General features: G+C 40.8%; 4 protein-coding genes and 1 non-coding gene across 9 annotated transcripts; 2 read left to right on the top strand and 3 right to left on the bottom strand.

The window, feature by feature from the left end:
- Window positions 1-52,765: 52,765 nt before the first annotated feature.
- LETM1 (leucine zipper and EF-hand containing transmembrane protein 1) lies at window positions 52,766-78,090 on the bottom strand. The gene is made up of 14 exons (XM_042872208.1): window positions 78,012-78,090; window positions 74,950-75,007; window positions 71,833-72,289; window positions 67,243-67,386; window positions 65,921-66,058; window positions 63,500-63,703; window positions 63,079-63,198; window positions 62,382-62,513; window positions 60,401-60,580; window positions 59,607-59,750; window positions 57,856-57,990; window positions 56,945-57,138; window positions 55,616-55,754; window positions 52,766-54,095 (listed from the first exon to the last, which is right to left on the bottom strand). The coding sequence occupies exons 1-14, from the start codon at window positions 78,088-78,090 to the stop codon at window positions 53,946-53,948; spliced, it is 2,274 nt and encodes a 757-aa protein (XP_042728142.1). The 3' UTR covers window positions 52,766-53,945.
- On the top strand, window positions 77,580-175,708 carry NSD2 (nuclear receptor binding SET domain protein 2). 2 transcript variants are annotated; one of them, XM_042872207.1, is made up of 23 exons: window positions 77,580-77,741; window positions 117,021-117,646; window positions 132,328-132,493; window positions 138,560-138,726; window positions 139,077-139,571; window positions 144,566-144,710; window positions 145,721-145,798; window positions 147,229-147,347; window positions 150,311-150,392; window positions 151,368-151,492; window positions 164,095-164,226; window positions 165,239-165,362; window positions 166,401-166,601; window positions 167,277-167,456; window positions 168,491-168,647; window positions 169,443-169,648; window positions 169,960-170,063; window positions 170,314-170,583; window positions 170,679-170,795; window positions 172,160-172,301; window positions 172,928-173,034; window positions 174,109-174,313; window positions 175,347-175,708. In XM_042872207.1, the coding sequence occupies exons 2-23, from the start codon at window positions 117,050-117,052 to the stop codon at window positions 175,613-175,615; spliced, it is 4,188 nt and encodes a 1,395-aa protein (XP_042728141.1). In that variant the 5' UTR covers window positions 77,580-77,741; window positions 117,021-117,049; the 3' UTR covers window positions 175,616-175,708. The 2 variants fall into 2 exon arrangements, with proteins under 2 accessions (XP_042728141.1, XP_042728140.1); XM_042872206.1 differs by lacking the exon at window positions 77,580-77,741 and adding an exon at window positions 103,667-103,768.
- Window positions 171,936-172,066, top strand: LOC122180561. The gene has a single exon (XR_006179157.1).
- Window positions 175,709-179,274: 3,566 nt separating the features above from the next.
- On the bottom strand, window positions 179,275-194,693 carry LOC122180384 (signal peptide, CUB and EGF-like domain-containing protein 3). Of its 3 annotated transcripts, none has more exons than XM_042871999.1 (9): window positions 194,331-194,693; window positions 189,386-189,847; window positions 188,482-188,617; window positions 187,211-187,299; window positions 186,412-186,475; window positions 185,620-185,708; window positions 184,744-184,856; window positions 183,882-184,038; window positions 179,275-180,630 (listed from the first exon to the last, which is right to left on the bottom strand). In XM_042871999.1, exons 1-9 carry the CDS (start codon window positions 194,383-194,385, stop codon window positions 180,536-180,538), a joined length of 1,260 nt encoding a protein of 419 aa, XP_042727933.1. In that variant the 5' UTR covers window positions 194,386-194,693; the 3' UTR covers window positions 179,275-180,535. The 3 variants fall into 3 exon arrangements, with proteins under 3 accessions (XP_042727933.1, XP_042727932.1, XP_042727934.1); XM_042871998.1 differs by having other exon boundaries at window positions 180,541-181,374; XM_042872000.1 differs by lacking the exon at window positions 189,386-189,847 and having other exon boundaries at window positions 180,541-181,374.
- Window positions 194,694-201,186: 6,493 nt separating this feature from the next.
- On the bottom strand, window positions 201,187-220,308 carry NELFA (negative elongation factor complex member A). Of its 2 annotated transcripts, XM_042870657.1 has the most exons (11): window positions 219,953-220,308; window positions 214,198-214,369; window positions 212,341-212,502; window positions 211,337-211,426; window positions 208,242-208,372; window positions 208,017-208,086; window positions 207,622-207,710; window positions 206,563-206,674; window positions 204,227-204,483; window positions 203,176-203,275; window positions 201,187-201,683 (listed from the first exon to the last, which is right to left on the bottom strand). In XM_042870657.1, the coding sequence occupies exons 1-11, from the start codon at window positions 220,202-220,204 to the stop codon at window positions 201,499-201,501; spliced, it is 1,620 nt and encodes a 539-aa protein (XP_042726591.1). In that variant the 5' UTR covers window positions 220,205-220,308; the 3' UTR covers window positions 201,187-201,498. The 2 variants fall into 2 exon arrangements, with proteins under 2 accessions (XP_042726591.1, XP_042726592.1); XM_042870658.1 differs by lacking the exon at window positions 212,341-212,502.
- Window positions 220,309-241,083: the final 20,775 nt, after the last annotated feature.

Below are 241,083 nucleotides of genomic sequence, written 5' to 3'. Positions count from 1 at the left end.
ACAGTGCGCCATTCCCATCCTCTCCACACTTTGATCATAAAACACACTGAGCAACCAGTGAGCTCAGGGCAATGAAAATCATCAGGCAATTACCATTTGTGTGACCCATTTTCATCACTTCATTAAAAACGGGGGCCAACAGGGGCAAACTGGCTTAGCTCCATTGGCTAGAGCACAATCAGCCCCCTAAGATCTATCTGCTTGGAAACGATGTATATTTTGTGAGTAGAACCACTTTCAATGGCTGAACTGAATTTGCAGTCTTATAGATACTTTTAAAAGAGGTTCAGCTCTTTAATGAGGAAATCAGTTTGAAAACAACAAGGGATGTACCCAGGGACCTTTGCAAGGAGAGCTGAGCAACAAATAAACTCACAAGACATAGGGATATGTGAAGTGAGATCTGAGATTCTTCAAGATATCAATGGAAGCACCCTGAAAATTTCCATTTTGTCAAAGCATGTCATCACATTGAAGCCCAGCTACCCTGTGAAGACATTTGAGCTTGAAAATGGAAGTCTGAGGAATCTCTGTCCAAGAGAGACATCTTATTATGGTGTGGAATTTCTTTTAAACGAACTTTTTGACCCCAACCTGATAATATTAACAAATATTAATTTAAGAAAATATTCTAAAAAAAATCTTCCTAGTTCCTATAAGAAATGAAAACTGTTTTGGAGGCTATGAAATCTGTCACAATCAGAATTATCTGTTTACATCAGTAGCTGTACAGCTGACCTACGAAAATCTGGTTTAGAACAACAAACCCAGCTAAAATGGCAGTTAGCTCTCACAGCTGTAAATGGTTTTTCCCCATTCCTTTCCCTATTCTGTTAGTGAACTTTAGTAACTTTAAGGAAATACATTGAGAAGCAAAGTCCACTGCCTAGATTACACACAATAAAGTTTTCCTACCATCACTGAGGTTACGCAGATTTCTCATGAAATCCTACGTCATGATGAGCAAATCAATGTAAGAAGATGTGTAAGAATCCAGGGGTGGCTCAAATACTGCACACTCCCAGGTTTCATGTCTTTCAAGCTATATCTGAAGTGCTTTTCTATCACCTCCACTCACATCAGGGAAAGCCCCCCTGGACTTCCCATGCCCTCACCTCCCAGCACAGCCCACCATACCCTTGCTCCCACTGAAGCAAGTTGTTACATTTCTGGATGACAAAGCAAAGTTTGTGCAGTCATAAATTGGGGCAAGGAGTGGAAGGGGAGAATCACAGAATCATGGAGTTGTTTGAGTCAGAAAGAACTAAAAAGTCCAGCTCCCTTGCAATGAACAGGGACACCATCAGGTGCTCAGAACTGCATCCAGCCTGACCTTGGATGTCTTCAAGGACAGAGCATCCACCCCCTGTGCCAGTGCCACTCAGCATAGAAAAATTTTTGCTTACATCCAGTCTAAATCTCCCCCCTCCTCCCCACCTTTTTTTTTTGTTTGTTTGTTTGTTTGGAACCATTTCCCCTTGTCCTATCCCAAAAGTCCCCTCTAAAGACTATGTCCTTTTCTTTCTTATTGCCTGCTTTCAGATACTGAAAGACCACACTCAAGTCTCCCTGAAGCATTCTCTTTTCCAGCCTGAACAACTCCTGCTCTCAACCTGTCCTTGCTGGGGAAGTTTTTCATTCTGTGGACCATTTTTTTGGCCTTCCTCTGGATGCACTTGGAGCTGTCAGAGGGGAGGAGGTGAGAGCCAGCACTACTGAACAAGGGAGATGGCAGAAGGTTCAAGAGACATGGGTTACACTGCATTTTGTTCTGAAATAAAAAATTACTTAGCCTTTACCTTTTTTTTTCTTCTTTAATGTATTCATTTTATGTTTTGATATGCCATAGTGTCCAGCTTTGTATCTTACACTCCTTTTGCACTGGGAAGAGTAGTTGGTGTCTCATTGTTCATTCACTAATAACTACATAACTAATGGTAGGAGTCTGCCAGTCTTCTGCACATCAAGCTGTTCCTTAGTCCCAGAAAGGATCCTGCTGTACTCAATACAAGCACTTAAGTATCGAGGCACTGCAAGGCAGGACACAGCAGGCAGGTTTTGGCCAAGGAAATAATTACTGAGCCCTGTGAGGCTCTTAGCCCAGCCCTGCAGTCACCACTCCCACAGCTCTTGCTTAACTTACACATCAGCTCCACATGTGGATGAGGTTGGAGGATTTAAGGGATGAGTCCTCAGGTAATGCTGACCTGACCTGACTCACGAGGGGGAGGAAGAAATTTAGTCCAGCTGGCTCTGGAGGTGGTTCATCTTGCCAGAGGTACCTGATGCTAGTTCCTTTGAAAATACAGAATTAATCATCTTTCTGATTAAGTTTAGATACTTCTAGATGGATAAGGATAAATAAGTCAAAGCTGAAGACATTGTCAAAAAGGAACGGAAGAGGAACAGTATTTGCTGAAGAAAAGAGCTCACGTTTGAGAGCTTCGCTGAAAAGAGGTGTTTCACTATAGGAGTTTAGTGTTTGTAGGTAACAGCCCACAAACCTTTACTCTCCCACCCCAACTCAGATGCTGAGTGCAAACAAGGCTTTACATCTGTTCTGAACCTGATCCTGCACCGTTCAGATCAGCCAGACTTTGTCATTTGCCCCACAATCACAAATGGGGAGTGAACACAGACTCCTACACATCCTGCCTGTCCTGATTCCAATGAAAAGAGCATTTCTGAATCACGTAACCTGAAATATTTGAACGAGCGGGTTTTCAAATCCCAATGTGGACTAAAGGAGCTGACTCCTAGCAGGTGTTAGATGGGAAAGATAAAGCTGCTCGGTTGAAAATCTGTCATTTTTCATTTGGAAGTGTGTCAGTACAATTGTGTTAGCACCTTCATGCCAAGTCTGGACAAGCCGTGGAGGAGGAAAATGATTGAACAGTGAGGCAAGGGAGTAGGAACTCACTCTGGGGTCAGCACAGTGCTGCAAGGTTTTGGATAGGGGAGAGAAAGCAACTCTTAATAGGAGCATTTTAAAGCCAAGATTTTTAGGATGACCAATCGCATCTGGCAGCATTTTACACCTGCTCCAAACAACATCTGAGAATAGTGTTCATGGCAGCTGTGGCCACATGGAGTTTTTTTCTGCATTAAGATTCCTAAGGTTGGTGGGAGATAAACCTGGTTCAGTGACAGTGGGATCAATACAAGAGCCAAAACCAGAAAGATGGATCCAGAGAAGAAAGGGGTGAAAAGTCAAGAGCTCAAGCTCTTCTTGTGCCAGCCTTTGCTGTCGTGGCTGCTTAAGCATCCAAGCTATTGGTATTCTGGATCCTGCACTCTTAGAGCAAAACCCATCTTCACATCTTTTCATTGATATCTATAACAGAATTTCAAGTGCAGGGTTTGCCTGCTTACATTTCTCCGTTCAAAGCAGCCACACAGTCCGGTTCACTTGGTAGTTACGCGAGCTGCTGCTGATACAGCTCCAAAGAGACATAATGTAAAAGACTGGGGGAATGTACAAGTTCAAGTTAATGTGGAATGAAGGACCAGGATATCTGATCCCTGAGGAGCATGAAAATATTTAATTTCATGATAGTGTTGTGTCATGTGGGACTCCTATTACAAGACAAGAACAGCTCTCATCCCTTGGATCCAAACTTCCTCTGTGCAGGTCTTCCCTAATGGCCAGTTTTTAAGCCAGTTCCCAACTTAGTGCTTGCAACCAAATTTTGTATTTTGGGCCATGTTTATGTTTGATGCAAAGAAATTGGTATAAACACAAGCTGCAGAGACATCTAATAGCGGCAAAGGCAGTGTGAATGGTAATGCTCAGACTTCCATCCTGTTTCTCAGGCACACCATGCTCCCATCCTAACAAATGCAGTGTGACACTTCAAGTGGAGTTTCCTCTTGAATGGCTCTACAGGATTAATAAACATGTTCACAAGATTTGAAGTAGAGTTATAAAAAATAAATGGTCATCAATGCCAATGCTTCAATATCCAGATATCTAGGGCTATAACCCAATCTGCCAGTTGGAGGAACAAACACTTAACCCATGTATGGGGAGAAAAGAACTATTAGAACATTAATACTGCAAGTACCCTGACTATAAAGATCTTCACTAATTACCATCACCACATCTGTCCATTAGCTCACAGCTTGCTGAGTGAAAGCACTGCCTACTGCTGAGCCCTGTCAGGTCTACCAGCCCTCCTCTCCGCACCCTGTACCCCAGGTATCTGGATCCTGTGCTGACCCTGCTCTGAGACAGCTTAATTGTGTTGCCACAATATTGGATTAACAACACGGAGGTTTGGAAGGTATATCAAGTTTTTATTTCCTATTTGAAGAAAAAGTGGTTGCTGAAATTTCATCACCCAGTTGAAGCAGGCGATCAAAGCTTTCTTACCATGCATGACCTGGGGTGTCTCTTCCTTGGATAAAACAAGATAAGACAATTTCCTGTTCAAATCCACTTGTGGTACACAAAGTTCAGAGGCATCTGGTCTTTCAGTATCTAAAGAGTGTCTAGGAGAAAGAATAAGACAGACTGTTTAGCAAGGTCTGTTGGGACAGTAGAAGGGGAAATGGTTTCAAACTAGAACAGGAGAGATTTAGATTGCATATAAAGAAAAAGGAGTCAGACTAGATGAATTTTAAGAGTCTCTTCCAACTTAAACAATTCTGTGATTCTTGACTTCCACCACCACGTTTTTTCAGGGGCAATAGAATGAGTTGTACTGATGTGAAGCACAGCAGCCACTGGCACCTGCACCCAAAATACATTCCGAGGGAGAAGTGGAAGCTCTCAGCACCACGGCACCAGGCCAAGAAACAGCAAATTTGGATCCAGCTTCTTTCTCAGGATGAGGGGACTCAAACTTGCAGCTCCCACAAGGCTGCCCCAACCACCACCTGGAGGAAAAGACTGAAAGAAATCTCCAGCACCAGCACTGGGGCCTCTCTGCAGCCAAGAAGAAGTAAGTGACAATCAGGAATGAGAGTAGGCAAGAAGCAATTTGTCTTTAGCCTTCTGGCTGCAGCATCCAGTTCAGAAGAAATGGAAGATCAGAATAATTTACAAATCAGTCATTTAAGAAATATAAGACAGCCTGGATTTTTTCCCTCTGGTGATTTCACTTGAATGACTCAGATGCTTTGACTCCAAAATCCACTGAAATGTTATGTAAAGGTGAGAACTGGGGGAGTAATTTTCTAAGGCCAGGTAGTGACTATACTGGTAATTTAACCTTTTCCAGCAGTTCTGATTCATTGAATATATTCTCAGTAAGAGACATCACCTGTTTCCAAGGGGCTTATAGCCCAGATGCGTTGTCCAAAGCAAAGCTGTGAAATGTCTCAAGCAGAAATCACATGAGGAGCAGCTGAGGAAATTGGGATTCAGTCTGGAGAAAAAGAGGCTCAGGAGAGACCTTATAGCTCTCTATAACCACCAGAAAGGAGGTTGTATCAACGTAGCTGTCAGCCTCTTCTCCCAGGTAACAGTGATAGAACAAGAGAAAATGGCCTGAAGTTGCACCAGGAGAGATTCAGGTTGGATATTAGGAAAAATTTCTTCTCAGAAGGAGTGGTGAGGCACTGGAACAGATCGCCCAGGGAGATATGAAGACTGAGAGGGGACCTGATCCAGGTCTATAAATATCTAAGGTGTGGGGGGCAGAATGGCGAGGCCGGACTCTTTTCAGTGGTGAGTGGAGACAGGACAAGGGGAAACGGCTGGAAACTGCAGCATAGGAAGTTCTGCACAAATGTGCGCAAGAACTTCTTTACAGTGAGGTGACGGAGCACTGGAACAGGCTGCCCAGGGAGGTGGTGGAGTCTCCTTCTCTGGAGATGTTCAAGACCTGCCTGGATGCCTACCTGTGCGACCTGCTGTAGGGAACCTGCTTTGGCAGGGGGGTTGGACTCGATGATCTCTGGAGGTCCCTTCCAACCCCTACAATTCTGTGATTCTGTGATATGGACTGAAGTTTGGACTAGATAATTTTATTGGTCTTACAAACCTTAATGATTCTGTGATTCTATGACTATACATGGAGCTTCACACCAGGATGTAGTGTAGGTTGATGCTGGGAGGCTAATTTGGGATGGTGAGATTTAGTCAAACAGCAAATCCCCTCCAGGACATCACATAGATCTTCTAGAAGTCCAAAGACCCAAGCAGATGAAGTGACCTTCATCCTCTGAGGCAAGTAGCTCTTAGACATCTGGGAACAGATTTGGACATGAGGAGGGATGCCATTCAGAGGCACCTCGACAGGCCAGAAAGGTGGGCCCGGGTGAGCCTGATGAGTTTCAACACGGCAAAGTGCAGAGTTTTGCATTTGGGTTGGAGGAATCCCAGGCATCCACACAGATGGAAGGAGTGGTCCTTGAGAGCAGCCCTGTGGAGAAGGACCTGGGGGTCTTGTTGGATGAAAAACTGAACATGAGCCAGCAGTGTGCCCTTGCAGCTCAGAAGGCAAATGGTATCCTGGGCTCCATCAAAAGAGGGGTGGCCAGCAGGGACAGGGAGGTGATTGTCCCCCTCTACTCTGCTCTTGTGAGGCCCCATCTGGAATTCTGCGTCCAGGTCTGGACCCCCAGTAAAGAAAAGACAGGGAGCTGTTGGAGAGAGGGTCCAGAGGAGGGCAACGAAGATGATCAGGGGACTGGAGCACCTCCTCTGTAAAGACAGGCTAAGGGAGCTGGGCTTGTTCAGCCTGGAGAAAAGAAGGCTGTGGGGTGACCTCACTGCAGCCTTTCAGTACCTAAGGGAGCCTGCAAACAGGAGGGGAATCAACTCTTAGAAAGGGTTGATAAGAGCAGGACAAGGGGAAATGGTTTGAAGTTGAGGGAGGGGAGATTTAGGTTGGATGTCAGGGGGAATTCTTTACAGAAGGAGTGGTGAGGTACTGGAACAGGCTGCCCAGAGAGGCTGTGGATGCCCTGTCCCTGGAGGTGTTCAAGGCCAGATTGGATGGGGCCCTGGGCAGCCTGGTCTAGTATTAAATGTGGAGGTTGGTGGCTCTGCATGTGGCAGGGGGGTTGGAGCTTCATGATCCTTGAGGTCCCTTCCAACCCTGGCTATTCTGTGATTCTGTGTCATTCTGTGAAGAGGTAAGACCAAGCTAGTGTGTGAGCTCTCCAGTCTCCTCTTAATGGAACCAAAGGAGGTATATTGAGAATGTAGTCACCAACAAAGCAGGGGATTTGAATGAAAAAAGATGATGGAGCATGAGTTTTTCTTATACATTTGTACGGTACAAGAAATCACAATTCCTGACTGCCAAACATAAGAATTTGTATGATAAAATTAGAAGTATAGACCTTCTGAATTGAATTAAATTGAATTAAATGCAGTGCATGTAGGCTGAGTATCAGAAGATTTTATGGACACTGGATGACAGAAAACAAAATACATCCTAGATGCAATCCTACATTAATAGAAAGGAGTAGAAAATTATATTTTCTTCTGCCTGCTCAGCCTTTTACCCAAGGGAATTATCTTTTTCTTAACATGTTAATATTAAGACTGCATACTTCTCTGGAAGATAAAATTCAGGGAAACATGAAGTACTGAGGTGAATACAAAAGTACATGGGTGAAATTCTGTGACCTCTGTATTTTATAGAGGATGAGGCTAGATGATCTAACGGGCCCTTCTGGTCCTACTGTCGGTAACACCATCAATGAATGACTTTCTGATTGTGAGTAGGTTGATTTTTTTGGATCCTATGCAAGTTGCTTTTGCATCTTCACAAGGATGTGAGATATTTGGGAACACCAAAATGAACTAAATATCAAATAAAGAGCAACAAATAAATAAATTTGCAGTGTTTTTGCTGACAAACAGAGTATCTTGGATCAGCGCTTTTTTTTAATACTCTCAGAGAGAAAAGTTCAAAAGACAGATCAATGCATCAACTTTTAGTTGGTTTTAGATTGCATGCTAAGGGATTCAAAACTCAAAGGAATTCCCTTCAATCTCAAAGAGTTACCAGAACATGTAACAGTTTTAGGTCAAATTATGATAATTAACTTGAGATAGCATGTTGACTGGAGAGGGACTCCGCCAAAAATAATTTTGCACATTACTAAATACTGATGTTTGAATTCAGAAGGGAAATTTGCTTTAGCTCACCCACAAGTTTATACAGGTTTATACACCCATTGAGAGGGAGCTAAGTCCTTAGAAAAAAACAAGAGCTGAAAGTTGTAACGCTTTCCAAGTCTGATGGGGAGTAGTCCCAAGAGCAGGGTGTATAACGTAGAAAAAGAATGTTTAAACATACATGGGCTCATGCTGCTGTGCAGATACAAGTGGCCTCTTAAAACTCTGATAATTAATCAACAACAGGATTGTTAATCAGCATTTCTGTGTTCTTTAGAGATCCTTGGAAAAGAATAAATGTAAATGCCAACCTTATTTTCTAGTAGGTAATTGATCTTTGATAATGAATAGAGGACAATTGGAAGGGAAAAAAAAAATCTGAAATTTTGCATTCTCATTAAAGAGCTGCAGTATTACAGGTCAGCAGGACGGGCTTACTGCAGGAGGCACTGGGTGATACTACACAACCAGGATCAGATAAAGAGCAAAGCAATATAAATCTGAAAAACAGTAGTCCCAAAGGCTGCAAGCAGCTGGCTTTTAATGAGAAAATATCCATCCTCTGTTGCTCTATAGTCAAGTAAATAATTAGAGGTGAGCACAAAGATCTCCACCAGCCAGAAAACTGGCCAGAAGTTATGTTCAATGAATATTCCTTGAACTTCAAATCACTATTTCTCTCTATTACCCTGCAGGCTGCTTTAGCCCTTCTGAGGAGATGAGACAGCTGGAAAAGCCATTTCAATTAAAAAAAAAAAAAAAAAAGAAGAAGCAAAAAACAACAAAAAACTGGCATCTAGGCTCAGATTTGAAGAATTAGTCTAATAATCGCCGGGTCAATTCACATTAAGCTGTACTAAGAGCAGACAGCAACAAGAAGACGAACTCGGTGTCCACCGCCTGTCCTTAATTCTCTGTTGACTTTTGCCAGCGCCTCATCAGAGGGGGCTGCAGCGTTTGACCCCCGTTCCCAGGCACAGAGAGGGAGATGGGGACACATGCGGCAACTTTAAATAGGAGACTTTTTCCCCGCATGCCCCAGCCCTGCTATGGGTGACTGCTCTCCCAAGTCAGCCTATCAGGAATTTATTGCCTCTTCTCCATTACCCAGCAAAGAAACTGTCACACAGATGTTGGCATTGTAACTCATTCAGTGTCACCGTGGGGTTCTCCGCCATTGTGTCCCCATACAATGGGACAGCATTCAGGGAAGGGCATGGAGGGGATACTGAGGTAGCCCCAGGCTGGGCCATGCTGATGCGCTCTTTGTTGAGCTCTTGCTCCGAGGGTCTCGCCTGCCCTTGCACTCCTGTGAGCTGAAGGCAAGGCCTGAAGAGAAGCCGGCAGGAAGGAAGGATTTTCTGCCTTTTGTGGGCTCTTTCTGTGTTATTTTTGTTCTCCCGGACGGCTTTTGTTGCCCAAGGTAATGATCCTTGGCCCTCATTCATATCTCTGCTTTTGTCTGGGGGCCTTTGTACACAACGCAACATGGACAGAGGCTGCCAGGCACATCACCAGGGCCAGCCCTTGGTATCGATATAGCTACAAACAGCCAGTTACAAGTTACAGAATCATAGAATAGCATATGCTGGGAGGGACCCACAAGGGTCACTGAGTCCAGCTCCTGGCTCTACATAGCACCCCCAAAATCCAAACCCCACGTCTGAGAGCATTGTCCAAATGCTCCTTTAGCTCTGGCATGCTTGGGGCCATGCCCTGGTACTTTGGCGCAGAGCCTTTCCCTAACACCCAGCTGACCCTCCCCTGACACAGCTCCATGCCTCTCCCCCAGGCTCTGTCACTGTCACCAGAGAGCAGAGATCAGCACTGTTCCTTGGGAAGAAGGTGTAGGCCACCATGAGGCCTCACTTCAGTATGAAATCATCATTGTCAGAATATCAGCAACAGGCTATGTAAAGGTTTCACAGAAATATGGGAAATGCAATCTGACTGTGCAGAGCATCATCAAGAACATACCCCACCTGTCACAGAGGTGATGGTGCCCTAAAGCCTAGACAGGACAAGCATCTTCATAGGCAGTCCCACAGCCACATACTATGGTCCACCAGGCTTATATAAGTGTGCACACACTCCTGTCTGTAGGGAAGGAGAAGAAAATGGGCTTCCAGGAGTGATGTAAAACTCTCAACCCAAAGCAAAACTCTCCCCTTGACTTTCTGCCAAACCTCCCAGGATGATCCTCACCACACTCAAGACAGAAGTGTAAAACACAGATGGGGACAATCCATGCCGAACTGTTCCAAATTGAATTCTTCCCTGATGCCCAATGTGAGTTTTTCTCCAGCTCCCTGAGCTGAGCTCCCCCAGGCTTCAGACCTGCAAACAGTTATGCAAGTTCTCACACGCATAATATTAAGCATATTTGTTTTTGGTTTTTTTCGGGTTCAAGGCCTTGGAGTATAAGCTCCAGAGGGTAGGGAGGCTCTGCACTTCAGACATCTAAGGAACCACACCCAGCCGTGAGGAGGAGGTTTTTATATATATAAATTTTTTTAACTCCCATCCATCAGCTCAACAGCAACAATGGTGCCAAATGAAGTCTTTCCATTCGTGCAGTTTTTGTGGTCCAAAATTCACCACGTGTCTAACCGCGACTCCTTGGCTCGTCCCTGCAGCACCCAGGTTCCCAGGTGGTCCCAGTCCCAGCACCAGCCAAGCCTGCAACTGTTTAGTTTCTAAGCCCAGGGCAGTCAGGCCAGAGTGGATGTTGGCCAAATATAATATAGACACACAGGCCTATATTATATAAAACACACACGCACACTTGCACTTTTTATATATATACATATACATATGTATATAAAAATATATAAACTCACATACAATGTATGCCTTTAGAATAGAACCCCCCTCAATCAGAAAATAAAATATTTTACTGCAAAGTGAATGGATTTTTTTAAATGCTTAAAAAAATGTGCTAAAATATAACTAGAACATTAATGAATCCCTGCTTGAATGCCGATGAAATACAGCGGTTCTTACTGACTGAATAATTCTTTTTTACTGTTTATTTATATCACTATTAATACAAAAATCTCATTTGGAGTGAAATATTATACTTGGTACATTAGGGGCCCACCACACTTTCTTCAGCAGCAAATCTGGGGTACAGTGGACCTGAAAGACCATGGCTTTACTGAGTGCTAGCTTGAAAATCAAAAATGAACAGAACATAAAGTTGACCCTCATGGTGGGTTCCATAGGATCTGATGTACTGTTCACGATGTCTGTGTTTGATGGGAGGACCACCTTCACTTAACACACCCTGATGTTCAATGAAAAGACCCTACTGGGAATTGGGCACCCAGCCAAGAAAGAGTTTCTTTGTGGAGGTAGGCTTTGAGAGTTCAGACCTTCAAACAAAAGCCACGAACTGTGTGGGCAAGTTTTCTGAGTCATTACACTCTCTTATTAGGGCATTCAGCTGGGAAGGGGAAAGACCTGGACTGTTCCAGTCTCAATTTAATTATGTTATACAAATGGGAACATCTTTAAAAGTTTTAGAGGCTGGGAGAGGCTTTGAGAGCTGGGTTTGGCCATTTCTTTGGGGAAAGCAAGTTCAAGTCCCATCAAGCAGAGGAAAAACACTCACGGGAGTCTCCCATATATTAGATGAGTACTTTAATTATTGGTCTGGGTGCAGGGAGGAGGGGGGAATTACAATATTATGGCTTTTTCCAATTCTTCCCCTGAGAAAAGTGATGAAACCTTCTTGGGCACCTGACCAGGTCCAAGCTTTGGGCCTCCAATAGTAAGAGGCACCTCTAGTCCATGTGGAGGTAACATCCAAAGCAGACGCTTTTCTGAGGTGGTAAGGTTGGAATGAGGGCTCCATCAAGCTACTCCTGTGGTTAGTGCGCAGAGATGCTCTTCTCCAAAAGGAAAACACAATCTCCAAAGATGCACATTTCCCTCTAGAGAGATCTGTTTCTTCCAGCTGAAGGAAGAGGGATCCCATGTAGCCAGAGCTCCAAGAAAGGAAAATTTTCTGATCAGATGACTCCAGACCCTAAACTTCAGTGTTTTCTCAGTCACTGCTCTTCTGAAATCTATTAATCCTGTCCCATATGGTGCCCAGTGTGCTGCATGGATGCTCTTTTTCCCCGCATGAAGATGATTCATGCAGTGACCCTTAACTTCAGCTGGATGAGAGCACGAACATATATGAAGGTTTGAGCCAAGTTCTTGAAAAGCTAATGGGAAAGAAAACAAACTAATATGCTGACATGTCACTATAATATGGAGTAATCAAGAAAAAAAAGCAATGTTTAACATAGCTTAAACAATGCATGACTTAATACAGTAATGACATTGAAAATGCTCTGAAAATTTGTGGATTTGAAAATCCCAACAGTAGATCTAGGGTCATAACTGAGGCCGTAGATACCACTGCTTCTCATCAACTGCTCTTATCCAGAACCATCACGCAGCCCAGATCAGCACAGGGTACAGTGAGAGCAAAGGAGTCCCACCCAAGTGCAGTGTATCAATCCTCCTGATACGCTCCATCAGCGACCAAAGACCCACCAAGCTGGTGGAAGGAATCTCATTCTCTTCAGAGGTCTCTGGATCCTGTCCCAAAGGGAAAGCAATTTCCATCACAGAAATATGCCTGTCACCTAGTTCATTTATTACTCCTTTGTTAAAGTTATTATTAAAACTCATAGAATAAAGTTCCAGAAATCATCCAACATCAACAAGCTTCAGCTCCAATGATTAACCAAAGCCTAGGAACTTGGAGAGCAAGCATATTAATATCTTCTGGCCACCAAACCTTTCTTGCCAAGCAACAAAAGAACCAAAAAAGCTAAGTAATTAGGAAGTTATCACAATAACTCCATGTCCCAGAGAGTGTTCACTAACTGTTTACAGAAGATAGGCTGCAATGAAGAGATGATTAGAAATATGTCAGCTGCAGAACTTTGATAGCAGCAAATTTGTCTTGGAAGCAGGAGGAAGAATAGGTTACAGACAAACAGCAGTCAAATAAGAAGAGGGTGAATTATTGGCAGCTCAGCCTTGGAGGTTTCCCAGTTCTGAAATATCTACTGTGTGAGTCTGTATGGAACACAGCATCAGACAAAACTGGTGTTTTACATAATAGGAAACAAATTAAAAAGAAGTGGACACAGCAAGGAGCCATGGTGTTGCCTCTCACATAGCTGGGGCCATCCATCCAGCTGATGAATTAGATACCCCCAAGAGTAACACTGCATGCAGCTGCTGTTGGAGCCATGGTGACAGATAGCAGTTAGTGCCATTGCAGCCTTGAGAAATGAAGGCAAGCTCAGGCAGATCTCATTTCTGGTTGTCTGGACTCTTAAATGTCATTGGCTTTAAGGGGCAAAAAGACAGCCAGACAACAAGCTTGTAATCCGGGTAACTTGCTCAGTACCATCAGTCACTATGTGGCAATGTGAATTTTCACTTTCTTATGTTTGGGACAATGCAATATATCCGGTTGTTTCTTGCATGGCTGCATGCCACTGGTAAGTGTGTATTAGTACCTATAGCTATGTGCCAGATCATACATATTGAAGCATAGCACAAGCTCACAGGAGCAGGTGAAGAATTCAAGGCCACATCATCTATAGAAAAAACAAGGCCAACCACTGTCTGTCACTTCACCTTCTCTGACTGTTTTCTCTCTCCACTTCAGCTGCATCAGGCACCACTTGCAGAGCCTCAAGTCAGCCACCAGGAACACAACAAATCACATGAAACAGCAAAACCACATTAATTTCCCATGATAAAGGCTGATAATATTTTGAAATATAAAATATGAAATATTTTATATTCTTAATTGTCAGCACCTCTTAGAGCCTGTTAAACTGTAGCTCTATACTCTAGGACTCAGAGTTGTTCACACAAGTTATGAACAGATTCTCAAAGGAGGGAGGAAACAGGGATTGGTTGTAACAAATACTAACAGGGTGCTCTAAGGAGACCTCAAGGCACAAGTCAGCGAAGCAGTCAGCACGTCTGTCTGGCCAACCTAACCTGTGTGCCCTGCAGGGTCTTCCCAGTCCAAGCCGTCCAGTTAAACTGGTCAATAGAAGACAAAGCACCTTGCTTGTCTGATGCTCCTCCAGACGAACAGTGCTCATAGCCAGTACCAGGAATTTCTGCCAATGACTTCAAAGAGGGTAGAATTCAACTCATCGTTTGAAGCCCAACCCCGTTCCCTATCCTTAGGCTAGTGGGGCCATGAGAAAAGCTCAGAAACCTCAGCTGCTTCAAAGCACATCTGCTTACCTTGGGAATCAAGAAGCACCCTAAAAACACACCTCCCTGTGCACCTGCAAAGCACTGGTGACCTGTTCTCACTATCTGAGATGAAACAGAAGCCTGTGCCCTACTTCCCAGCTGACTGTTGTGAAGCATCGAAGTCCCTGCTATTTCACATCACTTCCCACTGTGTACTGCTGCAAAATCAATGCCAGTTCAAAGACTTTTCCTGAGTCAAACATCCATAATCAAATGAGTAGAAACATGATCACATCTAGGATGCGTGCCTTGATATTTTGACTTTCCTGAAAGCAGTGCTGGAAAAACAGCATAGAAATTTTTTTGTAACATTATGGCAATCTCCTCCTTAATTAATACTTTACTACACTAATTCAGCCTGCTTTGCTGCTTCCCAGTCATCAATATGAAATCATTCACCCCCAAAGGTACTCATAATCCGGATGTTTACCCATAGCATGGCATTCCTCTCTCCATCCTGTCCCAGCAGAAATGAGCATACACTCCCTCCATCCCAAAGGGTGAGCTTTGGGAACAGCCCTGTGCTCTTGCATTCCCCAAAACAGTTCCAACACACCAGCTCAAAGGATGTTGTAATTCAGGGCAAATCCCTGCCAAGGCATTTGCTAACATTGAAACTGTGTGCATGGTCATAGGCCATTGCTCAAGACCATGACATGATCAGGTGTGATAGCCATGAAGTGCAGGGATCTGCTTGCACTGACCTCATGCTGCCCCAGCAGTGCATGACCTGTTACACACAGAACCTGGAAAGAAAAAGCAACTCTCTCTCTCTCTATATATATATCATTTTTTTCAAATGAAAGAGGCCCAATGTGAACTTCAAAGGAAGGCTTAAGACACTGAATGACTCTTTGGAAGAGCTGGTTCAGGATGACACTGCATGATGAGGCACATAGCCTTGGGAAAGCTCCTTTTTGTCTCTGTTTCTCATCCACCTAAGCATGTCTCTTTTTCACAGGGGTGTTGTTAGAGTTGGTACATCAAAGACAACAAGATGCCCAGGCTCTCTGTGGATGGGAACCACATAGGCACCCAACATGAGATGAAAACACAAAAAAAAAGGTGTTTTCAAACAGAAGTAATCTAAGTCAATTTTGTAATCTCCAACTTCAAACATATAAGCTCTATTATTTAGTCTGTGCAGGAAATGTAAAACAATGTTCTTGTTCCAATACAGATTCATGCCGAGAGTAGGCAAAATTTTGGTTTATTGAATTAATTAACATCATTTTTAATTGAGGTACCAGATTTTACTCAGCCTGGCTTAGGGCATGTCTACACAGATGGGCTGACACATGCAGGCTCCTCTGTCTGCCTTCCAAGACATCTTGACTGGAGCTGGTTTCAGCATCACACTATGCTCACGCGAACTCTCTCTCTACTGGAAGAGATCTAACGCCCACTACTAACAAACAGTGTATAATATTTAAGTCCAGCACTTCATGAATGTAGAGCTGGCTTATGCTCAGTTGGCTTGGGCAGCAACAGAAGAGCTCGCATCTATTTGCATCCATTCGTGCAGGCAAGCCCTTATATGCCCATTTTCATGTTTACTAAATACCTTTTTATTTGGCCACCCACTGATGGAAGAATCTTCATGGTAGCTCTTAGAAACTGTACAGCTTTCTGTTTTACTATTTCACTGTACTGTGCAAAGCCAAAATATTGTGGCATTCATGACAATCAGCAAAATCAGAAGTAGAAACATACCTGATTATGATATGATTAAATAGTAATATATTAATTGCATTTGCAAAATGTTTTCATTTCTGATAGTCACAGGTGCTTTTTGATCACAGGCTTTATTTTATATATGGGTGTGTGCAATAATCTATTATTCTGTCAGATTCTTTTAAAAAAGCACATTCATCAGTTCTTTTTTCAATAAAAAACTCCATCGAAGTAAAATCTGTTGGACATGGAAGTATCCATGGAATGGGTGCAGCCATGGGAAAACAAACCATCTCTATTTCATCTGTGTCAGTGTTCAGCCAAGCTCAGAATAAATACACACAGCCACAGCTGGAACAATCTCAGAATACTTGCAGTGATCAGTTTTTGTGACATATCACAGATAGGTTCAGAGTGAGCCCGGTCACTGGAAGGAAATTTTCTGAACAGGGAGTAATGGGAATTTTCATAGAGCGTACAGAGGAAAAAGCTTTTCAGAGAAACAGATAATTCAGAATTCACAGGGACATGATTTATAGTGGACATAGTAATTTACTCAGGAAAGGAGGAAACTTGCAATGATTCATTTGAAGTGGCTTTCTTTGCATAAATATTGACCAAGATAAAGCTTATCAGAGGCATTCTTATAGCTTTTCTATGCAATTGCAGTAGTCCATGGAGTATTGGTTATTTGGCAGTTAACAGGTGTTATTCAGATATAAAATACACAAAGCCAATTAATTTTATTTAACCATTCAGTGTTCACAGCTGGAAAAATGTTAGTGCTCCTCACAACTCTCAAAGTCTTTGCTTGTGACATTGGTACTGTTATAATGCTGCCAAGGAAATGAAAAATGAAAGTTCTTACCAAAATAACATAGTTGTTAGGGAAAGTTGAAAAAAAAAAAAAAAAAAAAAAAAAAAAAAAAAAAAAAAAAAAAAAAAGCCCAAGAACAAAAAACACGCATAGCAGCACTAGGATTGTGAAATATCAGAGTTTTTAGGCCTTTACTCAAGGTGTCTCCTAAATTCAAGCATTTGGACAATCCCAGAGGGACAGCAGTGTTCGGCACTGCTTTGTGCACTACAGAGGTTGTGTATATCTGTCTGCCAAAATGAGAATGGTTTCATTGCTTGTTTCAGTGTCAGATAACAGTGATCAGGAGAATTAGGAGAATTTGCCATGAATCATTTGGAATTTCAATAGCAGATCAAGACAACACCTAGCCTGTTAGCTCCATTGAAAATAAACTGATGTTTTACCAAATCTTTTGTATTTTATAACTTTCCTGCAGAATTAAAAGTACTCTTGAGTTCAGTCAAAATTTCTTAAGGGAATAAATTTCCTAATCATCTGCAAGAGAAGACAATACCCTGTTCTCATTGTCATTTGCTTGTTGCTGATCATTACAAAAGGGTAGAGGAACACTGGAAACCAAAGACATAGAGGACTATAACTAACCAGTTATTCAGGTTTGGCTTAAAGGATTTGGCCTGCAGCAATAATTGACTCCTTGTTTAAAGACAAAATGTCTTACAAGACCGAGGGTTCAAAGAGATATCAGGCTATGTGAGCCAGAAGACTTGAGGCAGTTAAACCAACAAGATGACCACAGGATCTGCTCTCTACACTGACTAAAGCTGAAGGTAAAGTAATACCTACAACTGCCATGGGATATCTGTAAGTTAGACAGGTTTCAGATTCTAGCCTTAGGCCTGAATGGTAGAGTTTGATGCAAGATGAACAAAGAGGTATTTACTCAACCAAGCTTCTCTTCTGAGGACCTGTCCCTTAGGCTTTTCCTTGGGACATTAGTAGCAGCAGTATCTGTATTTTCATTGGCTTCACTGACCCTTTGTCACATTCTTCATCTACATTTCAGCTGAGTATCAAGCACAGACTGAAGCCACCACAAGTCCAAGCTCATCAGTGCACAGACTGTGGCTCACATTCGGGGTCAACAATCTGGGGAGCAAAGGCACCACTTGCAGTGGTCACAGTGTACTGTGCCATCTGCAACGTTTTATTCCTCTAGAGAGGTGACTGATGTCAAAGTCCTCAGTAGTACCTGAGTAGTGCTCAGATAACTGGAAAATCCTAGTTCCTCTACTGTTATAGACAGCAGGAGCAAACGTGTTTGCAGGTCCTGTGGCTGCCATGTGGACATGCATATCCAGGTAAAGAAACAATCCAGGATTTGCTCCTAATGTGATCCCCACACCAAAGGATAATATGGCCTATCCTGCCTGCTCAGGGGCCACAAATGCATGAGGATATCTACAGTGCTGGCAGACACACCCTCTGGACTTCTTTCCACATAAAGGGACACAAAACAGAAGAACAGATAATGTTTAAACAGAGCTCTCACAAGTTTTGGCAACATAATGTTAGGAACAACAGTTATTTTGGATTAGTTCATCAAAAGACCTTTGTAAGAAGGTCATTCTTTGCACATCAATAGAGATGGCAGGAGGATTATTTTGATGTTGTATTTTTCTTTGAGCTTGATGTTTATCCACTATGAGAACTGGCGGATGGTGCACGCTGTACCAGGTTCTGCAGGTTTTCCCAGCCTGAGTCAAAGTTGTCACCCAGCACCCAGCCCACACCTGCTTTGCCTTACTGCCTTGCAATAAAACATGGCTGTGCCTTGTCTCCCAAAGGATCTTCCAGCAATATTTCTGACATGCATATGTAACTACATTGTAGAAATAAATCTCTCCTTTCTGGAATTGAATGCAACTCCACATTCACTCTCAAGCTCTACCCAAACCTTCTGCCAGGACTAATTCCACTTATAAATTCTGGTCTACAATTTTCTGTCTGCTATCGAGCTGGACCAGACATCAAAGAAGGTTTTCCCTTGGTTTCAGCAAGAAAGCTTGTCCTTTCTCCCATGGACCCCATCTACAAGTCTCAGTAAACAGGATAAGACTTGGGCTTCATTCTCAGGAAAGTAACCCTGTCCTATCCCATCTGGGCAGCTCTCTTCACTGAAGATATGCAATACTTATAACTGGAACATTCATTTTCTCTTCACGCTCCACAGTTGCCAAAATAAACTCTCCACGAGATAGAGGCAAAAAAGTACTTAACAGAGTGAGTTATGCCCTGATTGCTACATTCCTCTCAGCATTCCCAAGGGGCTGGCTCACTGTACAGCTCAGCAAGGAAGTGCTCTGCATGCTGGGCTTGTTTGTGTATTCCTCTCAGGATTTAACTCTTTCAGGATTTAACACTTTCAGGCAGCTTAGGAGGGGTCTGAATGCTGAAGGAGGGGAAGCAGATCCAAAGTCTCACCATGACCAGCAGTCCGGATGCACCCAAGGTGCCTGTGCATGGACCAAGCCTGCAGAACTGGCAGTGGTTGGATGGGATGTTCACCATCCCTATCCAGACCCAGGGCTGCTCAGCTGTGCCTGTTATCTGTGACATCTCCAGGCATGGGAGGAATCAAGGAGGGCCCTGTGCCAAGAGCTGGGTACAGAGTCCTCCAGGTGAATACTTTAAATAAAAATCTATTCCAAAGCAGAATGAATCCTTGGACATCCCAGGGCCATAACCATACAGGCTTATGCTATGAGAGAGAATCCTATTGGTTTGAATTCTTCACTGTTTAAATGTAATGAGTCTTTCCTTACTTCTTTTTGCCAACATTGAAGGGAAAACCAGAAGCACTACCATGACCATCTGTAAGAAGGTCATTCTTTGCACATCAATAGAGATGTTCCTTTTCCTCTTTCTTACCAAGGTAACTCTTCTCGGTCCCTGTCTGAGGCATAGAGACCAGAATAGAGTCATAGAATCATTTGAATTAGAAGGGACCCCCAAAGGTCATCTAGTCCAAATCCCTTGCAGTGAACAAGGATGTCTGCAAGTCAATTGAAGTGCTCAGAGTCCTGTCCAGCCTGACCTTGTATGTCTTCAAGGATCAGGCATCCACCATCTCTGTGGGCAATCTGTTCCAGTGCCTCACTACCCTTATTGTAAGAACTTGATCCTTATACCCAGTCTACAAGCAGCTCATGCTGTGTGCTATACCAGGACATGTTGCTCATTGTAACAGATAATGCAATAATCTCCCCGTTTAGTCTCTCATCTCTGTTTTTTTTCTCAACTGAAGAAATGAACAGTGAAGCTTTCCCTCTCTTTAGCTTTTTCCTAATTAAAGCAATTCATTATAGCCTGCTTACACTGCAGTACAGTTTGGTCTACATTCTGTTGCTCTGGGGTGGCATGGCTAAGGACCAACACAATCTTCTTGCTGTTGCTATCTTTTTCTTAGTCCCCTCAGAAATGCAAGTGGTCCAGGAGCTTTTTGGGTAATCAATTTAACATGTATGTGGAGAGATGTCCTAAGCGTACCTCCCTCCCACAGACCTAACTTCCTGCCCTGGTCAAATCCCGTTCTTGCTTCCAGCTATTTATTCATCTCAAATGGCTTTCATGGCTTGTGAAAAGCAAATCTACCCTTGCATAAGGAGTTGGGTACAGATGTGTTAGCACTGCCCCTGCTCAATGGGATCCACTAATGAAAACTTAGGGTCCCCAAATATCAGACACTGTTGCAGCAGACCAGTGGTCTACTTGGTCACTTCATCAAAAGATAAAGTTGTTGCTCACCATCATGCATTCAAAGTTGTTTTTAAGGGACAATTTATCCTTCCCACATGAAGTAGATTTATCTTGAGCAGTGAGTTGCCACCTTACCAGGGAGAAGTCTTCTTTGCTTTTAATTTTGCATGAAAACAATTTTTGTTCTCTGAAGGGATAGGACAAGGGAAAATGGTTTTGAACTCAAAAAGGGGAGATATAGACTGGATATAAGGAAAAATCTTGTTACAGTAAGGATGGTGAAGCACTGGCACAGGTTGCCCAGAGCGGTGGTGGATGCTCCGCACCTGGAGATACTCAAAGTCAGGCTGAATGGGACTCTGAGCACCTGATGGAGCTGCAGGTGTCCCTGTTCATTGCAGGGGAGTTGGACTAGATGGCCTTTATGGGTCCCTTCCAGCTCAATTGATTCTATGATTCTCTGCCTTGATTTTCAGTCTCTGCAGTGTAGACGTGAATAGGAACCAAGGTCAGCTTTGCTTTTCTGAAAAGATCAGTGAGACAAATCCCTGTGATAATTCTGGGCTTTGAACACAAAGTAATTGTAACTGAAACAAACACTTTGTTTTTCGAATCTCATTTTTTTCTGCCAACAGAACCTGTAAGCTCAGGAATGGGGCTGCCCTGCTGCATGTTCACAGCTTTGTTGATAGATTATGATTGTGGCTAAAATCCATTTCTACAGCAAACAGAGGCAAGAATATTGTATCCAGCTCTAGGACTTCTACCCCTACCATTAAATATAGCACCCAGGCTACTTCCCTGTCTCCACCTGGTGTGATAGTTAAGGTGTTGTATTTGCTACTGGATCTGATTTCATGAGGGAAAAAATACATCCTGGGATTCCAGGGAAGGTGGCTATGACAAAGCAGGCAGAAAAAAGAATGTTCCCACTGAGTCTGTTTAATCAGTATGCAAAGACTGTATAAAAGGAAAATTGGAAACTTAACCAAGGCAAACAACATGAATGGCAGACAGCAAATACAAACAAATACAACTATCTAATTTTATGTATCTCAGAAAAGTTCCACCAGCTCAAATGTCAGGATCTGCATTTACATGCATGTTAAGAAAAAAAAAGGATGATTTTCAAATCAGCTTTCAGTACTCTTAGCATCACTATCACATTTTACTCTGGGTTTTAAACTATGACCTAGGAGTAGAACAGACTCATTACGTTGATTCTGAGTGGCTTTGATTTATGACAAAAACCACCAAATGCAGAAGTGAATCCATTGCACCCAGGAACTGCTTGGCTTACACAGGGAGAGCTGTCAGACTCATAAGGAGCATAACAGGAGATTAGTGCACACAGGTTAAAAATGTGCTGTTTAAAATAAAATGTCAAATGTAGGGGTCATTACAAGCAAGCTCTGCTGTAGTTTCAGCTCAGGGGTCTTCATCTTGGGAAGTCAGTGTGCAATGGGATTCTGCAGAGTTGGACAAAAGGCATTGCACTCTATAGAGACTTTGCTGCAAAAGGAGAGTTTTCCAGGCCTGAAAAATAAACAAAAAATGAAAACCCCACCAAAAAAATCCTCAAACAAAAAAGAACAGCAGCAGCTCGCATGAGGTCAGCCCCCATGCATGGGACGTGCTTGGCCATGATATCACAGCATCAGCCCAGCACACGGTGTGCCTCACATAGCAGAGAATGAACCCCGTGAGACAATGTTGGGAGATGAGATAATGTTTCTCCTCATCTTGTAGACTGAGGAGGTGTAAAAGCTGATGTGAGGTTATGGTCACAGCCCCTATCTATCCAATATAAAGCTGCAGCTATGCACGCTCAGCTATTCAGCAGGAAATCCTTCCCTCCAACTCAGAATTTCCTAAGCAATATTGTTTTATAATTATAATAAATTCTTAATTAAAAAAAAAAAAAGCAATTCAAAGTAATGCGTTTATAATATTAATACAAGAAGCATAACATATAAAATATTAATATATATTATGTAGTGTAATAAGTATACAAGCAGAAAGGAGACTGACTTTTTATGTGGTCTGATAATGATAAGGTGGAATGGCCTTAAACTAGAAGAACCATTTAGGTTGGATGCTAGGAGGAAACTCTTTACTCAGAGGGTGGTGAGGCCCTGCACAGGCTGCCCAGAGAGATGTGGGTGCCCCATCCTGCAAAAGCTCAAAGCCAGGTTGGATGGGGCATTGAGCAGACTAAGCTGGTAGAGGCAACCAGCCCATGGCAGGGGACTGGAGCTCAATGATTTTTAAGGTCTCTTCCAACCTAAGCCATTCTACAATTCTATATATTTATTAAGCTTTTAATTAGGCATCACTAGTGAACCTTCCTTAACTGCAGACTACGGAGGCTCAGCGCAAGCTGTGTAATTTATTACTTTCCCCTCAGTGTGGGAATTTTTCACAGCCACTTCTAAGTGAAGAGCTGCACTTCAGAAATTGTTTGCAGCTCAGCTCCCTGACGGTGATGTTCCTGTACCCCAAACTTACAAGGTTAGAACAGATTTATGGCACTATTCTAACAAAGAAAGACACTGCTCTGCAAAAGCTATTCCCAAACCACACTTCAACACGCAAAACCAGCTGTTTCTTCTCTATCAACATTTATAGGAGGAATTATAAAAAATAATTGTAACGGGAAAAGTGTTTTCTCTTTTTTTTTTTCTATTAGATGCAGATACAACTTAGTATTTTTTGGCTTAAATATTTTTACACATGTACATAGGCTTATTCCAGGTTGAAAACAAGCCCAGAAATTTTCAGGCTGAAAGCTGAAAATTTCAAGAGATTGCTAACTGAAAATGAGTTAGAAATAAAAAGATTATGCAACTTCATCTTTGTTATGCAAATTCACTACTACTATTCCCTTGGGGCTAGCATAATGCCAACCTCAAGCTTCTTATCAATCTTTCCTTAGGACAAGAGGATCATGTGTTCTCTCATGTTAAAATATTATGCTTATGACATATGGTGCATTTTAGTTCAATTCTGCAGCCTTTGATCTCTAACTCCTCTTTCCATACTGTGTTTGAGGAAAGCAAGAGCCATCAGACTGGTGTTACACATTAATTGTCTTTCCCTGTTTTCATGAACCTTGAATAAATGCCCAGAAACAGCAGAACATGATACAGAGGTCTTCATATATAGAGAAAGTATTGTCAGGTCAGAAACATACAGCACACTGCAGTCGAAGTATTTTGCACTAACATTTCCATATTCAATCTTATGACAAAAATGGCAACCAGGTGAGAAGGAGCAGGCTGAATTCAGCCAAGACACCATGTGCATAAAGGAAAGCAATTCCTGGTTCATTGCTACTCTACATCCAGCATGTCTTCCTCCTGCCTCAGCGATGTTCTTGATGCTGTGGGGGAATGCCCACGGGACCCATGTCGGAAGGGTTAGTGAGCAAGTACAAGCAGCTGTACATGCTCACTTTGAAAGCTTATCCTTTCGTATCCAGGGCTTCAACATATCAAAATTTAACTCATAATCCCCTCATTAGTGTGAGGATATCCCTCGCCGCCCTTTAAAATAACCATTTGTCATTTCATGCGCGACAGGTTGATTCTTTGCAAGTGATTTAATCCATTTTCCACCCTTTTATTCTGTCTGTTGAACACAAGCAAGTTATTTCCTAGGTACAGCTACACAGTTGAGTTACCAGCCAGGTCTGATCCTGCCTGTTCAGAAACTTGCATCTGGAGCTTTCTCCATTCAGCATCCATTTCCAATGTCCAGGAAGGGCTGGGTTGTTCTGAATGCTTCCATTTCACTGACCCATCTAGGACCATCAGGTGCCACCTGTGATGATGCTACATTAACCACAGCACTTGGAACTCCACGCACCTTTGAAGCAAGGCACGAAGCATTAAAATTGACCTAAATAATTTCACACTGCTCTTGTGATAAACACCAACACATCTGCATGTATCCGGGACTGAATGATTGAATAGCAAACCACAAATATCTGTTGAGATGTTCTTTTCTTTCCTTTAAAGACAGTTAAATGTACTTGAACAAACTGGTGAGGCACTGGCACAGAAAAGGCCCAGTGATTAACCTCAAATTTTGCAACAAAGCCATCCCGTTTCACTCACACAAACCTCTCTACCATTCCATAATTGTTTTTTTTCCCCAAAAAAATGTCAAGTCAGACAAAAAGGTTTTAGAAAGAGAGGATTTTTGAGAAACCAGTTCTGCATCATTTCAGATCTTATATTCTTTCCTTTCTCTCTTGCATTTCAGAGAAATCCACTCTCTTACCCCAGCTGCAGCCAACCTCCTACTTCCAAGAGAAGGACTCCAAGATAAATCCATTAATTCCAAGGAAGATACTTTGGAATAATTTCATTACAATTCTAAATATATTTTTTCCCAATCTCTTTAACCACTGCATGGATTCATCTCGTGCACTCATATTTCATCCTGCACGCAGCTCTCTTAATAAATCAATTAACATCACAAAAACAGTTATCCTAGAATTTAAAGCAGAAATAGAGGCATTGGACTTGATGACCTTAGAGATTTTTCCAACCTAAATAATTCTAAGATTCTACGGTTCCGAACTGGCAAAAGCACTTTAAAGTTTTTTGTTGTCTCTCTTTTAAGAGCTGATATTCATCTGGAGGAAAATGCAAGGCTTTTAAAATTATTATTATTTTTTAAAGAGGTACTTAAGAATTCATTAAAATATAAAAAGGAAAATATTAATTAATATTCCATATAAATGCCTTAGATTTCAGGGTCTTTTTCCTGAATAGGAAGAAGTAAGCAGAGTAACCTGGCAACATGCAGACAACTGAACAAGACTGATAGTGGAAGAAATATTACCTGTGCATTTCTCTACACTTACTTTGGAAGTGCAGCTATGAAATAGAAACATTTAAATATTATTCATTACCAGCCAGGAGGATTTTAATCAAATAATTTGGGTTTGTTGGTGTTGCTTTTATCATGAAAATATATTAAAGAAAATCAGGAAAAGGTAACAGTCCACATGGTCATTCAATTTAATATATTCAATTTGTCCTGTCTTGAAATTTCCTCTAAGGCATGTCAGGCACATTATTCATTCCTGCATTGGCACAGGGCTTGGAATCCATCATTTAACTGTGTCACGTAGAATGATTATGTACCAAAATCTGTCTCACTTTTGGGTTACAAGCACAGTACACAGAATATCCAATAACAACTGTGCTTCCACCACACGTGTTTGATATGAAAAAATGGAGTTGCTCAGAAAGACGTGTATGAACATACAAGCAACAGGATTTTGTCTTCCTAATTATCCACCCGCATGCGGGGAGGCAGGGTGTGTATATCAGTACATCTCTGCTGTTTGGAGAAGAGGTAATACCCAGGATTAGAACTGTTACAGACACGTTATATCTTGCCATACACATGGAAATATCCAAGTTCACACCCAGTTATTTTGGAAGATCAAACTAAGCACGGATGGCAGAACCTGTCTGGCTGAATAGGGTGCCCACGTGGGACTCATGATCATTATGTCAAGCACCTGGATGATTTTTTTGCCCAGTTTTTAACTCTTCAAAATTATCTTTAGGTCATGCATCAGAATGAGAGAAATCGCTGGTGCGTTTATTTCACATGCTCAGAGCTTGCTCTCTCCTAAGCAAAAACATCCTTTCTTACTCCCCTGAGCCCACCCTCCTGTTAGGCACAATAACTTCTGTTTCTGGGTCCAAAAAAAAGTGGCTGCTGACTAGAAAATAGCAACAAGTTGCTCTTGTCAGCAGAGAACAGGAGGCAATGCTCCTTTCTCCTGCTTTAATGCAATATTTAAATGACTTTCATCAAGTGATGGCAAGTCCTCACCCCCTGAGAGCAGTTTTCCAATTTCCCCTTCCCCTTTTTCCCCTCTCCCAAAGCTCAGCATTTTCTGTACCAGGGTTGATGTCAATGCTTGCTCGTGGGCCACGCAGGAGGAATGCCAATAACATCCAAATCAAATAGACTTAATGACTCCTGCAACAGAAGTGCCAGGGCCCCGCGCACGCACTCTGCTTCCAGAACCCAGTAGGGAGAACTTCTCTTCTACCCAAAAGGCAATTTTCCCTGTCAGTTACGATAAAAGCTCAAGTTGGAGACAAGCTGCAGATGTTGGCTTGGAGAGTTGATACTCAGATTGGAGGAGCTACTAGTACTGGGAGGAACCATCACAGACAGACTATATCAGGAACCATTCACCGGAGTCGTCCTGATGATTGTGCTCCCATTCCTCCCAGTGCAATCTTTTCATTTCTACCTAAGTTTTCTTTTACATTGCTGAAGGAAAGGATTGATTTGAGAAGTCACTCTGAGAACCACTATGGACATTATATTCTCCAATGCTGCCTTTTAAAAGTGCTGTTTTTAGCCTTCTTTGGTTTATTGAAGCTGGACCCAGAGTTGCACTGGAGTTGTGGAAGTCTGCAGAAGAAAATTACTTCTTAGGACACTCCAGAATTAACACATTGTTATGCTGAGGACCAAACACCACCAGGCTGTGAAGGACAAGCTGTAGCTCCAGCCATAGTACAGGTTACTGGAAGAAATGGTGGGATCAAGGAATTTGGGTCAATTTCCCTTTTTTTCTGCTTTAAATGTCCGTAAGTCTCCTCCTCTCCTCCCCCCCCACCCCTCACCCGCAACACCACTGTTGCCTGTAAGATCCTTAAAAGCTACGAGCAAAAGGAAGAGGTATCCAAGAGATGTGACTGAGCTGCTGGTGTGCAGCCTATGCTGTGCTGCAGACATGGAGGCCACCAGAGATGGGTGGCCCATGCCACCACCGGCTGCAGAAATCTCTCCAAATCAACTTCTCAAGCTGGGTAATCCTGTCTGTCCGTCAGCTACCAGATCCACCTGAGATAAAAATATAGCCCTTGGCAGCCCCGTTGGACACCTCTAAAGGACACTTTGCAATTTAAGAAAAAAAATCAGCAAATAAGCAGAGGTGGCCGAGGAGACTAAGCCTTCCTATTTTATTGCTGACTTAAAAAAAAAAAAAAGAAAAAATACTGTGAAAAATAAAATCTCCCTGAGTGGCAAAAACTGAAGTACAGTAAAGTAAAGCTCTTCCAATGCTGGCTCTCACTGCTGGACTTCCAGCATCCCACCAACTCTCCAAACTTGGGTACAGTCTGCTATGCCAGAGTCTGACGGAGAAGACATTCTTTTGCAGCTGGAGGCAGGTTGGGAAAGCAGCCAGGCAAGGTGTAAAGCAAAAATCTCCAAGCAAACCAGAGCACCAAGTGCCCACCAGTCACAGGCAGAAGTGCCAAGGAGCCAGCTAATGTCCCGCAGCAACTCAACATTTCCACTGGTGTCCTGTCTTACACCTCCACAGAGCCAGGTTTTGGATTTGGAAACCTGAGAGGCAGAATTCGCATCTTGGTTTGCTCTGGTGTGGTATTACAGGGCCCTGGAAGCATTAGGGTGCAAGTGATGGTCAACTTGCTTCATCACAGCTAAACACACTGCCTGTAGACAGTGTGATGACACAGTGGAGCCTGTCCTGATCTAGTCATTCTGAGAAACAGTCTGTTTCAGACTTGCCGTGAAGAGCAGAAAGCAAACAGTAACCACAGCACCCCTCCTTCCTGGGGAATGCACAGCTCAAAAAGACAGGGCTTTTGCTGATCCTCAGCATTGATGATTGCTGCACTGTGGTTGTGCCAGGGCCCCTGAGGAGCACCAGCAGGCTAGTATGAACCAGGACAGCCCAAGAGCTGCTCTCGTTTGGGCTGGGTGAAAAGTGGAACAAATATTTCTTCTTCCATATCTTCACCACCCTTTTATTGGGAGCCAGTTGGCCACTCCAAGGGCAGAAGACACCAATTCATGGTGACCGTGCTTTGAGATGGATGTTGGACTGGAAACCTACAGAGGATGAACTGAAACCGCCTAGAGTTCTCTGCCAGCCTGAGATATCTTACGACCCTATAAACTCCTGTTTACCCTTCCACCTCCTACTATGACCCTCTGCAGGAAAAGACCATCCTGATGAGAACGGGGCACTTGGCAGCCCTTTTCCCAGCAGCCTGAGTACATGAGGCAGTGCTTTCATCTCTGCCCCTGCTGCCTAGGAAGCCTCATGAATTTTTATCAAGCATTAATGGCTTAATTCCTGCTCTCGTATGTAGAAGCCTCACCATGAGTCTGAGGATTTTTGGAGACTGCTTTGTTTCTCTTTAATTTTAAAAGAACTTTAATTTTACAAGTTCATAAATCAGCTCTCCATCCCTGCTCTGCCCCATACCTCATGTCTGGGTGTGGCTTTAAGCAAATGAGACCACTGAATGAAAAAATAACTGTCTTCCCCCCCCCCCCCCGCCCCCTTATTTTTTTTCTTCAAGAATTGCTCATGTCTCCTCATAGCCTCAAATATTTCATGCAGGTTGTGCCATGTATTTCACAAGTTAAGCCAAGCAAAACACCGCCTTCCATATACACAGCAAAAAAAAAAAAAAAAGTTTTCCAGGGCTCAAAGCATTTCTGTCTTTGGCAGAATCTTTTCTCAAAGCATACTGAAGGGAAAGTATGGAAATGAAATACAAAGAGTGGTTAAAATAATATTTTGGGTAGAGATGAGTCCAAACCAAACCCAGATTAGAAAGCCAGATACCTCCCTAGATACCATTCCCAAGATGAGGAAGGTTTGTTGTGATACTCCGAGAATGATTGGGAAACATTGCAGGTCTGCCACCACATTTAATTTATTAATTGAACTTGTGAAAGGCTTAGCCCCTACCAGCCCCCACAGCTAGCACAAATCCTACAGCAAATGCACTGCATGGTCACGATAGACAAATTCCACGTACCTGTGATGGAACTTAAAGCAAGGTAGGCAAAGATGAGATATTTTTCTTTTTCTCGCCTCAGATACTTGATTATATTTATACAGATGGGCACTGGATGGGTTGTTTGGAGGTGGACAGGATGCGGGGAGGCAGATGGAGGTCTTCTTTGGACTCACATGGGCCATGGGGCTCTGCCGAACCTAAGCTGGAGACTCAAAGCCTCAATGTGATCAGATCTGCTATTTGGAATCAGCCTATCACCAACATTACTGTGGAGTAATTCAGGATTTGAGACCCAGCATTTAGGACTGGATCCAAAACTCAAATGGAAGAAATTCATGAAAGTGGCTTTTAAGAGTTTAATTTGAAACAGAAAACCCTGAATCTATTTTTGCCCTGGTCTTTAATTGAATGGTGTATTTTTTTTTTTTTAATTCTCTAGCATGCCTGAGCTGTTCAGGCATCCAGCAGCAACTCCTCAATATTAAATAGGAGGCTTTATGCTATTTGAATGATGAACGAATGACAAACTCAGCTCTGTGTGCACCCGCTGTTCTGGAAAGGTGAACAAACAGCGTGTTATAGCTCGATCAGTTTACTTAATAGCAGCCAAAAGGAAAGCCAACTTCAAACAAAGCCTATCTTGACAACAGATTTCAAAGGGTAATTGCATCTATTAATTCATAAATGGTCTCAGATACCAATAACGCAAGTCTTAGGCTCAGAGACACCTTTCATTTTTATATCCCAGAAAGAGTCTGTGTGTTCAATTCTGTAGATTTGGGACAGTTTAATCATGCAAAATACATTTTACTCTCTAGTTTAAATTTTTTTTACAAACCTTAAAATAACCTTAAAAATATTTGTCCTAGCACTTGACAGGATTTGGGTTTGTTTTTCCATTGACATAGCAGTTGTAACACAGGTCTCAAAATAGAGTAGCTGGGGGAGGGAGGGTGTTTTTTTGCTCCAGAAGCCAGTACATACCCATCATATCAAACCACACCAGGGCCAGCTTAGTGGCACACACAGCACCTAACATCATGAACTGAAACCTCCCAGACAGCAAAGAACGAATGTGCCCTGGGCTCCAGCAAATGTTTGGTTCATCCCATGCCATAGTGAGGCTGATCAGGGCTGGTACACACAGCATGAGCAGTAACTGGCCACCTGTGTCTTCAGTAACTCAGTTAGCCACCTCAAATTCCACAGCTGAACAACCAGGACAAGATTTGGCTGAAGTAGTAGACTTTCAGTGAAGCACACTGGATAAGTGAATGCTATCACTAGTAGGTGAAAATGTAAAATTCCAGACACAAAAGGTCTCCAGGGCAGAGAGAAGCATCAACCTTGTTAAATCTTTTTATATTATTTATTCCTTGCACACCAGCTTGACCGTTTTTGGGTGTATCCCACCCGTGTCCCACAATAGATGCAATGAGTTCCCAAGCACAGTCCCAGCTCAACCACAGCAATTTCACCCTCTCCTGCTACTGTAGGGGCACCAGGGTTATTTTGCTCCTCCCAGCCTCCAGTTTTGGGAACCATAAGTGCCCAGGCTCAAGAGCAAATATTGGAAGCCAGTTTTTCAGCAAACAATGTTCCCCGACTCCATCAGCAACATCTTCAGACTCAGTCATCTTTAAAATGAACCTAACCCAGAGAACACTGCTTGCACATACATACATGCACACACAAAAACACTTACTAGCTTAATAAGGTGAGTATCAAAATGTAACACTAAATTATCTGACATCTTTATTGCTTAGAATGACAGATTCAAACAAAGCTAACCCTTTAATTATGTTTATATAATGTAATTTGGCATAAGTCATAAAGCACCCCTTTGGCAATGCCAGATTAAATATTTTACATTTGCTCGGGCAGCGCATTACAAGATTGAGAGAGGTATTTTCTTCTGATGCTCTGGAGCAGTGACTGTGCTAGAATGGGAACAGAGGCTTTCCCTAATGGAGAACTCAATCCAGCACCCCACTGTGCACAACTCCCCATTGCATCCACTCACCCAGGACATCAGCACCACTGCTGCTTGCCAAGAATAAAACAAGAAGCCCTGTTGGTGCCAATGGCAGCAGAAATGCCTCCGTTACTGCTGGCAGAGTTTCCCAGGGCAGTCACCTTTCTGCCTGCACTGGATCCGCTCCAAGTCTTCCACTTGCAGACAAAAGTCAGTGTGTCCCACGCTTTTTCACAGAAAGAGCTGATGTGGCTCTGGGAACTGACATGGATTTGGGAAAGTTCGGATCTGAGATACTGAAGAGAGAATGAAACATGTGAAGATGTCCTCCAATTAAGCAGAGAGCAGAGATTGGCCTCAATGTCCAGCATCCTTTCCAGGGCACAGACCTCCCACTGCTCTAAGGTGTCTTCTTGACACAGGGAATTCCCTGTACCACTAGTCACCTCTTAGAAGTGTTAGTGATACTCATTGTCTACTTAAAAGTGATGTCAAATAGAAGCATGATCCTTGCCCCCAGAACAGGTCCCACGAAGCCACTCCTCTACTGTCAGCACATCAGTTAAGTAGATCCACGTGAAGAGCGGAACAAAACTCCCTGAGATCCAAGGTAGCCGTTAAATTGTTCACCATTAATATGTTGCCCCTCCCAAGTGTCTGCGCTTTCCACAAATCACTACCAAAATGCTGAAGACTTGGCCTGCTCTCAGTCCTCTGGGATACACCTGCTCACTCTGACAATAGCCATCTACTGCAGTATCTGTAAACCCAGCACTCCCAAGGACAGGGCCTGTCCACATGGGTCCAACAGAAAGGTTTCATAAGCAAATGCAACGCAGCATGATCTAGACACTTAAATAACGTGGTTACCCTTGGCAGATGTTTGTATAACAACCTGCTAGACATTTTCCTTTTAATTTTCTTCCATTCTGTATGCTTCAGTATTATCTGCTTAATACCAGTAAGAGCTTTGGAGCATGCATCTACATGCTCAAACACTGCCAAGCTTCATGATTTAAGAGAACATATACAAATTTTTGTGCAAGACAAACCACACACCAAACCTGTGTGTTTCCTGACCTGCACATCGTTTCTGCCCAAAGCTTCTTCCATGCTATGAGAAGGCAGGCAGCAGATACAGTGCCTGGAGTAGCCTGTGAGCCAACACTTCTCTGAACCATCCTTCTGATGTAGCCAATTAACAACGAGTGCAACTTAAATCTTGTTCTAGATGGCCTGGGCACCTCATACTTTTGTCCTTTTAACATTAAGTTGTGGATGAGATTGTTTTGCCTTCTAACCCCACCTACCTCACCCACTCTGCCACATGGCATCTTTGATCTACAAGATGCTGCTTGGCCTTTGCCTCCTATCCAACACCTTGCTCTCAAGGTCTTGTCCAAATGAAGACTGTAGCTTCCTTTCACTACTTCTGTAGATGAAGGTAAGGTAATAGTCTTACCTCTTTTTTGTACCAAGTCCAGTGATTCCTTCAAAACTGCAGAGATGGAAAAAGTTGGGAAGGAAATAATTTACCCAGCCTGTACCTCAGTCTCACAGCATTGAATTTTCTTAATGTAAGAACATATCGTATGCATTTTTTAGATGTCCAAAGCAATTGTTTTTTTGTTTGCTTGGTTGTTCTTTGCAGGTTTGGTGTTTTTTTTTTTTTTTTTTTATTTTTCTGAAGCTGCACTGCTGAGGGAGATGGAGAAAAACAAAAATTAAACTAAAGGGTGCAGGCATCTAGACCTGCAAAGAGCTGTGCACCAACAGGGTGATGGAAAGCCACAGTCAGCCTGCTGAAACACCCAGCACAAAGTTGGTGCAGTCTCACTACTTTGCTTAAGACCTTACTGTTGAGAGCTGCAAGATATCCACACACACACAGGATTTGTCAAGTGTAGTCAATGCATGGTGCAGTAGTACCTACAAACAGGCAGCAGTTTGAATCACTCATTAACCACTGCACACTCAAGCAGTTCCTTGTCACTTTCAGAATAAAGCAATATTTATCTAAAGACATCAAGAACAAATGGGGACATTGCACAGGCAATAGGAGGTAAAACTTTCTGGATAACATCTGGAGCTAAATGGCTAAGAATTAGCATCAACATCATAAAAATAAAAATCACATGTTTCTTCAAAACGCTGCATAACATACAACTCAGAGCAGAACACTGACCAAAGCAAAGAGAAGAGATCCGAGCACTAGGCAGAGCTGTGATTCAAAGAATTTGGAGTATGCTACGTGTTCATTAAGGTGTTTTAATTACAGATGGAATAAATCTACCCAGGAAAAATTTCCTTCCTTCTTCAAAGGCAGTCCTCACTTTTTTGTCAACGCATTTTCCCTTTCTTCCTTCATATATGCACTACTGTGTCAAGAAAAACAGTCAATGAAGAGAAAATATGTGTTATTAATTTTTTTCTTATGCACACAGAGGTTTACAAATCTCATTGAAGTTGAGCTATATTGACCACACAGCTTGCAAATTCAGTGAAGGCCACACAAAAGGCTTTCCTCTCCATTATTTACATGAGCATTTTGGAAAAAGAGATATATACTGCTGTGCAGAAAGGGAAAGAGACAGGAGTGAAGAATAGTTTGTTGAGGCAATAAAACAGGAAGACTTCAATTTCTTTCTTTAGTCCTGTAGAGCCATTTCTGTTCCAGACTTCCTTGCTCCACTGTTAACAGAAGTGGTGACAAACATTTTCACTGCAGATTGTTAAAGCATGTGGGCTAGTTTAGCTTTAATTATGAGAATGTTTCCCAGATATTACTAATGACATTGCCATAATTCATCACTGAAGATATTGATATATAACAGCAAAGGGACAGAAAGACTCTGAGACCTTATGCCATTAACTAAGTTAAATGCAGATCAAGACTACAGCAACCCCAGAAAAGCATGTATTAATCGAAATTCTGGGTCTGCTGATTTTTGCAATGAGCTTGGTCGAAAGAAACCCAATTATTTTCATATTCTTTTACGTGAAGTTAGCAGTACTGCCTAATTACATGAGTAATAACAGACAACAAAGCCTTGTTCTCACATATTCTGAACCCTTTCATGCAGCAAGGAACCATGTATATAAAATAATTAAGACGGACATCCATGAAAACAAGAAGAGGCATGAGTTTCAGGAAATGTGCCAAAGCACTGGGGCTTCTGGCAGAGCATCCCAAATGTTGACAATCTGCTTGTTCAAATGTAAGTGTTAAACATCATAGTCAAGGCACTCTTAGCCCCTGAACACTCAGGTGAGTTGGATGAGGACAATTCCAGCTTTGCTTTAGATGTAGACTTTGACTATCACAGTTGCAACAGTGCAGCGCTGCTCTGTACATCTGCAGTGCCAAAACTGAGCCTCCTGACTGCCCTAAAATTTACTGAAGGCAAGGGATGAACTTCTGCTGAGCAGAGAGGGCTGTACGCCAGGTCCCATACTGCTTCTTGGAAATCCTTAATTATCTCCTTACTGTTGGAAAGGAAAGGAAAAGGTACAAATGGTCTGGTCTAGATTTTCAGTTCAGTGCCTTGGGATTGTGATCAGTTATAACAGCAGGTAGTGCCTTCAGCAGGTAAAACAGTGTTTTTCTTTATTTACACCTGGTGAGATTCACCATCAGAATCACGAGGATATGGATGAGGCCTCTCCAAGTAGCCAGGTGACTTCAGCACGTTTTACTTACAAACAACAGGCTGCACAGGGCTTCTGGCCCACACATGCTTAGGCAGCTGGAATTAAAATCAGGTCTTGTTTCCTTCTCTGTGTCACACAGAGCAATCATTTGCTGTGTAACCAGGAGCCTGCGACAGCAGCTCCCCAGCAAAAGGTCCTACTGACAGAAATTCATACCTACCAGCATGAAAGATCTCTCGCCTAGTGTGAGCATTTTAACCTTGCCCTTCTTCCCCACCCCTGCACATTTTCTGCTTACAATTATTTGCTTGATAGCTGAAGGCAGGGTTTAATCCTGCAAGCATAAATTTACGCACAGTGATGCGATCAGTGAGGTCTGTGGGATTAAGACCTTGGGTCCAGCAAAAACGTTCACAGGAGTGTAATTACAATGGGACGTGCAGGTACATGTGCTTCTGACAGTAAGTGTGTGTGCAGCAGCTGCAGGAGCAGGGCTAAAGGGGCTAGGCCTGCTGAGCAGCAGGTCTCCTGCTTGCTCACAGTTCATTGAATGGCTGAAGTTGGGAGGGACCTTAAAGCTCATTCAATTCCAAGTCCCTGCCATGGGTTGGTTGCTACCATAGCAGCTCAGGCTGCCCAGGGCCCATCCAACCCAGTTTTGAGCACCTCCAGGGATGGGGCACCCACTTTTTTCTGGGCAGCCAGTGCCACAGCCTCACTACTCTCTGAGTAAAGAATTTCTAACATATAACCTAAGTTTACCAGGGGAGCACCTCCCCTGTAAAGACAGGCTGAGGGAGCTGGGCTTGTTCAGCCTGGAGAAAAGAAGGCTGCAGGGTGACCTCAATGCAGCCTTTCAGTACCTAAAGGGAGCCTACAAACAGGAAGGGAATCAACTCTTAGAAAGGGTAGATAACAGCAGGACAAGGGGAAATGGTTTGAAGTTGAGGGAGGGGAGATTTAGGTTGGATGTCACTGAGAAGATCTTTTCTATGAGAGTGGTGAGGTGCTGGAACAGCTGCCCAGAGAGGTTGTGGATGCCCCATCCCTGGAGCTGTTTAAGGCCAGATTGGATGGGACCCTGGGCAGCCTGGTCTAGTATTAAATGTGGAGGTTGGTGACCCTGCATGTGGCAGGGGGTTGGAGCTTCATGATCCTTGAGGTCCCTTCCAACCCTGGCCGTTCTATGATTTACCCTCTTTCAGTTTAAAGCCATTCTGCTTTATCCTATCACTATCAGTCTGCATAAAAAGTCAATCTCCCTCCTGTTTATAAGCTCCCTTCAAGTACTGGAAGGTAGCAATGATGTCTCCCTGCAGCTTTCTCTAGGCTAAACAAGCCCAGCTCCCTCACCCTGTCTCCATAAGAGAGGTGATCCAGCCCTCTCTTGAACTTCCCATTTTCTTTATGGCCTCCTTTGGACCTGCTCCAGCAGCTCCACATCTTTCTTGTGCGGGAGGGCACAGAGCTGGTCATAGTAGTCCACTTGGCACTTCACAAGGGCAGAGCAAAAGATGATGCCAATGACAGTTCAGGAGTTACACAGGCACTTGGCAACCACACAGGGAGGCACACCCCAAAGCTGTGAGGCTTTTCATAAGGCCAGTAGGTAAACCACTTACAGAAGACCTGCTCTTGGAGCAGCTCCTTTTGTAAAACCACTTCAGCTAGACATTTCCCTTACCTTCTGCTGCATCCCCAACATCTGCTTCTGATCCACAGCTCCTTTACACAATCCACCTTTCACATACATTTTTCCGCATCGCTGTCATATCTCCTCTGCACACAAGGACCTGCTGTACCACACACTGCCTAGTGCCAGTGCAATCTCTCACACTCTCAATCCCCTTTTTGTAGCCAGAATGCTCCATTTCCTAGAGCTTTAGAGCTTTTCCAAGGCAGGGCTGTACCTAAGAGCTGTCCCAGCTGCAGCCTGCCAGAGCTCTGGGGCTGAGCTTCTCCAGGTGAGGCTCAGTTGCAATTAGTGATGTATAATGAGATCAGATGAGTTTTGGTGACTTCCCAGGTGTAATCACCCAGTGCTGAGGACTGCAGCTCTGTTGAACATCACCTGAACACTACAGCAGTTTCTCCAGGCTGCCCTCCAACCCCGTGGCAGAAACCAGATCACGGAGGTTATGCTTGCATCCTAATCTTGGCTCTTGACATCAGTTGCAACCCATGGACTATGTAACCCAGTTTTAGTTCCTTTTGTGGTGTTTTAAGCAGTCATCAAGCCAAAATTTATTGCTCTGGATCCCTTTAAAGATCTCTACTTCATTCAGAGCATGCATGCTGAGTTTTGAATGAAGAGACTGAGATAATCATATTTAAGTCTCTACACAGAAAGTTTAATGATGAAACCACAAAAATAGCCTTAAATATTACCTCTGCTGTTATGCTTAGTGCAAAATTATTGCTTGCTTAAACCTGGAGTTATTAATTTCTGTATTGAGTGGCAGCTGCTTGCACACTTGCTCTTAGTGAGGATTTATGCTTGGCTCAGGCAGAGGAAAGGAGCCTGGAATTAACCTCCTAGTCTCTGCTACTGTTAATTACTTTTGGACAGCATAGAGCACACCAGGCACGGAGCATCTAGCCAAGGCCTTGCTATCAGCAGCAATGGCATAAATCAAGATGTGACAACATGAAAGGACAAATAAATCACTAGAGGAGAGATGACATGAGAGTAAGAGCCATATGCAGTGCAAGTAGCTGAGTATATAGCTGACACCAATCATGCAAGGGCTGCTTTTGTTGGCCTCTGTTGAAGAACTGGGGCTGAGCTGGGTTTGTGCCACTACCTATGCTTTGTAGACAAGAAAAGTGAAGGCTCAGGAAGATAAAGTTGAGCATGAGAAGAGCCTAAGGCACCTTATCCTCATACAGGGTCTCCTAGGAAGGTTCCCACTGAGAGTCAGTACCAGAGTTAAAGACAGCATAGAGGTATCCCCGACCCTTCTCTCTCAACTTTAGCATGAGGTATTTATTTCTTCCATTTCTATTTGACTATATGAGAAGTACAGGGAAAAAAAATCTTTTTGAACTTTTACTGTTCTTTTTGAACAGAAAAAAAGAAATCTGGCTTCAGATGTACTCCAGCTATTTGTATTAAGAGATGTTCTATCATAACCTTCCTTCTACAGAAGTAATGTACAGACTTTAATGAGATAGAGCTCTTCTGCTTAAAACTATATGCAGGAGTTGGGAGCCCAGAGAGGAAATTTGGTTTTATTGAGGGTTTTATTCATTCTTTAGAGGAAGACAGAATGAGCAGCAGATTTGGCTGCTGGGGGTATCTTGTTGCAGAAGATGGCAAAGACATCTCAGTGCTCCCATGTGAATGTTTTGGGAGATGTTGCATCTGGGAGGAAGGCAAGATGAATGCAGCAGAAATCAGCTCCTGAGGTTTTATCTTGAACTTCTGTCCCCCCCTGCTTTGATATGGACTATACTGAGATCAGCAAAGCCCACACGATGCCGAACCGTGTAACCACAGCCTGGCCCCACTCAGCAGAATTGCATGAGAACATCTGATTTCCTACACAGACTCGAGCAGGATTTAGTTACATCCTAACTGCCACAGAGCCAAAGGCATTGTACATAGAAATATTTGCTTTGTGCTGTGAGTTCTTTCAGCAGGGAGGGCGTCAAGGGCAAGGGATCCAGGCTAGCATAGTTCCCCAAGCTGCGTTACCAACGTAGCACCATGCATGCAGCCCAATACTTTGAGCCAGGGGCTACTAGAGGCTTCTCTCATTACTGTGCCTTGCACTTTTAGTTGTTTAAACATCCCTGTTGCCTTAGGTGCCACACAGACACATCCCCAACCTTCCACAACACCCAGCAACTCAAAAACCACCCCAGTAAATTCAATGCACTGGTTGCCTTTCAGATGGCCTTATATGGCAAATGGCTGTAGCAGGAAAGGGCAACTCCAGACAGATCAGTTAGGAAGGAAAAAAATTCTTCTTTCCTGGAAAAAGTGAACACACACAAATAAGCTTGCTCAGCTCTTCTCTTACTCCAAGCCAGGGATTATCTGGCGGGTATTCATACCATCAAGATGTTTGCTTCTGGTTTGGTTTTCAGTCATGAACTTGAAGACCAAGACTTGCTTATACGTGGTGAACAGCAAATACCAAAGACCATTACAAAGCCAGAAGCCATCTAATGAGGGGGAGAAAGAAACAGCAACGACTGAATGAAAAGAGACCATTAAAAGCTGGAGGACAGCAGAGTCAGGAGCACTTAGGAGACCTGGTGTGGGCATCCTGCTCTGGGGAGCCCTGATGGGGTTGGGCTAGAGGGACCCAGAGGTCCTTGCCAATCCCAGCTGTTCTGGGATTCTCTGGGATTCCTCAACACCAAAACTGCCTTCTAGATTGGAAGAACAGTCATCTCCAGGGAATGTCACATTATGCTGAAAGGTGAGGGGTTGGTGCATCTCCAAAATCTCCTCTTACTCTATAAAACCACAGTGGCTTAGTTCCAATCTACAGAGCTTCAGATTGAGATATGTATCTCTAGTCTTGGGTATGCAGTGGACTTTTTATTATTATTTGGGCTTTTTTCCCCACATTTAACAATTTTGAAGAACTCTGCCTTGACAAACAGAAGTCTCTCTGGTAGCCAATTATATCAATAATCAATACCAATAATAGCTAGGAACCTAAAAGCTAAAAATTGCTTTAGAAAATTTTATGCTAGCCATGGGAGACCTAAATACTTGTACTTCAGGGAGAACGTCAGTCATTAATTCTGGATAAAAGGGGCTTGCTGATGTAAAGGGAGAAGCCCATGTGTCAGACATAGAAATCTGTCAGACCTGTCTGTCCGAGGAAAGAGCTTCCTATGCTTCCTCTGACATTCATCTGATGTTGTGGAATCAAAATCCCTCCAGCTTTCTTTGCCCTTCCCCCGGTTTTTGGGGACAGAATTGCAAAATTACAGGGCTAATAGAGCGCAGAACAGCTGCAATCTATTTGGATTTGTCTGAAGGGGTCGATACTGTCTCCTGAAATCTTATGCTCCAAATTAACTCAAGTTGGCTCCAGCAGGAAAACACTGTCATGCTGATTGAAAGCTCCCTGAGACGACAGCAAAGGCAGGAATGGCACATAAAGACCTGCTTCTGTCTCACCTCCTTGGCCATCAGGGGAAAAAGAGGAAATGCAGAACTGAGAAAAAGTTAAAAAGAGGGTTGCAGCCATCTGGGCGGAGGGATAAATCCCACAAGGTTGAGAAACATGGATAAAGCATGGCACTTTTTCATGTAGAAAGGGTGAACAACCCTGCCTACCTGCATGGAGAGAACCAAAGGGAGTGCATGACACCTAATGGAAGTGAAAAGTCCAGGAGGCAGCATATTAACAGAGATGTGAGAGTGATTTCTGCCTTTCTCACTGAAAGGCGAGCACGATAACAGCACAGTTGGAGCCATCAGCTCACAGCAGCATGCCAGCCCAGAGAGCCGGGGGCTGCGTGCCTCCACCCCTGGTGCCAACACAGGGAGCTTGACCAGAACAGCGATTGCAGAATGAGCTGTTCCACAACAACTGTTTTGGAATAGCTCCCTGCACAGACCACTGTCTTCCACAATAAGAGTCAATTTACGGCAGAATAACTAATGCTCTCCTCCAAAGAAAAGTAATTGCTCTGGTATATACTCTCTTTGATTCTAAATAGAGCTCAGATGAGCAGCAGCTACAGAACAACTCTTACTGTGTTATTCTGGTCAATCACACCTGGTGGACAAGCCTTAAAATACAAAAGCACCCAGTCCATAGGCAGAAAATCCATATAGTGATGGGGAAGGATCACTCAGGAGTCTGCTGTCCTTGGGAGCATCAAACCCCTTCCCACAGCTCCTGAAACCGAGGGGAACTTTGCTATTTCAACAGAAGAGTTGAGCTCAGTCAGTTTAATTGTTTCCAAGGAAAAATGGCATTTTGCATTAGTATTTTTATTTCTTAATATCACTTTCAGGTTTCATTTCCATTTAATTTCAATACAGTGAAAACATTCCAGCTTTTAAAGGGGAAATATTTTTGGACAGAAGTCTATCTGAGGAAGCTAGGGAAAATTTACAGGAGCTCCTTGTCCTCCTTCTCTAGGAAATGGGGATACTCTTGCCCCTCCTATCTTCTAGGGAATCCTCTGCTGCCCCAGAGGAGCTGTGCCTTCTGCTCTGCTTTGCAACCCAGCGAATACTCACCCAGAGAGTAAGGAGATAGAGAGAAAAAAGCAACCTGAAAAACACCTGATTTCAGCTTTAATGCCCATCCCATGAGCAGCAGTCATTGAGTGTGAGATTCAGCCTTCTTCATCTCTCCCTGCCTAATGTGAAACAGATGTCTTCTATAAGTGAAGTGATTACTAATTAATAACCGCTTGGTTTCTCTTCTGTCAGTTTTCTGTGGTGCAGGGGGATGGGCAGTCCCCATAAAAATGTATGACACATATTGCAACCCAAAGGCAATTTTTTAGCACTATGGGAGACTATAGTGCAGGCAAAAAGTTATAGTCTGCCTTCTTAATTGCAGTGGAGAAGACTCAAACAGTGCTTCACCCTCAAAGCTTTCCAAGTCACAGCCAAATCCACACAAGCTTTCTGTCCGAGCTGCATCACTCTGATCTGACAGCACGGCAGTCCTGTGACTCCAGGACCAGGTGGGCAATACTCTGCATATGGTCCAGCAATGAAACATAAGTGATTGCAAACATCCCATTGTAATTCCTCCAGGACATCGCTCAAGGCCAGAGGCTGCAGCCCTGCCACTTGCTCCTTTGCCCAGGACCCCTCCACTTGAGGCTCCCAAATTCCATTCCACAACGCTATATCTCAGTTCAAGAGAGACTGATTATTTCCTTCTGGGCTCTGAATTTAAAAATGTGATGATTAACATACGTGATTTATAGAAAAGGGATGATATTCAAGTGCTGTCTGGGTCCCAGCCACTACATTGCATCTTTCTAAGGGTTTCCCAATAGAGACAGATTCCTGTTCTGGCTGCCTGACTCTCCTTTCCCCTTTCCCCCTGATACTAAAGGATATTAGAAGCTTAGGAAGCCATAGACAAGCTCATTTTGTAATACACTTGAGCTCTCTTTTTGCGTTGTCCTGAGGGGGACTTGCTGTAATTTGGTTCTTGGAAATAATATCTCCCCTTGTCTAACACCCCAAATTGTAAACCTTCCAACAAACTCCTTACATTAGGATGCTTTGAAGTTTAATTTTAGCAATCAGAACAATAAACAACTCCATTCTTTGCAGAGCTCTTCATCTCAAAGTCTTCCAGGGCCCTTCTATCTGTTGTGCTCCAGCTCTGCGCAGGGATGGATCCAATGCCTGGTGAAAAATGCAGGTATTCTGAGAGGCACAGCAAAACTTTGTGGGAGAGGAAGCAGTGGGATGGGACAGCCACAGGGCCACTACTTAGCTGATACAGTCATGCTGCTGTGGGGTTCAGACCCAGCCTAAGTGGGAGTTGGTGCCCATTGTTGTCTGCAGCACCAGCAGCCCCCAGGCAGCAGCCAGGACTGGAGATGCCTCTGGTGAGAGCCTCAGTCTTCCAGTGCTCCAACTTCAGGGTTGGATATTAGGAAAAATTTTTCCTCAGAAAGAGTGGTGATGCACTGGAACAGGCTGCCCAGGGTGGTGGTGGAATCACCATCCCTGCAGGTGTTCAAGAAACATGGAGAGGCGGCACTGAGAGACATGGTTAGTGGGCATGGAGGGGTTGGGCTGATGGCTGCTTGGACTGGATAATCTTAATGGATTTTCCAAACTTTATGATTCTATGATTCTATGAATTATGTCACTGCAAGTGAAGCCAAGTACTTGTATCTCCTCTCACTCAGCCTTGGTAGCTGTGAAGAAGGAAGCACTGAAGCAACAAACACACCCAAACATGGGTGTTCTCTCCCATCCTTCCCATATTCTCTAGGTTAAAAAGCACTGCAGTGCTGTTAACTTCCTCACCAACTACTCATTGTCCCTGTTAGTCTGGCCCCGCTCCAGTCCTTTGCTATCAGAGGTGGAGAGCAGCACCCAAAGCTGGCTTCAAGCTGCCAGATCTCATCAGCACCCATGCGACCACCTCATTCATCCTGTAAGCACTGCTATAAGGATGGCCCAGAACACCCAGTAGCAGCCACACGGAATCACTCATTTGGGGACAGTCTCCCATTGCATTCAGATGTTTTTCCATCACACTGCAGTCTCGTCAGTTGTTGCCTCCTCATCATGAAGCTGTGCGCTGGGTCAGACCTTCCTGCTTACGTCTTTGCTGTGATCCACCAAGCTGGCTGCAGATTCTCAATTGAATCTTTCAGACAAGTAATTCTTTTCCCTGTTAAGGATTGTCCATGTTGTGCAAGGAAGGACAACAGGAATGCCTCATCCTTGAAGGTATTCAAAGCCGGGTTAGATGAGGCCCAGGGCCTGAGGCCTGATCTAAAACTGGAAATTCAGGGATTTGATCAGTATTTTATAGCCCTCAGGTATGCTAAGAAACGAATACCCCAGTGATCTCTATGGCTGCAGTGTACTTTTTAACACCCAACAGCTCTGAACTACTGAGGCAGGATTTTAACCAGTGCTGTAGGGCAGTGAGACCTGGGCAAAACAGTGCAGGAATCTAGGTTCAGCAAAAATCATGTAGCCCACTGACTTTGGACAAAGCTCTGGTGAGTTCCAGCACTGTGACACAGCATCTTTGAACCTCAGTGACCAGCACTGCTAAATGTGTTGAACAACCCCACACAAATATGCATGGCAGAAAGCACACAATGGGAAGGTGAATGGAAGAGCTTTTTGTTTAAGGTAAATACTGAACAAGTCATTTGTAACTTGTAAGTCCAGTTCGTACAAAATGACATAAACTTTTCAACTTTACGTTTCACGGCAGTAGGAATGCCATTATTCTTGTCCTCATAGCAACTGCACACACACCATTGCTACACCAAGGTGGGGAAAAGAGAAAGGAAAACTTCCCACCAAAAAATAATGAAAAGAAAGTTAATTATAAGACTTTTAAAAAAAAAAAAAAAAGCAGTTGGGTATCAGCCAGAGAACTTTCTCTTTAGGTCTGTAGGCCTGAGTAAGTCTTCCTAAGGGAAACATTATGTTTTTGATGCAGAGGCTCAAGCCTCTATTTTTAGAGCACATCGTGGTCGATGAGTTTAGCGCTTTCATATTTGAACCAACAGTCTATTAATTTATTTTTTCAGACCTTCTATAACAACACATGGTAGTTTGTTCACTTTATAACAATTGCATAAATTGTCATCAGTTCCATGCCTGCCATGATGCTGGTTTTACCCTGAATAACCCCATGCATTTGGCAAGTGAGACTTAACTGCTCCACTCGGTGCTTTTGACCTTCTTGTTTTTGTTGCTAACTTCCCTACACACTCTTATCCCCCAGTGTGGAGCTCACAGGGCAGGAACACAGTGGGCTGGGGAAGCCTGATGGGGACAAAGTCGTACAACACCAAAAGCAAAGTCCTATACTGGGGAAAAAGTCCATGTAAAGTGCATACACAGGCTGCCCAGAGAGCTGTGAGTGTCCCATCCCTGGAGATGCTCAAGGCCGAGTTTGCTGGGGCACTGGGCAGCCTGATCTGGTGGGGGACAACCAGCCCATGGCTGGGGGTTGGAGCTGGTTGGGTTTGAGGTTTCTTCTAACCCACACCCTTCTATGATTCAAACACAACATATCACCAATGCACAGGGAAGAGCTTGGGGTAGGGCAGGACACACACAGACAGCTGATGAGAATGTCAGGACACTTCTGGAGAAGCTGTGCAGCTTCAAAGTTAGACATTACTGCGTGCCATAAGTGGTCCAACAAAGAAAACCTTTTCAGGGGCTTTTCCACCAAGCAAATTGAAGCCAAATGAATAGAAATTGGTGTGAGACAAAGTCACTAGAAACAGTTTAGCTATTTGTTATTTGATTTTCCAAGGGTGAGGAATTAATTTCTTTTTCCTCTCTCTCTTCCTCCGCAAGAAAACTCCCACAAGCCACAGAGTGATAGCAATAAACCAGTACAAGGGCTCACCAAGGGATTGTGGTGGATTCTCTTTCACTGTCAATTTTTAAACAGGAGATTTGGAGAATTACTTAGAAATTATGTTGTATTTCAAACAGGGATTAATTTCGGAAAGACCAATCACCAAAGGTTTGCAAGCAAGTTGCTGTCATGCTGACAAAAGGAGAAGAGTAAGAAATGTGGGACCTGGCTTGGGATGGGAGAGCTGCAGCAGCCATATGTGGCCTCAGGGGAAGGGAGGAGGACAAGTGACCCAGGGAGCTGAGCTTGTGATGCAAGATAAGGTGCTGCGCATAAACAGAGGGTGCAGAAAATCATGGGATCTCATGAGAGAAGTCATGTCCATGTAGGGAGGGACATGGTCAGAGCAGCACTTTAAATTGGAGACAGTGGACTTACAACACTGAGGTAAACATACAGAAATTTCATGTGAACCAGACACAAAGCATCAGGTATACAGTGGGAGAGGGGAAGAGCACTGAGCAGCCATGACCTACTGTGATCCTGACCCATCCTGCCCCAGCTCATCCTCACGTCCCATGTCGTCCTGAACCATCCTATCCCATCCCATCCCAACTCATCCTGTCACATCCCATCCCATCCCACCCTAACCCGCGTCATCCAACCCATCCCATCCCATCCCGTTCCATCCCATCCCATCTCCGGGCAGTCCCATGCCGCCACCCAGCGACCGGATTCCGCAGCTGCAGCTCCGTCCCCGCTCCGCCGGCGAGATGCGGTCGGGGGGTCGGTGACACGTCTGCTGGGGAGGTTGTCCCTGGGACGGAGACCTGGGGTGAGGACAGAGATATTCCGTAAGAGCAACGGCTCGATGGTCCATCTGCTGTGCCAGAGATCTCAACCACAAAGCGCTTGGCACACAAAAGGTAGCTGAGGTTTTGTGCTAATGCTTTCCCCCTGCTGTTTATTTCAAGAGGTTTTTTGGATTGATATCAGTTAATTCTTGAGCTCGCAGATCCAAATCCTAGAGAGCCAAAAGGATCTTATTTGCAGAATGGGTACAAAGAATTTTCCAGATAAAAAGGGTGACCCGAGTGGTTTATGTAATCCTCAAAAGAAACCGTACTGCGTCACTGACAGACCACAGCGCTCCTCTTTTTTGGATGTATCTGGCTGCAAGTCAGTCTAAAAACACAGATGTGTGTGCTTCCCCTCTCCATGTCACTCTGGCTTTTGAAGACGAAGGCTAAGAGTATAATTTCCCCCCTGTACATCGTGGCTTATGATGGGGCACATGCAGCTCCCCGTGATATAAGCATATGGGACTTGAAAGAAAGGATGACTCTGCTGGAAAATGCTTTACTGGGCACTGGCTGATGGTCTCAGTAGTCTTTTCCAACCTTAATGATTCTATAGTTCAGTGATAAAACCATTTTTCTCTCCTGGGCACTGATCATTGCCCACTGCCATCACTGCACTGAAAGAAAGTCAGTGTGGAGCTTAATGAAGGCTGCTGGTGAAGCACTGAGAATTTGCACAGACCTAGCACCAAAATCCATCCAGTGAGCAGAAATGACTGGAAAGATTAACGGTCACTATATTTCAAGTTTGCTTCCACCAGCACAAAGCTAGGAACTAGGAAGCTAAAGTGCTGCAAGAGCTCCATAAATCTTCCTACCAAGTGCTGCATATTGACTAAGCAGTAGAGAGAAGGGAAAGCTGGGGTGCAGGGAGGAGAGAGAATAAAAACACGCTGAGTTGTTTAGTTGTATAAGGGCATATTGAAGCTAGGGGAAAAAAAAAAATCTTACATTTTCAGGTCTGAAGTGAGCTGCAGGGATTCAAAAGTTTTCTGCATAAAAGGCCGTTAATTCTCACCTTGATTTGGTCAGACTCTTATGATCCTTTCATATATGTGTATATATATATATGTGTGTGTGTGTGTATATATATTGTTTTTGCTCATTTCCAGCTCTTCACAGAAGCTCTCCGTGGTTCTGGGACAGGTTCTGAAGACCTTGCTTAACCAAGGCTCTGAAAACATGGTTAGAAAATGAGGAGGAAGCTTCTTTGCTCGCTCTCACGACAGAGCCAAGACATAAAGCAGGGGAGGGAGAATCCACAGCCGCTCCCAGCACGCACAGGAGATTTGACATCTTGAACTGCTGGCTGCAGCACTCACTGAGCCATAAATCAGGCCATTCATGAAGGGGCCAGCTCTGCCAATATACATACGGAGAAATACTAGACGGAAAGAGGCAAATCTGAATTAGATCCATCTCTCGCATAGCAGAAATCTTTTACGCCAGTTAGATGAGAGAAACCGATGTTTGAAAACCACAGAGGGTTTGGCACATGTAAAACTGTACATGCTAATGAGCCCCCAAAGAATTTTGACCTGTGAAGGGTATTTAACTACTGAGAAAGATTTATATCCAGTAATACACAAAATGGAAGTGAGCACAGAGTACAGGGAATTAGAAACATACTACAAACATCCTCCTGTTCACATCAGAGTTGAGAAATAATTCAGGAAAATACCAGAAACGCTTTTCAATATACATGTGACGAGAAAAGCAAGGTCCCTTGGCCAGGGAGACTATTTAGTGTAATAGGCTGCCACTGTTCTAGTTCAGCATTTGAAGACCTTAGCACAAAATACTGTAACAGGTCCTTAGAAGGAGATACTGCCCTGGAGCAGGTACTATCCAGCCAGTGGCAAAATAGTTGTGTGTAACTGTGACACAAGAGCCACGTGATGTGTTATTGGAAGGACGGGCAGTAACTCAGCACACATTTCTCAAGCCTTGAGACCACACAACCATCGAACTATGCATTTGTATTCAACATTAAATGACTTTTCACCAGACAATCTGCAATAGAAGTCCTATATTAACACGTTAAGACCTTGACTTCACGAAGTCAGAAGTTTTTCCTGCCACTTTTCTACACCCCTCCATCACCAGTCTGATGTAGGAGAGGCTTCCATCAGTGAAGCAGTATCTCTGTTACTTCTAATTAGCAAAGTTAGTTATAATTCCCTTTCTGTGCACAACGTTTAACTTTTCATCTGTAATTACAGAATCGCTGAATTGTAGGGGTTGGAAGGGACTTCCGGAGATCTCATAGTGCAACTCCTGCTAAAGCAGGTTCCCTAGAGCAGGGAAATGGATAATTATCATCTATCAGAAGGGATACTTAATTAAAACTTTTTCATATAACCAATGCATCTCAGTGCATACCGGACGCAGTCTGCCCAGGGGGCTCAGGCCACCTATGATCAGGTGAACTTGTTGACATGCAGATTCAGTTTACAAGCTCAAAGCCACAATTTCTCCACTGTCTGCTTTACTACGCAGCTGCACAAAATCCCATTCACCCTAAATAAGCCTATAATTAAAGGAAATTTTAAAGCAAAGCTTAAAAAATAGCAGAACTTGCTCCTTTTCCATGACATTTGGCTTTAAGCATAAAAAGCAAAAATCTGCAGCCAACCCTCACCCATCCAGGAGGTCTCAAGATAGGAAGTTGTTTTCAGCCATCTGCGGAAATGCTTTGACACTAGAAGTAGATCCACATGTTTGCATATTCCCAATCTTGTTTGAAAGAAGCCAGGAGACTGCCTACAGCACAGGCTTCTGTACCCGCACCTCCCCATCTTCAGGGCCTGGAGCATCTCAGCTCTGCACTTCTTTAAGCACTGAGCACAGCTGGGACAAGCACTGAAACTTTTCCAAGAAGGACTGTAATACAAATTATGGCTGAAAGCACCTTTGTTTCCAAGGGACCACGTGTGCGCTGGAACACCTTGCTGACTTGGGCTCCATCTGCCTTCTCACCCACGCTGCCAAAGCTGCAGGAAGAGGTAAACATAAATCACAAACAGCTGTGAGACGTCAGATATGCTCAGAAATTTGCCACAGGCTGAAGTGAACTCTGTGAAGAACATTAAGATTACAGAGGAACATATAAGTATATCCCACCTCGTACGTGCCCTCTTCCATCCCAAACATTTTAGTTACAATACTCAGGTCGTCACTGACCATCTCATGTGGGCAACAGTCAATACTGAACAATGAAAAGGAACAGGGAAAAAAAAAAAAGTAATGGACAGAGCAGGCTTCAAAATGATACATTTATTAAAACTAAACAAAGGACACAAGCTCCAATTAACTTAAAAATCATATATTGCATTATGGCAAACACAGGACCAGTATGCTCAGAGCACTTTTAACATGGGCTGAAATTCTTAAACCAAAAAGTAAACGTTTGAATACATACAGAATAACAGAATATTGGATCATTCTTTTAATTAAATATACCCGATAATTTCATATAAACAATTTGAAAGGATTTAAATACATGCTGAAGAAGCTAAAGTTCAAATGATGAGCAAGATATGCAGATAAAAAGTTCAAGAAGTATTTTGGAGTTGTATAAAAGGTACAGCTTCTCCCAGACAAAGCCTGTAGTGCAATACACCATCTTGTCAAGAGAGCATTCTCAATCTGCATGCAGTCCTGCTGACAAACCACCTATTAAATTGGTTTTCTGGTACTTCACTTGCAGGCAGACTTACTCAAATCTCAGTAAAAACCATCTTATAAGTTGGAAATAAATACTTCAATACAGTAGGTCCTATAACCTGCTTTGATGGGGAAGAAGTCATACTTTACTTCCCTCCCACTGCTATTTTAAGCTTTCCATATTATTTTTAAATTATTTTTTAGTTTCCCCCTTTGGATAGATTTTAATCAAACTCTGACCCCACAGAATCTCAAACAACTCCAACAACGGCTTTACTGATAACCCAACTCTGAGCTTAGAGGCTTTGCCCGTGTAAGTCACAACGTCACACAAATCTCATACATCTTTTAATTATTTAAACAAATATTTACATCTCCTGACTAAATATTCATTCAGGAATAAGTTCTGACCAGTTACTGTACACTTGGAAGTCATCCTTTCTCTGAAAGTACTGTGGCTCCTGGGTTTTTGGTCAACATGAAAGACAAAGCAGGTTACCTGAAGCCAGTCCACAAGCCACCGACGTGCTCACATTGCCTGACTCACCCGTACAGAGCTGTTTGTTAAGGTTCAAAACCAGGTAAGCATCAGTCACCAAGGGCTTCCTAAGCTTTTTAAGCTTGCAAAAGTCTTGATGTTATTGGGTTTGCCTACTTGCAGCATCAGAGAGATTTCCTGCAAAATGCCTCACTATGATTGATGTGCACATCACTTCAACTCTTTAAGTAACGGGAAAACTGACTTTAGTTTCTGAAAACAGTGCATTTAAATGGATATTCTGTGAACAATTAAAATTTCACAGTATGCCAAATTTCAAACCAGTCCAAAAGATAAAAATGTTCAATAACCATACTGCACTTATTTTAACCTGTACATTCTTTACAAAAGAATTGGCTACTTATGGCTCCCTCCTTATTTAATCCACAAAAAATTTAAGTGAACGGCAAACACAAGACAAGACAAGCAACCATGTCTCCTAAGCTCCTGAACAGTGCATTCAGATAAGATGTCAGGTGAATTAAAGCTGCATGAAACTTGAATCCATAAAGCTTTGGAAACAGCTTGTTCTGCTACTTCCCTGTATAAACTGGTGTGCATTCAAGTCCACACCATTCTTCAGCATTTGCTACCGCATGAAAGCTAGCAGACCATTCTAGTCAGAATAACTTGATGACATTTCAGGAATGTTAAGTAAGATTGTTACATGCTGCTTGGAAATGGAAAATATGCAAATGGAAAATTTAGTGTATTTCAAAGTTCATTAATTCCAGTCCGTTGACTTACAGAATTTAGAAGTTTTAAAACTGTATTGTGACATTAATTTTCTTCATGGGTTTTCAGCCACGAAAAATTGCACCTAGTGAAATGCAATCTTCAAAATTCACAAACTACCTTTCACGTTGAAATCTCCAAGTAAATCCCATTTTATAAGAAAGAGAATACCTTGTTTGTTTAGGGGTACATTAATTGAAAAGCTTGTATCAGATTGAAATGTCAGCTTTGTCAAAGCAATTTTACACAAAATAATGACGTTTCAAGGGATGGAACACCTCCCCTAAGAGACAACAGAGTGAGCTGGGACTCTTCAGCTAGGAGAGGATCCAGGGACATCTGATAGCAGCACTTACATTATCTAAATGAGGGCAGTAAGAAGGGGACAAACTCTTTATTAGGATCTGTTGTGACAGGACAAAGGGAAGTGGCTTCAAACTAAAAGAGGAGAGGTTTAGATTGAAGAAAATGTGGCACTTTTTTTTTCCCACAAAGGGAGTGAAGCACTGGCAAAGGCTGCCCAGAGAGATGGTGGATACCCCATCCCCAGAGACACTCAAGATCAGGCTGGACGGGGCTCTGAGCACCTGGTCAAGCTGTAGCTGTTTCTGATCAGTGTAGAGGAGTTGGATAAGACAGCCTTTAAAGGTCCCTTCCAACTCAAACAATTCTATGATTCTATAATTACAGTAATTCTTAGGAAGATCGGTCACATCTTACTGATGTAAGATTACACACTTACTGTAAGCAACCTTCCAAAATGCACAGAATATTAATCTAAGACATTTAAACACTGACCCTGCTCTCTAGAGTTGTATTATACATACTACTGTACATCCTGTTTTGGAAATAACTAAATACAATGGTCCATTATCTCCAAGATGGCCATGGTGCCCACGGAGCAGATGGAGTTGCTACTGCCTTGTCCAAACAGACCCAGGTAGATCAGCAGTGCAAGGGCACAAATCTACTGCTTTTTGTGCGTCCCCAGGGAGCAAGGATTTTTCAGCTTCTGGCATGGCCATTTGTCATATGTTATTCAGTATTTTCAAATACAGGCACCTAAATGTTGCTTTTAAAGAAAAGGGATTCTCATGTCCAAAGTGGATTAACAGTACTGGATAAAGTTTTTGTCAAACCTGGCTTCTGCTACAGCCACAAGAGTAACATCCCAGTGTTTAGAACATCCATTAGACTTTGAGCAAACTTTGTTACCCGCAGTCATGTGAAAGATGCTGCTGAGCAACAGCTCCAGGGACTTGGTGACTGTACTGTTGAAACTGCCACAGCAGATGGACTTCCTGAACTGTACCAAATGTTTGGCATTTCAGTACAGGGAGTCACTGCGTACCAAGTCTTCTACTTGTCTAAAATCCAAAGTCTACTACTCTGGATTTTACAATACCATTAAGAAATTATTGCCAAATCCAAAGCAAACTCCGTTCAAGGCCAGGTTGGATGGGGTATTGGCCAGCCTGATCTGGTGGGGGACGAAGAGTCTACGGCAGGAGGTTGGAACTGGATGGTCTGAGGTCCCTTCCAACTCAAGCCATTCTATGATTCCATGACTATGCAAGGCCCTGAGACTGTCCAAATATTTTTTGTTCCACCAACTTCAAATGCATTTTTACAAATAATTTAGCCAAACTAGATAAATACTATATGTAGAGTTATGCTGAAATACACCTGGGAGTCAATACTTTCTATGAAAATACACAACTACTATCAAAAGCACTAATTACAAACTGCCCTCCTCAATATTGCTGTGAACGGCATAACCATAAGATGTGTTTTCTACAATGTACACAAAATCAAGAATGTTAATGTAATTTAACTGGATGCAAAATGGAAAAAAAAAAAACCAATAAAACTGTGGGGTCAAGTCACACCTCTTGTATTTTATCACAAACTGTAAGAATCAGGGAAATTCAGGCTATCAGGAATTATGAACATCCTACAGGTGGCATATTAATTTTAAATCTTAAAAAATTACCACTAAGGACAGACATTAATGAGTAAACTTTGACCCGAGTCAAAAGACTCAATCAATTAATTAGAAAGCCAAAATTGTAATCAAAACGCTGCCAATTTCAGACATCACTTGCTGACTGCACGGTCAGATGAAAGCATTTAAGTACTCTGAATGTACTTGGTTAGAGATGTTACACCTGAGATGACAACTGAGAGGTAAGAACTAGTTATGGAGTAAATAACTGCCACATGAATAACAACAAACATGCCTCCATAACTGCATTTTTTAAAAAATATATGTGACGAGATCACAACTGACATTTTCCCCTTACAGTTAATTTCATTTTGCTATTTAGACAAATACATTATCTGTTCTGGAACTACTTGAAAGGCTCCTGTGATTCCAATGCTTTAGTAATTTATGGAACTCTGAGTAGAAGTGAGATGTTCCACTCCTTGATCTTAATTTAAGGCACCCGTAAGAAGCAAACTTCATGGGAAGTTTCAGTTCTAGGGAAAAACTAATCCTATTTTCCCTTCAAAAGAAAAGAAAACAAATTTGTAAGTGATTAGAATGTCACATTCTCTGTCACTGAGGCAACGGCTTGGTGATATTCAGCTTAAATAAAGCTCAACCTGAAGAGCTACTACTGAAGCCACAGAATCTTCACTAACAGGTTACAAAAAAAAGTGATACTGGGACAGAAGGGAAAATTTGTATTAAGTTCTGCAAAAGCTAGCAGGTAGAAGCAGAGCAAGGTTGGGCCCCACGTAATGATGGAAGTAAATAAATTAGAAATATTTTGGATCACTGTACCACAACAATGAGTGCAAATATAACATGATTTCATGGGCAGGAACACTGCTGAAGCAGCATATTTTGTTTTCATCTGTATGGAATGACAATAAATCACTTCTTTGATGAACAAAAATTTCATTCCATATGTCAGAAAACGTATCTATAATTTATTACTAGTATCAGCTCAAAACACTTTCCATAATCACAAAAGCTCCAGTAATATGTAGCCATTAGACACAAAGATATACAATTTTGGTTACAGTTGGGCTTTGCTTCAGATTCTGAAGCTTAATTCTTTACTTCTGCAGCTTCTTTATCATGCTTTTCCTTTGCCTTCTCCTTTTCTTCCAGTTTTTCTTCTTTTTGAAGCAGTGCCATAATCTCAGCAACCTGGCTGGTGCCAATATCAACATCTTCTTTGTCTATCAATTCTACTACCTACACAAAGAGTGAGTGAAATTCAGAATAACGTTTTTATAACAAGACATTTTCATATCTTAAATTGTTAAGAAAAAAAGTTCTCTCACATTCAAGAGCTGGTTGTTTTTTTGTTTTTTTGTTTTTTACCAAAATGAAATAAATTTCCAATCACAACCAGTGCCTCGTACTTGGAATATTCAAAAGCTTTAGCACCAAAGCCATATTTTAGAACATTAGTGAGACATGTCCCATATTGTATCCGTTTCAACAGAAAGCTCCATTTCAGTATCTAATATTTCTGAAATGTTATTTACATAGAATCTATTTCATATGCTTCACTTTATTGAGGAGGCCTACTAAAAAGGCAGACATTTACAAAAAATGAAGCACGGGGGTGGGTCTTTTGGAAAGCCAAGTGAAAAAAAAAATTAGGAGTTTCCAAATTCCTTTATAAAGTTTCTTGTACAAAATAGCTCTTGACATAGCTCATGTTCTCAAAATTGTTCATTATTATAACTCAGGAAGTTCATTTTTCCTGTGTTGCTAAATGTAACTCAATGCAACAGTTGTTCAGACCAACAGTGGAGGCCATCATCACTGGACAACTTCAGTACGGGGAAAAGAGTTTCAAAAGGCTGATTACTATGTTTTTTAGCTGGCCATACTGTTCTATCTCTAAAAAGTATTTCTGTATCGAGTAGGAAAGTTACTTGCAAGGAAATAAGTTTCAAGACATCTCTAAAATAGAAAAGAAACAAGAAAACAAAAGGAGAACACAGGAGACAACCTGAGAAAACTGCAAAATGAGAAAAATGGACAAAGAAAAAAGGTTAAAAAGAGGTATGTGATACTCTACTTTCAGATAAGGAATTCAGTAGTCACCAAGTATAAAATGCCTCTCAAAAGCATTAAGACATTACTTCAAAAGGAGCAGAAACGGACAAAATGGCCAAATTATCTATCAGCTGGTAACTCTAAAACATACATGATCTGATTTCAGTCATTTACAATGAATCTAAAGAGTAAAACAATGGTCTGATGTCTTTCAACCATAGGAAATAAGTCATAATCAAATATTTAAGGTGTACATCTGTGGTATTACTGAAGTGTTAATACATGAAGTATTCAAAACTTCTTTCCATCCTCCCTTCCATTCTTAAGTAGCATAACAAAATTACCCTATATCATGTGTAAATATATACAATATATACACACAAACGTTTTTTATATATGATGTTTTTCATACACACATACACTTTTACAGATGCAAGTAAAACCTACAGCTTTAAAGCTAATGCAGGTAACAGACACAGGATAAGAATCATCATCCCCCTCTGAAACAGCGACACAAATTGTAAAGATGACAAGAATCCTTCCTTGATGCCAGTGAAGTTTTCGGAAGTGTACTATAAGTAGACAGCATCAAGTTCTTTTGCAATTCTTGCAAAAAAACATTAATGTGAATTTAAGTCAGGACTGTCATAGGCACAACATCTGAATTCCTAAGCTTATTTTCCTCAAATAGTCCACAGACTTACCTTAACAACGTTATCTATATCAATTTTGCCATCTTTGTTTTCATCTAATGCCTCTGCAATCCTCGTTAGTTTCTCCTCTGGAATCTTCTGGATTTGTTTCATTGCATTAATTAACTCAGCAATACTGATGAGATTCTCCCTAAAGAGGAAGCACAATCTGTATATGACAAACAGTTATTCCAAAGGAGTAAAACTCACAAAAGATAAGCATTGAAAGTCACTATGTTGCAGGTAACTTGTAAAACATTAAATAATTGTTTATAATCCTGAACAGAATGCAAAAAAGCATTTACAACTAAGCAATGTTTAAGTTAATCATTTTCAGTTACAAAAATCATTGAATGGCTTGGGCTGGAAGTGACCTTGAAGATCACCTAGCTCCAAACCCCAGCCATGGACAGCGTTGCCACTCACTAAGATCAGGTTGCCCAGAACTGCTACCAATTTAGAGTTTTTCTCCCAGAGACATTCATTACATCAAGTACAATGACATTTAGTGCAAACAGTTGCTATATTTTATTTTTAATTTACAAATTAGGATGGTTTTGATTAACAACTCCCTGTAGCACCTTTCACATGGCCTCCTCAGTCTTATGCAAAATCTGAAACGAATGACTGCTTCCCCTGGGGACTGGAAGAAAACAGTCTGGATGGAACTGAAACTAAATCCTTATTTTTGTTTGGGTTATGTTTTTTGGAAGCTGAGAAGCAAACAAAGTAGATGAATACTGCATTTACAAACACAGATTGAAAGATTCTGTCACAGTTTATCTGCATCTCAGTACTCATAACAAATAACATACGACTGTGAAACACATGACTTGGAAGAAAGACCCTCCAGTAACCTCAACACTTCTACAGGTCTTCATAAATTAATCTGAAATGATTTCATTTAAGTTTTTTATTGTAATTAAGTCTTCAGAAAGGAGCCATGTAAAACTACCTCCATTTCCTTTAAGTGTCCTCACATTTCTCTCCGAAGAGTTACCTCCTTACACCTGACAAAATGGATTTTATTACCATTTTTTTTCCCCCAACACTTTCACTACTGAAGCAGAACAAACAAAAATATGCTCACAACTGTTGCATACTGTTTACATTAATGACACAAGGCACACATTGCCTGAGTAGCATTACTGAAGGTGTGATTTCACTTGCATCATCATGAGGCCTACATGCATGAAAAAGATGGGGTTCTGAAAGTCAGGGTGTCAAACATATACAATTAGGCTAGCATCAAAGGAATTTATACGTGTTGCCTTTCCACCCTTATTTCAACCATATTTGACATATTTCAGAAAGAAAATTCAGTGCTCTCCAGTCACTTACCCAGCAGCAGGAGGACTATCACCTCTATCAAGCTTTACATCCACTGTCTTTTGATTTGTCTCTAACTCATTAATAATTTTGTCTATCTGACCAATCATCCGGTTCACTCTTTTGGTCAGTCGCTTGCTCGCCTTTGATTCTTCCACTACTTCTTCCTGGCCAGCTTTAGAAAGCTCCTTTATTTCTTGCAAATCCTAAAAGAAATGGTCAGGAAGAAAAACTTTTTGCATGTCTGAATTCTTAATGACACTGCAGTCTAGAGACGAGTATTTCAAGACAGGGGCCCCTTGTAAATAAAATCTAAATGATGATATACAAAGTCAAAATGAAATCAGAACCAACTCTTAACACTGTAGCCATTTTCATAAATTCTTTCAATGGTATTTGCCACAGTCATAGAATCACCAGGGATTGGAAAAATCCTACAAGATCATCCAGTCCAACCACCCACCGATCACCAACAGCTCTCACTAAATCATGTTCCTCAGCTCAGTGTCTAAACGTTCCCTTACCACCTTCCTGGGCAGCCCATTCCAGCACCCAGACACAACCTTCAAGAGATTGAATACAATCCCAGTTAACTTAAGGCATCTAAAATACTGACACTATGTTTGATTAGAAAGAACTGCAGCACGTTTAGCACCTATTACTCTGGTCACACAGGGAATAAGAGTAGGAACAGCACTCTCTTCTGGAGGGAACAACTCCAATGATTTTAACTACTTGTTTAATGTGTTTAAAGCCTAAAGCTCTGCACTGTCCTCTAAAGCAGTATAAAACTCAGCTAGCAAATACAAGCTAACAGACATCCAAGTAAGATAATCTTTAACTATGTAGGTCATTTATTCTAAAACTGAACAAGAACAGATTTTATTATTATTATTACTATTTTGTTTTTTAAGCAATCTCACCTCGTTATATTCCTGGATATCACCCTTCAGTTCCTCAAGCTCCTCCTTTTCCTTTGTTAGCGATTTCTTCTGTTCCTGCAGCTTATTACAAGCATCACTCAGCATGTCAATCTCCTCCTTAGTTATTTCCTCACCCTGTAACAGAAAATACAAATCAGTGAGAGACATGTGTGTGATTTTCCTAATAAAATAAAATAAATTCACAAGATAGCAAGGACACACTTCAGGTTCTTCATCCATGTTCAGAGCCAACACAGTATAGACTGGCATTTTGAACCTCACACAGAGATCATAAATACTGAGAATTAGCTCGCCATAGTACTGTTTAAGCACACTAGTATCTGGTTCAGGTACTGTGATTCATTACAAGGGTTTTGGCTATTTGAAATCCTACACATAGTTGTCTCATTAAAGAAAGAAAGGTTTTACCTCCTTCTCTACTGAATGGAAAACCTGAATAACTGAGAAATGACTCAGGCATCATATACAGGAAATACTCATCACACAAGATTTTGCAGAGCAAAGTTCAGGATGTTGAGCTGAAACAAAATCTTCAGTATGTTTTCTAATTATACAGATGAACATTCAAAGTTTGCAGAGCCTATATGCCTCTTGAAATGCTGAGAATAAAACTGAACTCCCAACAGATTACATCAAAAATACAATTTCAAGAATGACTCATTAAAAATGCTAAAATCCCATGACAGCAGATCCAGCTAGTGTATTACATAAATCCTACCCAGACACCAGCTTTTGTTCTGAAGGAAAGAGCTCTGAACAGATGTATAAGCACAGTACAGAAAGACACATGTAAACAAACAGAAGGATGATATACTTCCAAGAAAAAAACACAGAACTTCACAAACTACATACAGCCCTTTCAACAACAGTTTCACTATACTGCTACCTACACAGATATCAACCTCATTTCTGATTTTAAGTGCAAAACAACAAAAACCCTCAACCCCAAAAAACAACAACCAGGAAGTAGCTGTTTGAAAAATTCCTCTGCCACAAATAAAATTAAATGATTTCAAGAAGTCAGTAGTTTAATATTCACCCCCTCCCCCCTTGTAACAGACAACATGGCACATTAATGTGAAAAAAAAAAGCCTGAAGCAAAACGTTTAGTTCCCCTAATTATTCAACCTTGAACAATCTTTCAGTACTCCTCAGATTATTATGCTGCTACCATTAGAACCTGCTTATTAAACAAATAATGTTATGCTAATAACAGATAATGATGCTGCCCAGGAAAAATAGGAGACAGTACAATATTGATGTATCCTGTAAAACATTGAGGTATACTGTTTAACACTTTAATTAATGGCCTCTGTGATGGTACAGCTGAAACACGTTAAGCCATGTTGACCAACATATTAAAGAAATGGCAGGAAGGTATACTAAAAACATTTTTATAGTGTACATACAGCACATACATCTGTTTAAAAGAACTCAGTGTGGATCTAGTACAGACTAGTTCCAACTTTGGAAAGCCTAGTTCCTAGTTTAATGCTTTAGTCTTATCTGTATCCTTTAAAAGGAAAAGCCACTCACATTTATCTACTCATGTCCACACCTTCCTCATGTTAAGTACAAACATCCATAGACCCATCATGTCTACAGTCAGTGGAAACGCCCCCACAAAATAAGCGCATTAGTTTCAGTGACAGAGACAAAGGAGATGCTGAATTTTTTATGAGCCAGTTTCAGTTGTTGCACTGGTGATTAAGAATTTGCAGTCACATTACCTTAATGCCTTCCAGTATGGGTGCTGTATCTTTCAACGTTTCCATATCTGCTTTTGCCAGCTCTTGCTTGCTGTCCATAGCCACCTGACTTTCTTTAACTTGCAGAACAGCTGGTTCAATATCTACTGCCAACTCTACTTCTTTCTAAATTTGACAGACCCAAGAAGTTCAATTAAAACAAAGACAGAATTATCTTTATTAGCACCAGCAAATAATGATTTCTTAAAATACAAGTAATTGCCTAAGGAGATGCAGACATTTTTGTAACATTAAAAACTTTCAGTATATGGAGTGGTTTCATACTAACATGCCCAACTGCACCTAATGGACCATGCCTGTGAGCACATAAGGCTTAAGGCATGCAATAAGCCAGGCCAGCAGCTTTTATGCTCAAGTATTATACCAATGACACTACCTGACTAATGAAGGAAAAACAAAAAAGGAGCCAAAAGGTAAGAACAATCACAATTTACACTAAGGAAAAATACAACGAGAAAACCAGCCCAAAAACTTAAAAAACAAAGCAAACATAAACCTCTTACTCTCTTGGTAGTTGAATGTTTCCTCTTATGACTCTGATTAAGAAGAATCAGAGATACATAAGAGGCAGCATTAGAGGTTTCACACTGAATCCTCCTATGCTGCATTCTGTTTTAGTATCTTTCCACGTTTTCCATAAGTGGATTTAAAGTCTGGTTTCTTGCAGACAACACCCAAAACAGAGACAATCACTCGTAACATGCTAATTTTACACTGCTAACATTTATTTCTCAGTAGCTGAGAACAGAACTTACCGCAGCTGCAACCTGAAGAGTTTCTTTGGCTTTCTCTGCAGCTTCAGATATTCTTTCCATCTCTTTTTCCTCATTTTCTTTTCTGATGGCTTCTTCTTCCTGAAGTGTTGCCTCCAGCCGTGCTTTGTTATCTACTTTTTCACCTTCAACTTCTGCCACTTTGACTTGAGCCTCTTTGGCCTAAAAGTAATGCAAGAAATATATAAAAATCTGTGTGTGTTGATATAATGCAAAAAAGTTCAAATATCATTGAGACAGGTAGTGTAGGAATGCTAATAAATACAGCTGAAATTGCAAAAAGTTGTCTTTTTTCCATTTTTCAGAAAAAAAATTCTCTTTGTAAATAAGAATTTTCCATTCTGAAAATATGATCTATTCTTTATTCTCTCAAGAGCACAAATACATTTTTTTCAAATAGTCTCTCTCTACAAAACATTGACATACTCATCATCAAACACTGAATTAAATGTATTTCTTGAACTTGTCTGGATTACAAGTTTCGCTTTTGCCATTTCTAATCTGCAGTTTCTGATTCTGTCTACATGCTATGTAAGTTTGGTTTGTGGCTTCTATGTTGAGGAACTAAATTAGTATGTTAAATGTACAGAGATGCACAGAATTCTTAGTTGTATGTTATACAGTAGAATAGGAATCTGCATAAATGAAAGTTCAGTATGTTCATTCAGACTGGAACATTCTGAGAACTCTATCAGAGAAAAAAATCAGTCTTGAAGAGATCTAAAGGTAAACAGTTGTGCACCCATTTTCAACTGCTAGCTGAGTTTAATTTTAACACTGAATAGAGTTTTCATAAATAAGGTGAACGAAGAAAAACAGTTCTTTAGTTCACAATTTTTTTTTATATTTATTGGAGGACCACGTATTTGAAAACCCCATAAAAATGTTCTGTTTCTGAGTTACAAGAAACAGAACAGAACTAATTTTAACATTTATTTTTAAGTGATAACTACCTTCCATCATGATAGAAAAGAAAGAACTCAAATTAAAAAAAACAAATCCCACTAGTGGAAATGATTAATTTTAGTAGATCTCTTTCTTCCACAAACCAAAAGTCTGAACAGTAACACTGGAAAAATAACTCAGAAAAGAACACACGGGGTGAAACAAAATGCAAGTCTTGTGAAGAAGATAAGGTAATTCTCCCCACATGCTATTTTTGGACAAGGCCAAATTCATATAAGCAACTGAGCAAACCATGATAGTTTCTAGTGCCAAAAGGAAACTAGTGAAGTCAAGAGAGATACCCCAGTCTGCCATGCCTCATACTTAACTTTCAAAAAATTTTAAGATAGCATTGCCCTAAAAAGCCTAAGGAAATAGCTGAACTCTCATTCTTTTGACATAACATAAAGCCTTACAAACTTCCAAGTTAATGCAGTATTTCAACCATAACAGAATCTCACTTATGAACATCTCCACCTCTGTTCTTCATGAAGCAGAAAATTGCAATCACTTTCACCCTTCGTTCTTAAATATGGCCTGAGAAATCCCATCCCTATGTGAGACTGAACTCATCTGGAACAACCACCAATATTCAGAAGAAAAAAAAAAATCCGTACAGTAATTTAAAACTTCACATCCATCTCTCATTAACCATAACCAACATAGCAGTAGGGAGGCTACAAACACTCCACCTCAGCACCTTTGTATTGCCTACAGCATAACTAGGTGTAAGAAGTGCATGCTGCACCTTCCTACACTACCACTCTCTCCCTTGTGCAACAAAATGCTGCCTTTCATTTGCCTTATCAAACCCATCCACAGCCCATTTCTATGTTTTAGCATCATCCATGTAAAATTCTACCTCCTCCACCCCCCCCCCCCTTTTTCTTTTTTTTTTTTTTTTTTTTTTTTTAAAGCTTTTCAAGGAAAGGAAAGAGACCAAGAATATCTACTGTTCTAAACAGATTTTCAGTGACTGTACTGCAAGTTAGTTACAGATAGTATAAATCACACTTACAACACTCTCTGGTAGTGTCTGAAGTGTTGTTTTGAGCTGATCAGCTGGAGAAAGCGTGTCTGGAAGATACATGGCCCTGGACAAAATGAGCAATGAAGTAGGGATTTCCTGGTTCAAGTGCAGATCTAGCCACTACAAATGAAATACATAAAACACAAGCCTTTAGCTTTTGGAAGTCTTTCTCTTCTTATAAATTAACACATGCATACAAAAAAAGTGCAAACACTAATTTTTTTAACCTCTAGTTATTGATAAATATCCTAATACAGGAACTACAGGCTGTAACAGTATTGAAATACAGTGATTGCATTGAAAAAGAGACCTGAAAAAGAGAATATTTTTTTTCCATATGCATCATCTTCTGAATCGGGTAACCAAAAGATAAGCTTTCTTTTCTCCAAGATTTACCAGGAGAAACACACTTTACAGATTAATAGCAATAATTCACAAGACAAAGAGGCATAAGTGAAAACATATTTTGAATATGTTTAAACATCATCATGAAAACATCACGACCCAGCTAAAAATCACAAGTCTACCCTATTCTGTACTTAGAGGGAACACATTACAAAAGCTTAAGAAGACTATTTTAGCCAAGTCTTTAATGAGAGGAGCAGCAAAATGATTTTATCCGAATGATAACAAAAAATCATAGTTAGCAATTAAGTCTGTGTATACAGTCTTGCAAAAAACATACCTGTTTGAGCTGTTCCTTGAGACGCTCCTCTGTCACACCAAGGGCTCTCATCCCTCGTGCACGACACGCTGCCTGCAGTTCTTTAACAGTCAGGGTATCAACTCCTTCTTCAGCAATCATCTGCACAAAACGCAGAATAAACTTCAATACGTAACTGCTCAAATCTGAAGAACCACCAGTGCACACTCAGAAGCCTGCATTTTTAGAATAGCCACTAGAGGCTGCTGTGGTAACACAAAGCAGCCTCCACTATTCATAAAACAGCAGCGAATATTACACTGCAGTCCAAGCCTTTTTGTTGCAAGTTAGCTCAAATTAAGGAGAGGAAAATGCCTAGAAAAACTATGTATACACACACACACACGATTTTCTCTTCTTACACATGAACATTATTAACCAGTACATATCTAGAATGACTCACTTTGTCATCTGCTTTTATACTTCTTAACCTCATAGTCAGCTGGAAGCGGAGAAAGTTATTTGTCCCAATTGACTGAAGTTCCAGCAATTTACAAAGTGCCACCAACTGAGGCCTGGTTAGATTGTCCAGAGTCAACTCATCTTCAAATAGTTTCGAGAACCTCAGGATTTCCTCATTACTGGGCCTTTCCCCAGTCTCCCTGATCTGTAAGAACAGCAGAGATACAAAAAGCTTTTCAAAACAAATCTTACAATTGAGCATTATTTTGAGCAGTAAAAACTGTTTTCACTTGGCAGGTACTTTGCATCAGTTTTGCTAATAGCAAATGGGATAAAAGGAAGTCATGGAAGAATTTGTTTTAAGAAGTACTTGTTTCCTATAAAGGGCAAAAGAATGGTATTGATATTAACAGTTTCCAACAGCAATGTGTAATATACACGGCTAGATAAAACGCATCAAACCCAACAATTAGTGCATGTGTACACTAATGATTAGCTCTCTCTGAATAGGCACTGCCTTGAGATAACTCAAAATAGCTGAGAGGATAAACAGTAGCTACAGGAGTCACATGGGCATGTGCACTTTCTGGCACCATACTTAGTAAACACAAAAGCACATTGAAAATATCTCTCTCTGAAGATACACTGAGAAGTACACCGTGATTTTCAAATGGCAAAATTTTTGTGATCTTCGCCCTATGAAACACTAATTTTCACCTACCTAAGCTCTCTCCAGAACTGCATTTGCTTCAAACTACAAGAGGGGTGATTTAGAGTAGATAGAATAGCATTAGTTTATTCATCTATCATCTCTCTTCTTTCCAGAGAGATGATAGGTGCCCCATCCCTGCAGACAATCAAGGTCAGACTGCATGGGGCTCTGAGCACCACGGAGCTGTAGGTGTCCCTGTTCATTGCAGGGGAGTTGAACTAAATGGTCTTCAAGGGGTCCTTTCCAATTCAAATGATCCTACCATTGTACAAAAAAGGAAAAAAGCCTATTTCCTGAGGGTGCACACAAACTTCATCGTGACTTCCAAAGCAAGGCAGGTAAATTCTGGAATTCTGAAGGAAACATGTTATGACTGTAATTCATGGCTTCTGGCAAATACTTCACCACAGAAGCAGCATAAGAGAACAGCAGAAAGGTGGGGAAACATTTCACCTTTCTTTTGTATTTCTTATTACAGCAAAATGACATCAGTAAAATTCATCTCCGTAGCACAAACGAGAAAGCTACGGTCATAAAAAGCACACCCACACATAAGGAAAGCAGATCCTGAAGCTTCTTTTTAGTCATCACAAGAAGTTGGAACTCGTCTAGAAAGTGTGGAGTGATACATGTTAATTTCCATAGAAGTCAACCTTTGAATTTAAATTCTCAGAAGTTGTTTCAGATAAAAATGAAATGCTCCCAATATGAATCATAACAGTGGCATGTTCCCCAGAGTCCACAGACAAGGACTAGAGGCATGCTTCAGCTGCTAGTCACTGTAACTACCCAATCAAGACCTTCTGCACATGAAGAAGAATAGAAACAAATGACTGCAAATAAGTTTGCGAGTACACGGCCTTTGCAAGCAGATACTTGCACAACCTTTCAACAGCACTACCATTATCTGAGGCAACCCATTTGCTGCCGTCAACTTATTACTTCATCTTCTAAAAACTTTATTCTCAGGCACAGCTCAAGCTTGAAAAGCCCAGTCTAAAATACCTGGAGTTTTGTGCCTTTTTCAAGTGCTTAAAACTCTCAGCCATACTCCCAGCCTCTGGCAGTAGCAGATGGTTATTGCCTTGACAGCTCCATGATACAGAAATTATAAATGTGCGTGGATGGAGATGAATCCTATGCTGAGGAGATTTAGGAAGGTATTCTTTATCTCCCCAGAGAATAGCTTACCTCCAACTCAGTGAAAGGAAACACTAACAACCCAGAGACAGTCCATTTTGGAGGCAGATATCTGATGTTCAATCTTTATTCCAGCAACTGCTTGCTAATAGAGAAATTTTGTACCAAACATATCAGGAAAATCCTAAGTTCTAGTCATTATCATGAAGGATTTCAGCAGCACAGAAACTGCTGAAAAACATTTTTATACACGGGATTAAATATATCAAAAAAAAAAAAAAAAAAAGAGGGGGGCAAATTTTACACTTCCCGAATGAGTTTTAATCAGGTAATTAGGAAATATTTTTTCTTCACATTTTATACTCAATGTTCATAAAAACAGGCCCAAAACAACATGAGCTGTCACTCACTGCATGTGTTATCTTTTTGATGTCTGAATAACTAATGAACAAAGAAACAAGAAAAGAACACCCCCTCCCTGGAAGCATTCGAGGCCAGGCTGGATAGAGCTGGTCTAGAGGGAGATGTGCCTGCCCATAGCAGGGGGTTGGAACAAATGAAAACAATTACCTTTTGAAAGAACGTTGAAAAATCTTTTGTAACGTTTCCTTTAGCTGCTTTATTTTTTAAGGCCATCTCCTCAATTGTATCTTGAAGGAATTTAGCTAATTCAAGCTTCACTCTCAGTTGTTTCTTTAATCTTTCCTCCTGTTAAAAACAAACAAGCAAAAAAAAAAAAAAACCAATGTTGTTTTTTAGGTTTCATCCAGAAATATCTATGCTAAAATACCACAACTTCTGCCCTCAGACAAGTTATTTATATGCTGTTTCTGAACTTCTGCTGTAACACACTTCACAAGAGGACATGTACACAAAGATCACCAAACCACACTGAAAGACAGGCCAACCAGCTGGAAGCTCCACGAAGCTTGAGGTGCAATGCCAACAAGAAAGTAGATCTTAAGGCCTCACCTACTACTGCTGACATGCACCCATCAAAACAGCATGCAGGCAGACAAAAAACATTCACCAATACTTTGATTGTAGTCATAATTGATAATGACCTAAAATAAGTGTTGGATGCAGCTAAAACATTATTTAGGTCAAATACTAGAATAAAAAAGTACTCAGAACACAGGTCTATAGTAGATCATTTCAAGTAATCAGCATTAAAATCCCTCTCAGACTTATAAAAACACATCTCAAGTTCAGTTGCTCATATATGTAACTTTTGAACATTATTTCCTGTCTTTATTTCATAAATTAAACAGCTGTTTTCCCGTTTCTATTTTAAATAGCAATTTTCTCTTCCATACATATTTGACAAAACAAGAAACTGAAACACAATTCAGCAAATACTGAAGCACTGTTTACTTTAAAATCCTGACCTCCTAACCCTACTGAAATGCACAGCTACCAATAATGCACATGTAGATCTCTCTAATTCCTTATCTCTTGTCAACTCACTTAAAATTTTACTTTGTCCTAAAAAAACCTGTTTACTTAGTAGTAATGTATTATGACTTTATACAGCAATATAAAACTCTACACATCATTAGAACAGCTCAATATCAATTGAATGTAAGTTGCCAAATCTTCTTGCTGAAATCTTTTTAGACTAAAATAACTTGTAAACTGTGATCTGGACTGAAACAATACATGCATTTTCCCACCCCATAAAATAAAAATAAAAATGAACCACTGCAATGCTTATTGCTTACAACACCATATTTTTCAGAAGACACTTCATCCTACAACCAAGAATGAAATGACTACTTTTATTATGAGATTCTACAAACAGGTACAGCAGGTATAAAATACGTTCAGGTAACATTCACAACATAAGCTTAAGTTCTTCCAAACATCTTCCTGGATCACAAATTCAGACTTACCTTCTTAGACTTCGTCTCAAACGTAGAGGGAAGCATATTAGGGAACAACTTTAGAGCTACTGGAAGCAGAAACTCCATAAATGGGACAACGAGAAACACGAGAAAAGGAACCAAGCGGAAGAGATCAGCACATATCCGAAGAAACTGGAGGAAATAAAACAAATGTACAGATAAGCAAAGTTTCATACATTTAAAAAACCTTGATGCCTTTATTTAAAAAACCATCTGCCTTACCAAAAACACCTGCACATGTGCACTTGCTAGAAAGGAAATGTAACATAACACAAGAAGAGAGAATGTGAAGAAGTCAGTCAATTTTTGGTACCTTTTTCTTACAGTTACTATATGCTACAGAGCACCAAGTCACCATTTTTAATACCACAGAAAGCATTTCAAAACCTTCACTGTGTCTCAATAGGATTACTGAGCAAGTATCTCATTTAAACCTCTTAAAAGCACCTGAAAACAGGAGGTGGTCATTTGTTGTTGTTAAATCTGCTTAACCTCTTTTATTCATCTTTATTTGTGCTCCACCACTTCTTACATGCATGAGCTGCTGCAGACTGAGTAATCAAGAGTAAAATGAAGGGCTCCTCCCCTCTGCCTTCTAACAATTGTAACATACATTTAAACCCAGGGTAATGAGCTCTGCTTTGTAGAGGGATGTTTTGTTGTTGTTTTTTTGTTGTTGTTTTTAAATCATGGCTTTTTTGGAGCAGTAGCCCACTGCAACAGGCAGCTGCATTAGTTACTGAGTTGAGAATGGCCTGAAATAAATATCATCCTTTTGATTTCTGTACACCCACAACTGCATGTATTAGGCTGTACAGTCTATAATCAAATTTTTACGACTGTGGAGCTGAATAATTTGGTTTATATTAGAGCAGTGTGCTGTTTTGTAACATAAATAACCAGTTCCTGTGAATAACATCAGTTTCTAAATCAGAGAAAGGCCAGAAGTGCACTACTGTCCCAGCACTGTCAGTCAGCACTATGACTTAATAAACAGTTATGACTGGCAGAAAATAGCAACAGAAATGCTACCACATAAGTAAATGTGCATTTCCCCCCTGCATCCCCTCCCCACAGCTTGTGCCAATCTGGAGAGCAACAGGCAGTACAGGCTGCATGCTGCTACAGAACAGCTTTGCTAGAGTACAAAACCAATACAGCTTTAATCCATTTTCTCAGCATAAAACCATCCAGAAGTATTATATGCAGTTTAAGCACAAGCTCTGCAGATGTAAAGGCCGGCATTTTTCTTTCTATATAAAAAAAAATGCAGTTTCCCAGAAAGGAAGCTTTGTCCATTGTTTGCAGGCTCAAAGGCATTTCCATTCACTCCAACAATAGCAGATAAATGACAACCAGGGAGTTCGAAAGGATGTAAGAAAGTTCAGAAGGGAATGTTAAGAGTCAGAAGAACGGACATTTTCCCTGAGGAAAAAAACGTCAAAAAAATACACAGAATGCAATCTACTGCTCCTATTTCTACCCACTCTCTATATTTAGATACTGAAGGTACTTATCTAAGATGAAATCCAAATCTAAGGAAGCAGTTTTACATCCAGATTAAGTTAATCTGAGATGCCATATTAAATGTGCACTAGCAGGCACACCTCCAATCCAGCTAAAACTGACGTGTAAACACACACACAGGATGCAGATCAGTGCAAAACAAAAGGAGACAGAGTAGGCAAGGGGAAGATCTTGCATTTAAGCACCAAGCCAGGCTGCAGCAGCACAGCCCTGGCTCAGCTTACATAAATCACAGACCTACACTAAGAGCTCTGCACAGAGACTGAATACAGTGGTGCATGATTCCACACATTGCTTGGCAGTAGCAGGAAGAACTTGTGATTGCTCTGTATCCCCTGCTACAGCTCGTGTACTGCACCACTCCACTCTTCTGCAGGACAGAAGGCTCTGCAGAGCCAATATACTTGCCACCAATTCTGTAGCATTTAATGCCCTGAACATCCCTGCTGCAAAAAGCATCATCAGAGAAATTAGTTTTTGAACAGTCAGTATCATATTTTACACATTTAATTTTTCCTGACTTATCATCTAAATGTACACGAGTGATGCTGTTGAATCTAAAGCCTGCCAGCAATTGTACAAGCAGAATTTTGTAACTGAGTTTTGGTTTACATAAGCAATAGCGTCCTTGCATTAACCACGCTGCAATTGCTTGTTAATGTGGTTAGATTACTCAGATATCTTTCCATTATTGCCTCCAAAGAGGAAGGAAAAGGCAAGCAGAAATAATTCATTTGTCAGTTTGAGTGAAGATAAGATTTTTCTGGGACTGTTGGTTCACACATGGTTTATTACATTTAAAAGAGTATGCACTTCAAATACTAAGAATTTCAGGCACAACTCTTACATACCTAACATGAAAGATTTAAGACTTCTTTAAAATCAGATGTCACACCACAATTTAAGGATGATCCGATTTAAAAACAAAAAAAAAAAAACCTGTGCTGAAACAAACCTAAATAAGGCTTTAAAGAAGCACATGCAAGGGGTTTCGTTCAGCTGCAGACCAGTTTGCTTTTCACTGGCCTGGGTTCAAGGCCTACCACGACTCTTCCATTCCAGAGGCAGGACATCCTCTACCTCCATATGAAGAATGTACACAGCTTAGATTGAGAAAGTAAAACAGCCATAGTTCTTCAAATTACTTTTCCCTACAATTTCTTCACTGGAATGCCTACAGATTTCATCATTAGAGAAGCTTTACCAATGTAAACACCAACTTTATCTATGCAAGAAACTTCTGTTTTCTTTAAAATAAAGAGAATCAACAGTGGAAGCTCTCATCTGCAATAAATAAAATTCAGGAAGGCCAAACAACTACACAACTATGAGAAAGACAGCTCTATGCTCACTGGACGTCAGCACTGGAGAGGAATCTAGTGAATAAATTCCTCTACTGACTGGATGGGGCATGTGCTCATCCAAAGACAACACATTGCTCCTGACTGTTCAAGCCTTCTAGTACACACTTCTCATCTTTCAGCAGAAACGCTTCTGTGGGATTTCTCTTTTTTCCTGTTTGTGCAGTTTCTCAGAAGTATGGCTCAGCAGATCTGAAACAGGCAGAAAAGCCAGTGGTTCCAGTCCTGCCTTATGGAAGACATCTGTGAATTAACTGCTTTTGCTTAGTCTTCCCGGTACTCCAGAGCCCCAAACAAGAACTTCCCAAGGTCCTGCTGTCCTCGTTTCCCCTGCTCTCCTCAGCTGCTCTTTCTTGGCACTACATAATCCCCTGTCTTATGTCAGCATACACTTTTAAATTTATTGCTGAGCAACGATTCAACTGGCTCAGCTGCCAAATACACTCTTACACCAGCATTAAAGAGTAGAACAAAAATAAGTCGCGTGAAGATGCTGGGACCAAATGCCATCAACCTCTGCTGCTGCAGAGAGAGCCCAGCCACAATGAATGATGAAAACCACTTTCTGTCATGCGTCTGATCCGGTGGATGTACAAAAAGAAACATTTCTGCATAGTTCACTGAGATGTGCTGTTTTCAAATTATCCATGAAAATGCTCGATTATACAACTAAGCTTATCAATAAATCATTAAAGCATTCGTGTTTTTGAACATTTAGGAACGTTTTTAGGACCCAAATTTAACACACTGCCTCTGTAGCACACCAATCTGCAGACATTTATACTTAACCACCAGAGGCACCAACCACTCCTGCTGCCAGAATACATACACATTTTATTCTCGAACATCTCATCCACCACAATTTTTTCAAAACCAGATGAAGTGTTTTTGAGTTTTAAAAGAACTCAATTTGATGATCTGTACAAGCTGTTTACATATATTGTCCAAATCTTCTTCTCAAAAATTCTTTCAAGCTTTTCTAAAATGGTCATCTTTACACAATTTCAAAGACTGTAAGCTGCACAGCACGTGGAAAACATAAAGACTTCTCTCAAGTTATCTGTTCAGAGTAGAATTATCTCACAAACACATTTATAACTGAAACCGAAATAACACCACACTGTTAACCATGAAGTTAAACTACATCTTCTACTTTATTTTCTTTTTTTTGGTTTTGCTTTTAGAACCAAGTTGGCACAAAACCAACCTTTGCTAGAAGTGTTTTCCCTCCATCTTTTCAGCTGAAAATGTAAAATAGAGAAAGTGATCATGTTTACACGTGTAACTGGATGGGAACTTGAGAAGAAACCACAGTTGCTGCTCACATGCCAAAGCAGAAAAATCAGCTTTTCTAACTAGCAAAAGAATTTATCTCCAACTTTTTTTTTCTCCAGACACAGAGCAAGAGAAGATATATATGCTCATGTATCATTTAGAAACAGAGTAGTCACATTTCTAAACAGCATATTTTGTTGTTTTAATGGTAGGTTCAAAGAGCCATACCGAGGGAAAAGACTTAAAACAGTTGGGAATCAAATCAGAAGTTCTCAGTGCCTACGTGAGGCAAAGGAGGGAAATTCATAAAGCCATTTTAACTCTTGGAAGAAAATGCAAAAAAGAATGAATTCAGGTTAAATAAAATGGAGCAATCATTAAGGATACTAAAATGAAATTGGTATTTACTCAGTACCTGTCTCCGTTCTCGACGTGACAGAGTATTTCCATGCAGTATTCGCCAGAGCATCCTTGCAGCTATTTTTGTGTCAATCCAGAGTAATCGAAAACCATGGTAGTAGTGCTTTAGCTCATCCACAATCTTCTGTCCAATAGATTTTTTCACAACTTCCACTTCTGTTGGACTATATACCGGACCTCCTTCTTCCAGCTTCTTGTTTTTGTCCTTCAAGGACTTCAGGGACTTTTCAACTATGGAGTCATCTTGAAGAGAACGTGAAGAATGCCACAACCTAACCGGAAGATACTTGGGTCCTAAAACACCCATGGCTGCCAGGGGCATCCATGAGCCAGAAGAGCTCATAAGAGTAAAGTACGTTCGTTCCGATGCTTTAGTCCACCAGCAGCAGTGATCTTTTTTGGAGTATGTGTAAACAGGAGCGACACCAGTGCAATATTTAAAGTGTACAGTCCTTCAAAAGAGAAGAAGAAAGAGCATTAAAAACTAACAATACATGGTGCGTTGGTTGAGGAATATGTATGTATGCACCACTTATTCAGAGAGATTTATTAACAAATCTCAAGATCAGGATGTCTAAATCTGACAACAAATCAAACAAATCCATCAAACGAACACCAACCAAACAAAGCCAAAACAAAAAACAAAACCTGAAAAAATTCTGCAGTGGATTCTCCTTAAAACTACTTGGAAAAGGTAACTTATTTTACACAAGTTAAATGAAAAGCAGCAAATAGAAGTGCTCTCCACTTGAAAATAAATCTGTAAAACCGTAAGTAACATAAAGCCCCTTCTATTATTTCTTTTATTTAGACAAAACAGTTAAGATACTGCAGACTATAGGCTTGGGTCAGGTACTGAGTTAGGGGAAGAGGATTAGCATCAGAGAGATCTGATTTCATTGGAGTTCCTCCCTTACTCTCTCCCCGATCTTGTTTTCTTTTTTCAGAAGAAACTTTACACGTGAACTTCCACCGTGGTTCTGAGGTGGTGCACACAGGACTAACAGAATGTGGCTCTTTCTCTTATATTAAATGCAAACTGAAGTCAGAAGGAAAGTGTTATTAAATAACTTGAAACAATAGATACACATTAGAAGACAAGAAACGCCTCTCTTAAAATACACTTCCACTACAAGATGCTGGATGCAGAGCTTTCTTCCCAAGCTCTCCTGCTTTGAATCTTGGATGTGTGCAGGCATCTGTTTCATTTTATTTTAAGGAGCAACATCACAGTAACAGCAGCTTTTAGCACAAGAGCTTCTCAAAACAAACCAACCAACCCACAACCTAAAAACCAGTGATTTCTGTCACAACATTCTGTTTATATTACAGAAGTAAATCAGTAAGTTTTCATACTTCCCAAAGAGAGAATATAGCATCATGCGTCATAGCAATCTATAAAAAAAAGCCAACTGAGACTTGAAAAAAGTCTATATATTAAAACCTCTCATAATTAATTATGTAGCAAGTGATACAGAACTGACAATACTGAAGAAAGGAATCACTTTATGTTTTGTATCAGATTGAGTAAGTTTGCAGATGACACCAAGTTGGGAGGTGGTGTCCATCTGCCTGAGGGCAGGGAAGCCCTGCAGAGGGATCTAGATAAGCTGGATCGCTGGGCTGAGATGAATGGGATGAGGTTTAACAAGGCCAAGTGTCAGGTCCTGCACTTTGGCCACAACAACCCCATGCAGCATTACAGGCTTTGTTGGATGACTGTGAAAAGGAAAGGGACCTGGGGGTGTTGGTTGATGCTCGGCTGAACATGAGCCGACAGTGTGCCCAGGTGGCCAACAGGGCCAACGCATCCTGGCCTGCATTAGAAACAGTGTTGCAAGCAGGAGCAGGGAGGTGATCATCCCCCTGTACTCAGCACTGGTGAGGCCGCACCTCGAGTATTGTGTTCTGTTTTGGGCCCCTCACTACAAGAAAGACAATGAGGCCCTGAACTGTATCCAGAGAAGGGCAACAAAACTGGTGAGGGATCTGGAGCACAAGTGTTATGAGGAACAGCTGAGGGAGCTGGGATTGTTCAGTCTGGAGAAGAGGAGGCTCAGGGGAGACCTCATTGCACTCTACAAATTTCCTGAAGGGAGCTTGTGGTGCAAAAGGGTCTGGCCTCTTCTCCCAGGCAAATAGTAGGACCCGAGGAAACGGCCAGAAGTTATACCAGAGGAGGTTTAGGTTGGACATTAGGAGAAACTTTTTCTCTCAAAGGGTGGTCAGGCACTGGAATGGCTGCCCAGGGAGGTGGTGGAGTCGCCATCCCTGGCAGTGTTCAAGAGGCGCCTGGATGAGGAGCTACGAGATATGGTTTAGTAGCTTATGGTACTAATAGGAATGGGAGGGTGGTTGGACTAGATGATCTTGCAGCTCGTTTCCAACCTTGTGATTCTGTGATTGTAAGACCCTTACAATAAAATAGAAACTTACAAAACTGAGGAATGGTCACTGTTTACTGAACAGTCAGACTAAATAAACTAGACAACATATTTTATTCCAACAAAAAGCATTAGAAAATTTATATCTATAAATATGACTTGTAAGGCAGGCCAGAAGGAGAATGGACTCTCTCATCCAGATCCTTATGTGACATAAGAGCACAGAACAACTGGATTTACTTGCAAAAGAGACCATAATCTCCTCAATGAGCCTCAGTCAAGGCTGTAATGTACAGAACAGTCTTGGTTTGACCAAGGTACAACTCAAGTGACTAAGTTCCTAACTGACAACTATGTATTTCAAACTACCCTTGACTGAATGCTTAAGACACTAAGGAATTCCATGGAGAAGGGATGAATGGAACCCACGATATGCCATTATGTCACCTGGAATCAGGCAAGAACAGAAAAATAATACTCCATTGCTTTCACATCTTAAGGAAACAGAGTGAAAGTGGATGAAAAAGGAAAAGATACCACTTTCTCCCACATACAATCAGTTAGGTGAAGAGAATTATTCCCAGACTTCCTTATGTCTGTCAGTGACAGGATAAAGCTGGTATTTTCACACTTTGAGTACAGAAGTGAAAACAGTGTTTCATTATAGTATAATAACCAAGAGTTTGGTACAGCTTTGAGCTTAGAAAAAACGTTTCATATTTACTTACATTTTGTTTGCCAACCTCAGGGATGAACAACTAAGACAAGCCCGATCTCCCAAGTTACCTAGAAAAACACCAATTGTTAGCATTCAATCTGAATTCGGAAAAACATTTATCCATATAGTGAATTGTACACAAATGTGATCTAAAACGACCAGTCTTACTAAGAAGCAGTTACCAATAAAAACCACAAAGAAACTGCTGTTATGCAACTGGATTTTTATTGTAAGCACATTCACAGTTGGGATGACTGTTCATCTCAAACGTCCAAGAAGGAGGAGCTTTTCCTTTGACAATCGCAAGTGAAGAACTGAAGACCAAAAACCTCATCCTATTCCAACAGGAATCAAAGTACGTGGCACGTTCTCCACATTTCTCTCAGTCTGCAATCTTCTGACTCATAGGATAAAATGGGAAAACAAAAGGGCAGGAAGCCCTTCTGTAACATGGCTGACATCTCCATACATGTGCAAGCAAACTGCCCACATATACAGCCAAACTCTGTGGAATGCAAGGTAATGCATGGACTTTTCAATTGCCTGACAGGTTTCTGAGTCCTTTGGACAAACAATTGCAACTCTGAACAACCTCACTGAAAGCAAATGCAGTTTTTGAATGACTCCACAACAACACAGTATTAGACAACCCAGATGGATTACCACCTACTACACTACTTCTGGTCAATTCCAAGAGATGGCAGAGTTTAAGATCCGTTTTCAAGGTTACTGGTCAACTTTTTTAACATCAAAGCTAAGATACAACCTATAAGAGAAACTGAAGTAGAAGTAGTCATACCCGAGAAAAAGTACCAAATCTGACTGGCAAAAGCATTTCCCAGCAACACAGCCTAATTATTACAGGAAGAGAATCTCCAAAATCAGGTAGGGAGTTCAAAAGGCACAACAGAAGGAAAAGCGAGGGGGGCAAAAAAAAAAAAAAAAGTTGATTTACCAAAGAACACTCTCAACAATCACTGGATGTATTGTGCTAAGTGGGCTTTGATGTCATTGAAGTTATGGCATTAGAATGTCAAAGGAAAAGGATTTACCCATCTCAAGTTACATGAAACTCTAACAGACACTTGCTGTTGCTGCAAGAAAGAGCCAGGAGAAAGACAGCCCTTCTGGCTCACAAACCAGCCTGGGGAACCTGTGAAGGCATTCTGATCAGTGGCTGAGTTCCCTGACCTGAGAATCAAGCCCTATCAAAAAGGCGCTCCTGAGAACAGCTGAACGAGCCAGCAGCATTCAGGATCTTCACAGATGAGCCCCAAAACCATGTTTTTCTGTCTCAGTGCCAGAAAGTACACAAAGCACGTGTCAAAAATGAGAGTCCTACTGGCAGAGGGCATTACCTGCTACAGACAGGTGCTCATAGGACAAATAGAGATGATACAGAAAAGATCAAAGTTGGCTTTAAGTTTCTTTGATAAAACTCAGTAGGAGCAAGATGCTTTCATTTAACTTTATTTGTCTTCCAGCTAGGACTCATTAATTCCAAGGAAAGGGCAAAGAACAAAACTCTATAGTTGCCATATGAAAGAAAACATGCTGACTCAACAACTCTTGTCATATTGCCTTTTGGAATGCAAACGAGCACACCGAAACACGGATGTCACTGGAGCATTCCAGAGAGTAACTTAATTTGAACATGGCTAGTTCTGACTACAAGATCTCTATATGTTACACTGAATCTATGTTTTAATCACAGTACCTGGGAGCAACCCAGCCCTGAAGTGAAATACTTGCTTTCTTCAGAAAAGAGCAAAGTTCATGCTTCTGGCCTATGGAGTAGGACAGAAATCCAGACATGTCTGAGCAAGATGAATACAGCTCACCATACTCAACACTGTTAACTTAAGAATTTGCAATAGTATGAGTTGCTTGGGAAGTAGGGAAAGTGAGTGTCAGAAAAGATATGCATACACGTATTCCTCATGGAAAAAAATGCAATCAGAACACTTTAAATGTAATAAGACATTAGAATGAAAGCTTGTAATGCAGAATAGCTGTGTTCTGTTATTGCAATAAGGGGCTTGCTGACAGGAATTAAGTCCCTACAAAGTGTAAGCAGCTTGATCTGTACAGGAAGAACATTTAGGATTCCTAGGAGCACTTAGCTTTAACTTAATCTTAGATTACTGACATGTAAAGCAAAGGAGATGAGGTAAGTCAAGCAAAACACCACATAAAAACCACTCTGAGAGAGATACAAAGCACTGCAACAGGCTGCCCTGGGAAGTGGCAGTCGCTGTCCCTGGAGGAGCTCAAGAAACATGGACATGTGGCACTGAGGGATGTGGTGGAGATAGGCTGATGGTTGGACTGGACAAACTCAGTGGTCTTTTCTAACCTTAGTGATTCCATGAAAAAATGACACCATAAAATATCATTAGTAATGGATTAATGCTCCATTAAAAGCACTGAAGATACCATAAGCACAGAGCATTACAGCACAAAAGCTATCTGATTTTACCACAGCATTCCAGCATGAGTTTTTTTCCAGGATGAGCTGTCTAACCAGCAGGAAAGCAATGACAGCTAAGCTCTCCTCACCCCACAGCTAAACCCTTGCCCGCTCCAGATCCCGGACGTAAAAAGCAGGCGTAAGGCTGATGGACGTCACAGGGCATCAGCTGCTCCATGTCCTTAAACTGCACGGCGCTGAGATATTTCAACTGCCAAGTTATCTCAGTAATAGAAACCGTATCACGCGTATGGCTCAGCTTCCTTTTTGTTTTCCACCGCCTTCAGAGCCGCTTGGATGAAACTGAACCGACACCGCCTTCATAACGTAAGGTAAGGGACGAACGGTGAGATGGGCGCAACGCTGAGAGCAGCGCCTCGCAGCCACGGGGCAACAAGGCCTCGGGCCCTGACGGGACCGGACGCTCTCAGCGCCTCACGTCCCCCCACGCCGCGAACCGGGCCCGGCCCTGGGCCGCGACCTCTCCGCCCGCACCGCAAGCCCCCGCAGCGCCTCTCCCGCTCCAGCCCTCGCTCCCTCCTCAGCCTCCCCCCCCCCGGCAACGCAGGGCCGCGCTTCCCTCGGGGCCGCCGGAGCCTCACCCTGCGGGGCCTGGCGGCGCAGCGCGCGGGGCAGGCGCCAGGCCCGCCGGCCGCAGCTCTGTAGCAGCATGGACGCCATCTTGGCGCTGGGCGGCTATCGGCCGCCGGCAGGCCCGCTCGCGTCCCGCCGCACGCTGTGCGCCCCGCTACGCCCAGCTGCACCCGGCCGGCTCGACCGCATAGCGCCACCCCCACGCCGGAGCCGGGCACGCCGGGAAGCGTAGTTCTCAGGGCGCGCGGCATGCCGGGAGCTGTAGTCCTGGGTGCTGCGCTGACGCCCATCGTAGAGGACGGCGGCGGCGAGGCGGGGCTCTCGCTGAGGGGATCTGGCCCCGCGGCGGTGACGCGTGTGGGGCCGAGCGAGCCCCGCTAAAACCACTGCTCAGCAATTGGTCGTTTTATTGAGCGTGTATCACAGGATGTGATGAGAAAAAAACACCTGTCTGCGGAGTGTTAGGATATTTTAGAGCTAAAATAGTACATAAAGCAACAGCCAACAGCGGTGCTTTGCTGGTGCTAGCTGTAGTTAGGATTCGTTGTTCCACGAATACCACTCTGCTCCCGACTGGTGTGAGCATCTTTGATCAAATACTCACATGCTCAGAACAGCATAAATTGTGCCACTCGTTTTGTTTAACCTTTGATCACAGAGACATAGGGAACAACCAAAATCAAACGGCAGAAGTGATCATTTAATATGAGAACAATGAAATGCTAAAAATGAGGTGCGTGAAGTTTGGGTGGAAAATGGGGGCAAAGCTGCTGCAAGTGTTTCTCAACAAGATGGCTGACACCATCGGCAACAAGATGGCTGCCTCAAGGGCAGCTCTGAACAGACACAAAGGTTCTGCTCCTATGGACCTCTAGCATTTCACTTTTGTTTATAACACCGGGCAGTTGCACACACCAAAGCCCTGAAGAAAACAGGGGCTGTTTCCTTATCTGCAAAGGGTGGCAGGATCATCAGGATTCACCCAAAAGGAGACCGACTGAAACAGAGGAAAAAGCAAATGTGTCTGAAGTCGTCCCTTTATTCCAAAGACTTCAAAAATGCTAGAAATTATTCATTTTTAAAGTTCTTTTGTGTATTTAAAGAAAATCATCAGGGTTTCTCCTAAATATGAAAATAAAATGTATGTTGTTTATCTACGAGCATCAGTACAGGTTAGGGGATGACCTGCTGGACAGGAGCCCCGCGGAGGGGTGGGGTGCCCTGATGGACAACAGGTTGGTCATGAGCCAGCAGTGTGCCCTGGTGGCTGAGAAGGCCAGTGGTATCCTAGGGTGCATTAAAAAGAGTGTGGCCAGCAGGTCAAGGGGGGTGATCCTCCTTCTCCATTCTGCCACATTTAGACTACTGTGTCCAATTCTGGACTCCCCAGATCAAAAAAGATAGGGATCTCTTAGAGTCTCCTTGAAAAGGTAAGAAAGATGATAAAGGGCCTAGAGCATCTCCTGCTGAGAGACCCTGGTCTGTTCTGCCTGGAGAAGATAGGGGATCTGATCAATGTTTATAAATATCTGAAGTGTGGGAAGCAATTAGATAAGGCCAGGCTCTTCACAGTGGTGCGTAGCAATAGGACAAGGGCCAATGGTCAAAAACTGGAACATAGAAAGCTCCACACAAATATGTGGAAGAACTTCTTTTCAGTGAGGGTGACAGAGCACCGTAACAGGCTGCCCAGAGAGGTTGTGGAGTCTCCTTCTATAGAGATATTCAAGACCTGTCCGGATGCCTACCTGTGCTATCTGTTGTAGGGAACGTGCTTTAGCAGGGGGTTGGACTTCGTGATTTCTAGAGGTCCCTTCCAACCCCTACAACTCTGTGATTCCATAATTCTGTGATTCATCATATAGAATATCAAAGGATATTCAATTGACCAAACCTTAAAATAAATCGAGATACCCATTTCTTATGTATCTTTTAACTGTATTGGCTACAAGACCACTATTGTTGGTTCTATTTAGTGACTGTTAGAAATGTAACTGATATTTATGTGCTTTTTTATCAGAGCTGCTTTTAAAATGTATAGCTCCAAAACATAATGCAAGGCTTTCAGAAGTCTCTTAAGAGTCTGATATATTTCAATGGTTAAAGTTGCTTAAAACATGTGACATAACAACATTGCTTTATGTTACTACATCAATCCTAAAAAAAAAAAAAATCTCTCAGTCACGAGAGTGGATTTGTAGCCTTCTCTTGTTATTCTTTTTTCTTTCTGGTTGGATGATAACTAAACAAAATGAAATGGGGCAACTAATGGCAGTTCCTTTAACAAAGCTGCTTAATTATGTAGAAACACTATATGAAGTCTACAGAACAAGAAGAATATGCTCTGAAGTCATTAAACTATTGACAAGAGCCTTCAGACAGCAAACAGATGGTTGCAGTGGACTCAATACACTTAAGCAGACGAGTAATCAGACTCTCAACAGTTTCATTAATTTCAGTGGTATGCAGCACGCCAGACAATGTACACGCAAGCCTTTCAGATCTGAATCAGTTATATTTCTGTACAGCCTTTTGTTCCAGATTTGTTGATACCTGGAAGTTGTGTGCTTTTCTACCATATATTAAAAGGAAAAATAATACACTCTGTGAAAATTCTCTCAACAAACACACAGTTTCAAAATACTACTTGATTTAGTGCACTTAATAAGTATTGTAAAATATAGCTTAAGAAAAAAAAACTAATAATAATTTTCAAGTCACTGTATGAACTGTTTCCATATGAGAAGGTCCAGTGACTGTGGTTTATATCTGGATTATCCATACAGGTCAGTTTTTGCTTTAAAGAAAAGCATATTCCAGTACATTCAAGCAGCCTATAAGTTCACAATATCACTTGAACACAGAATAAGACACAAAACACATAGTTACTAGGATTTTATTTGAAAAACCTTAAGCTACTACAGTCATTTTAGACCAGATTCTTAAAGCACCCATGTTGTTCAGAAAAATTGCCAGCGGTCTTGTTGAAAATTATGTGTTTTCTGGCAGGAATAGGGTGAGACTGAAAGGAGGAAACACAAACCCTTTTTAGATGAATTTAATGAGGATGAAAACACATGCAGGATTTAAACAAAATTAAGGTTATTATTTCTTGTTAAGCATCAGCTTTTTTTCCCCTGGAATGTTAAATAGCAGCATGATAACTGGCTAAACAATTACATAGGTTGCTCCAAAAGTAATGCCTTCTATTTGTTAGCATGGAAACCATAACAAAAACAAAGAGCACAATAATACACCAAAACATTTACTTATATCTGAGCATAACCCAGTGATATGAAAAAAAAAAATGCAAGAATGTTTTATTTGTTTAAAGAGAGATGTACATAAGATTTACAAAAACACAGAGTACCATAGTTGCCACTCTTTTCCCAAGGATAGATATGTTCCGGGAAGCACCTGCTAGATCCTGCTCATGGTTTTTTTTTTGGAGTGAGTAGCAGGACCTTCACTCCCAGCTTCAGATACAGTTGCCCTCTAGCTTGTGCAAGTGGCTGGGTAGCAATAGAAAATCTGTGACACTCCTTCCAGGACCACGTTCATTTCACACACATGGCCTCTGTTCCCCATTGCACCAAAGTGACAAGCTGAGCTGGCAGTAAGGCACTGGAGATAGGACTTGGTGCATAAGGGGAAGGAGGTTCAATTTGTCATGCTGTGGGCTGGAAGTAGGGGGAGGTGGGAACACAATTAGCATCTGATGGGATGAAAAACAGGCTTGCTGTTTCTCTGATGCAGAATCATTTTTGTTTACACAGCCTGATTATACGCTCTGTAGTGATTCAGGTCTATATATGATATTTAAAAGTAGAATTAAGGTTTAAGTCTGCAGAATCTGTTTCTATGGCAATTACCAGGTTGTCTTACTGAGTAGATTCAACAATATGAAATCAACCTCATTGGTATTCACTACTGTTCAGCATAAATGTGAAAAAAAGACTTTACTGTGTAGGCAGTTACACTAAGTTTCCACTCGAGGGAGAAAACCAAAGGATTGTTAGTAGTCTTTAAAAATACTCCCATTCATAATCATAGATATTTTGGAGAGACTCCCAGGATACATAAAAATACTCCCGTTGCTTTCTAAATGTTAAAACCCGAAGGTAAAAGTTCAAGTGGTAGCTGGATTACAGACTCACTCTCTATGAACGTCCAGGTCGCAAGTTCATTCCTGTTCCTTGTATGCCAAAACCAAGCAGTAGTGGCTACGCATTAGCAAGAGCACAGAAGCAGTGGGAATTGCATGCAGTGCCAGAGAGATTTCCATAACAGTAATATTGTGCTGAAAAATCATTCCAAATGATTACCCACTCCAATTCTAGAGAAAAAGTGTTTTAAAATATTGCATAAACTTGACCCAAATTTGCCCTGTAAAATAATAGCTTACGTGGTCATTAATTAAACTTTACCTTTAGGCAGACACGAGAACACCACTGGAAGAATATGGATGTGGTCTATTTTCAAAGAGGGAAAAGTAGTATTTGCAGGTCACAGTGAAAACTCATACAGATTCTAGCTTTAACCAGCAGATGGAGCTTATGTGAAACAAACAAGCTGAAAAGATGCAGAATCATTGCACAAAACAGTGTTTTGGGCCACTGCAGTCTACAGGACTGGAGAAGGACATGGGGAAAAAGCTAGAAGGTTCTGGGCAAGGCAGGAGTGAGCAGAGGAGAAAGGGTAGGCAGTGTTCAGACTGTGCACATAGCAAAAAAAAAAAAACCAAAACCGATATAAAATAGCAAATAGCTATAGTGTATAAAGTGATTTAGACGCTGAAAAATATGGAGGAAAAAAAAAGATAACAAAAGGAGCCTCTGATGTGAAAAATGCACCTGCTAGTGCCAGCTGATATGAGGAAGGCTGAGATTTTGCTACAATATTACCAGTGCTGTAATTAAAATTCCCTGCTAGGCCTTCTAGTTTGTCAATTTGATTTTATCAATTACAGGCTTTAAAAATATGCATTTTGAGTTATTCTTTGCCTCCAGTTTTTGTGTTGTTGTTGGTTGTTTTTTTGTTTTTTTTGTTTTTTTAGTCTGGAGGGTTTGCAAGTTCAGGAGTCTGCAATTAGAAACAGAGAAAGCTGACAATCTTGTGCCATCACCTGCCTCTCAGAGTTAGGTCTTTAGGAAAACACCAAATGTTGTGTTACTGTCAATAAAAGCTTGAAATCTGCCACCTCTACTTTCATAAATCCATCAGGAAGTAAGGCAAGAAACCATGGAAGGTCCCCTCCACTCAATCCCAGATTTAGTAGTCCTGATCCTGCACACCTTATAGATCTTAAAACTCCTGGAGAAGTCAGCAAGGATTACAGGAATGCTGGGGAATACAAAGGTCCTGCAAGCCAGATACTTTCTAGTCTGTGTCCATTAAAGAAACAGGAGAAGGGCTGCAACCATTGTAGGAGAATTGTTAGCTTTGTATTATAAAAGACAGGGAGAAAAATGGGCTACTTCCAAGGGCCATTTTAGTGGCAACAGCCTAACTTTAGCAATTTGGTAAAGCTGAGGCTGCTTGTGATAAGCACTGCTTTAGAATAGAGAGGATTACAAGCACACGTTTGCAGCTGTACCACTGGGTAGCAGGGAAAATGCTATGTCTCATTGTCTCCCAGGCATATTTGGGCTTTGTGTGCCTGAAAGGAGGGAAGAACTGAGCATTTCTTTTAAAAGAACAAATAAGAAAGATATTGAGGATGGAAAAGTTGATTTGCTGAAGCAAAGAATTCCTGTGTAGAATTTAGCCCTCTTGGGCCTCAGCTATTGTTACCTCTTTCTTGCTGGTTTTGCTCATGATCCTATCAGTCCTAGCCCATATATTTTTTCCTAACAATCAGTCTGAATGACCCTACCAGAATATATTTCAGCCTTTGAATCACTCTCTCTTGTTTACTGTCCCTGGTTTAAACTCACTACCTTACATAATCCAGACCAAGGCTGTAACACAGATCTCACACTTTTTTATCCTGTTCTCCTTGACCTGCCTAACACTCCCATCTTCTGTGCTGCCATACAATGACCTTCCCATTCCAGCATGCAAGCCCACAGCCCCTCCTTTATTCAAGTCAAAGAGCTGCTTTTCTCAAGAGGCCTCCCCACAGAGATAATGAAAAGCAGATTAAGAGATTTAAAAAAGGAGTTGGTTCCTTTGGAATGGTCAGCGAGCTTTCCCTTTCTACAACCATCCTCTAATACTGTAAATTTTCTAAATCAGTGTTTGTCTGAATGTCTGTGCCTTGACCTCAGCAGGACCTAAGCTGCTGGGCCCCAAACCTATGCATGCATATGCATGTCATGTCCCTTTGCTATTGGCAACATTAACAGATATAACATGGTAAGGGAACATGCACGGTTTGCGGATAATATCAAAAAATTATTGGAAAGGGCTGAAAATAAACATTTTCTAAACCTTTGTTTATGTGATACAAGAAAAACAGCAACTTCCAAGACAAGTAAAGTATAGCTCTATTGACATTTGGTTTGGACTGATGTGTAGGTATATAAGAATCTTGAGGGGAAATACCTGGTAAAATGTGAAGCTACAGAAAAATAACAAAAAGCCATCAAGCACAAGTGGTGTTAGTGGTGCTAGTGGTGCTTTGCCTGCATCCTGCTTTTTTCCTATGTGGCTGAATTTCAGGCGTCAGAAACAGAAGACGCTTTGTCTGGGTTTTCCCATGTAATCAGCAACCTCTCTCCTGTGCCTTAGACCTCTATTCACTTTACTACTATTATAGTGTCCTCTAGAGACAGCCTGAGGAGGCACTCACCCCCAAACGTCCTGTTACCTTAAAGCTATTCTTGTTTTTTTTTCTCAGTAATGCATTATATTCTTTAATCTTGGCTATGTGACTACAAAGCATGGCTGGCAAGTTGTATCTGTATATAAGAAAACACAAAGTTGATGTAAAAGAGCTTTACTGTTGGATTTGAACACTATACTGGGGAAGTAAAGTCCCCCAAACCGGAAACTCTTCTCTGAAAGCAACTTCAGGAGGGAGCTTTGTGTGAGAGCCGAAGGCACAGCTGGGGCCACACATATCTCGCAGTTCATCAGCTGCACTGGATAGAGCAAGGGAAACTCAGACTAATCTGAGCAGCAGGTAAAAGTAAGCCATCCAGACTGCTTGTCAGCCAGGATTACAAGCCTCACGCTCATTCCAATATGACACATATCTCTCATTTTCTATTTTTTATCACTAGTCTAACAGATGAAAGAGGAAGTATACCCAGCAGATACAAGAAAAAAAGAAAGACTCCATTCCCCTTTGGCTCGGGCAACAGAGCTTTCTTGTCATGCTAAGGGAACAACCTCCTCCCCTTTCCGAGGCCTCTCCTCCCAAGGAACAGACATCTAACTCTCTCTGAGCTGGAAGCCTCTTTCAGTGTGCCAGCTGGGAATCAGGGCCCTGGGCTGGATCCCAGCACCTGTGCCTAGTTTTCTTACAGAGTGAGGCCAGCTGCTCATCCAGGTCCATAAACGTCCCGTACACTCTATTTCTTTTCCTTTCTGTACATTGCTTTGGATTAGCAATGTTAGCATGTTGCATATATTTGGATTTCAGCAGATAACACTATTTTAAAATTCCTTTAGCCTGCTTTGTTCTAAGGATTCTAACAGGGCACTGAGAAACAGAGCTATGGCATCTTTTTTGTAATCCTCAAACTAGGGCTGTTAAACTACCACAGTAGTGCCCAGTGTCCCTATCTGTGTCTGTTGGAATTTGAAGATGAGCAGGATACAACTGCAGGCCGCTTTGGAAACTGGTCACATGGTGTTTGAGAGGAAGAAATGTTTCTGATGGCTGGTGTTTGTCACAGAACTTTTCTGGCATCAGGGAGGGTAGCAGAGTGCAGTTGACCCTGAGGGTTGACATGCATTAGATAATCGCTTTGGCCCTGAGTTGGTTCACAGCACGTTAGACGAGTCATTTCTATCTGTGACACCAAAGTATCAACTGCAGACTTCCTGTGTTTCTTTCTTTCAGTGTGTGGAAATAACTATGCATCTTTTCTGAGTTTGCATTACGTACTTATTTATCTAACAGTTCTTATGCAGTCTGCTGAGAGAAGGCTACTATCACTACTAATAGCTTAACACTGAAAAGCCCTCATGTCATTCAGAAGTCCTAGTATAAACAGAGGGAGACTGGGACTTCCATTCTGTACTGCAAACACAGGGAGATGCACAGAAGTCTGGAAAATAATGAAGGTGGGAGGAAAGCGAACAGAAAATGATTATTACCACTTTGCATAATACCATCTCAATTCAGTCTATCAGGGAGAAGAGTTTAAAAAGAACAGAAGGAAATACATTTTCATATGAATTTCTTGCCACAGGATGTTGTAAAACCCCAAAGTATAAATAAAAATGTTCAAAAAGAAAATAGATGAATTCATGGGGCTAGGTTCAACAATGTCTCTGACACTTGCTTATCTAGATACATCTCCGTCAGAAAATCCCTAAACTACTGATCGTGAGAAGCATGTATGACATAACCAGGGATGGGCTAATTTTCCTATGCCCAATTTCCAATTCTAGATATACTTTACTATGTACTTTTCTTCTTGGTTTTCCTTGAGGAGAGGACATGGCTGAGCTTGCTTTTAAGTTTAAAAGCCCTTTTCATTCTGCATATAAAGAGTAGCAGGAATAAGAGACCATAAATGATTCCCCATGGGCAGCTAATGAAAACCGGAGGAACTGAGTTGTAAATTGCAAGTGAGGAAGAGGTGTTTGAGGTGGACTGCAGGGTTACTGTTGGTGGGTCTCAAACCAGTTGATTTCAGGCACATGTGACTAGCCAGTGATGGGTGGCAGTGACAGGTCCACGAGTCCCAGAGAGCATGCTGACAACACACAGTTTCTGCCATCCTTAGCTCTTGGCGCTACTGTCACCAACAAGAGAACAAACGGGCTAACAGAGATGGGGATTTTCTGAACAAAGGTGTAAGAAAAGCAGGCCAGAAAGGAGAAAGATTTAAGTTTAATTGGTGACTTTCACAGAACTTTGCACCATGAAATTCTGCATGGGTAGGGAACTCGCATCGTCTTTGGCTTTCATACTGTAATGCTTTCTCCTTCCAAATCTTAACAAAGCCCAAATTCTATTACAGTAAGCCTCATGGCTATGACTTACAATCTCTCTCCCTCTACTGGGTAGTTACCTATGGAAGCAAATAGGAGCACATGCATTAGAAATTTGCCTTATGCTTGCTTCCCATTATCTTCTTCCTCAGTTCTTTCTTCTGTGCTTCATGATCTTTTTTTCCCAAATACATTCAGTTTTCTTGATACCCTCTGAACATCACATCTTCTTTTTCTTGATTCTTGTGTTATGTGAGGATTTAGGCTGTTGAGGATTTTGTATTTGACTTTGATGTAAGTGGAAGCAAAAGCAAAGAAACTGCCCAGTAATTAATTTAAAATAAAATATTCTGGGGATTGTTGGTTTTTGCACAGGCATGTGTGCAGGCCCCAGTAGTCCAGAGTTTTAGAAATCTGGGAAAAAGAAATCCCTAAGGATCTAAGGTTCATAATTTTTCTATCTTGAGCCAGTCAAATGAAATTCACACTTGAGTTTTCTTATCCTTAAAACTGACTTATTTGGATGGAAAATCTGCTGGATTCTGCTTAATAGATTGTTTACTTATAATTTGTTGTTCCATTACCAAAAATATTAACGGCAAAATACATAAGCCAGCTGTGTTATGTCTCAAGTTAGTTCTCTAATAGCAATAGTTAACTACCAAAGAGTATTCCCAGAGCAGAGCTGACATTAATTGAGAAAGATAGTGCTCTCAAATATGTCGAGACAAGATGCTATAGAAATTGATTTAACCAGAGCATGTCTTTTGTCATGGAACTGCATTTCTCTCCTTTGCAGTCCACATAGACTAAATACAATTGCTGTTACTCTATTCAGATTAATGAAAAAACATTAGAAATGAATCTCAAAGGTGTTTCACTGCTGTGTCTATTCTGAATTTCTGTTTGTTTAAGCACATTTTAAAAAAAACAAGATGAACAATCCAGTGTTCTCCAAATGGAAAATGACCGATCTGGCTGGGAGAGATTTTTGTATCGGGCTTTGATAATATTTTTCTCTAGTCGTAGTAGGCTTTGTAGTAATCACTATCTCCCATCCTTTTGTTTAAAACTCTGAGTTATCTAAATAAAGGGACAGGAAAGACATTTTGCTCCAACACAAGTACTTTCACAGATTCCCTTATGTACTGACCTTCTCAATTCACTGTGGTAATGGCGCTCCTCAAAAGTTACTAATTAGAATCATAATAGAGTCTTTATTATGGCAAACTTAAATAACACAAGGAGAATCAGTTAGTGAGGATACACTGGAATTTAACTGAAAACAAAACAAAATAAAACAAAACACAGTGTTATTAATCATTTGCTCTGAACTAATTCAGCCCTTACTAATACCTACATAAGTTGTGCATTTACATTATTTTGTTAAACAGCATCATACAAAAATAATTTTGCTATATAGCATATCAGGATTATCAAGTGTCATTTTACTTGCACAGATTCAAAAAAATAGTTGTTGCTCCCTTTAAAACTGAGGTAACATAACTAATTTCTTTTTACCATAAAATAGATGAAGTAAATTCCTGTCTCACTAACAAAATATTTTTATTCAGCTGAGACATTTCATAAACCTGTTGAAGGTAAGAACTGCCAATGCTGTGTAAGGCAGGGAGAAGATACTGCAGAAGAAATTCACAGATTTTTGTCTCCAGAGCTTTATTTGCATTGATGTACAGGAAAGCAAGCAAGCAATGACTATCAGCTTTCAAGATGAGCTTGTAGCGCTGACAGTAAAAAAAGCGTTCCTTTGCTTCCAAATTGAGTACATTTGTTCTGGAATTTATTAAGACACTGTAAACAAAGAAACTTACTATGCCACATCCTGTTCTTTATTTACAGTGGATGAGAGCTTTGTTGGGCATTAGGGAAACTAGAACAACTGTACTGGCATAGACCAAAGGCCTGTAAGTCCCTTTATCCAATCTCTGATCATACTCAGAAACAAGTGCTTAGGGAAAGAATATAGGAAATAGGGCAAGCACAGAACACGGCTGCCATTAGCCTACTCTGCCTGCAGCAGTGACTGCTGTATTTCATCACTGCTGATAACACAGAAGGTAGTCTAGTGGTCTGAGCACAGAGCTGGGAGCTATGAATGTGCGTTTCAGTCCTGCTGCTGTCACCAAGGTTACTTCTCTATTGCTGTGTCCCAGCTTGTGTGCCTGTGTGCTTGTGACAAACCTGTCTTCCAGCCTCTGCACTGCAGAGGCACACAGTCCACACTTAGGCACCCACACATTCGTGCTGTCATTGGCCAGGTCTGGTACTACCGATTAGAGAGACTTGTGCCTCGCTAACGAGCTGCTTAACATCTGTGGGGTTTGTTTCCTGCTAGAGCTGCATAATGTCCCAGTGCACTTCTTATTGTGCCCCTTTCGCTCTCCCTTATTCTTACCAATTCCTCTACTTTTCACTGGACTTTTTTACCTGGACTGCTTAGCCACAGTCAATCTAAGAAGTCATGTAAAGAGGTTGCCTCTTAATGTCCAGCTCAAGCTGCTGATGAAAAGGTGAAAGTTAGATTTCCAGTGCAACCACAGAGATAACATTTAAGTAATCTCCTTAAAATTTCCTGTTAGAATTTTTGTTTAAAAACATGCTTCACTTTACTTCATTATTAGATCATTCCTGAATTGATCCTCAGCAAGTGAATCCATCAACTGCTTATCCACTTCTCTCAACATCATTTTATGAAACTCTGCGGGCTCCTCCTCAGCTGCCTCCTCCAGTGCAAATATTGTCACACCACCGCCAGTCTACTTGAACTATCCTTTCAGAAACATCATGTGGAAAACTCAGTGCACTGTTCAGAACACCATGATGTAGGCAGGTAAATGGGAATTTGCCAGAACTAGTTTCCATCTTGCAGTAGAGAGCCTTTAGCAGTTTAGTGCACTATTTACCCCATTCAGCCATTGGGAGTACCCTCATTTCTGCAAGCTGACTCAAGCTGGCTGGATGAAGGGCAGTTTGGGGGTATTTCTCCCCAAATGCTTATCCTCCAGCTGCTTGCAGCTCAGCTTGAGCAGAACCCTGGAGAGCTCCTCATCTTCCTGCTGCCTCCATGAGCATCCGTGTGGGGCATGGGGCCCGAGGCTAAGGTGAGTCAAGTGCGCATCAAGGTAATGGGTAACCATGAGTGTCTGAGCAGGGGAGCTGGGAAAAGAGCATGGCCATTAGAAAGGAAGAAAGCTGGCAGAAAAACTAGACTATACAAGCTCTCATATGCTGGCATGTCAGTGGAAGGTTGTGCATAGTAAATTAATAACTACAGGTGTGCATGCTTTAGCTATGACCCCAGGGAAAAGCAAGGATTGCATTCAAAGAATAGTATTTGCTTTACGCTGTCCTGTGAGCATAGGTTCAATACACACATTGACTAGTATTTATAGGTTATATGCAGAGGAATTTAGACAACAACCTAAAAAATCAGCAGCATGCACAAGTACGAATGCACAACAATATCCCATTAACTTGTTTAATATGCCAGCTTTGAAAGTGTTTCTTTTACATTTCTGCTACAAAAGCTTTGTTATTTCTTTGATCATTAAAATTCTGCAATAAAGGTGATTCAGTGATTTTACAAACCAACCTCATCTCTAGAATATTATAATTTGACAATTCCAAGACATTTCAACACAGACCCCTGAACGTATGTTATATATCGCATTGCAGATTTCATTCAATAGCAGAAAATGTACTCTGAATGCAATATCATCTTATCAGTATTCTAGCACCATAAGCTTCACACTGCAAACAGCGTGCTGTTCGTTACAATGAAACTGAAAATGGAATAACTGAAGGGTTGATTTATATGACCTTCTCTCGGGAACGTTCTAATTCTGACATAATCTCTCTGACTGAAATCATTAACACTGTATAATCTTGATTTATTACCTTTAAAAAAAATGAAGCTTAGATAGATCAACAGATTACCTCGCATGAAAAACACTAGTGCAACAGTTCAGGAAGACTGCAAGAAAATGCAGATTGATCATGTGACTTACTCCAAACATTGTCTCAGCCAGCAAACCCAAGAACAGGGCTGAAAGCAAGTAGGAAAACATTATGCAGACATTTTCACAAATCCAGTCCATCACTCAGAGATCTCTCCCAGTTATATACATTTTTACTGCAGAGATAAGAGCATCTTAATAAGTAAAAGGATGAAACAGTCTGTTTATTAAAAGCTGTAGGAAACTTTCAGTAAACAGATAATTTATGGCAAAATGGCCAGCTCCTGATTCCCGATATACTACACAAAAGGCTGAAAAACTGCTTTACCAGGCAGTTCAGTTTTACTCCAACTCCAGCAGAATAACCTATTATATGCTATTCTGTTCAAATACCAGTCACAGGGACTAGGAAAGACTATTCTATGTTGTGAGGATACACTGGACCTATTTCTAACTGCTAGCAGGTCAGACTAGAATATCCCTTCAAAATAATAAATGTTATCCGTAAACTAAAGTAGTTGGATTAGGTCAAGTAAAACTCTTATTGGACTGAGAGGTGAATCGAGTTGGATTCTTTAATACTTGTTTTCTTGGGGTGAGGTGGAGAGAGACATTAGAAGAATCATGGAATTGCAGGAGTTGGAAGGGACCTCAAGAGATCATTGGGTCCAAACCCTCTGCTAAAGCAGGTACCCTACAACAGGTCACACAGGTAGGCATCCAACCAGGCCTTGAACATCTCCACATAAGGAGACTCCACAACCTCTCTGAAAACCTGTTACAGTGCTCTGTCACCTCACTGTAAGGAAGTTCTTCCTTGTATTTGTATGAAATGTTCAAGTTTTAGACCATTGCTCCTCATCTTCTCACTACACACCACTGAGAAGAGCCTGGCCTCACCCATTTGCCTCCTACCGCCATTAATATACCTATAAACATTAATCAGTTCCCCCCTTTCAGTCTTCTTTTTCTCAGTCTGAGCAAATCCAGGTTACTCAGCCTTTCCTCATACAGGAGATGCTCCAGGACCTTTATTATCTTTGTGGCTCTCTGCTGGACTCCTTCTAGGAGATCCCTGTCTTTTTTGAACTGAGGAGCACTCCAGATGCGGCTTCACCATGGCAAGGCTGAGGGGGAGGATCACCTCCCTTGACCTGCTGGTCACGCTCTTTTTAATGCACCCCAGGATACCACTGGCCTTCTCAGCCCCAAGAGCACACTGCTGGCTCAGTGGCCAACATGTTGTCCACCAGGGCACACAGGTCCTTCTCCACAGGGCTCCTCTCCAGCAGGTTATCCCATGCACACAGTTATTCCTCCCAGGTAGAAGACTTGCTCTAATTAAGCCTCATCTGGTTCCTCTCTGTCCAACTCTCCAGTCTGTCGAGGTCTTGTTGGATGGTAGCACAGTCTTCTGGTGTGTCAGACACTCCTCCCAGCTTGGCATCATCAGCAAAATTCCTGAGGGTGGATTCTATCTCTTCATACAGGTCATTGATATATATCTTGAACAAGACCAGACCCATGACCAACCCCTGGGAACACCACCCATTACAACCAGACCCTGCCACTTGAACAGTTCTCAATTCACTTCTAAAGAAAGGACAAACTATCCACACCAAACCTGTTTGATAAATTAACAGTATAAGCCCAATGAACACAGCTTTAGTATCTTACAGAATTAAAATCAACATGTCATTTAATTCTAAGTGAACTAAGAAAAATCAGTTTGCCCTCCCCCCCCACCTACTTTTTTCTTCTCATAGTATGCAGCAAAATGAACATTTGCATCCTTCCCTCCCACACGCTCATCTTGTAGTCGCCACTTAGCCACTTCCCAGGCCTGCTTTGGACAAATCTTTATCTTATCATCCTTCCCTTACAAATCCTTCTGTAGAGAGTGCACTTAACATCCTCCTCTTTTGCAAATTTTACCTTTTACAAGTGGTGCCTAATCAAACTTACTTTATGCTGTCTGGAAAGCAAAGGGCTTTATTTTAGAATTCTTTTTATTCAGTGCATTTCATTATGATATGAATATTTTGTTTAGTTTTCACAGATGGCAGTCTCCTCAGTGCAGGAATGAACATTGTCTGCTTCAGTGTATTGTACAATGCTAACCCAGGCATATTATTCTCACCTATGAATGAGCCTATTCCTTATTTCTTCCAAAAATCAAATATTACACAGTTCCTCCAGTATTAGTTGCATATGGACCATATGAGCTGTAGGTAGTGCAGGCACTGCAAAACCACTACAGACTGAAAGGGATTATTCCTTCCTTCCTGAATACACTGGAGTGGATATAGCAGGAACTAAATTTGTGCTTAGAGCAAAACAGGAAGTGCTTGATTCTTTTAATGCATTGGAAAAAAAAAAGGAACAAATACAAAAACTTCAAGGGAATAAAACTTGACACATTAGTTCTCTTTAGCTATTATGGACACAATAAATTATTTAGTAGAACAAAGAAAAAATCTGCATATGTTTTTAAATCAGTTAGCACCATATCTGTATATGGTACGCATCAAGAGGTGTAAATACAGACAAAATTTGGACTAGCAACTTAATGTAAAGTCCAGTTCTACAAACCAGAATGCCTGACTTTCAGCATGAGTTGTTTATTGAATTCTTAAACGAATGTATTTATCAGTAGGAAAAGAAAAAAATCAAAACAGCAGAGGAAGTAATATAGCCCTAGATTTCCCAATAGTGAATTCATTAACAGAGTCAATTCTGAACTCAGCCCGGCATCTTATCCACCAGACAACACTCACTTTCCTGCATAATGACAGGTGATCATAAAAGCTTAACAATGTCTTGCTGGGGCTGGTAAAGCAAACAGGAATTAGAATGAAGAAAACTATGGTATCATCTTTGACCACTGGCAGCATATTAAATATGAGAAATTAAGAATTATACCTTGTTAGGATGACTATCATCACCCTCAGCAACTATAAAAAGCTCAAAGTCAAATGGCTCTGACTCACTTGAAGGGTGGTAGCATCTGCAGAGGAAATTCTGGGTATGAGCTGTCACCAGAGGCTAATCTGTCTGGAACAGGTGCACAGTGGTTTGCCAGTCCCTCTTCATTTCACGGCCAGGAGCCAGGGGATGTAGCTCATGAAAGGGATGCCCATTTGGAATAGAAATTGTACAAACCAAGAAAGGGCACTACCTGTTTTGGCATCTCTCAAGAGTGTCTTCTGCTGGTAAAGTTACGGTGACTTAATGCAATTTGGAAGCCTTTCACTACTCAGTGTACATCAGTGCTAACATCCTACCTGTCCTTTCCCAAGATCAAGTTCTCCTGGGCCACAGTAACAACCTTTGGTTCAAGTACTTTTACAGCCAATATGTTTATAATTGTAAAATCAGCTGATTTTCTATAATCTGGTGGCTGTTAATATTTAAAAGTGAAACTATTATATACAAGTAGCAGATCAGTAACCTAAGACCAAAGAACATTTATTGAGCCCTTTAGGACAAAAGGTGGAAGTACTGTAAAATTGACTTTCAAATGAATGAACAAGGAATACATATTCAAAATCTCAACTCTGGCAGATGCTGAACCCAGAGTCATTTGATCTGCAGTAGCAGTTGGATGTCTGAGTACATCAACTGGAGCAGAAAGAAATCTTTCTCAGAAAGTACTGCTTAGCTAATCCAACTGGAGGCTTCTGAATAAAACATTCTGATTGCATTAGAATTATTCCCATTGACAAAAATACACCTACAAAAAAATTATAGAGAACTCTAAAGCCAGGTCTGCATCAGACAGATCAACAGACTTTTTGAAAGGATTTATTCAATACATTTTTTTTCCAGATTAAGCTTTTCCATCGATAGTCTACCAGTCACAGCTAGCATTATATATGGAGGTTGGTGGCCCTGCCTGCAGCAGAAGGCTTGGAGCTTGACAATCCTTGAGGTCCCTTCCAACTCAAGCCATTCTATGATCTTCATGGTGATTATATTTTATTATGAACTTATTGTATATATTATTAACCCAATCAGTAGAAGTTTGAAAATGAGTAATTATGAAATTTGAGAACCATGCAAAAAAAAAAAAAACCCAATAAGGGAAATTAAGCTCATTAAACATCTTGCTCCCACTGATTGCCAATAGCTTCTAGTGTTAAATTAAGAGGTATTTTGTTGTCTTCTGCAGCCAAGCTCAGCCATATTCCATTCATTAACCAATAATTTAGGTCTTTGAATTAATTACTATAAAAGGTTTTCCTCATTTTCTCACATGCTGTGTTTATTTTAGGATGTTAACACAGCAATCCAAACAGAACACATAAGACTCTCTCAGGGCTTTCTGTCTCGCATCCCAGACCTTCTGTTTCTTTCTAAACTTTAGCAGTCACAGTTGTTAAGAGATATAAATAGTCTAAAGCACAAGAGAATCTCCCTTCCCTGACAGAATCTTTATTTACAAGCTATACAAACCTATGCAGGTCACACAGTCTCTTGCTGGCAGGTTAATAAGGCCCACCTGCCAAATAAACCCACCAGTGAACTCCACAGAGCCTACATAAATCCAAGAGGCTTGGACAAGAGAAAAAGATTTGCTCCCTAGGAATCATGCCAAAATGAGATGCTTATAGTTCAAAAGGGGTTCAACTTTCAAACTCCGAAGTGCTTCTCTACCTGGCACAGACTTGTAAGTGTGCCAAAAGCTTACCAAACGTGTGGTTCATGCTTCTGAAGACAGCATTATTTAGCATTTATATTTCAATACTGCATACTGGACAACAGAACAGAGCTCCTGTACCACAGCCTTACAAACATTACGAAGATTAAGTCCCAGATCTACAGAGCTTTTAGAAGGCAAGTGCAGTTGGGTAATAAATCAAGTCAAAATAAATTTGCCTACAATGCCATGAAAAGGAAACGGAAGACTAGAACAACAGATTATTTAAGCTGACCTAGAATTTATTTCTTACAAGCTACAGCACGTATTTGAGTTAATACCAACCACTATCAAGGTGGAATTCTTTTCCAAGACCCATATCATTCAAACACTACTCTCGAGTAAGTCTTTCCTACTGAACCAATGACTTCTCATGGCCTTTTCTAAATGAGACAGGCTTAGCCCTAGAAACCATCCCAGTGTGGGCATACCTGTAGATCTTTCCAGAGGCTTAATCACTACGTTTATATTGCATTCAAAAGAGTTTCTCCAAAGCATCTTTCAGATTTCTATTTGCAGTTTGCAAAGTCAGGAAACTGACAAAGCCAATATTTAATAGTTTTAGAATGGCATCAGGCAGATGAAGACAGGTAGTCATGTAGCTCAAGCTCTTGCCAACTCCAGTCCTAGCACACTGCCTCTGAAACAGGAACTCATGATCCACTCAGGAAAAGGATTGGCTTACTTTTGCATACCCAGCTGAAAACAGCAGCAGTGCCAAGCAGATCACAAACAGTTCATGTCTTTGCCTCTGAGGTAGCAGCAGCAATCAAGGAGGGCAATACACGGCTGCAGAGGCAGTATGTGTGTCCATGGGGTGGGGTGGAACTCATAGGCCCAATTTTAACTAGCCATTTGAAGTCTGATGAAGTTCTTTAATGTATTATAAAGCACATGTCTGTAGAAGACCTACCTGCCAAAAAATCCTCAGGGACCGATTATACAGATTGGAGAACACAAAGGCATCCACCTATTTCTTCCAGCAGGTTGAGTGAACTAGACCAGCGATTTCCCACAGTTGGTGAGGACTACAGCTACACAGAGAGATACAGAATTGGAACTGCAAAGAGACAATTCACAATGTGAAGGGTTAAGGTGATATTTTTGCTTTTTATTTGCCAGAGTGACTCCACATATAAGTCAAACTGTTTTACAAGTGTACAGGAAACAAAGAATGCATAGAACATGCCTTTGAGATGGTATGCTGTGGCAAAGCAGTTAGTAAAACTGTGAAGACCTCTGTCTAATCACTTGAAGTATCACTCTGCTTAGGGATCCTGTTATTTTAGATAAGTTGCATGTTGGGAGGGATGTACTTGCAGCCAAAGACAACGGTACCTGCTGTAGCCCCTGTATAAACCAGAAGTTAAGGCCTAGATTTACAGGTTAGACTCCTGAAATCTCCAAGTGCCATTAAACTGCTTACCTCCTCCTTCTTTTGGATACTGTAAACAGTTTTTTCTTGCCTTGAAGAGCAGTTTCAAACCCAGAAGAATCACACAACCTCAGCCCTTCAGCAAATACCATATGCCCAATGGCTGTAGCAATTTCAAGAGGTGAGGTACGCAACATGTGACGGCGTGACATCCAGGAGAATGATGCTTTTGTTAGCAACTGGTCCCAGCTTCACCATGAGACAGCCAAGAAGGTGAATTCTCCCTCATCCAGGATGCTCCTATGTGCTGGCTAAGCCCCAACACCTCCAACCAGTCCATTCCTCATCTGAATCACTGTTTAATTCAATTGCTGTAAATGCAGCTGAGACAGTATGATGTCTTTGTACTCTATGTAAACTGGATGCAGATCCAGAGCTGGAGCCAGAACTGCCACAGTGGAATCACTCTTGCATTTAGGGTTGATCTGCTGACAGTGAACCACATTAACTCCTGCAGGCAGCTCAGCAGCCACCTTGCACCTCCTGCTAGGGCTTGTTCACCAAGCCTCTCATAATATGCATGCACTGATTTGCAAAGTGTAAGCTCTGGCTCATTAACAATAACTGAAGCGAATAAATATAGCTTAGAGAAGCTAGCATATCAAGCTCAAGAACAGTGTAAGAACATGGTAAAATGTGCAAGAAACACATCCTACTCCTTTCAGTTTTCACAGCAAAAACAGGACAGGTGATAATTTAGCAGTTAGGTCCGCATTTGCAAGCCTGCTCAGCCTATGGCTTAAATCCAGTTGTTTCAGCCCTTATTTGTCAAGTACACTTGAAAGTACCTAACACCAATATAAAACAAGTGCCAGAAATCTTATATAAATTCCCAATCAGTTCTCAAAGTTAGTGAATATTTCTGAAAATGTCTGTCAGTGGGCATTCCTCTCAAAGCATATATATTGAGTAAATGGGATGTGATCACAGCTACAGCTTCTCAGTCCAGGAAATTGCCAGCCACCAACATAATTAGAAACAGTTCACACGATGAAATTAATCATTCAAAAAAGAGCAATTACTGTTAACAGAATAATGGCATGCCTTAAAGAAGAATGAAATTAACCTTTCGGACTGACATAGTTACCCTCACCATTCCACATTGAGGCAGCAAAGATTAATATGTGTGCAAAATAAAACACTGCATTAGAGTCCACTGAAAACAGAAGTAGCATTATCTATCTGGTCTCTTCAACCCTTAACAAACTTTACTCTTCAGCACTGGCATACAGTAGAAATATCAATAGTCAGCTCTCTGCCAAAATGAAAAGAAACTTCAGGACATTGATAAAAAGCTTACCACTTTGTGCGTATAACTGAACCATGACTACGTGAAGATTAAGCAAAGCCATAATTTGAAATGTAACAAACTTAACAGTAAAACCTCAAAAGGTAAGAGTTAGAGTTGAGCTTTAGTTTTAACAAGCTAAGATCTAGAAAATTATACCAATGGTAATTCTACTCTAAAGATAAACATTCATTCTGATTTTTAATGAATTTCAGTATATTTCTAAAAGAGATTATGTTTATAAACACAGGGGCATACTATGCAGACAGAGAGCAGAGTTAACATTTTGAATCAAGCTGTGTACTTCCACATAGCTTTATTTTATTCTAAATGTCAGGAATGTTTAAATTAAGTCATATTGATGTTGAAGGTAATTAGAGACATATAACTCATACAGATAACTTATCAGTGCACTGAACTTACTTATACCAGGCTGGAGTACGTTAGCTACTTAAAATTGGTATACAGCTGTTTTTTATCATCCCAACACTGGACAACAGCAGGGATGTGATCCTCAGCCCTTCTTTCTCCTGGCCTCTGCTTTCCCCTGAAGATGTATCCCACTCTGTCATGTCTTCAACATTACTCTTCTTTTTGCTCCCTCAGTGACACTTTCCTTCCTTCTGCTCAGCACAAATGATGCAAACAGAAATAGCTTATTTGCGAGTAGTGACATTTACTCCCATTATTTTCCCCACTGAAAAATGAGTCTGCTGAACAGACTGGTGCATAACTCATAGTATGAAGATTCACATTTAGCTGTCTGTTTTCACTGAGGTTTTAATTTCTTACTCAGAACAGTATTCAAACTACAAGGTACAGTTGCACTTCAAACGTCTCTCATTAGGATAGACTAATTATGTTAGAAATTCTCTAAGCAGATTATTTTCTTCTTCCTGAAGAATCAACATGCAATTAAAAAATACTACTGCTCCATTTTTGAGACTGTAAAAAAAAAAAACCGTGCAAAGAAGTCTGAAATCCCCATTCCTTCTCATTTTAAAATTATTTAACACTTCAGGAATTGTAATACACAATTTTCAGATTACCATTCCCACTGAACTTTCATTCAAATTGATCACCAAATGTAGGCTCCCGAGGGTTCATTTAGAACTACAATTTTAGTATTACTGTGCTACAGTTAATGCCAGCTATTTGGAAACACTGCGTTAAGTTATTCTTTCTTAATTTTACATCAGCAGCTTGCTCTCTTCATATTCAGCAGAACACAGTATGTTGCATGGCTGAAGACAAATGCACATGTGCTTATGAAGATTTTTTCTTAGCAGTCTTGGTGACGCATAGACTGACATACTGACAGATCAGTGGCTCTGCCTACACGTAACACAGCTAAGCATACATTCAGACAGGGTTCAGGCAGGTTGGAAATAACCATTACTCAACGTTAATCCTAAGAAAAATCATGGACTGCTAGCTGAAGCCAGAGCTCAGGTGATGGGTTACCAACTGACAGTATGAAAGAGCAGTAACAGTGATGAAGGATGACACTGGGAAGATATCTCTGCATCAATGCTACCACAGAATAGAACAGGCAGCATTAACTCTCCCAGTGCATTCACATTTTTATTAGAACTACAAGTGTATTCAGTGTTTAACCTTAAAAGGTAAAAAAGTGATGCAAAGCTGCAAAACAAAAGATATCTCCATTTGTGGGTTCTAAACAGTCTCGTACAACTCTTATCTCATTAAACACCTGCAGGACAGTAAAAACTGTGGATAGCCTGTGCTGTTTTATAGGTCTGATTAATTTGTCAACTGCACTCCCATATCTGAAACAAAAATAAAAAGGGATTCGGAGCAATCAGTGGCTAGGATCTGTGCAGAAGATAAATATAAACTTGAAGCTTTTACCACAAAGATCTACAATTAGATTAAATGTGCTTGCTGACAGCACCTTTGTTCTGTTCGGCCTTTGGCATGAGAGATGCAAAGCTTTAGTACAGAGAATGCAAAACTCCATTATTTCTAATAGTGAAAGATGCCCCAAAATGTGCCCCATCCCCTTGTTAGCAGGGCTGACCAGACTCTCAGGGGAGAGATTTTTGCACTGTTGCGTGGAATAGTGCCATGCACATTCAATTTGTTTCAGAGCTCTGTCTAATGCAGTGAAACTACACCAAATGCAGTACAGGCCTTAGCCTTTCAGGCACAGCCTGTCCCTGTGGTGGCAACAAAAATAATTATCTTCCTTTGCTTTAGAACCTCAGAGTACCCTAATGCATGCCTAAGGCCAAGGGCACTGACTACTGTTATTGCTGAATAAATACTGGAAATGTTCTTGGGAAGGTGTTTAAATTGCAAATTATCCTTCGGCCTAGAAACTAATTAGTAATCTCTAAAACATAAATGTTTCTAGAATGATATGCAACTGCTACATTTATTTAAATTCATTTACTGAGTTGAACAGAGATATTGATCTTGATACTGGTTGTTAACAAAAGTTGAACCTAAAGAGCAATAAAATTTTCAATACCAAATGAAACAGGACTCAATAAATGAGTACTATGATCTGCTCTGAATATACATCATTTGGCTTCAGTGACCTGTTCTGCTGTCTGAGAAACATCAAACTGATGAAAAGCACCAGCTAATTCAGAATTACAAGAACAGCTAATGAAAAGGTAAAAACCCCCCTAGAGGTTCAGTCTGGAAACTTGCAACCAGCAACAGATTAGGGGACATTTACTTCAGCTATTTCAAGGCCATCACTCACAAACAACGTGCTCCTATTTGTCAGCATAAACTCATTCTGCACTGTGCATGTAGTCATTTACACCTGCATAGCAGAATTTAAACAGTTTTCATAAACATAGGCATAACAAATTCCTCCTTTCAGAAAATCAACATCATTGTGTACTGCTAAAGAAAAACAGACTTCAGTATCATGGCCTGAGTTCAAGAAAATTGACAAAAATTGACAACAAGGATTGTTTTTGGGTTTGAAATAAAAAACTACATATGTAGGTTTATCTCTAAACGTGCCTTAACTTTCAAATTCGCACTGATGTCTACATACAGTAGGAGTCAGTACCATTCCAGTTAAAGATGCCATTACATGGTTGCAAATCTTAATAGTGCAGACAAGGCCAATAATCTGTATGAATTGAAAGGTGCAAAAAAGATTTCATGTCACCTTGACCATGGTAGCAAAATCCCTCCACTTAAATCTGCAACGACAGAGAGAAGGCAAACACGTGAACTGTGCTATCTGGAGGATCTTATAGATTAGTATTAAGTACAGAATAAAAAAATCAGTTCTCTTTTCAAAAATTGCAAATAGAAGGATTTATATTACTAAGCCTGAGCACAGAACTTGTTGCCAAGAGAGCAGAGAATGCATTTGTAGCATATCAGTTATTGATAACTAACCTAATTTCTTACAAGCTTTTTCAGCAGAAAACAGCAACTCTCAAGCACGTACCACACTTCTGGCTTTCAGCATTTTTCACATTACTGATCAACTACAGAAGAAAAGCACTCCTATACATGCCATTCTGCAGCAAAATAGATGTACACACACGTGTACATCTATACTTGTACCAATACTTGCTTTCTTACTAGAGGTGGAAGCATCTTTTTCTCCTGCAAATGTAACTGAACTTGAAGAAACGGGAAACTTGCCAATGATGTTTAACCCAAATTAGCTGTTTCAAAATCATAGAACCATTAAGGTTGGAAAAGACCAGTGAGATCACCTACTCCAACCCTCAGACTGTGCCCATTGCCCATGTCCCTCAGTATCACCCATCTCTACTCTTTTCTTGAGCACCTCCATGGACAGTGAGTCCACCACCACCTGGGCAGCCTGTTCCAATTCTTGACCTCTCTTTCTGAGAAGAAATTGTTCCTAATACCCAACCTGTTCCCCGGCACATCTCCTTTTCTTTAATACTGTAAAACTGACATCCAGAAGCTAAGTCCCACAAGCCTAACACCTTGAAGATGTTTGTTGCTTTTTTTTTTTTTTTTTTAATAGCCAGGCTGTAAACAAGTTAAGATACCTTTATCACAACAGATAGGTCTCCTTCAGCTGATTACAGCTTTAATCAGCCCACGATTAACACTCTCATTACTAAGTAGTTAGCAGTAAGCACAAACTGGTTGCTAACTGCCAGTGTAAGGAGGGTGCACCCACCATTAGGCACAGGCATACAACCCCCCACATCTGCCAGCACTGGAAACCTTTCTGGGGCACGGGCACTCACCCTCGGGAGGACAGTGCTACTCCTCCATCACCTGCCGTTGACCTTTCCCATAAGCAGGGTCTTCATCAGCACAGGACGGCATCCTGAGCACGCAGCAAGCATCAGAGCCCTGTGGCAGCCGGTCACCCCCTGCTTTCCCACTTGATGGGAATGCTTGTTCCTGTCAGAGCACGACAGATATTGCCGATTCAACCTGGAAAAGGAGCCAGGCACTCAGCTGGCAAATTGCAAGCGCACGTGCTTTGGTTGATGTAAGCTAGAGAAAAATAAACCAGGCCACACAAGCAGCCCAGGCAACCCGCAGCCAGGCACACCTAGCTTCCTATACAACCTCAAGCCTTCAGAACTGCATGGAAGTCAGAGCATTCACGTCGCACTGTGAATCACATCACATCAGCTCGGGCTTTTTTTTTTTTTTCTTTTATAAGGGAATACACGTGTAGGGCTGCTGAGTAAGGCACATTTACCACACAGCGTACCCGAGGAAGGCACATTCAGCACACAGCACGCCGTGAGCGCTTACCACAGCGGTGCGGGGAGAGCCTCCGAGTCCGAGGGGGAGGAAAGCCGCGCCGCTCAGGGCCCTCGACGCGCTCTCGCCCACCTGGGCCGGGCCCCACGCAGCTCCCGCCTTCGGCCCCACCTCGCCGCACGGCCTTCCCTCCCCTGGCACCCGGCCCGCCCTCCTCTTCCTCCCCGCCGCCGCCAGCGCGGTCCCCGCCGCTGCCGCCGCCCCGCGCTCACGGCGGGCGCCGCTCCGGGCCGCGCGTGCGGGCGGCTCCGTGCGGGGGGATTTGAAACAGCCGCTCCGGGGGCAGCGCAGCGGCGGTGGCCAATCAGCGCGCCGGATTTTTCGCGCTGGTTCTGGCCGGAGGAGGGGGCGGGGCCGCCGCACAGGATCGCCGGAGCCGCCGTTACCGCCGCCGTTGCCGTTACCGAGTCGCTTCGGCTCCCGCCGGTTCCCCGGCCCCGAGCTACCGCCGCCGCTTCCGCCCGGCTCCCGGGGGACGAGGATGCGCTAGGCCACAGGTCGGTGGGGCCGGGAGCGCGGCGGGCGGGCTGCTCTCCCAGAGGAAGGGAGGAGAGGAGGAGGAGAATGAGGCGGCGGCGGCGGTGGTGGTGGTGGTGGTGGCGGCGGCGGCGGCGGCGGCGGCAGCAGCAGCAGCAGCAGCGGCAGCGGCGGCGGCGGCGGGGCACACGGTCCCACAGGCCCCGGGCGGGAGGCGGGAGCGGCGGCGCCCTGGGGATGGATGCTGCGGGCAGCGCTAAGAGGCCGGGCGCCGTGCGGTGGCGGTGTGGGGCTGGGGGTCGGCTGGGCCCCCCCCCCCCCCCCCCTTTGGAGCCCCTCAGCCGCGACTCCGCTTCCTCAGGCGGACCGCAGCTCCGCTATCCCCGCGTGGAGATCTTGTGTTTTTTACGTATCGTTTCTTGGTGCCCCCGCCGCCCCCAGGCTGCAGTCTGACTGCTGTGTGGCGGAAAGTAGCGATGCTGTTCTGCCTTCCTCCTCCTCCTCCTCCTCCTCCTCCTCCTCCGTGGGTGCTGCGGGAGGTCGGTGCTGCATAAAGCGCCGCGGGCCGGGGGGGCAATCAGTGCTCAGCGCAGAAGAGAACGGAGAAGCCGGGTGGGGGGGGAAGGGGGGGCGGTGAGAAGGGGGAAAAAAACACACACACACAAAAAGCCCTCCTCCAGAGCCTCACCTCCTTCCCCCGAGAGATGGGGGGCGGCCGGCTCGCCCCCGTGGCCGTGGGATCGGGGAGATGCCCCGTGCCCTTCGCCGCGGGTAGGACCGGCTCACCCGGCAGCGGGAGTGCGTGTAACTCGGGAGATGTATGGAGGGGAAGCAGCCATGTTTGATTTATTCCTCCTCCGAACGCTGGTGCGATGATCCTGCTGCCACTTACACCCTCCTGAGCTCCATCCTGCACCCAAGCCTCCCTGGGAGCACACGGGAGGAAAGGCGAGGGCTGAGGGCTCCTCGTCACCGTCTTCACTGAGGAGAGGATGGGGCTCCAACTTGGATTGGTGTTTGTGTGGTAAAGAGCCTGGGGAACTTGTATTCCCAAGGCCATAGTTACAGCTCATCCGCTGTGGCTTTACCGCTCTGGGGGTGGAGGAGGGAATTCGCCACACTTCTTGTATGCTTGCATTTTGGTTTTGTTTTTTTTTTTTTGTTTTTTTTTTAATATGTCGAGTGAAAGGAGGATTACATACTGGTAGAAGTGCAGGGAGAGTAAACACTGTATTTCAACAGATTACAGAGAAAACAGGCCTCTTGCTCCCAGCCATTAAGCAGGCAGGGGACTGGTATCGCTCATTGCCCGTGTATTTCGTGTGTTTCCTTATTGACATTTGCATTAAAATTGGTTTATAACGATTCACAGATTTAGGAGCTAGTGCTGCTTGCGCTGAGTAAACTCAGCGAGGTCTCTGTGTTTCTTTGCTTAAAAAAAAAAAAAGGAAGATTTGTTTGGTTTATAAGCCTTTTCAGACATCTAAGGAAGGTAACTGTAAACATTAAAGGCTGGCAATGAAGTTTGTAACATCTTGCAAAGAGTCCTTGCTGCTGGTCTGTGTGCGCTTAGATGTTCACTGGAATTCCTTAAACATGGAGTGCGTGGCTTCAGCTGAAGGAAGCAATGGGTTCCTCACCAAAATCTGCCTACATTTGTAGGATCTCGGCGATTTATTGTTGAAGCTATTCTTTGCTTGTTTTGCTGTGGGAATTTTGCTTAGGCAATGCAGCATATCAGCCTTAATAAACTTAATTTCATAGCATGGATGTAATCATTGCATAAAACCACTGTTCTGCAGGGCTATTCTGGGCTCTGTACTCACCATGTATGCAATTTTTTGGTTGTTGCAGTGGGTATCCATATTCTATTTATTAGAACACGCTGAGATTTCCATCTTGTTTGTAGCCATCAGAAAATATGACAATTTTCCACAGAGTTTAAATGTAAAAGCTGTGGGTATTCCTGGAGGCTGTACGGCTGATTGTTGTGATTATTCCACCCTCACACATGTTCAGAAAAATTCAGATATGGAAAATACAGTAAAAGCTATTAATTTATCAAATGTTATTTGAAGATGTCAGAAGAAAACTAGGCTATGATATTTCGAGAGTGTGGAATTTAAGTCGTTTATACATTTGCAGTTAAATGTAAATATATATTTCCTTTTAGCAAGAATAGGAAAATGCCATATTTTACTATCAGGAGGGCTGCATGCTTTCTGTGAAGTCTGTGGTTGCTGTGCAGATGAGAAAATTGCATTTAAATTACGACTGCATGCAAAGGACTGGTTATTACAACCAAAAAAAAAACTTTCTATTTAGACTGGAAGCAAAAATGACAAGGGTGGGGGTGGGAAGATGGCTGCTTTCTAATATTTGGGTGGCAAAACTATCTGTGTGGATGTAGGCTTGTACATATATATGTGTGTGTGTGTGCATACTTGTGTATATGTCCGAGTTTATTTCCAAAATATCACACTAGCAAGGCAGGAGAGGAATGGAGAGAAGGGACTGTTTTTCAGTGTCCTATTGTTTGTGGCCCATTCACCTCACTTTTTGCACTGAGCTTCCTTTTTGTTCCACCCCTGTCAGTACGCTCACAAGGCAAGCCTTATTTCTCTGGGCTGATAAATGCACGTCTTTCCTTGTGGTCGATGAAAGCCTATTGACTGTGTGGTAACCGTGCATATATGTAAGTTCACCTGCTCTGGGCAGATGACTGGATCAAAGAAGCAGTTTATGATCAGAAGATACAACGCAATTTGCACAGCGCTTTGGTCACCTCTGGTGATTCCCGCTTACATAACTGCAACGGTGTCTCTTAGGTTTTAAGCATAGAAGATGGTTGGATGTGTGAAAATCGCAAGTGCTGTTTTCTCTGTAGACTGAGGCACCTTGCCTCACCTTGCCTTTTCTGGGGGAAAATTTCACCTCTCCCCGGAAGCACTGTGCTGCACAATGGGAAGCACGGTTAAGTGGTGTTGCTGAAAGCAGCAGATACCCTAATGCTCACTGAACAGACATCCACGGAGAAACATGTGATGGAGATAGTAATAAAGCCATCGATGATGACTGCATTTTTGAATGCTGTGTTTGTGGCCTACTGTTTGAAGTCTTTCCTTTTCTGCGAAGACAAATGCAATGGCCTTATGGTTGAGTAAATATGATCTGGTATAATTCTTTTATTCAGCCTCTGGGTGAAGAAAGAATAGAGATACTGAAGTGGATCTAAGTGGATAAGTAAGTCCGTGTTTCTAGGAGGCATTGCTTTCCAGTTAGAATGTAGCTTTGAAAAATGCCTTCCCTGAGGTGTTGGTGGTGTAAATGAGAAGGTGGAGAAGGAATATGCCAAGCAGGATAAGTGGAGTAAATGGAGTCATGTGGTAAAGTGGAGAGAGAGAAAATTTCCCATTGGAGCTTGACACGGGAGTCCAGATTTCCTTTGGCAAATAATTGTGAAGGATTTGGGGGCAGGGCGAGGAGATCCTTGTTGGCATGTCAGTAGTCACCCTGCAGCTTGTAAATCCAGTGGCTTTTTGAATGGGTTAGTTAGTGATCTTGTAAAATTAATGGTTACTGGGAAGACTTTGGTTCTGAGAATATTTTTAAAGAACAGGAGAGAAACTACCTGAATTAACCCTTCACTACAGATTAGCTTCTCTTTGACTTATATTGGAGGTGATATGACGCTGTGTAAGTGTACTTAGAATTTTCAATTTACACTGGCAGAAATTACAAAAATGATATATCAGGCACTATTTTTAGTCATTTTATCACGTTGATGATGGCCAGCATAGGGATTTTTGTGTTTTCTAGCATCAGTTGAAAGTTCTTGGAACATGTTATAATGGAAACTTAGATCATTCTCTGTTCTGCTGGCCTTCTGAGCTTCAGCAAACTACGATAATACCCAAAATTCCTGGGGAATGAACCATCTATGCTTATACCATGTGTCTGGAGATGAGAAGTTAATGCATGCAGTCCATTGTGCATTACCATGCTCACAAGCAACTCTAAACTTTAGCACCAGGTAATCTACTGAGTCTCTGGTATTTTTGAAAAGCTGCTTCTGTCTGAGACATGAAGTAGACTGTTTCAAAGCCTAATTCTTGTGTGCAGCAAACAAACGCCTGTTAATCATGATTGGACCAAAAGGAAGGTTTTTCTACTCTGCTTTTTGCCGATGTTAAGGGCAGCTTCCATTGTGATGAGCTATGTGTGAAAGGAGATGCTTGAAAACCTTGGTTTGAGTGTTTCATGCCAGAAAAATTAAATTGACAAAGTATGGAAAAGTGAAGTGCTGGCCCATATGTACTTCAGAGTATCCTCACTTTGGACATGATTGTTACAGGTTCTGGTAGTTGACAAAATTTGGAGCTCATAAAAGGCATGAGTTAAAGCACGTGTTAAATTACAAGGCTTACTCAACAGGTGATAGTTCAATTTCCAGTCTTGTCCCCATCCTTTTAACTTGTCCTATTTTTGACTTGGTGCAAGATAGCAATTTGATCTTGTTTTGAACTTTGGTATTCAGCTTCCTAGCACAAATTGGAGCTGTTTTGTATTCATCCATATTTGGAAGGAATGACTGAAAAACTACAGCTTGAAGCGCTACTTTCCTCCTACCTGTATCCTTTTGCAGCACAAACAAATACACAGCTAGCAAAGGAAAAAAAAAACAACACTTCTGCAAGCCAAATATTTCAGTATTTTTTAGATTTATTTACGTTCTTTATAAGGAGCTCTTACATTGGAGTAGACTTTCATAGAAGCTTTAACGTTTTTCTTCTGCTGTCTGTGAAAGACAGCCAGGTTTCCGTGTGACTCTTTGAAGAAGCATAGGCCAATCTTGCTCAGTTGGCCAACAGAGATGAGCACTTAATTGGCTCTGTGAAACCTTTCCTGGTCTGTACCTCATAATAAAATCCTGACATCTTCCATCGGTGCTAAAACACATAATAAATTAGAAAACTTGTATTTTAAAATAGTTATCTTTAAAGATACTTAGCCTTGAGGGCTAATATTGGAATTCCATCTTTTCTTTGCCATGATCAAAAACATAATAGAGTGGATGTTGTCCCGTTCTGCCTTGCTAAATAATAGATACACCAAGGGACAGGAGATGAATATTTTGTGACAAGATTATTTTCAAGAAAGAAAGCTGAAGTTAGGTAAGATTTTATTAGAAACGTGATCTGAACTCCGTATGAAATATTTTGAAAAACTGGTGGTTGAAAGAAGCAATAGGAAGAAGATGCAGTAAAACAGCATCCCATCATAATGTTTGAGACCCATTTCATTTATTATTCATTGTAGTATGTTGAAGTGTAAATGTTCCTGCTGTGGCATGGATTAGTCTGTGGAGCTGAAGTTCACAAGGTGATGTATCAGATAAAACAATTGTGGAAGTTGCCAGCCTTGGTGGGATGCCATCAGAGCAAAGAACCTGACTGTGCTGGTACTCATAAACATCTGAATTGGGGAGTTGTCTCTGTAGTAAAGAGTGCCCAGATTCTAGTCTGGTAATAAAGCCAGTGGGATTTAAGCCAAAAGACTAACCTTGGGGAGCAGTGTAGGATGAAAGATAGGAATATGGATAATTTTGCTCTATGGAGTAGTTGCCAAGAACTTTCAAGCAGATGCTTCAGAATGAAATTAAAGATGTGATTTTCCTACGGATGCAAGATGTAGGCTATCAGAAGCTCTTGTATAGGAGCACTCCTGAATAAACTGGAAACAAATTCTGTGATCCAGTCTGGAAAATGGCCAGGATTCAGCACTAATACAAAAACAAGGTATGTCATTAATGAAGAAAAAAGTAATAGGCTCAAAATGTAGAGTAGGAAATGTGTGCAGTATCTGTTCAGTAGTAGAAGGCTTGGATCTGCAGTGGTAGTGGTAGTTGAACTTCGTCAACTAATTAAGCAATTGTAGTTGCTGTCATATTTCTGCAATCAGAACTCTGGATGTTCTTCTTTCTGATAAGCAGTTACCTCAATTTCTCTTAAAAAAAAAAAAATCTTAATAAGGCAGTGAACTAATGTGCAAGAACTAATACTGTACTGAATGAAAGGAGAGCAAAAATGGCAAAAAATACCCACTGTAAACCCCTCAAGGCAGGGTTGGGAAGTGAGTAAGAAGGCTCTGGCTTGTTGGACAGAAAAGTGTTTTATCCTTCTGTCTCCATAATATATCTGCGGAAACCTAAAACTTGCTACAAATTGTGTTCCTTACCTGTAACAGTCATACTAATCTCTGCTCTGGAGACATTCTTGATGTAGATTAAGTGGAAAAAAGTAGGGAATGAAGAGCCATGGGAATGCTGGTAATGCATTTTGACAAAAGGTCATTAAAGCACAGGGAGGTACTTCATACTTCAAATGGTATCCAATCAGAAGGGCCACTTTACTAGGAAGTATTTGGATTTGTTTGGTAAGTGTCTAATGTTCCAAGACTCCTGTGAGCTTGGGCTTGGTTTAAGTGCTCCTGGCATACGTCTGCCAGATGCGTGTGCTAGTTTACTTTGAAATAATGCGTTGATAGTGGATGTAACATAACTGGATGTATATAGTTACAGTACATTATACCTGTGAAATACACCAGCACTAGCACTGTGTGACCAGGAGTACATTACAGACATAGTTACACTGATCAGATTTGGTCATAGGTGCAAGTCTACCAGTAAACAGTGCAGTCAAGTCAGTATTACTGTCTTTTTTTTTTGTCTTTTTTTTTTTTCCTTATGGAAAATGAAATTTAATATGCTGGATGGAAGAAGTTCTGTATATTTTTACGAGAGTCACCTGTCCATGTTAGAGGTGTGTTAGCAGTTCACTGTGTCTCTGTTTGTTCATACAGAAGACAAATACTGCTCTGTGCTAAGGATTATACAATTTGCATAGCTAGGCTTTCATGCTGTTGACAAGGCCTCATGTATCACTAGTGGCACAACAGTGCTTTTTAGAATGATTGCAGTGCACTGAGTGCTTCTGGTGTCTGAATCCACCTGCTTGGGTAAACAGTTCTTAATGCAGTGATAGATAAAGTTCTAAAAGGTCCATACAAAATGAATGTATCTTCTTTATTAAAATTAGTCGCGATCTGGTCTGGGCAACATTGTTTATTTCTATGGAGCAGATAATGTTTTGGTAATACTACAATTTAATTCATTACTTACACTGATTACTTGTTTTGTGATGTCATCCCAGATTTGGTCATCCCTCCTCAGAATATGCATGATCAGAAATTTTCATGGTGCTCATAGCAAGGCTTCAGACAATTACTGTGCTACCATCACTTCATGGAAGAAAGGGCAGAATCATTGGCTACAGTAAAGAGGAAACAAACAAATTAGAGTGCATTAATCTGCAGCAGTGAATATTATGTAGAACCAGAGGATCCAGGTCCTGAAGCTCATGGTGCAAGGAGCAGAGGTAGGATGCTAAAAAGAAAAAACAGTAGGGATTAAGGGAGGAGTGGGAAATCAAGGTAGGCTTAGGACAGGTGAAAAAAGAACAGCATAAATGAAGAAGAATTACCTTTGCAGGTAAGTGCTCTGTTATCTGAGATTGCATTTGCTCTTTGTTCCCAGTCTCAAATAGAAGTCAGAAACACAATTCTGGCCCTCTTAAGAGAGAGAGACATTTCATTGGTGAGCAAGGACCTAGACTGCACATATTCTGACTGGTGTATTGCTGAGTGCTGTTTTGCTAGGGAGCAGCCTTCTTTTGAGCTGAGCCATTCAGAACCCCCCAGAAGAGAGTAATGTCTCAAGTACACATTTGAAAACATAATGGATTTTTTGTGCCACTTGCTGAGCATCTGTTGAGGGCTACCTGTTCTATCATCCTGCTGGTAAACTGTGTCATTTCTACTATTTTAGGCACTGATGTTCCTCTCAGCTTATTGTCAGAGAAGCAGCAATTCTTTTCTATTTGATCTCTGATCCTGCAAATGAAGAAGAGATCTATAACCTCTCTTCAGTCAAAAATACCACATTTTACAGGAGTTTGCTCACATCTATCCCTCTTCCTTCACCACCCATCCTTGGGAGGAAGAAATTAACAAAATTAAGTTTCTTCAGAAGTCAAAAAATTAATCTTTCTTGTGATCTTGAAGAAAACAAATTAATGGGGAAGAGTCCCTTTGTAGAATCTTCTAGGCTTATCCTCAGCAGCAGGGGTTGGTTACAAATGTTTTTCTGAGGAGGAACAAAATGTTAAGTTAATCAGTTTTGTAAGCTTGCTTTAGCAATAGCAAGTAACATTTACAGTGAAGAAATTGTTTACTTGCCATTGTACAATTCCTAACTGTACAAGCGAGTATTTTGTACAAGCTGGTGTTGCCTGTTGCCTTCAGGAGAAGGCCGTAAATACTTGGTTCAGTCAATGAGAACAGATTGTTACAATTAAGTTCTGAAATTTTATTCATTGGGAAAAAGAACAAAAAAATACAGATGCTAATTTAAATAAAAAAAAAAGTTGGTGGCAAGCAAGTGCAAGTCTTAGTGCTCTGATGACTCTAAACTTTTCACACGGTTTTCAAAATAAGCTTAGTCTTGTGTAAATGCATACTAGGTCTCTATATAATCATTGTTCTGTTCTGCAAGCATGAAGAAACGTTCACGTACTGCTTTAAAAACACCTTGTTGGAGGTTAACCAGAATCATTGTTGCAAGATTAATGAAGATCTTCAGGTGCTTTTAAAATTGAAATGGTCTCCCTGTACTGAAGTTCTTACTTTTCTCGGTCTTCCAGACATTTCTAGGACTGCTAAATTGTTAGGAAGTTTTGGTATAATGATTTTCAGTTATCTAGCTGCTCTAGTACTAGTTACTAGCTGCTCTAGTAACCTTTGTGAATTTGCTGGATATAGCTGGGTTATGACAACTATTGGCAAATCCACAAGACAATTTTCAGTTGTACATTGTGTTTTTTTTCTAAAAGTAAATTGTGTTTAGTAGTCCTTTAGTAACCTTTCATTATTTTAATGCAGTGAAGAATGGTCACAGTGTAATGCATGACAGAGAGTATGTCCTATGATTTTATTCCTATTTGATATTCTGGTTTGTTCTTTTATATGGGGTAGTAGGAATGAGCATACTCCAGGTTTTCAGCTGAATGTGTTATAACTGTGCTCATCTTCAAGTATTATGTCTAATTCTGATCTGAAAACAGGAATTTAAGGCCTTTGACCTTACAGTTGCTGAGAGAATGGAGAGGACTTACCACAAAGTTACAGGAAACAAAAACGAACAGTAGCCATCTATTAGCTTTTTAATACCAGCTGAAGCCTGATTTGTAGATAATAAATGTAGCTTTTGTGCATGTTCTCTTACTGTAAATTTGCGTACCTGAGAAATGACTTTAAGAAAACATTTAGATAAAACAGAAGTGGTATTTCATGTGATGTTGTTGTTTACTCTGTTCTCTCCCTTTGACCAAATTGGAAAGAATGGACTGCTCCATTATTTCTGACACACAAGAAAAACATCTCTGAAATTGAAGCAGATGTGGAAGAAGTGAATAATAAGTATCACATAATTGATGGTGGCCTGGACTGTAAAGAAAGAACGTGACATGCAGGCAAACTCTGTTTGGCTCATGACTCCTGTCAGATGACAGACCTTTAAGTAATTAATAAAACCACTGTAATTGTCTGCAAAATAATTTGCCTTACATAAAACCTGTGTTTTACTATGAAAGTACATACAAAGCCACTACCAGGATGTATCATTGTTCCGTTAAAATGTCTAGAGACCTTTCTCTTGTAAGTCATATTCCCTTTTGGTTACTGAAAACTACTTGTTCACAGGCCAAAATACCGTGTTTATTCAGCAGACTTCTTGGCTCTCATGTTTTTTTCCTCTTCATTAGAGAAAATGGTACTTGTTGGGTCACCAGACAGTCAATATGGGACGCTACTAGCTTAAGCTCATTAGCAGCTATTACTGTATGGTGCTATTGTCCTGCCTTTCCCTCCCCTCCCCCAAGCTTCCTTTTCTATACAGTGTCATCTAGAAAAAGATAAGGAATTGCTTTTGTTTATGTGGGAGATGTCTGTCTAAGAATGAAGTTATTTTAACCACAAAACCTATTCATATGCTGAGCTGCTTCAGGACCTTACTCTTACAACTCTGATCAGCCAGATCTTTTCTGTGATCTTTCTCACTTCATCCTTTCATGTCCTGAATTCTAGTTCTCCTTGCTTTAAATCTAAGCTCATAGTACAGCCTGTAACTTCTTTTTTCTTCCTTTTCTTCATCTGTGCTCTATTGTCCTCCTTTCACAAAATGCTCGGTCCTTTTTGTTTATGGTATTGTGCTACCATAAAATTAAGACAGCAAAAATTGTGCAAAATTTTACTAGCTTCAAATTTGCCATTCTTTCCAAGGCCCTCTGTTATTCCTGTGAGTGCAAATTTCCTGGTTTCATAATTTTAACAGAATTCCACAGCGTAGTTTCTATTTCAAGTGAATTGACCATTTCCCTCTCCTCCATTGGGTTGTCCTAGAAATGATGACTGACCTGCAAGTTGCTTTCTACAAGCGTCATCTCTGTCATGGGGCTCCTTGACTTTATTTGCTTCTAGGTACTTTGTGTTTTACCATTATTCTACCTCTACACCTCTTTTCATTTGACTCAGTTGTTCTTTGTACAGTCACAGTCTATTTCTCACATTCTAAAGTCTGCATACTGCCAGTTGTGATGGTCTTTCTGACTCAGATTATGGTCTTTGCCTTCATCTTCGCATTTACCATAGACCTGGCTCTGACTTCCTTTCACCAGTCATGCACCTGGAATTCTTCTCTCTTTAGGCTCCTGCAATTTGAGGAGTCTTTTTCAGCGCATTCAGCTTTTCAAAGTGCCCCGTGTTACTGGGAGTCATTAACCAAACCTTTACTCTGCGGCTGTCACTTCTGCAGCTCATCCAGTTTGTTCTATTGAGCGCACTAATAATAATATGGTCTGATTTGATTAGTTCTTGCTTTTTTTCTTTTCCTGGTCTGCCTCGAGCTTGATAGCTTTCTAGCTTAAGGAAATAAGTAATGAAAATAAGAGTTATTATTAAGCAGGAATAAAAAAGAATACTGGTAGAATTACAGATGGAAAACGACAGCGTTACAAAATGCAGACATCTTGATTCAGAAATCCAGATCCTGGTAAGCAGTTAATGGGGCCACTTATTTATTTACTTAGTTACTGCTTAGTTCATGGATTTGAAGTAGTTGCGCAAGACATTTTTGGTGCTGGTCATGTTATGAGAAGCTGTGGTCTGCAGCATTCCTGTTGGGCAAGGAAGCAGCAAGCTGTGGCATTTGGTGCTCTGGCCTATCTGGATAGCCACTGGAGGGCGTCCACAGCCACAAAAAAGGGAGCACCACGTTCACAGCTGCTCAGGCTGTATAGGCTTATTTTTTTAGATAGATTGAATGTAGAAGCTGAAATCAAATCTCTGGTCTGCTTTCTGGTTTACTCTATCAAGAGTCTGGGGGATTTTCTAAACTTCAGTGTTTTAGGGATTTTGTTGTTGGTGGTGGTTTGTTTGTTTGTTTGTTTGTTTGTTTATTTGTTTAAAGATATTTGCTATCATTTGTGTAACTGTAAGCCTCGCACATTCTATAATGGGCTGGCCTTTCTGCTAAGATTTATTGAATTTGTCATCAGTGGTTACTTAAAAATAATGTTGATTTCAGTTAAATCTGCTAAATTACAGTTTGAAATGTTGTCATATTATTAATTGGGTTGAGAATCTTTTTAAAAATTGTCCATGTTTTTTGGAGAAGATCTTGCAAAATTGCATGAGTTCTGTTTTGATTTAGTGGGTTCTTTGTTTTGCTCTGATGAAGTTTAGGTTTTCCATTTACTTCTGATTCTTCTATGAAAACAGTTAATACCTTTCACTAGCTTCTAATCATATATCAGAGATTTTACTGTTAATGCACATTTCACACGGCTAAAAAAAAAATTCAAAACCTTTTCTCCCTTGGGTTCAGGTGCATTGCTCTTCCTTAATTTGTTAATGCCAGATTTTCAGGCTGTTTGTCCCTGGAGAATGTAACTTACTTTGACCCCATGCTTGCATCTCTCAGATGAGTCTGTAGAACTTGTATGGAGATGGACACATGAGAAGGGATGTGGTGAATCTTTGGGAATGACTTGGCCTCTTGGACTTTATCATACATGAAATTGGTTACCTTAAGCATAGATAGTATGATTGTTATGCTGAGATTTTATAATATTTATGGCAATGTTTTTCTGTATATCATATATTCTGGACTTGCTAATCTGAAGAGTCTGTACGTATGAATTTTATAAGTGAAAAACAGTCATATTTGCCTGGTCTAGGAGGTAATGCCTGCACAAAGGAATCTATCTGCCAGATGTTTGTGTTTGCTAAGATGGTATAAAGGTGAAATGGGCACGGCTAGATTTTAGAACGCCCAGAAAACCTGCCTAAGGCTGATGATAGAGTAGATTTGTAGATTTGGCTTATTGTATTTCTTTTCTTTTTTTTCAGAAGTCTGTATGAAAAAAAAACGTTGGTGGACAATGGAGTTCCAGCTTTTTAATGACAATAACAGAAGTTACCTTGAGAAATTATATTTTGCACAGCGTATCCATGGGCTTGTAGGATGAGCTGCTTCATATTGGGCTGATGTTTATGAAACAAAATGACGGCCTTTTATTCATTCTCATAGTCAGAAATCCGTGAGCTATGGTGAAAGACTGAGCTGTGTGGGTGGTTTCCTCAGGATGCTTCCACGGAAAACTGAGGGCCTGCCCTTAGAACGAGGAGGAGAAGCTTGTCGTGCTGCTGTCCATGGTGTAGTACTACAGTAGTGCAGCCCTTTACTCTGGCGCAACCTCTTAGATCTGAACTCATAACATGGTTGTAAATAATATTTACTTGTGTCTAAATCTTACTTGATTTAAACAGTGCGGTACTTCTGAGTAGTTAGTATGGGTAGAATCCTGCTGTAGATCAATGAAAGAATATTAAAAGGAAAGCTGTGACTTTCTCTATGTTTTTATTTTAATAATACTGATAATCTATTTTTCTTGGCATTTTACATAAAGTGTATTAGCACATATTAAAGTATTTTGATAATGAAGTTTCTAAGCAACACTTTTTATTAGTAAAACTTGAATAGATACATTCTTAATGTTACGCTGTTGGAGACATCTCTATTTAAATACTTAGCAGCTTTTCTCATCTCTGTATTGCTAAAAATATTTTCTGGATTTCTTTTTTTTTGTCTTCATATAGCAGTGTAAGACTGGAAACATCTGGGCTGGATGGACTTTAGCATCAAAAGAAGTTCTCAACTTTTAACTCGAAAAATTAACTACTTAAAAATGAAGCAAGTACCAGAGATCCTTGGAAATACCAATGGGAAGACTCAGAATTGTGAAGTGAATCGTGAGTGTTCTGTCTACCTGGGCAAAGCACAACTTTCTGCCACTCTGCAGGAAGGTGTCATGCAAAAATATAATGGCCATGATGCTCTTCCATTCATCCCAGCTGATAAGTTGAAAGATCTGACTTCTCGTGTGTTCAATGGTGAATCTGGGGCCCAGGATGCCAAGCTGCGCTTTGAACCCCAGGAAATAAAAGGAGTTGGAACACCACCAAACACTACTCCTATCAAGAATGGTTCTCCAGAAATCAAGCTGAAAATCACTAAAACCTACATGAATGGAAAACCTCTGTTTGAATCTTCCATTTGTGGAGACAATGGTGCAGATGTGTCACAGTCAGAGGAAAATGAACAAAAACCAACAAACAAGGAGAGGAGGAACAGAAAAAGAAGCATAAAATATGACTCCTTACTTGAGCAGGGTCTTGTTGAAGCAGCGTTGGTGTCAAAGACTTCAAGCTCCCCTGAAAATAAGGTACTTTTAAAAAACGTTTTCTTCTGTTACATTTGTTTGTTATTCATATTGACACTTCATTTGTTCATGTGTTAATCATTATTTTAAGTATTTCCATAGGTACTTCACCTGAACAGTTCACTTTCTGTGGTACTCTCTGGTCCCCGGTTTTTTGTCTAGAACTGGAGGACTTTCTAAATCAATTCCAAATAAGTTTAAAAAAAAGTCTTTATTAAAGATCAGGGCATGTAGTAGTGTAGGATGTATGAAGGAGAAGCTTCATCCAGAGATGCAGCCAAAGCATAGACAGGATGGGAGCTTGGGAGGCCTTGAAATTCACGCATAGCCTTTAACTGGTTTTGGCAGTTCAGTTGTAGTTTTTAAGCTTACTTGTGACCTAGCTAGCTTTGCTTGCTATGACCTAGAGATTTGTACTAGCTGAAAATGCTAGGTACTTCTATGATGTCATTAATGTCTGTGATTCAGCCAGTCTTTTCTTGAATTTTTTTAAACACGGGCAGAAATAGAAGCTTCACTTTTTGTTTTTTTTAATCCGACTTACCAAGTTGGGAGTAAGAATGCTGTTAGACCTTTTCCCTCTTCAGTTTTAATTAATGGTCTTCATTTAAAGGAACGTAGCTTACACTCATTTCATCTCACAGTACAAACCTGCATTGCAGGGATATTTTTGTGTATATTAAGTTTCCTAGGGAGTAATTCACAATAGTGCTGTGTAATGGCGATGGTAAATGGCAATCAGTGCTTTGGCAGGTGATCAGGTTTTTACACACTTTAAATGCAAAATGAATGTTAAAGGTTTTTTTTCTGCCATCTGAAAGTTTATTAATGAACGTTGACTTTTAGTCTTTATTCACATGCAGAGATGAGCCATGTACACTGTTGGATTACTCATTTTATTTACCTTTGTTTGCATTAAAACCACTTAAATGAGTTTACAGATACATATAAGCACTCTTCAAAGTATCCAAAATATTTTATTTTTATGGTTTCAATATATTATTCTTTGAATGATCACTAACATTATTTTCAAGGTTTCTATTAAGGAGTTCATTTTCTTTCATTTTATTACAGGGATTGTTTTAATACTAAATGGCTTAGATTTTTCCAAATCACTTATCAGAGGTAAAAATTATGGGTACAGTCAATAATTTTAATTCTTCTTTCTGCTCACTGTTAATGAGTGAACATAAATTGAAATAAAAACTGGTATAATTGTTAGCATTAACACCTCTATTATTACACTATTTGTTTATTAAATCGAATGCAATATTTAGATTGCCCATCTCAGTAGTTCAGCCTGATCATCCTTTCATATTGGTTGTCAGTTAAGGCTGGCCTGCAATGTTTTGTGATGAACAGCTTGTTTAAGATTAAAAGATTGATCTGAGTTGTTCTGTGATCACAAATTGTCAGGGCAAACTGTGTAAATACATTTCCCAGAGCACCAGGGACACAATGGCTGGAGAGCAGCGCTGAAGCAGTGGGCCACCAAACCGCCAGAGCAGGGCAACCCACTGCTTGATCACAGCCTTCACAGTGTTATAGCCCTGTTCTTTTCAGAGCACTTGGAATAGCAGCTCAAGCCTCTGGCTCTTTTTCTTGTAAAGCACAAAGGGCAAACAGATTTGAAGATGACAGGATGATGTTTTATGATAAAGCACCTTAATTGTAAGAGTGCGGGGCTCTACTTTCTTTTTCAAGGACAGTTTGCAAACCTACAGGTTTAAGATAAAGGAAGAAAAACCTTACTAGGGAGCATGTTTGTCCTAGTGATAAACATGTATTCTCTGTGACAACATCTATAATATCTTCATTATCAGTGTACTTAAGTCCAAGCTCCTGCTTTAAGTGTTTCATTGCCATTATCCCGAGGCTTAATTAGTGTGTTGTACCGTGCATTTATGTTCTTGGTTGTGGTCACAAAGCAGAAGTTGGAAAAATGTTTGTGGAGTAAAAGCTGATAAATTTTGTTTTTAGATACCTGTTTATTGTAGGTTACAAGTTAATATAGAACCTGTTTGTCTGGTTTTGTTTCTAGACTGCTTTTCTCCCTCGATTTCTTCTTGTCCAAGCTCTCATTCTTTTATTCAGCAAAAATTGCCATGGTTCAAATACTGCCTTTTATGTAAGGTAATTATATCTCTGTTTGATGGACATACCAGATTAGTATCTTGCTGAGGTGAGAGGCATATCATTTAACAAATGTTCCACTGCTCTGTTGTTGGGCTGTCTTGTTTGGACATTTTTCATTAACATAAAGGAAAGTTGTTTAAAAATCTATCTGCAAATCTGTTTTCAGTTGCGAATAAATGCAATTTACTCAGCTCTGATATGAATTAGATTTCTGCTGATACCACAGCTTTTCCCAGGCCTTTGAGGCTGTAGTGCTTTCACTTTCCCAGTTTAAAGGAGGGGAAGTAAGACAAATCATGGCTCTTCCTTCCCTGCCCTCCTGCACTTCACCACTTTCCCTCTACTCCCTTATCTCTCCATCTAAGGAGTTCTCTTTAAAATCCAGGCCCATTTTACTGATGGATTTAATGGTGGATTTAGCAATTAGCAGCTTCTACTCTGAGGAACTACGTTGACACTGGGCTAAGAACACCTCTGACTGAAGGTATTACGTGTGAAGTGTTACATGTTGGATGTTTGAGTCAATGCCAAACCCATGGAGTCTGATAGTTACCCACTTTGTAGTGTTGCTCGTGTTAAGTGGCAGGATGTTTCTGTTCTAGAGCTTGTCATGGCTGCATTCTCGCAGTGCCAGCAGTTATGGATGGGGACTTGCTAGATTTTCTCACTCACTGCTTTTGTTAGAGGTGAAATGATTTTCCTCCTTGTTGGAGGAGGATGGCAGAGATTTACTTAATGCAGTAACACAAAGTAATCAAGATTAATCCCTAAACAATGAAGAGTTTTTGTACAGGAAACAGACAGGGTACATATATTTCCAGGTGTTATACTGGTGATCCCAAATGTTGGCCTGCCGTGCTCTGCAGCCCTAGGAAGAGTTCAGTGTACTATACTGGCACATTTGAGCCTACTCTGCATAAGCCAGTTTGGGCCTGGAAATGGCAGCTTGCCCATTTGGCACAGCTTGCTGGTATAACTACCTGCCGTGGGTGCAGTAGCTCAGAAAAGCAGCAACGCTGTGTCCATAACAAACCTGGAAGGTCCACGCTGCTATACTTGCTAGCTTAGAGATTCCAGCTGTGCACAATGCATGTGATCTAAAAGCTGTACCTTTCACAAAGCTTCCTATCCTGTTTTCTTGCGGACCTCATGTAGTATTGTACCAGAAACTTGGCAGTTCATTGCTCCTTCTACTCAGCACAGTCTGTAATGATTTTGCAGCGGCTACCTGGGGGGCAGCTGCAAGTTGCTGGAGAAATGCCACTAGTCTGTGTCTTGTGTTTGTGTTGCTGTTTTGTGTTCACAGAGGATAAAACTGTTCTGGCCAACTTCATTATATCTGATGACTACGTAATGTTATAGTGCCTTTGCCAGTGAATGGTAATGATTTAGAAACCAAGCAAGAGTAGAACAGAAGCAGTCTCAGGATTATCTGCTGGTTTTTACGCTTCTGTGCTTCATGCTGGAAGATAGGCACTACTGCAGGTGTTGCTGTTGCTCTGGCCACAGCTTGCATCTAATTAGTAGAGCTGGGCAGAAACCAACAAGTTCCCTCTCTACAACTGGTGAGCTGATCTCATCAAATAATTGATTATCCTGTTTATTATCCTGTTTATAGCTTTTAGGAGTGGAGAAAATAGCCAGATCCTGAGATGACCTGTTTTGTTTTAAGTGCAGGAATAATAAATAGATCTTTTCCAGGAAGAGGACTTAATTGGTTTTCGTCATCAGTCATTAGGAAATCGTGGTCAACATGCTGTAAAATGTGCAGCTAAACAGCCACATGAATTGGTGTCTGCAGTTGGACTCTGACTTTTTTTTTAATAGGCTGTTGCTAAGTTTTCAGAGCCTATCTTCAGGGACATGATAAGGCAGGATTCTCGGCTGCTGTCACTAGAATCCCAGTGGATAGGAGTTACCTTAAAATCTCTTCTGGGTGATACCTTCAGGAGCAAGAGAAATGAATTCTTACTCTCTTTGGAAGGGTTCCATAGCTGCTGTTACTCTTTAGCCCTCAGTAAAGGATTATGTTTAGCTACACCTTGAAAATTTGTTTGTTCTCAGCAGCTCACAATGTGCAGCAGTAATTGTTACTTTGGAATTTCAAATCATTCATTCTTAATGTCTCATAGGAATAGTATTTTAAAGAACTAATTGTATGTTATGTAGCAGCAGAAGCATACAGAGTGTACTTGTTTCAGAGATTAGAAACTATGGGCTGTCTCAGAGTGAATGTGAAATCAATTGCAGAAAGCTGAAGTATTTGTTCAAGGCTTTCCTCTGTACCAAGCTTCTCGTTGTGTACAGAAGTGTTCAAATTAAGTGTGCTTTCTGCATCAAGCTGTTGTCTCAATACATTTTTTGTGTCTCAGGTGGAAAAAATGTTTTTACATTCACATCTATTCATAAACACATGAGTGGTAGAATCCAAATCAAATATGAGGTAGTATCTTGATGTGATTACAAAAATGATCATTAAAAATAACTGTAACAAGTGAGTTGAAGAACCATCTAATTCAGCATCTGAGCTTGGAGGGCAAGGCTCAGCAGAGGGGGCAAAAGAGTCATGGAGCAATGCACTCCTGGCAATTTGTGACTCAGGTTTCTAGAGCTCGCAGTGATGACTTTGTATTTAGTAGCTGGAGATGACTGAATTCATGCAGTAAAACTCTGCTTCTTTTTGAGTCAGTGCAAACTTGTTATATACATGACATTCTATAATGGAGCAAGAGGTGTGTGATGTGAAGGGCTGGTTCTTTTTGCTGTGTCTCTTGATGCTTTGATCTCCACTGTCTTCTTTTTTGGAGAAATGTTGGCCAGAGCAATATAAGTCATTTAAGATACTGTTGTCTTGTGGATGTATACAGTGGCATGGTATGTCTCTATATTGTTGTCCATATTATAAATAGTGTTTTATAAAATATATATTAATATTAAAAAATATAATGGCATTTTGTTATTTCTTGACTTCTTCTGAGCCACTTAGAAGTACCTAAAAGTCCTTGAGCCAGGTTTTCCACATGTCTAGAAGTATTCTAATAAATGTGTGATTCTTAAACTCCAGATCAGGTACATATGTTTCTCCCTCTGCACCCCACCCCACCCCTCACCCCCTGGGTCAGATGTAGGATAATGAAAACACCCACACTTGTGTTTTAGTAATCTTTATGGAGCCAGCTTGAACAAGATGGTTTTGATCCCCAGAGCTTTCTTTCTGCTCAGAACCCAGTGATAGTGACCCTGAGCAATGAGAATGTACTGCTTCTAAGCCTGGCCTAATAGTGCAGAGGCTAACTGTGAAGCAGTGCTGTCATATTACAGTTTTTCAGTGAAATGTGAACTGAAGAGGTGCGTTTTGAGGGAGGAATTGGGTTGTTTTCAGAAATTACCCATTGCTTGCAAGAATAGTTGTGAATCCTGAACTTGCTGAACCCTTTTTCCTTAACCACCCTCCTGCAGCCCAAGAGACTGCTCCACAATGATGTGAGCATTGAAGAAGTGGGGCTCAGCTTTAAATTTTCTTGTCAATTACATCTGTGCATCTCTGAGCCACCAGCTGAGCTACCAGCTGTATGGAGGTTGGAACAACCCAAAAGAGCTGACCAGGTAGAAAGGAATCTGATTCAAAGAGTGTTACCAAATGCTGCATTGTTTTATATTTGTCATTGGTTTTTGTGTTCCAGGATTTGTTTTTATTCATTCTGTTCTTTGCGTGTTTGTGTGGAAATGGTAGAGCATGCAGAGTTCTTCTGGAACAGCTAACTTCCCATTTCATCTCAACAATGAATGGTGTGCCATAACACAACTGAGGTTAATGACATTTTTCATTTGTTTGCTTTGTCTAGACTTATTTTCAGTCGTTGCACTAGTACTGTCACTCAGTACTGATGCTATCTCTCAACACTCAACATGAACATGTCATCTCAACATCTTGTCCTCACACTGCACTGGCTGTTAGTAGTTGAAATGACAAGCAATTTGGTTGTTTTCATTGCTTTTCTGTCCAAGATAGGTGAAGCCTTTCTGTTGCTTTACTCAGTTTTCTGCTTAACCAAAATAACGCCTGTCTAACTTTTGCATTTAGCTGAGAGTTACATCTCTAGTTCAGTGCTATGCTACTCGGATGGATTTTCAGACAGATTTTTGGGAAATGGTGGTGGTATGTACCAGATGTCAATTCTGGCCCTTAAAGCCTCCTTTTGTCAGAAAAAAAAAAGATGCTTTGTAGTAACTGTTAAAAAAAGTAACAAAAGCAAAACATTTTGATCTGTCTTGGAGTAGTGGTTCAGCCTTCTTTATGAATTTCCTTCTTTGGAGTGCATTTCAGATAGGGCACGTGCACTTCAGGAGCTCAGGAGTTCTTTGTTCTCAGACACTAATTGTCAGTTTGCCTATTACCACTGTTTAGTTATCATTTTATTTTGAGTAAATAGACCCAATTTGGCTAACATTTCTGTGACTGCTCTTTGTGAGAGCACTTAAAGGAATTGTTTTATTGAGCATCATAAAATGGGCAGCCACTAAAAATGTAATTTGTCAATAGTAAGGAATAAATTCCTTTTTCACGTGAAGAGCTCATAAAAATACTCTGGTTTAGAAATCTATCACAGGAGGCAAAACTGGATGTTGTACAGACCATTGCCAAGCAAGCCCAGCTCCTTTACATGATGAATCTGTGGCCTCGAGGCACTTAATGATAGAAAAGCTTCATTTTTCTTTTTTTAAAGGAGGGAGGAAGTGGATAAATAACTGTAAATTTGAATGTATGTTGAGAATGCTTGTAACAAACTAAAATAATTTGGGATCTTAATCTTATGGAAATGATAGCACTTTGAGTTTGTTCTTTACTGTGTTTTACTGCAATGACCAACTTGTTTATATGGGATTGGGGCATTCCCAATTGGTGTTTTCAGCACATCTTTATTGCTGAAAACGAGAAACATTTCTGAAATATGTTTCATCATTGCCAAATCAAGGTTATGTTTGGGTTTTTTTCCCACTTGTCACTGGGCTGATTAACCCACTGATACTCCTGTGTTTAACCTTTACAACTGGAGGACCTGCCAGCTGCATGTATCAACATAATGGTAATTACTTACCTGGAAACCTCTCTTGCCTGCTTTTATGTGCAGTGTTCAATTTAAAGGCCTACTCTCAAAATCTAAGTAGTATCTGGACTCTGCCATGGACGTCCTTTACACCAAATCAGCATTTGTTTTCCTTAAACCTAAACTGTTTCTTTCAGAAGTGTTCTTATGGCAGGGAAGTGTAGAGACAAGTATCTGTCTCCACCAGAAGACAATGTTTGGGGGATCTGGGATTTGGTGGTGTTATCTGGGCTTTGGTTTTTTCACAAAGAGCATCAGGATTTCTGAACTTCTACCTGTGCTACCTTGGATCTTTGTGAGCTACCAAGAGCATATCTGTTTAACAAAGTGCTTCAGGAAATCTCAACCCCATTTATCTCTGTTTACTCAACCCTAACTCAAGGGTGTTAGAAGAGTGCTAAGAATGGGGGCCCTCATAAGGTTCTAATCTGGAACGTGCGTGAAAACATTGTGCAGGCAAAGTAGCAGAACACGTGTGGATGTATCGTTCTGAAAATGTGTGTGTGTGCTGAGATGATTCAGGTTTGTTTCTGTTATGCTGTGTGAAACTTTAAGGGGAATTCTTCAGAAAAAAACTCTTTCCTGTTCTAAACTTCCTCATGGCTCTGTCATGGTGCTTTTCCAGACTTCTGTAGCTCTCATACCCACAGTGTCTTACATACTGAGATACCACAGTTAAAACTTTTGAGGATTGGCGAATGTTGGAAAAGTTGAGTGTAGGCAGAAATCTTTTTATAATACTTGCTATAAAAGAAAGTTTCATTTGTTCTGATCACGCCATGTCTAATTTAAATACTGATTTTTTGGAACATGGAACCTTTCAGCAGTAAGCCAGTAGCTTGTGATTTAAGAGGTCATCTAAATGTAAATGTAGAAATTCAGCAAAGCTGCTGAATGAAGCTGCTCTCCACATTTGCAGAAGGATTGAAGGTTGGGAAGTGTTCCAGAACTTCTATCTTACTGGGTCTATCTGTGAATGATTGAATCTGTTTCTTTTCAACTCTATACTGTGAAAAAAAGATAGCGTCCCAGTCAGTGAAATGCCATGTAAAGATTATTTCTAAACTGCTTGCTCATATAATGTTTGTGTAAGGGAAGATTGCTGACTTGGATAGACAGATTTGTTTTTAACTGTAAAAACATCTAGAAAACATGCCATCGGCTTGGAACTCGATAATGAGGGAAGCAAAGCCAGAAAAAATAATTGAAATGTCATTGATTTGAAATACAAATTTGATCTTTTATTTTAAAATCCATAATGTAAATTATGAATCCCTGTCTAAACTTTTTTTTTTTGTCTTCTGCTTTCTTTCATCTCAGAAGGGAGGATTCTGCAAGGTGTCATGAGCTGCTCTAGATGAGTTTGTGGAGAGAAATGGAGGAAAGAAAGCTACTGTAATTAAACTTGTATTTGATTTTTGAAGAGTCTCAGCCATCCCAGCAAAGTTTTTAGGGGATTTACAAGTAGAGCAGAGATCTATTTATTTTTTTCTATCCTTTTTTGGTTTTCCTATTTGATAGCTTCAGCATATGGTCACATAGAATAAAAAACCAACGGCGGTTGTGCTGGGAAGAATCAAATTTACTATCTTCAGAGGTAATTCCTCACAGTGCCATGATCTTGACACCCCCTTTTTTCAGGTGCTTAGTAACAGAAGAAAAGATAACTTGGAGATAGTTGTTGTAAAAACTGAATATGAGTGGTTTTAGCAAAGTATCTGTATTGGTATTAGAACAGTTAGAAATTGAAAAGCTAACAAGAGAACCCCAATATAGTCTGTTCATCTTGTTTTGATATGAGCTTTTTATGTCCACTTCCCCTGCAGTCTGTACCTCACTGCACAACGTGATGCATATTTTGCAGACGTACTACAGATGTTTGGAGCAAGGCAGTTTGCAGACATGGGTGCAATGCTCTTGAGAACTGCAGTCTTTGGATACTGTATGGTGTCCTTTTCTGTTGTGCTGAAGGTGAAACACAAAACTTCAACAGTTCATTGCTTCTTTCCTCATGTTTCCTCATCCTTCTCCATTTTCTAGCAATAATTGAGCTGTTTCAAAAAAACCATCTCTGATGTGGTTATTTCTATGAAGATACTGTTTTTAATTAGAATCATTTAGAATAAATATTGGCCTCACTTCAGAATCTTGGGTTGTTAACCTTTTCATTTGAAGCAATAGTATATATTGAGGGATTTGCACTGATTTTAATCAAGCTCAGGTTCTGATTTTTGGTTTTGAAGTGACTTAATGAGATTTTTCGCATTTAATGAGAGTAAGAAGCCGTTTCTGTGTCCTAAATGATAGAACATAACTCCTTAGGAAAGTAGCTGCATCCTTCCATTCTATTGCCTGAAGGCTGAACAGTGATTTGTCCTTTGTCAAATTAGAGACTTGAATTTTTCAGGAAGCAAGAGCTTTCCTAAGAAGCTAATTGGGATGGTTGGTTCTCAAGGAAGATAAGCTTGGAATCTTTGTCTTTTTATAGGGAGTGTCTCTGTTGAAAGTGAACCTGGTCATTGATCAATCTAGGTGACAAAATGTGAGTCTTTTCTGCTTTGTTATGCACTTTTTCTTCAGGCAAGTTCCCATCTCTCCTGAACTTCTCAAAGGAATGGAGTTCTATAGCCACCTCCTTAGTTCACTATCTTTCCTGCTAGAGAGGCAAGAGAAGACAAAACATCTCATTTTTATCTTTATTACACAAATCCAGGCTAACAAATATGCTGTATTTCACCCACTAATACTCACTAATAGATAGCAGGACTGGAAAAATACGTGGTCGTGGTCAATGAGCACTGTTTCATATTGAAGAAAAAAGTTAGACTGTGTTTCTGTGTTCTAATGTTGATTTGAAGTACATTTCAACTGCATATATTCTGTTTTGGAACCTTGATTATTTTGTCCTAGATCCTTTGTAATGCTAGCAAATTTTTATTCCAGAGTGCAAGTGGACCTCCAGCAGTCTGTATGTATAGGGTGGCCTAGGAGAAGTTCTTGGTGCAGGATTACAAACTGTTACTACTTTCACACAAATTGAATTGAAAGTGAAAACAGGAGGGAAGATGCCTGCAAGTTGTTCAGTATCAGTGCTTCCCCGTTAGAATAGAATAAAATGTGTACTGTCTTCATCTGTCTTAAATGTTCTCTTTTCTGGTGATACAGTCTCTCTCCTGGGCAGTGTTCTTCGTCTCATCCCCTGGTGACATTTTACAGTTAGAAGTTGGCGATTTCTGTAGCTTCCAAAGTTAGTTCAGTGAAACACTGTTCTTTTTGACATTTCAGTTAATTCACAATCAATTTGAGGGATTAATTTTCACGTGCTTGCACATGTACACTAAATAGATCATTACTATTTGATTAATATCTGCTATTATATTAATATCTTTAGTCTTTACCACTGATAATTTCAGAACAGATAACTTAGCTCAGTCTGACGTCACTTGGTAAGCCTTGTAGCTGTTTTTTAAAAGAGTCCTTTGCCAGCTTCAAACTGATCATAGTGCTTTCATAACAAAGTCTACAAACAAATGTGAAGCTCTGCATGCAGTGCAGTAATGACATTGTTCTTAAATGCATCATGCTTTGTAGTTGCTTTAAAATAATTTTAAACTTTGAAATTACCCATCACACACAATATGTTCTTGTCGCCTTGTATTCGTAGTCAGACCAGAATTAAATGAAAACTGGATGAATTCCTTTGATGGGTTGTAGGCAAAGTTAATTAAATGCAAATGTTTTCTATGACCAAGCCATCACATTTCACTTCTTTGGTCTGGTAGAATGCTAACTGAAGTGTCAGGAATTCCTGTCAATCTGCCTGTCACTCATCACTTATGTGATGATGAAAGTGCTGAGAGATATGGCAAACAAATCTTGGAAATGTTAAGAGAAGAGGGAAGACATTAAATATGCTTTTCTTCTTTGGTATCTCTCAGCCTATTGCAGTTGCTGTCTTGGATGAATTTTTAAGAATGCTGGTATTCTTCAAGGCGTAATTTCTTGCAGAAAAACTCAGTTATGGTAATTGAATTATTCTGTTCCACACTCCACAGTCGCCCAGACAAAATAAACTTGAAATCTGTCTAGCTGCCTTTCAGAGCAAGGCTTTCATTAGGGTTCAAATCTAGAAAGCCAGAGATTTCTCTTGAAACCAGTGGCTGCAATACTAAGGAATGTGGAGCCTGTCAGGTGGCCTGTGAGTTCAGCATCGGGGCTGCCCTGCGTGATCCTCAGTCATCACCTGCTCACCCGGGATTCAGCCATCCTATTTATGTAACTTCTCTGCAATTCAGTATTTGAAAAAGGAAAAAAAGCCACTGAAATTATTGGTAGAAGTAGGAAAGATAGAAGCTCCTGAACTGTTCCTACAGACTTCCATTTGTTTACATTTGTGGGTAGGTTATCTCATTAGAAATTTGAACTGTTTTAAGGAAGCCTGTATCTTTTCCACTTCAGGCAGGAATTGAGGGAAAAGTATTTTAGTTTGACTCATTTGAGCTTCCCTCACTTTACAGTTGTGTTCTTAAACAAGGAATTTTTCATCTTATTTTGCCTGTTTAAGTATCATTAAGTAAGGAAGAACTGATCTACTGTTGGAGCAGTATGAATTGCTCATCACAGACCACCACAGTAATGCTTCCAGCCCTACCTCTCCATGTTCTACAGATGCGCAGTGATTGCCTGTGCATTAACTGCACATTGTTAAGGATACTCAATTATTGCTTAAAAAAATTCTCCTAACAACAATTCCTGTTTTCCTCCAGAGAAAAAATACTGCAAGCCACATTGCTTATTTCTGTACAATACAAGTGTCTCCTGAAAAAGCTCTAGCCCCGTTCATACAATAACAGAGATTTTTGTAGAGATGCTCTCTCCATCCCATCTCAGCAGTAATCTAAAAACAAAACAACCTGGAAGCTGGAGTAAAATGTGTGTGACTGCCCGCTAGCGTCTATCATTTCTTGATGATTTTTAAGTGACTTTAATTAAGTTTCTAATCTTAAGATTTCTAATGCTATGCTGGCAGTGTGCAGAAATACTTTACAGAGGAAATATTAAGGAGACTGTTAGTGTCAGAGAGCTGCTTCTTTTAGAAGTATGTGCCAGGCATTTCACTTCACCATTTATAGTTGAGGTACCTATGAAATGGATCAGAGTAACTGCAAGAATGAGGAAATCAAATGAAATCAGGATGAGTGGGAAAGGAAGATGGATAAGAATGAGCTCACAACAGTGCAGTCTAGATTTTTAAATAACCTCATAAAAGACCTCCTCAAAAAAATGATGCTTGTAGAATTCTGTGCTGCATTTTGCCATCCTTTGAAGTATGTACATTTTATCAATAAAAGAAAGCATAAATACAGAAAGTATTGCATAGATCAGCCTTGCAGTTTTTATCAGAGGGCTGTTGTTTTCCCAGTTTTTTTAATCATGATCCATCAAAGAAGTTAAAATTCATGACTCGCCTGTAGATGTGTTGAAATGCAATATTCACCCCTGTAGTGCCATCCCTTTTAGATTACGCAGCATTAAGAAGCGCTGCTTGAGCCTTTTCATTATTCCAGCCAGATCCCTCTCAGATTGTAGTTGTAAATCTTTTCAGCTTAGTTGCACTTTCTGAAAAATACTGGGGCTTGTAAATTAAAAATGAGATTAAGAATCTGGAATAACTTTCACATTTTCAAATAGTTAGATTTTTCTGAACATATTTTCATCCCATCTATTTTGTTTAAATGTTGAAGTACGTTTTTGTATCTCAAGATTAACGTTTTTCTGGATCTTTTCTTAGCATATGTGTTTCTTGATTTGTAGCTTTTAAGCTTAACTTTTTGTGTCATATTTAAGTGCTAGAAGGAGCATTTGGTTTTTCACATCTGCTTAGAATCTTTGAGGTCTTTTGAGAATGCTGGACTTGAGGCAAGCTCAGCAGCGGGGGTTTTCTGACAGTCTTGCAGATTCCTTAGAGAGCCAAAAACCTTGAAACATGGGAACACAGCTCTTGCTGCAGGCACATGAACCAAGTCTAAATTCATCAGAAAAGCTGAATCACTGGATGAGTAACTGCTCCTAACAATCAGATGACATAGTATCATGTGTGTTTACCAGGAGAAGCTTTAAAAGCTTTGAGGAAAGGAGTTTCTCAGTGCAGTGAGCTTTAAGTTTGTTTTCTAGCAGGATCTACTTCTGTGTTTGAGAACTAAAAATCCTCGATGCTGTTGCAGTGTGTCAAAGATTTGTTGTTTGGTTTTGGAAAATAACGTTAGTCTTAATGGTGTTCTCTGGGTTTAAAAGTCTATTTACAAGATAACCTTGTCAGTTTTGATTCAACATGATGTTTCAAATACTATACATTTCCACATTGTAGATTTTCAGGTTCTTAACAGTATTTCCTCTTTCCTCTTGCCACTTGTATTAATTAAAACAGAATTTTGTTTCAACTCAAACATTAAATCCACTGAAAGCCTGAAGCTCTGTTCTGCCTTCTGTTTGTTGAGCTGGTAGTAGAGAAGATGACTAATATAATACATTACACATAAATACAGGATAACAGAGAAGCAAATAAGTAATTATTTTTACAGATACCTGCAATGAGAAATGTTCTTTCTCACATCCAGTGTTAAAGTTTACCTAGATAAGGGCATTTGTTATTTACATCAAATAGAACAAATGAAGATAAAAAGAATGTCAGTAACTTCATAGAATGTGACATAATTTTATTTTCTAAATAAATGTCTTCATTGGTGAATTTTGTTATAAATAATAAAAAATATGTTCCCGTCAGTGGGAAACATAAAACGCCCTTGTACTATTTAAATCTATCCGCTGAAATGAAAAGAGATTTGTGACAGTTTTCCAGCGACTGACCTACCTTTAGAGCATGAACCGGACTCTCACAAACTTCTGCTACTAACACTGGAACGGAAAAAGAAGACATTGCTAAAGGGTGTGAGGATGTAGGGTTTGTGTCATGCTTTCCTTACAATGTAGAAAGAGAGCTAAAAAATGTAAAATTTGGGTTCTTTTTTTTCTTGACTGGTTATACGTGCTGTTTCTGTATAGACATCTAGGCATTTCAAGCTATTCTAGATTCTAATCCAGAACAGAGTTTTTGCTTATTTAGCACTTAACTTGATTGATAATGTTCAATAAAAACTGAGATTGACTCTTCTGCATCTTCAGTTGGTGCTCAGTGAATGTGTTTGACATTAAAGCAAGCCTTCCTGATGGTCTCTCAGCAGTTTCTCAGAACAATAAAGGCAGGTCACAGCTTACATGCTAATATTTCAAACTAAAAAGAAGATTTTTCATTTTACTTGAATGTTTAAACAGAATACAAACATTACTTTGTTGTTTATTTTTGTGTGATGTTTAGTAATTCTAGAGTGTATCTAAGGGAGAAATTGTGATAATATTTTTCCCTTTTTTTTCTTCTTTAAGGCTCCTGCTAAGAGAGATTCAACACAGAGTACCATCAGAGATGACAAAGTCCATCTGTTGAAGTACAATATAGGAGATCTAGTGTGGTCAAAAGTATCGGGTTTTCCTTGGTGGCCATGTATGGTTTCTGCTGATCCTATTCTTCATTCCTACACTAAACTAAAAGGTATGTCCCTGATGCTACAGACATCTGGATTTCTTTCAGAATGTGAACATTATTTTGGGAAAGTTCTGTTCATTTTGTCTGTTCGTTTGTATCAGTAACTGAACCAGTTCATCACTGTCAAGAGGAATGTTAAAATCATGCAAGCACTATTTTTGAGCGTATAGCAGTCTTAAGTTTTTCTACTATATTGGTGTTTTGGTTTTTGTGTTTTTTTAACTTAAATACTATCCAAAAGAGATCAAAGTTTTGATCTGTGAAACTGTTTGAAATCCTATTAAAAAGTTACCTGATGATACATGCTTTCCATTGTTTTTGTGGAGATGTTCTGAGCAGTGATATAGGCTGAATATTTTATTGAAAACTCATGGGGGTTAAATAATCCCAAATGATTATGCTTTACTAAAAGCAGCCTCTAATTCATCTTAATTTTCTTTGATTCCTGAAATCAGTAGTTATCTGCATGCAACATAAGTTGATTCTAAACGCAGGCACTACTGATTGAAATTCTTATGTAAGAATCTCTACCCATTTATTCATCATCTCATTTGTAGCTTCTTACTCAGTTCTTATTCCTTAAACAGTAGAGGCTTATCTGTGCTGGTTGTAGAATGATGAAGTAATAAAGCTTAGAAAGAATCCCTTGTAGTTGTATGGTCTCTAAGGTGGACCAGGGTACACAGTGCCTACTCCAGCACAGTGTTTGATGCCTTCAAAGATGGAGACTGTACAACCTTTTATATTAGTACCACGTTAATCCAGAGTCTGCCTCATTCTTCTGCATATACTTCCTCCTAAGTTGTTGAAGACAGCAGTAAGATCTCTCCAAATGTCAGTGGGTTTGATGTGGTTCATTTTCTTTTGTTTGGTTGTTGGGTTTTTTTTGAGACTTAAGAAGTGAAAGCTCTCTGAACGTCTTACTCTACATCACGTACTCTAGCTTCTTGTTGGCTCCTGTCTTCATTGTTCTGGGGAACCCAAAACTTGGTAGAGTATTTCAGAGGTCTCACGAGGGCTAAATAGAAGGCAATAAGCATATCTGACAGGCTTTATTCTTGCTAATGCAAGTTCCTGCCCCTCTTCACTACAAGGTTGCACTGTTGTTTCAAGTTTAATTTCATGTCTGCAAGGACCCTGCACCTTTTTTTGAAGTCTAGTTGGACAGCATCTCTCTGGTTACTACTGTATCACGTTATCCCATCTCAGATGCAGGACTTTGTATATGACTTAGATGAATTTAGTGAGGTTCCTATCAGCCTGTTTCTGCAGTGTTATAAGTTCTTCTGCACAGCAGTGTTGTTTTGACTAGAATCACCCCCAGTTTGCTAAAGGTGTGCTCTGCTCTTCTCCAGATTATTATTAAGATGTCAATCAGTGTCTGCCTTAGTATAGATGGACTCAGCTAGTAAAGGCCACAGGTTGGACCCTGTATCTCTCTTCACAACACTATAAAGGCTTGGTGGCTAAGCCAGTTTTTTCTCTCTCTTTCATAATCATCTCTTATGTAGTGTTTTAAGAACACTATGGAAACCATTTTAGCTGTCAAGTTAAACAACACTGCCCTTCCTTTATCCCTTATAGGAAATAAACAGATTAGGCATGATTTGTCCTTGGTGAATCTTTGTTGGCTGCTCCCAGCCACCTTCTTTTCCTTCAAGCGCTCGGACATCTCTTCAAACAGGATTTGCTCTATTATCTTGTAGGCATTAAATTATTTGGCTGAGCTGGTAGCTCCCCAGATTGTTATTTTTCTTGAAGATAGGTGTGATGTTTGCAATGTTTGTCTTTTTCCAGTTGTCAGGGATATCCGTAGTTGGCCTTTCAAAAATTACAGAGATTAACTTTCAACTACATTGGCCAACACATTCAGCTCCTTCTAAAGCATCCCATCTGGTTCCATAATGTAATATATGTCCAATTTGCATAAGTGCTTCCTCAGTATTCTTGGGGTGGTGCTTCATTCTTACAGTCCTGGTCATTAGACTGGGGAATCTGAAGACTTGGGGTAGGTATTACCAAATTAAAAAGAAGGGGAAAAAAAAAAAAAAAAAAGGGAAAAAAGACATAAAGCATTTCAGCCTATTCAGTGTCCTCTGCTACTTAAAACTGTGAACATTCCTCAGGCTTTCATTTGCTACTGTTGCATTTACAGAAAGTGTTTTTGCATTGCGTCTCTCACTAGTTTTAGCTCCATCTGAACACTGTAAAGAATTTCTGCTATGTTTATTTCAAATTTTACTGAAAGTTTGGAAAACCTGCTAATGGAAATCCAAAGAAGTTGGAAATTATGGGGAAAAGCAAGTTAATAGGAATATCAAACCAAAGTAGGAGCACATAACCTTGCTTTTTTTATTTATGCTCCTAAATACTTTGATATATTTTATTAGGTCAAGAAAAGGTATCAGTTTCCTTTGCGAGGAACAGAGTAAGACATTCACTTGTTACTACGAAGCCTTTAAGTATGTATTTCCAGGGTTGGTTTTTTTTTTGTATGTATGTGAAAGAGCGGGGAAGAGAGGGTTCTTTTTAGTTGGGGAGGAAAAGGACTTCTCCTTCATCATTCAGTTGTTATCAGGGATTGCATTGAGAACTTGGAAAACAAACTACACATGTAAAATTTGTATTAGAGTTACAAATTTCTAATGTGGATAGAATGTAAACATGTAGGATTGGAAATGAGAGTGATCTTGATGCTCTGTGGGTGTGGTCTGAAAAATCCTGCTCAGTAGGAGTAAGTAGATTTTTACAGTGGTAGAAGACCAAGCTGGAAAATGAATGCAAAGCTGTGTTACTGCAGGCAAAATCTGAGTGTCATAATAGCCCCATATAGTTGTGTCAGCCGTAGGACCAAATTATACTGTCATAAATAATGCTGGTCATAAAATACATGAAATAGATACTTTGCTTTTTCAGTAGCTGCATCATGTTCATTTCATCCAGTTTGAGCCATCTTATTTCAAGAGATGTGGACTAAATGGAGAAGGTACTGAGGGAACATAAACAACAGTGTAGTGTGAGAACAAACGGAAGGAAACGGAATTGTTTTAAGCTGATGAGGAAAACCCATTAACTGCCCTTAAATAACATGCAAAGGAGAAAAAGCATAAGTGCTTCTTGCTCTGGAAAGAGGCGAGCTTAGTAACAGGAAATATTTAGACTACATGTGAAGATCAACTTGGAAGTATAAAAGGCAGTGAAGCATTGGAATGAATTGCTAAGAGAGACTGCATGATCTTATCTGTAATAGGCTTTTAAATCAAAAGAGAGCTGCAGGTAGACTCCATGTTATTAGTAATCTAAGTGGCTTCTTGGGATCCCTTCAAGCATTCATGCGATTGCTATGTGGCTATTATAGATTCTTGGGACAAATTTTTCCTGTAGCAGTCGTTCAGAGTTTTGATCATGTAACCTCTGTGATTTTAGTCTTTTGACTCTTTGATCTATTATGACATAGAAGAGCTGGATTTTGAGAGAAACAAAGCTCGTTTCTGTTCCTGGCTGAATAATTCCGCTCATTGAAAGGAGCAAGATTGTTGCCTCATTATCAAGAATCTCTATATTAGCTTTTTAAAAGAAACTATAAAAACAGATGTAGCAAATGAAGTGTCATATTTCTGAGTCCAACTTGTGGAGTGTTAACAGAAAGAGGAGCCCATATATTTTCAGTGATTAAATTCAACCTCTTTGAAGAAATATACTGGGGAGGGAGGCTTTTCTGGTATTTACTCTGGAGTTGCTTTGGGGCTTTCCTTTTCTTCCAGAAAGCTTGACTAGCTCCTGGGCAGCCTTCATAATTAATTAATGCACACTAATGATATTCAAAACATCAGTATGTATTCCCAATCTTGTCTAATCTTCCACTAGTGTTTACTGTAGAGACACCATCAAAAGTCTTCTGTTCCAAGCAGCAGAGTTCTTTTATGTGGGAGTTGTAGAAATCCCCAGTTAGGTCTTTGTATTTGTCATTTCTAGGATTAGGATCAACAGTATGTATAGTCTGAATTTCTTGCTGTTTATACTTGATTTCATCATTCCAGCTGCTTTGGCTTGAGAAGTTTGTAACTTTCAGCTTGCAGGATGCACGCTTGCATATAAGAAAGCCCATACTGATTCAGAGTAGAGCTCCTGTCTCTGCCTGGACAAGAACAGATGCTAAGGTACAGTAGAAGAAGAAGAATAGTGGTAAGCCCCACAAAGTACTCTCCTAACCCTTTAGTACCTGGTGGTTCCAGGATTCTTTGAGCCAGAAATGGTGACTTTATTTGTAGTAATCCTTAGTAATGTCCCTTATTTTATCCAGGAGCATTGTTATGGATTCTGTCCACAGGAGACATCTGCAGATTCAAAAACAGCTTCAGTTATTGTATCAGCAGACACTATTACTTACACTAATTAATTAGGCAGGTACAGATACTCTGTATTACATTGCAAAAGGTAGATTGTTCTTGGTACTGGGCTGCTGGATAATCAAAGGCCGATCTTAAGGAGTGGTTGTAAATGTAGCATGGACCATCTCACTATCAGCAGCTTAGGCATCCTGGTTAAATACAAAAAATATCCTGTATTTCATCAGAGATAATTTATTGGAGCTCAGTATCTCTAGTTAATAATTTTCTTGATGAGGGCAAGCTTTACTGAATTTACTGGAATGTGTATTAGGATATTGGATTGCATGTATGATGCAGACAGACCAAAACCTTTCCTGTGCTGTTCCTCTAAAGCCTTGTACCTGATCTCAACTGAGTCATCATCATTCTTGCAGATCTCATGTACATAGTATATATATGGTTGTAATGGTTAATAGAACGTCCGCTCATGCCATTAATTAGGTTGATTTCATATTATTACTGTTCCAGATGCCACATCTTGAGGCAAGATCAAATGCCTTGAAAAGTAACTGCTGTCTGAGTAATTACAAAAAGAGTGGTTTTAGGTTTACAAAAAAAAGACAGTAATAATACAGTGTATCAGGTAATCAAGTAGAAGCATTTGCTGACTAAAGCAGAAGGCATCCTTTGAAAAACAACAAAATTGAGACCTAGTTTAAAGACATCTGTTGCCAATGACTGTGACTCTTATTTATTCTTACTCTACAGAAGCCCTTCCCCGATTTCTTCTTTCTCACAGACTACATCTTACACATACTAATATGGTGGCACCTTGAAAAACCATAGAATACAAAATGACCAAAGTGGGCAACTGATCCTTTCTAGCAGGATTGACAAGCACAGAAGTGTAGCTTAGTGCTATTGAAACTTTTCTTTGAAGGATACCCTAAAACTAAATACTTGGCAGACAACAAATCCGCATGTGAAAACATATGAAGGAGATGCTAGAAGATATTTTAAGTCTGATTCCCTTACCTCTACCATTTGCCATTCAGAAATTCATTTTTAAGTGGGAATTCCTCCATGAATTTTGAAAGTGTTCTGTTCCCCTTTCTTGTTAGAATACCTGATATCTTTAGAAAGGAAGGATTATAAGCCTGTTTCTTAGAGAAGGAGACAGTATTCCTCTTTATGATTTAGAAGAATATTTCTTGTCTAAATTTCAGAATTGTTCTCTCATCTTCCCACTCTCCCATCCACCACACAAATCCTTTACCATTCTTGCTCTGATTCCTTATAAGCTTGGTTAGGATGAAGTTTTTATTGCAATTGTTCAAATCAGCTATGTGTGTGTTTCTATTCAAGAATGCTAAAAAGATGAAGTTTAGGCAGATTGGAGATCAGGCTGAGTGCGCAGACTATTCAAGCTTTGAAAACTTGGATTTTTAATTCATTTTCATATGTAGCATTTTCAGAAGAATGCAGGCTTACATATAAATTAATACACATGGAACACACTGACAGATGATTGTAAGTTAATTTAGCAAAGCATATTCTTGTTTAGGCTAAACTGGTGGGCTTTTATGTCAAACTTCATTACTTAGAGACTTTAAGACCAGCAAGTGGGTGCTTCGAAGGTCAACTGTTTGTACTGTGCTTTGGTCATTGTAATAAATGTAGCAGCTTGCAAAAATTAGATAACTTCAGTTGGATCTTAAATACATTTGTTTTTATTTTTCAGGACAGAAAAAGAGTTTTCGTCAGTATCATGTTCAGTTTTTTGGAGATGCTCCAGAACGAGCCTGGATATTTGAGAAGAGCCTTGTGCCTTTCAAAGGAAAAGATCAGTTTGAACAATTATGCCAGGAAAGTGCAAAACAAGCCCTCACTAAAGCAGAGAAAATAAAGGTAAGAGGCTACCAAAAAAGGCAAGATATTCAGACTTATTATTTTACTGTTATAGGTATGTATAGATGTAAATAGATATTCTGGTAAGCTTTGAAGCTGGCACGTAATCTTATATTTTATGTATAGATGAGAAGCAGAGGTGGCACATTACTGTTACTTATTAAAAGTCATTTCTGTTCTGCTTTGTCAATGATTAATGCTTGGTATTATTTCTGTCAAGCATAATTCCATTTGAATAACTGAATTGTAAATATACATTACACTTAGTCTCTTGGAATTGTTTTTTCTTGATGGTGGTATCTTGGAATGAAAAACAAGCACATTTCTCACAGTATTTTCTTATTTTGCAGATGTTAAAACCTGTTTCAGGGAAGCTGCGACCACAGTGGGAGATGGGTGTTAAGCAAGCAAGTGAAGCAGTAGGCATGACAGTGGAAGAACGGAAGGCCAAATACACCTTCATCTACATTAGGGACAGACCTCATCTTAATCCTCAAGTGGCAAAGGAAGTTGGCATTGCTGTGGAGCTTTTAGAGGAGGAGGTAGATGAGTCATCCTACTCAAATGAAGAAACCACTGAAAGTCTGAAATCAGTGAAGGAGTCTGGCATTCCTAACAAGAGGAGGAGAAGGACATCAAAATTGTCTGCCACTGATGATGCGCAAGATAGCAGTCAGTTGGAGACTAAGAATACTACTCCTCAAAAGTCATCTGAACAGGCTGAATCCAAAAGAGGGATAGGCTCCCCTCTCAGTAGAAAGAAAACTCCAGCCTCTACTCCACGAAGCAGAAAGGGCGATGCAGTATCTCAGTTTTTGGTCTTTTGTCAGAAGCACAGAGATGAGGTTAGTCTCTTTTAGCTGTTACTATGGATGATTGCCTCTGCTCATTTCTGTACTTAAAGGAAGTTCTTCACTTTAGTTGGTAACTAGCTGTTACTTTAGAATCTGTAGTATTCTGAGTTTGTCTGAGTATGCCTGCATCAAATCTTGGTCCAAACAGTAACAGAGAAAGGAAAGAATGTATATAAATAATATGAACAAAATAGTGATAATGCTGTTCCCTTCAAGCATATCACATTAGTATCTTCCTGTATAATTTAGAAGTCCTTTTTATTAGTCTTAATTTTCTTAATATATGTAAAGTGTAGATATGCTATACGTGTGCTCAGCAAATATGAGCAAGGTGATGCTGCTTATGGTCATCTACTTGTAGTTAGCTTGTGCATTCATTTTGATAACGTGGCTCAAATTATACAGTGTGCTCCCGTGTCTTAACTCCTCAAAAACTCAATTTCCCTACCTAGAGTCCTTTGCTGAGCTTCAGAAAAAGCTTCAACAGTTACCAAAGTGTATGAAAATCACTGTCAGTGTGCAGTATCTTGGGACAGAAACTAGGCCTTCTTGAGAGGACTACACTCCAGGGCAAGGTAGATTAAATAACTATCATAATATCAACACTTCATAGGAAGACTGTTAGAGGTATAAAAGCAGTATCATTGTTCTGACTCACTATTTTAAAATCATGAACGTCATTTTTCTTCCTTACAACCTTCTGCTGCATTTGCAGCACAATTCCATGCACTGATGGAACCATGAGTTGTGATGTTTTATATTAATTGTGCTTTTCTATAATACCCACAAAGGCAGAAAGTTGCAGATGACTTGGTTAGGGACTTCAACTGTTAAACGTTTGATTTCAATTGAAGATATTTGTGTTAGAAAATATTAACAAATCAGAACATCATAAAGAAAAACTGAAAGCCAGATTATACTGTATGGTGATAAATTAGTTGTAGTTCATTTTAAGGATCTTTTTAGATCATTACAACTCATGATACTGACAAGAATGAAAATGAATACAGTGTGCATATAGCTTCTAGTGGGTTTGGTTTACTTGAGAAAAACACTGGCAGATCAATTTGCTAGTTCTGGAAACAAGAGTGTTTTGTAGCTAGACAATTAAACATAGATTTTGATATATTCATTTTGAAAAGCTGTATGTGTGAAACATGTGTCTCATGTTTGAGAGAGTTCTATTTCCACTTCTGTAAGTAACCTTGCATCTTATGTAATGACAGGAGAGTATTTCCTTGGCCTGTAAGGTATGCAACAAGAAGCTTTATGCAACACTGAGGCATATAAAATTACTGCTCTGGAATAAATGAGGTTATTATGATTGGTTTTACCTACACATATCTTACCACAGAAGAGACACACTGTGTCTCTGATGTTATACTTTTATTTTCTGCACCAATTAACATGTGTCATTCCTTTCTGATTATACTATAGCTCTCAAATGAATAGGTGGAAAACACAAAGGATATTGCACTATTTAACATTGAGGAATTGCTTTGTCTTCCGTGCCACTTTGAGACACTGAGAAACTTCCATAAACTTGAAAATTCACACTGGTTATAATGGTTAATATTCTACAGAGTTTAAATTAGACTTTCAAAATATTACATATATGGAGAGGGCATCTTGTCTTTTCTGCCTAGAATTCATTTTAATAAAAATCAGTCGTGAAAACCCAAATCCATGTAATTATGCAGTTCATTCTAGTTGATACTGAAGCACTTCTGTGCATAGAACACAACGAGGTTACAAAAGTGATGGATAACAAATAGCAGCAGCTACCAGTCCCTCTATCAAATGAAGATCATTAGGGTCTAATTTTTCCTTACTCTTGATATGAAGGTGACTGGCATTTTAGATACCTGCTACCTAATTTTGGTTAACACTTTAAGCTTGTTAACTTGCTTCTAAAAAGGCAGTTTTGTGTCTTCAGTGGACCGTGGAGACTATATCCAAATAATGTTTTCCCTTCTGTTTGGCTTATCTGTTTCAACTTGCATAGCTTGCTGTCCATATAAGATTTTTTAGTTGGTTGGTTGGTTTTTTTTTCCCATTGTAGATGCTGTTATTTTTTATAACATTAGCTTAAAAACCAGACCACTTTCTAAGCTACTTGTGTTAACGCCATCTGAAAGAGTAGAGTATGGTTCCTTAAGTATTTGCAGATAGATACTTAGGAAAAAGGAAAACTGGATTTAGAAGAGGTTCTCCCAGACTTGGGAGGGAGACAGCAGTCAATGGAAAGGGAGGACTGAAAACTACTCATCTGGGGCTTCTAATAATCTCAGGGTATCTTAAAAGTATATACATTCCTACTGTACCTTGTTTGGAGTCTTGTATTAGAATTCTTATATCAGCTTCATTATTATTAATTACTACTTTCTGTATTGATTTTCTGAGAATGGGACAGGAATAGTTGAAGTTTTCAGAAATTAGTAGTGGCTGCTTGAGGACTGAGGGTAATGAAGGATGCAGAGCTGTTGGAGTGGATCCAGAAGAAGGCCACGAAGATTATCAAAGGGCTGAAACACCTCTCCTGTGTAGAAAAGTTGAGGGAGTTGGGCTTGCTTAGCTTGGAGAAGGCACTGGGGAGGCCTGATAGCAGTATTCCAGTACCTAAAAGGAGCTTACAAACATGAGGGGGACAAACATTTTACACGATCTCATAGTGATAGGACAAAGAGAAATGGATTTAAACTGAAAGAGGGGAAATTTAGGTTAGATGTTAGGAACAATTTTTTTACTCAGGGAGTGGTGGGTGCCCCATCCTGGAGGTGCTCAAGGCCAGGTTGGATGGGGCCCTGGGCAGCCTGATCTAGTGGTTGGCAACCAGCCCACAGCAGGGGCTTGGATCTTGATGGTCTTTAAGGTTCCCTTCAGCCTGAGCCATTCTACAATTCTATGAACTGCCTGAGAATGTTTTTAGTGATTTAGCAGGAATGCTTCCATAAGGGAAGGAGGCATTTAAACTTGGAACGCTTTCATAGTTTCAGTGATACACTTAAGTATTTTGTGCAAACCAAAGAAGTTTATACTGTTGGCTTTCTTGTGCACTCTCCCTGTGTGAAATACAACCATCATAATTGTTAGAAGGCATCTTGACTTGAGATAAAGGTATTTTCAGTGAGAGACAAAGCCATATTGTTTATGTTAATGACTTGATTTGGACCTTGAGTCTTTTTAGAAGTAAATTAAGAACTGATTTCATTGGTAAATGAAGGACTAATTTCATTTGTAGGGTGTACAATTTAAGTTTTCTGCAAGTATAAGAAATTGTTGAATATCAAGACGAGAGTGGAGGTAATTTGCTTTACTTGGATGGGCTAGTACATGCCTGATCTAAGCACTACGTTTCATGCACCTATAGTGGTATTAATACGTAGATCCAGGACTTCTCATAATTTTGTCCGTATTTAGAAAAATATCTTGAAGAAGCACATGACTTTCACATATACTGTATCAACTACATATGAGAGGAATGTTATAGCATGAAGATGTTGGTGTCCGACTTTGTGTGTCCCCTAATTATTAAGAAGCGTGGGGTTTTTTCTGCCTGTCATTTCACTGCTTTCCTATTTGATTGACAGTTATTTTTATTTGTATATTATTGAAGCTGTAGGCACCACTAAGGTCGTTTATGCAAACAAAGGTAGATATTCCTTAGAAAGTTAAATAATTCTATGCCTTAGTTGGGCACAATAAACTATATACGGTCAGCAGCCAGTTGTCAAAACTGATACTACCTAGTTTGCTTTAGGAAGTGAGATGTGTGGAAGAGGTATCTTGTAGATCTGTCTGTGTTGTCTCCTCTCAGTAACTTTTTGGACACTTCTCAGTTTTAATCAGACTTTGAATAGAGGCCCCCGAAGGTCAATGTCCTATTAGCAAGTAAATTATATGAGGTAAAAGGAAGAAGAATCTTAGTACTTAACCAGGGGAAAAATGACGTGTGTTTTCTTACTAGACTCTAATTAATCTCAATGGAAGGAAGGCATTACAACAATTCCAACCCCTGGAGAAGCTTTAGTCACACTTGTACCTTGCTTGACACCAGAATTTTTAACGAAAAAATACTCCGTTCTAAGAAGTTAAGGTTAAAACACTTGGCTTTATTGGCCTACTTTTTATTTTGCTCTGTGATTTTGGGGTATTGGTTGCATCACAACAGTAGTAAGTGGTGGGACTGCTGATTAGAATTGGAAAATGCTGGTTAGTGACAGTGACCAAGGGCTGTGTTTCAAGGTATTGTTTCATTCTGGCAGAATGCAGAATCTTAGAGTTTTCTGATTTCTTTATCAAATCTGTCTTTCCTTAAGAGAAAGTATGGAAATACTGAAGAAGTTTCTGGCTTTTTTGTTTCTAGGAAGTCAGTTAATTTCAATGATGATGGCTGTGGTGTATTGTGTTTATATTAAGAGAAGATGCACAGCTTTTTGAATTCCTAGCATTTGTATAAATGGTATAAAATGAAAAAATAATACAGGAAAGTGTTACCTCAGATGCTAGTTTGAGTAGATCCCTCTGCTAAGATAGGAGATTCCCTATGAATAGCGAGTTCTGCTATAAATTGGTGGATGTCTTTATAGGCAAGCGCATATTCCAATATCATATGCCTGTTTTCTGTGGGATAGATTTTAACTTCATTCAGTAATAATAGAACCTTTTTGAAGCACCATGCCACAGGGTTTATATGTACTCAATTTTCTGTATGTTAAAAGGCAAATGGTTCCAAGGTGGTTCTTAATGACTCTGAATCTGCTAAAAGATTCTCTTTTTAGAGAGAGAAATTGTAATTTAAAAAAAAACAATAATAATAATGGGTACAAAATGCTCAAACGTAGTTCCATCTGTAGCAGAAACATTAGAAGACTTGTTTGTATCCGGTTTTCTGAGGCTGTGGAAGAACAAATTCCGTTCTTTTCGCTGGTCTTCTTTTTTTTTTTTTTTTTTTTTTTAATAAAACCCTATTTCTGCATGTATAGGTGGTTGCTGAACATCCCGATGCATCAAGTGAGGAGATTGAAGAGTTGCTTGAATCGCAGTGGAACATGCTTAGTGAAAAACAGAAAGCTCGCTATAACACAAAGTTTGCCATAGTGACCTCTCCCAAATCTGAAGAAGACTCTGGTAAACGTAAAACTGTGCTAGTGTACTCTAACTAAATTTGATAAACATAGTGGTGTTAAACTAAGCACATATTTGAGACCTGTAGGGAAAACAGCTTTCACTGTTTTCCAAGTTTTAATTCTTGGTGTTTGTGCCAATAGCAAAGGAATGGCAATGGTTACAATAAAAGCAACCCATGAAGTCTACATTTCTTGCTCGTTGTTCTGAAAAGTTGTTATATGTAAACCTCCTACTGTTTAGAGATTGCTGATTTCTCATTCTTCTTTTGCCCATAAGCAGCTGCCATTACACTCACTGCCTGTTATAGGTGGATGCTGGAAAGGGAAAATGAAGTGTTAATACTAGTAAAATTAGAGTTGCCTTTTTTAAAATAGAGTAGATAGTAAATGGCTTCAGAAGAGTGATCAGTGCTACACCTCTTCTTCATATAAATACCTGTAGTGTATTACCTCATCATCATCAACTCAGGAAGAAGTAGTCTGACCTTTATTCGGTATCCTTCATTCACTTGGCATTTTATTGTACTATGCAAAATTTTTAGGACATTGTACAAGATTTCAAATACGTTTTTTTTTTTCCTTTTTCTTGTCGCTGTTGTCTAGCATTTGCATTTAATGATCAGTCTCAATTATTTTGCAAAGTATTTGAGGGTCGTTGAGTCATGTATTTGAGAAAGGAGGAAGGTAGTTTGGCATTTACGTGGATTTTAGCAATTTTTTAGTAGTTATCACGTTTCAAATTTAAATAGTTTCTCAGCACTGTAAGAAGACAATGTGGAAGTATAAGAAACGAACAGGTGCTGCTTTGGGCAATGACAAGAATGAGAGTGAGTGTTTGAAAGTTTGTGAGACTTGGAAAAACTTGTATAAAAATGGCAGTCAGTTTTGTTAACTGTGTGTGTGTGAAGTAACATAATTTTGTGGAAAATTGAAAAGTTTTTAACTTTAAAATATAAGTGTCAAATATTTGGATATCAGTTTAAAAAAAAAACACATTCTGTATCTCTCAAGGTTCATCATTGAAGAATATTGGAGAGGCCAAACGTAAAGTGTTTCAAGACTCACCTAAAAGGAGATCAAGATCCAGAAGTAATTGAAATTTGTGTTGTGTGAAATAGTTCATTATAAGTAGCTATTGAGTGTATTTTTTTATGTAATCGCCCACATATCATAATCTCTTTATTTTATCTCAGATGTTGTCTTCCTTGACGATAGAGTTTTAATGGATCCCAAATTAAATATCTAAATGCTGTAGTGCTGAATTTTGTTCAACTTCCTCAGTGTCATATTGCAAGAAATGTAATTGAAATTGTACCTGTACCAGGTGTTTCTAGTACATATATTGTGTACATTTATAGTTATCTAAGATGAAAACATGTCATTTGAATTGTTTCCCTACCCAAATCCTCTTATCTTAAACTTGGAAGAATACTGTGGGATTTGTTTTACTGGCTTTTTGTAAGTAGCAGGTTCTCCTGGAGCCACATCAGTCTGCTTTATGAAATCAGAGTCCTAGTTTTTTTAGATAGGAACATTAATTTGAAAATTATTCATATTTTCAAGTTACTATATTTTTAATATTTACAACTATTTGTTCCCACTGGAATGGAATACTTGCAGCTGTAGGGCAATTTTCAGTTTACATATTTGTGCCCCTGGAGCTTGCAGTCTTTGAAATAATAATACTCTGTAGCTTCATAAACTAGAGAGTACTGGAGAGTGTAATGATGTTGTCATTTCATCCTGATGAACCAGTATACTTCTTAAACCTTCATCTATCTTTTTGTGATAGAGCAAGTGTAAACAATTGCTGAACCTAGGGAAAGAATATGTAGGTTAGTTGGTGACCTTTTGTTATTTAGCTAGCTGCTTTTGAACTTTCAGTGAATGATCACATAGATGTGTCAATAAGTCTGTTTTGGATTAAAATGACCAAAGTGAATCTGTTCTTAAGAATTTTGGTTCACAAACGAACGGGGTCTTATGGTCTCCTGTAAAACGTAAGTAAGCTTGTTGGAAAGAATCTGGAATTGCTATGCCAAAAAGAGAGAATTAATCTGTACAATTGGTGATAGCTTGTTTTTTCCAGAAGCCCCTTAAGCTGATATCCAGTGCCTTCACCAGTATCAACTGGAGAACTCCTCGTGGAGATGTAAAACTTAGATTCCGTGATATGGCACTATTACAAAGTGGCAGAAGAGTTAAAACCACGTGCAGTCTGACAATATGAAACAAATGTTGGATAGTGATATTCAGATCTTATACTAGTGCTTATGTAGGCAGACTTATCTTTCTAAAATGACTATTGAGCAGTTGATTTGGAGTGTTTAGAGCTTACCTTCAGCAACAGGAACCAGACCGCAGGCTTTAAGAGGTCATCAAACTGTGTTAATGTTTAACCATGTTTAGAAACAATGACTGAAAGAAAAGTAACTTAAATAACTAGATCAGTTCAAAATAATTTGAAAGTGGGTTTTAGATTATTTTTCATGTAAGTTTCCCCCATCCCCCATCCCAAGGTAACTTACATGGAAATAAAAGAAACCAAAAAAAGAGGACAAAGGAACCTACAGAAGATTTTGAAGTTCAGGAGGCACCTAGGAAAAGACTCAGGATGGATAAACAGAATAATCGGAAGGTAATTATGTTGTTGGTTTGTTTGGGTGGATTTATAGCAGCACCAATCACATTGCTGTAGTTAAGTTTGTCAGCATTTCCATTTCCAGGACTAAAAAAGTAATGTCTTTGAATCAAATTAAACTATTGTAAATATTCAAAGAAATGTGAGCTTATTGCCATGGGTTTTCTTCTTTGGTTTCAAGCAAAGAGATGTGAAGTTGCTTTTCCTACTTAGACTTTGGTGAAAATGCATGCTGAGAAAATCTGTTTCCCAAAGGAATATGCAGAGGCATGACATGTCAGTATAGCCTTATAGTATTTTTCCTTTCCCCGTGAATCAGATTTCAGGCGTGTATACAAGAACATGTACAAAAATCTCTAATGTCTTATGATACTTCTTTTAGACAAAAGTTGGGGAAGAGAGGAATGCAAGTTCAGCAGAACAGGAAAACTAATTTTCAAAAAGTGGATTGAATCCTACAGTACATTTTAGTGACATCTTGTCTAATTGCTTAAGATAGGAAACTGTGTTAAATACAGCATTTTTATCGTGCAGATCACAAGCTTCTTTTTAGTTTAACTTGCTTGTGAGAATGAGAATTTTCCTTACGTAAGTCACTAAAATTATGTATGTGTCAGCCCAAATCCTGTAGATGCTCAACTATAGGTTTATTTAGTTGTGATTTTAGACCTGTGAACTTCTTAGGTTGTACTTCTGTGAAGAGTTTAGCTCATAGATGTTTTCACATGTGTTACTAGAATACCATACTGTGGTGTGGGTATTGCAGACCATGCCTGAGGACTTCAGTGTCATGTTGGTTAAATGAAGCAAGCTAATATATGGAAAGGTGATAGATTTATTTTTAAATGAACTCTGGAGGTCACATTTAGAGATGTCAGTCTGATAGGCTTGTTACTTCTGTAGCTTGTCTTGATACTGCAGATATCCAGACAACCGGTTAAAGGTCACTGAAAACAGTAAGTCGAATTTCAGATACCAGACTTAAAACTTAATAGTAAGGAACAGAGAGAGTTCTTAGAGAAGTTTTGGGGAGAGACAAAAGTGTTTTTTGTGCTTTCTGCTCTGAGAGGCCAGTGATTGAATATCCATTTTATATTCTAGGAGAAATTTTTTAGAAACTTCAAATATATGTCTAATTGATTTGAATTACTATAATGCACTAGATACAGGGAAATAATTAAATTTATTTATTGAAATTAACCCTTGTTACCAAGCCCCTGTTTTGAATGAAATAAAAGTTCCTTCTTTACTGCCTGACCAGTTTTTGTTGCAGTTGGCCTTAACGATCACAAGTAGAATAAAGGGTGGTTACAGTATAGCTCACGAAGAGGAGATTCTGCTATCTTTGATACCATGATGCAGATGTGACTATTGAATAAATAAATAACTGAGATAAGTTATTCTAATAAGATACACACCACTGATAATACTGACTTCGGTAACGTGCTTCATACATAAAGTGGTGTCCTTTGTTTAATTTATCAGAAGTAGATTTACGGCGTCTGGTGTGTATAAATACTGTGTGATTTGGAAACTCTAAATGCACAAGGCAGTACTTTTTGTCTTCTGCCCACAGAAGGATCAGTTATTGTAGAATGGCTTTTTTCTGCTTTTTTTTTTTTACTGGATAATCTTTTACTCATCTTCCTGCTTCCACCAGCCCAGGATCGTAGCTGTGTGTGCTGCTGCTTAGTAGAAAATGTAGTGAATGACAGCAACAGTGTCTACACAATGATTCAAAAAACCAAACACTAGCTGTACACTTCCTTCTACTATTCCCAGATTGTGTGTAGACTTATGTTACAATCTTTTGGGATACGTGAAGGCTTACTGATTTTTCAAGAGCACTTGCTGTGCATTACCCTTTTCTTTTTGTCCTAAACTCTTACTTACAGAATCTGAATGTTGTTTCACAAGAGACTAAATTATAGTAAGTATGTGAAAGTCTTGAAGTCTTTTCATTCATCGATGCTTTCAAGATGTATGTAAAATGCACGTTAACGGAGGGGTTTCTGTAGAGGCTGCTTTAAATTGTGTGAATTATCCTGTACATTTTTATTCATTGAACACAGCAGCATCAGTGGTAGGGTGCCTCGGTCTATTTAGACATCAGTAGAAGTGTAGTGCAGCACATTTGTAGTACAGTCTCACCTTCTCAGTACCTTCTCACCTTCTCACCTGGACATCTTTCATAAAACAGTCAGATAAAGAATATGAAAAAGTACATAATATTTGTGCTGTGGACTTTTTTCTTATTGCTCATTTGAGCATTTTATAGGGTTGAGCATTCTTTTTATGCTCTTACAATTTGAATAAGTTTGTGAGATACAAAGAAAATAACACTGTCTAATTTTGACACAGCTTTGACAACAATTTCCCCAGTTTAGGGGATAAATTCTGATGATAAATTCTCAGTCTGGAGCAACTTTATTCATTGCATATGCTTCCTTGATAATAGTGTTTATATTTTGGAAATGCTGGAACAATCTTAACCATAGTAATTTTTAAAATGGCACTGCTGCAAGTTTGGAGTTGAAAGCAAGCCTCTGAGACTTAAATTCTGCATTTATTCTCAAATTTATATAGTACTTCTGCAGTTTACCCTTAATAATTAAAGGTTTTAATTTGACCAGTTCAGACCAAGATAGTAAGGGTAATTTACATGTTTTGTTTTCATATAGAGTTCCCCTTTCTGAAATGCTGAGTTTGGGATGGATAAGTGGGATGCTGGATTACCGTGTTCTTTAATTTTACTCATTTGTTTATGGGTTTGTACCCTGTTTTGTACGTAAGCTTTAAAAAAATTACTTAAATGGGGGTAGCTTAACGACATTACCATGCAGGTATTTGTAAAGTCACCTTAATAACATAAATCCAGAAGTAATTGCTAGTTTTGTCCAACCACTCATAAATTAGGAGTTTTTTTATTTTTCTTTTTTTTTTTTTTTTTTTTGTGACAGAGGGAGACAAGCAATGACAAAACACCAAAAACAAACTCTACTAAGGTCACAGAAACCTCCTCTTCACAAAAGAACCAGTCAGGTAATGTGGTCAGAATAAGTTTTAATGTAACTTTTTCAATTAAATAATATAAAAATAAACAGGTTGTCTGAGGTAGTCAGCTAAATTTGCTGATGCAATAACAAGATACAGCCACTGTGCCATAGACTGGGGGAGACTGTGCCCTCTTCCTTCACTACCACCATTTTGCAGCATTATACTTGCTTGAAATTGTGCATTGCTGATTTAGAGCAGCAGTTCACAAGTTCACCATTTGATGGCACCAAATTAAAGCTATTGTATACAATATAGCCCTGTGATCTTGGAGAGCAGCAATAAAAATCCTACCGCTCCAATTTGTTCTTCAGTTACCCAATAAAATAAGTACAGTGACCATCACTGCAATCAGTTACTATGTAATTTTAGACCTTTTAAATGATGCTTTATGGGAGGCAGTGTGGTGCATGAGAGGGAATTCTAAATAACCTTGTACCAAAAACCAGATGTTCAAGGTTAAGATAACTTCTGCAAGAGCATGTCTCTTTAGATACTATAATGAAATTCCAAAGATGAATAAGTTTCAGAAAGTTCTGCACAACATAGAAGTGGTGATATGTCTGGTACCTTGTCCCTGTTCTCTTAACAAAGTATTAGTGGTACGCAGATTCTGATGAGATAACGTAGACCTTCTAGTGCTTATTTGAGGACATACCTGTTACCTCTGCTTTGAAGAGGTCATAAGTCACAAGATGTTTTGCTTTAAATAGACGTAAGTGCTTGGGGAAAACATTTTTTAGCCATCTGTAGTATGTATTTGCTTAATAGAAACCTCTTTGCTTTTAAAATCAAGCAAAAACGTGATTTCAGAAACTTCTTGTTTTCTCAGCCTTACATAAATGCCCACAAGACCTACGTAAATCATTCCTTCTTTTATCTGAAGGAATATTTTAAATGGCTTCAGGGAGATAACGTTTTAAAGTTCCAAACTTCACTTTGTAAACCAAAATTATTTTACAGCAACGAAAAATCTGTCTGATGCATGTAAACCTCTGAAGAAGCGAAATCGGGCTTCAGCAGCAGAATCTTCAACTCTTGCTTTTAGCAAAAGTTCATCTCCTTCAGCTTCCTTAACTGAGAATGAGGTAAAAAAAAAATGGTGTTTGCACACAGCCATTTAATTACAGAAATTTTCAGGTGTGAATCTTTTTGTTTAAAAGCAAAAAACAAAGGCGAATTCTCTAACGTTGGTGCTCTAGACAAGTTACAGTTCTGGCCTCTGTGAAACCTGTTAATGTGTGCATTGCAAATTCATTTATTGTAACAAGAACGTCTGATTTGGGGACGTCAAAATATTATTGTGGTTTTTAATGTATTTACCAACAAAGTTTTAGAATTGTAACCTTCTGTTAGAGGCAAAGTAAAATGCCAGTGTGTTCTGTATTTTCTTCTACAGACTTTATGTAAGCGTACTACATTAGTTACATTATGTAACTCAATATTGTCATGTTGCCATAGCTTTTATATTGAAGCAAGTTTCCTAATCCTCCAATGTAGAACTGGACAGTTTTCTGAGCAGTGCCCCTTTAAGCTCAGATTAGTTTTCAGGCTGTTTAAGTGCTATTTCTCTGTGATGCAAATAGCTTCATTGTCTGAAGAGTTAAGCAGGCAGTGAAGGAAGTATCTTTTTGATACTTACTAATCATAGTCTTAGCTCTGCATATTTGGAACTGTAATTCTTTTCAATTGACATACAATAAATGAAATGTATGTACCTGAATTGTATTCATACAATCCCTTGAACCGTTCCCCGAGTTATCTACACTATTAAGACAAATCAGCCAAAGAGTAGCAGCATGAGGGTCAAGTATGCATGCTGTGTTGCAGGTGGATTCAGAAATGTAGTTGGTAGGATTTATTAAACTATCCATGGACAAACACCTTCAAGAAGTTTGTATTACAGAAGTTGTAGAGAAAAGACATGCCTGCTAATGAGGGAGTAGGGCTTCCAGATATCCTAGAGACTCTTTAGTCTCCCTAAACAAAAAGCATGAGGTGCTTAGACGCTATAATGGATGCAGTTAAAATACCTAGACTATGTTCATAAATGGTTTACCTTTGGGGGTGGGGAAGGTTGCATGTTAATGGCTGTTTATCTTACTGTAACTTGAAAATACCTTTTATAAAAAAAAAAAAAAAAAAAAAAAAAAAAAAACACCTTGCATTCTCCCTCCTGTACCCTAATAAAATAAACTAAAGAAGTCCCACCAGAAAAAAATGTCCAGGGCAGTGGTCAAAAAAACTAACACTTGTTCTCATTTTGTTCTTGCAATTGAGAAAGTCCCAGTTATCATTGGCATAACACTTTCTTCTGTTTTGACTTTACAGTCGGAACTTGCAATCTAAGCTGTTTGTATTTGGGACCAGCTATTAAGCCAGACTCATTTAAGGATCATACTATATTTTTCATTCTAAATACGCGTCTCTAAATTTTGTAATCTCAGGAGAAAGATTTTATTTCTGTTTATAGCGTTATTAAAAAAAAAAAAAAGAATGAAGCCTACAGAAATCTTTCTCTATAAAAATCTCATTTTTGTAGGATTTTGGGTTGTGTCCTAGCAGTTTACATGTAAAAATTGAAATGACTGTTTAGGCTGAAATGAAAATCTTAAAACTTCACTCTTTATTTACTCAGCTAGTGCTGAATAGCAAGAAGTGTGAGAAAAATTAACATCATACAGTGCTCATAAGGCAGATATACAGATTAGAAAGTGAATACTTTCCTGTGAATGTTTTCCTGATGTTTCGAAACGGTTGAATTATAGAAACAGAATGGCCTTGGTTAAAAAGGACCTCAAAGAACATCTAGTTCCAACCCTCCTGCAGTCAACATAACAAAAATGTACCCTATCAAAAAAACATAGACCTGAGGGGAGCTGGGTGGCTTGAGGAGTAGATAACAGTGGGCTGGATCCTTAAATGGTTTAAAGCTGCACTGACACAAAGTTTTACCAGCTAAGGGTTGGACCCAATTTGTTTGATAATTTGATAATAGATTTATTTTGCTTTTAAATAAATATTAAATATATATATATATGACAGGCATGTATTTCTGAACTCACAAAACAAGGAAAGATATAAACCTTGGATGTTGTGGGTGGCTTTAAAATCCTTTTTTTCCTTTTGTACTGTGATTTAGCACTTGTCTAAACAGCTAACTACATGTATGTCCTGAGAGTGTTCATCCAGAGAGAAAGCTTCTCCGGAAAGACGAGGGAAAGAGTTTTAAAAAATAAACACAATCATGCAGTGCTGAAAGCCTTGCTCTGCTAACTGAGTAGGATGTAATTCTTTTCAACATTAAATACATTTGCTGACTAACTTTTATATTTGTGTTCACTATTACACTTCTAAGTGTTGACTTAAATGCTCTTCTGACAAAGGTGAAAAAAAATACTGCGTATTCCACAAGCACATACGCCTTCACCAAGCAATATTAAGTGGATTCTGGCTGTTTGGTTTTGGGGTTTTTTTCCTTCTTTTTTTGCCTCGCTACTTGTGGACGGCTTGTTCTAGAAGGGAGCCTGCATATAACTGTTATTTGTCAAGGACTGTAGCTAGTTGCAAACCTCTTAAATGTCACTCATTGCAACTAAAGTTTAGTAGAAGTGTGTTTAGTAAAGAGGGGTGTGCACAGTTGTTTTTTTTTTTTTTCTTCTTTGAAAGATCATCTTATTTTGACAATTTACAAAGATTTTGGATGGTTGTTATTGTTATTTGGGGTATTTTTAATGGGAATACTTGAAATATTACAAAATGAACAGAAGCCCAAATTATTAATCCATAAGTCATTTTAGGTGCCTAATTTAGAAGGGAGAGAGAACCATGGATTGGGCTTCTCCCAACATACCAGAGGGTAAAAGGTAGGTAGGCCTTTGTTCCTTTCATAAAATGGGGGTTTTAATTACTTTAACATGATGGACAGGACCAGTAAGGATTTTCTCTAAGTCAATGGATAAAAAAAAAGCAATGCCTTTGTTTTTATTTGACATTTATACATGAATGAGTAAATGTCATACCTGCATATAATCTTGGGGAAAAAAAGAGTACTTAATTTTACTTCTGGGCACTTGGCATCAGCAGTAATTTCCTTGAAATCTATTTCTTAATGAGGAGCTGTGGGGCATAGTGTGGGAAAGATAATCAACATTTCCAAGTCCACAGAAGTTCAGTGTAGTACTTTACTGCTGCTGTAAGATTCGATGTAACCATCCAAAACCTCGTATTTTTGAAGAGATGCAAGTGCTGTCATTTGCCTTCTCCTTCTACCCCTCAGTAATGTAGTAGGTGCCAGTAGAGTGTAACCAGTATTTTTTAATAAATAAAAAAAGGCTTTGCATTACCATTGTTGTTGGATTATTAGTACATTTTGTGTATTTGCACAAGACTTACCTGTTCTAGCTTTTCCATCAATTTTTGTCGTTATTGGCTGGCTTCATTAAATTGAATGGATTGTTCACAGTAGATTAATGTCACGGTATCCTGTAGGGTCTAGATACTACCTCTGAACTTTGTCAGAGAATCATGATATCTTTAAAGAGGACAAAATAAAGAACATGTAATACTCTGAATTGTTAGCTAGTTTGTCATTCATCGTACCCCTATGAAGTAGGAGCTGACCAGCAGATGGCAGTTGAAAAAAGAAAGATCTTGAAAGTGTTGTTTTTAATGTAAGTTCGTGTCTTCCCTAGAGGGAATTCTTTGTATAGCATCCAGTGTCAAAACATGCTCAGCTGCTGGTTATAGCTCCAACTTCTTGTATTTCCATTGCCTAATAATGTAAGACAGTAGCCTTAAGTTTTGCTTTTCTTGTGCTTATTAAACAGTACATTTTTTTTAATTACTAATTTGAGGCAGATTTCTTTTATCTGTGTTTTTGGTTTTTGTTTAATGGGTATTAGTATCTATACAGAATGGGAAGAATACATACAGAACTTAAAAGGTAAGCTGTTTGAACCGGAAGGCAGTCATGAGACATGTACAACTTGCAACTAAGTACGTCAGCTCCATTTATCAACCCTGGAGTCTAATTGTCCTACATTATACAACTAAAATACTCCAGGCATGCTTAATAAAGGTAAAAATAACTGCCTTTGTGATCCTAAGAACAGAAAGGAAGAAGGAAATTCACATTATTTTTAAGAAACTACTGCCCTGAAGAAAAAATAGTTGAAGATATGCTTGCAGGTTGTTCTAAAAATATATGTATCAATGTCTTTCTGGCATTTTATTCTTAGCTTCCTTCAGTGGTAGTTTTCTCTTCAAAACAAGGCTTAAGAATAACAATATTTAGTTTCTCTTTACATCCTTCATGACCTAGCAAACAGTTGTTTCCTGTTTGTTTCTGTATGCCTATAGAGTTCACTTCCCTGTTTCAAAGCACCAATAAGCAGTCAGGGGTATGGTTTTGTGAAACACTGCAAGTAATTGGACTTCTTTCGTGCTAAATCTTTGCCAAAGCCTCTAACAGTTGAAATGACTTGCATTGCCTACCAGGCCGTACTGCTTTGTTACGATGCTTTCACTTTCACGTGGAAAAAAAAAAGTTCTAGGTTTGAGTCTTGTTCTTTGGCAGCACGTTTTGTGTAGAAAATTAAGTTTCTTATGTAATTACTCTCAGCTTGTGTATTACTTAGGCTTTGGAGTGCAGAGAATCTGTTTACTGAATGTTTATCACATGTAGGTTTTTATTCCACATCTCGTACCAAAGTATCGTGGGTGTCAAGAGGCAATTTTATAATGTTTTAAAATGTTCTCAAAATTCTTATTAACTTTCCAGGCAAATTCAGAAATGCATAATATTCTTACCTGAAACGTCTAACTACTGCTAATAATAAAAATGAAACTTGTCCCAGGCCGTCTTTTTGCTATGATAGTACTGTGTACACTTGTGGCACCGCATACTTAAAGAATTGATCTAGTCTAGCAGTATGGGCCAAAATACCATTCTTCAGTTCAGGAATTCTTATACTGAAATAAAGGAAATGTTAACTGTAACTCAATTGGCTCTGTCAGTTCTTCTGTCTGCGTGTGGGTGCACAATAGATTGTCTTTCAAATACAGTCTGATCTATCTGTATGTTGTTTATATATTTTTATATATCTTGCGCTTAGATTTAACAAGAAACAACAACTACACAACTAGTCATTAAGACTTTTGTTAAGAAGAAAAGGCAGTTGGTAAATCTCTGTGGAAGGACTAACAAGTTTCCTTATCAGAAGATCCATACTCCAGTCTTTCAATAGGAAGCTCTTAGCCAGACTAGTCCACTTCCTCCTGGCTGATTGTGGTACGGACATCACTGATGCTGAAGTCACTGCAGGAAGTCTGAGTTTGTAGCAGTGTCCCTAGTTCTAAGCACAGTGGAGCTTAATAGCCAACAGCATTCAGAAGTCATGGAAACATGATATAAAATGCTTACAAGAAGATGCAAAATAGCTGTTAGAGATAGTGGGTGACCTGAAAGCAGTAGGTTACTTTTTTTTGTGGATCTTGATGAATCTGCAGCAGAGGTGGCTTGCTTCTGCCATGCTCTTTTTATTTTCTATACCCCTAGCTTTAAAGGAAATCTACGTTTTGGATTTTGTTTCCATTTTATGTTTTACAACTGGGATTATAAAACAAAAGATGTTTGAGTCAAACAAAGGAAAGCAAGAGGGTTAACTTTCCTGTTTGAAAGTATTTGCCCTTTAGTTGATTTTCTAACTGATTAAGCACAACGTGACAGAAGAGCAACCTGATCTTAATATGACTAAGACCACAGCTTGTATTCTTAATGTATGCTGTTTAACAAGCACATTTGAGTAATACAAGAGCTGCTTTCACAAGACTGAATGTGTTGATAAAGTGCTCTGAGGAAGAGCATGTACATTTTAATGAAAATTGCACTTTGGTAGCTAGAAAAAATCTGAAGGGGTTTGCAGCTGGTGGAGTGATGACTGTTGGAGCCCATTCCTGTGTGCACACCATGGATACATAAATGCTAGCAACTTTCTCACTGCAATTTCCAATTTCATTTTGAACCTTGATAGGCTGGGCAGGGAAAGCATGTCTGAATTGGCTGTAGGAAATGAAAATTCCTGGTGAAGCCAATAAGCATTGAAGTGTATTTGAACCTTTTACACTTTGCAGTTTCTAATGTACAGTGTGGATAGTATTTGAAAACCTTACGTTTCATGAGGTGTGGGCTTTTGCCTCAGCAAATATTGATGTTCTCATCCTTTAAAGACAGGGAAGAAAAAAAGTCATCACCTACACCCCCTCCCCTACCCCTAAGATGACATGAGCCAGCAAAATGGTTTTTAGATATCAGCTTTTAAAAATGAAGACTTAATCCTAAGGTTAAATCAAAAAGCACACTTAATGGCCACATCAGCAGCTGGTTGAGAGTCAGCCTTGAAGGTCAGAACAGTTGCATTTTATGTTCATCCTCTAGCAACTTTTTTTTTCTTTGAATTCTTAGGTTGCAGATGGATGAGTACAGCCATTTGTTTTCAGATCTGGGATTTCTGAACATCTTTTTCCTTGAGATTATGATGTAGTGGTTTTGCTGGCACTGTTTGATTTGGGAGCTGTCAGAAAGGAAGTGGAAAATTGTTAATGGAGTAGAAAATTTTGAATAGAAAAAAAATGGGTGGATGGAGTAAATATCCACAAAGCATTTCACTTCATTCTCACTCAATTCTTTGAAACGCAGGATCATTTGACTTCTTAAATTCCATATCATCCTTTCTTGTATTATACTCTCAGTTGGCATCCAATCATCCAATATATGTCAGTGCCATATATGTGTGTGCGTGCATATATATATATATATGTTTTAAATGCATGACATTTCAACCATCCAGATGTGGAACTAATGGTGCCACTTGCAGAATTCACCCACATCATTCTAGAAATTTGCAAGCTGAGCTTACATGCCAACATGTCATTTAAAAAAAAGAAAAGCCAGAAGGAATAAGGAATTGGCTCACATTTCTGCTGAAATTTCTGGGTAAAACTTGAATTGGGAATCTGATTGTAAAGAATACTTTAAAAATTGTTGCAGAGTTGAGGTTAACATTTAGATGTACTGAATGATGTAAGAGTGAAAGATGTTTCCATACGTTAGTGCTTTGTCCTTTCACCGTTGAATGCCTTGGTTGGTGGTGCAGTGAGCTGGAACTCTCAGTGGTGTAGCTGAGGAAAGAATTAGAAGAAAAACATTTTAAAAGTGATTTTTACATAATGCTTCTGTTGAATCCTTTTCCTGCCCTCTTCTCACATGTCTTTCTAGACAGCTTCAATAAAAAGACAAAATTAAGAATATAAACATATAAAATCACATTCTATACATTGCTGACTCAATTTACTTCCTTTTCGTACTCTGGTTTATTATTTTAAATGTAAATACACACACATTTCTTCCTCCTTTCTTAGCCTGACCAACAGCAGCCATCAAAAATGAATTCTTACTTACTCAGCATAACCTTGAGAAGGAAAGTACATTATTCTACAGTCTGTCCTCACATCTCTGTGCACACTGAATATCACTTTTGCACCACCTTTTAGATACAGTAATTAAGCAGTAGAAAATCTTATATTTAGCAATTAAACAATTGCCCACCCTATTGGTTGCTGGTGTAACCTGCCTTTATACATCAAATATTGCAGCATGCAAAGCATCTTCATTCAGTGAGGAATTAATGCTGGAGATTGCTTTTATAACCATTCTTCCGCAGTCTTTCTAGAAGTAGGTCAATGTTTGTCTGAAAGAATCCATTAAATGCTTCTTTTGATTATTGTGAATAGGGAGTTTTAACATATGCAAAAGGCTTGGTTCCAAAGGAAATTACAACGACGTTGGAGTTGTGAAGTCTTGATGCCCTGATTGTTGTACTGTCGTAGATCTGAATAACTATTACCCAAACGTTGAAGTACGTAAGATGTATGATCAATGTACGTTGACATCAGTAGACCCAATTCTTAATACTGTGATCTGTTGCCAGAGTTTGTATCTTTCAGTTGCTAAAACATGGTAAAAATACCATACTAAAACCAAAGAATGTACAGAGATGCCAAAAATGTTGTTCCAGTTTGACTCAGCAATGAATATTTTCCCAATAACAAAGCTATAGAAAGCGTGTTTAAAAAAAAAAAAAAAAAAAAAAAAAAGTTATCTAAAAAAAAGGTAATCACGTGTCCTTCCACGTTCTGAGTCTCATGCGTGTGAGCAGTGGATAACGTACTTCCAAAAGGAAAGATAGCTGTGAGAATCTGAGGGGAACAGGAAGTAAAGCTCCTGATGATTTCAATTAGTCCTTGTTTTCAACTCAAATTTTTCCCTTTCTCTCCTATGTCCTGTGTGCTCGCAGATGCAGTTTTCACTAAAAAGACCTGGATTTGACTTCTCAAATATCAGCTGGTTGCTCTGTGTTCAGCCAGCGCCCTGTGAAAGCCTCTAACAGCAACTACTCTGAAACTGAGTTGTTTTGTAGTTGAGAGGAAAGCCTGTCTGCCGTGCAGAATGTGAAGTGTGCTGGTGCTTGTGAGGATGCTGGTTCCGTGCTACAGCATTGTTAATTGCTAATGGAGAACGCCTGTGATGACAGGACTGGGAGGACAGGACAGGACTCATTGCTGCAACTTGTCAGTCGCACAGCTCAGCTGAACAGCTTTGTCTTTTCTCCCCCTAAATTTACACTGTCTTAAAAGTTTTACTTTGCCTTTATGAAAAGTAAGGTATTACTCAACATGTGCAACAGAATAACACAGCAAACCGGCAACTGCTGTGAATTACTAATTAACAGGTTTCGCCACTAATCTAAGCGTGGCTTCCTTTGAACCTTTGCCTAAATATCAGAAGAGGTAATTATGTGCAATTTACTTTTCTAGGGAGATTATGTTACAAAAATAAGGAAAGGGCAAGCTCTGGCATGATCACAAGGAAGATTCACGTTTGACTTAACAATTTTAGAAAAAAAGAAAAAGACCACAAAAACTTGTATTGGTTTGTGCTGAATGCATATCCATCCATCACATCTGTCACGATGTGACGTATTAGCTGTGTTAACAAATCCCACGAGTGTTAATGTTTAATTTTAGAGGTGGCACTGTTTTACTGCAGAAAGTGATTTCCAGCCGTCTTATAAATCCGTTTCAGTTAGCGTTTTTAATCAGAAGGTATTTTTATTGTGGAACTGTTCCCTGGTGGCTGGGAGCCCTGGCTGTGCTGTCGCAGCATGCTCAGGCTGCAGGCAGTCGCCCCGGCCTTTTCCTGTTCTGCGTGCCATTTTGTTGTAGGTCCTCCAAAAAATGTTTTCGACAGATTGTTCCAGCCTCTCACAGGCCTTCAGGGGACAGGGACACATTTGGCTCGGTTATATCTCCATCAGCTTTTCCTGGATAGCCTCGGGAGCTGAGCTCCCAGATTCTGGCTCTGATCACAGGGAGCAGACCCAAAGAATGAGTGTACGGAATAGAGTTATTTACTGAGGAGATGAGTAGTAGAAAGTGAGATTGAGAACATGAGTTTAAACTCGGAATTCTCCTCCAGAAAGGCATCCCTCTCTTACAAGTGTAAGAGGAACTCTGCTCACCATGCCCGTCGTTTGCTCCCTAAAATTAGCTACCATGAAAACTCAAGTGTTGATGATAGTAGCTCTGAGTGTTGGGTGAGATGCACCTTTGGGATTGTAGCACCCTGCACAAAGCAATTTAAGTCCAATGCTAAACTTAGAGATTGAGTGATCTTTTGACGTTGCAGCAGTGTGTCCCTCTCGGCTGCTTAGTGCAGTGTTGGTGCTGAATGGAGGTCTGATCTGTGATTTGCTCAGGGCTCCTGGTGATTGCAAAGCAGAGGTGGTATTTTTCCTGCAAGATACTCTCAGCCTGGTAGCATTGTAGCTGATTGTCTACAGATATTTGTTCATGTGATGCGTATTCATGCATGAGATCCATCATGAATCTATAGGCTGCTGTGAATTGCCAAGTTCTGTCTTAAAATTTTGCAAGAATTTGGGTTTTGTGGCTGTGACGGTAGCATCCAATTCTTGCCAGCACTGCTTTAGCACAGTAACCATTCAATGTAAATGATGGGCTATTGCATTAACCCTAAGTAGGGCAGTAAAATTCCAGGTCTATAAGGAAGTGGTTTTCAATCTGTGGTTCGTGCATGGCTGTGATTTTGTAGCCCCTGTCTAAGGGGTTTGTGAAAGGCTTCCATCCGTCCATAGGATTACCTTTTCATATGCATCCTTCATTTGACTATTTACTACTACGTAAACCAAAGACAAGCCAATAAACTGTTGCTGTAAAGCAAACATTATTCTTCTTTGTCTTGGCATACGTGTCGTAGGGTTTGTTCTGTTTCTGTGCTCTGCCTTCAGAGCAGGGAGCTGGGGCAGCAGGGTGCCCTTCTCTAGGGGGTGCATGGTGGGAAAACAATTCTCTTACCTCTTCAGATTTGTGTATAAAAGTTTTAACTTAGGATTTAAGAAAAAGTTTTCACTGTGGGGGAAATACAGAGGACACCAGTAGCATTAAATTAGCGTATGTGACTAATTTTAGCTAGTTGTAACAGGAATGTAATGACGTACTAAAAAAGGTTAGAGGAGTGCACTGCTTATACTAAGTAGTGTTTCAATGGGAAGAGTTTAAACAGAAATGAAGAGTGTTGTGTAAGTTTACTTAAACCCTAAGGGAAAACACTTCTGGATTTCTGCTGAACTCCAGTACTACCCTTCTTAATCCAGCATTTCCCAGCAAAACCTGGCTACTCCTGGCCAGGCAGACAGTCTGCATTTGCAGTTTGCTACTTTCCATCTCCTTCCAGAGATCAGAGATTTCCTGGTATCTGAACGAAGCAACAGTTTTACGTTGAAGTTCTTTTAACCCACTGAAGGATACCACTTATAAAACCATTAGGGAGAATCTCGAGATGAATCCAGTTGTAGAAGTATTGTAGATGAAATGTAGGTAGGAATTACTTCAATAGCTTGCCTTTGCACAGAGAAAATGAATTTGTAATACGAGTCTTGAAAGTAATCTCAAGAAAAAAGACAGATCCAATTTATGAAATAATTTTAGACACATTCAAAGAGAACAAACATTAAATGGAGGAATGCAAGTTAGCTGGCAACAACAGTGAGAAGTAATCAGTCTAAGTCAGCATTTCACAAGGGATTTTATAAAGACTAATACTGGGTCTGATGTCTTTATGTTTTTATCTCTGATTTCAAAATATATCACTTCTAATGAATTTGCACATGATGTGGAGATGGCCTGATAGGGAGTGTGCACTTAGCTATCTAAATTACTTGCTGAGCCAGACCAGTTTTAATCAAGTGTAGTTTAATATGGATGCATATAAGACTGTATGTACGAAAACAGAAAGCGAATTCATATAGAGTGGAGCGTTGGTGTCCTGACAAACAGCTCTTGGCAAAATGATCTCTTGAGCACTGAGTTTCAGTGTTTCATTGAAAAGGTTGGGGCAGATCCTTAGGCAGTGGAACAGAGGCAGTGCAGAGGAGAAGTTCACATGCTCAATGGCTTTGGATGTTGTACTTGGAGACTTGGGGAATACTGTCTCCAGTCAGAGAAAACTCACCAAAATTCTCCTGAGGCTGGAAAAAAATCTGTAGTGAGAAATTTAGACTGAATTTTGGCTTACCAAAAAGGATTGAAATGGGTTTAATTGCAGTGTACTTCCACAGGAGAAAAAATCCAAAGAGCTTTTGTTGTAAGTGAAATACCTCAAGAAAGCATCATCAGCTGTGGGTAGCAGTTAGACATCTCAGAAGGAACTCGAGGCATTATTTTTGATGACATGTGTGAATAAGCATTAGAACAAGTATCAAGAAAAGTGACAGGTTTGTTTTGCAGTTGCAAATGGTGATGCTCTCGTAGAGAATGTCTGTAGCCATAACAATGCTTTTGAGTTCAGACTGGGGCAGCAATATGAAATTCTGCCTTTTCTGCTGTAACAAGGGAGAAAACATGACTCAGATGTGCATCCCATCCCTGAATTCTGTTGGACTGAAAACAGCACGGTGTTTTCTCTTGAATGTTAGGAATTTTGTCCTTAAAGCTAGTTATGAATTATTTTTTTTTTAATCTTCTAACTTTAACACATTTGGTAAGGCTTTTTATGTAAGACTTATGCATGACAAGGTCATCTTTTGGAGTATTTTAATTCATTGACAACTGTGACATTCCTTACATATAGTTTTTCTCTCTTCTGTATAACGTTGCCACTCTCTTGAAGGATATTTGAGTCAGAGACTCTGGTATACAGCTTGAAGTTTTACTGAGTTTCTTTCTAAAATGCATTGTTAATACCATGTAAAGCATGTATTCAAGCTTTAATGGTGGGTTTTTACCATGTCCCTGTGTTTTTGGCTAGGCACTGACTAACTGGGTTATAGGAGTGAATACAAATAAAATGCCATATTACAAAGTCTTGGTGTTTTGTTTTGGCAATTGTTGTTTATGATAATAGCTGTTACACTGTCCTGTTGATGAGACTTCCACAAGTGCATACTCTGAATTTAATCAAATTTTCTTTTGAAAGGTGGGGAAACAAAACCAAAAGAACTTACCTCAGTCTGTTAGCCTGAATTGCAGTCTGTTTGCTTCCTTTGGTTGACATTCTGAAAAAAGTTCACGTACGTGGCTGCTTTCTCTAACGTGTGTGTTTAATCTTCAGATCTTCGATGGCCCAGGAGATGAGCGCTCAGAGTCTCCCTATGAAAGTGCTGATGAAACTCAGACTGAAGTGTCTATATCATCCAAAAAATCTGAGCGAGGAACGGGAACAAAAAAAGAATATGTGTGTCAGGTGAGAGATGGTAGCTGGGCAGGGAGCTGTGTTTTCTGAGGTATCCTGGAAAAGGGATTTTTTTTAATTTGAAAATGACAACATTAGGGCAGACGCAGATTTATTGTGCCTATCGCATGGAGGAGACATTAGTGAACATGTTGCCATATCAGTAAATGGAATTCTTCCTAGTTTTTTTTTTCTTGATCTAAAATAAGTGACTTAGCCTTTCTGGTTTAGTTTCCGGATGAGTAAAATAAATGTGATTTGTACCTCAAGGACAGCACATGAGGTTTGCCAGGTCACTGGATTAAATGACAGAGAACTGCTTGCTTGTCTGCTATTACACAGAAGGGAATCTGACATGGCTGTGTGCTTCGGTGTGAGCACAGCAGAGGTGGCTGCACTGCACTTACAGCACGCTCACTGCGAGCAGAACGCTTCCTGGATCTATGCTTACAGAGTTTGTAGCTTATGAAAGGGTGATACGACAGCTCTGGGCAGATTGAAGTTGTTTCCAGCAGACTGGAAAAGCAGTTATATTTCCATTTCTTCTTGTACATAATGATGATGGTTTGGTTATCTGTCTTTAAATGTTGTATAATCACTTAAATTCTGCCAGCATTGTTGTTGAGTTCATTTTTAGTTTTATGTCACTGCTAACAGCGTGGGTACAGAAGTATCATTATGTCTCCTAGACTATTTTCCCTTTGCCAAAGAAAGGGAAAATAAGGTTTATCCTAAACCTGCTCAGATGCCATTCAGGGAAAAATTCTTAAAGCTGTTTTTGTTTCTTTTTATCTGGGCATGTTCTCATGTACCATGTTTCTATCAGTGGTGTTTCTCAGTTTAATGACTAGTATTTGTTGCAACAGGAAGCAAGGGCACGTGATGATACTTGCAGTGTTTTCTTGTTAAATATGATTTCGCCCATGGGAAAAGAGATTTTGAGGAGCAATTTATGGAATAGTGAATACTATTTTTTCTGCATATGAACTTTTCTTTAACCTTAAATGCCTTTGTGTTGTAAAAGCTATGTGAAAAAACAGGTGATCTCCTGCTGTGTGAAGGACTTTGCTATCGAGCTTTTCACGTGAGCTGCCTTGGGCTCTCTGGAAGACCAGCAGGAAAATTCGTTTGTAGTGAATGTACATCAGGCAAGTTTGTCCCTTTGTATTAAATTTTAAAAAGAAAAGGTGTAATTTTCCCATACGTTGTTGCAGGAAATCATCCCATGCAGGTTATGTATCTGAACAAACTGTACTTTCCTCTTGGTGCCTGATGGGGTGGAAATTCATGTATTACCATTAACTGTGCCATGATTTAGGATACTCGCTCTATTTTCAGTGAGAAATCTCTTGCAGATTGGTTGATTTGCTCTGAATTCCACTGCCTTAATAATTGCAGACTGTATCTGTCTGTGTACAATTACAGAGTAGGTTTAAGGTCTGCCTCAAAGACCTAAGAAATCCATGGAAAAAAAAGCAGCAAATGAAACACTTTAAGTCTTTTCTCAGTTCTTTTTGTGTCTGCATGTATCTTTTGCTTTTTCCATTAAAAGACCACCTTACTGCTATTAATTTAATTTCCTTTTAATCCTGCAATAACTGCTTGGAAGCTCTTAATCTCAGAATGTTACATGAAGATTTGTGTTCTTGCTCATTAACTCAGTTCAGTCAGGTGGTGAACCTTGCTGGAGAAAAAAGACTTCTCCTAAATAAGGTTGTTCCAAGCAGTCCAGAGAGAAGACTGGAGGATACTCTTCCTTAGTTTGTGGACTTACAAGTCAAATTTTACAGGATTGCAAACAAAGTAGGATCCTATTTCATTGCCTTAAAAACAAAATTCAGAGTTGTCCTGGCATACTGAGACTTATGAATAAGAACACAAAAGCAGATCAGTGAGGCTTATTTGCACACATATTATATGCACTATAGTATTATATGCACACATTAACTGTGGTGGATTTCTACTGTAACTTTATTTTTGTTGTGTTTTATTTATCTGTATCTAAACAAATCAGTATTGAACACTGAAGAGTCAAAGCAGATAAATTGCTGCTTCGAATAATGGAATTAAAAAATCAAACAAAAAAAAAAAAAGCTCTTCCCCCCACAACAAAAACTCCCAGTGTTTTAAATACACAGGTCTGAATGAAAAATTAGTTACATGGTTTTTATTATTTTTGCCACTAGGTGTGCATACCTGCTTTGTGTGTAAAGAGAGGAAGGCAGATCTGAAGCGCTGTGTTGTATCCCACTGTGGAAAATTCTACCATGAAGCCTGTGTGAAAAAATTCCATCTTACCGTGTTTGAGAACAGGGGTTTTCGATGTCCTCTGCACAGCTGCCTCAGTTGTCATGTTAGTAACCCCTCCCATCCACGAATTTCAAAAGGTAGTTTCATTTTTACATGTTTATGACTGATAAATAAGTCTGTTTATGGTATATTGAGGTAAGGAATCTGCTCATGCTGTAGTTCCTCACTGTATTACAGGCATACAGGTACTACTGACTGATTCAGGTATTGCAGCAAGACTTGCTGAATGTGAACATACAGTGAGGAGTGAGTTCTTTATTCAGAGAGTGGTGATGCCGTGGCACAGGCTGCCCAGAGCTGTGGGCCCCCCATCCCTGGAGGCACTGAAGGCTGGGTTGGATGGGCCCTGGGCAGCCTGATTTGGTGAGGGGCAACCAGCCCACAGCAAGGGGCTGGGACTGGGTGGGCTTTAAGGTCCCTTCCACCCCAAAGCATGCTATGATTTTGTATGATTCTGTGCATCTTTTTAGCCTTGGGAAACATTTGTAAACACAACCGCGTGACTGAGAAAAGATTGTCTGCTCTGTTCATAGCTGAAGCCTTTGTATTTAAATGTGGTAGTGCTTTAAGCTCGGTATAATGTTCTCTAAAAATCTTTGTTAATTCAGTGTTGTCTCTGAAAGTAAAAATGCAAACCTTGCAAGCATAATTGAAACATTTCTGGTGTTAACCAGCAGCAGTACTGTTTGTGAAGAGCAAGTGCTAAACGGGTTTTGTTCAAAGATAAATATGGCAGTGTTCTGCTTTGCTAGGAAAGATGATGCGCTGTGTTCGCTGTCCTGTTGCATACCATGCTGGAGACGTGTGCATTGCTGCGGGATGTGCAGTCATCGCTTCCAACAGCATTGTTTGTACGAATCATTTCACTGCCATGAAAGGAAAAAGTCATCACGCGCATGTCAATGTGAGCTGGTGCTTTGTGTGTTCCAAAGGTAAACTGATGCAAAGCTCTTACGTAGGTGCAGCGTCAAAATGTTTTATTCTTCAATTTAAATTTTATTTTACTAATCTCTTTACAGAAAGCTATTAGAAATGTGGCGTGCTAAGTTCATCTCCCTTAGGTATTGAAATACCTTCAAGTTGGCTTGTGCTGCTTCTAGTTTTTGAGCGTCCTTTCTTTGCAGATATAATTTATTAAAGAATATTTTCACTCAGACCAGAAACCTGATCTAATTCTTTACCAGAGATGCATAATGATAAATCCTTCTTTGTCCTTTCCCCTGTGTTCAATATACTGAAGCTTTTTGTGTTTCGATATTGTTCATACATAATATTAAAACATAAATATTTTAAGAGTTGCTTTTACTTCAGAAGCAGACAGCAAATTGAACCCATATTAGTGTCTGGAGTGCCACTAATTAAGGGCATTTTGCTTTATGCTGACTAATAAATTTACTTCGTATTGAGAAGCACAAAATGCATCGTGCTGATTAAACCCTGGCAATGAGAATTTACCTGATTTGTTAACAAATTAACATGCAGCATAGCAGCTTACTAAGCAGCAGCTAACTTTCTGATGGTAATTCATGGAACAGGCAATCTCATCCCTACCTCTTCTCCAGAGGGGAAAAAAAAGAGAAAGAGAAATTTAATTAGACTTACTTTTTGTTGTTAAAATGTTACATACAGTGAATTATTAATATATATTAAGCTATGTTAAATATATTGTAGTCATTAAAGTAAAAAAAAATAATTTTCCTGTGGTGCATTATTCTGGCTTTTATATCATTAGCTTGCTTTTTAATTTGTATGTATTTACTAACTGGAGTCTGCCAGGCATTCAAATCAGTTAAGACCATTTGGTTTCTGTGCTCAGCTAGATGATGTGTGTTTGTTGCAAGCTGGCATGTTTTAACTACTTTTTTCTGGCAGACCCTACCACAAACCTCACTGCTTTGAATCTGGTTGGAATGCAAATCTTTCTTTTTTGTCTTGATGTTTGTCAATCTTTTTTTTCTCTTGGAAGGAGGAAGCTTGTTGTGCTGCGAGTCGTGTCCTGCAGCATTTCACCCGGACTGTTTAAACATCGAAATGCCAGATGGGAGCTGGTACTGCAATGACTGCAGGGCAGGGAAGAAACTCCATTTCCAGGATATTATTTGGGTTAAACTGGGAAATTACAGGTCTGATGAAAAAATTGTTTTCTTTTACAGTGATATTGGCATGTTTTAATGAAGGATCATACAGTTGGCTGTTCTGTGCCTTGCTGCACACAGATTTCCCATGTCTCTAAGCTGGGAACCACATCTCCCTTAGAGCTTTGCCTGTGCTTAATACCCCTGTGCCAAGACTTGAAAGCTTTGCTATTGCTCTCTGCCACAGCAGTGCCCATACAAGACTCCTTGCAGACTTCTCTGCTTTTGCCATATTGGCCTTCTGCCCCTTGTTTCAGAGTTCTTTTCAAGTAACTGAATGTAACTTACTTGTATACTCACTTGAACTTGTAATAGCCTGAATCACTGTCTTCCTTGGCTGGAAAATAAGTCGCTCAGGCTGTTAGAGTTTTACACTGAGATTTGAGTGTGATAGAGATGGGTGGGGTTTGCCCTAGAAAGCATTACTAGCTGTTACACACTGTCACTTGACCTTTAACAAGTATAGAGATTGCAGACTTTGTTAAAGATGTTATTTTTGCTAACCAATGCAAGGAGATTTATGTGTATCTTGCAAGCAGGCAGAAGTCCCATAGATCTGAGTGTCAGGCTTTCCTTTTCTACCCAATCTTCTTCCTATGCCTACTGAGCTGGAGTGTGGGCAGGAACGTATCTCCTTCAGGGTGTTTTGTTTTGCATTTTATTTTGAGGCGCTTTGGTTTTTTTCATCCTATATTTGGAAGTAATAATCAGTAATTGCTTTTCAAAGTGATTTCGTTAAGCTTACATACATTTTGTGTTTTTCTGTTTGTATTTCTGTGCTAGATGGTGGCCTGCAGAAGTTTGCCATCCGAAAAATGTTCCCCCAAATATCCAGAAAATGAAGCATGAAATTGGAGAATTTCCTGTATTTTTCTTTGGTTCTAAGGATTACTTTTGGACACATCAAGCACGGGTGTTCCCTTATATGGAGGGAGACAGAGGGAGTAGATACCGGGGGATTAAAGGAATTGGAAAAGTCTTCAAAAATGGTACATAGTTAGAAGTAAAGGAAGAATAATCTCGTTATATACGTGCTTGTATACGTGTAAAAGACTAGCATCTAACTGAAATTCTTTCTGATGACTTTGGCTTTTTGTGAAGCAAAGCTTGAATAGAACTGGGAAGCAGAGTAGAACTGATAAATTTGTCAAGAGTGTTAACACTCCAGAAACATTGTTTGCAGGAAAATTAATGGTTTAGCTAGGAAGTAGAAATGCTTCTTTAACACAGGTCAGCTTGAGGAGAGTCATTTTCTTTCTAGTGTTTTTGTTGATACAACAGTCCTTTCTTTTTTTTTAAGCTTTGCAAGAAGCTGAAGCTCGATTTCGAGAAATAAAGCTACAGCGAGAAGCCAAAGAAACCCAAGAAAGTGAACGTAGACCTCCACCATACAAGCATATTAAGGTAAAGAAGACATGACACTGGGTGCTCAGAGATCTAGGGAATCACTGGGGAGGAAAAGCTGAATAGATGAGGAGCAAAGGTTGTAATGTGTTGGTAACTGAACTTTACCTTTAGAGTCACGTAATTAGGAAATTTCATTACTGTTGGAACGTCTGTTATTGCAAAACCACTTATTAACAACTGTAATAATTCTTACCACAAATGCTAATGTTTTAAAGTGATGTTTGAACTATTTTAATGTATCATTCAGGTGAATAAACCTTGTGGTAAAGTGCAGATATATACTGCTGACATTTCTGAGATTCCCAAGTGCAACTGCAAACCCACAGATGAAAACCCTTGTGGCTTTGATTCTGAGTGCCTCAATCGGATGTTGATGTATGAATGTCATCCACAAGTTTGTCCAGCAGGAGAACGATGCCAAAACCAGTGCTTTACAAAACGTGAATACCCTGAGACAGAGATCATCAAAACAGATGGGAAAGGATGGGGTTTGGTTGCAAAGAGGGACATTAAAAAGGTATGAATCATTCTTGCCTAGCAAGAAATTGTTAACCTGTGGTGTTGTTTGTGGGTTTGGTATATACTTCACTAGTGATATTCGGTATCTTTCAGGGAGAGTTTGTGAATGAGTATGTTGGTGAGCTCATTGATGAAGAAGAATGTATGGCAAGAATCAAATATGCACATGAAAACGACATTACTCACTTCTATATGCTTACTATTGATAAGGTAGAGTATTTAAAAAATTATTCCCTGCTTTCAGTTGTAACTGTACTTTGATTTCTCTCCTCTTCCTTCTTTTGATCACACTGGTGGGTCAGTCAGCTGTCTGTGATGCTCTGCTGTTTCAAATATTCATAAGTTTGTATTTCTGTGCCTGCTTCCTCCCTTCTCAGAGTGTAATGTATCTATCTCATTGACTCAAAATAGGTAATGTAATATCACATATATTAAAATCCATACATTTTATGCTTTGATGCTTGAAATCAACTACAGCAGAACTATTTATCTGCCCAATCTCAAGAGGAAGTGTGAACTTTTGGGAAATACTGCAGTTGAAAGAATTACTGTTAACGATATTTTTACTACAGTTTCAAGTTGAAAAAACATGGATTGTGTGAAGTGTGGAACATAATTTTAAGGCTGCATCCTATATTGGGCATTTGAACTTATGTTTTTAACTATCTACCCCTTCCTTTGCTTACACTAAAAAGAAGCTCATGGCTTTTGTAGCAACTTTTTCCTGCGTGTACCATTTTCATTAGTAGCCAGTTAGCACAGCACAAATTGATTCTGGCCAGTGCAGCAAATTAATTTAGCATCTGCAGTTTTCTCTGTAGCTCTCTGAGTGTTTTGTTCCTGAGAGGAAGAAATGGGAAACCAGTAGACGAGGGCAGACTTATTATAAACACGTGCTTTTTACATTGCTTTAGTCTCCAGACAGCTATTTAGAAGAAAAAAAAGTATCCCCAAGGAAAGAAGAGTTGGATGCCAATCCTGCATATTTTTGCAGTCCTAATCACTTTTTCCCCAAGACTGTGCTGCTCTGTATTTCTACTGCTACTGGCTTTTGTTAGCTCTGTAACCTAGGAGCTATCGCACAGGCATTGCCTAAGAAAGATGAAACCATGTTTGTCTTAATGCTCGAGTTTCTCACTTCTTTACTAAACTGGCATACATCATCAGCTTGTGAAGTAGGCTGATCTGGGGAAAGAAAGCTGGTAAGAAACTTTTAATCTCTGTAAGTAATCATTCAGGGACTTGGTGAATAACATAAAGCGTAGTACTTGTAAATGCATAACAGCTTTTTGAATGCAAAGCAAAAGGTAAACAAATTGAGTTTTGAGGCTTTTTGGAAGGACCACCAGAATGCTCACAAGAACACATATCCTGCCACGTGGCTGAGATGGGTTCTGGGACAATGTGAGCTAGATCAAGAGTATTGCTTTGGGAGTGTCTCATTTCAGTCCCCATGGGACACTACAGTTTTCAATACAACATGTAACATCGATTTACTTTGGCTTTTCTGGGTAGCCAAACCATGTCTGTTTTGAAAGTAAAAACATTCATTCTGTTGCTGATTTGATCTCCAGGACCGTATTATTGATGCTGGCCCCAAAGGGAACTATTCTCGTTTTATGAATCACAGCTGCCAACCAAATTGTGAAACTCTGAAATGGACGGTAAATGGAGATACTCGTGTTGGCCTGTTTGCTGTGTGTGATATTCCTGCAGGTATTCCACTTTATGTTGGCTTTATTTTAATTCTCTAAACTAAACATTTTATGTAGTTATATTAAATCATTTAACTGATTCAGTAAAAGTAATTTTGTAAAGAACTCAGCACATGGAAGAGATGCTTTTGGTCTTTTAATGTATTGCTTCTTAACAGTGAATCCTGCAGCTGTTTTTTATTGCTTACTTCTAAGGTTTCACCAAAGAGCTCTTATTATCCACGCACTCATGTTGTGTTGTCTGTCAAAAGAGTAGAGCAGTTTTTGTTTTAGAGACCTTTCTGCATCTTTTCTTCAACTGAAGATAAACTAAAGTGTATCTTAAAAGGATGTTTGAAACTATGTGTATTCTGGTTTGTGTACACACACGTACACACATGTGTACGTATAGCAACAGATAAAGTTGCATTGCACATATCTACAGCTATATGTAGGTATATAGGTACGTGGCCTATGTGGTCAGTGGTTGTGATCAGTAAAAAAGGGGAAAAAAAACTTACCAGAATAGATCAGCAAGCAAGTACAAAACCAGAAGACAGATAATAAAACCTTTATTTGTTGTAATAATTTTGATAGACTTCATTACCTCGTCCTTCGTAATAAAACAGTACATCTTATCTCACTCAGGGACAGAGCTGACTTTCAATTACAACCTTGACTGTCTGGGCAATGAAAAAACAGTCTGCAAATGTGGTGCCCCAAACTGCAGTGGATTTCTTGGGGACAGACCAAAGGCAAGTAATATGTCACAAGAATTTGACAATGTCTTGTCTAACTATTAGCCTTGTTTTTTTCCTTTTGAGGTATGTGTAGGCGAACCAGTTTTATGTTGTGGTAAAAGTTATTCACGTCAGGTCCTGAATGGGAAAGATGGCTAGGTACTGGCACTAACTGGAGTAGCCTTCAGTTGGTCCCAGTCCCCTTGGAGGTATGTAGGAGCTAGACACTAGAAGAAACTGACCAAAGGCACTCAAGTGCTGCACTAGACTGAATTCAGGGTGAGATGGTAGCACGAAACTGAATGTTACTGAGTAAATCCTATCCTGCCCTGGCTACAGCCAGTGAAGTTATTCTGACTTCTCAGCTCGTACTTGTCTGTTTAAAATTGAGAATGTGTGCTAAGTTCATTAAAGATCTTCCAATTGAAGTTTAACGAAATAATAAAAAATGGGAGTTTTAAAAAGTAAACATAATGGGGGGGAAAATAGATTTAAAATTGTGTCACAATTCATGTGTGATTTAGGTCACATTAATTTAAAACCTGTCATCCAGACCTGGCGAAGGAGTGCAAAGGCAGGCACAAGCATGTTCCCAAGTGAAAAAAAAATTCTCAGCTGTCAATATAAAAACCTTCTTGTTCACACTGCTCAGCATCAGGTGCTTCAGAGGGTGGGCTTAAAATCTCCAGAATTTGCATTGCTGTTTTTCCTTAAGGGAGAGGCTTAAGCAGGGTTTCATATAAGCTTGTGATCAGTTTATGCAGACAGCCATGAAGAAATGAAATATTGCAGTTCCATTCAGCAGGACTCTCTGCGTTGGTGGATAGAATAGTATAAAATGTAAGCAGAAAATGTCAGATTAAAATAAGGGTATGGTTTGGTGTATTCTTACTAGCACTTTGGACACAGCTGTAGTTCCTGAAATTCTTCTGTCTGTTCTTTAAAGAAGAGAAGTGGATGCTGGTCTGCACCAAGTTAAATTTTTGCCTGTATGCATTGTCTACCAGAAATGCCAACAGTTTTGCTTATTTGTGTAAAATTTTTCTTTTGCAAAACTGACATTTACAGATTTGCAACTTAATCTTTTAGAATTCTTCCACTAATGCCTCAGAAGAAAAAGGCAAAAAGACCAAAAAGAGAACACGGAGGCGTAGAATGAAAAATGAAGGGAAGAAAGAATCTGAAGATGATTGTTTTCGTTGTGGTGATGGAGGCCAGCTGGTGTTGTGTGACAGGAAATCTTGTACTAAAGCCTATCATCTCTCCTGTCTTGGTTTAGTGAAACGTCCTTTTGGTGAGTCACCTTGCCTAACTTGACTAAATAACTCATTTATTGCACAGAAACCTCACAATTATCTCTTTGAAATCATTTTTGAATAGTGAGAACTGCACAGTGTATAGAATCATAGAATTGCCAAGGTTGGAAAAGACCTCCAAGATCAACCAGTTCAACTGTCCACCTATCACCAATATTTTCCACTAAACCATGTCCCTCAGTACAACATCTAAATGCTTCTTGAACTCCTCCAGAGACGGTGACTCTATCACCTCCCTGGGCAGCCCATTCCAACACTTGACCCCTCTCTTGGAGTATTTCCTGATACCCAACCTGGATCTCTCCTCCCTCTAGTCCTATTGCTAGTTACATGGGAGAAGGGGCCAACTCCCATCTCACCACAACCTCCCTTCAAGTAGTTGTAGAGAGTGATGAAGTCACCCCTGATCCTCAGCCCTGATCCTCCTCTTCTCCTCACTGAACAATCCCAGCTCCTTCAGCCACTCCTCATAAGACTTGTGCTCCAGACCCCTCGCAGCTTCATTGCCATTCTCTGGACACGCTCCAGGGTCTCAATGTCTTTCTTGTAGGCCCAAATGTGTTTCTTGGGCCCAAAACTGAACACAGTACTCAAGCTGTGGCCTCACCAGAGCTGAGTAAATGGGGACAATCACTTCCCTGCTCCTACTGTGGAGCAACACAGTGGCAACACTATTTCTGATACAAGCCAAGATGCCATTGGCCTTCTTGAGTATTCTGCCAGCCTGCAATTTCTGTGAAATGCTACCAAATAAAACCTGAATAATTTCTTCTACTTGAATTCACTGCTGTATTTAAATGAAAGGATGTCAAGTCTGCTACTTAATAATGTCAGATGAGCTTCAGAAGTATGATGTAGCATTTTGATTTTTAAGATTGGCCGTAGTATTTGCTGTCTCATCTCGTTTTCTGAAGGACATTGTATGTTGTTCAGATGTTAAAAGGCAAAACTTTTTAAAAGACAATGACATTTTTTACTCCCTACTAATTTGTTCTTTGTTTCTGATCATAGGGAAGTGGGAGTGTCCTTGGCACCACTGTGATGTTTGTGGCAAACCTTCTGTTTCATTCTGCCACTTCTGCCCAAATTCTTTTTGCAAGGAACACCAAGATGGGACAGTACTAAATTCTACATTGAATGGACAGTTATGCTGCTCTGAACATGTTCTCGGGGTGGATTCTGTTGAAACTCAGAAGACTGAGAAACCCCGCAAAAAACTGAACAAGTTGAAGCCTAAGAGAAAGGAGAGGAGCAGATGGATGAGAGCCGAATGCAAATAGTCATGGACTGCAGTTACTACTGCCAACACTATCTTGTAGATAAGTTGTGAATATTACCAGGGAAGGACACAATTTTACATATATTCTGTAAAGGTTACGGGGGGGAAGGGAGGGGGGGGGGGATTTTTTGTTTTGTTTTATTTTGTTTTTGTTTTGTTTTATAAATCCACTGAGCCAACCACAGCAGTCTTCTGCTGCTTCTGCACTGATAACGAACTACATAGTTCAGAAAATTTCAGGACAAACCAAACTTATTACTCAGCATTACAGTTACACTTGAATTGTTACGAATGTATAAGGTTCCCTCCAATCTTCTTTCAGGTTGGAGGTAGGTTAATATCAAAGCAAGTAGGCATAAACATAGATTTTGAGATAGTATTTGTCAATCAACAGATGTTTAAAATAGTATATCCTTGAAAGAAGATATTAGCTCTTGAGTCCTTTTAAGTGAGACATGGCTTGGTCTGTGGTCCCAATGAGATTTACTTGCCTTGTGTGTTTTTGAGCAAGTGCTTGGATGCCATTCATGACCCAGGTGCATATCTGACAATAACCACACACAGAACAATTTGTTGTGCTCTTATGAAATATGATTCTTAACCCGTATTTTTCAGTATCTTCCCACTGAGATTTATGGTACGTGGTGGGAAAGGCACTCCCTGTACCAGAGATGGGAAATCTTGCACTGTAAGAGACCTTTTTCTATACTATTTTTTCCTGTATTTCATTCCAGCAGAATAGAATTGATTTGATCTTGCAGAGCTGTACAGGACTGGATTTAAAGTCTTGCAATCTAGGCCCAGTGCCCTAGGATTTTTGTTTGTTTGTTTTAGTAAGAATAAATAATACCAAGCCTACTGTTTGGAGAAAAGATGTTTCTTTTCTCGATGCCAAACAATGCAGAGGCAGACATTTCTTTGGAATTCTGGGATTCCAGGCATTGCAACTTTGTGGCAATGCAAAAAATGCCCAACGAGGAACAAAAAAGAAAACCATGGATGAGACAATGGAACAGAAGGTGAAGCTTGACTAGCTGCCCAAGTGCTAAATCTAATTTATCCAAACAACTAATTAAAAGTGAAGGCAATTTTTGGAAAAAAAAAAAAGCATACGAGGAACAGTTTTAACATGAAGTTTAGCCTGACTCCATTCCTTTTTGTACAGTTTATGTAGAACTGGCTACTTGACTTGGCAAGCAGCTCGAAATCATTCTTGAGTTTTTTTAGGAGCTGTGCTCTTGACTAGCTGATGACCAGTGTGTTGTGTCAGCAAAGCTGCTTTGAGTTCTTTGCTCCCATGGGGTTTTCCTCTTGCAGTGAGATAAAAACACAAGATTTAGTTTTAATGGAAATAATACTAGAACTAGGAAAAAATGGTAGAGAAAAATGTCTTTACCTGTTTCTTCCCAGTGCGTGTCATTGGTGTGTGACTGATTAGGCAGTGTTTTGACTTGTGCCATGTTATCCAGCCTATGTAAACAGAATGTGTGCCTTCATTGAAGAATTTGTGCATGTTCTAGCTTAGTTTCCCTTTGGTAGTGCAGAAACTCTGTGTAGCCATTTTGAAATTGAAGCCTTGCTATATCATAAAATGTAAGTTTCTTTCCAAACGTTTTTTCTTCAGAATTTGATTACAGATTTAGATTTTGGAATTACTGAAATCCCCACTTGTTCCCAACACTTGAAACTTTGGTGTTATTAGGAGTTATTAACTGAAACAGATTTTAAATGTAGCCTTGTCCTTGTCCTGAACTCCTCGATTTCTATTTTGTAAGCAAACAGATGTGTTTTTTTCTTTTAACCCATTCCATAAACACTGTTGGAAAGTGTTGGGTTTTTTTCCCCAAAATAATTATATAATAATAATTATGGATAAAACAGCTCAGTTCAAAATGGGGGGAAAATGTTTCATGTTTGTGTCTTTAAACTGGTACGCCAAGCCTTGCACTCAAGGAAACAATGAAGATTTCTTAGTTGAGTTGGAGGGAAATTTACCCTCTTCTATAGATGTTTGTTATACCAGGACTGAAGCATAGGCCTGTGCCTAAAATGAAAACCAAAAAAATGTGTTGTGTACATTTCTATCGCGTCTTCAGGAAAGTGAGATCAGGTAGTAAAATAGAAAGATTATCCTCATCACTTTGAAACAAAATGAAGGAACTTTATGTCATTGGGACCATTATTTGTTTGAATTCTGTACCATGTAAGGAAGACTTTATAAGAATACCTTTAAATAAGTTATTATAAAATCTTACCTTTACATTCCACTGTTTTTATAATTTGTTAAATCTGTAGTTGTTTCATTGTTTTTTCTCTTCGTACATAGACTCCGGCACCCTGGAACAGTTACTCCCAATGTCCTAATAGGCAGATTCCCCCTCCTAGAAGCCACCAGCTCCAGTAGTTACTGATGTCACTGCTGCAGAAACACCATCGGTTATCAGATCGGTCGTGGAGCCTACAGCCCCCTGCCCTCCTCCTAGGTGGGGCCACAAACACAGTTAGTAAGGCAGGATGCAGGACAGCCACCCCTTTTGTATCTGTCTGTGGGTAAATAAAGACTTCAGTGTTCAAAGAAATTCCTCTCAGAGCTCTTTTCGTGACATAAATTGACACAAACCGACCTTAGCAAGTGGCTTTTGACTTTCTGCTTCCTTCTACCTCTTCTCTGCTCTTTGCTACTAAGCTGCTTGGTCAATGGAAGCTTGCATCACAGAGAAAAAGGCTGCAAACTAGAAGTTTGCTCTTAAACTGACAGGGAATCGTTTCTTTTGCTGATTATATGCTTAGGAGATTGATCCTTAAAAGAAGTGTGGACCCTGTGCTTCCTTATACATGTACTGACCTCATGAGCTTCACCTCAGTCATCAGAACTGACCTGGTAGAAGTTTTGCTTCCAATTCAGAAAAAGTGGTTTTTAATGAAGACTTCTCTGCCTTACTCTGTGGCACTGGGAAAAGAGACTGAAGTATTGTTTTAAAAAGACAACAAAATAAGGTTTTTCCAAATTCCTTCTCCCGCTGTTCAAATACAAGGGAAAACAACCTTGGAAAAATTGAGCTTTCTCATGATGCAACTCAATACTTCTTAGCAGCAACAGCTTAAAGATTTTCTGTTATAAATTCAACAAAATAGCATCTAAGTATGGCATGTTATGTGACATTAAATTATGTACTTAGCATCTTGCCCGTAGCAGTAGAAGTGTGTATTTCCTTTTCCAGCAAACTCATCAAAGCTGGAACATGATGGGTAAATTCAGAATGTGCTGTTCCTTTATCACGTGAGCAAGCCTAGAAACCATTTTCAGTTGAATATGTTAGAAGAATTTGCTTACAATCTAGGAATAATCAAATTAAAATGTCTGTTTTGTTCCATAGCTTTGTGTTTACGGTCAGTTTTTAGAGGCTTTTCTATTTGAATTTTCTTTGAAAAGCAAAATACCTTGAAAGATTAATGCAATTTTTCCACAGCGTTGAATCACATTCCATGTCTGTTTGAGAAACTTCCGTGTCTTATTAAATATTAAAATTTATTCCTAGTTACTTAAGAAGTTGCTATTTTTTTTAACAGATCTATATAGCTATTTTTGCAGTTTTTTATATTTTTTTCTTAATTTATTTTTTAGTCAAATGCACGCTGTTTGAGCATGGTTTGGAAGTGAAAGAACTGGATGTTTTCATAGTGAAAACTTGCACTCTGCGATTTCCTAAGAGACTTGCTGGAAATAATACTTAGGGCTCACATAGAGGTGATAATGATTGTATTTTGGCTTGTTTTCACAGTGTTGCTTACCATAAAAAATGACATTTTTTGCGGTCAGTTTCTCCTGTTACAGTGCTGTTTTCTGTTAGACAGAATTTCACAGACTTCAAGTATTTTGAGCTGCAATCGTGCAGTCCTGCAAGCTCCATTCAGCTGACACTGCTGTTGTTCCTGTTTGGTCAGGTTTTAATTCAACCACATTTTTCTTTCCCAGCCAGGTTTTAGGTCAACGCCAGTTTCCTTCATGGGTGGAATCTCTGTGCCTGACTGCAGCTGTGCTTCTTTAAGAGCAAATCAGAAATATGCTTTGGCACTGTTGGCTTAGTGTTCTGAAATAACCTGGTGCTGTGTTATCAGGACTCCATCCTTTTGCTGCTCCTGCACAAAGCCCTGACTGTGCACCGAGAAACTTAGTGCCTGCGTGCTATGGACAGCATCAGAGAGCCCAGCAGAAGGGCCATGCACGCTCTGTCCCCCAGCTCTCAGGACTGAAGAACAGGAGAGGGTGTTGGGCATCATTTCCTGCAGCCACAAGGAGAGGGTCCTGTCCTGTCCCCAGCTGGTCACTGCTGCAAAGAAGCCATTTCTTCTTAGAACAGGGGATTCTGAGAGCCAGCGCATTTCAAGCAAGTAGCTGGGAGTGAGGAGAAGGTGGGAAGAAAAGAACAAAGCATGCGGACGGGAGGTAACCAGCTTTCAGTGGGAAAATGGAGACTCGAGGGCAGAAAGGGTCTTGGGATGGGACTGAGCTTGGTGTGTTGATGCTGCTGCTGATGCAGGTGGCGGGGTTACCAGCTGCATTATTGCTTACCACAGAGGATAACACACCTCTCTTCCTATCCATTTACTCATCTAACAGATCTGAAACAGATCACAGAACTGCTTTTTTCAGCTGTTGTTTATTTCCTTTTTCTTGAAAAGCACAATAATCTCCCCAGGGATGAGAAGAATGAGCAGTGGAGGGCAGCAGCCACTTAACCCCTACCAGCTGGGTTCCTTCAGCTGGCTGCTGCTGCTTTAGCTCAGGGAAAGGACTCCATGAGAAGTAACACCTGCTTCCACCTCCATGCACACTCGCTTGAAAGCACAGCTCTCATAATAGTAAGTACTATTTTTACCAGGGCTCTCAGAGCTGATGAGGCACAACGCTGTGGAAGTGTCACCGCTGGATGATCTGAGCAGGGCTTTGCAGCCAGCCTGGTATGTGAATGAATTTCACTGGAGAAGCAGGAGGAAGGTGTTGCTTCTGTAGCTCTGTGGAGTAATATGAAGCACTGCGTTAGAGACCGCAGCAGGAAACGGAAGGGACACATTTGTCCAGGAATCAACCATAAATTCAGCTGCACGTTTTCCCACAGTTGAGAGGAAGGGGAAAGTTTGGGATTCCTTTTTTTCATTTGACCCTCAATTTCAAGTATAGATAAAGTTTTGAGAATGGCAAATAAATAAAAAATGTGCATATTCCTTAAAGGAAGAATATTTGTGTTAGTTCCTGCTCGGGTAGAAACAGTTGTGTTGTGGGAATCCCAGTATCTGCAGCAGCTGCTCTTTGCTCTAGCTGACTGCTGACATTTCTTAAGGAAAGGAAAAAAAATACTTGTTGTGAGTGGAGCTAGGAATTAAAGGGGAAGCTTCTGCTGTTCAGTCCATTTCATGTAGAACAGCATCTAGCTAGGTTGGTTAGCACAAAAAGTCACAGCTGAAAAATGATTTGCATTTCATTTCTCAGTAGTTATTTTAGCTATACAGGAATGGGTTGGTGGTGACAAACATTTTTCACATATGCACACACGTGCATTACCATACAGAAAAGGGAGCACAGTGCTTGCAGGTAGCATTTCCCCCACTACCAGCCAGCATACACCGGCTCTCTGTGCTCCATCACTCCATACGTTGTGTGCCGCTCTGATCCTCGTGGTAGCAACAGGGACTTCAAAGACTTTGTGCTAGATTCTTGCCTTCTTCTCAGAATTAGTACAAAGATTATAAGAATTGCACCTGTAAGGAATGTAAACAGTGATAGCTAACATTCAAAGAGGAAGGTAAAGCATCAAGTGTTTGTTCTAGTGCTTTCTGACTGCTGTATTATCTCCTGGTTGATCTAGAAGGGATTTTTTACAATAAGGGTGGTGAGGCATTGGCACAGGATGTCCAGAAGTGGTGGGTGCCACATCCCTGGAGGCACCCGAGGTCAGGCTGGACAGCACCCGATGGAGCTGTATGTGTCCCTTTCATTGCAGGGGAGTTGGACCAGACGACCTTTCAAGGTCCCTTCCAACTCAATTCTACGATTCTAAACAAAGTGCTTTCTTCTCCTTTGGCTTGAGCACAGAGAACACTAACTGGCTAACTGTAACAACTCAGCTTTGGCATTTCAGATTTACCCTGAAAGATGTGGAGAACAGCAGTGGGTTTTAACGAAGTAACTCAGTCACTTGCTTTTCTGCTCCTGCTTGCGCTCTGTTCCACGGAACTCTCATTTCCCACCTGGCATCTTATCCATGCAGACTCACTGCACTTGTCCCGCCACGCTGAAAGGCTGTGCTGAAAAATGCTTTTGCTCTGTATGGTGCTTATAATGAAGCTCAAGAAGTAACTGACCTAGATCAACTCTGAGTCTAGACTGGGATCAGGACTGTCAGAAAAAATTTCTTTTAGGCTGTGCATAGACATGGAAATAATTGCAAAATATCAAGTACTGTGACATTTCTGTTTGTCTGTTTCTGGCAGAAGCATAATCAGGGAAAATTGATCTAAACAGAAGAGCGTGAATCTGTCACTGTGATGCAATATGTCCAGACAAATGCATCCAAATTTGGATTGCATGAACAGACAACCTCACAGCAAACAATTAAGCTGTTACCCAGCCATGAAATGCTGGCTGGCTCCTGTGTGGGCTGCTTCTTTTGCCCCTCTTCTTAGCAAATGTTGCCACCCAGGTCTTCACTGAGGAACACTGTTCTGTGGCTCAGACTTGTTTATCAGAAACGCTGATTAACTGGCCATTGTTCTGCATGGATGACCCCTTCATGTGCTTCATTTAAAACTACTTTTTCTAATTACTACTTGCTTTAGCTGGCATCTTTTGGACTGTGGCCTGACACAGCAGAACCTGGGCACCTGAGGTGGAGGAGCTTCTGCATGATCCCTGGTTTGGGACTACATCTCCGGACATCCCCAGGGACGGGGCCCTGTCTGGTCCCTGTGGCAGCGCTCCAGCACCTGCCCAGCACAGCAGTGCATTTAGTCCTTATTTATGTCTGTGGGGTCCTCAGGTGCTAAGACAGGACTTTGATAAGAACTACTAATGCTGCTTTGTTCTTGGAGAAGCTTTGCTCCCTGTTTGCTGCGAGGATTAAGATCTGATTGATCTCCCCTCTGCCTTCTAACAGCAGTGAGCTGGACTGGAGGATGAGCGTTTGGGGGCACAAAACTGTTGAGCTTACAACAGAAACTCGTGGGCATGTGGCTTTCATGCCTTAGAATACCAGGAGAAGATGAAAGCCTCCTGTCAGCAGGCCTGTCTGCACAAGTGGCACTGAACATTGCAGTTCTTTTTATGTGCCTGTGCAATGATTGCTCTCAGCTTGAACACTGCTATTCCAGCTTGCTTGTCTGCTCTTTTTACAATCCCTAACAGTAAGAGCTGCTCTTTGTATCATAACCTCTGATCCAAATTCCCCCCAAACTTGGACCTAAGACTACACAATTCTTACTTTTTCCTTTAGTAGGACTATGAATGCCAATTTGGTGTTTTGGGATTAGTGCTCCTGGTGTTGCTTCCTTGCTGAAGACTCACCCACCTGCTGGCTTCCTGCCATATCCACTAATGAGCTAATTACTGCAGGTTGCAGGTGTCTCTATTTCCCATGCCCAGTGCCTGCTTCCCTGTCACCGCACAAATGGCTGATTTTGAGCTGGAAAAGTATTAACTGTGGGCAGGGGAAATGCTTTCAGGAAAGCTGAAGTCTCATATGTGGTGGGAAATTGTCCATTTTCTTTCTTCTGGGCAAAGATATGCTACTTTTGGAGCCTGTACACACAGCTGCTTCCCAAGGACGAACAACAACCAGATATCTATTATTACTAGCATAATGTCCCTATTTAATATTCACTGATATCCCCACCTGCAAACATGAAAGTACTATCATTTGCATTGAAAGTAGTGCATAAAAATGATGAGCTGTGTGATGGAGGCACGTTTTAAAAGGCAATTTGTACATTTAAACCACTTTCAGCCTGTTAACCATATTATTGCAGCCTGACTTCTGTCTTCATATTATGACACTGTAAGTCACTGTGCCGTCAGGATGGGGAAGCCTTAAGGAAGAACAGGCATAAGGATAGCTTATGGCTCTGCAGCCCCTTGTGCTAGAAACAAGTAAGGGACACCAGCTTTCTGCTCCCTTTTAAAGGGATGAGCAACCAAAAAGACTTACTAGAAATCCAAATTTAAGGCAACACAGTGTGCACTGTGCAGAGACATAAAGAAGAGCAACACTCACCTGCTGAGAAGAGTGCCAGGAGGACAATCACCAGTGGCGTCAGCTGGCAGGAGCTGCCCACCTTGTACAGGAAGACCTCCATGCAGAACTGGGGCGCGGTGCTGCCCATGGGGCAGAAGGCATCAGGAGGGCACTTGATCGGGTTCACATCTGGGCTCTAACCAACAGGAAAGGTAAATTCCTCAGTGCCAAACAACGGAGGAGGTGGCAGGAGGGTAAGTGTTGCCTCAGTACTACGTATATAGCATGTGTGTAGCATGTTCCGGTGAGGCACTGGCACAGGTTACCCACACAAGTGATGGAGCCCCATCCTTGGAGACACTCAAGGTCAGGCTGGACGGGGCTCCGAGCACCTGATGGAGCTGTAGGTGTTCCTGTTCACTGCAGAGGAGTTGGACGAGGTGGCCTTTATGGGTCCCTTCCAACTCAAACGATTCTATGACACTTTCCTGAGTTTGGGCATGCTGTGAAACCCGCTTTACAAAGTACCCACTGCCTTGCTGTCTCAGAATAGATATTAGAAATGACAGACTGAGGCAGAGGTAGGACTAGCAGCCAGCCACCTGAAGACCTACAATATCCAAGGACCAATAAATGAACCTGCTGTCATTGAATTCAGGTCTTGTTGTGTTTTAAACACTTCTGTACCTCATTAATGGATACCTCATCCCCTAACCATGCCCTGATGCCAAGGGTGGAACAAAGCCAGCCTCCTGGTGCTCTAATTGCAACCCCACTGCTCTACAAGGGCTCTGTCTGTATTTAAGAAAAGGAAACAAGCTAAGCTAAAATTGGCCTTAAGTAAAAGTGTATTAACTGTACTTGTTAATCCCAGCTGCCAAAGCAGCCAGAACAGACTCACAGGGCAGTAGTGGTTCTCTGGACACAGGTCACAGCTCTCCTGGCCCCGCTGTGGTTGGTATTCCCCTGGCTCGCAGGGCTTGCAGGCGTCATCACCCAGACCTTTGAACGTACCTAAATAGCAAAAGAGCACATTAGCATCTGGGGCTGGACCCAGGGCCTTTGCAATTGCATATGGATGAGTGTGCTTTCAAAGCCACAAGGAGAAAATGCATGAAATACTTCATGTGCATGACAAAAACTGAGCCAGAACTTTGGCAGTAGCTGGGTGGCAAAGGGGCAGGAAGGGAAGAACAAAAGTATAGGGAAGGAACCTGACCAACACCTTGTTTCAAATCTGGAAACAGAGCGGGAGTATGGTGGGAGCTGGGTTAGTGCTGAGCTGGCAGCTTTAAAGCAGAGGGAAGTTGGGAGCCAGAGCTCAGCAGAGTTTCATCCCCTCTAATTCCAGGTTCAAGCACCTTTCCCAGCTGTTTGGAGCTTGCTGAGTGCAGTGCAACTAAGCTTTGTGAGAATGACAGGTCAAGGAAGTCACAGTCTCTAAGACATTAATGCTGGTTTGCATGAAATACATCTGGCTGCATTGCTGCAGTGCAGCACAGCAGTAATCATACTGGAGGAGGGCTTGGCACAACATGTCCTGCCACAATGGGACAGCCACCAGCACTTTTCCATTGCTTAGGCAGCAATGGTTTGCTCAGCTGCTGCCAGCTTGGCCACTCGTGGTGGTAGGGAGCAACATCGTCTAGGTTAAAAGCACCAAATTTTGGGAAGAAACCCCTCCATTCTGGTGCTGAGGTCACACACTATTATCACTCTAAACCATGCAGTGCACTGAGTTGCTCAGTGCCCACGATCACGACCTGTCACGACCCACCTGCCCGGCACAGCATACACCCCTCAGCAGCCTCATGTGGAGCCTCGTGCCCAGCAGGACAGGCCAGACACAGCATGCAGCTGGTGGTGCTGGGAGGGAGAACAGTGAGACAGCACGGTGAGCCCAGCACTGAGACAGCCCAACCCTACACAACCCGCCGGCTGCTTCTTTATGCACACACAGCCTAAGGCTGAACGCTCCGTCTACCATCTTTTACCATGTTGTAGGCATTTGTGGTGTCTATCTGCAGTGCAGTTTCTCCCATATGTCTAATTAGGGTTGGGAATGTGATGGCATTTCTATCCTTTCCTTGGTCTCTTATTTGCATGAAACTTGTAGGAACCCGATCCCCCAGCCGGGGCCGTTCCCCAGCACACTTGACTGGAACTGCTCAGTAGATGCTGAGAAGAGCAACAGCCATACGGCTGTGAAAGCCACAGAACTGCTTCTATAGCAATTAAACTGAACTTTGGCTGCAAAGTTCACCTCTCCCAGGTGCCCTCTTCCTCCACCATGGGACAGCTGAGTAAAAGTGCCTCTGTGTCCACCAGCCCCCAGCCTAGCTGAGGTGGGGGTTGGGATAGGACTGACCCCAAAGCACACAAGCCAGCAGTTGTCCTTCACTTTGCTGCAGCACTGCTGGCAGAATCCTCCTCCTTTTGTAGAATCTCATCCAAATCTCAGCACCACCAACCCTAAAGCCTGCAGAGCCCTCTGGCAACTGCTGGTGCTCAGTGGCTGCTACCAGATGTGCCACCCCACCCCAGCTAAGGTCACATGAGGATTTCTTACTTGCAGAACGATCCAGGCAGGCAAGGCAGACAAAAAGCTGCATTTTGCTGTGAGCTAAAATAACCTGGAGGAAAAAGGAGAAGGTTCTCAGGATCTTTCCTTTGCCATCCCTGTCCCCATGCTGTTAGTTGTTCCTGTTCTGCAGGCAAACAAATGGGCTCACACCCCCCACAGTGTGGGCAGGAGGCATGAAAACATGTGCCATGAGCTACAGCTGAGCAGGAGGGAAGCAAAACCCCCTCCCTCACCTTGCAAGAGAAAAGCAGCTTATTAACTTTCATAATTGCATGATCTAGAGGCCGTGCTCATAGACTTCTCTGTGACCTAATGTAAAAATCCACTGAGTTAAGGCAGTGAGGTGCCACACACTGTCACCCATGACAGCCTCCAACTGCTGCTTATTTACGTTTTTCCTCCCAAAAGTAGCAAATGATAGCCAAGATTTGGGTGTGAGACGAGCAGCTTTGTGCACAGATTTTCAAAGGACGACTTGTGCATGTGTAAAGAGCTCTTAATTGGCATCCAGAGTAGCTGTTGCATTGCATGTGCTATTTAGTATTGCCGATGGTATTAGCTTGCTGCAAACAGGAGCGTGACTGCATGTGAGACCTGTTCTTTCATTTTTAATAAGAACACCCATAACTGTGGGAAGAGATATGCTGTCCTATTTTTGGCCTGTACAGAATAACCTGTTTATTCATCAGTGCTTGTAAGTAACCCAGTGATTGCATCTGGCCATGGGTAAAAGCCTGTGCAGTGTGTGATGGGAGCGCACAGGGTTGCATACAAACAGCCCTACCTCTCTGGCACGCGCTGCAGGCTGTGGCCCCCGACTCGTTGGCATAGTGGCCAGGTGGGCAGGGTGAGCACACGGTGCTGCTGGTAGTGCTGGGGGAATCAAGCAGAGGTTAGCATGCTTTTATCTTACCGAGGCTTCTCTGTGCTCAAGACAGCGGAGCACAGCTCTGTTTCACTAGCAAGTCTGGAAATAGGGAGCAGGCTGCCCAGAGGGATTGTGGAATCTCCTTCTCTGGAGACATTCAAGATCCTCCTGGACACTTTCCTGCTCATTCTAGTGTAGGAAACCTGATGTAGCAGAGGGTTGGGCTTGATGATCTCCAGAGTTCCCATCTGACCTCTACAGTTCCATGGTTCTATGGAAAGGGAACTGAGCCACAGGCACTGCTGTGAGGGAGTCCTGACCTGAAATAGCAGGGACTGTGGGAATAGGGATGTGCCATGTCAGGCCTCTGGGAGGAGAGGGAGGACATCAAGGAAGGCAGTGGAGGAGGAAATCTGGTTCATTCATCACCAATAGAGCCAAATCCCCAACCACAAGCATGTGGGTTTAAAAATCTGTTAGCAGCCAGCCTTTAGAGGAAAACAAAGACGTGCTCTTTATTCCTTTGGAAACCCCAGGGCTGAGCAAGATTTGTGGAGGGAAAAAATTAAGAAGACAACAGGAATAGAAGCAAACACTTAGCTTAAAACAAACCAACACAAGATTGCATCAGCCACAGAGCTGCTCGCAGCCAAGGGACTCTGGGTTCTCCAAATATCACAGAAATGTGAAGCACTGCTGATGGAGCCCTGGGCAGCTGCCATGGCTCCTTTCTGTTGCCTCTCTCCTCCTTCCAGCTGCCCCCAGCTCCATGTCACACTCTCCATTGTCCCAGCAGAAGCATTTCTGCAGTGCCTTGGGATAGATCCTGATTTGGTCATGGCTGGGTTTGATGGGGCCCTGGGCAGCCTGATCTGGTGGGGGCCAACCAGCCCATGGCACGGGGTTGCAAGTGGGTGGGCTTTGAGGCTCCCACCAACCTCAGCCATTCTGTGATTTCATGATCTTTTCAAAGGTGTGGCACTGAAGCCTGGCCTGCAGGCCACCCATGCCCCAAGGCACCAAGGTCACAATTTGGGTTAGACCAAGGCTGACGCCCCTCCTGGTGCAGGGACAGGCTGACGCCTCAGGGATTTGAGGCACCTGGAGGCTCCAAGAGCTGCCAAAATGGGGAAGCATTGTGAGAAAGAACACAACCACGTCCAGACCCAGCAGAGGCTGTCACCTACTTGGTGTAATGTCCCTTTGGACACGGCAGGCACTGCTGCTGTCCCCTCGCAGGCTGGTAGTGCCCCGCTGGGCAAGGATCACAGGCACCAGGGTCCAAGCATGAGCCCTCTGTGCAGCACGAGCAGCTCCAGGTGTCTGAATAGAGACAGAGAGAGCAGGATCAGCACCGTGAGGCTTAACTTCAACCCCTCATCCACCCCCTTGGTTTGTCTACAGATCATTGCAATGGGCACAGGTGTTTGGATCCAGCTCCCCCAGCAAGACAGTTTTTGAGGGGTAGAAAATAACATTAATGCTAGTGATGCTGCTGTGTGCCATTAGATGGGAGAACAGCTGTAAGGCAATCTGTGATCCCAATTCTATCAACACAGACTTCTGGTAATTACCAAGACTGCTCTTTCTCTTCCAATTCGAGGAGAGAGGAGGGTTTTCCTTCTTCCCCACCACCACGCAAAAGTTAAAATAAATGCACTCCTTTGATTTCTGATAAATTTACATCTGTGGGAAGCAGAAAACCCCAAAGCAGAGAATCTGCCTTAAGCAGAAACAGCCTTCCTTTGCACATAGGCAGTGCAGTATTCCCACCAGATGTGAGCTCTGGCAGTCTGTGCTCCACAAAACAAATCTGAGCTGCACAGAACTATTCTGTGAGACTTGCAGTGGTGGCTCACAGCAGATCCACGCCCCCTCTCCATGCAGAAACCAGTCCTTGGCACTGCAGGAGCAAAGCATGAGCAAGAGGAGAAGGTCTCGCTAGGGCACATCCTGTACACAGCGTGGTGAAAATTACCTCCTGTGCTCTGCAGAGTTACCCTAGAGCATCCACCACAAGCTGGTCTTCCTCCCTTGGTCACTCCCTTTGCCACCTAGCATAGGAAAGCTTAGGTGAGCCCTGGCTCTTACCACTGCTGGGAATGGTCCCTGGGGAGCAAGGAGTACATGCTGTCACATTCACTCTGCTGCAGTTTGAGGGCTCAGTGGTGCTGAGGGGCGGGACCACTGATAGGACACCAGGAGATGCAGTTGCATCTGGAGGGGTGGCCCAGGCACTGCTGGATGTGGCCATTAGTGCTGTGGGTGCATGAGGGGTGGTAGCAATCCCAGAGGTGAGCGCGGTGATGCGTGGGGTGGTGGGCAGAGCTGGAGTGGGAGGGTTTGTGCTTGAGATAGCAGATGACACAACTGTAGGGGTGGTGAGGTTTGTCACTGTTCCAGCTGCAGATGGGGATGTGGGGGCCAAGGTCGCTGTGGCAATAGAAGACATTGGAGTTGGTGGAACAGGGACTTGGGTGGTAGCTGCACTCAGAAGTAGCGAGGTTGATACAACAGGGGCCTGGGTGGTGGCTGTCTGGCCTAAAGCAATACCTAAGAGAAAGAAAAAAAACTTAATGGTCAAGTTATTGTTCTTCCCTTAGTGAAGGCTTATCATTAGGTCTTAATTTTTGTGTCCTCATTTGGTGTCCAGAAATTGTCTTTGCTATGTTCCACTACAGAGCAACGCAGAAACACTGGCAGCATCACAGAATCATAGAATCACCAAGATTGAAAAGACCTTCAAGATCATCCAATCCAACTGTCCACCTATTGCCAATATTTCCCCACTAAACCATGTCCCTCAGTACCACACCTAAACATTTCGTGGACACCTCCAAGGATGGTGACTCCACCACCTACAGCCTGTTCCAGTGCCTGACTGTTCTTTAGAATAATTTTTTCCTAATGTCCAACCTGAATCTTCCTTAGCACAGCTTGAGGCCATTCCCTCCAGTCCTATTACTAGTTATGCCAACGGAGAAGAAGCGAAGCCTCACCTTGCCACAATCTCCTTCCAGGTAGTTGTAGAGAGTGATAAGGTCACCCTGAGCCTTCTCCAGGTTAAAAAATCCCAGTACTCTCAGCTGCTCCTCATAAGGCCTGTGCTCCAGACCCCTCACAGCTTCATTGCCCTTCTCTGAACACATTCCAGGCCTTCACTGTTTTTCTTGCAGTGAGGGGCCCAAAACTGAACACAGAACTTGAAGTGCAGCCTCATCAGAACTGAGTACAGGGAGTGATCTCCTCCCTGCTTCTGCTGGCAACACTATTTCTGATACGAGCCAGGATGCCATTGGCTTTCTTGGCCACCTGGGCACAGTGCTGGCTCATGTTCAACTGACCGTCAATCAACACCCTCAGGTCCTTTCCATCCACACAGTCTTCCAGCCACCCTGCCCCAAGCGTGTAGCGTTGCCTGGGGTTGTTGTGGCCAAAATGCAGGACCTGGCACTTGGTCTTGTCAAACTTCGAGCTTTGGCCTCAGCCCAGTGATCCACTCTGTCTATTTCTCTCCAAAGGGCCTTCCTACCCCAGGCAGATCAGCATTTTCTCCCAACTTGATATCACCTGCTAACTTGCTGAGGGTGCACGCAACCCTCAACCAGGTCATTGATAACAATACTGAACTGGACAGGCCCCAGTACCAACTTCTGGGGAGCACCAACGTCATCAGTCCCCCACTGGATTTAACTCCATTCAGCACCACTCCCTGGGCCCGGCCATCCAGCCAGTCTTTTACCCATCAAAGAGCGTGCCTGCCCAAGCCATGGGCTGCCACCTTCCCCAGGAGAACACTGTGGGAGTCAGTGTCTCATGTGCAGCATCACCTGCACACGAGAGCCCTGTCAAGCACATGCATTAGAATCATAAAATCATTTAGGCTGGAAAAATACATTAAGCTGATCCCAGAGCTGAGAGGTCTGACTCTCCAAGATAAAGGGTTGTGAGAATTGCTTAAAACACTTGGTTTTGCTGGTGGTGCTCAGCTTACCCTGAGATCCCTCAATCTGATTTAAGATGCTTGTCAAGTAGCTGCCTGTTTCATCCCTTCTTGGTTAAAGGGATCAATGAAGAAAAGTCATGAGTTTGGGATTTTTATTTAAGCTGCTCTGGATGCATCCAGTAACCCAAAGGGAAGCTGCCTGTGGGCAGACTAGCTTTGATTCCCAAATCCCTCCCCTGTAAGAGCAGGAGTTCTTCACAGCCAAGGAGCTGTAATCTTCAGAGAACTGCAGGGTGTTACTGCAGCACAGGGTGTTTTGCTGTGCAATGTAATAGACTGAAATGGCATCTACTGATGAAAGTAATCTCAGAAGTACATGACCACAGGGAATGGATGTTTCTCAGTCTCAGGATGGAGGAAAAGCCTGTAAAACTAAATGCAACAAGTAGCAAGTTCATATTGCATTGCTAGGTGAAACCCAAGCAAACAAAGCAAACCAAACCCAGCCCACTCCTGCCACCACAGCAGGCACACCACTTTGGATCAGGAATTCAGGGCAGGGATTTCCTCCACAGAATAACCTCAGCTTCTGAAAACACCCAGCTTCATACGGCATCAGCGGGCTGCTATGGCTGCTAAGTGCCTTTTTCCTCTCACGTGCCTTATTATGGTGAGCTACTAACACCTGTAAGCAATTCAGGGCACACATCTCTTCCATTCTTTTGGATAACACCTGTTACTGAAGTCAGAGGTTCGCAGACCATGTCCAGCCCCCTCTCCTGGGGACAGCTGGAAAAAAAAACACCTAGTAGTTCTGAAAGTAAAAGATTTTCTGAATTGCCAATAGTATCAAGCATTACAATAAAGCATCAAAGTTAGCAGGAAATCAAACTCCTTCTGGAGCTCATCATGTGAGAACTGTTAAATCAGTGTTACTTCAGGATTGACTTGGGCCCCACAAACACCATTCTCCCAATAACTCCGTGTTCCCACTCTTCCAGCCAGTGCAAGCCTCTGAGCTTGCCAGAATCCAGCAGCTGCTACAGGGAAACCAAAGGACTATTTCAAAGGGCTGCTTTAGGAGGGTAATGGAGACAGAAGAGCACAGCTGACACCCAACGGTGATGTTCAGATGAGGAACAATGGGAGCAGGATGATGATGTGGTGCTCAGAGACTGTCAGACAGGCACTGGGTGGCTGGGGATGCATGGGTCACTGCAAAGATCTTCCCAAAGCCACCTCCTTTGATTTCTTCTCCCTGGGCCTTTGATTTCTCACTCTTCGAGCTACACGCACCCACACAATGCTGGACATCTCTGGTGTCAGGGCTCAGCACCACCCCAGCATAGGCAACAACATGCCAATGAAGTTGGCTGGTAACACCAGTTGCATTTCTATAGCAAAATCAGGACAGTGAATGAAAGAGTCCTTAGAAATCTGTGATCACATGGAAACAGACTGCTCGGAGGGCTCCCTGCTATGCGTATACTGACCGCTTTGTACTCAAGAGTGTAGAAAACTGAGTCTTTCTGTAACTCCTGGGACAGGCAGCAGATGAGCAACCAGCCGTCTGGGCCATTGCCACATCTTGCTGTTTTCTCCAAAAAGAGAAACACTGAATTTAACAGTGAGGGTTTTGTTTCACATTTGTTTGCCCAAGGTAAATATCTTAGAGACCAGGAGTCATCAGCACTTGTCCTACACAGAAAGCACTGCTCCTGGCCACATTGCCTCAGCCGTGCTTTGACCCAGCACCACGATGCACTGTTCCCCTTGTCCAACTCAGCAGCCTTAACTCGGTCTACTTTACAGTGAGTCAGACATGAGGATGTCATGGTAAGCAGCTTACTGAACCTTTGATGACAGACCTGAACCTTTGTAACGTACAGGACATGCAGCCCTGCTGACCTGTGAAGTACATGGCAGTGGCTGAGAACTGAAAAAAGGCCTGAGTAGGATGGCAGCTCCTTTGCTTCTCTTCCCCCACATCAGTCTGCTATCAGTTCTTGAAGCAACCAATACTTCAAGCAAAACAAAATATAACCAAGTCAATAATTGTCTGTGTAAAGAAGATCTTTGGTGAATTCCACATGTGAATAAGCTGCTTCTGAGTTTCCCCAAACTCCATGAAAGTTCCAGTCTACAGGTTGTACCTCATCACATGATTTGGCTGTACCAGACACACAGGTACACCAAGGCTCCCAGGTAAGTGAATCATTAAGGTTGGAAAAGACCTTTAAGACCATCTGGTCCAACCATCAGCCCATCCCCACTAACCATGTCCCTCAGTGCCAATCTCTGAGTTTCTTGAATGCTTCCAGGGATGGTGACTCCACCACCTCCTGCGCATTTTAAGATGAGAGGTTATGGCCTAAGAATTGTTCTGAGAAGTTTTCACAGCATGGGGACCTCAGGGTTCCTCTGGCCCTGCCCTACCCCAGCAGAGCCACCACCAGCAGGGTGCCCAGGCCCACGACCAGGCAGCTACTGAAATCCCCAAGCAGATCCCACAGCATCTCTGGCCCCTGTGCCAGCACTCCAGCACCGCCCAGCACAGTGCTGCCTGGTGGGCAGGGGGAAAGGAACTGAGGAGCTCTATTCCAGCTGATGACCACGGGCCCTGCAAGTCCCCGACCCACTGAGTGCCTCAGGTCTGCAGGAGCAGGGACATGAGTACAGAAATATTCAGGCACTTTTACACGTGCTCCTAGGATCACCCAGTTACCAGAACACCCCCAAGAAAGGGAATGTTTCTTCCTTTGGGTTTCAGATAACGCCACAGCACTCAGTCTGCAGTGACTGAACTTACTCCCTTTTCTTTACAAAGCACCTGGTGGAGCTGTAGGTGTCCCTGTTCATCGTAGGCACTTGGACTAGCTGTCCTTTAACTGTCCAACTCAAAGAACTCTGTGATTCTGTGACTGCTAGGCTGCTCGTCCCACTTCCAGCACCGCACCCCTTTAAGGCACTGTTCCCAGCACTCCCCCCTGCCCACCCCACACTCTGAGGCCAGCGGTTTCACCAGCACACACCGTGTCCCCACGCCCCGCACTCAGCCCCACAAAGCAAAGCGGCACTGGAAGGGCTCACCTGTCAGACACGCCGTGGTCAAGCTCCAGAGCAGAGGAGGGGGCCAGACGCTCATTTTCCCTGAGCACTAACAGCTCGCAGAGGGCCGGGGCAGCAGCTGATCTCCCTCACTGAGCTGCTTATCCCACACCGCTTCTGCGCTCAACGTCGTCACCTGACTGCGATCATGCGGCTGGGCCGGATCAGCCTCCCCCCAAAAGTGTTTGTGCACAGAGGGTGCAGCAGGTCTCAATGAGGCCTCCTCGAGGTGCAGTGCAAGCTAAGCCCGGAGCAAAAGAGCAAACCTTGCTCGCTTCCCATGCAAAAACTCATGCAAGAGGAGCAAGGCACTGAGGAAAGAAGAACAGGCAGAACTGGGCCGGGCTGCAGGCCAGGCCCCGTGATCTCCTCAGGGGGAAGGATTGCACTTCTAGATACCCAGGGCTTCCTGCAGCAAGAACTACTCAGGAAGAACTGCAGCTCAAAGCAGTTCCCATTTTAACTGAGGCAATCATCACGTGGTTTGGGCTATAAGGGACCTTAAAGCTCACCACTCTGCCGTGGACTGGGTGCCCCTCACCAGATCAGGCTTCCCAGGCCTCACCACCCTCTGAGTGAAGAATTTCTTACTAACATTTAACCTCAATCTCCCCTCTTTAGGTTAAAGCCATTCCCCTTTGTCCTATCACTATCAGTCAGTGTAAAAAGTCAGTCCCCCCTCCTGCCTGTAAGCTCCCTTTGGGTACTGGAAGGCCTCAGTGAGATCTCCCTGCAGCCTTCTCTTCTCCATGCAAACAAGCCCAGCTCCCTCAACCTCTCCCCCTAGGAAGGGTGCTCCAGCCCTCTAAGCACCTTTCACAGCACTCCTCTAGACCTGCTCCAGCTGCTCTGCATTATTCCTGCAATGGGTATGCAGACAAGCCCCACCACAACCCAAATCGCAGCTCTGTTGAGCTCAGCCTGTTCTGAAAGCGCTGAACTCCAGCTGGAGGTCTCCAGAATGGCAGAGAGGGAGATAGGCATTACACACAGCACCCTGCCAGCGTCACAGCCCTTCTCAAGCCCTTCCCAGTTGATGGACCTGAGCCACATATGAGCACCCTCAGCTGCCACCCTCCAAGCTGCATCGGTTTCTGTCAATGGTTCACTCAGCCCAGAGTAGAGCAGCTGAGGGGAGGCCTCATGGCAGCTGCAGCTCCTCACAGGGAGCTGGGGAGCATTGCCGAGCTCTGCTCTGTGTGACAGCAACAGGGCCCGAGGGAATGGCATGGAGCTGTGTCAGGGGAGGGGCAGCTCAGGATTAGGGAAAGGGTCTGCAACAAGGGTGGTGGGCATGGAATGGCTGCCCAGGGCAGTAGGTACAGCCCTGAGCTGCTGGAGCTCAAGAAGTGTTGGGACACTGCTCTCAGACATGTGGGAATTCAGAACCCCCCTTCAGGTGCCCAGAGGAGGGCCAAGACAACTGCAGGCAGGTAGAACGGAGAAAAGCAAGACAGAGCTGCCAGCACTCCCAAAGGCAAGAACACCGTTGCTGTGCTCCGAGCAGGCTAACAGCTGTACCAGTACAAATGGCCACACGATGGCACCACAGCTTTGAAAAGCGAAAGACACACCAATACCCTTCAGAGCCGATACTAAAATCACCTTCACCAAAGTAAGAGTGGTGTTTTATAACAGCACCAGCAGGAACCTTCATAATAAGTGTTGTGTAAATGGAAGGGCAAAACCCCCAGCAGGGAAGCTGAAGTAATAGAAATAATAAGTCTTATTCTGAAGCAAACGCTTCAAAAAAGAAGAGCATGAGGCATTATCGTTTGGATTTCGAGCGAATTGAAAATAAACAGTAAAAATGGCCAAAAGAAAGTCAGATTCTCCAGCAGTAACTTCCAGGGCGATTCCCACAACCTGCCTCCTTCATGAAATACCTACTCGTACTGTATCAGGAAGCAGTAAGCATATTTTAATAGCAAGTACTATTTAAAAGCCACACTCCGGAACCAGCTGGGAGAACCTTCTCTGGTCTGGAACCATCTTGAAACACAGCAGGTTTTAAAAATGACATCATCTCTTCTGCTCACTCACCAGTTTTGTTTCATGCCTTATTTTTCCTTTCCTGCTGTCAGGAGAACACGTTCATGCACACCTGAGAGCAAGAGAGCTTGGAGAAAAATGAATTCTGGGTTCTATCTAAAGGTATCAGCTTGAGGACAGTGTCTGACGAGGCAGTGCGGGTCTTAGAAAGGTCAGTGTTTGGTCAGCCGTGAAACCTGGTATTAGAACAGAATCCTAAGCATGTAATAAAAGCTCTGTTTGCCTGAGCCAGCTGTGCTGTCCAAAATGTCTAGTGACAGAGATCACTAAAAATAGATGAGTCCAATTCTGAATAGGCCGTTCTCAGGAAGACAAGGCAGCCTGGCACATCCTTATTCATGTAAAATGTATTAGTGAGTCACCCACATGGACGCCAAGAACCTTTCACAGAACAAATGCTCTATGACATAAGTGAAATGTGCATCCCAATCTACTCTCAAAGCTTTGTCACAAGTGTTTTAACAGAGCAGTTGACCTGGAACAGAATTTGCTTGCCGGCTATTTGATAAGGTCGATCCGACAGGAAAAAAAACCTCAGACTATGCCTGGCACCACACAAGTGCAGGCAAGCGTAACATAGCCGTGTCACAAGGCTCCAACATAAGAAAGCTGGGATGAGGCCAGCCACAGGTCTGTATCACTCAGCATCGAGAAGTCAGTCTTCACGTTTATCACAGAATAAACCAGACTGCAGTCTGTGAGCATAAAGACAAAACCAAACCACAGAAGTCTTCCACAGCACTCCAGGACTGAGAGAAACAGCCGCTGTTGTAGCTCAGCCACAGGAGGCAGACAGCAAGCAGGGCTTATTCCACACTTGATGCCAATGGGCCAGCCATGCACTGCGCACCTTCCTCGATCCACCAGGCCCAGGCTGTGGCTTGAGCACTGAACAGTATGCACACCCACACAGCGCGGAGCCTTACCACCCAGGGATAACCAGCTTTTGTTGAATCAGCCCAGAAAGCAGAGGCAGGTATTTTGCTAACACCTCCTCCTCACAACTATCCTAACCAGCAAAACTACTGCATGTCAGCATTGCTTCGCTTCTGGAGGTGTACTGCAAAGCTGACATTTCTATGGGATACATTTAGAATGGATGTGCATAATGTAAGTATTAAAAAAATGGTTTGCTTCCATAGAAAATCTAAATTTTTATTATACATACTGTATTACACTGAAAATACGTACCCAAAGACAGAATATTTTGAATTTACAACTGTACAAAAAAAAAACCCAAAACAATAGAAAACATACAGACTATGCAATAGATGTAACATTTCACAAAATGACATTTCTTGTTAAAGGCACCAGATTCCCAGAGGGCTCTGGCTTAACATTTTTTAGTCTTTTCCAGTCAGATTACACTATGAGAATGTGATTCACTCTTAAACTGTATGATGTCAAAGTTTCAAGCTTCTATCTAGACAACAGTTTGCACTTAGACATCATTTAGTGATATTACCAATTTCACACAGAGGTATTGAGCAACCACCAAAAGTTCCCCCTCATCGCATCCAGTATCCTATGGCATTTAACTGAAAGATTAACCAGCAAAGCTACCAGTGGAAAATGAAGTTAACCCACAGAACACTGGCCCAACACAAGAGTGTTAACCACACAAAGTCTCAATAGCATTTTACGGAGAGAACTACAGAGCACTAGAGCAGGAAAAAGGAGGAGGAAGGAATCTGTAATCGGTACTCTTGCTCAACATCCTCCTTGGGCTCACCTTCATTAAACTCATTTCACTTTCAAGTCCTCACTCTTGAAGAAAATGGAGCCTGAAGAAACCTAGGACTTTGTAGGGCAAGTTCTTAAGAAGCCTGTATATGTGTGTATGTGTTCTTTCCATCCCCCACCTAACACACTTGGACAGGTTAAAAAAAAGCCACTTTCATTGCTACAAGCCACATTGTGTTCATTTTGTGCCCTGACATGCTCACAGGTGCTTGTTTACAAGCAAAGACAAGAAAATGGGACATCCTGCCTTGCTGAGGTCCAGTAACACACTTAGGAAGTTTGGGCTTGCTGTTTCCTAAAGCTTCATGCTCGGGCAAAGGGAAAGAACGCAGAAGTAAGAAAAGCCACAACTACTGCGGTCATTCGGTTAGTACACCGCACATCATCCTGGAGTCAGCAAGAGCTTTTGTTTAGTTTTGCAGCACACGCTGAGCATCACTGTATAGAATCCAGCTCACAGCCAAGTGACTGAATATTTAAGATTAAAAAAATATCAAGTTCCAAGGCCAGAGTGTTCTGTCTGCAGCAATTCCATTACACTGGAATTCAGATGCTGGCGTTGCCCTGTCTGAATTGCCTGGCACACTACATTTTCTCCAGATAAAAGAGCTCCATGTAGTTTCACTTCTTACCATAACATTGCAAAATCTTCCCTTTCTTTAGGCATTTAAGAAACCTTTCAAGATTCACAAATCAACTTGCAGTAATGCTATAGTGTTGAGTGTCATAAAGTCGCTTTTAAAAATAAATTATTTTGCAGCGCCATCTCATCCTAATAACCCAACAATTAAAAATATACTATGCTTCTGCTTAAAATTTCAATATATTGGGCATGACTTCAAGCAGGCCTGCAGATCAACTTTGTTACACAGCAAATAAGATCTGGTAGCAGCACGGTAGGCTTCCAACACTATCTGTGTTCAGATGACTCAAATTTATTCTACAATGACTTCTTGAAGGGACGGCTGCTTCCATCCCAGCACGACAGGTTGAAATACAGACTTGTGGGTTAGTGAACTACAGGGTTAGTGAAGCACCTCCACTGATCTCAAGAAAGCTCAGTCATCACACAGCAGCTGCTTCTCACTACCAAACTGCAAAGGATCTCAGATGAGCAGTTTACAGTAACAGTGCACACCCCTCAAGTCAGCCAATTTTCTAAAACATTTATTCTAAAATTGTATTTGGTACTTGCAGTTTATCTAGCAAGTAGGAACATTTAAGACAACTATTATACATGTTTAAAGAAAAATGGTCATCGAAAAAAAAAACCTTTAAAAATCTGAATGCAGACAAGAAAAGGAATGTTACTTTCTTTTAAACCTTTACTTTAAAAGATGAATACTTTCACATTCTACTATTAGCCCTTACTGTGCAAGATATAATCAAATAAGTTACAGCCATGAAAATACATTTTCACTGAACTCATTCTAAAAACTAAAGCCCACTACTAATCCTCACTTGTCAGGCCGGTCTCTAGCTGCTTACAGGAAAAAACACTACCAGAATCACAATCTGCACTGCTTCTGAAACGGGCTAATAGGAGGTGGAGGAGAGCCCCCAGTGTGATGGTGAAATGAGGAGCCTAACGTTCACACTAGAACATGCACAACACTCTGTAATGTAAGCAGATGCCACTAAATGACCTGCCCACTACAGGAGCTAGAACATTCTGTCTATTTGCTCAAATAAAATGAAGGAATCTATAACTTTGGTCACATTTTAAAATGCTGTAAATATAGATTCTCTTCTCGCTTACGCTTTCCCTCTTCAGTTGGATAATTATTTTGAGAAACTAAAAATAAAAACGCAATAAAAATTTTCCAGTACAAAATATTCTAAACAATCACCTAAACATCTTATTATGTTACATGTACTGAAGGGATTTGGTCTGTTTTCTTTAAAAAAAAAAAAAAAGAAGAGAAAAGCCTCATTTTGTCCTACAAGTTCCACTTTAACATGAACCTCCAGTCAGCCTAAGGTACCCTCTCAGCAGCAGAAAACCCACTGCACTGTGTTGTACTTCTTCCTTCCAAGCACCATTCCCAACTAAGCACAGCTCTACGCACAAGCACTGGCAGAAACCAGACATTTAAACCAAGTCTCCCTCGAAGAATGCAAACAAGGCTCCAAACGAATCCTGAACTATGTACACAATCCCTCGCAATAAATGCAAGCTATACTTGAACAATTAAGGACAGCTGAAACTAATGGTGTTACAAAGATCAAAATGTGCTTCTCCTAGAAGGGGATACATCTAAGGCACATTTATATGCCAGAATAACTGCAGCCACATTAATGATTATACTGATAACTACACAGGTAGGAACCACAGCTATGCTCATTCTGAACTTTTTGGATAAGGTGATCAAGCACCTTATGATTGCCCAACCAACCATACTTTACCACCACCTCCTAATCATCTTATTCAGAGATTGGTTGATGCAACCATCTCCAGGGCCATTTAAAAAACAAAAATGCTGCAATCAGTATTGATATGTTCTAGCCTTGTTTCCTCCCAGGCTGTTTGAAGGACTTGGCATGCAATAGCCACTGATAAGCTTTTACCCTAAAAATGACATGGCAATGATTTCCACACAGCAGCAGCCCACTGCTTCCTTTCAATTTTTCCCTGGTTATGCTATTTTTTCCCCATCAGAAAACTATGATATTCAGTTTTTCTTGATCTCAAGTAATGCCAAACATAGGTTAACTCATGCTGTTTATGGACATAGACAATATAGCAAATGAAAGATACTCAATCCCATCCTATGCCTCAAGAATAAATGAGCTGGACATACAGTGGGTACCATTAGACCCTAGGTATCTATCACCTGCAGTATTTAGGTGTACTGCACCTGAATTACAAAACAAAGCGCCCATGTGGTGCTTCCATGTGCTCATGGAACCCATGTAGTCAAAGAAAATAGTTTCTTTAAAAAATAAAGATCTGTGCCCTTGTTTAAATGGTAAACTGTGAATGACTGTGCAGTAGTCTTCTCTTCAGGTACTCAGAAGTAAACTGCTCCCATCTTTAATCTTTCCATCTTTCCGTTGTGATCTCCTCTCCTCTTCCAGCATCTTAAATTGCATTAAAAAAAAAAAAAAAGAACAGAATAAAAAGCCACCAACCACTTCCTCCCTCAAATCACCTTTTCCAGATAATAAAAAAAGGAAAAAAGTAAATTCAACACCATCTTCTTCTGCATTCATTGAGCCCAGTTAGGTTGAAGAGCCACAACTTCTAAGCTGGAGGGTAATAAATGTACACAAATGCCATTTTGTACAGTTGACATACTCTATGAGCTGGTTGACTCTAAGCTTGATTTGGTCCAGTCTGCTGTCGCTGCAACTCTTAAGAAACATTAGTAATAGGTTTGTACTTCTTGAATCTGGTCCATTCACCAGTAGCATAGTTCATTTCAAAGACTGTATCAACCAACATAGTGGTGCTGCCAGTGCCATCTGCCTTTGGTAAATCTTCTGTATGCTCACTAAGTTTAATCTGAATGATGTCACCTTGCTCTTGGCAAGGATTCTCTGTGGAAACAAAAACAGAAACAAGTTGAACATTTTAGCATTATGAGAAAGTGAAGAGCACTTGATGGAGATTCAAAACCTTACACTGAAAAATACACAGTATTTTCTATTAGTTCTGGGTTTATCTCTACACCACGTGGCCAAAGACTTTTTTCACTCTGTACATCATGGACTTTATTTCTCTTATAACAAAACCAAACCTCTAAAGATAAACCTCAAAGACAAAGTAATTGGAAGAACAGAAGTGAGTCAGTGCAGGGAAGCATGCCAATGCCTCTTTGATCTGCCTCAAGAACTTTACATTTTGGATTTGCTAAGCTTGAACCTACCAAACTTGCTCTATCTGGGATGCATTTCACATTTTAAAGAATTCAACAGTTTTAGTAATTGTGGAAGCCTTAACAGATTCATTGAAGTTACTGATCTATAAGGCCTGGTTCCATTCCAGCACATGTACCAAGTGTTACACGTCCAACTATTGGAACTGACAGTCAGGAAAATCAGGAATATCCTAGTTGAAAGTTATTTCCCCAACTTTCAAGAAGTACTGACGTTACTAGCTAGGAATTTATATTATTTACTTATGTATATTCACATATGTAAAAATTCACATATGCAGAAAACACACATGCACACTGTCAAAATAACGTTTACCTCACATCACAAAAATATCAATATAGGTATTAAAGTACATCCTGCTACAGTGTTCTGAAGTGGTAGGAAGAGCACCCATGAATGTAATAAACACAAAACTTTCTTTAAGCCCTGGGATCATCATAGTAACTCTATCCTGGCTATCTTGAATGATGTACTACACTAATCCAAATGCATAAGCCACATTTAGACTTCAGCACTCCTCTGACAAGAGCTTTCAAATATCAACCTAGAAAGCAGAGCCAGTGCAGATGATAAAGTTCACTTGAAGACTCTTAGGCTCCTTCTCGTATTACATTTAGTAGACAACTGAGTAGACAGTCTTGGTCTATCAAGGGCAATATACAAGAACAAGACTACAGCTCATCTCCCTACGATTTTCAGCATCTATACCTGAAGTAGGAGAAAACAGCTGCTGCATTTCTGATGTTCCAGAGCTACTGAAGAGGCTCTGTATTACACAATTTGTACATCAGCTTGTTATGGGAGAATTTGCATTCTGTCTTGTAGGCAGAATACTAGAACCCAATCAGCCTGTTCACTGTTCCATTTGGACAGGCTTGAGTCTCCTCAACTACTAAGCAGTATCACACGTGCTTGGTTCAGTTCTGTTTTGTGCTCAGTGACTGCTCTGAGATTATTCTATTTTTATGAGAAAAAGACTAAAAACTACTTCCAGGTAGCCAAAACTTAATCCATTACAATAATCCCAGTCCAGAGTAAACTAGATTCTAGCACACCTTGAGTGAAGGTCAAGCAGGAGACATGCATTCAGAAATGCTATGCTTTGTTTCAGACTGGAGATAGAAAAGCAAAATAATTTAATTTCAATACATACCTCTGGATCCTGCCATGAATCCAAGTATAAGAGCCTTTTCTGGCCTTGTAACTTTGTTTGCAGTCTTGAACATTTCCTGTGCAGCATACATTTGCTCCCTCTGTAACAGACACAAATATGAATTCCAGCAGAAAAACATAAAATAAACACCTTAACCTCAAAGCTTTTCATCTTTAATGCTTATATCTAACACTTGCAGCAGTGACAATTCTGAAACTTACACTGAAGTAGGCACTTTAAACAGTTACAGAAACGTGTTAAGAGACCTGCTGTTCCCACTCCATATTGTGTTAAGACCTCAGTTTAAATTAAAAAAGTGCCTCTACATCCTAAAACACACAGACTTGCAGTAGTTTCAGTGGGAAGATTTTTCTTTTTAAATGAAGCAAAGCTACTGAAAAGTCAAAGCTTCTTAAGGTTCAGATCTTGCAAGCTGGGCTTACAGAGGTGCTTTGTGAAGTCTTCAGAGACAGTCATATCTCAAATTGGTTACCTGACTCATTTCAAGCATGTGCGTAACATACAAACATAGGAACAGTAAGAAGCTTCAAGGTAAGTGTTATTTATTTACCTCTGTACTCCCAGGCTTTTAAAAACTGATAACAGATCGGGGGGGGGGGGGGCAGGAAAAGAAATCAAGAGTTTTGCCTTTATTCTACTGATACCTTCATTCCTACCAGTGCAACAACACGACCTTTTCTAGCAGCTTATGCTATAAGCAAGGCTAAAGGCACTGCTGGAATTATGCCTTTCTCCCAAATTCTTTGCAACAAGGAGCACGTTGTTTTATGTAATGTACAGCAGGAAATAAAGACATAAATAAACATAAATAAAGACATCTTACTCTAACAGTAACATTGCACAAATAAAAAGTTGTGATTAACATTTCAAGCAGCAATGATAATGAAGCTGCACGAATATTTTCTTTATCTTTGGTTGCAAACAAGCAGCTCAGTTACATTGTCAAACTTTTAAGTAAGATTGAAAATAAATTTTGCTTTTCCAACCTACATCAAAAGCTTCAGCTAAAAACAACCTATTTGTTACTTACTGTAAGAGAGAGGCTTTTTTTCGGTGGTGGCTGTTGTTGAGTTTGAGGGGCCACTTGTGGTGCCTGTGCTGCAGGGGAGATGGCAGGAGGTGTGGTAGGTGTGAGGGGTGAGGTAGGTGTAGTTGCAGGTGGATTCGAGTTACTGTTGTACATGGGAGTTCTTTGCTTGAATTGCGCAGGAAGAGTTGTGGTAGCATTTGGAGCTGCAGGCTCTTCAGTCTGCCTGTTAGTCTGCAAGGCCTCTCGTGCAGAGCCAGCTGCAAAAAACAGAGTAATTAAAAGTATAACCCACAAACAAGGCTCAGCATCACCAATGGATTTTAAAAGGATCTAAAATTCCCAATTCTTCTATTTATCATAATAACTCTAAGCATCTGAAAACACCCACCTGAAAACATGAGGAGTTAGTGCTCTCCACAGACCATCACCTTCATCAGTTAGACAGTAAAGACATTTCCAATATGGATTACACCACATTCAGAAGCAGATTTCATCTTTAAGTTAAGCTTAAATTGATCTACTTTTTAATATATGTTGCTATAACATCTGTGTGCTGACCCCACAGTCTGTCATACTGTGGTTTTGATTCCTGTTTTTTTAAACATAGTGCAGTCTCAGACAGTAACAAATACTGAAAATACACAAATATTTGCACAGATAAAATTAAAAGTCCCCAAAATAATTCATTTAAACATTAACTGCTAAGAGGGCTAAAACCCTCACAATATTGAGAAGTTGATTTATTTGCCTGTACTCAGCCATCCAAGGAAGCTCCTGTTCCAAAGCTGACTGCAGCCAGAGGTAAGGTATATCACAAGTTACCACGTTATCCAGCAGACAACAGCCAGCCAGTGCACATTCCAGCTACTTACATTCTCTTGCAGCTCTTTTGACATAGGTACAACTACTTAAGTACCTTTTTAAATGTCTCATGAAATTTAAACTAGCCTATACTCATCTGTGTTCACAACAAACCAAAATGGCAGATACACATCACAATTCAGCTGATTCCTTTCAGACCAAGTTTTAGAGAATGTGAAGCTTCCAGTACTCTCATCATCTAGGCATGGATACAGCACTGGCTTTAGCAGGATGGCTCTTAGCCAGCAAGATACTAGCCATTCATTCTGTACAAATCTCCACTTTCATTACCAGCTTCACCCCGTGTCAGAATCAGTTTGCATAAAGTAACTACATCTTAATTACACAACATCAGATTACAAGAAACAAAATTAACAGGTCTTTAAGAAAACAGCACTCCTTGTCTGTAAGGAAAGTTAGAAAAAAAATGAAAAAAAAAAAACAACAGGAGACAAAGACAATAGAGAATTTTAAACTAGGCTTTTTGTGATGTGGAATACACTGCCAACGCTCTGGAAAATAATACTAGCTGCTGACAACACTGATGTGCTTTTGGCTGCATTCCTTCCAGAGATGCCAATTTACTGTCAGAGAGATTTGCATAGACCTTCAGAGAGATTCTGAACTGTTTCAGAGCCAAGTGATTAGTTTTTCTGTATGACTTTTTCTACAGGGACCAACATGCCACAGCTCATACAGGGAAAAGCTACAGTAACATTTAACAAGCAAGAACAAAAATAACACAAACTGCAGAGCTGGTTCTGTGTTAACTACAAGCTCTGGTAATGAACCCCAGTCACGTACATTTGTTAGTACAAGCTGATATGCTGCCATACGACTGCACATGCAGCAGGGAAGGGAAATTAAAGGCCGGTGTATTAAAGAGTGGAAAAAAAGGATTTCTACAAAAGGATGTGTTTTTCCCCCCCTTCAAAATATGCAGGAACTTATAAAAAGGTAAAAGGAAAGTGGAAAAGAATGCCTGTGTCAAAGTAAATAGTACTTGTTTCTAAGAACATATCTGACACTTGAAAGCAATTACCTGTTCTTCAAGTGCATGGAGGTGGGTGTGTGTATACCCAGCATATACTCTAAGATTTACTTATACAAACATATATATAAATAAATATAAATCTCACTAGTGTTTCTTTGGAAATTAAAAAATACGCTGTATTTCCTATAACAAGGATAGAAAATAACCTACAAAATTAAGTAAGCAAAACAGTTAGCCTTTTTTAATTCTTAAAAATATATATATATAAAAAAATCAGCATTTTCTTTATTTGTTTCTTAGGTGCAGATATTTAGGTAATTTAACCTTCCTGCAATGGGTTTTCAGATTGCCAAGAGTTCCAGAGTTGAAGAACAGTAAGTCAGTAAATAAAAGAAGTCAGCCAGCAAAACCAAACAGATCAGAGGTATAAAGTCCCAGTAGAAGAAAAAAAAAAAAAAAAAAAAAAAAGCATCTTACTTACCTGGCTGTGATTCAGAACTCGGGATGTATGAGGAAGATGGCACCACACTGGGAGTAGCAGGTAAATAACTTGTAGAAGGCAGCGCTGGCTCATTGTTCAGTGAGCCAAGTTTCTGTAAAACATGAGAAGTGTTACGCCTGGTGAAGTACCACAGAGTGCATAGAAGGCCTCTGGGACATCAGCATGCAGAAGGCCTAACCAGAGGTAAAAGCTTAAATAGGACTGTCTGCACTCAAACAGGCAATCATCACCAATGTAGGACACAGATACCATCCTGCATCAAGCAAAAGAAATCACTTGTTTTGTACTTAGAGCACAATATTGTGCACATTTCATGAAGATTAAAAATGCCATTAAGAGAGGGAGTGGCCACCTCTGAGCTTCATGGGTTTTAGGAAGAGATTATAAGCCAAGGGTATTCTGGACAGAAATCAGTTCCTTGTATTTCTCCCTCCCTTTCAGTAATAATAGGGCTGGCTTAGCCTCATTACAGACATATGTGAGACCTCAGAAGAAGCTGCCTTCTAAATTAAACAACATCTTCACAAGATTACAAAGGAAAATGGAGAAGAGAGCCCCAGAATAGTACTAGCATAGAGGTTCTTTTTTCAAGCCAGAAGACTGATGAATTTTTGAAGATTTCTTTCTTGTTCAGCTACATATATTCAGTTATTCCTCCTGAGATATCCCTCCATGCCTCACTGTGTTTCTCAACATTGTTTCAGTAGGGAACCTTCCTGTCCCCTACTTCTGACAGAAGGTGGTAGTCCTCAATTGCATAAATGCCATACCTTATCATAAACTTGTAGCAATGAACTTCACCCTGATCCTGATTTTTTTTTTTTTAAATATTGTTCAAAGATAGTACAGTGCAATTTTGAAATAATTATGGAACGCGCTGGTTTTTTTTTTTTTAAATACATTTGAAGTCTTGTTTCAACAACTTAAAACAATATAATTACAGTGTTTAAGTGTTTTAGAATAACACACATCATAGTTTTCTCATCTCTGTTATTTGATTGCGTGGTAGGATTTTTCCCTCTGATGCTCTGTTTATACCTGTGTAGACACAAGGCCAGCAGCATAATCTGGAGTAGCATTTTCTACTACCGTTTCTTCTTTGGCTTGCTTTTCCACCACTTCTGTATCTATTGCATAAAAACAAAAGTCAGTTCAAGGAAATATGCTTAAATACCAAATTTGATTTAAACAGGGATCTAAAACAAATCACATTTTCAAAGAGTTTGCTAGAACATTCCTTAGAAGCATATGCTGAAAGGATACAGTAGTGAATATACAGTGATCTTCATATACAATTTTATGAACAACCCAATAATTAAGTTTGTACCCATTTTTCTGGTAAACTTAGCAGATGAGTTTCAACACATCAAGAATAAAACCTGGTGTATCTGCATGTATCCTAACAGCCTTTGAAAGCCGTGTTCCATACTAACCTAATGTCTTTCTTCTTCTCTTTGCTTCACGGCCAGCACCTACCATATCCAGCTCAGAGAATTCTAAAAGCTGAAGAAAAGAGTGCAGAATCTTAGCAACAGCAATATAAATTTAAACTACTTCAATACTATCCTTATTTTTTTCTTTAACACGCTGATGCTTGATTCAAAACAGCAGCAAAAAGTTATTTTACAATGGGGAGAACTGAGCAGGAATTCACCTACCTTTACTCCTCTTTCTTTACGCAAAGGCGTTCTTGAAGGAGGAATAGGATTTCTGTTTCCAGAAGGGTTAAATACACTAGGTGCTGAAGTACTCCTGAATGGAGCTTGTTTTGGTATTCCTTTGAGTGGTGCTTAAGTAAGATCAAAAAAAGTAACAATTAAAACACCAGCTTCACTAATTACAAAAACACAACGAGGTCTTTACTTTATCCCCTTCGTAACACTCCCCCTAACTTCAAAAGTGTCTAAAATGGAACTCTCTACAAAATACTAAATGTTCTTCAAACTTCAGATTGGATTTTATCTTCCAAACAAGGAGAGTCACTCCCCACTAATGTTTGCATTCCCAAAGTTTAAGTAATTTTTATTAGTTTTATCTTCATTATTTTTCTATACGTTCTAAATGAAGTAATGAAATCAGCACACTGCTATCAGAATATACTCTTCTACATATATTCATACTTTCCTTACTTACAAAAACAAACTTCGAACCCATACAAGCTATTAAGAGTGAATGTTTTGAACCCTACTGCTTCCAGTTACTCTTTAAACTTCAAGATCTGGCTACTTGGTAAAACTGTATCTACCCAAGATTTCTGGCCAAAAGCTGTTACAATTCTTACAATAGATTTTGCAGTGCTTCCTTCCTTTCAGGGAGCTCACCCTTTGTGCCTACTGAGGAGTCTCAACTTACCACAGGCTGCGTTAGGACTAAAGGGGTCAGAGTCAGACCTATTTGTGGATGCCATAACATGCAGAACATCGTGAATAACCAAGATTCACAGTGCATTTGTGGAGTACACTTTTTTTTTTTTTAATTCAAGGCAAAGCTTTTGCAGGATGATCAACCTACTGACCTTTGTAAGGCACAACACATAGCTGCCTACTTCTGAGAGTTAAGAAGGCAGGAGAGCTCTGGCAGCACATCACAGCTGAAGTACTGTGATACTCCCCTCATTGAGGGTGCCACCACTGCAGGCTGGCAGTCAGCACCACACAACTCCTATGCAAGAATGTACTGTGAGGGGAGCCACACCTGGAGAATTCCTGGTGGCACAAGAGCCACCCCAGCTCTTCAGAAGTGTCACAAATCACCACTTTTATTAAAGTTACATCAACCCAAATTTAAATTTTTGGTTCCTCCACAAAACTGACTATTGTACTTTGCACCTCTGAATATAAAAGCATAAACTGGCACTGGAACAAGCTCCCCAGAGAAGCAGTCAGAACTCAAAGCCTGCTGCAGTTCCAGAAGCATTTGGACACTGCTCTCAGAAATATGGTTTGAATTTGGGGTGGTGATACGGAGAGCAAGGAGTCAGACTCTATGATTCTCATGGGTCCTATCCAACTCATGGAATTCTGTGATTCTATAGCTTCTACATCCAGGCTCACAACTTTTCCAGCTCCTGCCTTTAAACTCACAAAGGAATAAAAGCACTAACACCTTGGAATTTGGAGAAATGAAGATATAGCTTCAAAATTCTCCAAGGTAGGACGCTGTCTCAGATGAAGATGCTCTTTAGCAAGTTACATTACATTGCAGTATTGGCTCAGCAAAGCTCAAGCCTTTTGTAATCCAGAGAATGATGAATTACTGTCTCACAGAAGGGTTTAAAACGCTGGACCTATGGTCTGCACAGGAAGTATCCAACTTAGCTCCATACTGCAAACAAAAGAACTTGCTGCCACAATGCTCAGTAGAACAGAAGTTGCTACACCTATGATGGTGTTTCCCCGGACTTTACAATGTTGTCCCTTGACATCACACTTAAAATAAGCACTGAAAACAGCATTCGTTCATCAACTGCTAAAAAATTAGATAGACAAATGTATTTATCAGGTCATCAAGCCTTATGGCCTACAAATCGAAAATCGACATTTTAGGTCAAACAGAATTTTGGTTTGAGGCTGGTTACTCTGAACCCCACTGTATGTTTTACTGAAGACATTTTCAGCATAGCACAATTCTTACCAGTGTTTCAGCGCTGTAAATCCCAACTGGTCCCATAATTGGTATTTCTAGAAACCACCTGACTCTAAAGACTGGCTTTATTATTCAGAGGCTTAAAATGAGAACTCAAACATCAACAGAACTGACAGTCAATTTTTACACTGGGACAATTTTTAGTGCAAATTACAACTACGCTCCTTGCATTTCCTGCACAGACCTGTGGCTAAGTACTCTGGTACTCAAACCTATGTATTAAATGCATCAACAAAGTGCTTTTTAGCTTCTAAACATCACACCAAGAAAATACTCAAGTTTTGTATCTCAGCATCATATTGACTGCCAGAAAAACTATAATGTTATTTAAAGTGTTACTAATTTCAAACCTTCTTCCTACTCCTAAAACTTATTAAAAAAACAATTAGGCATTTCTGGAATGTGAGTGAACAGTTGATACTCTTACATTAACAGATATGAAAAACAAGTACTGCTATTTAAATAGAAGCAACACTAAACAGTCTTAGCTACTGTGTACCTTCCCACTAAAATACTATGCTAGTTAACACTTAGAAAGTAGTTAAGAATATCAGAATGATTTATTGGCTCTAGTGTTCCTTATCCCTGTTTGAATCTGTGTGATTGAGATTGATTTGCACTCTTCTTATACCCTGTGTTCAAACCATCCTCTGCAGTAATCACAAACTCTTTCACGTACTATCTCCACTATTTTCCCCTCCCCTTCTCCGTGGGGAATCATAAATGCAAGCTAGATTCAACCCACTTTACAATAGTTCTAAGACCACAGATAACTGTGAGCCACTCATTCTGCTCCCTCTTGGAGGGATGCAGCTTACTCAGAAGTTATTCCTGGATTAATGCAAATTAAGTTCTTACTGAAGTCTGTAGGCATGATCTAGCTGCACGCATCCTAAATAAGCATGGCAGATACACTGACATCTAACAGAACATCACCCTTCCTTCTCATAAGACTTGTTAAAAGCATTCAAAAAGCAGTAAAGAGACAAAGAAGGGGATATATATTTTGCTTCAGAAGGAATTAAGCTTTTCTAGGAAACAGTAATTTTAGACTTCAAAGCTATTTCATCAGATTTTCTTTCAGGGAAGTGATACGAGTGAGCCATACTTGTTGTATCAATCTTTTTGACCAGTCCCCTGCCCTTGGCATGAAAAGGCACTCCTGCAGTCTTCTTGAGCTGTTGAGCAGTTTCTGTTGCTACAAAAAGAAAATAAAACCCAAAACTTCAGTTATTATAATGACTGTGCCAGAAAATACATAGTTTCCTACAGAAAACATTAACTAATATGTAACAATAAAATGTAATTAACTAAAAACTATGAATGTCAACAAGAACTATATTGCAATTATAAAAAAAAAAAAACAAGTAATTTGTGATCTACAACATACTTGGAGAAATGCAAAACAGGTACAACTGCAACTGATAGGATGGCCAGAGCTACAATAAAGACAATTTATTCAACAGAGATTGAAATAATTTAAGTTCCACATAAGATTGAGATGTAACATCTTCCTGTAACATTTACAGGTTTGTTTTTTTTTAACACCAATCTCTTGGGTCACATGCAAGAAAGTATCAAGCTGCTCCAACACAGCAGCAGGTACAGGAAACTACGTTAAGATCAGTGAGATTAGCTACCAATATATAGTGCATACACATGCTGCCTTTTGTTAGTGAAAACTATTGGCTTTCACCCCTTATACAGCTATCCTGAGCAAAATGAAGCGTTAACTAGCAGCTCTTGCTCCTCATTGCAGAAACATATGGCGTATTAAATTGTTTCAGGAGCTTTAACCAAAGCTGTCCCTCAAGCCTTCACTGCTGACTTAAATATACTTATGAGAGGACATATCTATGCTTTAAAAATATACAGCTTTTTGTATCCCTTGAAGTCTGAACAGCATTTAAATCAAGATTAGCATCTTAATATAATCATAGCTAGAATGACTTGCACCTGCTCTTCCACACATGCTGTCAAGAAGGTGTTGGGGTGCAGTCACATTTCTTATAGCAAGAGATTTTGGCATGTCTCCACACTGCACAATAAGACTGAGAAATTTTCCTTTTGCTGTTGTTACTCAGTGTTATAACTGGCTGTAATACTACTTACACTTCTGCAAGAGTTCAGCTCGGAGAGTGGCACTTTTAGGTTTCCTTTTCAGCTGGAAGTGTTTGACTGGGGGGGTAAGTGGCCCCGCTAGTGTTGTCAAGGCATTTTTGTTTAAATACTGGCATTCCAACGGCAACATAGCTGATGTTTCACCTTCACTTACTGCATAAAGAGTTAAGTACACAGAGCTATAAGCATCTCTTCGACAGAATATTGCAAAACATTCTACAACTAGACTGTATAGGTATTTAATGAAGTTTAGATAACTCATTTAAACACCATGAATAATCGAGTTCTCATCTGAACAGTACACAGCCAGTTATTAGGGTGCTTTCTACATTAAGTCTGTAAGCTCCCATACTAACTACACCTAGACAAACAACAGGAATTTTAAGTGTGCTACAGTTTTAAAGATAGATAAAAATGATAAAATCCTCCGTTTCTTTCAAAAACTACACATAGAATCATAGAATTACTCAGGTTGGAAAAGACCCTAAAGATCACTGAATCCAACCACAACCTAACCATCCTACCCTAACTAACAACCCTCCACTAAATCATGCCCCCGAGCACCACATCCAAACGGTTTTTAAACACATCCAGGGATGGTGACTCAACCACCTCCCTGGGGAGCCGATTCCAGTGCTTAACAGCTCCTTCTGTAAAGAAGTTTTTCCTGATATCCAGCCCAACATGAAAAGGAAGCTATTGAATGAAAAGCCAAACCAAAACTGCAAACACACAAATGATCACAGAATTAGAATGGTTTGGGTTGGAAGGGACCTGTAAGATCATCTAGCTCCAGCCCCCCTGCTATGGGCAGGCACACCTCCCACAAGGCCAGATTGCTTGAACCCCTATCCTGCCTGGGACTAAACACCTCCAGGTGTGGGCATCCACAAGCTTTCCTGAACAACCTGTTACAGTGTTACTACCCTCAAGGTACAGCATTTTTTCCCTAACATCTATTCTACATCTACCCTCTTCCAGTTTAAAGCCATTTCACCTCATCCTGTCACTACATGCCCTTATAAAATCTCCCTCCCCAGCTTTCCTGTAGGCCACCTTCAAGTACTTGAAGGAAGGCCATTATAAGGTCATCTTGAAGCCTTCTCCAGGTTGAAAAGCCCCAACTCTTTCAGCCTATCCTTGGAGGGAAGGTGCTCATTTCTTCATAGAGACAAGTTTGAGTCACTCCATTATTGTCTTACAGCAGTCCTAACTCCAAAGCCACTTCTGACCACTAATGCCTACAAGTTTGTTTTTTTTCCTGGACAATTTGCTAAATCAAACCCACCTAAATAGGAATAGATTTGCTAGCTGGACAACTGCAACTCAATTCTCCTTTTGACCAGTCCCCTTAACTCCTCCATTTGTTGGCTAAAGGAAGACTGAACAGAGGGCACCTCCTGTGCCCAACACAAATGTTGCTGCTCCCAGACACACAAGGTACTGCAAAAAAAGTTTTACTGCAGTCTTTAATATAACAACATACAAGATAGAAGTACATTAAACTGTTACTGCACATTAATAAGGCGAGCTGTTATTACCCAACACTGCACATACAGACTGCCTACAAAGCCAGTGAAACCACATTAGCTTCAATGTTGCCCTTTAAAATTACGTAGGCACCTGACATGCAAGCTCTGATGATTTGTGGAAAGATAATTTAAGAGGTTACCATTCCTCAAGTATCACAGCTGCCCATTCAGGAATACACCAGGTCATGAACTGCGGCAGTTGAGAGAAGACATACAGCTTGTCCCAACACCACTCAGATACCTCAACTGCCTGGGCAGAGACAGGCTATTCCTGGAAAGAGATCCCACATTTCCATCATTCTCAACAGACACTTACCTTTTTCTCTAAGTTCTCCTAAAATATCTTGAACATTGGGATTCTGCTCTTCAAGATCAAGGTTAAGGGAGCCAGTATCTGGAAAGGATTTTAAAATATCAGCTACCATTAAGACCCAGGGGTCTGAATCCAAGGTAGCGAGCTGGACAATTTCAGTCAGTGCCCCCTTCATCTAACAAAAAAAGAAAAAGAAAATCAGCCAATTGGAAACAGTTTTAAACAAGTTGAAGTTGGGTTAATTTTATATTTGTTAGACACTAGGATAAACATGCACAATGTTTTACTACTAGGGAAGGGAAGAAGGAGACTACATCACAGTTAAACATTAACTCTAGAACAAAGCAAAGAATGAACCAAGATTTGTTTTTAATGTTGCTTTTGGTCAATTTAACAAGTGCATTTTGAACTTCTGACAGCTCAAAGCTTTGTTCACCTCAGATAATTTTCATTAAATACAAGCCAGAATCTTATGGTATTGTCTTGGTACGTTCCACAGCCCACTTACAATTCTATGTATCCACACCTTTATCAGTGCTAACAATATTCAACTAGAAAACAAGTTATTTAAACAGACATCTAAATGAAGATGGACCCCTCTTTGTGCTACAGAACAGCAGCTAGACCATTTCTACATCACACCAACATAAGCCAAGTCCCCAGAATTTTAGGCCAAGAATTGTTTCATGCTAATGAGCTCAACAAAATCTGCTTATTGAAGTTGTGCACCCGACTCTCTGCCACCAGAAGTAACAAGGTTTTCTACCTAGCTAAAGCCTCAACAGCAAGAAGGATATATTTTTCAATCATCTACCTTTAAAATGGGAAAGAACATGTAATATGAATGAATAAGATTGTCACAGTCATTTTTTAAATTACTGACCAATGTGTGATAGCACTGTGGAAAAAAGCTATCAAGAGACCACAGCTGGGATTTGACTGAGTGTATTATGAATTCTTAAGTCACCTGTTTTGCATCATTCATAGCCAGCTTAAACCCCTAAAATACAGACTGAACTCCTGTTTCATTGCTCTTCTTACATAAGCATTAATATATTAACTTCAAAGAACTGAGATTTCGGAGATGTAGCATGTCATCTGTCAAGCAATATAACAATAAAGCCACGGAAAGTAATTTAGACATACTCTGTCTGCATGATATTAGCATTAAAGGAGTTTTAATTAAGAATAGAGAAAACATTTCACTTTTGACTTCTCACAACCCACTACGGCACATGTAGCTAATTACTATGGCTACCTGTTTCTGAACAGAGGGAAATGAGCAGAAAGATTCCTCTTCATTTTAATGCTTCCATTCTTTCCCTTTATTTAGAACTGACCTTTTCTCACACAAAAAAGATTTCATAAGCTTAATCTAACATAACTCTGGGAAATGGAAGCTAAATTTTTGCTCTCTGTACCTCAGCGCTCAGAGGCAGACAGACACTGACATTTCCCAATTCCTTTCAGTCACACAAGTTTATTGCCCTCTGACTTTACTCAGGTATAAAACAGAGGGTAGTCTGCCCTTCAGGCATTCTTGTTTAAGGCTCATGTTAACGTTGCCAATGAATTACTGATCTGATTCATCAGAAAACGAGCATCTCTCAGCAGCGCTGTTTTACACATCACACCTCAAAACATGCCATGATAACCAATGAAGCTGTGGTTTACTTCTAACTTGTTTACCAGCAAGACTCTGGATACCAAAGATGGAGGCAAGTGTGTAGAATACAATTTCTTCCATCAAAAACTCAAAGGTAAGGGTTGAAAGAAAGATCTCTCCTGTATCCTCCTAATTGATCCTACATGTCTGCTCCACAAAACTCATCCTTGCAGCAAACAAATAAATAATCACAGAGCTATAACCTGTATTATTTACATTCCTACCACAGCTCTTGCTGCATCAAGCAGTTGCACCCACACTACATTCAGGGCAGTTACAGCTCAGGCACTTAACACTGTCCAAGCACCTGCACCTCACAATTTTGGTTCCCTCAAGGAAGGAGTGGAAGAACAACTTGTCTGCCTAGAACTGGACAAGCAACACTATCAAGAAGCCTCACAGCAGCTAGAGAAAGAACAATCACTGTCACACAGGCAAGTGAAGCACGCTAACAAGCGCTGCAAGCTCAGCTGAGACCTCACCTGAGTACAAGCTTGCACTTAGTCAGCTTGGATTTGAGTTCTGACCCAGGCTTTTCACCAAATTGTGATTTTGATATACGTTTTCCCCCTTTGCTATTGAACCCACAGCTGAGAAAAAGCTGTAGTTTGAGAATTTGTGAGGTACACCTTGCTAAGAAAGAATCCTACTTTTTTCCTACTGAGCGCACAGCCATAATCTCAAACTTGTAATTAAGATTGCAACACTGGGTCAAGCAAGAGTCCAATCAGCTCCAACCAGCATCTTGTTAAGCATGAACATCAAGATATGAAGCAACATGTTCTGGCACTTCTCTCATCTAAAACCCAGGATCTTAAGTACTTTTCTCAGCCTGCTGGCATAGCATATCACTAGAAACATGAGAAGAAAGGATCAGGCAGGATGGAAAAAGTCTGGGAACAGAGACAAAGGGAGATTAATAATGGCTGTGCAGGAGGAGCATAAAAACAGGACTGTGGGAATGAGTATACAAAAAAAAAGAAAATATTACTAGGAATACACAAAGTCACAGCTCCAACAAGACTTCTTGTAAAGCTGCCTCATTAATTTGCTTTCCATTAAGCCTAAATTGGCATGTAGCTGTACCTTTAAACAAGTGCACTGGCTAATAAAGCCAATCAAGTTTTAAACTTCCAGGGCCATAGAGAAGGTGGTGTTTAATAAGTATCTGTAATATTACAGAGCATTTTCATTAAGCTAAAAGCATTGGAAAGTGCAGTATTAATACCTACTCAATTCAAAACTAAGATGGATCAAATAGCATCATAGTATGTGTTTTATATTTTAATCATGAAAAAAAGCATAGTGTGGCCAAGAGTAACATTAGATAAAAATAAACCCCTCTGCATCCAGAAAAACAAAGAACATTAAATATAGGCCAAAAAAAACTGCCTGCCTCTTCTGACATGGGAGGCAAAAGCTTAGTCCTTAGTGCTACTATTCCACAGCTCCCATTTCCACAGTTAGGAGACTCCTGGTTCATGCAAGCAAAGAAAAGCCTGATTTGTGCTCTCTTCTCCACAGCTACCATCACAAAAGGGCTGACCACCACAGGGACAGGCAGTGCCTTCCTTTCACTGTATCTCATAGAGCACAGAGGTACACAGTCCTCCCTCCAGACTTGACTCTAACATTACTCTGACCCTGAACACAAAACCTTGCCATTGTGAATCGAGTTAACAGGACTGCAACAGACAAACCAAACAGAAGCAATATCTGCCAAAATCACCACCGAAACTGTGGTCAGCACTGCAGTGAGCATTAGGCATTGTTTAAAATAAGCACGATAATCTAGAAAAAAAAGCAGCAAAAAGCTTGGAAGCAGAGAGATTTGAGAGCTTGCAAATTCTGCCCAGAGAACTGCAGCAGGAAAGGATATTTTTGATAACTGCATACAAAACACTTAACTGCGAAAATGAAAATGGGAGCCAATTATTCTTATTAGTCAGCAGGAACAAATAAGCTGTAATGAGGTTCACAGCATGATAAAAATTCAAGTTTATTACTTATCCCACAGGATTAAGTCACTAATATGTATACAATATTTGGAGCAGCAAATGAAAACATATAGTGTAAAACCAAGGATATTACATTTGAGAAGAAATGTAACACTTCAGCTAAGGACCAAGCTTTCAAGAGAGATGAGTGAAGATTTGCTTGTCTAGATCGCAGCCTTCACAGAGGTTTAGAAAAGACCAGTAGCCAAATAAATCCCTTCTAAGCCAAGTAATACCACACTTTTCTTGATTCCCACATAATTTTTTACTCAGATGTCTGTTCCCAAATTGTTTCCATGTTACACTATGCCAGTGAAAATTCTATTATAAAGAAAAAAAAAAATTAAAAAAGATGTTTGAGAAGAAAACTAAGTTCAGTCTATTATTCAGAGAAAGGAATATCATTTAACATGTTGCATAACACACCTCTGTTATATCCTGCATCCACTATATTGATGCTCAAAGTTTTACAAAGCTGATGCAACATATTTTCTAACATTATTAAGTTTCCAAATGCCAGCTCATCTACAGACTGGCACATGGCATGGAAAACATACACATGACTTTCCAAAGGGACTAATAAAACACTTCCACAGTTAAGTTAAAACATTTTTACATACGGGAATGATTTCCAAATGAAGAATTTCGCTTTAAGGCTCTTACAGGTAAAGGTTCCTTAACTTGAATCATTTTAAAGATTTTTACAATTACTCCACACTTCTCCAGGTAATTTTCACATACACAACAGCCTATGTGAGCTTATAAGTAGTCCCCAAAACTCATGGATTTTCAACTCAGAAGTACATAAAAGCTAATATGTAATTCTGGTTGTGTGCTTATCTCCCCACACCCTGCCTAGTATACATATAAATAAAGTCAAAGCAGCTGTGTCCTATCCCAGGGTCTGGTGCAAGCACAGCTGAGGTGCAGATTAGAGAAGCACGAGGGTAGGAAGGGACGTCTGGAGATCGTGAAGTCCATCCCCTTGCTAAAGTAGGTTTCCCACAGTAGGTTGCACAGGAAAGCATCCTGACAGGTCTTGAATATCTTCAGGGAAGGAGACTCCACAATCTCTCAGACTAATTAAATGTGAACCATCTCCATAACCATGACTATAAACCATGGCACACATGGCATAAGTGGAAATTCCTCAACTTGGCAGAAGAAACTTAATGTTTCTCAATCATTCTTGCTCCAACCAACAACCAGCAGCTGCTGTTTGGCAGAAACAAGCCAGCTATAGATGAGATATGGTCCAGAGCCAGCGAAGGAGCTCTTCTGGACCTATGAAGCCTGATTACAGTGCTAGCTGTACCCCAAACGGCCAGGGGAGGAAAGGAAAACACCAGCTGTTCTCAGACAGGTAACACAAAGCAAGAAGTGTCAGGTCCTGCTTGAGGAGAAAACTGACTCCAAGAAGGTAGCTAAAAACCCTGCTGAGCGCAGACACTAGATCTTTCATTCCCAAAGATTCAGCACTTGCTGCTGTCCTTCCTAAACGTGAGATGTTCAGCTCACCTACACAGCCAGCCACTACTACTGGGAAGGAGGCAGCCCTACACACATCTCTGTGCCTGGCCGGCAGAACCGTAACGCTGCTCCTAATCCTGGAACAAAAGCAGACTCCGAAAAGCCCAAGGCAGCAGCAAAAGCACGAAACCTATATCATAACTACGGGTCCGTGTGGAGGTGTGAGAAAGGTTTTGGGTCCAAACTGATTTCAGAAGACGAGTACCAGCCAGACGCCCAGAAGAGCAGCAAAACCTACACTGCACTCCTTTATCGAGGGGACGCCGAGCCCCCACACCGCATCCCGGGCCTCAGCCGGCTCCGTGGGACGGGACCTCGCTTCCTCCCCTCCCCAGAAGGCGAGGAGGAGAAGCGGGGCTCGGCCTCCCCTGCCCAGCGCTGCCCTTGAGGCGCGGCCCCCTCCCTCAGGGCCGGCTCCAACCGCCCGCAGGCCTCGCGAGGCGGCGGCAGCCCCGCGGATTACGCTTCGAAAAAACAACGAAGAAAAAAAGGCGGGTGGAGGAGATGATACCGGCACTGCCGTATCCCTCCTTCTCCCCTCGCGCTGCACCCGCACGGTGCTCACCTCATCCACCGCCCGGCGGGGCAGGTGCAGCATCCCTAGCAGCAACTTCAGCTTGACGGCCGAGGAGAGGCCGTGAAAACAGAGGCGGATGTTGTCGATCACCGACGCCGTGAGCAACGAGGCGATGCTCGGCGGCGCCCACAGTTCGTCCGTAGAGCCTAGTTTGTTGTGCAGCCACAGGCCGGTGTCGCTCTCCCGCATCGACGCCATCTTGGGAGCGGAGCGAAAAAAGAGGGGGTTCTCCACAGGCATTTTATGAAGACGCCTAAGAGGAGGAAGGGAGGGGGTGAGGACCCCTGCGGGTCGCAGGCTGGTTCGTAAACCAAAATGGCGGCGCCCTATGAGTTTGCTCTACGGAAGGCGGAGATTCTTCCGTAACCTAAAATGGCGGCGCCCATACGGAAAACAGCGAGGCCGTTCTCTTTTCCCGCTCAGATGCAAAATGGCGCCTGCCATCGTGGTTCTTCCGTAACGCAAGATGGCACCGCGCTGGCGCAGAGATGTTTTACTGTCGGCTCCAGCTCACTGCGCCTCATGGCCTTCCTTCACGTCCTGAAGGCTCTCACGGGCACTAAAGGGCTGGCAACCGGGAGCCGCTGCGGCGTAGTTCCGATACAGGAGACCGTGCTCGCTCCTCTCGCTGATCTGAAGGCGGAAGCAGGACCGAAGCCCGGCTGCTAGCCCGCCCTTCTGCCGGGAGGCTGGGCCAGAGCGCTGGGCAGCACTACGACTCTCTTCTTCACAGACCCTGTGCCCGTCCGTCTCCTTCAGTGGCTCCTCAGTGGCGCCCACGAGGCCCCGTCTGTGCCTTGCTTCTGCGTTTCTGGCTAATAACAAGTCAAAGCGCATTCAGCTTCCTGTCTCTGGGTTCTTCGTCGCTCCCTTAGTCTGTTAACCTTCAGCATTCCTTTCAGCCCACTAGCACAGCGAGCTAGGTGATGAAACCCCTGTAATGCTGCCAGCTGACTTAAGCGGGGAGTGCTTTTTTCCACTTTTTTCCCCCCGGAGATTTCTGTGCTGGTACCTCAGGGGTGTAGGAGAGTATCTCTATGACTGGGAGATGAGAGGTAGGTGCTCAGAAATAGAGGATTATAAGTATGCGTTCATGTTCCCTCGTGATTCAGCTCCCTGTTATTTAAATATGAAACATTAATCCATTTCTTAAGTCCCAGAAGACTTGGAATTATCTCTGTGTGGCATAAGTGGTTCATTTTAGTGTCTGTAGCTGAAAACAAAGCAAAGAGGAGGTAGGAGTGTGCAGCAAAGTGATTTTGCTGTTCTAAGCTTTTGAATGCAAATGTTTTCTTTACGGATTCCTTCTTACGTAGGAGGCTGTTTACTACCTGACTTATCCAGCAGAACAGAGCAGTTGTTGCTGGAGAGCTTTGTGTTCTTGATGCTCTCTCAAAACTGCTGTGGAAGATAGAATCATAGAATCATTAAGGTTGGAAAAGACCACTTAGATGATCTAGTCCAGCCATCAACCCATCACCTCTATACCCACTAAACCATGTTAAAACTTATGCTGTTTCATTGTTACCAACTCCTGCTCTTTGTTTTTACTAACACCCAAATGCTAGGTTCTTAAAACTTAGGCACCTGCTTAACTGTAGTGCAAAATCCCATTGTATTCACTGGAAATGTTGTGTGGCAGGTGGGTGAGGTTTGGACTGCAGATTGCCTGGGGTGGTGAGTGTGAATTTCTGTACTTCATGAAATCTCTTAATTGTGGCAGAATTCCCCAAATCTTTTATGGCATAATTTTAAAATCTCACTCCCAATTCTGCTTTGTGCTATATTTTTGCTTAAAAAAAAAAAAAAAAAAAAAAAGCCTTTTGAAATTATATAATCCATGAGATACTGCAATTAAAAAAGATTTAGTTGAACAAGGAAAGTTAGTGGTGATTTCACCTTCAAATGGAAGAGAAAAGTAGCAGCCAAGTAACAGCCTCTTTTTGAGGTGGGTTGAAGGAAGCAAAACATGGAACATGCAGTGGTTTGTACAGCAGTTCTCTTCAAGCAGTAGTTAACACAGAGACTTGAACTCATTCAGCTAAGGTTTTTTAAGCACCAGATCTGACAAATACAAGTCCATAGAGCAACGTGTGGAATTGCGCAGCATTGCTTTACCACTTCTCATGGACTGAATGTTTTTGAAAGGGTAACTTTGCTCTGGTAAACTTTGTGTTTATTTAGGTACCAGTTTTCTCCGACAGTGCTGACGTTACACACTGATGGAAGCTAGGGGAGTATTATTACATAGCTTATCTCTATGCCTTCCTTGAGGCACTTATTTTTTGGCCACTGTTGAGGGTTAGAGCACTTGGCTGCATGACTCTCTGGTATGAGCTAGTGTGATCACTTACATTCTTATTTGAAGTGTGTTTTGAAAAGAGAGTTTGTTCTGTGAAGCATATCTGGAATATAAGTTTTTATATAGTCGCTATGGCTCCAGTTCTACTGCAAATTCATCCCTATCAGTTGTTAACTGAATGGGGTATGCAGATGCTGTAGAGGTTAAGACAAAATTCCAGCTAGCTTTAAGAAGAGAAGTTTGTCCCGTTTAGTTACTAGTACCTTCGCTTTATGCTTGAATAGAAGAAAACTTTATTTATTTACTTAAATTTGGGCTTTTTTTGAGTAGTTATTTTCAAATATAAAAATGCTCATTCCTCAGGGATTCCTTATGCTAGAAATGGCATACTTGATATTTCTGGAAGTCTTTATATCCCATTTGCCCATCTGATGTTGCATTGTAAGATAACTGTCTGGAGACAGTTTCTCCTCTTAGTTACAAGTTCCTGACTCAAAGTAGGTGATGCTGAACATTACACTGCTGAGAAACATTCACACATGCTACAAGAAAGACTGGGGGGACACATCCTATAATCATTTGCTCGGTTATGATAGTATTCAAATAAAAAGGGGTATAGACCAAGATTTGTCTCTTTGAATCCTCTTTATAATTGTTTTCAGAAAAGTATGCCTTCACCTTGTAAAAGAACAAGTGTTCCGGAGTTTCTCATCCTGCTGTTTGTCTTGCTGCCTTTTGAAAAACAAATATACTATGTAGATTAGTCCTGCACTACTGAGAGCAGGGTGCTGTACCTGTCAGATTGAAAATAATTGTGTATACTCAGGAGTTACAGGGATGGTGTTTAGGGTTTTCCTTGCTGACCAGAACAGGCAGTGCATCTTTGCTGGGCGCCAGGAGTGGTACACTGGCAGGCAGAGGTTTGAAGTTGGTATGAAGTTGAAGTTGGCATTCAGCTCTCAGGGAAAAGGAAGCTGCTTTTACTGTGTTTTAGAAAGCAACGAGGCATGTGCAATAAACATGACACAAGCATTAGCAGCAGCACTGTGTTTCCACTGGCATCCCATCCTGCAATGGCAAGTATGGCAGTTTCTGAGCCAACAAGGGTTCAGGCTGTGATTCATACCACAATGACAGGAGCCAGCCTCAGCAGGCAGACAAAGCATTTGTGTGCCACTATGCAGTATGCCCTCCATTCTCCATAAAAACAACATTTCCATTCACTTTGAATAACTGAGATTTTCAGAGCTAAAATTAGATTTATCTGCAGTTTTATTTCTACATCCATACATGTAACTGGAGTTCTAAACACTGCAGGCTTTTGTGGGCATTTCTGCCCACAGCCACCACAGCTGATTCCACTGATACTAACAGGGCCACTCACCTGCCTTTGCCACCTCCTGCATTGCCTTTCTTTCACTCTTGAGTTTAGTAAGTTGCTTACATTATTGTAGCAGAAGGAGGTATTAAAATAATGATTTAGAATGCATAAAAAATGCAAAGTCCAACTATGCTCTCAGTTACTTTTTAATAAACAAGAATGCAATCACAGTAAGCATAAATCAGACGTAACGATGTGAAAAATTAAAAACCATTACAAGTTTTTAAACCATTAGGACCTAAAACACAAAGTGCTGTGTGCAATAAACACGTTCTTTCAAAGCCTCTTACTTGTGTATGCACAGTGCCTCAAAAGCTCTCTGCTTGTGATGATATGAAAAAGGAGTAGAAGGACCTTGCTTGGTAGATAAGGGATTCAAGGGAATCTTTCAGGATCATCATGGCTTGTTACTTGACAAGCCATGGAATATGCTGTGTAAAATATAATGTTCCTGTTACAGGTGGTAATGCTTCTAGCCAGCTTTCAAAATTAAACTGTTCTCTCAAATGAGGGATATTAAAGGCAGGCAGCATCAGCCCTTGCTGGGACAACACTGTGACCTCTGACAAGAAAATCACCAAGCTTTCAAGGAAGATTATTTCTCTGTTCGTTGCCTCCAGGGACAAGGAGGACAAGGATTTCTATTGTTTAATTTCCCAGATGTTGCCCATTTCTATGAGATGATGCTCTTTTTCTTTCTGTACATACTAGAATAATAGAATCATTAAGGCTGGAAAAGACCTCTAAGATCATCTATTCCGACCATCTGCCCATCATCACCTTGCCCACTAAACTGTGTCCCTAAGTGTCACATGTACACTTTTCTTCAAAACCTCCAGGGACAGTGATTCCACCACTTCCCTGGGCAGTATTTAGTTAAAATAGAATCTGGCAGCTGCTCTGAAAAATTTTGGTCCTAATTCATCTCTTTTAATGACTGTGGGAAAATATTTTCCTTGCCACACCTCTCTCATTGAATTCCAGTTTATTGATGGTTTGCATTGTTTGCAAGGAGTCTGTACTGTTGGCTTAAATGGGCTCACACCCATCCTGACATCCCCCCTGATCCGCTGGCGCTTTGCTCTCCAGTTAGCTCTCAATCTATGCTTATTCCTGAGGTTATTCTGCTCTGCTGAGTTCTGCAAGGCATCTTCCTGATTCTCAAATTTATTGGGATCTCTCTGGATTAAGCTCTACCAATCCTCATAAAGGCCAGTGGTACACATAAATTTGTGCAGAGTTCATTCTGTGTCATCATCTGGGCCTGATCTAGATGTTGAGCGCTGTTCTTCGCTGGCTGCATGCCAGCCTTTGGTCTTTATTGATTGAATGTGGTTGTTCATCCAGTTTTCAAAACCAATGATTGAGTGGTGGCCTAGCCCAAAAGAAAGAATGTTTTTTTTTTTTTTTTGTGGCTGTGTGAAGTAGAAAAGAACTGAAAATTTGTTATCTTTCAGGCCTAGATTCCATGTTAAGCATTGACAAAATATTTTAAAGCCCAGATGGCAGAGAAAAGATATGCTAAAATACTCTGATAAGAATTATGCTACTTTAGTTTTACCATAAAGTCATGTTATATCACAGATTCCTTATTTCATTGTTTGAGAGTTCACAGGGGATAAAGTTGGATCTTTAGAATTTAGGAGTTGGAGGTATCTGGGCCTAAAACTCCTTCCATATTTATGAGCTAATGGAGAACCTGGATTTCACGGCCTGCTTGCTCTGGATTCTGGATTCTGTTGATAGCAACATATGATTGAGACAGTTGAAGTTATCAGTTAGTAACAGCCATAGGCAAAGTTTCCCACTTTTAAAAGTTGCTACTGACTCAGGGAGCTTTCCAGACTTACGACTGTTGTACTTCTTACTCTTACAATTAAAAGAGAAATCTCCTATTGCGGTATTCGCTTATGTTCAGATTGTTTAGTTCATTTGTTGATACCTGCTTCTGTGTTTGTGCAGCTTGTTGGGCAGAATTCCAGTGGAACAGCATGTACCTCTTTTCTGAGGACCTGAGAACAAGACCACACTGTCATGTGAAGCTTGGCTGTGAAAATACCTGTCTCCTGCTGTGGGAAATTGCCAGAAGTTGGAACGCAAACAGATCAGGCTGTAGGAGCAATCTGTAAGTGTGATACACAGGACAGTCCAGGTAACCAGTAAAGTTGTAATTTTTTTTATCACTTAGCAGTTACAGAATAGCAGCTTCAGGACAGTGATTCATTAATACACTCTTTGATTAATGAGCATTGTTTGGGTAATACTTTTTCCAAAAGAGTTCTAATAAGAGATGTGCATGCAAGGCATGAGAATTCACTAAAAAGAAATAGTTGATGTGAATTGTTAATTATAAAATTATACAGATTCACCCACAGTGCATTTCAAGCACATACAAGCTTTCCAGCTTGTCTGAGTAGATCGACAGCATTAGTCTGTCAGATACTGCTTTGAGAACTGGAGTCTTTTTGAAAAACAGATTATAGTGGAAAAAAGGACAGAGACCTCCAAAGATCATGAACAGATATGTGTAATTGAGGAGTCCTGCTGAAATTAAAGCATCTCTCATGGTTCAAGGGGTACTGTGAACTTGAACTATAGTCACTTAAGGATGAAATTGACTAAATGCTTTTCAAGTTCTTTTTCATGCCAGAGAATTCTCCCCTTGTGTTTTTACAATCACTTTTTTAGGTTTTCAATTTTTGTTCTTCTTATTGCTATGAGAAAAATCCAAATAAACAGGGAAAAAATTATTAGCTTTATGGAGTTTTAGGATGTAAAGAGAAGTGCAAATGATTGTAGATCTTCTAATCTGTTTCAGTTCTAAGTTACCTTAAGCTTTTTATGCCATTTTGTATGCCCGTTTGGTTGTTGGTATTTATCAACCATATTAAAGTGTTTTCTGTAAAAGCTTTCACTTTTTAAAGCAATAACACTGTAGTCTACAAGAAGAGTTAGGATTGGAGGAAGACAGATCTTCTAGCAGAATTGTTGAAATGCTAAGTACCGGCTCTACATAGTCCCTGCATTTGGTCTGAAGATCTGATGGACACATTGACAGAGAATTTCAGAGGGCATAAATTTGCTTTGCAAGTACTATTTGTATCTATAGATACCATTCTAATTTCAACTGGATTTTACTACTTGACAATCCTTGATAATTCTAGCAATTTTTGAAGTTTTTACACATGACCTGTTTAACAAAGAAGGAGCTAAGAAGTAAGAGAGATGAAATGATGTGCTCTGGACCACGAAGGAAGTCAGATATTTAATTCAGTTCTTCAGCAACCAATTGATGGTTTTTCCTCTTCATTTTATCTCTTTTGAAATTTAACTGAACTAAACTTGGAGGAGAAAGCTGAGTTTAAAAATACTGTTTGCTTTCCCAGTTCGTAGTTGTATTAATGAAGGGAGTGCTTAAATCCAGCTTAATCTGTTAATCCCTTTTTTTCTTAGGGTGATATGACTTAGCTTAAAGGAAAATGTATTGAATTGACACTTCTATGTAAGAGTTTTTTATCTACAGCTCTAAAAGCCCATGTTAAAGCAGACATTTTAGTCAGGTTTTCAGATTGATGGAGGAGGAAAGTGTGAGAAGAGGGAAGAGAAAAATGAGAAAATTTTTAAAAGAATGATTATATAAACATTTTGATACATTAAATGCTTTACAAAAGGCTAATGATAGCAATTTTCACTTCATTTCTTCAAATCATAGGTGTGTTTTTTTTTTTTTCTAATCAGTGGGGCATCATCATTGAGCTTAGTGGTAAGATCAGGCATGAAAATGAGCATGCTGAGCACAAAGCAGTCTGTCTGTTGAGTATAATTGACTCACAGGTAGTAACTACACTGCTTCACTGGATAATTATGAGCGTATAATATACTGTGACTAGGTGGAGTGGACTGTTTGTACACTAACATGAGAAAAGCCCAGTAGTGCAATTATATCTTAATTACATACCAAATTATATAAAACAAGGAATACTCCACCACTCTGTACCAGCTTCTTTGCAAACTGCCAAATGCAAAACTACCAGATGCCTTGTAAAGGTATCAGTTTAATCTAACACATAAAATGCAAGCCTTGAAAGTGAAGTGGAAATACACAGTGCTCACTTGTAGGCTACACTGAGCCTTTCCACAGTAGGTGGGAGAATAACATGATAAAATAGAGCAGGGATAAACCAGTCCTTTGCACATTTGACAACACGGCACAAAAATGTAGAACAGGAAATGATCAAGCAGAGGAAAAGCTGATCCTAGCCAAGCATGAGACGGTGATGAATTCAATGACAGATATATATATTTTTATTATATTTTTTATTAATTAATTATCTTTCACTTTTTGCTTTTTCACTGTTGAAATGTTCGAAGATGAAATGCTTCTCCCTGATGGTTCACATACAAACCTTTACAAATTGGTTCCAGAACCAGCTTTTTAGAAGGAACTTAGGGAGGAGTCTCAGAGGAGGGCAATTCAATCACACATGCAGATCTTTGAGAAAATTCAGTTAAAGATATCTGGAATACATGTTTCTGAAAGTTTCATGAGGCACAAGGACAGATGAAAGTGGGCATAGAAGGAGATCTGTATAAAACCATAAATATGAAAACACTTGGTGTTCTAATAGCTGATTAACAAGGGTGATCATACCTTCTTACCTGACGCATTGGAGTTGTGTTTTACTTCCTACAGCTTGAACTAAAGAGGCAGGATCTGCTACTGACAGCTCAAACAATCCATATCCTCTGTGGATTAGCACAGAGAAGGAGCTTTAACAACAACTCAGTGCAGTGCTACAGGCCTGGGGTATACAGTCAAGTATACACTGAAGCATGGGACATAGATGCCCAAAACTGTTAGCTACAGGCATAATCATATCAGTGTGATGCTCCACAGGGGATCGTTAGTTTAAGTAGCAAAATACTCTATATTCATTTAAATGTTCCCTATGTTTCTGAACATTTCTTGTTATTTTCTGAAGTCTGTTCATATGGAGAGTTGAGCTACTTCAATACTGTTTAGCAATGGCTTAGTTAAATCAAAACTCTGTAGTATCTTTTACAATTGTAGTATGACAATGAAGTTTACACTGATATATGCATAAGTATAAATTAATCCACAGTAACCAGGGTTCTCTATGCTAACTAAGAAATTTAGAAATTAAATTTTTATTTCATTGCAACCTTCGTGTGTGTCAACAATGGATGCTTCTGGAAGCCTCAGAAATGTTAGTATTAATGTGCTTTTGATCTACAGGGAATCCTTTTATAGCTCTTTATGCTTGTAAATTCCACACAAAAAATGCTTCTGAAGCTTTTAAGGATGCAAAGTTAAGCAGTCTGAAGTTAGAAAATGCCAGAATTCATGTTGTTTGCAGAAATTTTGATTTACCTCTTTTGTGCTCAGTTAAATGGTGGTCATTAATGACAAGCCCATTCAGTGCATGGAAAATATGGTAGTTTCTTAATGAGCAGCTATTCAATATTTTGTTCTCTCTGTTGCCCAGTGTTGGACTCCATGCCTTAATACCTACTGTTCCAACTCTCCTCTGAAGACAGTTACTGATTTTGTGGCAGTCTTTTGAGTGGTATACAACAATGTAGGAGCTTCACAGATTTTCACAAACAGAATTCAATGCATTCTGATAACATGCAGTAAGGAGAAGATAGCATTACAGCTACTGACATTACATTTCAGCCACATTTTTAGCAATAGAAGCACAAGGTTAGAATTCAGCCTTTTCGGAAAACTTAGGACCCTTTTCATGGCCAGCCATGAAAAATGTGTTTTTTAAGTGATTTAATAGTCTGTCTTAGAGACAAAACTAGAATCCAGTGCTGAACATCAGCCACTCTTTCTTCCTGCATACACTGAGTGCAGGATCCACTGGACAACATCCTGATTCATCTACATTCACTCTGCAGCTGTATATAGTTGGATACCAACAAGCCAGATATACTGCCCTAAAAATGACAGAACAACTATAGATGTAAGGAAAGAAAAACAAAAAGCCTGTCTTTAACAGTTTTTCTAGCAGGTATGATGGTCCAGCTATTTTCCTTCCTCTCTAATCTCTGGGCAACACCATATCTGTGTTAGTGCTGAAGGTGTAGGACATTCCTAGAAGGCATTCGTTTCTTACAGCTTCTGTGGGATCATCCAGCTTTAGCTGGACACTGATGGCATGTTGCTATGGATGGCTTGGAGCAGTGCAAGGAGGACCTCAGCTGTGGCGCGACACACATGTAGACAAAGGCTGTGGGTCTCCCTTTGTGACTGACAGCCAGACGTGGATTTGTATCTCCCCAGTGCGCATGCCTTTGTGTGTTGCTAGTGTTCCACTCCTCCCACAGCAACCAGAGTTGTCTCATAGAAGCATAGAGTTTGACTTAGATTTGTTTCCTTCAAAGAGATTTCCCAGCAGAGCTGGAAGTCTTCAGCACAAATAAGCAGATTGTACCCATTTTAGTTTGTTTTCTTTTCCCACTAGGAAGATGGAATGGCATCCCATGCCCTATCAGAACTTTATGGAGACAACATGGCACAGTGTTGTAAATTGGATTAGAAACCTTGCCCTGGAAGATGGGTGAAAAAGTTCATAAGATATGTGGAAAACTGTTACAAGTTAGTCACACAACACAGGGTTCTCTTGCCAGGAAGATTCTTTATTGCCTTAATAATCAAGATCATGATGTATGTCTCTCTCTCTCTACATTCTAAAGCAAGCCTTTTATATTTTAACATTCAGTGCATTTCCACTAAAAATTCACTGGCTAGAAAGCAAGCAGATTCCATAACAAGTCTTCATAATCAGCAGAGAGTTTGTTTTATGGCTAGGTACAAAACACCCCTGTTTACTCAGACCCTCTGTCTCCTTTCCAGAGCCCCATTATCATCAAGTCGAGACTTGAAGAGGCCGAGCTGACCTCTCCATCTCCCACAGAAAACTAGTGCTGAGGTGCAGAGAGGAACCCTAGTTGCCAAGATAACTGGGGGAATTTACTGTTAGGAAAAGAAACCTTCATATTTACTCTTGAAAGGATGTGTCTTGCTGTTTCTCACAGCTGGTTCAGGCACTAGTGGTGTGGTCCTGGCCTGTGAACCTTTAAGATAACATGATGCCCTCAGCCCTGGGAGGCTGAGTCAGGCACTATATCATAAATCCACTCACCACTTACTTCCTCGTAGGAGAAAGATAAAATCAGTTCCTTTTCCCCTTTTCCTGATGATTGAAGGAGCTAAATTCCCTGAAGAATGCAGAGATTGGGGTTGTTTTACCTTAAAATTCCTACCAACAACCTTGTTGTAGAGTTCCTTCAGCTACTTGATCTTTCATCTGATAACGGTTGTGAGTGCCTCTACTGGGATGGTCAGTGAGTGATCAGTGCATAAACTAGATGATTCCTAGTGCTTTTCTTCTGTCTGTGGTTCTCTGGGAACTCTTCCAAAAGGCAAGGAAGCACAGAACTCATAGAGGCACTAGGGTACTTTCTGACTCACAGATTTTGGAGGGTGGTGCAGCTGACTGTGTAAGGTGGCACCATCAGTTTTTCTGAGGTCTGCAAATCTCTCCTGAGGCAGGGACATTTTGCATAAGCAGCCATGTGTGAACTATAATGACAGCATGATACAGCACAAGGGCCTGGTCCAGGTCTGCTGCACAGCTTTGCACATGGTTGGTTGATTGACTGGGGCTGTGCCAGGTGGGAGATGCACTGAAGTGCAGTCTGCACAAGTTGTATGAACAGTGTCCTGTAAGATCATCTCCCTGCCAGATACTCTTAGGGTGTATTGGCCTGGTGTTCCACCCAGGAGACCCTCAGAACACCCTGTCAAGTAATCTCAGAGCTAGAGTTTACAAACTGTAAAGAGTTCCAGGGCTCAAGGGCCAATGTGTCAGTAATATGGAGCAATACAGACTTATCAACACTGCTTTGGTGGTTCTTGGAGAATTCCTGTCCCTTCTACAACAGGCAGATGGGATCCTCTTCCTTTACATTGCCCATAAACCAGCAGAAGTGATTGAAAACTCATTGCTTGCCTTGAGAAATGAGGAGATCAAGTCTTTGATGGATTTTTATGCTCTGAACAGGGCACAGTCAGTGACTCACTGAAGCACTGTAAATATAAAGAGCCTCTGGTGCATAGGAGCTATCAGGAACAGAACATCATGGACTTGAGATCACAAGCTCCCATAAGTCTTTACAGAACATATTTGAACTGGGATTTTCAAAGGCTTATTGCTTGGTGCAAATTTGTGCAGTGAGAAGCACATCCCCAGTACAGATAGCTCCTGTTACATTTCAGGCCTCAGCCTAGAAGGTGCACAAAATCCTTGGCAGAACAGTCTTGCATTTCTTAATTTTATGATGGACATTCTTCTGTCTTCTTACTGTCTTAGACAGACATTTTAATAAACAACTAAGCAAAATACATTTCAGGTCCTCTGCAGTCAGCTATTTTAAATGTATGTATCTGTATTAGTAGTAAAATGGGAGTTGTAGCATGCAGTAGCCATTGTAAACTGCTAATTCATGAGATCTTGTACATTCTCTTTCTGCAGCTATGTTCTTCAGATCTGTTGAGCAACATACAGGATTAGTTTCAGGTGACTGATATCAACCTTATGTGTTTTAAATTAATTTATTATTGATAACTAGCTATTATTCCAAAGAGGACTGAAAAAAAATATGAAATATATGTGCTAAACTTATAGCAACAGTGTAGAACATGATGGGATGCTTCTCTCACTATAAAGTCGTTTTGATTGTTTCACTACAGAAAATGAGTACAGATATTCTTTAATTTCTGCTGGATAGATCTTTCCAGATAGTACCTGTTCTCATTTCTGCAACCAAAAGGTGGCAGCATATTATCTACTTTCCCTTTCCATCTATCCTAGCCCCTAAATAACCTCACTTGCTCGGTTTGTAGTAATGCCAGGAAGTCCAGAACAATCATGCTGACTAAGGATCTATCTGATGTGAATTCATCTGTTTATCACCTTTAAATAGAAGCAGGAATAGATCAAGGACTGGTGATTTTATTCAGTTTTTCCAATGACAGTCTGACTAACTTTTGGAGATCACAGAATCAGAATCATAGGGGTTGAAAGAGACTTCTAGAGATCATTGAGTCCAACTCCCTGCTAAAGCACATTCCCTACAGAAAGGCACAAAGATAGGCAGCCAGATGGGCCTTGAGATTTGAACAGGGGTTACATTTCAGCTCAGGTGTGTAATTTTAAGAGGGACACATACCTACGGAGCCTGACAATTTTATTAACAGTAATGATAGTTACGAAGCCTGTGCCAGTAGTATCTGGCAGATACTGTTAATCTGTCAGATTTGAACTCAGTTCTATTCCTACTTAGCTACTTCCTGCTGTGGTAACTAGACAAAATGCTGGTGGGCATCTGAAAGAGCAGCAAAGAGGGAAGGGAGATGAATACTTTGCAAAATGTGAAAACCAAAGTGAAAAGGATAAGAATGTACCAGTAGAGTTTTGCTGCATGAGTACATCAGTTTGTAGGCTTCTGGAAAGATACTAAAAAATAACCATTTCCCATTTAGGCTGGCACAGAGATGTGGAGGAGGAGAAAGCCATTCTGAAGTATCACCTGCCCTCAGATCTGCAGGAATACTGTATACTGTGCACAGTGTCACAAGTCTTCAGGAAGCACAACTGCTACACAACACTGTCAGGTGTTTCCTCAACAACTCAAGGCACCCACAAACATATCAGACTGTTTCTTGCTCTCTGCACTGCTTTCCCACACTCAAACTTGGGGTCTCATGGTCTTCCAGCTGCTCTTTGGCCTAGCTTGGGGACAGTAAAAGACACTGCTCTGGGGTGTTGGCTGTGGTTAACAGCACTGTTCTGAGGTGCTATGAATCTTTTTACCAGGGTAAATAAAGCCCCTCTCTGCTTGAGAGAGTTGAGAACTTTGGTTAACTCGTTTATCAGCTCAAGAGAAGATGCACAGAAAGTTAACAATATGTCTAATCATTATGGCAGACTTTAGGGTCACTTTTAGGAGCTCACCAGCTGCCTATAAAAGAAATGCCTGAAGTACAAACGCCAGTAGCTGTCCAGTCTGAATCCAGAAGCTTTTCTAAAGCAATGTGATATAAACAGTTCATCTGCCTGCTGCAGTCTACAAGTGCGGGTGGCAGTGAGCAGCAATCCCTTGTGGCACTATCCCTTTGTTCATATCTAGAAGCAAGACTTACAGAAGAAAGTTGATTCATAGACAGGGCTGGGTGGAGAATTAAGGAGTGCAGCATGGAATCTGGTGTTGCAAAGCAGCGTGCAGACACAGGGAAGGTCACTGAGATGGCTAAGGACTTGTAATAGTTTGTCACTATCATAACTGCCAACATAGATGCATTTCTGACAGACCAAAGACAAAACTCTTCTAGATTTGAGGAGCTGCACCTCAGCAGTACTGTACCAGTGGATAGTTTGCTATCAGCACCTCTCTTGTTGTCTGTTGTGGGAATGGCTGCTCCTGGGCTGTCACCATCCGCAGCTTGCCCTTCTGTTTAATCTGTTGTTGGTTCAGTCACCTTTCCACAATGTCTGCAGGGGCTCTTATAGGAGATATAAAAAAAAAAATCGTGCACCTGGTAAGCCCCAGCCACTGCAAGAATGAAGCATGCCCCTCTCCAGTCACGCATTGTTAAATGCTTATTGTTGGAGAGGTGGCAAAACGAGTCTATAACTCAATTTCTTCTGTGTACTTAAACATGCACGGGTGGGAAAATCCTCTGTGAACTGTCTTGTCTTTTGCATGCTGTCAACCAAAGGATGAGTTAATACAGTTCTGCCTTGCCAGCATGAGCAGATTTCAAAGCTGCTTGCATGTTGCTCCCTGTATTTTCCACCTCTTGTTGAACAGCTGGTCTCTAGAAAGAGAGGAAATATTTCTCTTTTGAGATTTCAATTGGAGATTTCAAAACCAGCTTGAAAGATAAAAGACAGTGGGCTCTCAGTATGTACTCTGTCTCACAGTGTCAGTGTAACTGGAAAATTGACTGTATGACCAGTAAATCTGAGACCTTTTTAGATCTGCAATAAATGTTAAGCACATATTCTGTTTTGAATGGGAATACATTTCCTTTATCCTTTACTTTAGAAGCATCTGTAGTTCACAGCTATGTTCCAAACTGACAAGTCTGTGTGTCAAATGGAAATTCCAACATAATATGGTGTGGCATGAACATCACCCAAACATTTTCCTGTGGCTTTTTTTGCTACTGCAATAAAAATTTGAGGGTTTTTTTTTGTTTGTTTGTTTTGTTTTTAGCATTTTTTAGCCCATCTCATCTGAAAATAGTCTTAAAATTATGTATTCTTTATTCTTAGAGTTACAACTTCCAATACCTTTGTACCCTCCTCTCTTTCTTAGTAACATTTGCAATTTAACACTATTTAGATACAGAAGCTATTTAAATACAAAATAATTCACTGATTCAGAACCATTCCACAACCATATCTGTCTCTTTCCTACCTAGATGAAAAGTACTATCAAAGATGCACAACCTGCATTCAGTTTAAATGGCTGATCTGAAGGTGAAAGGTGACTCATGACATACTCAATCTTCAGAGCTCATTTTTATGCAAAAGGAGACAGATTAATCCTCTGTTAAGGCATTTGGAAAGAAGCAATTTTCAACTCCAGTTTAGAAGGAACTAATTGTCCAGTACAAAGTACCAGAGATGGGATCTCAAAGTGTAATATGTGTGTTTGCTCTCAAAGACAGTTTTACAATTAAAGCGCTAAGCCTTGCCCATTAAAAAAAATAATAATAATAAAACAAAAAATCTGTTTTGGTAGCTGCTATTAATTAATAAGAAGCAGCAGGCTTGTTGAGTAAGTTAATGACTCCTGACTGTGCTTAATCACACTTTCTTAAAAAAGGTGCATCTGACACTCTCCAATTAACTGCTGAGTAAATAAAACCAGTCCAAATAATAAAACAGTTTATGGTAAAACAGTAAATATTTTCCTCTCTTTAAGACTTGAAATTGTAGGATATGTACATGTGATTGAGGTTTTTTTGCTTATTTTTCTTTTTAACAAGCAAAAAAAAAAAAAAAAAAAAACCAGAGATGAGCGATAATAATGAGGAGGGACACTCTGGAGGTCCAGGGTAAAGAGAGCTATTCTGCTAATCTGGAGGTGCTTTGTTTTTCTCTCCTTTGAAAGAGGTCATTGATTCCTGCAGAAACCGGGCTGGAACAAGGAAATTCTGCCTCCTGTGTTTACAAGGTCCTGAGGCTGGGTGGCTAACGGAGGCACCTTGCCTCTCTGAAAGGCAGAAGCTTCTCCTTCTTGAGCTCAGAGCTCAATCTGAACCCAGTTTCAGAAGCTACTGACTCTCCAAAATGCTTCTGTAAAGATACTGTGGTTCCTGGCCCTGTCCCAGCCCAGCAGCATGCTGTCTGCCTGCTTGCCATCTTGGGTGTCCTGCGCTGATGATGTCTCTTATAAATCATGCATGAAGCCCTTCCAGTAACATCAATACAAAAGGGCACTGAATCAAACCATGTGCATCAAGGGAAAAATGTTAAATATTTCTAGCTTTACAGCTGCTGAACAATCCTCTTTTTTTTTTTTAAACTCAAAACCATTCGAGTTTAAATACAGTAACAGCTGAGCCAAGCGTGTGTTTCAGGCTCATAAAGAAAATACCACTGGAACCAAGGAGGAATGGTAGGCTTGTTTTGTTCTCAAACCAGTGCATTAATTCTGTTTAAAGTGCTTTCCCTAAATTTACATCTGTGCCAAGGCAGTCTATGAAAAAATTAGCAATGGGAGAGGTTAAGTGAGGATCTCAATAAAAGTTGTAATTCAGCTGTAATAACCAAGTACACTGTAGCCACACTGATCTGCCATGTATAGGGTGTGCTTTTCCAAACGCTGCAGGGAGCCCTAGTGCTTCTTTTTTAAAAGGGTACTTTATCTAGTGCTACTGGAAATCCTTTCTTTGCTTCAACTGCACTGACATAAATTCAGTAAAGGCTTGTTTGTTTTTTTAATTTTGAAAAATATTTGCTTCAAATTGCCTACTGGAGTATCTCCCCTTATATCATTCACATTCCCTATACGAGAACCGGTTACCCCATAGTGATTCAGGGTTACACTAGGTTAGAATGTAACTTTTGAGTTGTCTGCCGACCTTAGCAAAATTAGCATGTAACAAATACACCACTGACATAGGCATCACAGGCACCTTGAAGAATAGGATCTTTTAACTGACATAATCTTTTTTTTTTTTTTTCTTTCTTTTTTCCCTCCCAATGCCATTTCCAGAATACAGTGAGGAAGTAAGTTAAAGATACCTGCTGTCTGAGGAGAGGATGCTGCTCTCTGGGGATAAAGATGCAGGATGCCTGCCCAGAAAAGATTCCTTGGCAAGAGAAAACGATTTATGCAACTGAAAGCTTTCTTTCCTTTTTTGAGATGTGGGGATGGGAAGTAATTGGTGCATCACCACAGATTCAGACGTAATATTTTAAATAATGTAGATGGTTCTGTGGGATGCCCACATTCCTGGGCAGAAGGTGGTCCTCCCTGTTGCAGACTCCTCATCCAGAAGCAATGAACAGAAATAACTGAGTGCTTACTGCCCAGTCCTTCCAAACTCCCTAAAAACAGGTAGAAAGTCCTTGAAAAGACAAGGTGACCCTGAGTGTGAAAAGGGCAAAAAAAAATCTAATTAAGGCATTTTCAGCAATCTTAGGGCCTCCTATTAATGTCTGAAGGTTCAGCTCAGAGCCAACTGTTATCTGGGGGGAGATGAGTTGGACAGATTTTTCTCCCAGCCCTTCTCTTCCCATATATTTGTTTTCTATTGAGTGTATGTTTGTGCCTTACTCTCCCCTCATATCTAATGTGCACTGATTCAGCACAGTCCCAAGGTTTATTGACTGATCTCGAGGAAGCCATGTCACTGACTATCTCTGCAATATTTTGAGTGACTTCTGTGCATGTTTGAAGTTCTCTGGGTGGTTAGAGGATATTTTAAAGCAGGTGTCTGTCTTTTACTTCTATTTACATCCTTGTTTGCAGTCTGCATTGCTTGGAGCTGGCCATGTTTGGAGGAGAAAGGCAGCCAGACTGATGCTAATTCTGGCAGATGTGATGAGCATGCAGTCATCCAATGACACTGCACATTGCCCTTTACAAAGCATTCGGTGATCCATTCTGGCTTAGTATGCCAGGATATCAACTACAAGGGAATGAAAAGCCAATATGTTTGTTCCAGCCACCTTTCTAGGGAGCACTAATATTTTGGCAGGGGTGTAAGGTGGTAGATGTCCTGGGTATATCTCTAAACATCTAGTAAAATGGTTCCTCTTCTTCCTCACCTTGAAAATTTGGTAGCACTGTTATATAAATAACTTGCTCCTACTTTTAAATATAAGCACAGGCTATTAAAATTGTATAAGCATTTGTCCATCTCCCACTCAGGCAGTGCTGAGTACTAGAAGAGGTGTTCAGCTGTTTTGGCAGCAGATTCACCTATCAGACAGAAATACTTAAGGCATTCTGACAGTTCTGGGTTCCACTGTGACAGTGAAAATCCTGTTTTTCCTGATTCACTGAGATTTAAGTTTCTAAAAACAGTAATCTAGAGAAGTTATAGCAAAGGGTCACGTCTACAGAGTACCCCGTACCATAGAGCTGTATTATGGCGTTCCACTCCTTATGATGTTACGTTCATGTCCACATCCCTCAAGCAGCTATACTGGGTTTTGCTGGGCTGAAGTCAATTTTCTTCATGGCACCTTCTGTGGTGCTGTGTCTCAGATTTGTGACCAAAACCAGCACTGGTGACACGCTATTTCACATCTGAGCTAAGGCTGAATGCTATATGCACAGTGCAAAGGACTTCTGTTTCTCACTCTGCCCTTCCAGTGAGAAGAGTTCCAGTGAGGGGGGTGCACAAGAGGTGGAGAGGGAACACAACCAGGCAGATGGCTTGAACTAAGCAGAGATATCCCATATCATATAGTGCAACTCTCAGCTATAGAAAGGGAGAGCAGGATGGGGGTGAGGGTTAGGAATCAGCACTCTTTTTGCACAGGAACTGGCTGAACTGGTGGGAGCAATTACCTTTGCATCACTTGTGTTGTTTTCTATCTTTTTCTTCTTCTTCACTTAATAAATAATTTTAATTTCAAACCACCAGATTTTCTGGTTTTTACTTTTCCTTTCCTCCTCCCTTGTCCCACTGGGTGTGGGGGGGGGGGGGGTGAGAGAGCTTCTCAGTGGTGCTTATCTGTCTGCTTTTGTTAACCCACAGCAGCAACATTTTGTGGTCCATGGATCAGTTATAGACATTCAAAGTCAGGATGTCTGTTTCTTCCTCAGAGTGCTGTACATCACTGTTGATATTCTTCATGAGGTATGGAACAAAGTATTTGTTGTTCATCGCTAGATGTAAAGCACTCTTGTCTATCACAATTATAGCTATCTTGTCTGAGAACTTGGAAGGTTTGAGAAAATGGATCTTTCCTCCTCTTTTACTGCTAAATTGGCCGTTTCTCCTCTCGCTTACCCAACCTTGCCCAACCAACTTTCTCATCCTATCCCACCTTTGCATTGCAGCTGTTAACTGGAGGTGAAGATAATGTATGTTAACTTCACTTCCCTACTGTTGTTTGCATCTTGCATGACCATACTCACTCTTTTCTTCACAAAACAAAATCTCCCTCCAATGTGACCTGTGTGGCTGCTCCTACATGTCCTTCTTAAGATTCACTTTATCATTCACAATTCTTTCTTGTGTTAGTGGCTGAGCTATAGATGGATCTCTGCCCCTCCTCGAGGAAGGAGGGAAGTACAATTTCCTTTGCATGGATGGGCACCTTGTTATTTTTTGTACATGAGAGGAAATTATTCCTTTTCCTGGCTTTTCAGTTTTCTAAGATTTTCTGCTATCTGTTAATATGGCCATCTGGCTTAAAGTTTTTTAATGCCCCTATCATCAGTGCATCTTCGTTTCTCTTCAGTATCCTTATCCCCTTGGAATACATGCATTTGCACGTGGCAGGGATTTTTATTGCTTTTAAAATGAGCAGATATGAAGAAAGAGATCAGGAGGAAAAGGAGCATTACAGTTGATCATTTCAGCCTCTAAGGAAGTTGCTGATAATTGAAAAGTTTTTATGAAGAGAAAGATTTTGCTGCATTATCAAATTCTGATTCTTACTTCTGAAGCTACTTATACATGCAGTTTCCCTCAACAAGATCGACTTGCTCATGGCTCTCATGAAGTATATTTTACGTAGTCTTGCTGCTGTGGAACTGCTATGATATTTCTTAAGATGAGTTTGACACTGCTGGGACATGAGCTACTATTGTACTCTAACAGGCGTTGGGAGTGGACAGTGAATGAACAGTCTGAAAGCAGAGCTGCCATGCATTTGTCAGTCTACAATTGGATTGAGATCTCAGACTAACTAGAGCCTACACGCTGACATTCTGCTTACATCCTTATGGTTTACACATTGTGCAATGAAAGCCAACCAGGAGGAAAAGTGTGGAAGAAAGCAAAAATATTTTCCAGGATGCACTGTTTAGAAATCAAGGCTATCTGGATAACAGAGTGTGTGATGTCATCACCTACAGTTTGAGAACAGCCCTGCGTAACATTTGGACAGCACATATTGCATTGGGGTACTATCACAGATCGACTGTTGTTGCTATTACCAACTAAGTTAGTAGATGGGAAGAGTAATATAGGTCTTTCATGCCCAATACCTCTTCCTTCAGAAGAATGTAATACCTAGACTTGTTTTTTGTTTGTTTGTTTGTTTTCTTGCCAGCAGTTAACATAGAAAAAATAGTAGAAAAAGTCTCCGAGGAACATAAAATACATTCAGCCCCTGTGGTCACTGTCTCCCACTTCTAGAAAGATAATAAGGTAAGTTTGAGGACTTGAGGAGTGTAACCTGTTAATGAGTGTGGGATCCCTGCCAGAGCCACTTCTAGACCTCCGCAAATGGAGTCTGTTCCAGGTCTGATCCATGATTCTTGATTTCAGGTGAAACCAGTTATGCTTTTAGCAGTGGTAGTTCTGGCTGTTACCCATCATCTCAGCCAAGATGGTGATATAATGACCATTATAACTATAATGACCGTTCAGGAATATTCATTGTTCTTTTGTCACTGGCCAGTGTCTAAAAGCATCCGTGGATCCAAATGAGGAATTTGTTAACAAGATATTTTTAATACATGAGTAAACCTGTAGGTGGAAGCTGCACCTACAGCAGCTGGTGGTGCAACATCAGGTTAATACTGTACCAACCAGCTTGCAATTTGTAGCACTGAAGTTGAAAGAAGAAAACTGTAGAAAGGAGAAGCCATGTCTATCAGCTTGAAATATCTTGTAAATATGAACTCAGGCTAAATATACTGTTT

Source organism: Lagopus leucura, unplaced genomic scaffold, assembly GCF_019238085.1.
Source record: "Lagopus leucura isolate 7727_CA_CO unplaced genomic scaffold, USGS_WTPT01 Super-Scaffold_100004, whole genome shotgun sequence".
Lineage (NCBI taxonomy): Eukaryota > Metazoa > Chordata > Aves > Galliformes > Phasianidae > Lagopus > Lagopus leucura.
Note: the sequence above shows the minus strand (reverse complement) of the source record. Positions and strands in the feature narration are given on the sequence as shown.

Excerpts from the sequence above, each read along its gene's own strand:
- NSD2 (XM_042872207.1), top strand. The coding sequence starts at position 117,050 with ATGGACTTTAGCATCAAAAGAAGTTCTCAACTTTTAACTCGAAAAATT. Across the intron at positions 132,494-138,559 it reads TTCCTACACTAAACTAAAAG|GACAGAAAAAGAGTTTTCGT; the intron begins GTATGTCCCTGA and ends TTTATTTTTCAG. Across the intron at positions 145,799-147,228 it reads AAGGAGATCAAGATCCAGAA|GTAACTTACATGGAAATAAA; the intron begins GTAATTGAAATT and ends CCCCATCCCAAG.
- NELFA (XM_042870657.1), bottom strand. The coding sequence starts at position 220,204 with ATGCCTGTGGAGAACCCCCTCTTTTTTCGCTCCGCTCCCAAGATGGCG. Across the intron at positions 208,087-208,241 it reads GTAAAGAAAGAGGAGTAAAG|CTTTTAGAATTCTCTGAGCT; the intron begins GTAGGTGAATTC and ends TCTTTTCTTCAG. Across the intron at positions 206,675-207,621 it reads CTGGCCTTGTGTCTACACAG|AAACTTGGCTCACTGAACAA; the intron begins GTATAAACAGAG and ends CATGTTTTACAG.
- LOC122180384 (XM_042871998.1), bottom strand. The coding sequence starts at position 194,385 with ATGAGCGTCTGGCCCCCTCCTCTGCTCTGGAGCTTGACCACGGCGTGT. Across the intron at positions 186,476-187,210 it reads CTGCAGCGCGTGCCAGAGAG|GTTATTTTAGCTCACAGCAA; the intron begins GTAGGGCTGTTT and ends TTTTTCCTCCAG. Across the intron at positions 184,039-184,743 it reads CAGAGAACCACTACTGCCCT|AGCCCAGATGTGAACCCGAT; the intron begins GTGAGTCTGTTC and ends CCTGTTGGTTAG.
- LETM1 (XM_042872208.1), bottom strand. The coding sequence starts at position 78,090 with ATGGCGTCCATGCTGCTACAGAGCTGCGGCCGGCGGGCCTGGCGCCTG. Across the intron at positions 60,581-62,381 it reads AGACACTACCAGAGAGTGTT|GCCAAAGAGGCTCAAGTCAA; the intron begins GTAAGTGTGATT and ends CATTACTTTTAG. Across the intron at positions 57,991-59,606 it reads CCATACTGGAAGGCATTAAG|GGTGAGGAAATAACTAAGGA; the intron begins GTAATGTGACTG and ends TTTCTGTTACAG.